Source organism: Perognathus longimembris, chromosome 23 (assembly GCF_023159225.1).
Source record: "Perognathus longimembris pacificus isolate PPM17 chromosome 23, ASM2315922v1, whole genome shotgun sequence".
Taxonomy (NCBI): domain Eukaryota; kingdom Metazoa; phylum Chordata; class Mammalia; order Rodentia; family Heteromyidae; genus Perognathus; species Perognathus longimembris.
In genome coordinates, this window is record NC_063183.1 from 17,066,751 (window position 1) to 17,355,108 (window position 288,358).

Sequence of the window (288,358 nt, forward strand, 5' to 3'; positions counted from 1 at the left end):
TTACAATCTAATTTATTTAAAATAGTTCATCAATTTACATGTTCATCAGTTCAAGAAAATGAAGTTTATTTTTTCCAAATATCTTAGGACTTGAAATTTTATCTGAAGCAAAAAGGGCTCACACCAAACTATTGTTACTGAACTTGTCTCTGCTATTTAGGCATGAAATTTCTCCTATAAGCATCATTCCAATAACCAGAATCATTTTCTACACTCTGAAAACTTAAATCTTAAGCCACTGCAATTTTCTTTCAAAAGAAAATTTATGCTCAATTTTAAAAGAAGAAATGATGAGTCAGGTGCCAGTGGCTTGTACTTATAATCCTAGCTCTTTGAGAGGCTGAGATTATGGGGAATGGAAGTTCCAAGCAAGCCTAGACAGAAAAAAGACCACTTCTCAATAAAAACATGGACATGATAACACAGCTACCAGGTAATATAACAGGTGAAAAGCATCATACAGGCACTGAAGCAGAAAGTGAGACCCTGATATCAGGAAAACACCAGGAGAAAATAAAGGCTGGGGGGCTGGGGATATGGCCTAGTGGCAAGAGTGCTTGCCTCGTATACATGAGGCCCTGGGTTCAATTCCCCAGCACCACATATACAGAAAACGGCCAGAAGTGGCACTGTGGCTCAAGTGGCAGAGTGCTAGCCTTGAGCAAAAGGAAGCCAGGGACAGTGCTCAGGCCCTGAGTCCAAGGCCCAGGACTGGCCAAAAAAAAAAAAACAAAAAAAACACAATGTTTGGCCTAGTGGCAAGAGAAAATAAAGGCTGGAGGCAAGACCCAGTGGTAAGAGCCGGACTACCGAGCAGAAGGATGGGAGTTCAAACTCCAGTACTAGATGGGGGAAAAACAAGATACTATGTGCTGCTTTAAAGATTTATACTCAAATGAAAAAGCTCCCAAAAACTTCTAATAACAACTGAAAGGATTCAACAAGAAAGGAATATAAACTAGATGTTGGTGGCTCACATCTTTAATCCTAGCTACTGAGAAGGTAGAGATCTGAGGATGGCAGTTCAAAGCCAGCCCAGGCAGGAAAGGATGTGAGACGCTTATCTCCAATTACCCACCAGGAAACTGGAAGTGAAGCTGTGGCTTAAAGCAGTAGAGTACTACTAGCTAAAGAACTTGGGTCCTGAGGTCAAACCCTACAACCAACAGACAGAAAAAGAAAAGAAAAAAAAAAGGAATATAAATAAGTCCTGACTTGAAGACACAAGTAAATATTTATCTTATAACCATAGTTTCTGAACCAAATTCAGATGCATAGTTTGACAAATGTGAATAATGAAGTCCTAGTGTCAAGGAAAAGTGTAAGTCAGCATTTGTCTAGATAGACTTAAAATGTATCTTTCAAGTCACAGTGAGATTTTACTGTCCAACATTACAAGTCATTTATGGGCATGGTTGATTTTTATCACCAGATGTGTGGTTGTACTCATTAATCTGTTAATGAAACTGTGTAAGTCTGGCCTCATAGCATAGTTGGAGCCCACACATGCCAACATACAGGACTTTTTATGGCTATGGAATTTAGTCTCATCTCAAATGTTCTCACATCTGGGAAAAGACAAATTATTCAATAACTGGCATGGAGTCAACATCTGCTTGAAAAACAAAGTTGGATCCCCACCTGTCTTCATTCATCAAAATAAACTGAAAATGATACAAGAAAAAAAAATCCTTCTGATATTTCCAATGAAATACATGCATTTCCTAGTAAAAATGTTAGGAAAAAAACTATGATACCCACAAATATATTTATTGAACACATAACCATTGTGTGTATCTACATATGAAAGAAGGAAAAGGAATGCACATGAATTGGGGTGGGGTTTTTTTTGTTTGTTTATCCCATATCCAAGAAGGTAGAGGAGAGAGAGAGAGAGAGAGAGTGTGTGTGTGTGTGTGTGTGTGTGTGTGTGTGTGTGTGTGTGTGTGTGTGTGTGTGTGTGTGTGTGTTGATCATAGGGCTTGATCTCAAGAGCCTGAGCACTGTCCCTGCTTAAGGCTAGTGCGCTAGCATTTCTGGCTTTTTGGTGGTTACCTAGCAATAAGAATCTCTCTGACTTTCCTGTCCAGGCCAGCTTCAAATCATAACCCTCAGATCTCAGTCTCTTGAGTAGTTAGGATCACATGTGTGAGCCACAGCACCTACCCAAAAGATCTTTTTTAAATATGACAAACCAACAATTCATAAAGGAAAATATAGTGAGCTTGCCTACATAAGAACTTTTAAGCTTTATGGGGAAAAAAGATAATAGAAACACCAAAACAAGCTGAGGAGAATAAAACTGAATAATATTTATACCATGTAAGACAAAGAGTCAATTTTCTATTTTTGGAAACTCTTAAATCAATTAGAAAAAGACAAATAACTCAACAGAATAATGGGCAAAGGCAACAAAAAATAGTTCATAGACATTAAAGAAACATAAAATAGAAACAATTTGTTTTCACCTATCAAACTGACAGTAACTAAAATGTTTGCTAATGCAAAGAGAGTTGGTTTGGGTATTGAGAACTGGATGTGGCTAGGGGAGTATAAACTGGTTCTACCTTTGGAGCATAAACACAGTGACAGCACTGAATGTAAAGCATTAGCACTTGTCTAAATAGCTCCAATCCCTAGGAATCTGCTTTACAAGATAAAACAATTGTAACTTAGGCAATTTTTTCTAGTACAAAAATGTTGGTTCACCAGTGTATTAAAAAATTAAGAACAGCCATAAAATGAAGTATAACATGAAGTATGCAAGAGAATGAAGTTGATGTATGCACACTGTTACGGGAGAAAAAAAGTCTAATATATGCTAGTAAGCGGAGAATCTGTGAAGATGGAAAGCTGTTCAGTAACACGACAGGAGGCGTAGGGAAGGCAAGAGTGCAAGCGAGTAGTCTATATGATTAAAGTACTGTAGATGACTGTGAAATACCAGGGTGAAACTACTTTGAATAATAACTAAAATGCTTTTTTTTTTTTTTAATGACAGGAATGCAGGGTGCTGGAGGCTCACGCCTGAAAAGGAGGCTGAAATCTGAAGATCATGGTTCAAAGCTAGTCTTGGCAGGAAACTCCGTCAGACTCTTATCTCCAGTTTACCACCAGAAAACTGGAAGTGGCTCAAAGTGGTAGAGCACTACCCTTGAGCTAAAGAGCTCAGGGACAGCATCCAGGCTGAGAATTCAAGCCCCACGACCGACTTAAAAAAAAAAAAATGTAAAACTAGTGGGGAAGGGAGGGCAAATGGAGAGGGTAAAGAAGGCTGAATGTGTTCAAAATTCTTTCCATACCTGTTCGGCCTGTTGATTAGTTTAAGAAGCGGGGAGGATAAAGGACAGTAACAGAGGAGCCAAATTTGATCAAGACACATTACTGGTGTATATGAACATGTCAAAATGAAACCCCCTTTTACAACCAATTAATACTATGTAAAGAAAAACAGTAGGGGCAAGGAAAGTATTTGCAGCATAATGTACTTTATATATGAAGAAAACATAACATGCTGAGGAAATTGCTGACAAGGAAACCAGTGTTGACAAAAAAGGGGCTTTTACTTTTTGTTTTACTTCTATGCTCCTTAATCGTTTAAGCATCATACAACCAAATACTAGCCATTAAAAAAAAAAGTTGTTTCACTTGTGCTCTCCTTGTGAGAAAAAAGAGACCTACAAGAGGAAGGAAAAAAGTCAGGTCCATCAGTCCCAGAGATGAGTGGGACACCTGAGCCTAGTCCTCTCACTCAACTCTAATTCTCATGGAAATCAGAAAGACATCACCACTTCAGACCCTCTGCCTACTCCCCATGTAGGTAATTTGAATTTAGGACTTGAGTTGTCCATCACCAATTATATCCCATGTCCAAATATGCCCAGCCCAGCCTAGGATTTCAGGTCTATAATGGAAAGTATATGTTAGCCACACACAATAAAACTAAGCGCTGAAATTATTTTGTGTCTTTTAATGCATACACATACACACACTACACACTACACACACATATGTATGTACATATAGATATGTACATATGGATATATGAACATATACCATATACACATATACCCATCTATGTGGACATCTATATGTATGGACTGTGTGTGTGTATGGTCATTTCATTTGTGTTCTCCTTGTGAGAAAGAAGAGACCTACAAGAGGAAGAAAAAGTCAGTTCACCAGTCTGAGATGAGTGGGACACCCCAGTCTCCTCACAGATAGACAGACAGACAGACAGACACACACATATATTTGTGTATACATATACATATATGTATGTATATATGTGTATACATACACACATAGTCCAAACGTACAACTATAGAATTGCTGCCCTTTTCAAGAGAAAATTAAAAAAAAATCCTAGAAATGTAGACCTTTTATTCCATATATACATTTCAGAGATTTTCAATGCATCAGGTTATAATGAGTGCAAATTTACCAAGCACAGGTACTCTACAAGCCCAAAGTCATTCCAAAGCCACACCCAGAAGACCAATCCAAGAGACTTTTGCCTCCAAATAACTAGCCAAAAGCAAGAAGTGGGGGTATGGCTCTAGTGGTAGAGCATCAGTACCAGCACGGGCACACACGGGTGCACACATGGGCGGGCACACACACACACACACACACACACACAAGCAAAGAAGAATGGCCAAGCAGTGCTCCAAAAAGGACACATCTGGGGCTGGGAATGTGGCCCTGGGTTCAAATCCTCAGTACCACATATATAGAAAAGGCCAGAAGTGGCGCTGTGGCTCAAGTGGCGGAGCGCTAGCCTTGAGCAAAAAGAAACCAGGGACAGTGCTCAGGCCCTGAGTCCAAGCTCCAGGACTGGCGCAAAAAAAAAAAAAAAAGATACTTACAAAAAGGACACATCTGTCATACTATACTATCTTGTGTTCTCGTCAGTACCCACTTTCTTTAAATAAGAACAAAAAGTATACTATCACATAGAAGGAAAAAAAAAACACTAGTATTTCTACATGAAAATACTGGCTTTCATCTTCAAAAAAATGACAGGAAGCCAGGCACCAGTGGCTCACCCCTATAATCCTAGCTACTGAGGAGGCTGAGCTCTAAGGACTGGGCTCAAAGCCAGCCTGGGCAGGAAAGCCCCCTAAGACTCTTATCTCCAGTAAACTACTCAAAAAGCCACAAGTGGCGCTGTGGCTCCAGTGATAGAGTGGTAGCCTTGAGCACAAAGAGGATCAGGGACAGCACCCAGGCTCTGAGTTCAAGCCCCAGGACCGCAAAAAACAAACAAACAAACAAAACCGACAGGAACCAGAATGCTATATTACTGACTCAACTCACCCCCAGGATCTTGCCTGCCTGGCTCGTGTCAAAGCCAGTTTCTAGTACACATCCTGTCTAGAAGCCAGTGCAGTGGGGGAAGAAAGGACTTAACAAACCTGAGGTACTCCTATCTTCACCTAGCTAGCCTAGCAAACCCACTAAAACAGAATTATTCCATTAATGCTCACATAATAGCACTACTCTGTTACTATGCTTTAAAGCAGCAAAGGATTAAAATCTCTTAATCAATAATCATTGGCCTACAGGTAGTGTACACAGTTCATTTTGTCCTACAATATTATTACAGTGAGAAGCAAGAGCAGATAAAGGTCATGTTGGTAATTAAAGCTATATTGTAGAAATATGTACACCCAAGATATGATTAAATAAGAAAATATTACTCAGTTCAGTATCGTCATTAAACTTGCATTAATTTATAAATATTTAAATATACCATATGATGTTCATAAATAATCTGTTCTTGTCAGTTTATAAAGTAATATAACCCATAAACCATATGAAATATTACTGCAGTGAGAAATAGTCAAGAAAGTATACAAGCCAGACTTACATTCAAATGCTGTAGTTGTTGCTTCAGGCAGAACCTGGCCTATCACATCCTAAACAAAGAAAGAATAAAGAAACACAGTAAGTCATCTTCCTTATCGCTAACATACAGAAAATACTACAGGAAATATAAGAACCTGGGAAAGGTGTTTGAAATGTTGGCATATGCCATGTAAATATTAGCTCATAATCACACATCCCAACAATGTAAACCCAAACTTTTTTTTTTTTTTTTGCCAGTCCTGGGGCTTGAACTCAGGGCCTATGCACTGTCCCTGAGCTGCTTCTGCTCAAAGCTAGCACTAGCCACAGCGCCACTTCCAGCTTTTTCTGTTTATTTGGTACTGAGGAATGGAAGGAACTCAGGGTATCATGCATGCCAGAGGTAAAGTACTCCACCACTAAGCCACATTCCCAGCCCTGTGTTGGCTTTGAACTACAATCCTCAGATCTCAGTCTCCCGAGTAGCTAGGAATATAGGCATGAGCTACTGGAGCCCAGTTTCAACCTTTAACCTAAGCAATGGTAAATATAATGAAAATTAAATGAAACAATATAATCTACCAAAAAAAATCAAAGAGGTATACATAAGCTGATAGCAATGTGTAAGTGAATCTATGAAGTTGAAAACACTCAAGCAACAGTCTCCAGAGGCAGCTTCGGGGAGGAGGAATAGAGTGCCTAAGTTCTGGAAAGTGACTCTCTCCATCCGGTCCAGTCCCACCCGAAAGACCTGCAAACCTCATTTCTCTCAGGAGCTTGGCCACAAGGTCCACCCTGGCTGCTTCACTAGAGTTGGCACCACACAGCCAGCTGGCAAAGCTGCTTACTGCTCCCTGTGCTTCTCAGCAGGGAGCCTATAGACCTTTAGAGCAGGACCCTAAGCAGAGTGGGAGCAGCAACTGCCTTGGAAAGGCAATTCTTCAGAGGCTCTGCTGCAGTGGCAATCTGCATAATAGTCTTGGCTCTACAGTGCTTTTCCCCCTTTCCTAAAATAAATCTGTAGCTATAAAATTGATTAAGGAACACTATCTTAGGGAGTCCTGGCTGATTAGAGTAAAAAAGAGATATGTTCTCTGAGTCTAGTCTTAGCAAATGAAACATCAACTTTGTGAAGTATCTGTCTAAGATTTTAGGGTTAGAAAATTCTTCCTACTCAAAGGGAGAAAATATTTCTTGACAGGGAGCTGTACAACAAGTGTCAAATAAAGTGACAGGCATCCAGTCTAAAGCATAAGAGCACAGACTATAGCCAGACTGTTAGGACTGTAGGTGCTGTCTCTGCCTCTCCCAAAACAAAGGAGCCTCTCTGCCTCAGGCTCCTTATAAAGAAAACAAGATCACAGCTTTACCTTCCTTGTAGGACCAGTGAGTTAACATTTGTAAAGGGCTTAAGAGAGTGTCTAGTAGTACATGGCAAATGCCATATTAATGTCTGTTAAGTAAAAGAAATCACTCGTCACTGGAACATCACAAAGCTTTATTATAAAACCTTTAAATTCAGCACCCAACAATCAGTAGAGGACGATCTTTCCACAGTTATTTACTAGAGAATGAAGGAAAAAGAGGGAGGGCACTAATTCTTCCTCTGAAGTCCAAGTTATCACTGGGTACTTTCAGGGAGCTCAAATTACTCTGACAACCAATTCTGAGATGTGAATGGAGCTCTATAAAATTAGCAAACTAACAAGTTTTGTCCTATTTTTTTTTTTTTAATGCTGGTCCTGGGGCTTGAACTTAGAGCCGGGCCGCTGTCCCTTAACTTTCGTGCTCACCACTTGAGCCAAAGCTCCACTTCTGGCTATTTCTTTTTTTTTGGGGGGGGGGGGGGGCGTTGGGGAGGAGCTGAATTTGGGAAGGGGAGTTAATTGGAGATAGAAGTCTCACAGACTTTCCAGCCCTGGCTTTGAACTGTGATCCTTAGATCTCAGCCTCCTGAGTAGCTAGGATTACAAGTGTGATCCAGAAGAACATGCCTATGGATCCAGACTCTTTAAATTATGCCTCTCTTCCCTCATATCTATACCCTGAAGATGGCTAAAGATGGGCTGATGCTGTCTTTCCATGGCTGCCCATGCCATATAATAAATCTCTTTTCTCTGGCATGGACAAGTGGCTAGACCATTTTGTGTACATTTTCCAGGTATATTTCAATGATTTATTTTAAACGTATTTCCAACTAACCTTCTACCCTCAACAACACATTCCACAGGGCCTAAAAGTTTCAAAAGAAAACTTTAAATTAACATACCTTGATGGTGATCATTTCTTGATCACTTTCTTCTCCTTCCTTTCAATAAATCAGACAAACAGCTAATAGGCCAAAAATCAAACAGCAGCTAAGCCAGGTACCAGTGGTTCACACATGTAATCCTAGCTACTAAGGAGGATGAGACCTGGAAGGTGAAAGTTTGAAGCCAATCTTGGCAGAGAAGTCCATGAAACTCCATCTCTAACTAACAAAAAACAAAGCCAGGCTGGCGGCGTGGCTCAAGTGGTGGAGTACCAGCTATGAGCAAACAAGTGCAAGACCTCAAGTTCAAGCCTCAGTACCAGAAGGGGCAGTGGGGGGAGTAACTAAACATTTACAATAGCTTGCTTCTTTTTTAATATTTTTTAATTGTAAAGGTGATGTACAGAGGGGTTACCGTTACATATGTAAGGAAATGAGTACATTTCTTGTCGAACATTGTTATCCCTCCCTCATTTTTTCTTGTTATCCCTCCCCCTCTAACTTGCTTCTGAAATAGCTATAAGATAATAAAACTTTGCTCTTGACTTCAAGAAGGTCACATTCTGGTTGCCAAGATAAAGACTGACAATAAGAAACATTTCTGGTAATGATAAAAATGCCAAACTAAATCCATTAGCAGCAAATAGTTTTTTCTAACTCGGAAGGAATGAAAAGCATAGGCTCAGTGTAGACAGAAATTTCAAATGAGGGAAATTGAAGCTGAAGCTTCAAGACAAGATACCAAGAGCAGAGAAAAGAGGGCTGGACATTTTCTCCCACCACACTCTAAACCAACATAATCCTGGACAGGTCCTCTAGGGCCAGCGGCTCTCTCTGGGGAAAAGAAATGCAGAAAGCTGAAAGACATACACAACCGATACCCCAAAGGTCCCTGCCATTAGGGACCAGGAAACTCTCCTTTCTCCTTAGTACTGAAGCCAGTTCCTGATGATTCAGGTAAGGCCCACAGAGGCCAAATGAATTCTCCAGAGTCTCCTAGCTGTTTGGTAAAGGGTGACTAGGATCAGGCAGTTCACACCTACAATCTTAACTACTGGGGGGGAAGAGGGGCTGAGACCTACAGAATCAAGGTTCAAAGCCGGTCAAGGCAAGAAACTTATAAATAAGATTCTTTATCTCCAATTAACCATCAAATTTGGAAGTGGAACTCTGGCTCAAGTGTTAGAGCACCAACTTTGAGCAAAAAAAAAAAAAAAAAAAAAGTTAAGGGACAGTACACAGGCCCTGAGTTCAAGCCCCAGAATCAGCACAAAAAATTAAAAAGTGACTGGGTCAAAGATATTCAGTTACTCTAGACTCAGCAACTAACCCCTCACTTCTAGCTTGTGTTGGGTCTGCCAAAACTAGCTAGTTTTTCCCATAATCCAAGCTCTGGCCTCCTTTTCTGAAAATAAGGTGGGAGAGGCACCCTTAGAAGAAAGACCTTCCAAGTATCGCAAAACTTTAAAGCCAGAGACACTAACATTGCTTTGGGAGTTTTTGTTTTTATATGCCTGGTCTTGATGAAGAGATGGCCTGAAATTTCACTGGAAGAACCTGCCCTGAAGACGCACTCAGTACTAGCAGAAAAACACACACACATACACATACACACAACTGGTTGTTCCGAATGTCAAGTAAGAGAAAACTCATATTTATCTTCAATACCTCACAACATCTTCACAAGGCTTGAGGCAGATATCAGGGATGCCACTTTACAAATAAAGAAACAGAGCTGGGTGCCAGTGGCTCATGCCTGTAATCCTAGCTACTCAGGAGGCTGAGATCTGAGGATCACAGTTCAAAGCTGGCCCAGGCAAGAAAGTCCAAGAGACTCTTACCTCTAATTAACCACCAGAAAACAGGAAGTGGCGTTGTAGCTCAAGTGGTACAGCACTAGCCTTGAGGTGAAGAGCTCAGGGACAGCACCCAAGCCCAGAGTTAAAACCCTATGACTGACAAAAAAAGAAAAAAGAAAAAGAAACTGAGGCTCTGAGAACTAGAGTGACTTGCCTAGTTCACAGAATGGCTGGTAATTAAGCCCACTCAAAACCTAGCATTTGGGGCTGGGAATATGGCCTAGTGGCAAGAGTGCTTGCCTCCTATACATGAACACGGTTCGATTCTCCAGCACCACATATATGGAAAACGGCCAGAAGGGGGGCTGTGACTCAGGTGGCAGAGTGCTAGCCTTGAGCGGGAAGAAGCCAGGGACAGTGCTCAGGCCCTGAGTCCAAGGCCCAGGACTAGCCAAAAAAAAAAAAAAAAAAACCCTAGCATTTTGTTCCAAGAACTACAACACTATACATCCTCTTTTATTTTCCCTCCTTATACAAATGTGCCAAGGTCCCATGAACAGCAGAAAAGGGTAAACAGACTTTCCAACCCCACCAGAAGTTCACCTTCTAGAGAAACCAAGGCAAGGAATCACAACCAAAAGCGTACTTTTGCTGGCACATGCCCTCAAAGCTGCAGGAGAAAGAGAGGTGGCCACTTACTAACAGCAACTCAGAATTTGCTTTCTTCTGGTGGGAAGTTTTGAGTTACAGAAAAGGGCAGAGTGGCAACCATCAGAGCACTCAGAAGTACGAACAGGTGCTCTATGGACCTAGGACACAGGACGGTCATGGGAGCGTGGTGAGGAGGAAGAGGGTGCCAAGCAGACCACTCCAGTCACGATGCACCTCAAGGACCATGAGGGGCTTTCTGAGCAGAGGGGACAATGTAGGAAGAACTCTGAATGCTTTGATGTATAGGACTACAGGCTGCTGGCTCTCGAGAACCGCCACATTCCTGGCCAACTGAAAGCCTACATGAGCAGTAACATCTAGAATTTCAAAATGAAGTTAACAGAAATCAAACTTTTAAGTAACCCAAGACAATTTTAAAAAAATCACATTACAAGCTGAACACTGGTGGCTCATGCCTATAAACCTACATATTCGGCAGGCTGAGAGGTGAAGATCATGGGTCAAAGCCAGCCAGGCAGAAAAGTTTGTGAGACACTTAGCTCCTACTACCCAGCCAAAAGCCAGAAGTAGAGGCATGGCTAGTGGTAGAGTACCAGCGCTGAGTGAAAAACCCAAGGAAGAGCAAAAAGCCCTGCATTCACGTACCAGTAGCACACACACATGCACATACACGTGCACACACACAGAGAAAGAAAAGAATCCTATCACTTAGGCTCCTTTTTATCTTGCAGGAAAGGTCCACTGTACATATCTGTCTCTTGCAACAAAAAACATCTCATCTAGCTACATCTATTTCAACCTTTAGATACGTTATTCAGTACATAAAATGGGCCTCTACAGTAAATGAAGACTATAAAGATGTGAGGGGGTTGCAACATGAAGGAAAAAGTATAGTAAGTAAAGAAGTTTTGAGTAAGGAAGTCTGAAGCAGGCACCAGTGGCTCATGCCTATAATTCCAGCTACTCAAGAGGCTGAGATGTGAGGATTACAGTTGTTGGAAACAAGCTTGGGAAGACAAATTCAGGAGACTCTTATCTCTAACCAGCAAAAAGCCATATGTAGAGGGGGCTGGAAATGTGGCTTAGTAGTAGAATGTATGCATGAAGCCCTGGGTTCAATTCCTCGGCGCCACATAAATGGCAAAAGTTGGAAGTGGCACTGTGGCTCAGGAGGTAGAGTGTTAGCCTTGAGCAAAAAGAAGCCAGGGACAGTGCTCAGGCCCTGAGTTCAAGCCTTAGGACTGGCAAAAAAAAAAAAAGCCAGTAGAACTGTGACTTAAGTGACCGAATGCCAGTCTTGAGCAAAAAAAAAAAACAAAAAAAAAAAACAAAACAAAACAAAAAAAAACTATGGGAGAACACCAAAGCCCTGACTTCAAAGCACAAAATAATAATAATAATTAATAATAATTCCGTTTGGATGTTGGAAAGGTCAATTCACCTCACTCCTCCTCAGTACCTACCTGCAAAAAAGAATACAGAAGCTAAAAACAAGCCACTGGCAGGACTCTAACATTCCGTACTAGAAATACATCCTGAGTATTCTGAAGGATCAGTCCTGAGACTCACAGGTGCGGCACGTTCCCTCTAGACTAAATTCTCAGCAACTGGGTTGCTTTTGTACAAGAGGTGATGTGTGGTGGTTTAAAGGCAGCATTTGGGGTTTGGGTTTGTTGTGTTTTTGGTTTTTTTCTCTTCCTCCCTCATGGTTGGTAAGATTATATCTAAAGTCAGCGACATCTTAAGTTTGCTCACACATGGCGAGCTGAAGTTGTCCTGGGTCTCTTTCCCAGCAGGTCTCCAAGTTCAGAGGAAGTGGAACGGCACATCTGGAGACCGGCCAGGGGCATTCACTCCCCGGATGCTTGTCTACACTCAGCTCTGGAGTATATATATCTTATATATCTGTGTGCAGGCTGTGAGCTTCTTGAGGACGGGGGGGGGGGGGGGAGCAGTCTGCTTTATCACCCCTGGGCCACGCACAACTGCCAAGTTTCAGGTTTCAGTAGCTGAATTCACCCAAGCTGTGATTAAAGCAAACTAACAAAACACAACCCCCCCCCTCGCAAATAGGATCTGAGACCGGCCGCTAGCTCAGCATCCACCCCCCCTTCCCCCGCGCCCCCCCCCCGCCCGGTGATCGGAGCGACCCCTCCTCAGGTGCCCCGCACTCGCCCCGCAGCGGACGCCGTGACACCCACCCCCCCCTACCCGCCCCACTCACCAGCACGTCCCTGAAGAGCAGCTGCGGCCCGGCGTGCACCGTCCAGTCCACCGCGCCGCTGTTGGGAATCTTGATGCGAATCACCAGCACCTGGTTCTCCATGGCACCGAGGGGACCACGGGCCGGCCACACACAGCATCCCCGGTGAGAGGGGCTCACATCCTGCGGCTGGGGGGCACCCGCGGGCCCCTGCGGCGGAGGGGACTGGGGGGGTGGGGAGCGAGGAGGGGAGGGAGGCCGCGGCGGGAGCAGGTGGGGACGGCGGGGCGGGCTGGCGGGGCCCCGCCCGGCTCGGAACGGAGGGGATTCCCACGGCAGGGGGCCGGGAGGAACCCGCGGAGGTCGGGAGGCTCCGGAGTGGCGAGGGGAACCCGGGCGGCCCGCGGCGGGCCTGAGGGGCGGCGCGGCGGCAGGTGGGCGGCCCTCCTCAGGGGCTCAGCGGACGACGGGGGAGGGTCGCCGACCGGAAGGGGTCCCGGGCCGCCATCGCGGGAAGGACGACGGGGCGACGGCAGCACGGTTCGGGGGAGGGGGGGGGGACGGGAGGGACGGAGTCCTCCGCCCCACCTGGAGCCTGAGGGCGCGGGGCGGACAGGCTCAGCGCTGCCCACCCGGGCCGCGAGCCCCCGAGCTGGTAGCGGCGGCGGCGGCGTGTGGAGGAGGAGGGCAGCGAAGAACGGCGGCACACCGTTACTCCGGAACCAAAACGCGCAGCGCCGGAACCCCGGGAACCGACGAGCCCGGGGACCCGCCTCCCGGGGCGCCATGTTGGAAGAGGGCAGCGAAGGCGTGTCGCCACGCCCCTAAGAGGGCGGGCCCCGGGTGGAGCGCGGCTCGGGCGGGGCGGACCACGCCGGCCTGCTAGGCCGGGGGCGGGGGAAGCTGGGAAGCCCTTAAGACCCTGACCTCCCTCGAAGCCGCAAGTGGAGGCCGTGGCTCAAGCGGTAGAGCGGTAGCCTTGAGCAAATAGAGCTCAGGGACAGCCACCAGGCCCCGGGTTCAAGCCCCAGGACTGGCAAGAGGGAAAAAAAAAGTGGTAACTTTGTGCAGCCCTTTTGATCTGTCGGTGCCCATCTAGGAAGCCCGTCGCCGAAGGCGTCCAGGTTCCCCCGAACGGATAGCTGTTTAAGAAGGGAGAAAAATGGCACTGAAAAGTAAATGTGTGGTGATTTTCAGTATAATACCCAGATCTTTTTTTCTGAATAATTTTCTCTGCCCGGGTTTTATATTTAATTTGAAGAGCCATTGTAGGAAATAAGTGATTACCTTTTAGCTATTGCAACTTAATAGCTTAGGTAGAACTTCATTCAGTCAGATCCACCAGGTATTCTGCCCCCTTTCAACCTGCGCTTCAGTTCTGAAGTGAATCTCTGAAAAAAAAAAATAAACCATTCGCCCCAAGTCCCCATGTAGTTATAGTTGAAAACTCATTTCCTATTATTTGAGAAAATAGACCACAAAACGAGAGGTTTTGCTATGGACCTATGATTTGTTAAAATGCCTTTCTATTTATAGTGCCACGGGAGAAACCGACTCCATTTGCCAATTTTGCATACACCTTCTGAGCTTTTCTTAGTATTACTTCTTCCCTTATATTAGCATAGCCAATATAATCACATTTCAGCTTTTCACAGCCTTTGCATAGTAAGGAATATTAGCCTTGCTGGATTTGAGCAAGGATTTTCCAAAAAAGTTCTGCATTCTCATTGCAAGAAACATCATAGTCACAAATAACATAAGACCATTCCATACTGATCATAAATCAAATTCCACTTTTTGATCTCCTAGCCAACCAGAATAAGTTCCATTGTCTAAATTTAAGGTACTTTAGTACTCAGTATAGATGTTGTATGTAGTCTTAAAGCTTCTGCATGTAAAAGTTTTTTGGGTTTTTTTTTTTTTTTTTTTTTTACTTTTTCAATAATAGATGCAAGTCAGGCCGTGTGGCTCAGGTATTTCGGTGACCAAATGCAAATGGACTAAAGTAAAAAGCCTGTGCTTACTTGTGTTTTTCCTATTTGAAGGATGCTATGGTTTAGACCTGACTTGTTCCTCAAAGACCATGTGTGCTAAAGGCTTGATTGCCAATCCAAGTCTATGGGATGCTGTTGGAAGGTTATAGAAACATTTGCGGGGGTCGGGGGCTTGTAGGAGGAAGTTAGGGTCCTTGGGGAGCATAACCTTGAAAGGCTTTTGGGACTCTGTCTTTGCCTCAAGGACACCATGACACAGTCAACTTTGCTCTGTTATCCATTACCTTCCATGGTGTTCTGCCTCGCCACAGGCCCAAACATAACCGGGCCAATGGGACCACTGACTGAAACTTCTGAAACCATGAGCCTCTCTTCCTAAGTTATTTTGTTCTCAGCTACTTTTGTCACAACAATGGGAAAGCCAATTAAAACAAGGAGCTTATTTCTCAATACCAGAAAATTCCTCTCCTCATGAAATTATATTCTGATGGGGAAAACAAATGACTAAAATGTATGTTAGTGGTGAATGCTAGAAGAAAAATGAAGCCCGAGGGGGAAATGAAAATGGTACAGCCCCCTGGTGGGGAATCACTGAGGGATATGAAATGCCAGGAACTGGCTTGTGTTCACAGGAAGCCTTCACTGAAAAAAAATGACATTGCTTTTTCCTCTCTCTCCCCTTTTCTTTACAATATTGCCATTTGAACTCGGGGCTTCAAACTTGGTAGACAGGCACTCTACTGCTTGAGCCATTGCTCTCTTTATTTTTTATTTTCTTTTTGCCCAAGCCAACCTGGACCATGGTCAACATGTTTATGTTTCCCAGGCATTTGAGATAACAAGTACACTCCACACCTAAGTTTTCATTGGTTGAGATGGCATCTAGCAAACCTTTTGCCTAAGCTAGCCTCTAACCTCCAACCTCCTGGTCTCAGCCTCCTGAGGATCGAGGCCTAAAGCCTCAGGCCACTCACTGTGCCCAGTATTGTGTTTTCTTGTGATTTTTATTTATAATTGTGATAAAAAAATGTCTAAACCACCAAATTAACCATTTTAACTGTACAGTTCAATAGTGTAAGTACCTCGAATTGTTATACAACCAATCTCTCCTGAAGTTTTTCATCTTACAAAACTGAAATTGGTACTAGTAGCTCAACCTGTCGTACTAGCTACTCAGGAGGCTGAGATCTGAGAACTTGTGGTTTGAAGCCAGCCTACAAGGCCAAACCTGAATAACTTTTATCTCCAATGAACCAGCAAAACTGGAAGTGGAGTTGTGGCTCAAGTGGGAGAGTGATGGACGTGAGTGAAGCAGCCAATGACAGCATGAGGCCCTGAGTTCAAGCTCCAGTCATAGCAAATGATAATACTGAGAACCACAACTTCCCATTTTGCATCCCTCCAGCCCCTGGCTGCAACCATTCAACTTGCTATTCCTAGAGTTTATCTACTCTAGGAACTCCTATGAGCGGAATCATACTATATTTGGCTTTTTGTGTCTGGCTGATTTCACTTAGAAGAATGTTCTCAAGGTTCATCCATCTTGTAGCATGTTCAGAAGCACCTTCATTTTCAAGACTAAAAGAAAGTCTACTGAATGTATATACCACATTGTGCTTATCTGTTCTTTTGAATTGCTTCCACCTTTTGGCTATACTGAATAATGCTGCTATGAACATAGGTATAAAAAAAATACACATTCCAAGCCAGGTGCCGGTTACTCACGCCTGTAATCCTAGCTACTTGGGAGGCTGAGATCTGAGGATCGCGATTCGAAGCCAGATCAGGCAGGAAAGTCTGTGAGATTCTTATATCCAATAAACTACTCAGAAAAAAAGCAAAATGGTGCTGTGGTTCAAGTGCTAAAGTTCTGGCCTTGAGTAAAAGAAGCTCAGAGACAGTGCTCAGGCCCTGAGATCAAAGAAAGCGGGGGGGGGGGGGGGGAGAAAGGGGGGAGGGAGGGAAAGAAGGAAGGAAGGAGTGTATTTCAGGTTTTGGGAGTGCAGCTCAGTACAGGGTCTGCTCAGCATGTGTGAGACCCTGGATTCAGTCCCCAGTACCAATAAAAACAAAGAATATCCCACATTCTGATCTTGATCTGTGTAATGAAATGACTGAGGTGGGCAAACCGTATGAGAATGGGCTATGTTTAGCTCACAGTTTTGGAGGGTCTAGGATATGGCACTGGTGTCAGCTTGGCTCTGGTGAGGACCGCGTGGCTGGTGGCACTACAGTGAAGAGATTATACATGGAAAGAAAGAAATCACAGTTCAAAACAGAAGGGAGAGAGACTGGACCCCCAGAATTCTTCTCAGAAACACATTCATTCCTATGACTTCTGTGCCTCCTCTAGTAGATGTCCTCTTAACAGTTCCTTCACCTGTCAGCACTGCAGCCTCGGCACCGCGCCTTCAGCCCTGAGCATTTGGAGGGAATACCCTTCAGCCGTACCCAAAGCCTCGCAGGTGCAACCGGAAGTGGAGTGGCCACATTGCAGATTGTGTTTGCTCTTTTGGAGTACCACTGTAACATTCTCCATAGGCGCCAAAACACCTCACATTCACACCCAAGTGCACAAGAAATCCAAGTTCTCCACATGTTTTATAGTAGGCATCCCAAAGGATGCCACAACTCATTGGGGTTTTGATTTGTGTTTATCTAATGATTACTGAAGCTGAACACCTTCTCATGTGCTTCTTGGCCATTTATATAACATCTTGGGAGAAACATCCAAGTCTAGTGGTGTGTGTGTGTGTGTGTGTGTGTGTGTGTGTGTGTGTTTAACTAGAGGTAAAAGTCTCACGGACTATTCCTGCCCTGGCTGGCTTTGAATAGCAGTCCTCAGATCGCAGCCTCCCAAGTAGGTAGGATGTCAGACGTGAGCTCTGGTGAGAGCCAGGCTTAAACCTTTTGAACCGTGGAACCTCATTCCCAAGTATTCTTCCTCATTCACACCAGAGTTTGAAGAGACTCTGGGAAGGGAAGAGAAAAAAAAAGGAATAACTGTAGCACAGTAGAGCCTAGCAGACACCATCCTAATTGAACAGTCAGATTTGGCATACCCAGCATAACTCCTATGGACATCTGGATTTGCACTTCCTGATGTGACGTGATGTCTATGGTCCTCGTCCTCTAAAAACCACGCTCCCAATCAAAGCATCAGAAAAACCCCAGACAAACCCCAAGGGAGGAACATCCTACAAACTTCCTGAAGAAAATAAGTCCTCAAGCCAGGCGCCAATAGCTCACACCTATAATCTTAGCTACTGAGGCTGAGATCTGAGGATCATGGTTCAAAGCCAGCCCAGGCAGGAAAGTCCATGACACACTTACCTCCAGTTAACTACCAAGAAAGCCAGAAGTGGCACTGTGGCTCAAGTAGTAAGAGTAGTTGAGGACAGCACCCAAGCCTGAGTCATACTTCAGGACCAGCAAAAATAAATAAACAAATGAAAAGAATTTCTCAAAATTGTCAAGACAAAAAAAAAAAAAAAAAAAAACAACAATAAGGAGCCAGGTACCAGTAGCTCATACCTGTAATACTAGCTACCCAGGAGGCTGAGATCTGAGGATTATGGTTCATAGCCAGCCTGGGCAGAAAAGCCTGTGAGACTCTTATCTCCAATGAACCACCAGAAAACCGGAAGTGGTATTGTAGATCAAGTGATAGAGTGCTAGCCTTGAGCTGTAGAGCTCAGGGACAGCGCCCAGGCCTTGAGTTCAAGCCCCACAACCAACAAAATAATAATAATAATAATAGTAGTAGTAGTAGTATAATAGTAGTAGTAGTAAGGAAGGTCTGAGAAACCATCAGAGACTAGAGGAGACTAAAGATACATGAGGATTAAGTGAAATGTGAGATTCTGGGTAGAAACATGGGAAAGGAAAAGGCATTAAAGGAAAAATGGTGAAATCTGAATAACATCTGGGCTTCAGTCGGTAAGGGCACTGACTTGAATTTGTATACCGGAATGCCTAGGCTATCCTTTCAACCTAAACTGTCTTTGCAATATTAACTTTAAAAATTTAAACTACAATAGCAATATCCACAAAACAGTAAACATACGCTATTTGTTTATTATTTGTGCTGATACTGGGGCTTGAACTCAGGTCACATAAGTGCTGCCCCTTAGCTTTTTCACTCAAAGATGGTGCTCTACCACTTGAGCCACAGCTCCACTTCTGGCCTTTTTTTCTGGTTAATTGGAGATAATAGTCTTGTGGGATTTTCTGCCTGAAGTAGCTTCAAACTCTGATCTTTAGATCTCAGCCTCCTGAGGAGCTAGGACTGTAGAAATAAAAACCACTGGTGTCCAGCTCACATTTTCTTTGCTAGGGGACTGCTTTTTTGCTTCCATTGCTTACTGTTTGTTTATTGGCAGTTCTGGGGCTTGAACTCAAGGCCTCATCACTTGCTGGGCAGTTGTTCCACCACTGAGCCATACCTTCAGCCCTGATTATTTGTGAGATCGAGTCTGCCCTACTTGAGTGCTTGCCCAAACCGTGATCACCTACTTTAAGCTTCCCATGTTTGCTAGGATGAGAGGCTTGCACCACTCTAACTTCCTGTGGTGGAGATGGAGTCTCAGGGACTTTTCTGCCCAGGCTGGCCAGAGCTGCAATCTTTCCTTTGTCAGCCTCCCACGGATCTTAGGTATGTGCCCTTGTACCCGGCTATGAGTCGCAAGAGGTACTTAAATGTTTTTTCTGCCCAAGTTGTCATTGAACCACAATGCTTTCATTCTCAGTCTTCCAAGTAGCTAGGATTATAGGCATGGTCCACTGGCGCCTCACTTTATCTATTTATTTGTAAAAAGAAGACAAAGATGAAGAGACTTGGATAGATAGGAACAAATTCCCCCCAAAGTACAGCAGGTAAGTCTGCTATCTTCTTTTTTGACAGTATAGTAGAAGTAATCCAAGCATTTATGAGGGGGCAGAAGTGATTTATCCATTACACACCTCTCTTGCCTTTTAGTTCACTTAAAAATGCCACTGGAGGTGGGTGCTAGTGGCCTATAATCCTACTCAGTACACTGAGACATGAGGATTACCAGCCCTGGCAGAAAAGTCCATGAGACTCCAATTAACCACCAGAAATACAGAACTCAAGGTGTGGCTTGAGTGGTAAAACACTAATACTGGCACTAAATAAATAGATAGGCAGGTAGACAGGCAGGCAGACAGACAGACAGACAGATAGATAGATGTCACTAGATTTAATGTCTACATAATATAGTATCTTTAGGTACTTTTCTTGCCTGGGCTGGCTTTGAACCACAATCCTCAGATCTCGGGAGTAGCCAGGATCACAAATATGAGCCACTCGTGTCCAGCTAAATGTATCTATATTATTTTACTCTATGTAGCAGTAGGATCGTAGCCACATAGTCACAAAGCACGGCTCACATGTGAGTGGTTCCAAATAACTTGCGGAGTACTCCTGAATTCACCTGCCACCTGACAGAATGAACCTGTGCGCCCCCAGGACAAGTGTGAAGTAATGGCCAGCAGAGGAGATTCCGTAGTCACTCTGTGGAGATCAAAAGAACATCTACCTTGTATGAGTGTTGACATGATTTCTTGCATTACACAACCGAAATATGAGCATAAGAATCGTGCCTGTCCAGGTGTGGCAGCTCACACCAGTAACCATAGATACTTGCGAGGCTGAGATTGGGAAGATTGTGGTTCCTATCCAGTCCGGGCAAGAAGTAATGAGGGAGTCTCTCTTCGTGGAAAAAACTGGGCATGGTAGCATGTCTTTTTATATATCATAGGAGGAGTGCTGTCCGGGTATGCTGCTTGCCATAAATGGAAATCCTGCCTCAAAAATCGCCAGTGCAAACCATGGCTGGAGACATGGCTCAATGGTAGAGTGCCTGTGTATCAAGTGTGAGGCCCTGAGTGTTAGGTAAACTGCGCACAGTATACATGAAGACACTGTGTGTGTGTCTGTGTGTGTCTGTGTGTGTGTGTGTGAGAGAGAGAGAGAGAGAGATCTGAGGTTTGAATGGAAGGGCTGGGTGTTGTCCCTTAGCTTTTTTGCTCAAGGCTGGCACACTTCACTTAAGGCTTTTTTTTTCTGGTTAATTATATATATGAGTCTCATGGATTTTCCTGCCCAGACTGGCTTTGAACCACAATCCTCAGATCTGGGTAACTAGGATTACAGGTGTGAGCCACTAGTGCCCAGCCAAAGAAAGACATTTAAAGCTTAGGAAAGTCAATTCAATCAGCACTGATGGAGCAAGGGTTAAAACTATGTTATTTCTCCTCAAAATGGGGTTTTTGTTATATAACGTAATGGGTAATACAACATAGATCATGAAAATGATCAAATTTCAGAGTAAATGGGGATTTAGAATAAAGCCATATAATCTGTGCCGCTAGTCAGGAATGTTACTCATCTTCCCAGGATTGTCATGCAGCCTTCTCTGAACTCCACTGCCTCATGAGATACAATCTTACTATTTTTTGAAGTTCAGTTAAAAATTATTCTTGTCATGTTAGGCACTAGTGGCTCACACCTGTAATCCTAACTTCTCGAGAAGCTGAGCTTTGAGGATGGCAGTGCGAAGCCAGCCCAGGCAGGAAAGTCCGTGTGACTCTTATCTCCAATTAAGCAACAAAAAAGCCAGAAATAGAGCAGTGGCTCAAGTGGTAGAGTGCTAGCTAGCCTTGAGCAAAAATAGCTCAGAGACAGCACCCAGACCTTGAGTTCAAACTCCAGGCCTGGCATGCGTGCACACCCCCACAAAAAAATTATGTGTGTGTATATACATACATACATACATATATGTATGTATATTCTTTACTTCTAGTTATTTATCAGCACATGTTTCTAGGTTGTTGTTTTTTTAAAAACAGCAAACCTGAGAGTATAGCTCCATGATCATAAACAAGGCCCTGGATTCAATTTCAAGCACTGCAAATACTAGTAATAGTGATAGTAATGGTAATAGTAATAATAATGTAAAATTAAAAAATCGAATCCATCCTAGTGCCTTCTGCTTAGCGGTTCATTTACTTTTTTTGTGGCACTGGACTGTGAACTCGAGGCTTCCGGCTTGCTGTGTATTCTACCACTGAGTCACAGGCACACAGCCCTAGATCTTCTTTGTGTTAGTTATTTTTCAGATCATGTCTTTTGTTTTCGCCCCTGGACCAATCTTGGAAAGCAAATACTCCAATGCCTCCCAGTAGCTGGAATTATAGGTGTGAGCCACTGCACCGTAGTATGACTTTAAAATAGCAACAGGCCAGTGCTGGTAATCCTATTTAAGAGCCTAAGATCTGAGGATCCCAGTTCAAATCCAGCCCAATTAGGAAAGTCTGTTAGACTCTTTCTTATCTCTTAACCACCAGAAAACCAGAGGTGGCGCTATAGCCCAAAGTGGTAGAGAGCTAGTGTTGAGCAAAAAGAGCTCAAGGAACAGTGCCAAGGCCCTGAGTTCAAGGCCCATGACCAACAACAAGAAAGGGGGATGGGGGCAGAGAGGGCCAAGGTGTGGCTGAAAGTAGCCAAGTGCAAAGCTTTAAGGTGAAACACCAGTACTGCCCAAAGAAGAAAATATCCGATCTTCTTTTCAGAATACATAGTTCATTACATATCTGAGATATGTCTAAAAGTACTGCTAGTATTGTAAAAAGTCAATATGATATCCAATTAAAGTGTCCTTTTATTAAAGCTGTTAAAGGCAGACAATCTTTCCTTTTAATTTTGCATCCTATTGCGCGTTCCTTGTATGACAGGCTCTGTGTCCGGCAGAAGGCAGTCGTGCAGGCTTCTCGCCCAGCTGTGCAGGGAGCAGTCTTTTTCAGTCTAACCTGAATGGACTGTGTACGGAGACTCCGACTGTTAGATTTTGCTGGGAGTTGAAATTATTAAAGCTTGTCTGAATATTATCCTTGTTAAAATATTTGTTGGATATATGAATAATTGCTGGTTGTGAAGTGTAATCTAAAGTTAAGTGACACCAGTTACATGAATGGTGCTAGGAATTGAACTTAGAACTTCACACAGTAGGCAAGGGCTTTAACACAGTCAGGTTTTTATTAAAACTTTCTTTCCTCCTCTCTGTCTTCTCTCTCCTCCCCTCCTCTCTCTCTCTCTCATATGCTTGGCTTGTTCTAGGCCTGGGCACGTTCCCTTAGGTTTTTCATTAGAGGCTGGGGCTATGCCACTTGGGGCACAGCTCTACTTCTGGCTTTTTTGCAGGTTAATTGGAGATAAGAGTTTCACAGACTTTCCTGCCTGGGTTGGCATTAAACTGCAACGTCCAGACTTCAGCCTCCTGAGTGAGGTTACAGCTGTGAGCCACCACCATCCAACTTTTTTAAACTTTCAAAGCCTTGGTTCTCCCACTTTTTAAATTTGTAAGCTTGAAAGTGTAAAAAGGTAAAATTTTATTCATCGCAGAGTAAGAACCATAATGCATTATAGAGATATCAAGATGATCTATATTTGTAAATGATTTATATCCGATTCTTAAACATTTTAAAAGATTTGCTGTTATTAAATGCAGTTTTATGTTAATATCTGTTTGCTTAAAGTGTTCATTTTTACTTTGTATATTTATATTCATTTAGGGTTTTGATAGACAACTTGTTCAAATTTTAAATTATGTACTAATAGGAAAATAAAGTAAAATATACCACTTTGCAGTTAACAAATTCAACATTCTGTTTATAGATTGTTATAAAAAAAACTACTGATATATTCTAAAGGTTATGTCAAATAACTATTAAAAATATCGTAACTACTCATGTGTTAATGATGTTACCTTAACCTGCCGGCTTCAAGGGCTGCATAATTGTTTCTACCAACCCATAAATTTTTGAGTAACAACAAAATTATTGTGATTTTTCTTACTAAATAATTCATACATTACAAAGCATGTACGTAACAAGGCCCATGAATCACAGGAGCATATAATGATCATATATCTAATGACATATCTCTTTTCATAAGATGAATTCAAATAGATTTATGTATTTAGGTTAACTAAAAAATACTGAAAACTTGCCACAGAAAACTTCCAACCTTTTTTATGAAATATGATTTCTGTGATTCACTTTTAAGAACAGAAAGCTTTTGCTTGATCAAAATCCTTATGTCTCAGCTCTACTTTCCATGAAGTTTTACAGCTTTTAAATTGATACTATAAATATCACTGAAGATAAATTAATAATATAATAGAATAGTACAGTGTTCATAAACTGTATTTAAAATGATATAAGTGCAACTAAAATAGCCATAAGCAATACTATATAAAACCCCATCGTATTGAGTAACTGATATTAACCAGCAACTAGGATCTAGGAAAGGATATTTTCATTTACTAACACTTTACATGTTTTACTTAATTTCATTTTAAGTAATCTCAAACCACATACAGCCTTTTCTTAATGCCACTAAAAGTGATCCCAAAGGAGTTTTCATCTATTTAATTAAAACTAGGTTTCATAGCTAAAAATTTTAAAATTCGAAGGCTGCAATATATGAAATAATGTTAAATTAACATGCTTAAACTATTTTGTGTGGGTATATTTGCATGTGTTGGCCTGGGTCTTGAAATCAGAGCCTGAGCACTGTCCTGTAAGGTTTTGTACGCAAAGCTGGCACTCTACCACTTGAGCCACAGCTCCACTTCTGGCTTTTTGTTGGTTAATTAGAGATAAGAGTCTTAAGGACTTTCCTGCCAGGGCTGGCTTTGAACTGTGACCCTCAGATTTCAGTCTCCTAAGTAGCTAAGAATACAGACAGGCACGAGGCACTGGCGCTGGGTTTTGCTTTAACTATTTTTGATTTGTATGATTTTTCTAAACTCAGTGTGTATGTAAGTATGTATGCTTGCATGCATGCATTTAAATTTTTGTTTTCAGAATCAAACTGGGGACCTTATGTATATATTAGGCAAGTGCTCTAATGTATGACTGAATGACACTTTAATCCCTCAATTTGATTGTTTCTTATAGAAACCACAGTTATATTTTACCATAGTTAATCCCTTTACTGTTTTTGAAAATTATTTCAATTGAGTTAAAATGCCCATAATACTCACCCCTTTAACCAGGTTTCAGTGACATTGACATCATGTAACCATCAAATCCCATTCATCTCCAGAACTTTTTTTATCTTGCAAAAATAACTCTGCGCCTTTCAGACACTAATTATGCCATTTCTCTTTCCTAAGACTTAACAGCTATATAGTGATGTGTCACAAGTTCTTCCATTAAAAGTTTTTCTTGGCACTGGTGGCTCACACCTGTAATCCTAGCTACTCAGGGAGGCTGAGATCTAGGGGTGAAAGTTCAATGCCATCCTGGACAAGGGTCTGTGAGACTCTTGTCTCCAATTAACCACCAAGTATGGCTCAAGTGGGAGAGCACCATCCTTGATTTTTTTTTTTTTTTTTGGCCAGTCCTGGGCCTTGGACTCAGGGCCTGAGCACTGTCCCTGGCTTCTTTTTGCTCAAGGCTAGCACTCTGCCACTTGAGCCCCAGCGCCGCTTCTGGCCATTTTCTGTATATGTGGTGCTGGGGAATCGAACCTAGGGCCTCGTGTATCCGAGGCAGGCACTCTTGCCACTAGGCTATATCCCCAGCCCCATCCTTGATTTTTTTTTTTAAAAAAAAGCCATGCGAGAGTATGAGGCCCTAAATTCAAAACCCACTACCAGCACAGAAAAAAAAAAAAAAGAAAAATGTGTTTAAATGTTGGCACAGTTCTTCTGTCAAGAGTGTGTGGTTTGAGGTTCGAACATAGTCACAGATTTTTGCAACCATCAACAGTCAATTTTAAGACAGATTCATCACCCCTAAAAAATCCTATACCCATTAGCAGTCATTTCCCATTTCCTTCCAACCTCCCCAGCTCTAAGCTACCTCTGATCTACTTTTTTTTTGTCTCTATTTTGCCTATTTAGGAAATACCTCCTGTGTCATTAGTACTTTATCCCTTGTTTTGGCTGAATAATATTCCATTGGGTAACCAAGACTTGAACTCAGGAGACTCCTCTCAATAGGCCTGCTTCCTTCCCTGGTGCTCAGCCTCCTGAGTAGCTAGGATTACAGGTGCGAAACACTGGAACGTGACTGTTTCTACTTTATTTTTTGCAATTGTGACTACTGATATAAACATCAGTGCCCTAGTTTCGGTATGGACATATTTTCACTTCCCAAGGGCATTTGCCTATAAGCAAAGTTGCTGCCTCATGTGATAATTCCTTAATATTTTGTTGAGCTCTTAAGATTTCCCAAAGTAGCTACATCCCCGCTGACAGTATATAACGTCTTCAATTTTTCCACATTTCTGTCTTTTTTATTATAATCATTGGCATGTCCTAGTGGATGGTGAAGTGGAATCTCATTGTTTGATTTATATTTCCATAGTGGTTAATATTGAACATCTTTTCATGTGTTTTATGATCTACATGTGCATCTTCTTGAAGAAAAAAATGTCTTTCTATTCCTTTTTCAGTAAAATTGTTTTTAGAATTCTTTGGATGTGGTAGAAATAAGTCCCTTATCAGCTGTGTGAAGATTTCCAAACATGTTGTCCCATTCTCTAGGTTGTCTTTTCATTTCCTTGGTCATGTCCTTTCAAGCACAGAATAAAAAAAATATCAGGGCTGGGGATATGGCCTAGTGGCAAGAGTGCTTGCCTCGTATACATGAGGCCCTGGGTTCGATTCCTCAGCACCACATATACAGAAAATGGCCAGAAGTAGTGCTGTGGCTCAAGTGGCAGAGTGCTAGCCTTGAGCAAAAAAGAAGCCAGGGACAGTGCTCAGGCCCTGAGTTCACAGCCTAGGACTGGCCAAAAAAAAAAAAAAAAAAATCAATTTTTAACATATCTATGTCATTTCACTTTATTTCCAAAAATATGAGAACTTTATAGGATCTGTGTGAAACAAGATCATTACTAAACAGCTAATGAAACATTTGTAAATAGATGTACTAAAGACAAGCTAGATTGATTTTTATCCCAGTTGTCTTAGCACTTGCAATTAGCAGAACAGACCTCTGAGTGGAAGCTAGGCTTCATATGTCTTCGTGGCAAGTATTTTATCCACATTTTTTATCAGAAGAAAAAAATTCAGCATCTAACCTCTCTGTCTTAATTTTAGAAAAATAACCTATGGAACATGGTGAGGAGTATTACTTCTTGTTGGGAAAGCTTCTGAGAGACATTTGCCAAGCCTATAAAGTTATATGAAAGTGAAGAAATAGAGTAACGGAGATCTGTGTCCTATCGATTTGGTAGCTTAAGTAATTTTTCATTACTAACGTAAGATTTAAGAAGTATAAGTAGTTAAAGATTCTGACTTGGCACTAGTCATTAGCATGTAATTGAACTAGTAAAAAGATCAGTTAAAGCTCTGTTGATTACCACCTTATCTTTGAAAGGCAATTAAAGACCTCAATCATGGCCACAAGATTTGATTGTGCAGCTTCTATTGGACATTGATCTTTCAGCAAAGTGCAGTTACATTTTCCATTAATTTACAGTAACACATTTTAACTCTGATACCCTAGACCGTTGACCTAGGTGAGATGTAATGCGAAGTACTCGTTTAGGTTAAGATGTTCTCAAACGTCATTACTGTGTCAGTGGGAAGTGCCGAGAAAAAGGTGATACTTGATCTACTGGACTTGGGATAAGGTTTCTATGATCTGCGTTACCTTTTAGGTAAAGTGAAATCAAGATCCTGGCCCTTTGTCTCATCTTGCTCATTTAGCATTCATTCTTTAATAGATGTAAATGATAGTTCATGGGGAATTATAGATGGTCTGTGCTTATAGTCTTGAATGAACATATGTATTCATGACATAAAATTAAATGTAAAGTATGTACGGCTTTTAATAATTAAAAGGTTTCAATTTTACTGAAACCAACAATTAGCAAAACATTAAATTCATAACAAATATGTGTGATAAGAAAAATACACAAGTGGCTTAGGGGCAGAGTGCTTGCCTAGCATGCGTGAAGTCCTGGGTTCAATTCCTCAGCACCACATTAACAGAAAAAGTGGCAAGTGGCGCTGTGGCTCAAATAGTAAGAGTGCTAATAGTAAGAGAGCACAAAGAGGCTCAGGAACAGAGCCCAGGCACTGAATTCAAGCCCCAGGACTGGGGGGGGAGAAAAAAAAAAGAAAAAAATATACAAACTATTTGTTCAATTTGGTATAGGACATAAAACTGAGGAACTGGGGATTATAGCAACCTCTTTCATAGTCTAATTGTTACTGTCTTTATAGTGGCTCACAACTGACAGGAGCTAAGAACTTTGTCCAGAAGTATTTCAGTACAAAGTAATTGTACAGAATAACAAGAGAAGGTATGCAAGACTTTGTACTAAACAGCACATCTTTAAAAAAAAAAAAAATCGGGCTGGGGATATAGCCTAGTGGCAAGAGTGCCTGCCTCGGATACACGAGGCCCTAGGTTCGATTCCCCAGCACCACATATACAGAAAACGGCCAGAAGCGGCGCTGTGGCTCAAGTGGCAGAGTGCTAGCTTTGAGCGGGAAGAAGCCAGGGACAGTGCTCAGGCCGAGTCCAAGGCCCAGGACTGGCCAAAAAAAAAAAAAAAAAAAAAAATCAGTTGTGGGGCTTGAACTCAGGGCCTGGCACTGTCCTTGAGCTTTTGTGCTCAAGGGTAGAGCTCTACCTACCACTTTGAGCCACAGCTCCACTTCCCATTTTCGGCTGGTTATTTGGAGATAAGAATCTCATGGACTTTCCTGACAGGGCTGGCTTCAAACTACAATCCTTACATCTCAGCCTCCTGAGTAGCAAGGATTACAGGCCTGAGCCACCAGCATCCAGCTTCACCTTACTTTTGACAACTGTTTATTGTGTCTTTTGTAAATATAAACAAGAGGAATAGAAAAATGTGGGTTACAAAAATAAAGCCTTTATTGAAATAAGAGCAACCTGTGCTTAAGGCCTTTTGTTCTTCTCAGATTGGGGGGGGGGGGGGGAAACAAGACACAAAGGAGTAATTAGCCCTAGGTCAAAAAGACAGCACAGGCACAAAAAATACTCAGTCTCTTAGTTTCTTGCATTTGTACTATTTCAGGCTGAAATGCTGCTAATATGAAATCTAAAGCAATGTTTATACCAAAGGGTTCACTACAAGACTTAGTAAACCCAATGAATGATGTTCTTATTTTTGAATGGTGCCCTTAGCCATCGTCAAGTTCATCCTTCACCATGATCAACTCCGGAAGAGCAAGAGGTCTATTGATTTTCATGTAATACAAGAAAATATTACATTTGCTTAATTGTTACATGGTAAGGACATAAGACAAGAAATCAAGGCTCTATTTAATGCTGCAAGCAGCAAAGAATTACAGAGATCAATAGGGTAGTTTGTCAAAGATGTTCTCCAAGGAGACACTCCTATCACCATATGGACAAGAAGTCACACTAACTGTAGCTATTGAAAAACAGGTAAGCAGCGTCAGCAGTACAAATTATCAGAAATCAAACAGACTGATGTGAAAAGAGGTACAACTCTACTGAAAAGCTGTATTTATAGTCTGGTAATTAAAAGCTATTTTATCAGTCTTGTGTTGGGACCAAACCTTTACAGCAAGTATTGACAAGATCGGCAGCAATGAATGAGCAGTATTTGACTTAAAACTTATGAGCTATAGTTATTTAACTTTGCCCGTTATGGAGGAAATCAGTTTAGCCTTCCTTGCAAAATGCTAATAGTCAGTTTTATTATTAATGAAGCTTAATGGAACACTATCTCCTTTGTGTAAGCCATTCATTTAACTGGTGTCAAGTATATTCTTCTGGACTAAATATATTGGCATAAGTACTTCTTTGATTAAAGTGTTATTTAGAATTGCTCTTAGACAAGTGAGCACTATACACACAAGAACAGTTCACTCTCACTTGGAGCGACTCCCTTTGAGGGGCCAGGTTGAAGGCCTTCATGATCTTAATGGTTTCCCTGCAGTTGCTTCTGCTCTCACTCCACTGCCTTGCCAGAAAGATGCATACAAACGTGGACTAGATTGTTTTATGAGCAACTTCCTACAAAAATGGTTAATATTGCAGAGAAACAGCAACACCTTAACATAAAATGATATATAATGTATGTTTGTAATTATGGGAGAGATCATAAATCTTAAACACCCATCGGTTCAGAAATTAAATAGTTCTACTTAGTTCTCCCTAAATGACTCCCAATTCCTGAAATTTACCATTTGTCTGGGTATTTTGTGACTATCCCCAAGGATAAATTTTTTTAATGACTTTTCTTTCAAAAAATGCAATTAACTTAATAAAATCCTAATGTAAAAGCGCTATAAGGTCTTTACGATTTTAGCCTACGCTCCCCTACTACTATGTCTGTGGAGAGTTAACTGCTTTTATAAGCAGTTACCAAATATTTTTTTCTAGGTCTTTGTAGATCCCAATTTTCTCAAAGCTTTATTGGCATGCTATTTTAACTTTTAATAAGTCTTAATTTTATTCACCTTGCGGCACTTACACTAACCACAGTTAGTATTACACTAAAAACACTATGCTATTCAATTCTTTAAGCAATGAAAAGTTTCAGCATTTTATCCAAACCCTTCCTCCAGATAAATGGCACAGGAACTTTCAAAGCAATTTCATGCAAAATCCTGATGGCCGAATGCTTTAGATTTCACATTGCAATATCATTTCTATCAATTTTGGATTTGCCAACAATATAATATTATCTGTACTATTTACCTTCCTATCTTGTATTTCTGTCTAATGTCATCATACACAGATGTCCCTTTTTGTGAGGCATCTACATTTTCTCTTCCAAGCCAATTTAAATTGTTAATATGCATAGCTGTAGGATCTGTATACACCATAATCATTTTTTATCTGTTGACGAACCCAGTTCTAGGGAAGCCAGTGTGCAGCTTCTCATGTTTGTAGTCCCGTTGGTTGAAAACAGAGTATGCAATACATAACAACTTGTGAAAACCTTCTCCTCTTGAGGCCAATGATTCATCTTAAACAATCAGCCACCACAGAAAGAAAAAGGTGTTTGCAAAAGTTTTATTTTACAAGATCAAAAAATAAATATTGCAAATAGACACATAAGAAAATCCACTGATAGGTATGTTCTCCAATGCATACTTTTAATACATGGCACCTTCGTCTTCTTTATTTAGAAAATAAATTGTTATTGGTCCATAACTGGTGTGCACTGTCTCTGTGACTCTGGCAAATAACCAGGAGCCAAGTCCATATAATAGAGTTGGAATACCTAGAAAACAAATGAATCTATTACTTGTGAACATCCATACTTACTTCTCATGCACCCGTTTGTAGTAATCACAAAACCAATTACAGCTATAGAAATATAAATATATGACTTGACTTTGATTATTTAAGAGCTCAATTTCATCTTAGAGATTTTAAAACTATAAATACTGATATAAATTTTAATTCAAAGCGCTTCTCTAATTCATTATCTTCAAGTAATTATGAAGTAATTCTATATTCATTTCACAAATAAGCAATTGGAGAATATTCATTAATTTAGCTGTAAATGTTCCTGATTATTTGCCTTGAGCTAAAATTACTAGGTCAACGTTACTGTCCTTTAAGTTACATAGCAACACTGATGGCTAACGTAATTTTTGTACAACTTAGGAACTGGGTCAAATAGCTGACTTCAAAACCTAAGGCAAAAACCTAACTCTAAGGAAGATTTTAGTGTAACAGGCCAGAAAAAGGAACGCTCTCATTAGCATTTGTACAATTGATAGGAAAACAACCTTATGTCAACCTCTTTGGAAAACATATAGTAAGCTGACATGGGATTTTTCTTTGGAATATTGCTATTGATAAGATCTTGCGGCTTTACTTGAGGTCAGCTGCAACTTTTCATACAAGTCTAAACACATTCAATCCAGAGAGAAAGACTAACAATTCATAGAGATGTGATTCTGTGACAGACCCAAACTAACTTTTGCAATGCCTGTCTTTTTTTAGAAGGCATTCCTTTTAAATCAATGCCTATTAACATACTTAAAACGTATAAAAACACAGACACATGAATCAATAATAAGTACTGTATGCGCTGTGCAAGTATTAATTATATTGCTCCCATATGGGAAATGGGCAAAAAGAGAAATTGCAAAAGGATAGTGCATACTTGGAAAATCACTTTCTAATTAGTAGGGAAATCAACAAATGTTTAGGATTGATCAGAGGCTGATTTTTTCTTATTTTTCTACAAGAACATATTGGCCTGTGTTGTGCTGTTTTTCACTGTATGTCTTAGACTTGACTGTACTTTGTGTTTATTCCCCCTGAAACTGAATTACAGCCACTGTGATGTTAGAGGTTCATCAGATAAGGTACTACTAGCTGGCAATAAGAAGGGAAAATTATGCCCCATTCAGGCTAGTACTTTTCTGTTTGGGGAATTATACTAGGTCATCGTTATTATCACAGAATTTCTTACAACCCCTATGAAATGTTCTACACTATATTGCCCTCTATTTCCGATAAGACTCCCAAATTCCCCAAACATTCTCCAATGCCCCAAAGGAATCTCTCTCTCTCTCTCTCTCTCTCTCTCTCTCTCTCTCTCTCTCTCTCTCTCTCTCTCTCTCTCTCACACACACACACACACACCTTTTAAAAAATGAGAAGAAGAAAGCTATTTAATAAACCATTCATCCAAAAAGCAAATGGCATGGAAGTGTCCTCAGTAGGAAGTGGAAAAAATAATAGGCAGAAGTTAGTAGCAAGAATAGGAAGCATTTGAAAAAAATCCAAAATATGGGATTTCAACTTCAAAGGGTGGAACTCAAGGAGGCAAAGAAGAAAACAAGGTCCTAAAAGCAATTACTAATTTCACAAATGTCCTGAGAATAAAATGTATGTCTTTTAAGCCAGTGCTAATGGTATAAGTTAAAGAAATGCTGGTGACACTAAGAATTTTTATAGTATTTGTCAGTTTACAATTTAAATGATGCTTTCAAAAAAAATCAGGCTTTTGAAAACTAAAAATAAATGGTCTATGTAGGCTATTTTTTTCAGCTAAAAGTAAGAACTGATTTAAGATTAACAATAGCTACTTTATTTTAAGAAACAAGGAACCATAGCTATTTTATTTGACAAGGGAGGCCGTAATAAGAGAGTCAGAATTCTACATTTCAGATTGTTTTGTCATCTGTTTATAAAATGGCATAAGATGAATTCACTGAATGGGAAGCTCTGCAACTTCCATAATGTACACATAAACAAATTTCCTTTGTGTTTAGCACAGACGCTTCAAAGTAAGAATCGATGAGAAGTTAATTTTTTCCAGGCTATCTTAAGACATCAAAATGAACTTGAAAATCAGTTCTTTGTATAATAATTCATTTTGAGTCAGCTGAACAGTAGGTAAACCACTGTCAAATTAAGCACTTAAAAAAATTAGAACTTCATAGCAAGTCTCTGATTACCCATTCATTCCAATGGTAAGTTGCTTTTCTTAAATCACAATCTATTTCCCAGCAGGATACTCAGACTGATAAAGCATCAGTGAAACGTCAGCTACAGAAGCTAAGGAAAAGGAGAAAGGGAACAAGTGGGTAAACAGAAATCTTGATTATTTACCAAACAGAAAAATGAATTTCTCTGATAATTACTAATTTGGAAGGAAAGAGGAATAAAAAATCCTTAGTATTTGTGTTAATAGATTAAGTACTTGATGATCCACAGGAGCAAATTATACATCACAAACTAGGAAGATACCTAATTCACATTCTCTTCCTTCAGACAAAAAAAAGAAAAGAAAAGAAGTGTTATAAAATTTTTAAAAGTCAGGAAAAATCTTCCCATTATTAGTGGAAGCCAACTTGCATTACAACATATGTTAGCAAAAAGTTTTCCTGTTTGCTTTACTTAAAATTCTTATTTCCACTTAGCCAGGATTGTTAGAATTTCAAAAGACCATGCCGACTATTAATTCTTCCATATAAAAAATTCCACAACTATTGTTTCTTGTCTCAAAAGGCTTTACTTTTCTATGTGAGATATGTTATGAGTATAATACTTTTTTTTAAGTCTTGCTATCTACATCTAAAAGATAAACCTTTAGACATTAAGGCAATCTTAAACCTTAATCTTAAAATGTGCCTTTTTGTAAAAGGCATGGAGCTCTGCAACACAAAATTTACCTCTGTATAGAAAGGTGAGGCACTGGCAAGCAGGCATTCATATAGTCTAATTTAAACCTGAACCTTTAAATTGAGACTTTATGTAAAAGGCACTGAGCTCTGCCATTATACTCTTCATAACCTCTTACAATTGGTAAAGTGGTATCTTCTGATTTTGAAAATGCTAAAAATAAACTTATTTTCCTTGAGTCTCAGTACTCTAGCCTTTCCAAATATTTCTGAGTTGAATTTCTAAATCATCTCACCATTCAACTTGATACTAACCTCAAAATTGATGGGGCATACTAAAAAGCCAAAAAAACAGAATAATCCCAGTGGAGCAAGGCTCAAAAATGCCATGTGTGACGTGTGAGTTATTATAAACAGAAATACACGAGTCATATTTAAATTTAATGAGCTACCAGATTATGTAATTCTAGTCAGCAGCACTGGTTTAAAAAAAAATAAAACAACTTGGGATAGCCTCCATGTCTGGATTTTGAATTATTGAAATCTTAATTTTCCTATCAGCTATTAATAAGTCCAAAATGTCTTGGGATTTTATATTCTCCTCTGACCTAAAAAAACAAAAAACAAAAAACAAAAATGTCATGTCCAAATACTGCCTCTTCTATCACTAAACCAGAAGAAAATAAACACCCTGGAAGAGTTAATACTCAAAGTATCTGCAGGAAGACATACAAACAGCAAAGAAGCCAGGGGCCTTTTAAGTGCCTTTTAGGCTGAGTATTCTGAAAAAACTGCAAAACCAAACACCAAAAACTTCCTTGGGGTTTCATCTGAAGAAGACAAAGAGACCCATAAAAGGGGTGACAGCGATGACGATGCATTGTACTTAGAAACAGATTTGTACAACTAAACTATGTATGTATGCATGCATGTATGTATGTTTGCATGCATGCATGCATGTATGTTGTAAGTCGCCTCAATTGTCATTTAAAGGCCCACGCAGGCAGGCACCCGTGGCTCACACCTTGCAATTTCAGCTCCTCAGGGGGCTGAGGTCTGAGGATCCTGCTCGGAGGTCAGCCGGGCGGGAAAGTCCACGAGTGTCTCTAATCTCCAATTAACCAGCGAAAAGCCGGCTGGCGGAGTGCGGCTCAAGCAGTAGAGGCCGGCTTTGAGCGGAAAGGCTCGGTCGGGGGCAGCGCCCCGAGGCCTCGAGTTCAAGTCCAGTCCCGGCACGCACACGCCCACGCACGCACGCACACGCCTACACCGTGACATTTCTGGGGTGAATCCCGCCACGCAAGCAGCAGCTGCTTCCCAACTCCAGCGCCGCCATGGGGGGAGGGGGTCGGGGGGGGAAGGACGTTTCCGCCCACCCGCCGTGGCCCCCGTGGGACCCCTGCCCGCTGGGGACCAGTCACGCGGTGCAGCCCAGACCCCCAAGGGGAGTGGGGGGGGGGGAAATGTGGCGTCTTCGGGTGGGCGGGGCATCGGGGTCAAAGGTCAGGCGGGACCGCCCCGGGGGCGGGGCCGGGCCTCCGGGCGTGGGGCCCGGAGTCTCTCCGGGGTCTCACCGAGGTTGACGACCTTGAGCGCCGTGAAGAAGCGGTCCTGCAGGGCCAAGTCCTGCCAGGGGGCCTTGGAGCAGTGGTACTTGATGAAGGGGAAGCAGCCGGTACGCAGGACGTGGTAGTTGGCGCCCTGCACCGGCCAGTTGAAGTGCGAGAGGCCGAACTGGTCGTTGCGGACGGCGCTGTAGGGTACGCAGAAAGAGGTCCAGTATGGCAGGCGCCGCTGCAGCAGGTGCCGCGTCAGCACCTCCGAGGCGCGGGGCTTCGGGCGGGGGGCGGCGCCCGAGGCCCAGGGCCCGCGCAGCAGCAGCAGCCGCAGCGCGGCCTCGTGGACCCTCCGCAGGGCCTCCATGGCCGGCCGTGCCGAGCGGCGGCCGCGTGCCCGAGGGGGCGGGGCCGCGCTGCACGCTCGCGTCGCCCGGGGGCGGGGCCTCAGGGCGCGCGCACGTTGGCACCGCCCCGGGGCGCCTGGTACGCGCGGCCGAGGAGCCTGAGGCCCCCTGGCTCATGCGCAGTACCGCTCGTCGCCCCCCCCCAGGCGCAGCGCGCTGGGAAGCCTTAGGGACACTTGCACAGAACGGATGCTTGTGCCCTGTGACCTCACAGAAAAAAATGAGGAGGGCTTCTCCTCATCCGAGGCCATTCGGTTCTTTCTTTTCCTTTTTAATTGCAAAGTGGGAAGTTATTTTTATGTTCTTGTTAAGTAGGAGCCAGTATGGATGGTTGACAACCCCTTTGAGTATTCCACAGATTGCAATAAATACTCGCTGTACACGTACCTGCGAAAGCATTTGATAGCGAGAGCGTACGACACAAAGAACGAGAGAATCCCCTAGGAAAATAGGCAAGGCTTGGAATGCACGCGTCATCAAGGAGGACCGGCTGTTCAACAAAGATGTGAAAAGTGCCCAGCTGCAACCATCATGTGAGAAATGGAAGTCGGAACCACGGTGCAGTGTCACGCATGGACCACAGTGTGGGTGTGAGGGTGGGTGGCACAACTGGAAGCCCTATACACTGCTGAAAAACATTTTTTGGGGGGGGGAAAATCTTTCCGAAATACTAGAGTTTAAAACCCAGAGTTAGGAAGTGGAGCTGTGGCTCAAGTGATAGAGTGCTGGCCTTGAGATGAAGGGCTCAGGGACGGCGCCCAGGCCCAGAGTTCAAGCCCTAGGACCTGCAAAACAAACAAAAATACCGCTAGACCTGCTTGGTACAGACAGGCACTCCGTCACTTGAATCACGCCCTCAGACCTTTTTACTTGGGTTATTTTTGAGACAGTCTCATTTTTTGATGCCAGTAGGCCTAGACTGCAATCTTCCAATTTACAATTCCTACCATAGCTGAGATGACAGTTGTATGCTACCACACCCGATTACTGGTTGATAGGGGTGTGTATCAAGGCTAGCCTTGAAGAACAATCCTCCAAGTCACTTCCTAAGTAGCTAGGATTAAAGGTGAGAGGTGTCAGCAACCAGCTGGGAACAATTTTTTGACAGTATATATTTTGACTAAATTGTATTGGGGAGGGGAGAAAGGAAGGAGGGCAGTATGCATTACTGCTGAATATCTATGCATGCTTTAAGACCCAGCCATACCACTCCTAGGTCTGTACCTCTATTGGTTTGCTCATTGATTGAGTAGCTTAAAAAATTTCCCACAACTGGAGGCTAAGGAGTCCTAAATTGAAGATACTGGCCAGTTTGTTTCTACTTGTTGGTTTTTTGGGGGGTGGGGGGGAGGAGCTGTGGTTTAAACGCAGACCCTTAGCTTAGCTTGTTCTGTTGGCACTCACTCCAACACTTGAGCTGCACCTCCAACCTGGCTTTTTGCTTGTTATTTTCAGATAGAGTCTAACTTCTTCCCGTGCTGGATTTGAACTGCAATCCTCTGAAGCTCAGCTTCCTGAGTAATGAAGATTACAGGGATGAGTCACCTGCACCCAGCAGCCAATAGATTTTTTTTTTTTTTTTTTTTTGCAGATCTTGGGGCTTGAACTCAGGGCCTGGGCACTGTCCCTGGCTTCTTTTGCTCAAGGGTGGTGCTCTACCACTTGAGCCACAGTGCAACTTCGGTCTTTTTCTGAGTAGTTTATTGGAGATAAGAATCTCACAGTTTCCTGCCCTGGCTGGCTTTGAACCGCGATCCTCAGATCTCAGCCTCCTGAGTAACTAGGATTACATTCATGTTCCACCAGCACCTGGCCCAATCCGGTTCTTGATCAGTGTTTGTTTCTACCTTTCTGATGGCTGCCTTGTCTTTGTATCCACTCATAATTCCATAAGATTTGGGCTCTATTTGTATGACCTTTTTTATCCTATTCTACCACCTCATAGGCCCTATTTCTAAGTACAGTCACAGTAAAGCTTCAGCATATGAATTTCTGCGTAGAGGGAAACACATTTAGTTCACATTACCTAATATAAATTATGCATATATATTTTCCAGAACTCATTTGAATATTTATAATAGTCAATTTAGAAATTGTAGGCCTATCAATAGTGGCATAAATTATGCATAATAGCATGGATTTTTTTTGGAATATTCACACACTGGAATACTCTACAGCAATGTGCTGATGTGTAAATCACATATAGTACATACCTCAGAAACATAAGTGAAGGAATCCAGGCATGAGAAGAAAAATGGCAAAAACCTCATCTTTGCTTTAAGAAGGCGGGATAGTGATTATTACCCTTAGCAGAGTAGGAGGAGGTGGTGAATAAAAGACTTTTGGGTTAAAGAGGCGGGACCATGGAAATGATGCTAATTCCTATCCTAGAACGCTTTGATCTAATTACAGGTAAAAGAAACCACAGACACAAGTTTCCTCTGTGCTCAGAAACAGCTTCCTGGTTCATGCCCTCGAAGTCAAGCTTAGCACTAGAAGTGGCTTGAGATACCCCCAAAGCTGGCTGGATGTTCATTAATTCTCCTTTCACTCTCAGCAGTGCACACGCTGTTTGCTGCTCATGTACCTGTATTCTGTCATGTCTTCAGGATCAGCGTCCATTTGTGTGTGTGTGCACGAGTGTGTGTATGTGTGTGTATACATACACGTGTGCACCAGTACTGGGGCTTGAGCTCAAGGCCTGGGCAGTGACCCTTAACTTTGACTGTTCAAGGCTAGTGCTCTACCACTTGAACCACAGCTCCACTTCCAGCTTTTTAAGTGGTGAATTGGAGATAAGAATCTCAGACTTTCCTGCCCTGGCTGGCTTTGATCCTCGGATCTCAGTCTCCTGAGTTGCTTAGGATTGTAATCCTTTGGCACCTGGTTAATTTAAATCTTTGAATAGCTGGCAAAGTGAAACTTCAGAATAGGCAAGAAATGTGTATCCAAGGTTATATATGAGAATGAAAGGATAAAAATCTTGGCCTGGCTTCTAGTGAGCTCTTTATTAAGAAACAGTTCTGTTCCCATCTTTTGTGGGTGCTGGCCTTCTGGAACCCGGTGGCAAGCAGAGCTATTTAAGACCTTTAAAATCAGATAACCTTGCTATCCATTTTGTGGTCACGTTCACCAAATTGCAAATCTTCCTCATATGTAGTCAGTACTTAGAGCAGCATTTGAAAGCAGGGCCAAGTAAATTCACCTTGCCCATGCGTTATGGTTAGAGAGTGCTAGCTTCTTAAAGTGAGCCTTATTTTATCTACAGATGTAGTTATGAAAAGCCTGTAACATTTTTTTTGTAACATGAATCATATTTCCAAACCAAATCCCACAGACATGTTGGCTTCCTTGCTGATCTAGCTCTGACAGAGGCTCTGAGCCCTTTAGCTTTAAGTGTCTCTGGCCCTCCCTAGTCTCACTGTCAAGTAGTTAATGATCTATAAACAAATACTGAGATGCCCTAAGGGGCTTCTCCATTTAAAGGGGCCTTGAATCATTTTATAATGAAAATACCCATAGTCCACCCACTGATTTATGATTTGTCACTTAAGGATTTGAAGTGAGATTCTACTGGTATTTTTTTCAAATGGCACATTTTTTTCAAAGTATTATACAATAACACTGAGGTGGTTGTTTTTGTTTGTTTGGTTTTTTTTTTCTTCTATTTTTTTCTCTTTAGCAGAAAAAACTTCCAAACATATTAGTCTGGGAAGTGGAGCTGTGGCTCAGACTCACCGAGCACTAGCCTTGAGCAGCAGAGCTCAGGTGAAGTAGGGAGGCTGAGTCTAAGTAACTTCTTACAGCCACCTTGGTGCCCCTTGCTGGGTGGAGGGAATTCTCCACTCAGTGCTGGCTGACAAGCGTAGGGGTGAGAGCCGCCCTTCATTGAAGCCAGATGCCCAGCTCAAGGTGAGCTAGGAGAACTCTGCTTCAGAGAAATGCAGGTGTAGTAGTAGCCTTAGGAAAGCTTTGCGTAGAGAATGCTCTGATTCTGTCTTGATTATCCTCTTAAATGGCTTGAATTACCAGCCTCTGAGTAGCTAGCCTCTAAGTATACCCTGTATGGACGGTTGAGGCCTATCTTCTCTGGATGGAAAAGTTCTGCTGGTACCTGAGCATGTCCATTTAAGGTCTGGCATCTTGTCTCCAAGCTGGAGGAAGGTGAAGCCCCCTTCTCAGGTGATGGGTGTACCTGGTAGGTTACTAAACCTGTCTGTTAGTCCAGCGCCTGAGACTGGGAGTTTCCTGTGATCTGCCCCCCCCACCCCTGACCTGACCCTACTTAGGCTTGGACCAGCTGAGAGGCCACACCAGGTGTCCATGTTCACATCCTTTGTCCTGTCTCTCGGCTGTTTTCCGGTCACCACAGTGTCCCACTTCAGCTCTCCATTGGAGCTGAATTGGTTTATTGGTATTGTTTTTGTTCTTTCTTCTTTTCCTCTCTGGCCTGTTTCCTAACAGTGTTAAGTATATTTGCAGGTTATAGGCCTTTGTAATGACTGGCTGCCTTGCTGAGAGAAAAAAAATAAAGAAAAAAAAATTAAGTCTGCTTGGCAGTTTCCAAGGTATGAAATACCAGCTTATTTTTATGTGCATAGTTGTACGTTTAGGTTCATAAACTAAAAGGGACTGGCAAGGGTTATAATATCAGAAAAATGATAACCACCAGTTAGAGTGACACACACACACACAGCAGGAAATACCAGACCCAGAAATAAACGTAGCCACTTCAGGCTAGCATTCTTTTTTTTTTTTTTTTTTTCCAGTCCTGGGGCTTGGACTCAGGGCCTGAGCACTGTCCCTGGCTTCTTTTTGCTCAAGGCTAGCACTCTAACACTTGAGCCACAGAGCCACTTCTGGCCGTTTTCTGTATATGTGGTGCTGGGGAATTGAACCCAGGGCCTCATATATACAAGGCAAGCACTCTTGCCACTAGGCCATATCCCCAGCCCCATAGGCTAGCATTACATGCTATTTATTCACAAAGGACACTGGAAATGCCCTTCTAGACTCAAAATAGTGTCTCTCTAGTCCAGAAAGCTGACTGGCCTAAAGGAAATTGGGGATCTGACTCTCAAACCAAAAGAATGATTTTTCAAAAGTAGATTACTAGCTGGGCACTGGTGGCTCACGTCTCTAATCATACCTACTGAAGTGACTAAGATCTGAGGACTGCAGTTCAAAGTCAGCCTGGGCAAGAAAATCTGTGAGATTCATCTCCAATTAACCACCAGAAAACTGTAAGCAGAGCTGTGGCCCAAAGCAGTAGAGTGCTAGCCTTGAGCAAAAAAGAGCTCAGAAACAGCATCTAGGTCCTGAGTTCAAGCCCTGTAACAGACAAAAAAGCCAGATAACTGGCAAGTATGTCTATATCTATTGAAAAGTACTTTAAAAGTATCTTTAAAATATGTGTCAGGTGCTGTGAACATTGGAAACTTGAAAAAAAAAAATCCCGAAACCCAGACCTTAAAGTTATTTGAGTAGCCTTCGTAAAGAGGATGTGGTGATTCTTTGGTGGGGGGGGGGGGGGTGTGTGCGCACACCATATGCTTATATGCAGGTACTGTACTTGAACTCAAGACCTTACACTCTCACTTGGCTTTTTCTGTTCAGAGCTGGAACTCTTAACATTTCTTTAGCCACAGCTCCACTTCTAGCTTTTATTTTATTTATATTTATATATACATATATGTAATTGTATTTTTTTGTGCTGGGGCTTGAATCTGTGAGACAGCAGATGCTATCCCTTATCTTTTTGGCTCAGGGCTGGTACTCTACCACTTGAGCCACATCTCCACTTGCACATTTTGGGGGTCGTTAATCAGAGAGAAGAGTCCCGCAGACTTTGCTGTCCAGGCTAGCTTTGATCTCAGCCTCCTGAGTAGCTAGGATGACAAGTGTGAGCTAGCTCTTTGGAATTGTTTTTCCAACTTTTTTTTTTTTTTTGGGTAAGCCTAGAATTTTGTTCCAACTGAAAAGTTTAGCCTTTTCAAGTTGGGTTTTAATGGCGAAAGCATCTGGCCGTAATCTGGCTGGGTGTGAGAAATATTGCCGCTGTGGATGATATGCGAGCATTTCAGTGAACCACAACTTGTAGTTCAGCTCTTTCTGTTTATTCTTTATTGCTGTTTCTAATAAAGCAAGATGTTAAAGCTAACTCCATGCTCTATTAATTATATGAAGGTGAACTTGAGTCATATTTGTTACTGAAGATGATTAATAATTACCAGTTCTGCACACGTTTCTGGTGCATTTCAGTAAATAAACAGGGTACATTGTTGGGTAGTAATTGATTAATTAGCACATTCATCCTACACAGCTCAATGGTCTAAGGATGCTGAGTTTGAGATATTGCTCATAATTATTACAAGAAACAAATCTGTTCCATTTCTCAGTTTATTCTCTGCACACCAAGGTTGTTGTTTTTTTTTTCTTCCTAAATCGAATGTTTAATGATTCAAAACCTTATAGGTTTTAGTCAGATAAATCAATTTCTTGAAAAATTGCTAGTCATAATCTCAAATCTTGTTTTTGTGTGAACTCGGGTGAAAACTTCCACAAGGCTAATTTTACCATTCGATCTTGCTGTAAACTGGATCAAATACTGTAAATAGAGGGCATTTCCCCGCCACGCAGGGGACGCTCGCCGAGCACCCACGCTCCACAGGGGCACCCCGATCTCATTTGCTTCCCAGCCACATCAAATAGTGTGGGATGGCAAGTGTCATCGGGCCAGCACCTCACAGCACCGAGCCAGCAGAGTCTGTAATCTTCAGAGAAGTGTAACAGCATGCACTAGTCGCCATTTTAACTCAGTGGTGGTAATGTAGGAATTTTCTTCTAATTTACTGAGCCAGCATGTAGTGGAGATGTGGTACAGTTGAGAGAACTTTGCGCAGGAAGTCAGGAGTCTTAGGCTCTTGTCTATATCCTTTTGTTTTCTATGTGTGTGTATGTGTGTGTATATGTATATGTGTATGCGTGTATCTGTTATCAGTGCTAGAGATGCAACCCTAGGCATCACATCTGCTATGCAAGGGCACTGTCCCTGGACTATATCACCATCATCATCATCATCACCATCACCATCACCATCGTCTCCTCCTCGCCCTCCTCCTCCTCTCCTTCACTCTTCTCCCTCTGCCCCCTCCTCTTCTCTCCTCTTCTCTGTGTCTCCCTCCCCCTGTCTCTCTTTCTCCCTTTCTGGAATCCAGGCTGGACTCCAACTCTCCATCTTCCTGCCTCAGTTTCTCAAATTCGGTAATTTGTGCTCCGACATTCGGCTTTCCTTAATCTGACTTTCTGCTTTGCCTCCTTAATTTTAAGGATCAAATACATATAAAAATACTTTGAGGGGCTGGGAATGTGGCTTAGTGGTAGAGTGCCTGACTAGCATGCATGAAGCCCTGGGTTCAATTCCTCAGCACCATGAAAATAGAAAAAGCTGGGAGTGATGCTGTGGCTCAAGTTGGCAGAGTGCTAGCCTTGAGAAAAAGAAGCTCAGGGACAGTGCTCAGACCTCAAGCCCCAGGACTGGCAAAAAAAAAAAAACAAAAACAACCCAAACTCTGAAACTATAAAGTATATGAATAGAAGGCTTTACTAATATTATTGATAGCTTTCCTACCTAGTTGACATTAACATGACACATATTTGTTGGATGTTCAGAATGCCATGTACTTTAATTATGGAGGATTCTTTTAATATCCTTTATGCTGTCAGAATTTTTATGTGGTTTTATAATTTATTACTAAATGTACAACAGTCTATAAAGCAATATGTCTTATTTGATCCTATTTTAATATATATACAGGGCTGGGAATGTGGCTCAGTGGTAGAGTACTTACCTAGCACACATGAAGCCCTGAGTTCGATTGCTCAGTACCACATAATCAGAAAAAGTGGTGTTGTGGCTTAAGTAATGCTAGCCTTGAGTACAGAGATGCTAAGGGACAGAGCCCAGGCCCTGAGTTAAAGCCCCAGGATTGGCCAAAAAAGGGGAGGAGGGGCACTGGGAATGTGGCTTAGTGGTGTAGAGTGCTTGCCTAGCATGCATGAAGCCCTGGGTTTGAGTCCTCAGTGCCACATATACAGAAAAAGCCGGAAGTGGCACTATGGTTCACAACTGTAATCCTAGCTACTCAGGAGGCTGAGATCTGAGAATTGCTGTATGAAGCCAGACCAGGCAAGAAAGTCCCCGAGAGACTTATCTCCAATTAACTCCCAGAAAACTGGAAGTGGCGCTGTGACTCAAGTGGTAGAGAGCTAACCTTGAGCACAAAGAGGCTCAGGGACAGCACTCAGGCCCTGAGTTCAAGCTCTACAACTGACCAGAAAAGAATTCTGTTGGGTGGGTGAGAGACAATGAAAACCAATTTGGAGGAGTGTTAAACCCCAAAACCTGACAGACATGTGAAGTACCATGTACTACATTTGGCTTCAGTAAAAAGAATTTTTCTCCTTTTTTCCCCAAAAGCTATTTTCATCAGAATGAACTACTTTTTTTTTTTTTGTGGGACTGAGATTGAATCTAGGGTTTTATACATGCTTAGGCAAGCACTCTACCACTTGGGACATGCCCAGCCCCTACCTTTTAAAAAGCTATTAAAAATCACACTGGTAGTTCACATCGGTAATCCTAGCTACTCAGGAGGCTGAGATCTGAGGCTGCTGGTTTAAAGCCAGCCAGGGCAGGAAAATCCATGAGACTTTTATCTCCAATTATCCAGCCAAAAGCCAGAAGTAGAGCTGTGTCTCAAGTGATACAGCTCCCGCCTTGGACAGAAAAGCTAAGTGACAGTGCTCAGGCCCTGAGCTCAAGCTGCAGTACTGGCACACACACACACACACACACACACACACACACACACACACACACACACAGAACACCACAGTTCTTTTTAGTGGTAGTGAGAGAATATTAAGAGGCTATACAAAGTTGCAACATATTTTCAATATTTCTAACTTATTTTATCTATTGTTTTATCCATTATTCTTCCAATGAATAGAAGAGTATTGCTATATAGCAGAACCACCTCCTTCTGTGACATGTGACATTTTGTCTTGTGATACTGGATAATGGTACATAGACTCAGAACATAGCAGCTGGATGGACACTTAAGTATCAATTCCACTTTCTTTCTTTTTTTTTTTTTCTGTGTATGTGGTGCTGAGGAATCGAACCCAGGGCTTTATGCATGCTCAACAAGCTCTCTACCACAAGGCCACATTCCCAGCCCCTCCACTTTCTTGTATGTGTGAGAAAACTCACAAAAGAGAGAAGAGATTGTCTATTAACAAAAAAAAGTGGGAACTAGCATCCATGAAGACATCTAACTCTAAAACAGATGTCACATATATTCCATACTATTTTGAAAATCTCTAATTGTCACAGGATCATAACTGTCCTTCCATATATTTTCAGGTGAGTTGGGCCATGAACCCATTTGTGCCGTCACTGGCATCAGATCTGTAGTCTGGCATGAATCCTACAATATATCCAGAGTAAGGAAGGTAAGCTTAGAATGAAAACAGTTCCCAAGGTGCTGGGCCAGGCCTTCTAGGGTGCACAGAGAGAGAAGCAAAGGAAGGGGCCGTTTCTCCTGGGCAGACCTAACAGTAATTGACTAAGTCTACCCTTATTGTCTGAACTTCTGAGTGACCTTATTTCTCTTTGACAACATTCCAAGTGTACAGTTTGATATATGTCATTGAATGTATAAAACCATTTGCATGTCAACTTAGAGACACCATCACCTCTAGAAGTTTCTGCCCCTTTGTTGTTCACCTGCTCTCCTCTCCCTGCTCCCAACCCCAGAGTTCATTTCAGTATTTATTATTTTATATGGTTGGAGGCACAGAGGCCTTGTACCTTTCTGTTCCCCCCCAAGAATAATTTATTATGTCCTGGTGTATTTTAGATCTAGCTTCTGCATATTAGAGAAAACATGTGGCACCTGACTTCTTAGAGGTTTTCAACCAAGAGAAAAGAAAGCAAATGTATGTAGAAGGACTTGTATATTAATGTCTATAGAAACGTCTAGCCAAAACGTAGAAGCAACACAAATGCCCTTCAGCAGATAAGTGGATAAAAAACAGTGGGATATCCATATAACGGAATACTACTACTCAACGACAAGAATTAATTCTTAATAAACTCAGGTAGAGGAACCCCAAAATAATTATGCAGAATGAAAAATCCAGACCAAAAGGAGTTTATCTATTTACATGCTAGTAAATACAGATTACAGCGAGGAGTTGTCTGGGGGAAAGCAGGTGAGAGCAGGCCAAGGAGAGCAGGCTCTTGGTTTGAAGCTTGCCCAGGCAGGAAGTCTATGAAACTCTTATCTCCAATTAACCACCAAAACTGCCAGAAGTGAAGCTGTGGTTCAAGTGTTACATCCCCAACCTTGAACAAAAAGTTAAGGGACAGTGTCTAGGCTATGAGTTCAAGCCCAGTAACAGCACACACACACACACACACACACACACACACACACACACACACACAGAAAAACCAAGAACAACAACAACAACTATATATATATATATAGGAATGAAATGTCTGGGTTGTTTGGTAGCTGTATAGAAAAACATGATTTTTCTAATGACTGTGTAGAGGTCTTTTATAGACAGTACCCTATTGTTAGACATTAAAATTTCCCTCACTTTTCAGTACAGGTAGCAAAGATTTGTTTGTTTGGCTTAGGAATGTGGTTATAAATAGTCAACTTAAAAAACAAAACCCTCCCAGAAATTAGTGGAAAGGGAATTGAAAGTGTACCTAGCTAATTTTGAGTTTTTCAGTGTTTACAAAATATTTTGTGTCCTTGGACCAGAAACCAAGTGACATGAATCTTTAAGTAAATCAAAGTTCTAATTTTAACTTGGAGGTTGTTTTGGTTTTTTTGTTTTTTTTTTGTCATCAAGGGAAAGTCTGCTGTCTTGTCAAGTTTTGAAACCATAATTTGATCATAACATTCCTTGTGAGACAACAGCAATGAACTTGGGTGTGGCCTTTTATCTCCTGGAGCCATCATTAGCCATCTGGTATGCTTTATAACAGTGTGTTAAATAAAAGAATCTTAAAATGTGGCATTGTATACCTCTCTCTCTTCCTCCTCTTCTTTCTTCTGAATGTTTAGATCTCTCTTTTTCTTTCTCTCACACATAGAGTGACAATTGTAAAAATAAAACAAAAATGCTTACAGGATGATACAGAAACACTTGAGGGAAGAGCCATTATCAAAATAATAAAAAACAAACAAGTAAACAGAAAACACCAAAAAAAAAAAAAAACCAACACCAACCCAACAACAACAAACCAAATCCCAAACCTATTTGATGCATAAATGCCCAATGTCTATGTGCTATGTTTAAGGTCTTCCTATACAAAAAAAAATTTTTTTTTTTACTAACAGATTTTTAAACAGCAGGGACATGCTTATTATTTACTGTTTTGGTATCTTTCCCTCATTTACATAAGTACCCCAGAAACCAGCAGTTTAAAACTAATAAAACCCAAGGCCCTCCATCAAGTGCGATACAGTTTCACAACCATGAGTTAGATCGTGGAAGTAAAAAATAAAAAATAAACCCTAAATATATAAATACATGGTTATGAAGGTTTTTATCTGGAAAGCGTATAATCACATTTCAAAGTTAGAACTTCCATTTGAAGAAGCAATGTAATAATAATATTTAAACATTTATGTAGAATACTTTATCTTTGAAACACTTTTCCATTGACCAATTAATCTCTGCTCCTTCCGTAAGGAGCAGGTATTACTATCTGCCATGTTTTCTACATAGAAAATTAAAGAAGATCTGGTCAGATTAGAGAGGGGAAGGGCTGCAGAGACAAGTTTCTGGCACCTGACCCTTCTGTGACTCCTGGACATAATTCCTAGTGGAATGTGTTGGGTTTCCAGTATGTGTTGATGAAATCATTAATCAACGATATAAATAGTAGCTTGATTTGCCTCAAGCATTTGGGTAATTCGGGGTTTTTTTTTTTTTTTTTTTTTTTTTTTGGTCAGTTGTGGGGCTTGAACTCTGGGCCAGGGCACTGTCCCTGAGCCCAAGGCTAGCACTCTACCACTTGGGCCACAGCGCCACTTCCAATTTTTGGTGGTTAATTGGAGATTACAGTCTCTTGACCTTTCCTGCCCGGGCTGGCTTTGAAGCGCAATCTTCAGGTCTCAACCCCCTGAATAGCTAGGATTACAGGCGTGCACTACGGGTGCCCGGCCATTTGGATAATTTTTGTGGCATGTCTTACAGAAGGAATGGTGTCTGAATTCACTTGTTTGTTCCTATAACAAACTATATGAAACAGGTGCCCGTGGCTCACATCTATAATCCTAGCTACTCAGGAAGCTGAGATTTGAGGATCACAGTTCAAAGCCAGCCCAGGCAGAAAATTTTATAAGACCTTTATCTCCAATGAGTCACCAAAAAAGCTGGAAGTGGGGGCTGGGAACATGGCCTAGTGGCAAGAGTGCTCACCTCATATACATGAAGCCCTGGGTTGGATTCCCCAGCATCACATATATAGAAAATGGCCAGAAGTGGCGCTGTGGCTCAAGTGGCAGAGTGCTAGCCTTGAGCAAAAAGAAGCCAGGGACAGTGCTCAGACCCTGAGTTCAAGCCCCAGGACTGGCAAAAAAAATAATAATAAATAAAGCTGGAAGTAGAGCTGTGGCTCAAGTAATAGAGCACTAGCTTTGAGTGGAAAAGCTCAGGGACAGCTCTCAGACCCCGAGTTCAAGCCCCAGTACCAGCACCCAAAAAGAAAAGGAAAGGAAAAAACCCCAAACCCTGGAAGGGTAGAGGTAGGACTCCACATGATGCGAACATGCCAGGAAGGAGTCTGGGAATTATTTCTGCTATGTCATCCTAACAATTGCAAACATTCTATTTTTAAGGATTAAAACTTGTGTTTTATCCTAAGTCATATATTAGTAACCATCTGATAGTTGTAACAATTAATAATCATTTGTATTCATCTGACACCTTTCTTCTAAAGAGCTCAAAGCACTTTACATTTGCTATCTCATTAATTCCCAACCCCGTCCCTGTGGGGAAGGTAATAAGTACTTTAACACTTAAATGTTTATCTTTCAAAATTTCTCAACCATACATTAATTATATTTTCAAAAATGTAAATGTTCATTAGTTTTATTTTACTGTTCCTCTGGCTTTAATGTGCATAGCACACATTTGTTCAACTCTTTAAATGGACTAATCATAGTAAATCTTATCTGGAAAACTATAAATTAAGTTTGCCAAGCTAATGTGGGGATGGAGGTTGAGGGGGAAGGAGCAGCTGTCTTTGCTTTGCTCACTGGAAGATGTTCAGCTGGTACTGAGCCTTAAACTCAGGGCCTGGGTGCTGTCCCTGAACTTCAGTGCTGAAGATGGGTATTCTAACATGTGAGTCACACCTCCCATTCTGGCTTTTTGCTAGTTAATTGGAGGTAAGAGTCTCACAGACTTTCCTGCTTGGGCTGGCTTTGAACTACATACAATCCTCAGATCTGAGCCTCCTGAGTAGCCCCAATACCAGCACAAACAAACAAGAAAAAGGGATTCTGCATTAAAGGACATGCTTCCCCAATAATAATAAGTGGTTACTATAATTTGCTTCTCCAACTATGGCAAACATTTAACATTAAACAATGGGTCATCTCTCATTCAAAGATAACTCTACTTACTGTTCAATGTATTCTCTTCAAAACTTCCTGAAAAAAATTCACATCTTTTTCCAAGAATTCTTATACCACAAACACTATGGTTTCCTTTCCCAAATAGTAAAAACACATTAAGTTATACTTGGGATGTTTTCGACATTGAGCACATAGAAATAATTATATTTTCGGGCTGGGAATGTGGCTTAGCGGTAGAGTGCTTGCCTAGCACGTATGAAGCCCTGGGCTCGATTCCTCAGTACCACATACACAGAAAAAGCCGGAATTGGCACTGTGGCTTAAGTGGCAGAGTGCTAGCCTAGAGCAAATGAAGCTCAGGAACAGTGCCCAGGCCCTGAGTTCAAACCCCAGGACTGGCAAAAAAAAAAAAAAAGAAAGAATTATATTTTCAAACTTAGTTTATCAATAGTACAGCACCTCTGTAACATGAATGTACTAAAAAGATAATAGACTATGCTTCTTTTCAAATATTCTGTAATTAAAACATTGTGCTAATTTAATCTGGTCCTCTGGTTTCTTCCACTTAATTACTTGAAGTGATTGTTTTATTATACCTTTTTTTTTTTGCATTTCATTTGAGGCTGCAGGTGTTTCAGCAGAGGTTCTGCCTGATCATTCCCTGAAAACTGATAAGTGAAAAGTGAGGGAGTCTTGACAGAAAGCCAGAACTTGAAACTCGCCTTTAGTGGTGGATGGCAATGACATATACAAAGGAGGCAAATGGCATTGTTTGAGAAGGCAACCATGTGGATGAAAGAAATGGTTGGGTCTGAGAGCGGAAGCTCACGCCTGTAATCCTAGCTACTCAGGAGGCTGAGAACTGAGGATTGTAATTTGAAGCTGGCCCAGGGAGGAGAGTTGACGCGACTATCTTCAGTTAACTACCAAAAAGCCACAAGCAGAGCTGTGGATCAACTGGAAGAGTACCAGCCTTTAGTGGAAAAAGCTAGGAGACAGAGCCCAGGCCCCAAGTTCAAGCCCCAACAGTGGCACACACACAGTATTGGCACATGCACAAAAAGTAGTTCAGGAGAATGGGTTCAGGCCTTCTAATCCAAATGCCACATTAAAACAAAACAGAAAACAAACAAACAGGGGCTGGGGATATGGCCTAGTGGCAAGAGTGCTTGCTTCATACACATGAGGCCCTGGGTTCGATTCCCCAGCACCACATATACAGAAAACGGCCAGAAGCGGCGCTGTGGTTCAAGTGGCAGAGTGCTAGCCTTGAGCAAAAGGAAGCCAGGGACAGTGCTCAGGCCCTGAGTTCACATCACAGCCTAGGACTGGCCAAAAAAAAAAAAAAAAAAAAACCACAAACAAAACAAAAAAAACTTCTTCCCTATAGTTGAATGACAATGTCTCACGCCTATAATCCCAGCTACTCAGGAGGCTGAGATCAGGCAAATCCAAGAGACTTCTCTTTTTTGGATCAGTTCTGGGGCTTGAACTCAGGGCCTAGGCAATGCCCCCGAGCCATTTTGCCCAAAGCTAGTACTCTACCACTTTGAGCCACAGCTCCACTTCCTGAGACTTTAAACAAAATGTAATGTTTATTATCTGTGGGATTCTTCTCCAATTAACCACCAGAAAAGTCAGATATGGAGCTGTTGCTCAAATTGTAGAACACTAGCCTTGAGCAAAAAAATATCAGGGACAGCACCCAGGCCCTGAGATTAAAAAAAAACAAAACCCAAACCCTAAAAAACTAAGAAATCCCCAACCCCTCTCTCCAGTCCCCGCAGAAAAATAACCTTCCCTAAGCCAAGCTCCAGCTTATAATTCTAGCTGCTAAGGAGTCTGAAATCTGAGAATCATGGTTCGAAGCCAACCTGAGCCAGAAAGACTCTGAGACTCTTACCGACAAGTAACCAGCCAAAAGCCAGAAATGACGCTGTGGTTCAAGTGGTAAAATGCTAACCTAGAGCAGTAAAGCTCAAGGACAGCACCCAAGACTTGAGTTCAAGCCCCAGGACAGGCACAAACAAACAAAACAACAATAAAACCCCTCTTCCTGGATCGATTTAACACTGTGGTACTGTTAAGCAAAGGGTTTTCACCACAGGAACGGTGCACTGCTGTGCTGAACAGAACAGAGACAGTTTTCTGTTAAAGTCCAGAGCAGATGAGAGCCAGAAGGAGACAGAGGGTTGCATTTACTCTCAGGACATGAGTGTGCCAGTGGACTAATGAGTCTCTTGGACCTTATGTTGTTCTGGCTTCAATAGAAACGCATCTCTAATGGGGGGGGGGGAAGTACTTCCTGTCTGTCAAGTATCTGGACAGTAGGTCCCCTCAGATGGATTAGAGAGATTGGGCAAGAAAAAGAGGTCACCCCACCCCTCACCCAGGCAGGAAACCTGGCTAATTAATGTATTCCCAGCTATGGCAGAGCAAAGGCTGATATAGGCAGAAATGTTCATGTCATTGCAGAAACTTTTAGCCTGTGGCCGGAAGACAGTTAAAAGATGATTGGAATTCCATAGGTTAAAAAAGAAATATTCTTCATTTTCCCAACACACGCAAGTATTTTCAAAATTACAAAGGTCATTCTTTAAAATGGAACACTTTGGGTGTTGCACCTTGCATATTTCACCCTGCAGCAAAGCTGGTTCATGTGGAATTTCTTGGGGGCATTTATGAAGCAAATATTGATGTGTCACCACTGAATTACTTAATAATTTGCCTCTTAAGCCAGGTGCCAGTGGCTTACCCCGTAAGCCTGGCTACTCAGGCGGCTGAGATCTGACGATCTCGTTTGAAGCCAGCCTGAGCAGGAAAATCCCTGAGAATTGTCTCTCCAATTGACCATCAAAAAGCTAGAAGTGGAGCTATGACTCAAGTGGTAGAGCACCAACTTGGGGCAAAAAAGCCAAAGGACAGTGCCCAGGCCCTGAGTTCAAACCCCTAGTACAGGTGCGTGCACACGCGCGCGCACACACACACACAAAATTGCCTCTTAAAAGACGCTGTTGAATTCAGCTTGTAAAAATCCTACACGGGCTTAAATGGAGAACTAGAGAACACAAATATTCATTGAAGCTAGAGGCCTTGGTTGAACTGTATCCTAAGAGCAGATACTGCCACCTATTTCGACGCTTTGGCTTTTCCTACTTGAATGGCAACAATCCGGGGCTTGGGATATGGCCTAGTGGCAAGAGTGCTTGCCTCGTATACATGAGGCCCCGGGTTCAATTCCCCAACACCACATATACGGAAAAGGCTAGAAGTGGCGCTGTGGCTCAAGTGGCAGAGTGCTAGCCTTGAGCAAAAGGAAGCCAGGGACAGTGCTCAGGCCCTGAGTCCAAGCCACAGGACTGGCAAAAAAAAAAGAATGGCAACAATCACAGACAATAGGAGGGCTGGCTACAATGAAAGTACCGGGAATGATAAAGAATCACTTTTCAAAATCCATGCAGTAAGCCGGGCACCAGTGGCTCACACCTGTCACCTTCGCCACTCAGGAGGCTGAGACCTGAGGATTGTGGTTTGAAGCCAGCCCAGGCAGGAAAGTTCATGAGACTCATCGCCAAGTAACTGCCCAAATGCCAGACGTGGCAAATGCTCAAGTGGTAAAGTGCTCGCTTTGAGCAAAAAGAACTAAGTGAGGGGGCCCAGGCCCTGAGTTCAAGCACACACAAAAATATTCATACAGTTTTCTTTAGGGGGAAAAAAAAAAGACATTTGTGTTTTGCCAAAGAGCAATGGCCCTGCTTTAAATATTTTAAATGCAGGCGTTAATTATCCTTTGGAAGAGAAGAAGATTTTTACCAAACAAATGAAGGCTCCACAATCCTGTACTCTTTTTTTTTTTTTTTGGCCAGTCCTGGGGCTTGGACTCAGGGTCTGAGCACTGTCCCTGGCTTCTTTTGGCTCAAGGCTAACACTCTGCCACTTGAGCCACAGCGCCCCTTCTGGCCATTTTCTGTACATGTGGTGCTGGGGAACGGAACCCAGGGCCTCACGTATACGAGGCAAGCACTCTTGCCACTAGGCCATATCCCCAGCCCCAATCCTGTACTCTTATAGAGGACTATGTGCAGAAGTGATATCAAGGCTGGTGACATTCTTCTCTTATCAGATTATCTTTTCCTTAATTTGAGAAGGGGAAGAGATGACTCAGCACTCTCAAGTAAAAACAGCAATAGGTTTTGATTTAATGAATAACATATGCTCTCTTAATAAATGTTAAAACGAACATGTAATGTCACCCATCTAGATTCACCTCAGCAAACACGGCAAACTAGTTTCCTTCACTTTTATTCCTAAAAGCAAAAGAAATCCTGCCCTTTCTTGCTCTAGACCCGGGATCTAACATTGTAAGCTACTTCAGAAGTACTCGAGCACGGAATGCTTTTTTATCATCTTTGGACTGTAGTTCTTCAAATCTTATTTTGTTTTCTTCTGTCACTCCTAGGATGCTTTCAACATCATTAATGGTGGTCTGTAAATAACAAAAACAATACTCATTATTTGAAGACCTCTTACCACCTCCATTCCCCAAGCATTCGTGACTCCTTGTTAGAGTTTATTACGGTATTTATAAGTTCTACTCACAGTAAGTTTCACGTCTGAGTTGCCATCTATAAATTATTGGCTACCAGTCTTGCTGAAGTGAGTAAAAATATTAAGGGAAATCATGGGAAAGTATGTCTATGAAACCTAATAAGCAAAGCATTAGGGCTGGAAATGTGGCTTGGTGGTAGAGTGCTTGCCTAGCATGCATGAAGCCCTGGGATTGATTCCTCAGTACCACATAAACAGAAAAAGCTGGAAGTGGCACTGTGGCTCAAGTGATAGAGTGCTAGTCTTGAGCATAGAGAGGCTCAGAGACAGAGCCCAGGCCCTGAGTTCAAGCCTCAGGACAGAGTGGTGGTAGTGGTGGTGGAAAGCATTAGGCTTCTACTTTGTGCATCTTTAATATTTTATTTCATTTTTCTATTAATTCAATTTTGTTGTACTTTACAAAAGTGTTTTGATCCATGATAGATTAGAAACAAAATAAAAGAAGTAAGTTCTTCACCATAGATAATTTGAGACATCTTAAAATGAGGGCCAATCCACTGAAGGGGGTGTTTATTTCCGTTAGTTTCTGAGAAGAAAAATGACATTTTCCCATCTAATGTTATTTTCCATTCAGGAATAATTCACATAATACCCTTGTAAGAGTGTATATAGAAGCTGGGAATATGGCCTAGTGGCAAGAGTGCTTGCCTCCTATACATGAAGCCCTGGGTTCAATTCCCTAGCACCACATATATATAGAAAAGGCCAGGATTGGCGCTGTGGCTCAAGTGGCATGGTGCTAACTTTGAGCAAAAAGAAGCCAGGGACAGTGCTCAGGCCCTGAGTCCAAGCCCCAGGACTGGCAAAAAAAAAAGAGTACATATAATATGATGATTTTTAGAAACATTCATAGGCAGGGGCTCCCACTTGTAATTTCAGCTGAGGTTGAGATCTGAGGATCACAGTTCAAAAGCTAATGGAAAGTATGGGAGAGCCATCTCATATTAACTAGTAAAAATCCAGAAATGGACATGTGGCTAAAGTGCTAGAGCACCAGTGTTGAGTAAAAATACTAGGGACAATACCCTGGCCCTGAGTTCAAGCCTACTACTGGAGGAAAGAAAGAAAGGAGAAAGGGAAGGAGAGAGGAAGGGAGGGAGAGAGGGAAGGAAAAAGATTCCCAGGCAACTATCATCATTATGTAATTCCAAAACATTTTTGTTACTCCAAATCACATTTACCCATTAGCAGTCATTCTCCATTTCTCCACCCCTACAACCATTAATTTACCTCTGTCTCTGTGGATTTGTCTGCTTGCACATTTCATACAAATGGTGTTATACAGTGTTCTTTGGTGATTGGTTTTTTTTTAACAAAATGTTTCCAATGTCCATTCATGCTGTAGCACACAGTACTACTACATTCTCTTTTTTATAGTGGAACAATATTCCATTGCAAGAATATTATCCATATAATATCATGGAATTCACCTATTTCTCAGTTGGTAAACATTTTTCTTATTTATACTTTTTGGCTTTTTTGCTTCAGTGAACGTAAATGTGTTTGTGTAAATGTATGTCTTAAGTTCTTTTGTGTGTGAATTGCTGGATCATATGGTAATTTTATAATAATTAACTCTGAGGAACTGACAAACTTCAGAAAGCTATTACATTCCTACCAGCAGAGCATGAGGGTTCCAGCTTCTATTTCCTCTGCGCCCTTGTCAACATTTATTATTGTCTTCCTTTTCCTTAATAGTCATTTTAGTGGGGCAGGGAGTAAAATGGTGTCTTGTGGTTTGGATTTGCATTTCCCTAATACATTTTTTTTTTTTTTTGGCCAGTCCTGGGCCTTGGACTCAGGGCCTGAGCACTGTCCCTGGCTTCTTCTTGCTCAAGGCTAGCACTCTGCCACTTGAGCCACAGCGCCGCTTCTGGCCGTTTTCTGTATATGTGGTGCTGGGGAATCGAACCTAGGGCCTCGTGTATCCGAGGCAGGCACTCTTGCCACTAGGCTATATCCCCAGCCCCCTAATAAATTTTTGAGGCTAATCATTTGTTCACATACTTATTGGCCAAGTATATATCTTCTTTGAAGAAATGTCTGTTCAAATCCTTTGCTTATATTTTAACTGAGTTATCTGTCTATCTTTGAGTTGTAAGAGTTGATATATTGTGGGTACTAGAGCATTATCAGTTATATAATTTGCAAATAATTGATCCCATTCTATGGATGATTTTTTACTTTCTTTGTAGTTTTTTTTTTTAATGGAATCCAACTTATTTTCACTATGGCTGTTTGTGTGTGAGGCATAATAGCTAAGAAACCATTGCTAATCCAAGGTCAGGAAGAACTAACACCTGTGTTTTTTTTCAGTATTATAAAACATTTACAGTTTTAGAGCTTACATTTAGTTCACTGGCCTATTTTGACTTAATTTTTTTTTTTTTTTTTTGGCCAGTCCTGGGCCTTGGACTCAGGGCCTGAGCACTGTCCCTGGCTTCTTCCTGCTCAAGGCTAGCACTCTGCCACTTGAGCCACAGCGCCGCTTCTGGCCGTTTTCTGTATATGTGGTGCTGGGGAATCGAACCTAGGGCCTCGTGTATCCGAGGCAGGCACTCTTGCCACTACGCTATATCCCCAGCCCCTTGACTTAATTTTTAAATATAGTGTCAGGTAGAAATCTGAATTCCTAATTTGTGTGGATATTCATTTCTTCTACCATTTGCTTTTTTAAATTAAAGAGGTTATTCTTTCCTCACAGAATAATTTTAGCATCCTTATTGAACAGTAGTTGGTCGCAATGCGTAGGTTTAGTTCTAGTCTCCATTCTACACAGCTGTCTATATGCCTATTCTTATGACAGTACCACACTGTTTCAAGTGCTGTAGCTTTGCAGCAAGTTTTGAAATGGAGAAATATGAACTCTCCAACATTGTTATCCCTCCCCCAATATTATTTGGACTATTTTGAATTCTTTGCTTTTCCACACAAACTTTAGGACCATCCTGCCAACTCTACCAAAAGAAATCCAATTTTGATATTGATAGGAAGTTAATTGAATATATGGATCAATTTGAGGGGTACGCAGTCTCCCCATTCATTTATATCTTCTCTAACCTCTTAACACTGTCTTAAAGTTTTTAGTGCATCAGTATTGTATTGCTCCTCAATTTACTTGTCTTCAAACCATTCTGATGCTATTTTTTTTTTTTTTTGGCCAGTCCTGGGCCTTGGACTCAGGGCCTGAGCACTGTCCCTGGCTTCTTCCCGCTCAAGGCTAGCACTCTGCCACTTGAGCCACAGCGCCGCTTCTGGCCGTTTTCTGTATATGTGGTGCTGGGGAATTGAACCTAGGGCCTCGTGTATCCGAGGCAGGCACTCTTGCCACTAGGCTATATCCCCAGCCCTGTAATTTTTTTATATATGCCAGTACCAGGGCATGAACTTAGGACCCCTCTTGCCTTTTTCACTCAGCTCTTTTACTTACAGCCAGTGCTTTACTACTCAACCACACCTCGAGTCTACATTATTTGTTGGTTAATTGGAGATGGAGACTCTCAAACTTGCCTTTCCAGGCTGTCCTCAAATCTCAACCCTCTAGCCTCTTGAGTGGCTAGGATCATAAAGCATGAGCTACTGGCTCCCACTTTGATAGTAATTGAATTTATTTGCACTTTACTTTTAGATTTTCTTTTTTACTCCTAATCTAAATACAATTGATTTTTGTTTAGTGATGATATGTCTTGCACCTTTGCTTAACTTGTGAATGGATTGTAACCGATTATTGGTGGGTTCATTAGGATTGTCTACATACAGCCATCCCCAACCAGCCTTCTCAGAAGTCAGCCGGGTGGCGCCTGGTAGTGTTGACCAGCATCCCTGGACACTGACTGCAGCTCCTGGAAAATGACCCATAGTACTCCGGCTTAGTTGAATTCATGTCCATAAGTCAAACCGACCAATAGGTCCTGGGGTGGACTCTGACTCAGGGGGAGAGGGGATAAAAGGAGAGCCCCTTCCTCCCCCAGCAGCCAACAGACTCATTTCCAGGCCCTGCTACTTAACTCTTCTGAGGGGCCTTTGTCTTTTACTTTGCAATACATTTTTTCTCTTCTGTTCAAGTTTTCTACGGATCCTGGCTTTCACTTGCTTATCTATATGGTATCAAGGCGGAAGCTTACTTGAGAAATCACACTTGTGGTTTCTCAACGTTTCTACACGCTCATGCCTGTAACCCCAGCTTCTCAGGAGGCTGAGATCTAAGGATTGTGGTTCCAAGCCAGCTCGGGCAGGAATGTCTGTGATTCTCTTATGTCCAATTAACTACTAGAAAACCGGAAGTTGTGCTATGGCTCAAAGTGGTAAAGCGCTAGCCCTGAGTACAAAAGCAAAAACGAAAAAAGGACTCCACAAAGCAAGACAAAAAGAAGAGATCCCATGGGCAAGACAGGAAGCCAGAGAGTGGAGGGAGCCAGTCTTTCTTTTTTATAACATCCCTCTTGTAAGAAGTACGCAGAGCCCCATGAGAACTACCTCACCTCTTCCAAAGGTGTTGCTCCAATGACTTTCCTCTAGGCTCTGCCTTCTCAAAGACTCCACCTCCTCTCACCACGGGGGAACTGTGTCCAAGCCATTGCAAATCCCTTAGTAGCTGTACATTTTGTCTTACTGGTATCGTTTTTATTGGGCTCCCTCATTTACACTGAAGGAAGAACAATGATCATTCCCCCAGCAAGTTAGATCACTTCGAGGGGTAAACCATTGTTCTCATGGTATCGTTAAAGCAAGCACTAGCTTGAGTCCAATCATGATTTTTTTTTTTTTAAATCTAGCTTTTGTTGGGTTTTCTGTTTCAGATGCAAAACTATATCGGATTTCCAGTTGAGTCCTTTCAGTTACTTGCCTTAATCAAGCATGATAAAGGTGATGCTGGGAGCCAGATCTATACCTGATCAATTTCAAGCCATCAGCTCTGCTCAGCCAGTGTCTCAAAAAGTCCCATACATGTCTGGGTGCTGGTAGCTCACACCTGTAACCCCAGTGACTCAGATGCTGAGATCTGAGGACTGTGGTTATGAGTCAGCCCAGACAGGAAAATCCATGAGATGCCTACCTCCAATTAGGCAGCAAAAAGCCAGAGCCGTGGTTCAAGTGGTAGAGCACCCACCTTGAGCATGAAAGCTCAGGGACAGTGCCTCGGGCCCTGAGTTCAAGCCTCAGAAGAGCCTCTCTCTCTCTCTCTCTCACACACACACACACACACATACACATCCCACATGGACCCCATCTCTGTATTCTAGAATTATACACAAGAGGATTGCACTGACCAATTTTTTCCCCCCATGATTTGAGGGCTTGAACTCAGAGCCTCAAACTTGCTCACTTGGTTCTTTGCCACTTCAGCTATGCCTCCAGCTCAGATTTTTTGTTAGTTATTTGGGGAATGGTGTTTCTTAGCTCTTGAGTAGCTAGAGTTAAAGGCATGAATCACTGGCACTTGGCAGGAACAAAATCTTGAGAGGCCATATGGAGGCTTCAAAAATGTGAAGCTCCTCTCTGTAATCGGGAGGCTGACAGTGGGAGGATCACAGTTTGAGGCCAGCCCTATCCAAAAAAAAAGAGAAAAGTTTCAAAGCTGGGTGCTGGTGGCTCATGCCTGGAATCCTAGCTACTCCAGGAGGCAGTGATCTCAGCATCATGGTTCAAAGCCAGCTTGGGCAGGATTATAAGACCCTTATCTCCAGTTAACCAACAGAAAATCAGGGGTGGTGCTGTGGCACAAAGTGGTAAGAGTACTAGCCTTGAGCAGAAAGAACTCAAGGTCAGTACCCAGGCTCTGAGTTCAGCCGTATGAAGGACAAGAAACAAAAGCTTAAGATTCACCATCTCAACCAACACAAAGCTGGGCCTGGTGGCCTGGTGGCCCATATCTGTTATCTCAGCTATGAAGAAGGCAAAAAAAAAAAAAAAGAAAAAAGAAAAAAGGAGGAAGAGCCTGGTCCAGATTCTCTTAGCTAAAAATGTGACTCTATTAAAAAAATAATAATAACAAAACTAAGAAATGGGAAGTGTGGTCCAAGTGGCAGAGCGCCTGTCTACACTTTGGAGACATGGGATGGAGTGGACGACCCAGGCACAGGCTGGCATTTTCCTCTGCCTTAGCACACTTCGCCCTTCTCGAGCCTCCGATCTGCTGTGGTTCTAGAAACTGAGGCTCCCCAGGAGTCTAACCAGCCTTTCTATGATCTGAAATAGAGATAGGTTACATTCACAAATTTTGGTTGTGACAGTCTCTGTGTTGGTTCCGCGATGACACTGCAGCTTCGCTTCCAACATCAGAAAGCTCTGCTCTCACAGGCTTGGGGTTTGAGCACGGCAGCAAGTTAAAACAAGTTTCCTATATTTCAAAGGAAAAGTTTCAAACTATTAAATTTAACTAACGGGTTTCGTGGGGACCTTACAAAACTGACCCTGCACATTGTAAAATGTGTGCTCTTAGAATTTAAAAAAAAAAAAAAAAGAAAGAAAAGAAAAAGGAAAGGAAAGATGGTTTAGCACTTGTTTACAATACAGCATGAGGTATCTTCAGCCCTTGTATAGAAATTAACCAGAATCGTTAGTTAATTAACACCTCACCTTAAAATTGGTCTCGCCTTGCATATTAGGTGCTGATATCTCTTGATGGATGATGAAGAGATTGCGGGCAAAGGTCGTGAGGACCCCCTGGAGATCCACGCCGATTGTTCTGTTAATGATATCCAAACAAATGAGTTTACCAATGAGTCCCTTTACAGGCTTAAAAACAATTCGCCCTCTCATTTGTGCGTCTGCTGATGGAATTTAATGAGTATTTTCAATCTCACAAGGTGGCAATCTTCAGGGAGATATGAAAGATGAGGCTCCATTTTAACTTGTCAACAAAAAGGATTTGCGTAATAAATATTTTTTATTAATCAACAGCAGAAGAAAGCAATAGGTTCAGTCATTTCTTTGCAGAACAGCCCACTTCTGAGCCAGGATAGTGATATTCCCTGATTTTTTTTTAAACTGTTTTAAGTTCCTCGAAAAGAATTATTGCCAAGTGTCATTCATTTCCTCCTCCACATCTGTAGCTCTGGACTCTGGAAGACTTTGGGATTATTTTCTGTTTCATGTGGACAAGAAATACCTGTCACTTATGACATTGCCCTGCTCAGGTTCAGTGACAGCGAACCCCATTCCTGAACAGCCGTCTGTACACAGCTGAACTCCTACTTTCCAGAAGAGCTTGAGGCAAACCACCTTGTAGCACGATAAGGTGAACACTCCCAAACAACTAGATTGTCTCTCTCTCTCTCTCTCTCTCTCTCTCTCTCTCTCTCTCTCTCTGGTGCCGGTCCTGGGGCTTGAACTCAAAAGCTGTCCCTGTGCTTTTGTGCTTGAGCCACAGCTCCACTAACAGCTAGTGCTTTTTATTTGTTTTTTTTTTGGGGGGGGGAGGGGTGTGGTTAATCAAAGGTAAGAGTCTCCTGGAGTTTCCTGCCTAGGCTGGCTTTGAACTGCGATCCTCAGGTCTCAGCCTCATGAGTTGATAGGATGACAGGTAAGAACCACTAGCATCCAGCTATTTCATGTTTCAACTTGGAAACTCCAGAGTATTTTTGTAGCTATGATTTTAAACTTTCTTTGTCAAAGGAAAAGAAAAGATTTTAAGTAAATGGATTCATTTGTAATATTTGTTTTGTAATACTTGCTGTGCCGGAGGGAATGAATATAAAGATCTGCCCCTTAAGGCAGCCAAAATAAAACAGGATGAAAAACAAAAGCAAATAAACAAACAGCCTTCCTCCAAACTTGGGACTTTTTCTTTCATAGCTGTTAGGATCAATTTGGAATAACACAAAGGGTGAATTCTTAGGTCAGGGTGGCTTTGCTTTGAAGCTTCCTACTCCTTAAGATAAGCAACAAACAGCTCCTAGTCCTGCCGCTGACTTTCAGGAATCTACTGAAGCTTTCTGGGTCTTTCTTTTTTTTTTTTTTTCTTCTCTGAAATAAAGGAATCTAACTACATTAATGCTTCTGAACTTTTTGAGATGAACATTCCCCAAATCCAAGCATGGCATACCACTTTGAGCTGCTAAACAGCAGTGTCTCTGCTTTTAAGAAAATAAATAATAAGACAACTTCAGAGCTAGTAATATTGAACAGAAATTTGTGTTTCATTATCACAAGGTCAGTGTGTAGTAGATCTAGGGTCTTTGGTTTGAGAGTCTAGGATTATTTCATTTCAATTATGTGACATGAATATGCATGACTATCTATCTATCTATCTATATTTTTTGTCAGTCCTGGGGCTTGAACTCAGGGCTTGAGCACTGTCTCTGGCTTCTTTGCTCAAGGCTAGCACACTACTTCTTGAGCCACAATGCCACTTCTAGCTTTTTCTATATATGTGGTGCTGAGAATCGAACCCAGGGCTTCATGTATACCAGGCACTCTACCACTAGGCCATATTCCCAACCCCGGGACTCTACATTTTGCTGGATTGTTTTCATATAAACACCATGAGGAGACTGCATTCAGGCTGGAGCCGGGTTTGACACTGCTGTCCGGAGGAACAGCTTTCCAAGTCATTAGAGCACTGTTCTAGCCATGCCAGAATGACAACAGGCTTTCCACGACTGGGACAGCTAACGTGTCTGTCAGTCGAGTTTGTTGTACTTTGTATGTATATGCTGTTGAACAGAATGGATTAAGTGTAGACTCTGACCTGACAATTTTGGATAATTACAATTATAAACCCAGACCAACACATCTAAAGCTACTGTACAAAATTTCTGAAGATGTAGGTAACCAAGACAGGCTTTCCATAGATCTGCATTGTGGTTCAGATGCATGAGAAACACAAGACTGTCACTGTTTGTAGAGTCTACTTAGCTTATTATTATTTCACAGATACATATCATACTTACAACATGCCCATCTTGCTTCTCTTCACGTGTTCATATAGAACAAACACAGTTCCTTTTCTGTCCTGCAAGAGTTGAGAGGGGAGAAAGGAAATAGCACATTACCTCGGAAGCAAAGGAAAGGAAATATAACTTGGCTGAGACTGATTTGAATGGAGATCTAGTGCTCCCTTCAAACACAGTGGGACGCAGGTTTGTCCCTGCTGTCTCTGGAGCGCTGAGGAAACATGTTTTGTTTTTCTGTGGCTGCGTGCCAGTACTTGGGCTTGAACTCAGGGCTTGAGCACTGACTCTGAGCTTTTATGCTCAAGGCTGGCACTCTTCCACTTGAGCCATACCTCCACTTCTGGCTTTTGGTGGTCAACTGGAGATAAGAAAGAGACTTATGGACTTCCCTGCCCTGGCTGGCTTTGAGCTATGATCTCAGCTTCCTGAGTAGCTAGGATGGCAGGCGTGAGCCGCCGGCTCCCGGAACAGGACAGTGTTTCTGAGTACGCTCCGCAGAGCGCCTGCACCGGAACCATCTGGTTGTTAATGGGCACCATTTATACTCATAACTCTTTGCAGGGACTCCACCTTTTAACTCACTCTGAGGTGAGTCCTCAGCATGTCAGAATTTGAAAACATGCTGTCAAGAGCAATTAGTAAAAAAAAAAAAATCATGTAGAAAGTAATTTTTACTTGGATGGAAAATGTCTACAGCCCCATCAATGGACTCTTAAGATTCATATTGAACAACTCTGTAATGTCTATACATATTGGGAGACATTCTGCCAAGTTTGATGGAGGTTAAGTTCTATTCCCTCCCTTGATTCCCTGTGGAAAATCTGCTGACTTCCTTCCTTCCTTCCTTCCTTCCTTCCTTCCTTCCTTCCTTCCTTCCTTCCTTCCTTTCTTCCTTCCTTCCTTCCTTCCTTCCTTTTTTTGTGCCAGTCCTGGGGCTTGAACTCAGGGCTTGGGCACTGTCCCTGAGCTATTTGTGCTCAAGACTAACACCCTGAACACGAGAGCTACAGCTCTACTTCTGGCTTTTTGGTGGCTAATTGAAGATAAGAGTCTCACGAACTTCATTGCCTAGGATGGTTTTGAATTCAGATCTCAGCCTCCTGGGTAGGTAGGATTATAGTTGTGAGCAACCAGTATCTGGCCTTTTCAATATTCCTGATGTATAGAAATGTCTGATTTGGGGCTGGGAATGTGGCTTAGTAGTAGAGTGCTTGCTTAGCATTCATAAAGCCCTGGGTTCAATTCCTTAGTACCACATAAACAGAAAAAGCCAGAAGTAGTGCTGTGGCTCAAGTGGTAGAGTGCTAGCCTTGAGCAAAAGAAGCTCAGGGGCAGTACTCAGTCCCTGAGTTCAAGCCCCAGGACTGCCCCCCCCCAAAAAAGTCTGATTTTTATATTCTTTTTTGAACTGGTGATGTTTATTTTTATGTATGTAGGAGATATAGCTTTACCTTGTTTTAAAAATTGTATTTTAATATCTCCAAATAAACAAGAAGTTGCCCTAGAGTTGTCCAATACAGAAATGACTGACCTGTAAAGTCGTGAGCTTCCTGTTACTGGGAGTCCAAAATGGCTAGCTATATATAAGTCGGAGGTTTTGGTGAAAGAGATCACATGGCACAATCTATGACAGTAGTGTTTAACTCCTTTCTTTATTAGGGCAGTCATTGGGCCAGAACCTAGGCCCTTAGAACTGCCTATGTATGTTAGAACTGTCTGGGGGCTTAAAAAACAGAGTGCCAGTGGGCCATGCCTGCAATCCTAGCTACTCAGGAGGCTGAAATCTGAGGATTGTGGTTCAAAGCCGGCTTGGACAGAAAGGTCTGTGAGACTCTTAGCTTCAATTAACCACCAAAAAGCCAGAAGTGCAGGTGTGGCTCAAGTGGTAGAGTGTAAGTCTTGAGAAAAAAGCTCAAGGACAGGGCCCAGACCTTGAGTTCAGGCCCCAGGATTGGCACAAAAGAAGAAAATAGATTGGTTGGGCCCCACCTCCAGTGATACTAGTTTATGTGGTCTAGACTGGATCCTGAGCCTAGGGTCACGTTGGCGCTGGAGATAGAGGAAAAGAAAAACCAGCCATCAGATCCTGTTTTTATGACACTCTGGTATTTCATTAATCATAGATTTTTAAGTATTAAATTATCTTGATTGTTGAGTTCTTTTGTGAGTGCCTTCCTTGGCTTCTTTTTTTTTTTTGGCCAGTCCTGGGCCTTGGACTCAGGGCCTGAGCACTGTCCCTGGCTTCTTCCCGCTCAAGGCTAGCACTCTGCCACTTGAGCCACAGCGCCGCTTCTGGCCGTTTTCTGTATATGTGGTGCTGGGGAATCGAACCTAGGGCCTCGTGTATCTGAGGCAGGCACTCTTGCCACTAGGCTATACCCCCAGCCCATGTGAGTGCCTTCTTAAGCTTTGTGTTTGGCATGGGCGCTGCCCTGCCGCTCCCTGACGTGTGGCCTTATGAGGGCATCTGTTCTCATTCAGGATATCTGGATGAGCAGCCAGGGATGAGAACTACTGCCAAATAGGCCTTTAAGTCTCTCTCTCTCTCTCTCTCATTACTTGTTTACACCACTGTGATTTGGGATTTGAATTCGGGCCCTGTTATAAGGTGCTCTACCACTCAAGCCATGTCTCATCCTTTTTTTTACTTTATTAGTTAAAAAAAAATTGGGTATCTTGTTTTTGTCTAGAGTTGCATTTGATTCTCCGATCTCCAGTCCCCTGTGTAGCAGTGACTACAGCTGTGTAATCAATAATCTGCATTTGCAGACTCAGATGGGGATGTGATCTCAAATCCTGACTCTCCCAATCTCTCCCTCCTGAGTGGCTAAGCGTATAGGTTTGAACCATCACGCCTATCTTGTCTTTGCAATGGGATGTGGTAGCCCCTAGCCACATGAGGCTAAGGACAGCTTGAAACAGTGGCAGTCCAAATTGATTTTGTTTTTGTTTTTGTTTTGGCCAGTCCTAGGCCGTGAACTCAGGGCCTGAGCACTGTCCCTGGCTTCTTTTTTGCTCAAGGCTAGCACTCTGCCACTTGAGCCACAGTGCCACTTCTGGCCATTTTCTGTATATGTGGTGCTGAGGAATCGAACCCAGGGCCTCATGTATACGAGGCAAGCACTCTTGCCACTAGGCCATATTCCCAGCCCCTGGCAGTCCAAATTGAAATGTAGCTTTCAAAGGCTTGAAATTTACAAACTACAGCCAATTGTAATTATTTCAAATTAATATAATGCTTGCACTAATTATGTTAAAATGAAAATTTCATTATGGTAAAATGAAAATTGGTCATTTAAGGAGGTAACAAACAGTACAAAAAATGTATCCAATGCCTAACGAATGAAACTGTAACCTCTCTGTATATCACTTTGACAATAAATAAGAAGAAAAAAAAAGAAAATTGGTCATTTAAACTACCTTTACCTATTCTCTGAGAAAGTTTTAAATTAATGTGGCTTACATTCGGACTTGAGCAGTGCCATCCTAGGGTCCTATTATTAGTATAGCAAATCACTTCTAATTAGTGATTCTCATTTGAGAATTTTATTTCTCCTCTTGTTCAGGTAACTCTGTGCTTTGAAAGAGCATCCGTGATTATCTGGAATCAAATCCCCACCTGAAAGTTCATAGCTATGTTGCTCTAAGGACCTGTGCACATTATTGTACTCTTCTCCCTTTTGGGAACAACATTCTTGACTGAAAGGTTGTTTTTCTGTTTGTTTTTGTCTTCTACCCTTTATAGATTCTGTTGAAAAGTCTGCTGTCAGTCTTATTGCATGTTTCTGAATAGTGTGTCTTTTTTTCTTCTTTCCTATTTAATGTTTTTCCCTTTTTTTTTTTTTTATGTGTATGCCAGTCCTGGGGCTTAAACTCAGGACCTGGGTACTGTCCCTGAGCTTTTTTGCTCAAGGTAAGGGTTCAACCACTGGAGCCACACTTCCATTTCCGGCTTTTTTTGTATGCTTCACTGGAGATAAGAATCTCATGGCCTCTCTTGCCCTGGCTGGCTTTGAACACCATCCTCAGATCTACTTCCTAAGTAGCTAGGATTACATATGCAAACCACTGGTAATCGGCTTGTGGTCATTTTTAAAACCAGGTTCTTGGCTGCTTTTTCACAGTATAATCTGCATTAGAGCGCATGCTCTATTTCCCTTGGGTTTGCATGCGTCTCTGATCATTGTTGTTAATCTCAGGGATCTGGCCAAAGGGTACTCAGTCTCTGAATTTTTATGGGTTTCTAATGCAGGAAAAAGGATGTAGCTTTGAAAGGTTCTGCCTAGCAAGAAGATATCTCAACCCTGCTCATATATTACTGGCCATGCCTAACTCTAGGGGGAGGGCTAAGGACGTGTAATTCTGTCAGGCATCTAGAAGGAGAGCCAGAATCTTTGTGAACATCCCCAAGGCTTCCCACCATGGCAACATCCTGATCGGAAGGGAAGATGGCTGGTGGTGGTGGAGCCGTTCGGGAGCCCGGCTCTGCCCCACACTGTCGCACGCAGTAAGCATGATGCCTTTCTCCATATGGCTTTCATTACAACTTCATTTCATTAGGAAACCAGTGGGGAGAATTCTGTAGCATTATGGAAATACCAGGAATGAGATCCACCAAGTTGCTCACAAACTCAGCAACAGTTCCTTTCCAATATTCATTAAGGAAAGGCATAGCCATAGGGTGGCCTGTTCCTCCCCTCCCCCTTTCCCCTGCAGCTTTGGACAAGAGACTTTGCGAGTCTATGATAATAATGGGGAGAAAAACAGTAAGTAAGACTGATGGAGAGGGCTTTCTTTGGTAGCCTGAACGGTGATGTATCATTAACGTTACTTTTATGGGCTGGAAAAAAATCACTCATTTTAAATTTAACCTTAAGTGATCACAGGCAGCAGAGCATATACTGGAATTTAGGTAAATATTTTTTTTAGGTTTAATATAATCAATCCAAAAGGCAATGAAATTTTAGGGAAAAGAATGGCTGCGAGTTGAAAGAGACAGAAAGAGAGAGAGAGATGAAAGAGAGAGAGAGAGAGAGAGAGAGAGAGAGAGAGAGAGAGAGAGAGAATACTAGCACTGCGGCTTAGAGCCCCGGCACTATCCCTTAGCTTCTTTCACTTAAGACTGGTGCTCTACCACTTGAGAGACAGCCCTACTGCCAACTTTTTGGTGCTTAATTGGAGGTAAGAGTCTCACAGATTTTCTTGTCTGGTCTGGCTTTGAAATGAAATCTTCAGAGCTCAGGCTCCTGGGTAGTTAGGATGACAGGCATGAGCCACCAGCTCCCAGTGGGAAACCAATTGTCAAACCTTCATCTCTTCCTCCTCCATAAGGTAGAGACAATTCTCAGAGTGCTTTTCCAACGCAAGGGACATGTAAGCAGAATACTCAACTTTAAATGAATCTCAGAATTCCTGTACTGGGTCAGTGATCATAATTAATGAGAAACAGGGCTGGGATGTATCTCAGTGGCAAAGCACTTGCCTAGCAAGTGCAACGCCCTGGGTTCGATCCCCAGTACCAAAAAAAACACCACAAAAATACAGTTAAAAAAAACCCCAACCATAATTAATGAGAAATAGTCCATAAGAGGCAGAGGTATATGGGGATGCCTTGATGTAAGAGAAAGAAACATGTCTAACCTCAGGGCCCCTTAGGGGCTCAAATGTCAGTTCCATAATATTGCTAGCTGCTTGGCCTTGGGACACCTTCATATTGATATGCTAGAAACAACACTTCCTACCATACAGCGCAAGGAACAAATGAGGCAGTGCGGGCTGGGAATATGGCCTAGTGGTAGAGTGCTTGCCTCGTGTACATGAAGCACTGGTTCAATTCCCCAGCACCACACATATGGAAAACGGCCAGAAGGGGCGCTGTGGCTCAGGTGGCAGAGTGCTAGCCTTGAGCGGGAAGAAGCCAGGGACAGTGCTCAGGCCCTGAGTCCAAGGCCCAGGACTGGCCAAAAAAAAAAAAAAAAGAATCAGGACAGTTTCAACCAGACATGGACTCCAATTTCTAAAAATATTAGAATAAATCTCAGGAGAAATAAGGCAACACTATTGCTGGAGAATTGCCATGTGGTCAGATCAAAGGACTTCCCCATCTCAGATTTATAGAATAACCTCTCTCCTCCTCCTCCTCCTCCTCCTCCTTCCCCTCCTCCTCCTTTTCCTCTTTCTCCTTCCTCTCTGTCTCTCTGTTTCTATCTGTTTATCTTTCCTCCCCTCCTCCACCTCCTCTCTTCCTCCCTCCCTCCTTCCTTCCCTCCCTCCCTCCTTCTGATTACCCCCATCTTCTTTTAGAAAATGAATTCTTCCAGTCTCTGGGTTGAATCCCCTCTCATTTCTTTCATTATCCTTTTCTTCTTCTTGTTCCATTATTTTGCTGCCCCCAATCCATGTTTCTCTTGCTCCCTCATCTCCTCTTTTCGCCTTTCTAAGTTGTCTGGCACAGTGCCTGGGGGGAGTCTGCGAAGCGCCGCCCATTCTGCACTTGGTGCCCCTCCGGCTGTCCTTCCTGTGGCTCTTGGCAGTGAGCACCCTGGTTCTCAGTGGCCCCCCTTCCTCCACGCCATCCACCCGCTCCCCCCTGGGCCAGGGTGATCTCATTTCCCAGCTGAAGTCTGCTCTTAGAAATGGCGCTGGTTAGCTCAGGAGACCAAGACAGAGCTTCAATCAAGTTCAAAGCCTTTAGCTCAAGAATAAATCTTCAAAAATGATTTCAGGCAATAGAAAGGAAGACAGTGTATTTTCTCTGGACACGAGCCTTTCACTGTCAAGTAGGCCTATTTATAGCTTATTCTACTCTGATATTTTAGTAGAAAATAAATAGATTCAAACAAAGCTGCAGTTAGATTTAGCCACCTTGTGGTACAGTGGAAGTGTTTCAGTCTAATTGGTTTGGGACTAAAAGGCTATTTAGTTCCAAAGGGATTGGGTGTAGCAGATTCAACCACTAAGTTCAGGTGAATTGGTTCAATCTGGCCTTTTCTTTCTTTTCTGTATTTGATCAGAGTTAATGTAATTTCCAAAGAAGCTACAAACCCCTATATATATGTACATATGTGTACACACACACACTTGCACACATATATATTTGTAACCAGCATAAATCAGTCTAACCAACCCAACAGTTAGGCAGGGCTCTGCAGCGTGCTGGGGCTGGCGGGTCTCACCGGGCCATTCTATCACAGTCTATCCCAGCTTAGGGTTTACATTCTTTTCAAGGGCCTCTAAACACATCTAACTCCCGAAATTATGCTGGTTTTCAAGAATGAAAACCGAAACAAATAGATACCGAGTGGAATCCCTACAAATCAAAACATTCAATCAACTGGCAACTGTGCAATTATTATGTCATTATATGTACATTATATTTAATGTGGGAGGTGAATTTATTTTAATAGGTTTGGTGTGGGATGGGGTCTTCCACGAGGACGTGCTCATGGAGTCACTGAGAATGTTAGGTCAGCCTTGCCGAGCAGAGGTGTGAAAATCCGGGTCAAAGTGGGGAAAGTCAATGAGTTGTTTCTCCAGAGTCTCAGGCTTAAAATGGGGTCTGTGGGTTAGGGAGGAGATGCATTTTTCTCTCCTTAAGCAGTCACATTAGGTTAGAGAAACTGCACAGGGGCCAAAGTGGGGATATTTTGGAGAACCCACAGTAGCTGGGGGTGACAGGCCTACACCACCATGCCCACCCAGCCCAAGGAAATCCATTGGCAAGCCGCTTCAGAATCAAGAAAAGTTTCCCCAAATGCCTCCTCAGTCTACTGACCAGCAGGACTTCTGCTTTGACAAGGTGGGTGTGGAAGTTTGGAGCAGGGATGGTGGAGGAGAGCTGAGTCCCCCAGCGCTGAGTCTTGCATCCTAGGGTAGCATTGCCTCTCAGCCCTCCCCCACCCAAGCTCTGCCTTCCTCTATGTGCGCGCGCGTGCGCACGTGTGCGCACGCACACACACACGCACGCACGCACGCACACACACACGACCAGGCTTCAGGAAGCTCTGCTTGAAGGGACGCAAACCATTAGCCTCCAACATCACCCACCGGGTGGTAGTTAGTTCAGCCCTTCCTACCTCAAGGTCATAGCCAATGCCATGGGCCTTACACATCTGCAAGAAAACGTAGTAGAAAATGAGCGAGAGATTGCTGTGCTTCAGCTGCGTGGTCATCACTGCATAGCGACTGGTTTCCAGCGACTGGAAAAGACCAAACTGAAAGTTAGACAACTTAAGGAAAAACATTTAAATCAGGTGCATGTGGGGGGGGGGTGGTAAGTTCATACTTCACTACTGTATTTTAGTAAGTTCATACTTCAGTTAGATTTCATTGCATGAATATTTTCCAGGTCCCCCTTTGTGTTCTAGAATCTTGTCTCAGTGCCTTAGTTTCCTCTGACAGTTTCTCAGACTCCCCTATTTTTGATGATCTTGACATTTTTGGGGGGAGGTGGTGGTGTCTATCCTGGGGCTTGAACTAAGCATTGTCTCTAAGCTTTTTTTGCTCAAGGATAGTGCTCTATAACATGAGCCACAGCTCTACTTCCAGTTTTGTATTAGTTAATTAGAGATACGAGTCTCATAAACTTTCCTGCCTGGGCTTGCTTCAAACCAAGATCCTTTGATCTCAACTTCCCTGGTAGCTAGGATCACAGGTATGAGCTACAGGTGCCCAGACATCTTGGCAAGTTTGAGGAGTACTGGTCAGGAATGTTGTGAAACATCCTTTGCTTTGAGGGGATTGATGGTCTCACATTTGGGAGAGGACCCCAGAGCTAAACTGCCATTTCCATCATGTCAGTGTCAAGGGTCTGTGCTGTTTTAGAACCTTGGCTGTTGGGTGTCTGCTAAAGGCTCCTGTGTTGGCTTGGTCCTCGCAACAGTGAGGCAGAACCTGTGGGAGCCTCCTCATGGGGGAGCAAAGGAAATGTGTGAAGGAAGTTACTAGGTCACTGGCTGCATGCCCTGGAAGGAAAGGGTGGAGCCTAGATCTCTGCCTCCTGGCTAATGACAGTTTTGCTCTGCAATCTGTTCCCTGTTATGGACACCCATCACCTCCACAAAAGGCTCAAAGTATTTGGGTCATTTGGTTGCCAGACAGAATCTCTGAAACAGTGAGTGGAACAAGTGTTTTCATAAGTTAATTACCACAAGCATTTTGTTTTAGGAACAGCTGACACCAAGGATTGCAACATGACTTTGTGTTGATGATATTAATGATATGTTTTCCCCTTTCTCTACTATACTTTTTTGGAAGTAAGACACTAAACACAGCCCACATTCTAGAGGTGGATCGTTTTAGAACTCTGACACAAACTGCTTTCTTTGCTTTTCTCTGTTAGTGAGAAACAAACAAAAACCATAAAACTGTACATATTAACAGAATACTGTGTAATGTTTAAACGTGTGTTACAGAATGCTAAAAGTATTAATTGCCTCAAACGTTTATCACCTACCTAAGGGAAAGACTTTCTTTACTTCTGGCTTTTTTGAAGCATAAAATAAGTGCCTGTCACCCTGTGTCACCCTGTGTGAACAGTGCCACAGCTTCTTGCTCCTCTCTCATCATAACTTAGTACCGCTGACCAACCTCTCCCTCCCACCTTCCCCTTAGGGATCTGTGTTTGAACGGAAGAAAATCTCTGACCTTTCTGTTTCACAGCCCTAACTTGTTCCCACCCTATCCTGAGTTGCTCCCCTGACTGTCTTCCCATTGACTAGGAATTTTCTGGGGTGAACCCCTGCTTGGTTTCTGACTCTCTCAGAGACCGAGTACAGTGCTAACACAGCACAGATCTTCAGAATCTATTAAACAAGGGAAGTGAAGAAATAAAACTAATTAGGTAGAGAGCCCTTCCTTAAAAAAAAAAAAGTTGTGTGTGTGTGTGTGTGTGTGTGTGTGTGTGTGTGTCAGTACTGGGATTTGAACTCAGGTGCTGGACACTGTCTCTTAGCTTTTCCTGCTCAAGCACTTGAGCCACAGCTCCACTGTCAGCTTTTTGGTGGTTAATTGAAGAGAAGAGTCTCACAGACTTTCCTCCCTAGGCTGGCTTTTAACCTGGACCCTCAGCTCTCAGCCTCCCGAGTCGCTACATGGTGCCTGGCTGAACCCGTCCTTCCCGCTTAAGAGACTCTTCAAAACCACGGGAGTCGAGGGACTGCCCATGGATATGTGCTTTGGGGTAGAAGCAGGTGATTCACAAAGAGTTCAGGGTCGTCACCCCAGCCCCTGCGAATGACAAGGCAGGGCAGTCCCTCCAAGCATCGAGTCCCAAAGGACAGTGTGGCCTTGGTGAACCCCATGGGGATTTTTGGTAAGGTGACTAGATGCAGTTAAGAGAAGCTGTGATGTCAGGCTGGAGAGTCTAGAGGGTTGTCAGTGCCAGCTCTGCCCAACCCACCACATGATGCTCCTGTCTTCACAAAGGCCCAGAAGCCTGAGCCTTTGCACTTGGAGTGAACTGTAAACACTCTGGAATTCCATGTAACAACTGGGCATGTAATTGCATAGTAATTGCCATGAATTCACAAGATAATTCCAAGGTTATTTTTGTTCTCTAAACTTGTCTTCTGCTGCCATGGGAGATAAGCAAAGCATAGAAGATGAAGTCCCAGTCAGCAAGGGAGACCAGGCAGGTACCTGGTCCCAGGGCCTCCCTTCAGGGCTTGTGGATCGAGGCCACAAAGCCTAGCAGAAGAGCTCACTGTCCTGCAGTACGTGATTCTAAGACATTACTAAAGACAGGATGCCTTGAGGTCTCTTCCATTCTGTCCATCCCAGATGACATACGCTTGTAATGCATAAGGAATCTGAAAGAGGAATCAGGGTATTTGGTAGGACTATCAGTTACTTCTTTTCTGTTACAATCGCCATTCCAGCCTAGACTTTGCCTGCCTGCGGATGCAAGGACTTCTGTAGTGATTATACAGAATCAGGAAGACTGCAGTTCAACATCTGCCTAGGCCACTGCCCATCTGCGTGATCTTAACTATCGTTTGGCTTCTCCGACATTTGATGACTGAGCACCTAGTATCATGCTTGGAACTTGATAAGTGGAAGCTGCTATTTTTTTGTTGCTGTTTCCTTGGAAAGGATTTAGAAATTTCAACAAACGTGCTGTTCTAACTTTCAATGGTGACACACTCTCCCCTGACCCAACCCTCATCTTCTAAGATTGTCAGCGTTTTCCCCCCAGATTGTTTTTCCCAGATCTAAGTTGGTCAAGACTGTTCTCCTCCGTGGAAGTTTTCGGAGTCCTCCTCCTTTCATTCAAGATGGCCTCCAGAGTGTTGTTTGTTGGAAGGTCCCTTCACACGTGCTCATGCACTGTTCCAACCCCTCTGGTCTCCCCAATCATGTTCTCCTTCTCTGGTTCTCTGCTCATGTTTCACTCTGAAGAGGCCACAGGTTCTCTTTAGATTAGGTCTTCCTTCCTTACCACTCAGGGGCAGCTCTACTCTGTGAGGCTGAAACAAGTGTTAGCTGTCCCAGCCTATCCGTAGTTATCTTCCGCCTGAGGCTCTAGCAGTAGGTAGAGAGCCTGTCATTCAGAGGAAGGCCTGTGATTTTTCTTTCTCTGTGTGTGTGTGTGTGTGTGTGTGTGTGTGTGTGTGTGTGTGTGTGTGTATGTGTGTGCCCATCCTGGAGCTTAAACTCAAGGCCTGGGCATTGCCCTTGACCTTTTTCTTTTCTCAAGGCTAGTACTCTACCACTTGAGCCACAGCTCCATTTCTGGCTTTTTGGTGGTTAATTGGAGATAAGAGTCTCATGAACTTTTCCCACCTGGGCTGGTTTTAAACCGCAATCCTCAGATCTCAGCCTCCTGAGTAGCTAGGGTGACAGGTGTGAGCCTCTGGCACTTGGCTAAAACGTGCTGCTTAAAATGCATATCTCTTCTATTATCTCCTTTGCAACTCCTCCAGGTCAGGGATTTTGTTAAATATCTTTGTTATCCCTGAGGCTTGGTGAGATTCTTGGTGTATATAATAAGCACTTGATAAGTATATTACAGTACGGTAATAAAGATGAACATCCAAAATACACCTGCTCTTTTAGAGAGACATAACCAACTCCACAGTGTTTACAAGAAAACTTTCCATTTATCTATGGTTTTCTTTTATCCAGCCTGATAACATAAGAGGTAGAAGGATCGAGGCTAGGATGCCATGAGTATTAGCTCAGCATCTGGAACATAGTAAGCACTCAGTAACTGTTAGCCATGATCACTTACTAAACTGAAAATGTTCTCATTCTTATCTCCAATTAAACAGCAAAAAATCCCCCAAAAAACCTGGAAATGAAGATGGGGCTGAGTTCAAACCCTAGTATAGGCACAAATAAATAAATAATAATGAATAAGTGTTCCCCAATGGCTTATGTTCCCAAAACATATAGTAAAGTAAAACAGAATCAAACTGTAAAAAAAAAAATGTTCTCAAATAAGTTCAGTTTTTAAAAACAAGTGATCAGTGAACCAAATATGCCTTTTGTCAAAAAGGAATCCCTGTGTTTTGCTATTTGTTAACCTTATAGCTTTGGGCAGCCAACAGTTTTCCTTAGTTTTGGTTTCCCCTTCTGTAAAATGGGTATAAAAATCCTTGTCTCTGTCTTAGGATAAAATAAACTCATGTAAACTTAAAGCATGAGTCATTGAGTAAATGAAAAATACCATTACTAAAAGACTGTATTATACAATCTACTTTTTTCTGGTATTGTGTGGGTCAGTTAACTTTTCCAAAGATCAGAAAAAGAATCATAGCCTGTAATCTTAGCTATTTGGGAGGCTGAGAATAAGAGGATCAAGGTTTGAAGCAAGAGTGGGCAGAAAAGTTCTTGAGCTCCCTTCTTATCTAAGAGCTGGCACGGTGGCACAGTTTGATATCTCAGCTATAATCAAAAGCCTGAAAATAGGTAGATCATAGATATCCGTGGGGTGCCTGAGCAGGAGGTAGGACCCTATCTCAAAGATATCCAGTGCAATGGAGTTCTAGAAGCATGTCTCAATGGAAAGCACCTGCCTGGCAAGTGTAAGGATATGAGCTCAAGGCCCTGTACTGCCAAGAAAAAAAAAAAAATCCACAATTTGGAAGTATGGATTGAAATTATGGAGTCCTTCCTTCCATCCAACAATTCTACTCTCTGGAATATGTTTTTCAGATAAACCTAAATTGAGCATACAGTGATGCACATACAAAGTTATTCGCTATAGCAGTATATGAAAAACGGAAAGAAGCCAAAATTATACCATAGAGAAAAAGATGAATAAATGGCACACGCATACAAGGGAATATATTGTGGTTAAAAAGAAACAACAGTGTTCTTTGTGAACCAGTATTGAAAACTCTCCAAAGAAAAAAGAAAGATTGAAAGCTCTGTATGTGTATTCTGGGCTGCATTTTGAATATAGAAGGGGGAGAGGTACCTTGTCTATGTTTGTTTACTTGTCAGGCAAAGACTCGTAGACAATGGAGATGGTGGCAAGCTTTGTTAGGTGTGGTGTGAACTGGGCCCAGGAAAGGATCTGTGTTTCATCTTTGCATTTCAATAAATGCCTATTTTGTATGATCAGATGCACATTGCACCTTGTACTCTTCCCCTAAGCGTAGCCTCTTTTGGTCTCACTATGTGTGAATGCCTAGTGTCTTGTATAATTTATCATGTCCTGGTGTATTTTAGATGTAGCTCAAAAGACCTTGTCTTTGGGTGAACAAATGCAGTGGTACTCACTAGGTGTTTTGTTGAAAAGGAACTGTATAACTTGTGGGTGTGGACAAGAAGGAAAAACTGGGAGAGAGCTAGGGAAGGAGTTAACATTGGCCAACAAGAAATGTAGTCTTTACCTGATTTATATAACGGTAAACCCCTCTGTACATCACTTTTATAGTAACAATAAAAAAGGATTTGTCTTTTGAATCATGTAAATATATTTTTCTCTCAAAAAGCTAAATAAGAATCCCACTGAACTTGATTTTGAAGAGCTAAAGTATACTTCATGGATATTACTGGGCATGTAAACACTTTAAGCAAAACAAGTTTCCTGATCTAAGTTTGCTATAAATAAAAAGCAAATATAGGAAATTCTTTTATCTAGGAAACTGCTCCATGTCCACTCATGCTTTCTTTTTAATTAATTAATTATTTATCTATTTAGTACCACAGTGGGGCTTGAACTCAGGGCCTAGGTGCTGTCCTTTAAGCTTTCTGACTCAAGGTTGATGCTCTACCACTTGAACCACACCTCTACTTCAAGGGTTGGAGTGTGTGTGTGTGTGTGTGTGTGTGTGTGTGTGTGTGTGTGTGTGTGTGTGTGTGGTAATTGGAGAAAATAGTCTCGTGGACTTTGCTGCCCAGACTGGCTTTAAATGTCAACCCTCAGATCTCAGCCTCCTGAGGAGGTAGGATTATAGGCATGAGCCACTAGTGCCCAGTTTCAAGTTGATTCTTCCTGAACTGTTATGAACTGCTAGAGGTCAGGGGTCAGGTGATGAGCCAATGAAAACTTAGGGTAGGAACTGTTATCACAATATTATTCCTTCTTAAAATTTCCGCAAAAATCAACAGCAACAGAGGATGGTGTGTGTGTGTGTGTGTGTGTGTGTGTGTGTGTGTGTGTTGCAGTAGTAGTAGTTGTAGTAGGGCTTGAACTCAAGGCCTGAGTGCTGTCCTTTAGCTTTTTTACCGAAGGCTGGTACTCTACCCCTTAAGCCACACACCCCCTTCCAGGTTTTGCTGGTTAATCGGAGGTACAAGTCTGATGGACTTTCCTGCATGGGTTGGCTTCTAACCTCAACCCTCAGATCTTGGCCTCCTGCATATCTAGGCTTCTAGGCATGAGCCTCTTTGAGAGAAGCTGCACTGTGGGAGACAGGCCTTTACTGTGTCCTTCACTTGATTGTTCTAACCCCTGGCTTCCCCAGTACAGGAAGTTGCCTGGTCAGGCCTGAGGCAGGAGGCCCTGTTCCTCCAGCCCCATAAAAACCACAAGATCTCGGGGACCATGGCATCCTCCTGTATTTTACAAATAAGGAAACTGAGGCATCAGAATCCAGTGCTCTTCATTCCAAATGCCCCCCTGGCTACATCTGGCATGTGTAGAAGTTTCAGGAGTGAGCTTTCCCCACTAAAACAGGAAGAAATAAAACACAAAGCATTGGTGGAAGTCTAGTCTTATTAAACTACCTTTCTAAATCACAATCTAACAAGAATGCTTCAAGCTAAATAAAGGAAGCCGGAAATACTCCTTTTCACTGGAGAATATAATTTTGCTTCAGCCACAATTTAAATTGATTTAGTTCTGAGCACCAGCACTTGAAGTGTGGAGCATATTCTATTTTCGCCATGATACTTGTTTTGACAGTGATGCATTTCAGTTGACATAGTTGAAATCCTTATGTAATAAATCTCTGCCTGAAAATTAATCATGTTTATAATATTCTGAGAATTAATAACACCCATTGCTCAAATCATTAACTTAAAAAAGGAGCTTCCAAAATCTGTTCTCGGCAGTAAGGGACAACAAATAAATGAATGTTTGATAAAATAATCCAAGTAGCAGTTTAACAAGCGTAAACTGGAATGTGGCTGCAATAACACAGAACTATTGTTTAAGGGTTGGCAGAGGTTGATGAGGTTCTTATTTCAGTTACGAAGCAGGCATCCACATGCATAATGAACTGCTCTCTGAATTATTAATGTGTTGCTTATTTAGCCTCATCTGTCTAGAAGATAATGTATCCTAACTCTAATGAGTGATCGGTTTTGTACATAATTACAGTAGCAGCAGTAGTGGGGGGGAAATGTGGGCCTTCAAAAGAAGGAGTTCTAAAAATAAAGTCATCGCATAAACTCTGTTGTTGCATTCTATCAAAATCAAACCCGACGCATTTGAGAATTCATAATAAATTACAGGAGACAGAATCATTATTAACATCATAATTTAACACAAAAGGTTTTACTTAATCATTCATTACAGATCATGGGTTGTTAAAATGCGGATTAAATGACTGGGGTTGTGTTAAGGTGTTAGCAAAGATGTTCCCTTTTGGCCACTCACCGGCCATGGACTGGAGGGTCCAGGGAGTGGGGAAGAGTGAAAATTGATAGAAAAAGGTGATGCTTTATGTCTGTTATGACAGAACACTATTGAGGTATGTATTTTTGTGCTGATACTAGTGCTTGAACTCAGGCCCTGGTCTGCTATCCCTTAGCTGTCTGCTCTACTGCTGGAATTCTACCACTTGAGCCACAGATCCACTTCTGGCTTTTTAGTGATTGACTGGAGATAAGAGTCTTGAGGCTTTTTCCGTCTGGGCTGGCTTCAAACTGGGATCCTCAGATCTCAGCCTCCTGAGCAGCTAGGCCTCTGGGTGTGAGCCACCAGCTCCAGGCTGTTTAAACATTCTTGACCACAGGAGACATCTTGCACATGGCTTGTAGCTAGGAATGAAACCTAAAAGCAAGATGAGGTGAATAGGAGTGTGCTTCTAATTCCCAGTCTGTTTCTCCTGCCCAGTCCAACTGCGCTACTCAATAAGCGGACATGGAGGGGATTCCACGAGCCAAGTCCTAGGTGGTAGCTCACGGGACGACTGGATTGAGGAGCGGGTGAAGGAAGCGGCTGTATGAACAGGCAAGGCATTGGGCACCCTCTGTCAGAAGACTATGGAGATCTTGTTAAACAGGTCCTTCAGATCCTGGAAGGGACCAGCAGAGGCTGGAGAAAATGCTCTGGAAAAGTGTGTGCAGAACACCAGAGTGGGTCCTCTTTTAGCTCCAATATGTTTGTATTTCAAGTAGGGCTTGTTTGCCTATAATCCTTTCTACTCAGGAGGCTGAGATCTGATCAGAGTTCAAAGCCAGCCTGAGCAAGACAAAAAGTCTGTGAGACTCTCATCTCTAATAAACCAGCAAAAAGCCCAAAGTGAAGGAGGTAGCTCAAGTGTTAAAATGCCAGACTTGAGTGAAAAAGCCAAGCAAGGGAGTATTAGTCCCTGAGTTCAAGCCCCAGTTCCAGCACACACACACACACACACACACACACACACACACACACACACACACACACACACCATACCATACCACACCATACCCCACAAAGGGAACATAGCCTACTACTGTAGAAAGTGGAAGAAGGCCTTTGTCACCTATCAGAACAATTGTGGTAGAGAAGGCAATTCACTTGATCCAAGGGCCATCTGGTCCTCTTGACCTTCGTTCTTTCTCCCCATGACCAACTTGTTTGACCAAGCAGTCACCTTCCCAGAGACCTCTCCTTTCTAATCCAGGGGCTCTGGTGGGTGAAGTTATCCTCGGGTCTCTGGCCCCAGCCACCCTAGGGATGGGACCAGTGGCTGAAAGGTTATGGCTGCAGAATGCGTCAGATCCCTGGAGGCCTCCCTGATCAAGATGGAAAGTTGGTTTTTTTTCCCTGAAGGTTATAGGAGCCAAGCATTGAAATCCCAAGTAGAGGAACAGCATACTTAGGTTTACTTTTTGCCTTGGCCACAGTGTTTGTGTAGGCTGAAGGGGAGGCAGGAGGCAGGGGACCTTATCCAGGAGCTATGAGGATACCTGTGTGAGGGTGATGGAAGCTGAAAGTAAGACAGATTTTCATGGAGGGAGGGGAAAGCTCAGCTAGAATCAGTGTGGCCAGTTGCTCACTGGGAACAGGGTAAGGTATATTTCATCAGACACTGGCCTGATCGAGCAAGACAAGCACAGGGGCTGGAAAGGTGGCAAGGCAGATCATTTGAATAGCTCCCTGTGACAATTTTAAGCAGGGAGATTCTGTATAATGTTGGATCTAGAAGTCTGAAACTCAAAGGACTTTGGGCTAGAAAAATATGGCGAGGGCCAGGAATGTGGCTTAGTGGTAGAGTGCTTGCCCTAGCATGCATGAAGCCGTGGGTTCGATTCCTCAGCACCACATACACAGAAAAGGCCAGAAGTGGTGCTGTGACTCAAGTGGTAGAGTGCTAGCCTTGAGCAAAAGAAGCTCAGAGACAGTGCCGAGGCCCTGAATTCAAGCCCCACAACTGGCAAACAGAGAGAGAGAGAGAGAGAGAGAGAGAGAGAGAGAGAGAGAGAGAAAAAATATGGTGACTGTCTAATACAGGGAGTCAGTGAAGTCATGAGTACACATGTTCTTACCCAAGGGAATGGGCAGAAAGACCTGGCCAGAGGAAAAGGGGAAACCCAAACAGAAACCTGGCATCCTGCTTCCTCCTCCTGGAGAGGCTCTCTCCTCTCTCCTTCTGCCACGATCTTCCCATGTCTGGAACTAGTTTCAGAGCAGTTCCGTGACTTGCCTTGTGTTTGTGAGAAGCAGCCTCAGATATGCTTTTTCTTTGCCTTGTAAATTAACTACAAGCCGATGGACACTGCCCCCTTCCCCACGTTGCCTCTGTGCCCTTTGACCCGAGTTCTCCCCGTGCAGCCACTTGGTAATCACCTTGGGCTTCTGGAAGAATGGGATTCACCCGTCAGTGACAGAAGACCGACTGCACCTCAGACATACAACATCATCATCTTTTTATCACAAAGAAAAGAGCCCCAAACTCGGGTAATTGGCTCCTAGTCTGTTCCAGTGGTGAAAGGATAAGTTCTCCAGAACTCCTCCAGGAACAAGAGGCGGAGCTCGTGGTCAGCCAGGCCATACTGGTGACTTGAGCCTGTTTGACTCCACATACCTTTCTCACCCCAGCCCTGCCCTCCATTCTCCCTGTTTAACCCCAAGCCAGGGTCTGTATCCCTGAAGATTGGCTGAGGATGTGCTCAGGTGCTGTCTTCCCATGCTGCCATGTGATCAATCTCCTTTCTGCCCTTCACTATGTTCTGTGTGTGTGTGTGTGTGTGTGTGTGTGTGTGTGAGTGATTTGAGGGTTAGTGGTCAGACCTAATGTGGGACTAAAAACCTGGTTTCATTCTTTTCTTTCTCTATTCAAGAGCCTGGCAAACAGACTGAGCATTGCAAAACACTCAGGGAAACGCAGAGGGGTCAGGAAGTAGCTGCTGCTTACCAGTGCCGACAGAGGGTGGTTGGACCTCAAGTTCTTTCCTGTGTCTTTTGGAACAAAGCGGGGCACTTCCAAGGTGCCCAAGTCACAATCCAGGGTGCCATTTGTCAGGTACAGAGTGAGCTGTGTCAGAGCCAACTGGTCACTGTATGTGAGGTTGAGGTCTGTTGCCCATAACTGATTAAAAAAAAAAAAGAAAAGAAGAAGTGAGGGCGTGATCAGGAAACAGACAAGGAAAAGAACGCCCCCCACCACCCACACGAAAATACAGCAGGCCAGGCCAAACCAACGTCCATGGGACTTTATACGAGGCAAGCACTTTGCCACTAGGCCATATTCCCAGCCGGGACTTTATAGAATGGTATCTTTGCTTCTGGTTTTGCTTGCTCAGCAGAGGGAGCAGCCTGATTTTAATCAGAAGATTTAAAGTTAAGGAAATGAGCACACAAACCAATGCCTACCTAGAAGACCCTTCCTGAAGGGTCCTGTAGGACCCTTCCAGACTGCTGTACCCCATTCTGCCTTCCAGGGAAGGGTCATCACCCCTGTTTCCTAATAGCAGTTAGGGTTTTCATCCAAGAGGAGTAAATGAAGGAAAAAAGGGGGGACTGTTAGATAGAAAGGCATGGGGGGGGGGGAGTGGTGGCCCTAACAGGTAGCAGATAGCATGTGTCTCATCATGGATTTCTTCTTGCTCAACTGCTTCTTCTTCTTATACTGTGAGCTTCCACACAAATGCTTCTTTTTCCCATAATGCCCTGGGTGCCCACTCAACCAATGTAAAGAGCTGGGGTGGTGTATGCGTGAGCCCTCAATCAATCAGTGCAAAGGGCAGGGTCTATGAGAGGAGCCCCATACAATAAGAACCAGGCTCAGGAGGACTCCATTGGACTCCTTTCTGGGGCTCCTCTTCCAGATGGAAAAGTCTTAGTACTTTCTTTCTCAGTTTTCCTTTCACTTTCAAATAAACTTTAAAAAAATAATAAATGAATAATAGTCTAAGAAAATTTAACAGAGATGTTGGCTCTTGAAAGGTTCATGATGACATTGATTTTTCTGCTGGTGATTTGCAGAGGTATCAGTGTACAGGCCTCTACTGAGAAAATGAGACTGGACAGGAGCTTTGGAGAGTGAGGAACAAAAGTGAGCAAGGAAGGAAGAGTGACTGAAAACAAGAACAGGGCAGCTTGTCTTGACTTTGAAAACAGCAATGCTAGTCTCTCTGGGAATCTCAATATGATACTTAAGGGAAACACGAGGGTGGCTTGTAAGTCTTAGCTTGACCACGGATGTACTTGGAGGAGTACAGGACTTCACTTTGCCACCCACCTATCACAAGTTAATTAGAAAAACACTTTGATGCAATAAAAACTAAAGTGCTTTTAAAAAAAATAGATGTTGCTAAGCACCAGGGGTGCATGCCTGCAATCCTAGCTATATAGGAGGGTGATATATGAGGTTTACAGTTCAAAGCCAGTCTGGGAAGGAAAGTCCATGAGACGCTTAACTCCAAGTAACCACCAAAAAGCCAAAAGTGGAGCTGTAGCTCAAGTGGTAGAGTGCTAGCCTTGCAGTAAAAGCTCAGGAACAGGGCCCAGGCCCTGAATCCAAGTCCCAGGATCAGTAAACACACAGAAAATAAAAATATATGCATCATATAAATATTAATATAATTATATAAATATTAATATAACTAAATATATAAATTATACATTACTGTCCACTACTGGATAACTGAGTGATGTCCACTAATTTCTCAGACAAGTATTTACTGAACAGCCACTATGTGTTAAATTGGCAACAGCGAAGGTAGGTCATAGGCTATCTCTTCTTTCTCTTATGCTGGATTGACTTTCATTGCCCTTGTCACTTTCCAGCCCCACTCTGAGTCCAGAAGCACCTCTAGAATCCTCCTAGGTTCAATGCTCAAGGCGTGTCACTGCTGGTCCTTGAGAGGCCAAGGTAAATAGGACATCAAGAAGCGAAGCCAGGTATACACAAATTCAGTTAATCATAATGTAGTATGTAATCTAACAGTGAGATGGAGGGAAATTAATTAATTACAATGTAATATGTAATCTAATAGCAGGATGGAAGGCAATATGGCTGAAGCAGAAAAGACAGGCTAGATTTGCTGGGTGAAATCAGGGCTACATCTCCAAGGCGACATTGCTGAGCTTTAAGCAAGCAGCAAGAACACAAAGGGCTCCCAAGACCCTCCAGTGTGCCAGGGGCTCCCCAAACACATCACAGCCTCAAAACCCACACAGGAAGAAACAGATTCAGGGTGAGCAAAGGGCCCTGGGATTTGAATGCAAAGCCCCATGGTTGTGGTTCCGAGTGGGTCTTCCTCCCAGCTCCCGCAGCAGAGGCTGACATGGATCCCATAGTAACGCTCTGGTCGAATGAAAAGCTAAAGCTGCAGAAGATCAGATCATGTTCTTGTTTAATATAATCCATGCCATGGAAATGTCTTGTGGAGAAAACATGAAGTATTGTATTTCTGGAGTGTGCTGTAATTAGCAGTAATGCCTTTTCACTGTAGGAAGTTGGAAACGAACACATTTTCATGAAGACTTGATTGAATTTTTTTTTTCCCCTCTAAGAAGGCTACAAGTGCCCCACTCACCAACTCGGTATGTTAAAATACATAACGCATCTGCCCTAGAGTGGACTCCTCGTCGAGCAGGGAGGGGCGTGAGTAAGCATTGAATGTAAATGGTGTCATTAGAAGGATATTAGGGGGGTCAAGCTGTCCAGGCCCCTTTGCTAAACTGAAGCTAATTTCAGGAGTCATATTCACACAGTAATGCCCTTTTATAATAGCAAATAAATCACATTTGCAACAATTGTTAAAAACTAACTGCCAAATAGCTGTTGCAGTTGTAAATATCCTATTTGTCAACTTAACTATTTCCTGCTGTATGGCATGAAATGTAAATCAGATTTCCTTCAAACAGGAGAGAGTGAACTTGTGCTAGGCTGTGTGTGTGTATGTGTGTGTATGTGTGTGTGTGTGTGTGTTCCTGCTCACGAGGAAACGTTCCACAAATGCTGTGAATATTGATGCTAAAATATTAATGATTGGGAGATAAGGCTTTTTTCATAGGAAAGCAGCATAGGGTAGGAGAGAGAGCTAGGGAGCCAGAGAGCTTATACCTGACCCTCACAAGGAATTAAACCCCACCAGGTCACTCGTGAACAAGCCTCGGTGGAGCTCTCAGTCTTCCTATCCTGAAATGTCAAAGGAGCAGATAATAACATCCACTATAGGAGTTTCCAAGAAACTAAAAAATAAAACAAAGGCAGCCAGGCACTGATGGCTCATGCGTGTGACCCTAGCTACTCAGGAAGCTGAGCTCTGAGGATCATGGTTTGAAGCCAGCCTGGGCAGGAAAGTCTGTGAGACTATTATCTCTAAACACACACACACACACACACACACACACACACACACACACACACACAGAAGTGGAGCGCTGTGGCTCAAGTAGTAGAACATTAGTCTTGAGCAAAAAAAGATCAGAGACAATGCCCAGTCCCTGAGTTCAAGACCTAGAACAAAGAAGGAGGAGAAGAGTCTTAGAGATTATAAGGTTTAATACAAATGTTATTCTAAGTAACATAAGTTCATAATTATATTACGAACCATTCCCTTTAAGAGTAGTAGATTCTTAGGAGGTCCACTTTCTGTCCTTTACGAAGTGATTACTTTGCCTCCATTTCCTAACTTATTTGTCCAGGTGTAAATGTTTGCTCCAACTTGGCAATAACTCAGGCTTGAGTAAGCGACTGGATTTGGGCGAGGCTGGTATGACAAGAGCTCCGTTTTACCAAAGAGCACACTGAGATGAAGAAAGCTGTCCCACGGGGCGGGGAGCTGTGGCTCCAAGTGGCAGAGTGCTAGTCTTGAGCAAAGAAGCTAAGGGACAGTGCCTGGGTCCCCGGCTCAAGCCCCACAAAAAGAAGAGAGAGTAGCTAGACTTGCCAACACTGTGACTCAGCCTTGGCTTCTATACCAGCATCACAAAAATAAACCATGAACAAGAAGAAAATTATATATATATACACACACAAAAAGCTGCCCATGGTTTCCCTGAGATCACACAGCAGGGATCAGAGCTGCTCCGGGTTTTCTAGAGGCTTCCCTTCTCCCGTCTTCCCTAACACCTTGGTTTTTTTAAAGGAAACAGAACACATTTCCTTAAAGCCTTTTCCTCAACAGCAGGCTTGCCTGATTTGCTCCGATAATTGTTCTGTTCTCCATCTGGTTTTTTCCATTGAAGACATCGCCCGAGGCGTGCTTGTTTTGTGAGCAGGGGTTCTGATCTCCCCCTCTAGATGGTCGGCCCTTTGGTGGGGGAGCCGCGCGGGTCTTTGTCTTGCCTGGGCCCCCGGAGCGCTGGGCCGGGCTCGCGGCGGGGCGCATCCGCTCTTCCAGCGCTGCCCTCCGCGCTCCGCGCTCTGCGCTCCGGCAGCCTTTCCGGGAGGAGCGCGCGGGCTCGCGGCGGCCTCCGAAGGCCCGGCACAGATTCAGATGAAGCGGAGATCCAGCCTCTGTGCCAGCTCTGGGCGCGCGCACACTTCTGATCTAATCCGAGTTTTGATTGCGGACCTCACTGTTACTTTTAGAATGGAATCTCTTTCTACAGTGGACACCCATATCTTGATTTGGAGGAGATGGGTTTAGATGGATGGGCCGGCTTGGAGATTTTAAAGTGGTGCCTTGGACACGACTTGCTTATCATGAGTGATAACGACCAGCTTGTGGACTCACTGACTCGTTGGGAGGGTGAGGGAAAACACTGCTGAGGGTTGGAGCTGGACAGATCTTTAGCAATCACCTAACACCATCTGTTTACCGGATACATGAAGAACTCTGGTGTGGAAAGTGAAGTGGGTCACTCTGGGTCACTCTGGCTCACTCTGGCTCACGGAACCAGGTATCAGAAGTACGTGACAGGAACGTAAGGGGTCTCCACTCAGTCAGAAATCACTTGTTGATTATTGACGATACTCAAAATACATTTTGTTAAAAATAGCTAAAATAGATTTGCATCAAGGCCTCCAGAGCACAAACTATAAAGGCAGAGATACTCAAGCAAGCACTACTCAAAATATTGAAAATAGCAGCTGAGTGGCTTACGCCTGTAATTCTAGTTACTCAGGAGGTTGAGAGCTGAGGTTGTGCTTCACAGCCAGCCCCAGAATGAAAGTCTGTGAGACTCTTGTCTCCAATGAACCACCAGAAATGTTGGAAGTAGAGCTGTGAGTCAAACTCAGGGACAGAGGCCAAACCCTGAGGTCTGGCACAGAGAAGGAAAGGAAGTAAGGAAGGAAGGAAGGAAGGGAGGGAGGGAGGGAGGGAGGGAGGGAGGGAGGGGGAGGGAGGGAGAGAAAGAAAAAGTAGAAAAGGAAGAAAATGGCAGTGGACTCCAAATCTGGCCATTTGATTTGTCCTAGAGGCAAAAGCTACCATTTAGACTCATCATCCCCACACTAAGCTGCAGAAGGCAGGCTGCTAGATTTCGGCCATCAGCGGAGCCAGGCTCCCTCAGCCTGGTTTGGCTGAATACAGAGCAAAGGACTTGTCTCCTACGTGCAACTACGGAGGCTGGGATTCACAGGAGGTCAACGGATGGGCCTTGGGCCAATGCTTATTGTTATTTAAGGGGTGACTCTGCCAAGAGGGGACAAGACCATGAGGAGAAAGGGTAGAGACAGGGTGTCCAGTTAAGAAGCTATTTCCTCAATTCAGATGAAAGGCACTAGTGGCTGGACCAATATGTAACTGTGGAGAGTGATGTAATGGTTATAGTACAGATACATTAATAAAAACATCTTTAGCCAAGCACCAGCGGCTCACACCTGTAATCCTAGCTGCCCAGGAAGCTAAGATCTGAGGATCAAGGTTCCAAGCCAGTCTGCACAGGAAAGTCTGTGATGTTCCTGTCTCCTATTAACCACCAAAGAACTGGAAGGAATGTGGCGCAGTGGTAAAGTGTTGGCCTTGAGCAAAAAAAACTCAGGGACAGCACCCAGGCACTGATTTCAAGCCCTAGGACCAGCACACACACACACACACACACACACACACACACACACACACACACACCTACCCCCTCACATGTCTACAGAGTTGTACAAAGGGGCTTCAATTCAACAATGTATCTTGGCCAATGTCACCCCTTCCATCATTCTTCCTAATCTCTTCCAAACCTACCCCATCCCTTCAAGTTACTGAAACCCATTTTTGATTGATTTTTTTTTTTGCCAGTCCTGGGGTTTGAACTCAGGGCCTGGGCACTGTCCCTGAGCTTCTTTTGCTCAAGGCTAGTGCTCTCACTTGAGGCAAAGCACCACTTCCAGCCTTTTCTGTTTATGTGGTGCTGAGGAATCAAACCCAGGGCTTCATGCTTGCTAGGCAAACACTCTACCACTGAGCCACATTCCCAGCCCCCGAAACCCCTTTTTATATATGTATATTGAATATTATGGCTGTATTTGCCCACCTTTCCTCCCTCCATTTGTCTTCCCCCTCCCCTTGACCTCAGCTCCCTCCTGACAACACATTTCAGCTTCCTGGTATTCATTGTTAACCTATGAGCTAGTTGTTTGTGGGAATGATGCCTCTGTAAACCTCCCCCTGTGGACACAGATACATTTCAAAGCGGCTCCTGAAGGATTCTTGATGATGGGCTGGATGTGGGGTGAGAGATAAAGAGACGAATTAAAGATGTCTTCCTGCAGAAAATGGAAGGATAAAGGATAAAGGACAAAGGAGAAAGCATTCCCTGGGAGGAGTAGCTAGGGGAACAGTCTAGAGGGTAACAATCAAAGTGGAAGTTTTGTTGGACAGCGTCTGAGAGGATGAATTCAGGTTTCAGGCACCTTTTCTCCTTTCTCACCCCATTATCGGGAGCATGCTCAGAATGGGGGGTTCAAATCAGCGCATCTCTGATAGGGAGGGAGACTGTCCTCTGTTTTTCTTTGCCAACCTGGACTTTCAGGCTCTCCTGCGTTCAGAAACAGGTGAGTCACTCCGCTTCTTGTTAGGCCAACGTGAACTATGGTTGAGAAGGACCGGGGAGCGAGGTAGGGAGACAGAAGTGACAGCCATTGAGGGGATAAGGGACAGAGAGGGCAATGGCTTAAGGGACAGGAGCAGCCTCAAGGCCGGGCTGAGAGTGTTGGCTGCTCTGGCAACTTCCTTCCCCTCTTATCTGTTGACATCCAGCATCTGCCCCTGAGAGCTGATAGGAGCCAACAGTGAGACAGGAGATAGGATGCAACAACACTGCGGCACAAATCTGAGCCCTAGTCCTCTGTTCCTTCTTGACTACTGGGAGCAAAGACCAGGCAGGCAGGGGACCTCAACTATTGGCCCTTGACTTTCTATAGTCTTGCCTGTTTCTTAGAAGATGAGGAGAAAAAGCAGGTTCCAGAATCCCAGCAATCATTCAGAGAATGTACTCTTCTCCTAAGACAGATAATAAATGGCATCTTTAGTCCCTCCACTTGGATTATTAAAATGCCTGGCTGTCCTTGGTGGTAAAAACCTGATTCTTAATTTGAAAGGAGAGAAGTAGACGGCACTGCAAAGATTTGCAGTTAGTAAAATATTGATATGATTATGATAGTAAGAGTTGTTTGAAATACATTGAAAAAAATCAGTCATCAGGCAGAGGGGAACACAGGCTCTTGGCCTGTTGCCACCTAGTGGCGCTCGCTGGGATAGCACAGTCTCTGTTGCTGTGGGGGAACAGTGACCTGATCATCAATTGAGATTCCTGGGGTTTATCTCAGAGACCTCCTCTTTGTTCCTATTACTATGTGTGTCCTTTAGGGCATAAAAACTGTTAACTCCAGTGGATCACACTTGTAGTCTCAGCTACTTAGGCGGCAGAGATCTGAGGCTCACGATTCAAAGCCACCTTGAGCAATGAAGTCCATGACTCTTACCTCTAAGTAACCCAGCAAGAAGCCAGAAGTGGAGCTGTGGCTCAAGTGCCACCCTTGACTGAGAAAGCTAGGGGAGAGTACCCAGGCTCTCAAGCTCCAGTATCAGTACCAGTACCCCCCTCACACCCCCCCCCAAACAACAACAAAACAAACTGATGCCAGAATATGTAGACAACAACAAAAAAGCATCAGCAAACCTACGGTCTTGAAGCTGGTCTAGTCCCAACCTCTTTCAATCCTCGGCACCCTAAAGGGAACAAACCTAATTAGGAGCAGAGCTCAAGCCAGATTTCAGAGTTCTTCAAGTCTATTTACATTTGGGGGAAATTGTAGAGGCCAAGGTAGGAACCTCTGTTGTCTCTTCCTGCATCTTGCACAGTGTCTAGCATAACACACTTGATAGAAGTAATGGCAGTAAAACTTTGTTGGGTGATTTAATTAAATAATACAAGGGAAAGGTCTTTGACTACACAGACAAGAGATACAATTTCACTTCCACAAAGATGGCAGAAGTAACAAGTGTTGGCCAAGATATAGAGAAGGATATAATATGGTGTAACCATTAGTTAAACTTGCTGGGCACTGGTGGCTCACACCTGTAATCTTAGTTACTCAGGAGGCTGAGATCTGAGGATGATGGTTCAATGCTAGCCCAGGCAGGAAAGTCTGTGAGACTCTTATTTCCAATTAACCACCAGAAAACCAGAAGTAGAGCTGTGGCTCAAAGTGGGAGAGTACTAGCCTCGTCCCTAGAAGGAGGTGATCTGATCAGTCCTGACCAATTCACCTGGTGATGGAAGACCGGGGCCTGGGACCACACATTCATTGTACGGAGCCATTTAGAGCTCATGACCTTGCCTTCATTGCCTAGGGACTCTGGTGTTTGACTCAACTCCCTAACATCTGGTTTTCTTTTTCTTCCTTTTTTTTTTTTTTGTGTGTGTGTGTGTGTGTGTATGTGGGTACTAGGGCTTGAATGCAGGGCCTGGGCACTGTCCTTAGCTTTTTCCCTCAAGGCTGGCATTCTACCACTTAGGCCACAGCTCCACATCTGTTTCTTTGCCTGTTAGTTGCAGATGTGAGTCTCATGGGCTGGCTTTGAGCCATGGTGCTCAGATCATAGTCCTCTGAGTAGCTAAGATTACAGGCATGAGCCACTGGCTCCTAGCTGTGCCATCATTTTAGAAGGAAGCCATATTTAGAAAGCTTCCTAGTTGAACAGCCTGCAGGAGAGATACTTGGAAAAAGGAAGAAAAAGGGAAACATTTTACTAAGAGTCTGGGAAGTGCCAGGCCCTGTTCTGAGTATTTTCTCATGTTGTCCTCAAAACAGCCTTGTGAGGTGTTACTATAAATGTATAATACCTAATATATATTAGACATCATATACGTTATATAATATGCTATATATGTATTTGCATCATCATACATTTATAGATATTAATATATTTTAATATTATTTATATGCCATATTACATATGTATTACATAATATATGTAATATATAATTTATATAATATATAATAAATAATATGATCTATTTGTGTGTGTGTGTGTGTGTGTGTATGTGTGTGTGATGGTCCTGGAGCTTGAACTCAGGGCTTGGGAGCTTCTTTTGCTCAAGGCGAGTGCTCTACTGCTTGAACTACTGTTCCACCTCTGGCTTTTTTGAGTAGTTAATCAGAGATAAGAATCTCATGGAGGTTTCTGCATGGGCTGGCTTTGAACTTTGATCCTCAGCTCTCAGTCTCCTGAGTAGCTAGGATTACAGGTGTGAGCCACTGGTACCCAGCTTTGTGCTCAAGGCTAGCACTGTACTACTACTTGAGCCACAGCTCCACTCCCAGCTTTTTGGTGGTTAGAGATAAGAACCTCATGGACTTTCTTACTCAGTCTGATTTTAAACCATGATTCTCAGATTTTAGCCTCCTAAGTAGTGAAGATTACAGGCCTGAGCTACTAGGGCCTAGCTGTAGTATACATTTTATATATTCCTTTTCTTTTTTTCAGGAGTGAAGAGAGAATAAAAATAAAAACGGAGGCTCGTAGAATTCAAGGAGTTGCCCCAGCTCCCAGCTCAGTGGCAGAGCGCCAGGCTTTCTCTCAGTGGGAGAAGTCCTAGGCGGCTGGTCATCAAGATCATCTCTGTCTCCACCCTTACAAGATAGTTCTGAAGCTCAGCAGGCCTTTGGGTTAGTCACTTAACATCTCACCTTTTCCGTTCTTTGTCAGTAAAGTACTTTGAGAGCCTGTACTGTCAAAGCTGTAGAAAGGCAAGGAATTAGTGTCGCCCAGTAGGCAGAAAGCCAAGGCTTTTTACCTGTGATCAATAAAAGTTCTGTGGCTCTTTCCAGAAAAGTGGGTGGGTGGAGGAGCATTTTAGGGCCCGGAGGAACATTCCAGTAGAGTAAGTGAAGACTGGAAATGGCCCTGGAGTTCCCCCTGGGTTAAGTGTGGTCAGTCCCAGCCTGCCTGCCTCCGCAGCACTGGGCTGCTCTGTGAGGCCCCGGCTGGCAACTGAGGGCCCCTTTCATTCCATCTGTCCCTTCATGTAATGTCTAGTAAGTAAAAGAAGCAGCACTACTAATGCGAATGGGTTTTCTCCCCATCCTTCCTCTGCCTCTTGTAAAATTCATTGCCCTGCTTCTTAATATATAGCTTCCTCTTAGGAAAATCAGCTAGCAGGTTCATGTGTGTGTGTATAGTGGATGTGTTGTGTGATGTGTGTGTGTGTGTGTGTGTGTGTGTGTGTGTGTTGGTACTGGGGCTTGAAGTTAGAGCATCAGCACTGTCTCTTAGCTTTTCCACTCAAGGCTGACACTATCACTTGAATCACAGCTCCACTTCTAGCTTTTGGCTGGTTATTGGGAGAAAAGAGTTTCATAGATTTTTCTGCCCGGGTTAGCTTCGAACCTTTAGCCTCAGATCTCAGCCTCTGGACCAGCTAGGATTACAAGCATGGGCCCCTAGTGGCTGGTGACTAGCAAGTTCTTGGTTATTGGCAGAGAAATGTAAAACCTTTGTTTTTGTTCTGCTTGTATGTGCTAAGCATCTTATATAATCTTTGAAGCAATTAATGTAAAAAGAATTGTGAAATTACTTTCTTCAGATTTCCTTTATCAAGAAAAAGTTAAAAATATAAAATATATACATTGATACTTTCACCAAAGCTCTGGAATAGCATATCCTTTGGTGCACTAAATGTCTTTAATAGGAATAGCCTTAGATTGTTATTTCTTTGGAAAGAGTCTTTGTCTTGACCTCTTTAAAAAATGAGCTCTCATAGATACGAGAGTGGCTCGCACCTGTAATCCTAGCTACACAGAAGGCTGAGATCTGAGGACTGAGGTTTGAAGTTTTTTGGGGGCAAAAAATTCCATGAAACTCTTATCTCCAGTTAACCACTGAAAAGACAGAAGTGGAGCTGTGGCTCTAGAAGTAGAGCAACAACCTTGAGTGAAGAAAGCTAAAGGACAGCACCCAGGCCCTGAATTCAAACCCAAGTATTAGTACACACAAAAGGAAGGACCTGGGCTGGGGATATGGCCTAGTGGCGAAAGAGCTTGCCTTGTATACAAAAGGAAGGACCTCTGTTACTCCCTGCAGGCCAGCAAAGAGCTATGGGGATGCAGTCAACCAACTTGGTGGTATATTCGTGTTAGAAGAATTCTGTGCTCTTCCATATTTTGCCTGCCTATCTTCTCCACATGGAAGGAGTACATTTTGTGGCTTTATTTCAACTCGTATTTTCCATGGCTTGGTTATATTATTAATATATGTAGACATTTGTGGAGAAATTTTTAAAAGGTAAAAAAAGTTAAGTCAGGTGCTAGTGGCTCATACCTGTAATCTTAGCTACTCGGGAAGCCGAGGCCTGAGGATCACGGTCAAAGCCAGCCTAGGGAGGAATGTCTAAGAGAGTCTTATCTCCAATTAACCACCAACAGGCTGGAAGTAGAGCTGGAACTCAAGTGGTAGAGTGCTAGCCTAGAGCAAAATGCTCAGAGACAGTGCCCAGGCCCTGAGTTCAAGCCTCCACTCAAGCCTTGGGTGGATCAGGAATGTCACATGACCAGGAACAAGCAGCTCTCTCATGGAGAGAGGTCTTTCCATTTATCCATTCATAAGGATCTGGAAAGCAAAATACATGTTTAAAGGAATATGCATATTGTTAAAACAGTTCTATTTATGCAAAAGATTCATGTAACTTTATGAAGATTTTCAGGGATTTTAAAGAATTTTAAGTGCTGGGTTAGACTGTAGTAGTAACAGATGTTCAATGACATGTTTAAGTTTTTGCTTTACTGAAAAAGCAATGGATTACCTGATTTTTTTCCTTTTACAGTGTCATCCCAATGTTAGCCCAAATTCATTGTTTCTGAAAAATATAAATAATTTAAAATAACAAAAAGAGTTCCTAAATAATAAATCTTGTTCTAGTGAAGGAGGAAGATTTTGTTAGAGGGTCCCATTCAGAATTCTAGTCCTGTGTGCCATTTCTTGTTCTTTTTCTATGAAGACAGATGGTGTCAGTAATTGCCTATATATTTAATTAAGTTAAAAAGCTAGCTACATAGTAATGTTTGGGTAAAAAGTTAGGGAAATTCTGTGCTTTGAGCAAGAAAGCAGAAATTTGTAGCATAAGATACCACCCCTAAAAATGCACACTTTGGTATCTATATGTGTTGGAATATGAGATTTCATTCCACCAGTCTAACTACTTAGAAAAGGGTATTTTACCCTGAAAGATAAGCCCATAATAGAATGTGGATGACATCTCTACTTTTTTTTTTGCTTGTACTGGAGCTTGAACTCAGGGCCTAGGTACTGTCCTTTAGCTATTCATTCAAGGTGTTCAGGATGGGAATGTGGCTTAGTGGTAGGGTACTTGCTTAGCATGCATGAAGCCTTGGGTTCAATTCCTCAGTACCACATACACAGAAAAATCCAGTAGTGGTTCTGTGGCTCAAGTGGTAGAGCGTTAGCCTTGAACAAAAGGAGCTCAGAGACATGAGCTCCAACTCCACTTCCAACTTGTTGGTAATTAATTGAAGATAAGAGTCTCACAGGGCTGGGGATATGGTCTAGTGGCAAGAGTGCTTGCCTCATAAACATGAAGCCCTGGGTTCAATTCCCCAGCACCACATATACAGAAAATGGCCAGAAGTGGCGCTGTTGCTAAAGTGGCAGAGTGCCTTGAGCAAAAAGAAGCCAAGGACAGTGCTCAGGCCCTGAGTCCAAGGCCCAGGACTGGCCAAAAAAAAAAAAAAAAAAAGTCTCACACACTTGCCTGCTCTGGCTGACTTTGAACTGAGATCCTCAGATCTCAGCAGGCATGAGCCACTGGCACTTGGCTTCTGTTACATTTTTCATCTGCTAGAGAATGATTCTACCATTGTCCACATTCACCTCCAACTGTGACCTATTATTTTAGTGGTTACTCTAAACTCCTCTGACACTTATGTGTTTGCCTAGGATTTCTCACCTAGTAAGCTAATCATTGTGAAATTATTATGGGAGGAAAATCAGCAGCTACTTGTAGAAAGTGGGTTGGAAAAGCGACTTAACTGTTCTTGTGGTGTCTGTTTTCAGTGTTTCCATCCCATGAATCTACCTTCTGGCTTAATAGCAATATGGCGCTCCCAGCTGTGGCTTGTATATGGGCTACACATTTAAACGCTTAAAGCTTATAAATGGCTACCACAACATTGATTTTATCCCACTTCTCTTACTCATTAACATTTAATGATTATCTTATGTGCTGAGTGCAAAGATGGAATATATATTCAGACATGTATATACACACACACATATATATATATATATATGGATGTGTATATAAATGTATTTTTTTCCTTTTTAAAGGAGCTGCACTTGGGGCTGGGAATATGGCCTAGTGGCAAGAGTGCTCGCCTCGTATACATGAAGCCCTGGGTTCAATTCCTCAGCACCACATATATAGGAGAGGCCAGAAGTGGCACTGTAGTTCAAGTGGTAGAGTGCTAGCCTTGAGTAAAAAGAAGCCAGGGGCAGCGCTCAGGCCCTGAGTTCAAGCCCCAGGACTGGCAAAAATAAATAAATAAATAAAGGAGATACACTTTCTGGCTTGAAGTTATTCAATTCAATTCAACAAGCATATTGAGGAAATACAAGAGAACATACATTTTCTCTGGTATTCATGGTGATGGAGGGGAAGATGATTATGAAGAAAACTGCCATTGATCCAGTACCACCCAGTGTTACTAGGAGAGAAAGATCACAGCTTGGCATAGAGGTGGGATTGGCCATGTCATTGTTGGGTGAGCTTGGACACATTACTGTAGCTCAGTTTCCTCCCTTGTCAAACAGAAGTTATGGTTAGAATAATTATTCTGGTCATCAGTACTATACCTCAGCTCTAAGAGACTTGAGGATAAAGTGGCATTGAAGGGTGACTAATTCAAGCACATTTCCAAGTAAAATTGGATTCTGAAACATTTTTTTGAAGGAAAGAAAGTTGTCTAATAATGGACAGAAGAGGAAAGGCGAGTGGTAGGGATGAAGCAGCGCGTGGGAGATGAGATGCCCTTGTTAGATATGTTCTGAAGGATGCGATCACTGAGAAAGCAGTCAGTGCTGTGTGGTGGGAAAGGTGTGCAGAGCCTGTAAGAACTGGGGAAGAGGCCGAGCTGGTGCCTCACGCCTGTAACCTAGCTGCACAGGAGGCTGAGATCTGAGAATCACTGTGTGAGGCCAGCCTGGGCAGGAAAGTCTGTTGAGACTCATATTTCCAATTAACCACCAAAATCCTGGAAGTGGAGGTGTGGCTCAAGCAAGATGGAGCCAGCTTTGAGCAGAAAAGGTAAGCAGTCCTGAGGTCAAGCCCCAGTGCTGGCACAAGAGAGAGAAAGAGAGAGAGAGAGAGAGAGAGAGAGAGAGAGAGAGAGAGAGAGAGAGAGAGAGAGAGAGAAGGAAGAGAGGGAGGAAGGGAAGAAGGGGTGAAAAGGAAAAAACAATCTTGCAGAGTTGAAACGTTCAATAGCAAACAAACAACCCAAACTGAAACAATGGACAAAGGATTTGAACAGATATTTTTCCAGCGAGGACAAACAAATGGCCAACAGGCAGGACAGGATGAATAAATTCTAAAGGCCTAACCTACAGGCCTTATGGTGACTGTTTATTATATATTGTATACTTAAGGTGAGGTAAGAAACTAGCTCTCACATACAAATAAGGAAACAATATGATGATGAATAGATTAATTAGCTTGATTGTGGTAATCAATATGCATATCAAAATATCACACTGTGTGTGTACTTTAAATACATGCAAGTGTGTGTGTGTGTGTGTGTGTGTGTGTGTGTGTGCGCGCGCACGTGCTGGTACTGGGGCTTAATCTCAGGGCCAGGGTACTCTGCTCTAGCTTTTTCACTGAAGACTGGCATTCTATTACTTGAGCCACATCTCCCCTTCTAGCTTTTTTGATGGCTAACTTCCACTTCTGGCTTTTTGGTGGTTTATCGGAGATAAGAGTCTTACAGATTTTCCTGCCTGGGCTGGCTTTGAACAGCCTCCTGAGTAGCTAGGAATACAGGTGTGAGCCACCCAGCATGGAAGGACAATTGTGCAAGGGAAATTTTATTCTACAGAAAGTGTTGACCACATTTGCAGCTGAAAGTGGGAAGGAGACTTCCCACTTCTTTTTTTTCTTTTTTTTCTTTTTTTTTCTTTTTCTTTTCTTTCTTTTTCTTTCTTTTCTTTTCTTTCTTTCTTTTTCTTTTTCTTTCTTTTTTTTTCTTTTTTTTGCCAGTCCTGGGGCTTGGACTCAGGGCCTGAGCACTGTCCCTGGCTTCTTTTTGCTCAAGGCTGGCACTCTGCCACTTGAGCCACAGCGCCACTTCTGGCCGTTTTCTGTATATGTGGTGCTGGGGAGTCGAACCCAGGGCCTCATGTATAGGAGGCAAGCACTCTTGCCACTAGGCCATATCCCCAGCCCCTCAGTTTTGTTTCTGTGGCTCTTGAGTTGTGAACATCCGGGCATAGAGAATCATCTGGTTTTTCTGAGCATTAGTAGGGAGCCCTATCCTTTTTGCCTACCTACGCCCTCCTGAGTTGTGTATTAGTGTGGCACCTCCTGAGAAGTGCACGAATGCTCAGACTTCCTCTATCCTGGCAATGTCTCTGGTGATGAAAGCTAATAGATCACCAAGAAAGACGTGTTCTTAGTTTCCTTTGAAAGGAAGTCCGGATTTCCAGGCTGAGAGATGCGTCTGAGGTCTTGAGAGGCACAGCTGGGAGAGAAGGGCTTATCCACACTCTCACTGCCGTGCTTCCCAAGAGCTAGGTTGGGGCCGGGGTTCAAACTCCCTGAATGCCAAGGTTTACAATGTGGGAGTGCTAATGAAACGTTTAAGTAGAGCTACATAAGGTAAAATGGCACACTGCCTATAGTACTAGTCATAGAGCAAACCTGGCTACTAGTTTACCTGCACTCTCAGTGTTAAGAAAGAGAACCGCAATTTTCACTGTAAAATCTGTCATCGTGTGGTCCTTCTTCTGCACGGTACCACCATCACCATTATTATTATGATTACTTCATATTGCGGGTTTCTCTCCTTGACACAAAGATGCAGACCTTGTAAAAGGACAGGTCTTTTCTTTTGTTCTTCAGAATCCTTTGGGATCTATTTTCATTTCACTAAGCATTAAGTTGTGATTATTGCATTTAAGAACACTGAATAATAGGCACTTCTGTTTATACCAAAGGCCTATTAAAATTTAATTTAGATAGACACTGTTAACCTTCTTATATATAAATAAAATACCTTCCCTAAAGAGAAAAAGTAAATCTCATAGAGCTCCCTTGGGGATTCCCTATATATCATGAAAATAGAAACAGGGAAGTCTTGCAAATGAGAGGTGTAGAGGGGGACTCAGAGAGAAGTATTCATTCATTCATTCATTTAATAAATATTTATTGAGCATCTATTACAAGACAGACAGGGTGTTAAGTGCTGAGTATACAGAGATGGGCAAGAAGGAATTACGAGTATCTCTGCAGTCCTTGGGTTTTTCATTCTCTGAAATAAATGATTCATCGTTTGATGTGTATATATCACTTTGAGATGATGATAATGCTCAGTGACTTTTAAAAGTCATGCTAATTCAATTCAGATTCCACTCACAGTTTGAGAGCCTGCTGAGGGCCTCAGTGACAGTTTTACATGTGGTTATGCCATTTGATTTAATAATAAGAGCAACACCTTTTTATCTATTTGCTCAGCCTCTCAGAACATGCTGTGAAGCCGGGGGCAGGGAGCCTCTATTTGTGAACTATGAGCCCAAGGCCCAGAGAGGTCAAGGGAGTTGTTTAAAGTCTCATACTGACTTTTGGAAAGTGTTGTATGTTGATTGCCCCCACCCACCATTATGAATAAAACATTTTCGGGTTCTATCATAGGCTGACAGCTCTCTAAACACAATTGTGTGTATGTGTGTGTGTGTGTGTGTGTGTGTGTGTGTGTGCCAGTAATGGGACTTAAACTCAAGAGACTGGGTGTGGTCCATTAGCTTTTTCACTTAAGGTTGGTGTTCTGCCACTTGAGTCACCCTTCCACTTCTGGCTTTTTGGTGGTTTATCGGAGATAAGAGTCTCACAAACTTTCCTGCCTGGGATGGCTTTGAACTGCGATCCTCACATCTCAGCCTCCTGAGTTGCAAGGATTATAGGCATGAGCCACTAGTGCCCAGCACTAAAGACAAAGTATAAATCTGAGAATTTTAACAGAAAGCATCTTTGACCATCTATTAGAGAGTTTTATATGAAGAATAGAAGTTAGAGCATGTTCTATGAATTTTACATGAAGCAGTTAGACACCATGTTTGTAAATCAGATGGTCATCTTCACCCTCATGGGTGTGTGAGCTTACCATAGTCCACAACCTCTTTTCTACTTAGAACGTATTCTTTGAATCCTAATTCTCTTTCAGTTCAACTCATATCTACTCTTTAAAACAAAACAAAACTTTCACCAGCCAAGTAGCTGGTGGTTCACGCCTGTCATCCTAGCTAGTCAGGAGGCTGAGATTTGAGGATTGGGGTTCAAAGCCAATCTGGACAGGAAAGCCTGTAAGATTCTTATCTCCAATTAACTACTGAAAAAGTTGGACATGAAGTTGTTGGCTCAAATGGTAAAGCATTAGCTGTGAACAAAAGTAAGCCTGAGGACAGCGGCACCCAGGTCCTGAGATCAAGCCCCAGGATTGGCACCAAAAACAACAACAACAACAACAACAACAAATCACCCCTTCCTTATTCCTCCTAACAAAAGGCTTCTCATCTTCTTGTCTGGATTTGTGTAACAAATAATTTTGCAATTAAACTGTGCTAGTTCTGGGGCTTGAACTGAGGTCCTGGGCATTGTCCCTGGGCTTTTGTGCTCAAGGATAAGGCTCTACCTACCACTTGAGCCATAGCTTCACTTCTGGGTTTCTGGTGGTTAATTGGAGATGCGAGTCTCACAAACTCTCTTGCCCAAGGTGGCTTTGAACTGCACTCCTCAGATCTCAGCCCCCTGTGTATTACAGGTATGATACAGGCTTTCAGCTGTGAGTCACCCCCCTCGCCGCCCTTTCTGGTGTCTCTTTAGCTGTTCTGTGTAGTTGCCACGGAGACATGTATTCACAATTCATTTTCAAGCCTTTCTCCAGCTAGATTGTGATGGGCAGGCACTTCCCACGGAAGGGGAATTTGTTGTTTCCTTTAGCATTTCCCCAAAGTAAGCTAAGTATGCACCACAAAAAGTCCATCAATTAACAAGTAATAATTAGGTGGCTGGCCTAAGGGAACCATCCTTGTGTTAAATATCATAGAGAAGTAAAAAAAAGCAGTGTCTGGGGTATTTTCTAGAGGATCTACAAATTCACGGAGGCTGTAGGAGGCTGTGGGCAGCAGTCCCATGAAAGCCGCAGTGCACCTGCCTCAGAGGGAAGTGGATGGTGGGAAAGAGTTGATGAGTACACAGCTGTTCTCTCCACCCCTGGGGGCAGGAAGTGTTTGTTCAAGGAACATGTCAGCCCCTCCTTACCGGAATGCATAAGTACCCACTTACGTTGTGGAGTACCAGACTAGAGCTGGGTTGGGGTGGGGGTGGGGTCCCCGGAAAGTAATCGCAAGAGGCTGTGAGATCAAGTCCTACTACTGGCACACATGCGTGCACGCACACGCACACACACACACACCCCATTAGTTTAACATCTTCACAGTATTCAATTCTATTGATATATCATACTTTGCTTAAAGAAATCTTAATTACTGGAATGTTAGGCTATTTGACATAATTCTGGTGTCTTAAAAAATTTTTTTTTTGTCATGAGGCTTGAACTCAGGGCCTGGGAGCTGTCTCTGAACTTTTTTTTTTTTTTTTCTTTTTGCCAGTCCTGGGGCTTGGACTCAGGGCCTGAGCACTGTCCCTGGCTTCTTTTTGCTCAAGGCTAGCACTCTGCCAACTTGAGCCACAGCACCACTCTGGCCTTTTGTATATATGTGGTGCTGAGGAATCAAACCTAGGGCCTCATGTATACAAGGCAAGCACTCTACCACTAGGCCACATTCCCAGCCCAGTCTTTTGATACATTTTAAAAAGTGATATTTTCTTTGTGTTAGTGAATTTTGAATTTGCTAACACATACAATAGTGCTATGGAAGTGCAGTTGAAAAGAAATAATTGTTTTTTAACTGTAGAAGTCAAGAAAGCTAACTTGTTTATTCTGCAACTGAGAAGACAGGAGTGATGATGTCGTGTAATTAGTAATAAAAATAACTTGATTGAACTAATTGACACTTCAACGTGAGGAAAGCCTGGCAAAGGAACTGAGGACACCAATGGCAGGGCTTCACAGCCAGGCACAGTGGTAGTACGCGTTAGGTAAAGGAGATGGTTGGGAAATGGGTTACACTAAACCAACTTAACTAGGGCCAAAGAGACTCAGATGTTTGACTAGATGTAGTGGCATAGACTCATAACACTTGTGAGGCAGAGAATGGAAGGATCACAGTACTAAAAGGCAAAAAGTAAGTGAGGCCTGATCTCAGTGAACAAACTAGGTGTGAATCCTTGTGACTATAATCCCAGCAACATGGGAGGTACAAATAGGAGGATCTCAGTCTGAGGCTGACTGGAAAAACAACAACAACAAACCCAAGGCTCTTAAAAAACTAACTAAAGCAGGGCTGGGAATGTGGCCTAGGGGTAGAGTGCTTGCCTTGCATGCAAGAAGCTCTGGATTCAATTCCTCAGGCCTACATGAACAGAAAAAGCTGGAAGTGGTGCTGTGACTCAAATGGTAGAGTACTAGCCTTGAGAAAAAGAAACTCAGGGGCAGTGTCCTGGTCCTGAGTTCAAGCTCCAAGACTGGCAAAACAAACAAACAAACTAACTAACTAACTAAAGCAAAGAAAAAGGCATGGGGGCATGGCTCAAGTGGTAGAGCAACTACCTAGCAAGTTCAAGGACCTGAGTCCTTATTTGTTAAGATTGAAGAAGTTGCTAGATGCTTGTGGATCATGCCTGTAATCCTAGGTGAGGATCATGGTTCAAAGCCAGCTGGGGCAGGAAAGTCTGTGAGTCTTATCTCCATTAACCACCAGGAAACTGAAAGCAGAGCTGTGGCTCAAAGTGGAAGGGTGCTAGACTTGAGGGAAAAGAGCTCAGGGCCAACGCCCAGGTCCTGAGTTCAAACCCCATGACCAATCAGCCAAAAAGAAAAAAGTTATTTTTTAAGCATGGAAAAGGTGAAGTGTTGAAGGGTTAAAATAGGCAGGAACTCATGGTTTCATATACACTTCAAGATACAGAAATAGCTATCAACACATGCGTGCTGTGTATGTATATTGGTCTGAGTATGTATGTACACATGCATCCCATTAACGACAACACTAAGGGCCCCATTGTATCCTCCATTAAAGGACCCAAGGTTTCTGGGTTGATCCCATCTCTAGAGTAAGACAAATATAAAATGAATCTGGAACATTCTTTGCCAGCGAGTAAGACAGTGATCACCAGGACATGTCAAAAGAACACAAAGCTACTCTAAAAGATCTCCTGCTGCCTAAATCTGGGACAATTTTAGCATCAGAATAGTGAAAAAAAATCAACATACAACTGGTTAAGAAGAATAGGAACTCTAAATTCACATTGGCATGAATATATAAACAAACATGTAGCAAAGGTAGAGAAGCAAACTGCCAACTTGTGACTGTCGATAAAGAATAGGAAGAGAAAATGGCCACAGTTGTTGGGGTAGTCTAGTCAACAGAACTCAGCCAAGCCAGGTGCTGGGGACTCACACCTGTAATCCTAGCTACTTAGGAGACTGAGAATGGAACATCAGAGTTCAAAGCCAGCTTAGGCAGAAAAGTCCATGAGATTCTTATCTCCAATTATAGGCAGAAATCCTGGACGTAGGGCTGTGGCTTAAGAGGTAGAGCACTAGCACTTGGGCAAAAAACCCAAACCCAAACCCAAAACAGGTGTGAATGAGACAGCACAAGGCCCCGAGGCGAGAGGGAGGGAGGAAGGTGGGGGGGGGGGAGACTTGGTTTGACTAGGTTTTTGATGAATTTGATGAGGAGAAAATATTGGGCTACTCTTAGAACATCCCCTCACAAAGTATTACTATTCTGTTGTGAAGGAAACCCAGTGATTTGTGTGTGTGTGTGTGTGGAGGGAAGCAGAAATTCACTAAGAGGCATAGGGAAACACATATTCCGTTTAAGGACAATCTGGGAGAAGGTATTCCCAACATGTAGATGAAAAAAATGAGTTCTTTATATACAAAGAGCTTCTACAAATCAACTTTTGTAGTGCAGCTCAATTTTAAAGAGGCAAAAGAAGCCAGGCACCTGTGGCTCGTGCCTGTCATCTTAGCTGCTCAGGAGGCTGAGATCTGAGGACTGTGGCTCAAAGCCAGCCTGGGAAGGAAAATCTAAGAAACTCTTATCTATAATTCACCACCAAGAAGCTATCAGTGGAGCTGTAGCTCAAGAGGTAGAACATCTACCTCAAGGAGAAAAGCTAGGGCGTAGCATCTAGGCTCTGAATCCAAGCCCTAATACTGGAAACAACAACAAAAACAACTCTCAAACAAGGGACTTTATCAGGGAAGTCAGAAAAAGCTTCCCAAAGCAACTGCAACTGTGGCCTGAGCTGAATGAAATATGATAGATGGGAAGAAGGACTATATTAAAGAAAAAAAAAAAAGAGATAAGCCAAGCATGGAAGTACATGCCTTATACTATCAGCCCTGAGGCAGGAGAATGATAAGCTTGGGTCTAGCCTGGGCTATATAGTAAGATGGAAAAGGAGACAAAAATAAAGAAGGAAGAGGAATGGTGGAGGGGAAAGGGAGAGAGCGAAGGAAGAGGAAAAAGAGGAAAAGGAGAGGGATGCAGAAAAGATAAAGCATCTCACACAAAGAAGCAGCAGGCGTGAGCAGCAGGCCCATTAGTAAGGTGAGCAAGAGAAAATGGGTGGATGGACGAGCAAGAACAAGGAGGAGAACTGAGACAGGTTAGACTGCTCAGGTGCACAGCACCAGCCCAGTGAAGACTTGATCTTTTCCCCAGAAGCCCTGACTGGTGGTCAGCCATGAGAAGAACCAGCACTATGTTTTAAGGCGGCACTCCTGTACGCAGGTCTTCATACCCAAAACTCAAATACAACAAGTCAGCTGTCCCCCGAGTTCCAGCTGCCCATGCATTTCACCCTCCATTCTCCTGAGAAATGCTTTGGGCAGGGTGGCCTCTCCCTGTCTGTCCTGCCTCTGTGTCCCTGCTACCCAACTCTGTCTCCAGGGGGCGCTTGCTTCTGTTCTTCCTCCAGCCCCAGTCGATGTCTGGATGCCCTTCAGTCTGTCCTCCCTCTCTCAATGTGTGGGCCTGAGAACAGAATGTTAAACCAATGGAGGGCCGGGGAAGACAAATGGAAAATGGTTATTGAACAAGCTGAAAACTGCCAAAACCATAAACTCGCGCTATGAAGCCGTCATCTGGCTGAAACGGAGAACCGTAAAACTGAGACTAACGAATCTAAAACATCTGAAGTATATTTGGAAGGCTGGATGACTAGAGGATATGGAGAGAGGGAAACTAGAGGACCGTTGCAAGCTTTCCTGTTGGACACCCAACGAGAAAAAGAGAAGCAACGGAATACTTTAAACCACCAGTCCCATAAAGTGATAGGGAATTTAAATGTTACATTGTTAGAGGAAGGGGACAAAGCATAGCAAAAAGGTTAAATTATTTAATGTATTTCTTCTTTTTTTTTCTGTTTAATTGGAGATAAAAGCCTCAGGGACTTTCCTGCCTGGGTTGGATTTAAACTGTGATCCTCCTATTTCAGCCTCCTGAGTAGCTAGGATTACAGGTGTGAGCCACCAGTGTCTGGCTATAAAATATTTTCTAAAATCAAAGGTTAAAATTATTTAAACACTAGAGCTATGCCATGTACATGGAAGGAGTGGCACAAATGTATGTTTGGATAAGTGAAAGCATACTGTAGGCTAATAATATATAGGCAGTTACAATCACTGAAATGCTTAGGAACACACAGAATGAAACAACATATTATTTCCGGGTATATCCATGTGCACTGAAAGTGTAAAGATATGGGAAGCAATCAAATCCTCAAACAGAAGAGGAAAGCTTCTGCCTGTCCCAGAGCCATGTGTCCAGCAAGGAGTTCACAGGACTAGAGGAGGTGCTGACACTGCTTTATGTCTAATGCAGGATGAGGCCCCTTGCCATTTCTTATATGATTGCTCATATAGTTCTGGCTTTTTGCTGGCTAGTTGGAGATAAGAGTCTCACGTATATTTCTGTCCAGGCTGGCTTCCAACCATGATCCTCAGATCTCAGCCTCCTGAGTAGCTGGGATTATAGATACAAACTACTGACACCTGGCGTAGCCTCCAATATACGAAAAGAAAAAAAAATTGTCAACCTAAGTTGCTTAGTAAACTACAACTGAGAAGAGGAACCACAATGAAGAACCCAACATCTTTCTAGTAATTGATTTTCTATTTAAGAACATCAGGCTTTAGATAGATGGAATTTCTGGGTGTTATAAAATAGTTTCACTGTCTAAAAATGGAGCTGTGGTCCAAGTGGTAGAGTACCAGCCTTGAACAAAAAAAAAGCCAAGTGAGAGCACAGGACCCTGAATTCAAGTTCCAGTTTCAGCGCGCATGCACACACACACACACACACACACACACACACACACACACACACACACACACTGTTTCTCCATAATACACACATAATACGCACCGGTTCAACTTACCTGCTGTTCCAAGGTTCTCGGATCAATAAATGTCACCAGGTCGATGGAAAGGTACCCAATCACTTTTCTCTTTTTGCAGGCCTGTCCAATTTGGAGGCACAAACCCTTGAGAACTTTGGGGTCCACGGAGGTCTGAGGTATGGTGGTACCAGAGGAAATAAAGGGGCCTTCAGCATGAAACTGGTCCCCCGTGGACAGCACGGTGACTTCTCCACTGGGCTCTATGAGCATGTCCACAGTGAGGTTGGTGATGCTGTCTGTGGGCGGGAACGCTTCGATCGTGCCTCCTGGTGGGAGAAACATGGAGAAATCAAGCAAATCGCACTAACTTAGGGCAGGGAGAAGGAGGCTAGGCCCTGGTGGATGGACTTGAGCTCCGTTCCTACACCTGCCGTTAACTTGGGAGACATTGGGCAAGCAGCTTCAAGCTCTGCACTTCTTTTTCTTCTTCTGTGAAAGGAACATCATAAAACCTTCGTCATCAGATTATATCTGTAGCATTTAACCCAATGCCTGGCATATAGGAAGGCTCAATGAGTGGTAGTTTGGATTCTTATTGTAATTATAGACTGTAAATACTATGTTTATATATACTCCTGGCAGAGATGATTAGCTATGGTTTCTGGTCAAGGCTCTCACAAGGAATTAGCTGTCAACAGTCAATTGTTTATGTCTTGGTGAACTGGGGTTCCTTCTGTCATCCTTCACTGCTTTTTTAAGGTTTGACAGGCTTGGGCTTTCAACAGACATAATGAACTTTGATCATTATGTCAGCCACAGACTGCTATATAAAACCAGTTATTTGTATGTTTGTATGTATGCATGCATGAATGCATATATGTATGCATTTACTTATTTATTTATTTTGTCAGTTGTGGGGCTTGGACTCTGCCTGGGCGCTGTCACTGAGTTTTTCAGCTCAAGGCTAGCATTCCACCATTTGAGCCATAGCACCACTTCCGGTTTTCTGGTGGTTAATTGGAGAAAAGAGTCAGACTTTCCTGCCCAGGCTGGCTTTGAACGTCTATCCTCAGATCTCAGCTTCCTGAGTAGCTAGGATTACAGGTGTGAGCCACTGCCGTGTGGCCATATTTATTATTTTGTGTATGCTAGTACTGGGGCTTAAACTCATGCCCTACAGCTCTTATCTATCTTTCTCACTCAAGGCTGATGCTCTACCACTTGAACAACACCTCCACTACTGTTGGTTTTTTGGTTTTTTAAATTGGAGATACAAGTCTCAGGGACTTCCCTGCCTGGGTTGGATTTAAACCATGATCCTCATATCTAAGCCTCCTGAGTAACTAGGATTACAGATGTGAGCCACTGGTATCTGGCTATGAAGTATTTTCTAAAACAGGACCAGAAAACCAGGAGACAATGCAGTTTTGCTGATAGAGAGAGGTACAATTTATTGTATTTTCTCCTTTGCTCTGAATACCAAAAATCATATCCTCAACCACCACAACAATATTTTTATTAATTTACTTTATTGTTATTATACAGGTGATGTACAGAGGGGTTACATTTGCATGCATCAGGTAATGAGTACATTTCCTTTCATACAGAGGCATCTGTTCCCTCAGTCTCTCCCATTTCTTCCCTCCCATCTCCTTCCACGAGTTGTACAGTTCACTTTCATCAATGTCCAGTGGGCACCATTGCTGCACTTTTTCAACCTTTCCTACAGCTATGCATGTGAATATATTGTATATGAGGCAAAGAATACAGAACCATCAGCAAAAGAAAAAAACAAATTAGGAAAAGTCTTTTGTTTCCATATCTTTGTAGTTCCTTTCAGCATGTATATCATTTTATGTACAAAGAGGCACTTGGGTGTTGCACCTTTGTGATTCTCTCCTAGGACTATCCTCTTTTGGCCTCATTGTATGTACATTTCTAGAATTCCCTATAATTTGTTACATCCCAGTGTGTTTTAGACTTAACTTCTGTATATCAGAGAGGACATGCACCTTTTGTCTTTCTGATCTTGACTCACCTCACTTAACATGATTTGTTCTGGTTTTGCTCATTTCCCAGCAAATTCCGCTGTGTATAGGTACCACACTTTTTGGATCCACATATCTATTGTAGGGCATCTGGGTTGTTTCCATAGCTTGGCTATGAATAGTGCGGCAATGAACATGGATGTGCAGGTGTCCTTGTCCTATCCTGGTTCTTGATGCTCAGGGTAGGTGCCCAGGAATGGTATGGCTGGGTTGTAGGGAAGGTCTACATTTAGTTTTTTGAGGAACCTCCAGACTGCTTTCCAGAGTGTTTGTACCAATCTACATTCCCACCTACAGTGCAGTAGGGTTCCTTTTTCCCCACATCCCCACAACATTTGTTCTTGTCAGAATTAAAAATGTTGGGGCTGGGGATATAGCCTAGTGGCAAGAGTGCCTGCCTCGGATACACGAGGCCCTAGGTTCGATTCCCCAGCACCACATATACAGAAAACGGCCAGAAGCGGCGCTGTGGCTCAAGTGGCAGAATGCTAGCCTTGAGCGGGAAGAAGCCAGGGACAGTGCTCAGGCCCTGAGTCCAAGGCCCAGGACTGGCCCCCCCCCCCCCAAAAAAAAAAAAGAATTAAAAATGTTGGCCAATCTAACTGTGGTAAGATAGTATCTCAGTGTTGTTTTGATTTGCATTTCCTTTATGGCTAGGGATGATGAACATTTCCTCATGTTTCTTTGCCATTTTTCCCTCTTCTCCTGAGAAGTCTTGTCTTTTTCTTTTTTCTTTTTGCCAGTCTTGGGCCTTGGACTCAGGGCCTGAGCACTGTCCCTGGCTTCTTTATGCTCAAGGCTAGCACTCTACCACTTGAGCCACGGCGCCACTTCTGGCCTTTTCTGTATATGTGGTACTGAGGAATCAAACCCAGGGCTTCATGTATACAAGGCAAGTATTCTTGCCACTAGGCCATATTCCCAGCCCCTGAGAAGTCTCTTCTTATCTCCCTTGCTGTTTAGTAATTGGGGTATTAAGTTTGGGAGGGGTTAGTTTCTTAAGCTCTTTGTATACATTAGATTTTAGGCCTTTGTCTGATGTATTGCTGGTAAAGATTTTTTTTCCCAATTGTTTGGCTATTTTTCTAGTTTGTTTCCTAACTGTGTCCTTATCTGTGCAGAACCTTTTCATTTTAATGTAGTCTTACTTGTCGAGTCTCTGTCCTATCCCTTGTGCCCTTGGACTCTGTTCAGGAAGTTCCTGCCGTTGCCTCTACGTTCTGATGTCTCTCCTACTCTCTCAGTAGTTTCAGCGTTTCAGGTCTGGCATTAGGGTTTTTGATTCACTTTGAATTGTGTTAGTGCCCAGTGATGAGCAGAAATCCATTTTTAGTGTTCTGCATATGGCTGCCCAGTTTCCCCAACACCAATTGTTGAAGGGGCTATGTTTTGTCCACTGTATGTCTTTGGTTCCTTGGTAAAATATCAGATGACTGTGTGTGGCTTTATTTCTGGATCTTCCAATCTGTTCCATTTTTGTGGAACTTAGGGCCTGGGTACTGTCCTTGAGCTTCTTTTGCTCAAGGCTAGCACTCTACCACTTGAGCCACAGCGCCACTTCCAGTTTTTTCTGTGTATGTGGTACTGAGGAATGGAACCCAGGGCTTCATGAATGCAAGGCAAGCACTCAGCCACTAAGCTACATTCCCAGACCTTCTAGCAATTTTTGTGTGATGTTTCCTTGATTTTGACTGTTTTCTTCAGATTGTCTACCTGGAATGCTGGTTTACTGTTCATGAACTCCTTTAATTTTTGTTTTTCAGGGAAGCTTTTAGTCTGGCCAACAAATGATAGTTTCGCTGGGCACACCAGTTTGGATTGGCAGTTGTTGGCTTCAGGACTTGGATTATACCATTCGAGGTTCTCTTTGCACTGAGTTGTTTTTCTTGGATCCTAATAGAGGTTCTATATACTTCCATCAGGTGGGTGAGATTTTCTCTCTTAATATTGGGGAAATTCTCTGTTATTTTACTCAATAGGGTTTTGATGCCTTTAGTATTGAATTCTTCCCCTTGGTCTATCCCAACTATGGGTAAATTTCATTCCTTAGCTCAGTCTGCCAATTCTTGGATTTCTCTTTGGTAGGTTCTGAGTGTTTTTGCCATACCTTTGACTTTTTGTTCTAGCTCCTCTGTTTTACCCTTGACTCCTGATATTCAATTTTCCATTTCATTTATTCTGTTACCTATGGATTCCACTGTGGTTTGCACTGTGGAAATGGAACCTTTTATGCTTCCTAGATCAGTTCTCATAGTGTTAGTTTCATCTTTTAATGAGGTGTGTAGTGTTTCTATTTTTTTTTCTCCATAACTTTGGGGGAGCCATGGATCTTCTTTGTACTCTTGAAATTGTTTTGGCACCTTCCCTTTTATTTCATTGGCCAATTCTGGCATCATTTCTTTAGTGGTTCTTTGGTCCTCCATCTCTTCTTCACTCTCATTGGAGGTATTTTCCTGGATTTTTTTTTGTTGGCTTTTGGATTTGGTTTGTTGTCTTCATTGTTCGTGAATCTTGTATTCTTTAGAACAACAATATTTTGTTGGTGAATTTTGTGGGCTAATCCAGGGGTATCCACAAAAATTACACCACCATTCTGTTTTTAAGTCTAACTTATAAGTCTTACTGTATGTGCCTCCCCCACCCCTTATTTTTGGCAAGCATTAGATGACTTAATTTAAAAGTAAAAACACCTGGAAGCTGGTGACTCATATCTATAATTGTAACTTCTAAGGAGGCTGAGGTCTGAGAATCCCTTGAAACCAATTTAGGGCAGACAAATTCATGAGAATCTTACCTCCAATTATCCAGGAAAAAGTTCAAGTGGTAGAGTACTATCCCTGAATGAAAAGCTATGGGACAGTGCCCAGGTCCTGAGTTCATTTCCCAGAACTGTCACAAAAAATAAATAAAGTTAGAAAGAACCACATGCTTTCTGGACAAGGAGGCCTCTGGGACCTAACAGATAAACCAGCCCTGAATTTCAGTCACAGGATAGAGAGGTGACTCTGCCTGTGGGTATAAGCCACAGGCTTACAAATAGCATATACATATATATGGTTAAGTTCTGAGATCTCAGTAATCCTCAAAGGCAATTATCTTGTGTTTCAAGCAAAGGCATGTTCCTTAACTTTAGTCAGAGGTAGTAGCCCTAATGAATGCCAAGTTTCAGTGAGAAAACTGGTTTTGAGGAGCACATACTCAACCTCTAACCTATTTATTTGATTAAGTCAAAGATGTCCCTTTCTTCAGATGAGTCTTCCCAGGTGTGTGAGCTCACGGGAATACCAGTCCACAGGGAGTCAGCAAGGTAAATGCAACAAAACAATGGCAAAAAATCCACAAACCTTAGTGTGTCTTTATGATTCGGTTAACCTAGTGGGGGTAGTTGCCTCTATATTGTCATTATTTTTATTACTTTCTAGGTTACTTTAGATTATTTTTAAGGAATGTGTACTGCTTTCTTAGCATCCATGTTAGAACTATAACCTTTTCCTTGCTTCCTTTCAAAGCAACGAATTCCTCTCTAAACAACAGCAAAAACAATCGTAATAGTAGTTATCAACTAGTAGGGTACCAGATGTAAGCACAAAAGCTAAAGAAAAGGGTCCAGGCCTTGAGTTCAGGCCCCAGCACAGGCACACACACAACAAGCATTGCTCTTCATATTATCCTGTGACGATGTAGCACATAAGGCAGCCGTAAGCACACTCGAGAGGACAGAAATAGAATAAAAAAGGCAACAGTGGGAACTGGTGGGACATGGGGACTTTTGAGTTAGGAAATGGCTCAGCCAGAAAACATTTGCACAGGACCTGCTGTATGCATTGGGCTAAGAGCCAAGCAGAGCCATTGAAAGCACAAGACCGACAAAAGCCAGATTTTAAGACCTAGTAAAATCATAGCATCTAACTTTGCACTTCCATCCGCCATTTACCTGCTGTGTGATTTTGCCCAAGTCACTTCCTGTATCTCCAGGTTTCAATTTGTTAGCTATGAAATTGGGTTCATAAAGCCTACTCTGAGACCAGGCACTGGCGGGTTATGCCTGTAACCCTAGATACTCAGGCTGAGATCTGAAAGTGGAGGTGTGAAGCCCGCCCAAGCAGACAAATCTGAGAAACTCTATCTCCAATTAACCAGCAAAAAGCTGAAACTTGTGGCATGGCTCAAGTGGTAGAGTACCAGAAGTAAGTGAAAAAGCTGAGTGAGAGTGGGATGTACAGTATACACATACACCCACACAACAAAACAATCCAAAGCCTGCCCTGCCTCCTATCAATAAGCACAATATGGTTGAGAAACTAAGTAGAAAAACAATTTTCAAGAAGGTTTTGTGGGCTGACCTTGGAATATCTGGAAACTTCCTAATACCCTATTCTAGAGATATATGGATATCTTCATGGTTCCCCTCCACTCAAATTTAAAAGTAAAAATCCCTCATCCTTCAGGAAGACTGATATTAGGTCATTTGCAGGGAAATGGATGGACTTGAAAAAATTATGTTAATTGAGTAAGACCAGTCTCAGAACTGGGCACCAGTGGCTCACACAGATAATCCTAGCTACCCAGGAGGCTGACCTCTGAGGATTACAGTTTGAAGACAGTTGAGACTCTTATCTCCAATTAACCACCAAAAAAGCCTGAAGGGGAGCTGTGGCTCAAGTGGTACTGTGCTAGCTTTGAGCACACATACACACACACACACACACACAAAATATATATATATATATATATATATACATATATATATATATATAAATAAATTTTAAAAAATCTCAGGGATAGACCCTAAGTTTATGTACCAAGACTGACTGGCACAAAAATAAAAAAAAGTAAGACAGTCTCAGAGACACAAAGAACCTATGTTTTCTCTCATATGTGGAAATTAGTTTTTTTTTTTTTTTTTGCCAGTCCCAGGGCTTGGACTCAGGGCCTGAGCACTGTCCCTGGCTTCTTTTTGCTCAAGGCTAGCACTCTGCCACTTGAGCCACAGTGCCACTTCTGGCTTTTTCTGCTTATCTGGTACTGCGGAATCAAACCCAGGGCTTCATGCATGCTAGGCAAGCACTCTACCACTAAGCCACATTCCCAGTGATCTTAATTATAAACATATATGAAAGCATCCACAGGGTCATATGCATATATACACAAACAAATTAAGTAAAGTATGGTACCCACAGGAGAGGGTCCCAATGGTATAACTCCTTTGAACAACTCACCTATAGTTCAACAAAATGAAGTTGAACATCGGTTGTCAGGACGGGTAGGAGGTCAAGGGGAGGGGGCCGGCCAATGGAGAGAGGAAGAATGGGAGAATTCAGTCATTGAGTACATATATAAAAATTGAACCAACTAAACTGAGGGAATGAGTAGGGTTGGGAGACATGGCGGAGAGTGATGGAAAGGAAGACTTTGGTCAAGATGCATTGTACTCATCAAATGAAATATTGCATTGAAACCTCTTTGCACAACTACTTAAAGACAATTAAAAAATTAATTTTAAAAAGACCAGAGGTGGGGGAGAATCTCTTATTCTGAACATTATTTTTATGGAAGCACCTTACTGTCTCCAATTTGCTTTCCTCTCCGTGGGCAGTGAGGGAATTTGTAGACATGCAGACTTTTGGTGATGAAAAGACATTAGAGGTAAGGTAGCACCTCTCTCTCTCCCAAAATAAAACCCTTTTCAGCACTTTTGCTAGGTCACTGGCATGCAACCCTTTGCAAAAAGAATTCCCCAAAACAGCACCTGTTACATCCTGTCTAGTGCCCAGTAAGTGTGTCCATCAATTGAAACACCATCCTTCTTGCTCCTTTCCCATACACTTGACTCACCAAGACTCCTACAGCAAACACAGAGGTAGTACACATTTCTCCCACTCATTAACAGAGTGGTCTGGGGTGAATTAATCCTTTGTATCTTGAGTTCCTCCTCTCCCCTGTGATGGTAATAATGGGAGCCACTTCATGGGAATATTATGAGGATTAAATAAGTGAGTACATGTATACTTAGGATAACATCTGGCAGATAGGGAGCACTGTATCTGTGTAGTAGGATAACATCTGCTATTATTATGACTGAGCCATGGATGCTGCTGTCCTTTGACAGAGCATCATTTCACCACAATACATCGATGCTATAACATTAGTGTTAGGATCACTTGGCCACACCTTCTGTGGATTGTTAAATGGCACACACGGGTGAACATAGGTATTCTAAGCCCAGTTTCCTGAAGAGGGAAGGCCCCTGCCTAGATGGTTCCCCATGGGCCCCTCTGGACCAAGGGATGAAGACCATTTATTCCGTTCATTCCCTCATCAGTCATGGACCTTTCAGTGTCATTAAGAAATGAGAATGGAGAAGAGGAAGGAGGAGGAGGAAGAAGAGAAGGAGGAGGAGGAGGAAGAGGAGGAGGAGGAGGAAGAGGAGGAGGAAGTGGAGGAGGAGGAGGAGGAGGAAGAAGTGGAGGAGGAGGGGGAGGAGGAGGGGGAGGAGGGGGAGGAGGAGGAGGAGGAGGAGGAGGAGGGGGAGGAGGAGGAGGAGGAGGAAAGGAATGGGTGCTGGCTTTGTTCTTGGACTGTAGAGGTTTTATTTCTTTAAACCTCAGGGCTTTGCACTCTTGCTTGGCTTTTTTACTCAAGGCTGGTGCTCTACAACTTGAACTACAGTTCCACAACTGGCTTTTTAAAAATCTGATTGATTGGAGATACAAGATACACAGATTTGTCTGCTTTGGTTAGCTTTGAACTGGGATCCTCAGATCTCAGCCTCCTGAGTAGCTAGTATTGCAGGCATGGGCCACTGGTGCCTGGCTTATAGAGGATTCCTAATTTGGAAATGTTACCTTAGGAATTAGATATGAGGCCATTTCTGTTCTCCTAAAACATGGAAAGGGAAATTGAGGTTTCTTAATGGCCTTTTAATCTATCTGTCTGCTAGAAACTTTCATATCTCTATTTCATTGAGTCTTCCCAACAACCATATGTTCTAGGTGGGTTGTTTTTTTTTCTTTTTGTTTTGTCAGTGGAGAGGTTGAACTCAGAGCCTTGCATTTATATGCTTTAGGGTGAAAACACTGGGTCTTTGAGGGCTTGAGACGCTTGCTCCAGGTCATGGATGAGGTCCAGATGCAAAGCCCCCCTCTCAGGAGAAGTGTGCTACCAGAAAAGCCTGGAATCTGGAGATACACACGGCCTGCTGGTGTGCTCAGTTCCTGTTTACTTATGAGGCCGGGTGCAAGATAAATATTTAGGCAATGCTTGGAGAAGAAAGACAGTCCGCTCTAGGCACACTTTGCTAAAACCAACACAGGCAATGTAGGATATTTAAATAGGCCTGGGCTGACCCCAAATGAGAACCCCCAAGCTTGTGTAGATTGATCTTCAGTAGAAGCTTTACAGTCTTATTTACCTTGACTGAGAAATGTGTGGAGGAATTTCCTCCATGTCGGGAACCGTTTCCCATTGACTGGCTGTGCGTGCTGTGCTAAAACGCCCGCCAGCTCCTCGGAGATCTTCAGCAAAGCTGGCTCCTGCAGAAACAAATTAAATAGAACCACAAGCAATTTTACTACAGAAATGAAAACTGCTTGTGGAGTGATTAAAAACCAGGCCTCCAACAGGCAAAAAAAATGTGGTTACTGTTTACCCAGAGTCAGAAGGCCATTTTGAACATTTTCTCTATTTTTTCCCAACCATTTTCAGTGTTCATATTTCCAAGTCATTTTTGGCCTACTTAAAAAAGAAATTGCTGTTAACTGTACCTTTTGTCTCCAAAAGCCTCCATCTGTCTGGGTGTCTGGAAACTCAGGTTTCAGACCTACTGTAGCCAGACCAGTGGCATGTCCTTGGGAAATGTACCAAAAATGGCCTCGGTTTCCCATTATATAAAATGTAGTACTAACTAGCTTGTCCCTAAGATTCTTGGGACATTTTTTTTTTATCCTATGACCCTAACTGTTGACCCTAGGAGAAATAATGGGGTTGATAAAACCTTTCTTTGGTACTTTAGTCTGTATCTTATTTGTTGGTAGATATCTACATATCATTTGCATATATTTGTTGGTAGATATCTGTATATTTGTCATCGAAACCTAAACTATGGACTAAAGCTATCACGGTGGAATTTTAGGTGAAGTGAGGTATTGAAGTCAGACTCAGTCTACTCGAATTTCCCCTAGGTCCTAGTCTCTTCTAACCAGCTGTGAGTCTGGCTTCATATCATGAGTGAAGTAACCCATGGGGTAGGATTCCTGCCAGAACTGGAAGATGAGGAAATTCCCTCGTGAAAGACAAATCTGGTTGCTCATATAAAAAGTCCTGGTTTCCGAGGGGGGTGGGGGTAAAAGAATTGAGCTGGGCAACCGTGGCTCATGTCTGTAATTCTAGCTCTATTCTCAATGTCTGTAATTGGGAGCCTGAGATCTGAGGATCATGGCCCAAAGCCAGCGCAAGCAAGAAAGTCCATGAGACACTTTATTTCTAATTAATCAGCAAAAAAAAAAAAAAAAAAAAAAAAAAAGCCAGAAAGTAGCGCTGTGGTGCAAGTGATAGAACACTAGCCTTGAGCAGAAAAGGCTCAAGGACAGTGCCCAGGCCCTGAACTCAAGCCCCAGGACCAGCACCCAAAAAATGTTTTTGGACGTCTTACATTATAATGTTCTTCTGCAAGAGTTTTCAAATAGAAGCCACATTTCAGTTGTTACTTCGGCCAGATGTGGGACAGAGCACTGGATGGGCAGTATTCCCACCCAAAACAGAGACCCTAGCAAGGAGAGCTCAGACTTGCTTTGGGTGGCAGGGGAACTTCTGAATCCAAGAGTGAATTTGTAGGAATGAGCTCTGGCAGTGGGCTTGGCTGCAATTTTTGAAATCATCTACATACTCATTTATTTCTAATTTCCCTAACATTAAAAAGTGATTGTCCTCTACCTCTCCCTACCCCACACCTCCACCAACTTCGTGGAACATCTGGTTGATTCTCAGTACAATGCCCGCTGCCAATCTACAATAAAAAAATAAAAATAGACAGCTAAGCAGGTCCAAATAATCTCCATAATTTCTAAAATATCCAGCAAGTCCTGGTGGAAGGGAGGTTGTCATTAGTTAGCTTAGTGAATGCTTGATAAGCATCACAGCCCTGGAGGAGAGCACCCTGGCCCACCCTTGGGTCAGCAGAATTAGATATCTCCTCTGAGCGGTGTGAGGAGGCCGGCTAAGGAGGACTGGGGAAGACTCCCCTGCCTTGCGATGTGGAGGCAAGTAAGATCACTGTCAAAGTGACAGGCTTTCCTTCCCTTTGTGTCCTGTGCACTGCACTCCACTGCTCCCATCTTTATGGAAATGACCTGACCTCCCCAATGCCCTGCATCTAAATCACACACAGGCACATGCAAGGAGCAGCTCCAGCACTCCAGAACCTTCCTTGTTCCAACTCAGAGCTGTTCTTCAATTCATGTGTGTCAGTTAAAACCAGTCGACTCTGGAGGAGAACACTGGCCGACCCTGATTCATGAAATCCCTCTGGGTGGGGGGCCAGGAAGCCCATCCTTGTCTGGAAAACCAACCGAATGTCAGGGAAAAGAGGACTTGCAGCCCTAGCTCTGGTGAAAGACCTTTACTGCCTCTTTTCTGGAGGTGTGAAACCATCTATTCAGTTATGTGACCATTGTTATGTGGCCGTTTAAATAACTGCATAAAGTGTCTGTTTGGGGGAATTATTTCTGGGAAGGGAGGAGGTGAAGAAGAAGTAAAAGCCCTACTTCCTACATCCTGAGACTAGCTCTCTATCTTGAGGATCAAGCATCAACTCCTCAATACTACTACCGAAGGCCTCTGTGACCTGGGCTCTACTCCTACAGCAGTCCCACCTTCCTCCTCAGCTCCAGCCTCCTACCAACCACCTCCCTCCTTCCTCCCTTAGCTGACCCCTCAGCCCTTTCTGAGGTAGTTCCAGCCACATCTTCTGCAGGAAGCCTTCTGCGCTGACCCAGTGAGTATCTCTTTTGCCTCACTCTCCACTTGGCAAAGACAACTGGCTTTCAGGTCAGACTCCCCAGCACCCAGCACAGAGAGGCTAATCTTCAGGGACCAATCACGGCGGTGGTAAATTCTGGAACAAAGTCCTGAACAGCTGCAGTTACAGAATAAGAGAAAATATGAACCTCTCGACAGGCTCATTTGTTGCTGCCAAGGACCAAGTGCTCTTGGGTGGATCGTACGGGGTTTTCCTACCTCTAAAGGCATTGGTTAGATGGATGAGGCGACATTTCTGAAGTACCATCCCAGGTACAACGTGCTATGTAAGGTGGTGGCTGGTGTACGGCCTCTCCACAGGGTGCAACCTGATGCTTAGCATGTGCACTGTGCACAGAGCCACAGCCAGGGAGCAGATTCCTAGGGGAAAGTCTGCGGCAGGAATGTGTGTGTGTGTGTGTGGGGGGGGGGGTCCATCATGGCCCACTGGTGAGACGTACACAGCTGAAGGCGCCGGCAGAGCAACGTCAGTGTGCGATGCTGCAGTCCACAGAGACAGCTCGGGGCCCTGATTAGCTCTCTGAGGAGAAGACACGGAGAGGGGGGAAAAGCAGTGGGAGCCGATGGTCCTCACTGTTTAATTCGTTTCTTTATTTGAAAGCATCTCCGATGGGGAATACAAGGATTGTATCAACGAAAAGAGAATTGGCCTAACACCTCTACAAAATAAACAATAATAACTACCTGCCACTCATGCACTTGAGTTAGGACATGTGTATGTATGTAACATAATGTCTGTTATAAGTCAGAAATAAGGATGCATCTTCATATTTTACAGATGTGTGAGAAGAGTAGTTAGGAAGTTATTTTCAGTGAGTAATGTCACATTCATGGACAATTATGTCTGTTTCAGAGAGCCTGTCCTCTACTTGAGCAGATCACCTATGGTCAGTGATCTAGAGAACATGGAGTGTGGAAAGAGGGAAAAATTATATATTTGTATATATACATATGCAATATAAATACATATATTATAAATATATAAATACATATATTATTATATATTATATAAATATTATATTAACAATATGGTATCATAATATATTAATATATATTCAATGTAATATATTGATATATATATAAATCCCTTGTGAATGACAAATAAACGGTCAAAAACTACATTTTGCCCTTTTTGTGTGTGAATGTGTGCTAGTATTAGGGCTTGAACTCAGGGTCTGGGAGCTGTCTCTGAGCTTTTTCACTAAAGACTGGTACTCTACCACTTGAGCCACAAGTTCCCTTCTGACTTTTTGCTTGAACTATTCCTTGAACTATGATCCTCAGATCTCAGCCTCCTGAGTAGCTAGGATTATAGGCGTGAGCCACTGGTGCCTGGCTACACTGCAATCATTTATTGTGATGACCACTGTCTAAGGTAGATATTATCCTCTTAATTTCAGTCACTTGGCTAGTAGATAGAAAAATTTGGGTTCCAATCCAGTGGTAATCAGGAGCCTTGCCATCCACAGGCATCAAATACCCAATCTGGGTCAGATTAGAGCATTCATAGGTGATGCTGAATCTGAACTGTTATGAAATGAAAGGTAGGTTGGACATCTTTTGTTGGCTGCCCAGTGTCAATGGCTCTTCTTTCAGGGTAATAGTAACCCAAACTTCCTTTCAGGCATTTCCCTTCCCTCACTCTCTGCTATAGAAGACTGGCCTCGAAGGATTCCGCCCTCACTTTCCAAGATGGGCCCCTGACTCCTGAAGCCAGGAGCCATCAAGGTCAATGAAATGTCAGGAAGCACTTACTAGGGCCTCTCAGGGGCAGGAGGGAGGAAGCGGCGTGCTCTTCTCTTACTATTGCCTTTACCAAGGAAAAACTGTAGGAGTCATTGGGCAGCCATGCTACTACAAAGCTGTGGCTGGCCAGCCCTAAACTGAGGCCACCCTCACACATAGTACATGAAGATGGAAGGAAACTGGGCACATCATTGAGTCGCTGAATTAAACCTTGTTTGAAGCCAGAACAATCTTTAGATTTTCAGATACCTGAGACAATAACTTCTTCCTTCCTCCCTCCCTCCCTCCTTCCCTCCCTCCCTCTCTCTCTCCTTCCTCATCCTTCCTTCCTCCTTTCTTCCTTCCTTCTGTTTTCCTTCTTTCCTTTCTTCCTTCCTCTTTCCTCCTTTCTCTCTTTCCTTCCTTCCTTTCTCTTCTTTCTTTCTTCTCATTCTTCCTTATGCTTTCCTTCCTATCCATCTCTCTTTCCTTCCTTCCTTCCTTCCTTCCTTCCTTCCTTCCTTCCTTCCTTCCTTCCTTCCTTCCTTCCTTCCTTCCTTCCTTCCTTCCTTCTTTTGTGCTGGTACTTGGGCTTGAGCTCAGGGCTTGGGTGCTATTGCTTAGCTTTTTCACTCAAGGCTGACATTCTATCACATGAGCTATAACTCTACTTCTGGCTTTTTGGTGCTTAATTGGAGGTAATTTTCTCACCAACATTTTCAATCCAGGCTAGCTTTGAATTGCAATCCTTAGATCTCAGCCTCCTGAGCCACCAGTGCTCAGTTCTATTTATTTATTTAGCCAGTTCTGGGGCTTGGACTCAGGGCCTGAGCACTGTCCCTGGCTTCTTTTTGCTCAAGGCTAGCACTCTGCCAACTTGAGCTACAGCGCCACTTCTGGCCTTTTCTATATGTGTGGTGCTAAGGAATCGAACCCAGGGCTTCATGCATATGCAGCGAGCACTCTTGCCACTAGGCCATATTCCCAGCCCAGCTCTCTTTATTTTTAAAGCCATTCTGAGTTGGATTTCTGTTACATAAACTTTCAACATTTTAAACTGATATGAATGCAGGAGGGCGCAAACTGTGTCCCTACAGTCAATGATTGATGATTTAAGCCAGTAAATTCTCTGATCACCCAATGTGCTGGTACTCTTATCCTGTAGAGAAGTTTTCATTCACTTCTTCCCATTAAGATCATTAGATATAGTCACTCTTTAGAGTGTAAAAATACACTGAGAGAATGAAGGGAAGAAAAAAAAAAAGAAAATGTATCCTGCAAGTCATAAACTACTTCCCACACCTACTTAAAGTTTAAGGACTGCCTTAATACTCTATGTTTAATTGTTAATTGAGAATTAAAAAAAATAAAAAATGCCAAGTTTGCCTTCGATGAGATGGAAAATTATGCTGCTGTGGAAGGTACCGTAATGTAAAACAACCCATGTTCCAAGGCTCACAAATGGTTTTGGTATGTAAAATTGCTTTGTAAAATATTTGCTCCATCTGCTGAAAGCAGCAAAGACAATTTTCCCTTGATAGCTAATGGCCCATTTCGGGTGTGTGGCAAGTGATTCGCTGCGGTGGCGGCTCTCATTAAACAGAATGGTGAAAATGCGGTATATAATTCTATACTTGGGTAGCATTATCCACTGGCTGCTGCTTGAGGAGCCTGGCCCTCATTATCTAGGCTTCCACCTTGTACCGACACGCAGGCCTCGCAGCTGATTTGACTTGAGAAGCGTTTTGTCCAACTGAGGCACATATGTTGTGATTCTATTCCAAAGCGTAGCACAAATGCCTCTTCCCCCGACCAAAACACAAGAGAGGTTCATTTTCTCCAACTTCCTGGCACTTATGCGGCTGTTTCTCTTCCCCTCACGGCAGGGAGCTGAGCTTTCCTTTCCAGGCTCACCCTGTCATGCTGCATGCTGGGAGTTTGCACAGATAAAGATTAAGTGCTTCTAGAAATTCTGAGTCAAACTTTGCACATACACTAACGCAAGAAAAAAAATAATTTCCCCCAACACCAAAGTTGCCACCGTGGAAGGCTAACAAACACTGTCCCTGGCTTGTGGTGTAGCTATGATCTCTGCCTTTGAAAGCATTCTTTATGCTATTCCCAGAATGACTTCAACATCTGCTAAAGGAACAATTAGAAATAAATACAGTAATCCAGGGTGGTTTAAAAAGAGAAGAATATGATCACATTTGGGGAACAACATTAAAAGTAGTTACAGGAGCAAGTAGCTGGCGATGTACCAACATGTTTAACAGTGGAAGACAGTTTTCAAGGAAATTATGTTAAAATCTAAGAGTGGCAGCAAGATTTTAAAGATTATGTGGTATTTTGAAGTTGAAACTATGCAATTTTAAAATCAACCTAAGGATAAGTGATCATAATGATTATTACTGTAAGTGGTTTCTTTCTTCCTAGTTCTAAATATCACTGGTTAAGAAAACTGCATATGTTCACGTGGCCACTGGTGGCTTACACCCATAATCCTAGCTACTCAGGAGGCCGAGAGCAAAGCCAACCTGGACAGGGAAGTCCACGAGACATTTATCTCCAGTTAATCACCAACAAGCTGGAAGTGGAGCTGTGGCTCAGGTGGCAGAGCTCTAGCCTTGATCAAAAAAAGCTAAGGGACTGTGCACAGGCTCTCAGCTCAAGCCCTAGTACTGGCACCAAAAGACCAAAAAGAGAAAGAAGAGTAAAACAAAATTAAAGATGAGAGAACGTGTGCACATTGGGGTTGGTTTTGCGTTTGGGCAGCGGGAAGAGAAGAGTCAGTGGGATGAGATGAGAGTACTGGGAGATTTTATATTTTAGTTTTATATATAAGACAGGACAGGCAGCTACATTTCTTCATCAGAGTGACGAGCCGGACCTCCTTTGATATCTCCAAACCTCCTGACGCGTGCACACGAGGCAGATGCAGCCACTTTACATACTGGTGGCTTTCTTTCTACACGCCACGTCAGGATAATAAATCAGTGCATTCCAACGTGAGGATTTTGCTTTTGTTGTTGGATCGGGCACAGTGACAGAAAGTCCACGTCTTTTCAAGGGCATCCCTGGGTTCACCGAGGGGTACCGAGGACAGACGGCCACAAGCAAATGGCACAGTTGCCATCAGAGGAGAGAGAAAGAGGTGGGGTGGGGGAGAGAGAGAGAGAGAGAGAGAAGGAGAAACCTCATTTTTGAATTGGTTCCAAATCCTCATGCTTGCTCGGTGCTTTTCAGCAGAGCAGACATTTCCAAAAGAACTCCAACGGGGGACTTCCTGGATGCAACATCACTAATTCTCGTTCCTCTCATCTTTTGCTTTATTCTTTCCTTCTACGCTGTTATGGGGCTGGGGGTGGGGGAAACTGGTAGTTAAATTCAATTGATTCAGAATATTCTGGATCCATATGGTCGCCAACCCTAGAGCTGAAGCGGCGCTAGCGCCTCACTGCTGTTTCCTAGCATTTGCCTCTCCCCCAGTCCCCAGATGGCGGGAGTAACATTTAAACCTCCTTTTCTCTGCCTTCTACAATAGACCTTGGCACCATTTCAACTGTTTACTCCGGTAATTAACAGCACTGATACCACAACAATTACAACTCCTCCACTCTCACCACAATAATGCTATGAATTAGTGAGAGCTAATGGCTGGAAGGTAGAGAGTTTCCAGACTGTGAGAGCTGTGCATTTTTTAGAATAAAATAAAAGGTACAAAACAGCGCGCTTGCAGTAGACAATGATTACCTAGTAATTAGTTTACACAAAGCTTCCTATTTAATGGCAAACCGCTGTAATTAACGAGTGACAGAAAATCAAAGGGTACTTTGTAAGCATATGAAAAATTCGCACTGCAGGCCCATAGCTTTATGTACTGATTAGAAGCATATTAAATCAATAGGACACACAAGCCCACAGCTTGTAGAGCTGATTATTACAGGCCCTCGGAAGGGGTACCCTGGCTTCCATTTAACTTGGGGAGACAATTTCCTTTCTCCTGTCTTCTTCCGCAGGCACAGAGAAGCACCTCAGACTCAACCTTGGCAGTGCGGTGAAAATAACCACTGAGCTGGAAGAAAACGTTCTAAGTCATTCTCAGAGCTAAGGAAAAATATGTAAATGATTACAATTTTCCCAGGGATTGTGGCGGCATGCTGCTATACTAATTAGAAAACACACCAACTGGAACCAGAAAATGAAGAAACTAGACCAGATCTTTTGGTCAGAGTGATCTTTACTCTATCAAGTCTCGTAATTTAATACATAAAAAAAGTTCCAATACACAAACGGCTTCCTGCTTTCAAATGATAAAATAACATGTGGCTAATGAAGGTTTATTCTTATCTAGAAAAATCACAGACTCAATTGAATCATCATGCTGAATCTGCAGCAGCTACAATCTTATGTAATAATAATCGATGCTTGCTAAATATTCTGGAAGAGGACAAGATCCCCAAGGACCTTCGAAATACCAAAGAACAATCAAATTGTGTATACTTGGCTTGATGTTGCTGGTGTGTTTTTTTTTTGCCGTATAAATTTATGGTAATAATAATAAAAGCTCAAGCACTGCTTGAACTCTAGTGTGCCAAGAATCTAGTCTCCTAGAAAGCTCAGGAGTCAAATCCACATATGCCTTTGTCACTATGGTCACAGAATAGGGACGAGGATTTGTTTTTGCTTTTGGGTGCCACTGGGGTTTGAACTCAGTACCTAGCACTTGCTTAGCAGGTGCTCACACTTCTGAGCCATGCCTCCAGCTGCCCACTCAACGGTGGAGTGCCAAACCATCAGACTGGCCTATTCTAACACTCACTGCTTCAAAGGGCATTCACCATGTCAATCTGGAACAGAAGACTAAAAGAGGAATACTGAGACAAACAAAATGGTTGCTTAAGCAAAAAAAAAAAAATGTGTTTTTAATTGTTCACTATATATATATATATATATATATATTTTTTTTTTTTTTTTTTTTTTTTTTTTTTTGCCAGTCCTGGGCCTTGGACTCAGGATCTGAGCACTGTCCCTGGCTTCTTCCCGCTCAAGGCCAGCACTCTGCCACCTGAGCCACAGCGCCCCTTCTGGCTGTTTTCCATATATGTGGTGCTGGGGAATTGAACCGAGAGCTTCATGTGTAGGAGGCAAGCACTCTTGCCACTAGGCCATATTCCCAGCCCATCATTTTGTTTTTGTACTAGTACTGGGGATTGAACTCAGGGCCTCTCACTCTTGTTTAGCTTGTTTGCTCAAGTCAGGCTTAGCTTTTTCCATTCAAGGCTGGCGCTCTAGCAGTCAATCCATAGCTCCCTGTCCAGCTTTTTAATTGGTTAATTGGAAATAAAAGTATCTTAGGGGCTGGGGATATGGCCTAGTGGCAAGAGTGCTTGCCTGGTATACAGGAGGTCCTAGGTTCAATTCCCCAGCACCACATATACAGAAAACGGCCAGAAGTGGCGCTGTGGCTCAAGTGGCAGAATGCTAGACTTGAGCAAAAACAAGCCAGGGACAGTGCTCAGGCCCTGAGTCCAAAGCCCAGGACTGGCCAAAAAAAAAAAAAAAGTATCTTGGATTTGTCTGCCAGGGCTGGCTTTGGATTATGATTCTCAGATCTCAGCATCCTGAGTAACTAGGAGTACAGGTGTGAGCTACAGAGCTCCCAGCTAATTATTCCTTATTTTTAATGCTGCATCTGATCACAAAGGTAACCTACTCAAAGCTTTTAGAAGATTTATATATTTAAATTGAGAAAGGTACGGAAATCTATCAATCCACAGATCAAAGGGTGATAGGTAGAATTCTCTCTCAGGGCATGAGCATTAGCAAAGTTTGTAAGCAACGGCCTTTGCAGCTGGACTGCGTGTACTGATACATGTGTTTCCTCCAAGTCTGTGTAGAAAGTGGAAAAGCTGCTAGGACAGCAGCACATTGTAGGGGCCACAAAGGTGTGTGTGGGGGTACTCCTGTGGGATGTCCAAATAAGAGGGTCTTTTCTAAGTGGTTTGGCTGAATGTGACAAAAAGCATTGATTAGACATAGGCTTAAAGCTAGGCACCATCTACTAGCTATACGAACATGGAAAGACACTAAAACAAAGCTTTTCTCCCTCTTCTCACACAAACACACAAATTCCTGAGCATCTGTTTCTTTTTTCTTTTTTTTTTTTGCCAGTCCTGGGGCTTGGACTTAGGGCCTGAGCAGTGTCCTAGCTTCTTTTTGCTCAAGGCTAGCACTCTACCTCTTGAGCCACAGCGCCACTTCTGGCCGTTTTCTATATATGTGGTACTGGGGAATCAAACCCAGGGCTTCATGTATACGAGGCAAGTACTCTTGCCACTAGGCCATATCCCCAGCCCCTAAGCATCAGTTTCTTTAGGGGTAAATGGGTAATATCTTCCTTATCAAATTGCTGTGAAAGTAAATGAGCAGAAACCTGGGGCTTTCCTGAGATTTAGATTAATTTATTAAGTACAAGAAAATATTGAGACTGTTTTTAACAGTATTATGATTCTATAAAATCATGAAAATCCTATTAAAATGCTCAATGCAGTTCTATAAAATGTCTAAAAACCCATGTGTAGGCCACTATTCTGATTTTCTTTTTTTGGCCAGTCCTGGGCCTTGGACTCAGGGCCTGGGCACTGTCCCTGGCTTCCTTTTTGCTCAAAGCTAGCACTCTGCCACTTGAGCCACAGCGCCACTTCTGGCCATTTTCTGTATATGTGGTGCTGGGGAATCGAACCCAGGGCCTCATGTATACGAGGCAAGCTCTCTTGCCACTAGGCCATATCCCCAGGCCCTAGGCCACTATTCTGGTAGCTACAGAATACATAAAGATAATCTAAGGTGTCAAGATTTGACGCTAAAAAATAAATGTAAAAATGAATCATTATTTGTATTGATGTTTTAGGATTAGGAAAAATATATCATATATATGTATATATATATATATATATATATATATTTTTTTTTTTTTTTTGGCTAGTCCTGGGGCTTGGACTCAGGGCCTGAGCACTGTCCCTGGCTTCTTTTTGCTCAAGGCTAGCACTCTGCCACTTGAGCCACAGCGCCACTTCTGGCCGTTTTCTGTATACGTGGTGCTGGGGAATTGAACCCAGAGCCTCATGTATACGAGGCAAGCACTCTTGCCACTAGGCCATATCCCCAGCCCCTGTATCATATATTTTTAAACCTAAAAGAAAACCTAGATTTTCTTAACGCCAAGATGTTGTATTTATTATAAAAATACAAATAAGAAGAACATGTAAAAGAATACTGTTGCCAGTGTAGTAGTGCATGCCTGTAATCGCAGCCCTGGGAAGAGAGAAGTAAGAGGGTCACAGATCATGAGTGTGAGGCTAGCCTTGGATACATAGTGAAACCTTGTCTCAAATAAACCTTATCTCAAAGTAACTTGAAATTAAAAAAAAAGATATTCCCTGCAAGTTAGCAAATAATAGCAACCATAGGTACATTTTCATATTTAAAATGAAAAGAAAACTGTTTAGGATATCCATGCTGGTAAAGTTGTACTATAACTGGTATGCTTATTCTCTACAGTTGTTTTGGGAATTGGTACTCTCTGAGAAATAAAACAACATCTAACTTGAGTCATAAAACATCTAACTCATAGGTCTTTCTCCAAGGAAAATAACTCAACAGAAGCAAAAAAAAGGTATAAATAAAATCTTAAAACAGGCAAAACTTTTCTCGCTTTTTTTCTCCCAACATCAAAAACAAAACACAAAACAGCAATAGCAAAAAAAAAAATAAATAAATAAAAACGAACAAACCCAGCAACAAAAATCAGCCAGGCACAGTGGCTCATGTCTGTAATCTTAGCTGCTCAGGAGGCAGAGATCTAAAGGATCGTGGTTTTGGTACAGCCAAGGCAAAGTTTTCACAAGACCCCATCTCAACCAACAACATGGTGGGCATTCAAGTATACACGTGTTGTCCTAGCTATTATAAACAGAGAGAGTGGTTAAGATCTGATTTTAATGCGTATATTCATTACGCTTGGAGATCTAAGCTAGATAGGGCACATTTAAAAATTAATTCACAAAAATAAAGCCTGTGGAATCATCCTATGTGTTTGGTCATACTATTTGGTTACACATTTCCTTAATCTTGTTATATTAGCTTTAACTTTCCTAAAAGATGCACTGTCACAAGGTAATGGCTCTTCGGGGTCACTTAATAAACACCTGCTGATGCCACACAAGGTGTCCAGCAAGGTGGTCTGGCAGTAGTTCTTATTGCCTAGTCAGTCACCTGGCCCGGCTATGGAGATAGAGTTTTAAAGTGTAGAATGGGGAATGGATCGCTGTTGTCACACTTTTGTTTTCTGACTTAGTTCTCTGAGGAGACAAAGCAATAACTGGATTAGTCCGCCTTTTGGAGGCTTCCCTCCGCCAAAGGGTGATACTGAAATGAATATCAAATGTCTAACAAAGCAAACCGAGCAGTGTACAGACAAAGGTAAGACCGCTCTTCCGGAGGATAAATAGTCATGCTTAACAGTAGGGCTGAAGAGGTGGGTCTGTTTGCTTTCTCTCAGTCTCAGTGATAAAACAGTGACCGCAGGACCTCCACATCCCAGGGTCACTGAGGCCCAGAGAAACCTGAGCACAAAACGCCATTCTATGTCCTTACACAGAGGAGCTGCTCCACCAAGGGTGTCTCTCACAGCACGATGTCATCGGTAGTACCATGTTCTGTTAGGAGGAGGAGGAAGAGGAGGAGGAGGAGGAGGAGGAGGAGGAGGAGGAGGAGGAGGAGGAGGAGGAGGAGGAGGAGGAGGAGGAGGAGGAGGAGGAGGAGGAGGAGGAAGAGGAAGAGGAGGAAGAGAAGGAGGAGGAGGGCCATGAGAAGGACTGGTAGTACCTAAGTATACGGTATCTCTCCAGACTGTCTCAGATAAGCATGCCCAGGAAAGTCTCTCCCTCTGTTTACTAAATGAAAACAAATCCCCAGCCTTGAGCACTGAGCCCTAAGTGACCTGTGGGGCAGAGAGGGGCAGAATGGTACAAGAGGATGAAGAGAATAGGCTTGAGACCAAGTCTCCAAGAAAAAAACCAAAAGACTTCTGCTTCATTTTCCCTGTGCCCATTACTTGATACCCCGCTTTTCCCAACTTACCTACTTGTCTATATTGATTTTCTAAATAGCTATGGCCCTTTGGTGTCTGTTGACACCATGACTTTATTTCAACTGCAACCAACCAGCCAAGTAACTCTGCTTGGAAATTAAGACTTGAAAAGGAGAATCATTATCCTGGATACTTAAATCTACATGGACTCCTGCCTACTTCTAAAACCAATATCTTCATAAGATGTTTGAGCTTCAAAACAGCTCGAACCCCCATAAAAACCTCTGTTTTAATCTGTTGCCTGCAACATACCAATGAGAAAAATCATGGTATCGTGTCCTAAACTGCTATGCAAATGATGCTATTTGTAAGTATTAACATAATTTAGTGCTTACAGTCATATTCTCATTTCTAATAATTCTCCCAGAATGGAGTCTTTTTCTGGACTCTTAGCCTGCAGGATAGTCTTTCATCAAGAAGCTGAAATTTTTAATAACCTGCCAGCATATGTTTTGTATGTGCCAGGCTAGGCTTGATGACACATCATCTTCATTATCAAAAGAAGCAGGTCTACAAACTGTAATGGGACATTAAAACATGTCTGTGCTCATAAAGTAATGCTTTGATGTCTAAATGTACACAAGTACAATGGTCTTATGGAACAAAGGAGAATTCAAATCCTAATTTCTCAATAGCTACGCTCAATAGAGACTGGCGTGCACCTCCACTCCAAATGCCATTTCACTTTGAAGGCAAAAAGAATATCAAAGCTTTGCAGAACTGTTTTAATTTTAATTTTAATTATTTTGGCTTCTCACCACATCATGGCTAAGTAGGCCTCAGACTGCAAAAAGATTTCTTGAATAATCTTTGTCCTTGTTAACAGTTTTAAAAAATGATTTAGATACACTATCAATTATTCAAGAGTTTCACATTTAATAACATTAACAACAGTGCCAAATGAATTTAGTGACAATTTAAAATGGCATAGCTTGAAATAATTGAAATTAAATAATGTACAGTGAGGTTTCTAAATACAACTCAGTCATATGCTCAATATTTTTTGTTTTGTTTTCTGCCAGTACTGGGACTTGAACTCAGGGCCTGGGTGCTGTCTCTCAGCTTTCTTACTCTACCACTTGAGCCACAGCTCCACTTCCAGCTTTTTGGTGCTTAATTAGAGCTAAGACTCTCTTGAACTTTCCTGCCCAGGCTGGCTTTGAACCACAATCATAAGATTTCAACTTCCTGAGTAGCTAGAATCACAGCTGTGAGCCACCAGAACCCAGCTATAATTTTTTTTTAATTTAAAGTCAAACACTTCAAATTTATTATAGTCTAGTTTCAGGAGAATGCTTTGACAATTATCATTTGAAAGATGAAGGCCAACACACACTTTGTACACTAATGATTCAAGTTTTTAAACGAAAAAAAGTTCAGATAGTTTTATGATTTAATCTCAACAGCTTGCTTCCAAAAGTCAATTCTATACAATATGAAATAAAATCCAGTTCAAAGAGAAACCACTATGGATCTCAAAATTAAATACATTTTCTTGGCTTTGCTTTCTTTTTCTAAAAGAGTAACTCACTTTGGTATCCTTTAAATAATATGTAAAAAGCTGGCCATGACAGGTACTGTATTTAGTGAGCCACTTCGGAGAGGAAGGAAGCCCAGAATAGGTCACCAGGAGAATGATCCCATTATTCAGTCTCCTGACTGCTCTCTAGATTTAGCCTTCATTTTGCTTTCCCAAGAGCAACGCGGCTCCTTCTAGTGTGCCCCTCCCCCTCAAACACTTGGGCCTTGATTCATATACTTGTCCAGTGGGATGCACAAAGCAGATGAAAATCGCCCTGGACAACCCACTGCTATGTGGCTGGTAGGGAAGCAACACTTTGCCCCTTGATTTTTCTCTTAGCCAGTAACTTAACCCATACAAAGAGGAGAGAAAAGAAAAGTCAAGCATGAGTAGGTCTCCTGATGCCAAAATGGCATAATCTTTTAGTGGTAGATGTAATTTAAAATATTAAAAATAATCATTAAGCAAGTGCAGGACAGACTTAGTTGCATTATTCATCTCACTGATTTGCCTAGAAAATTTTATACATCTCTACTCATATCCCAAGACCTCTTACCTACTGCTTTGCTTTTGCTGAGAGATTTTCTGCTAGGATGTACTCTTATTATTTTTTTTTCCTCAGCATCTCACAGGGAACAGCAGATACATAAATTTCCTTGGATTGTCTTAAAAACATATGACTGCTGACAGAATGCTATTATACGTTAGCTTCCAGGTGATAGCCATCCACTAATAGAATTTCTGTCCCATAATAAAATACAGCTAGCTTAATAACAACGTTTGATAGAAACACATGATCAAGACTCACTTTGGGCAAATGATGAAATTTATAATGTTACTGAAGATGATAAAAAAGAACAATTTTCTAATTATCATAATCAATTCGTAGGTGTGAATGACTATTTTTAGGGACCAAAGAAGGTGCATTTAAATTGCACAGTGACTCAGATGAGGGATGTGTTTCAAGCCTGTAATTCCAACTACTTGGAAGGCAGAGATGGAGGATAGTGGTTTGAAGTCAGAGAGGGCAAAAAAAAAAAAAAAAAATCACAAGACTCCATCTCAACCAATGGCTAAGTGAAGTGACATACACCTCTGTTTTCTCAGTTCTGTGGAGGACACACAAATTGTAGTCTAGGCTAGCTTGGGCATAAAGCATGACCCGATCTCAAAAGTAACCACTACAAGCTGGGTGCTCACCAGCATTACTGAGTAGCTACTCAGGAGGCTAAGATCTGAGGATTATGATTTAAGGCTATCTCTGGAAGAAAAGTTTATGAGACTCTTGCCTCCAGTTAACCAGCAGTTACCTCCAATTAACCAGCAGAAAGCTGGAAGTGTGGCTCAAGTGATAGAGGGCCAGCCTTAAGCAAAAAACCCAGTCAAAGTGTGAGGCTGTGAGTTCAAGCCTGCCCCCTCCAAAAAAAACCAAGGCAAAAAGAGGTTGGTGGAGTGGTTCAAGTGGTGAAGTGCCTACAAAACAAGTGCACTACCTTGATTTCATACCTCAGTATGGCAAAACAGCAACCACCACCACCACCACCTCATGATTCCATTCATTTTCTACACAAGACTCAAGCCTAAGATAGGAATTATGGGTAAGCCACAGAGCTGAGTCTAAATGAAAGAACTTTATCTGGTAAGTGATCCTTGTAATTCATAGCCTGTGGTTAAAATTGCCAATGCATACTTACATGTGCCCACTTCTTACTCCAGCCTTCACTCCCGTATCTGTTACTCTCCTTTACTACCCACTTGTAGCATGGTAGATGGGAAGAAATGTCACAGAACGCTATCCCGTTTCCTCCGAATTCCAGGTCCATTTTAAAGAGCCAGCGTTGGATATGCAGATGATCAGTCACCAACTGGGTCAACTGTTCTATCATCTATGGGGCAAAGACACAGAGACATTTCACTGTAGAACTTTGCCTGCACCCTCTCCTTAAGACCGGTTAAAGAAGAGTATTGTGTGCATTATATATGTATATATATTACATATAATATGTATATAAAACATTAAGCAATGAGATCAAAGACATGTTTAAAAGTGTAATCTTGCTGGTTTCTGATGGATTAATGCTTATAATCCTAGCTAGTTCAGACCTGAGGATTCCCTTTGGACGCCAGCCAAGGCCGAAAAGTCCATGAGACTCTTATCTCCAATTAACCACCAAAAAACCAGAAGTGGAGGTGTGGCTCAAGTGGTAGAGTGCCAGCCTTGAGAAAAAAGACAAGTGAGAATTTGAGTCAGAGTTCAAGCCCCAGTACACACACACACACACACACACATACACACACACTTGCACGCACGTACACACACAGTGTTATACTGGGGCTTGAACTCAGGGCCTGAGCACAGACCTCAGTACCATGTAAAAGTAAATGTACTTTGTTTAAAGGCATGGTCTGTCCTTTTGAGTTATGGCTATCTACCAAATGTTCTTGGGGATGCTGCATGAAATTTGTGGGGAAAAAATAACAAATACTCACACTTGAGGCCCCCCAGAAACCTTACCCAAGTATAGGGCATTCTGAGAGGGTGAAAATGAAATGGTTTTGGCTCTCTAACCATCAAGTAATGTTTATGGATAATTTGGATGTTTAAACAAGGTATCCTGATTTACATATCTGTGGTAATGAACATAGCCTAGGAAGGCTTTTAAATATGTCTTCTAAAGTTGCATACCTTCTTTCTTTAATGGGTGGGGAAGACAGATTCTATATTTAATCATATTTTTAGTGTACTGTGGTCACAGTAGAAATGGTCTTCAGTCTATTAATGTTAGATGAAAAAATCTGCTATTGTAAGGCAAGGTGTTCTGGCAGTCTTTTAAAATCATACATTTGGGTATATTTAGAGGTTTCATAGACTAATAGAATTATCTCTTTCTTCCAAATCCTATTATTTGTTGCTTTTGAGATGCATATAAATGGGTATCTTTGATAGGTCTCCTACAGTAATGAAAACGATCAATAGGATTGTAAAGACTATGCCACTGGAAAGAATTATGTGCTATCTTTAAGTGAAAATTGAACAGTACTTTAAAATAGCACTGCCATTTTTGATTATTTAACTAAAGCTGTCGATATTTCATACGAAGCACAGGCCAGAAAGGAAACTGCATGGTTACTTTATGAATCAAACCAGAATATGCTCACTGTGCTTATGCTTTTTTTAAAAAAAATCATCAACCAAGTGGTTTTAGGCTATTTCCAAACATTTGTCTTTGTCTGTTTGAGTCTATCTGTTCAAAAGGTCATTTTTGTTGTGATTCTTTTATGCTGGCGAAGAGTAAAAGAAAAAAAAATGACTACTGTGAAAATCCAACTAATACTCTGGAATATTTACTAAATATTACTTGTTAAAAATAGTCAGTTTTCCTTTACCAGTTTATATTGCACAACAGTGAAAAATCAGTGCTATTGATCCATCACCATCTGCAGATCCAAAATACTGATACACCGAGATTGATTAGATAGGACACTCACTATGTGGAAAAATCTCTGTGGAGTACTTCAGTTCCCAATGGCCTCAGATACATGTTTGTTGTTTGTTTGCTTTTCAAAAAAAGCAGACTCAGTTACAATTTAGTTTGCTGTTATGATATTTATATATACCACATCCTTGAAATCTGATGCATCTATGAGGATTTTTTTTTTCTGGTCCTGACACTTGAAATCAGGGCCTGGCCATTGTCACAGCTTTATTGAGCAAGGCTAACACAGTATCACTTGAGACACAGCTCTACTTCCAGTGTTTTACTGGTTAATTGGAGATAAGAATGTCACGAACTTTCCTGCCCCAGCTGGCTTTGAACCAGGATCCTCAGATCTCAGCCTCCTGAATAGCTAAGATTATAAGCCACCAGTACCCAGCAATAAAGAAACTTTTAATCTTCCTTCTAAATATGTTCACTAGACAGAGGCTTACTACAATTCGGAGGCTAGCCACAATGAATATATAAAGTTCTAAAATATTTCAGAGGAAAATAATGCCTGAATTCTCATCAGCAAAGATGAAATCAAGGATCAATTTAAATACTGCACATACATTTTAAGTCTTGAAGATTGTTTAATAATAATATGTGTATGCATGAAACTGTACCATTTTAAGGGCTATTTTGCTTTGTATTACGTTTACTGGCCCACAAATTCTACTGGGAAGCAGAGTTGAGCAATCTTCCTTGTTATTTTCAAAGTCCAGCATAAATTAATAATAATGAAAAGAGATCCAGTAACTCAGAGGGAGCTTTCTAAGCCACTAAAGCTTCCTGGGCCTTTTCGCAGACCGTGCTTTTTCCACGAGCCTAGATATTAACAAAAACACTCTAACAAGACTCAAATACTTTAGGGCAATTCAATAAGCTCATAGCTTCTTCCCACTTGTCTCTGCAGAGTATCAGTTGTTGAAAGACTCGATTTAGGCATTCCATGACTTGTGGCATATAACATGATGAGCAAGCAACTGAAATTCTTAGAAGGGCTTCCCCTAAATACAGTCTCTGACAAACTATCTCTTTGTATATGGTTCTTCAGCTTCCCAAGAAGTGAGTAGGGGAGATAATTGGTGATTGGCTCAGAGTAACGGTCAAGAGATGTACTAAAACAGAGGTTAGGAAATGTTAACAGCCAGTTGTCTTGTAATTTTCTTTATTATGAAAACAGATGGCAGATAAATGAGAGAACACCTGCCAGAGTCAGCTCAAAGAGAAAACATTCCTAGCGGCTAATGAATTGCTCCAAATATTTGTGGCCTGTAACTACCTGCTAGAATTACAGAACCACAGCCCTGGTTCAAGGCAAAACCAGAAGCAGTTCCATTCCTGAGCCATTTCACCCCTCTCTCTTGGTTCTTTTCTATCCTCCTCCTCCTAGGGCCCTGTCTGGAGAGCCAAGTACATACATACATAATACACACACACACACACACAATATATGTACACACATATACATATATAATGTATATGGACATATTCCCCATATATTTCTATGTAAACATATATTTATATATTTTCCCTTATTTGTTTATTATGTATTTATTTTTCCCCTCAGAGCTGAGAATATCAGCAATTCTCTGCAATCTGACTCAGAAGGAAAGTTCATTTCCTGGACCTTTCCAAACCTCCTCCTCCTCCTTTTTTTTTTTTCAGGCAAAAACTGACTCGATGTTTTTCAAGGTCCTATGCTAAATGGCTGACTGGCTGATAAGGTATTCAATGTTGATGCAGATTAGCCCAAAGTGTGTGTGTGTGTGTGTGTGTGTGTGTGTGAGAGAGAGAGAGAGAGAGAGAGAGAGAGAGAGAGAGAGAGAGAGAGACAGAAACAGAGAGAGACAGAGAGAGACAGAGAGAGAGATACAGACACAGAGAGACAGAGAGACAGAGAGAGCACACGCTGATCCTGGGTTTGAACTCAGCCTGGGCATTGTCTCTGAGCTTTTCACTCAAGGCTAATATTCTGCCACTTGGGTCACAGCTCCACTTCTGGCTTTTTTGTTGGTTAATTGGAAATAATGGTCTCACAGACTTTCCTGCCCCAGCTGGCTTTGAACCATGTTCCTCAGATCGCAGTATCTTGAGTAGCTAGCATTATAGGTATGAGCCATCAGTACCTGGCCAAAATCATAAATTTTGTTTGTTTGTTTGTTTGTTTGTTTTGCCAGTCCTGATCCTTGGACTCAGGGCCTGAGCACTGTCCCTGGCTTCTTTTTGCTCAAGGCTAGCACTCTGCCACTTGAGCCACAGCGCCACTTCTGGCCATTTTCTGTATATGTGGTGCTGGGGAATCGAACCCAGGGCCTCGTGTATACGAGGCAAGCTTTCTTGCCACTAGGCCATATCCCCAGCCCCAAAATCATAATTTTTAACAATCTGAAATGCCTTAAAGGTAAATATTTTGGAAATTCCCCAAATTTCTGTAAGACCACTAGAAAGAAATATGAAAACTTGCAGGCTTCACGCAGACTCCTTAAATCAACTCAAGTATATGATCTTCATGGTTAATACAAGGTCGACAGAATGTGAAATTTGTGAATGGCACCTTGTCACCATACGTACCTGTTCATGTGAACATATGTCATATACTCCAGGAGGGATTGGTACATTGGCCTTGTCAAAGATCCGTTTACTGCCAGACTTGGAACTATAAAGTTGCACCACCTCAGGCTCCGAGCCCAGGATGGGTACATCTAACATATCAGCCACGGCTAAATCATCTCTGTGGAGAAACCCACCCACGATGTAGGCCTCTTTTCCTCGGATGAGATTTTTTATTCTTTTGATTGCCTTAGGACTATACATCAGGTGAGTGGACAGGCACATGTGATGTTTCTGTGGGAAGATCATATAATGCCTGTTAAGAGAGGTGTCTGTCCTTTTTTTATTCTCTTGTCCACACACCTAATTTATAATGTTGTACATAATAAATACATTATTAATAGCAGGCTGGGTTATGACCTATCCTGTTGTTTAGCAGTTTAAATTGATAAAAGCTGTTGGGGTGAGGTTCCATAATCGCTCACATCTTTAGTGTGTTGGAAATAGGCTCGCTGGGAATAGAACTAATTACTACACATCTGTATTTATTTGATCCACGTGGAATTATCCTTCTGTCAGAAGGAAAAGAGGCTGGCGGCCTTTGGATAATAGTGATTCATCTCAGCAACACTTCTGGCATGGTTTAACACTAACGTGTCTGGAAAGTCAATACCAAAAAAATGGAGAAAATAAAGCCCCCCAGAATTCTTCATTATCCGACTCCGAATCTGGCAACTCTTTGAATGCTTTGGTAAGAAAAAGACACTTGACTTGGGTACCCTCTTGCTGAAATTCTATTGCAAAGTCTAGTTCAGATAACATACCATTTAATTGTGGTTCTCAATGGTTCAAGCCAATAAGTCGGGAGAGAAGACATGAATAGAAGGTATTTGAAAAGTTATACATGACTCGGATTCATGTTCCAATTCAAACTCCTTTTAATTTTGAGTAGTCAGGCCTAGTTCAGCAATGGATGTAACTCTCTCTATTACATAAGTAATTCTATTCATGCCTAAATAGCAGAGGACAGAGCCAGGTGGAAACCAAACAACAAAACTAATATGGCCGTGCTTCTGCTCTCAAGGAATGGGTACACAAGTAAGGATAGGCAATACATAACTAATACGAGGTAGATAAGGGCCACCAGGAGCTACGCAGTGCCTTAGAGGCACAGCATAGAAAGCCATAGGTCATAGGCTGGTAGAGAGAATTGAAAGACCAAGTTATTTGTTTTCCTTATGCTTCACTTTCTTTATCTTTAAAATGAGTATAATAGGACCTACCTTTTAGGGATGTTGTGAGGATTAAATAAAACAACACATATAAATCATTTATAATAATATATGGGGTACAATGAATGTTAGGTAGTACTGGTGTCATGAAAGAAGCTGGGATGGAAATGGGGGTGGAAAGGGCATTCCCCCAGTATAGAACATTAGAACCAAGGCGGTTTACTCCCTTAACTAAAGAGGGTGGCATGGGGCTTTGAAATCAGACAGTTCTGGCTTTGAATCCAGCTCTATTACTTACAAACTGCATGGACTTGGACAAGTGACTTAGTCTCTGTGAGTCCATTTATTTGTTAAATGGGAATAAAAACCACTCATATTTTATTCTAAGGCTAAAATAAGATCATGAATACAAAACAACTACTATGATGTATGGTTGTGGTTCAATAGTTAATAAATAAATGGTAATGATCGTTTTTACAGGGAAAACTTTGTTTTAAAAATAAAGCCAAGTCTGGGAATGTGGCTTCGTGGTAGAGTGCTTACCTAGCATGCATGAAGCCCTGGGTTTGATTCCTCAGTACCACATAAATAGAAAAGGCCAGAAGTGGCACTGTGGCTGAAGTGGTGGAGTTCTAGCATTGAGCAAAAGAAGCTCAGGGATAGTACCCAGGCCCTGATTTCTAGCCCCAGGACTGGCAAAACAAACAAATAAATCCAAGCCAGGTTCCGGTGGCTTATACCTCTAATCCTAGTTACTCAGGAGGCTAGAATCTGAGGACCCCTGTTAGAAGCAAGCCCTAGTAGATAAAATCAGAGAGACTCTTATCTCTGTTTAACTAGCAAAAGCTAAACATAGGGATGTGGCTCATGTGGTAGAGTGCCAGCCTTGAGTAAAAAAGCTAAAGCAAGCGTACCAGGCCCTGAATTCCAGCTCCAATTCTAGTGTGTGTGTGCATACGCATGCACGCACATACACGATTAAAATGTGCAAATAATGCAAAGCATTGCAAATAATGTAAAGCAAAGGTACCAGAGCTTTGAGGGAATTCAAGGGTTTTATAGGCCAGAGGCTACTTCAATGTTTGTGCAAAGCTTTTAATCTGTTAGCATAAAAATGTGGAGAAATGCTGAGTGACTAGCTTGGAGGAATATTCAGTTTTCAGACTGTTGAATAGTATAAAAACTCTGTATAGGGAGAAGAGCGTTAGACTGGGAAGATCCCCTGAATGTCAAGTTTTGCCTGAATTTGTAATTTGCTAGTTGAATTAGCACACTGGACTTTTGTGAACTTCAGTTCCCTGTATTCAAATAAGGAGTTGGGCTAAAGGCCTTTGGTTGCTTTCAGCTCTTGAAATAATACTTGCCAAACAAGAGCTCTTCTGCACTAATTGGTTAATTTGTGTAGAGTTTCTCCTGAGGATGATGGTAATTCCTGAAAACGGATAGTCATGATGGTTGCACAAAAAGGTAAGTATGCTAAATGCCATTCTACTGTACATTTAAAAATGGTTAAGATAGGGGCTGGGAATGTGGCTTAGCGGTAGAGTGCTTGCCTAGCATGCATGAAGCCCTGGGTTCCATTCCTCAGCACTATATAAGCAGAAAAGGTGGGAAGTGGTGCTGTGGCTCAAGTGGTAGAGTTCTAGCCTTGAACAAAAAGAAAGCCACGGACAGTGCTCAGGCCCCAGGACTGGCTAAAAAAAAAAAAAAAAAAAAAAAAGGCTAAGGTAGTAAACTGTATGTTATGTTATATATTTTTTTACCCAATTATAAAGATTTAAAAAAAAAAACCAGCATCCCAAGACCTTACCTGAAAAATGACTAAGATAAAAAAGGGGGCTGGGGATATAGCCTAGTGGCAAGAGTGCCTGCCTCGGATACACGAGGCCCTAGGTTCGATTCCCCAGCACCACATATGCAGAAAACGGCCAGAAGCGGCGCTGTGGCTCAAGTGGCAGAGTGCTAGCCTTGAGCGGGAAGAAGCCAGGGACAGTGCTCAGGCCCTGAGTCCAAGCCCCAGGACTGGCCAAAAAAAAAAAAGATAAAAAAGGGCTGGGAGTATGGTTCACATGTTAGAGTTCTTGCCTGTTAAACAGGAGACCTTAAATTCAAACTCCAGTACTGCCCTCCCTTTTGGCAGCTGTATTTCTGAGCTGCATGTTACTGTTTATATCAGCAAATCCAACACTTAGGAGGTTGAGGTAAGAGGATCATGAGTTTGAGGCCAGCCTGGGATACATAGTCACACTGTATCTCGAAAATATATATATAAACAAGTAAAACATAGGGGGAAAAGGGTATTCTGAGAGTGAAATCAATGTTCCACCCAGGGATGGAGGAACTGTGGTCCATAGGCCCGGTTATATAAGGCCAAGGCCCCCCAAATCATTTGGTCCATGATGGGACAGATACATGTACTGCCATCAGCCATCTGTCTGTATTGATGCCTTGTTTGGCCCTCAAATGATGTGGTAAATATCTAAATGACCCTGGGAAATAGTAAGGTTCCTCACCTCTGCTACCTGATGGCTAGTGGTAGCATCTGCTGGGATTTGTTTCCCATCTGGTTTGTCATTGCCTTCCCTCCCCCCCGCCCCCCCCCCCCCCGCTTATTTCACTACTTTCCCTTTTCCCTAATTATTCCAATAATAATCAGTCATCCAGGTAAACTGACTTCGGTTACAATGTCCAAGGTAACCTGACAAGGTCAAAGCCCTAGCCATGTGGTCCCTCACTTGATCCACACAACATGGTATCCATTCACAAACCCATTAGTACAGCTGACATATCACTGTGGCCACTCCTCCTCCCACCCCCATCTCATGCAGGGAGTGAGAAGAGAAGAAGGTTGGGTGGGTTTATGAGCTATGAAGAAGGACAGCAGATCAAACAACAGAACCGACAAGAGTTCTGAGCACATTTCCAGCCAGGACAGATTCCTGTCTTTTTTAGGTTTGCTTATTTCTATTGGCAAGTTTTCTTTCCAACTCCATATTATAGTGTTCTCTAGGCATGCTTTCATGTTCAGGCAGGATGGTACCATGGTATTATATCTGATATATATTTAATAAAGACGCAAATATGACTGGATGATAGCTGAAGACACATTACCAACCACAGATGTGATATGTTCATTTAGAGAAAAATCACTTCCAGACACCGGAGATCACAGATGACAAAAATCTAAAATGTTCATGATTCCCTTGTGTTAGGATCACATTTATCACCATTGATTTATTTCCTTGGCCTGAGACAAAAGGGAATTGTATAGAGTGTCTTAAAAAAACTTTAAAATGCCCTAAAAGAGACATGATCACTTTTATGGAAGCACATTTACCCTTAAAAATCCAAGCATTGAATAGTAGTGTGGCGAGATATATACAAAAAGATTTTGGCACATTTCAAAAAACATCTCTTCAAAGTCATCCATTTGAATGAAAATCAGCACTGATACAATCTCTCAAACTCATTAAAAAGGAATAAGGAAACAGCTAGACATGAGCAGAAACTGATTTGAAAGTGAGAGTTTAATTTTTGTATTTTAAAAAGTTCATTGCCTATGAGTGATTAATTACTCAATTAATTTAAATTTAAACTTTGAGAATAAGTATTAAGTACTTACAACCTTGTCGACGTGTTCTTGCTCAGCAATAGATCTACTCTCTGACTGGAACTCTGCATTTGAGAGTGCCAACTGCAAGGGTAATTTTCCCAGATAATAGGAATATATATACAGTTGGAGAGGACTTTGGAGTTATCTAATCTATCACCTCATGTTATAGATGAAGAAAAGAAGGACCAGAGAGGTAACAGTACTTTCAGTATTCTAGGGTAGACAGATTTTTAGTTCACACTCTGGCCCTGCTAAGACCTTGGACTAGAAAGTGAAGCTAGGTTTGCCTACCCTTAAAAAGAGAGTGATCTAGCTGGGAATATGGAATGTGGTAGAGGGCTTGCTAGCATGCATGAAGCCCTGGGTTCAGTTCCTCAGCACCATATAAACAGAAAAAGCCAGAAGGGGCGCTGTGGCTTAAGTGGTAGAGTGCTAGCCTTGAGCGAAAAGAAGCCAGGGACAGTGCTTAGGCCCTGAGTTCAAGCCCCAGGACTGGCAAAAAAAAAAAAAAAAAAAAGTGATCATTTCTGTTTTATTTACACAGAGGATCAAATGAGAATATGTGTGCTAAGAATTTCTCACAGTAGTGGTGCTGTGGCTCAAGTGCTAGCCTTGTGCTGAAGAGCTCAGGTACAGCTAGCTCCCAGGCCCAGAGTTCAAGCCCCAGGATGGACAAAAAAAAAAAAAAATTCTCACAGTAATTGTATTCTGCACTCTTGCTCAGCTTTTCCTGCCCATGGCTGGAGCTCTACCACTTGAGACACACCTCTACTTCTGGGTTTTGTTTTGCTAGTTAATAAGTCTCTCAGATTTGTCTGCCCTGGCTGGTCTTGAACCACAATCCTCAAAACTCAGCCTCCTGAGTAGCTAGGATTACATGTAGGCATAGCTTTATATACTATGAAATTTTTTAAGTCTACTTCACTCAATTTCCTCTTTATATATCCCATTTCCTACTCCTTGCCTTTTCAACATCTGTGGACATTTCAGATGTACAATAAACTTCTTTTTGGCAGCTAGCAGGCACGGACTTCTTTCTGGTGAGCAAGACAAATGTAACTGAACATTAATAATAATTATTTCCCTTCCTTGCTTCCTAGTGTCCATAGTAACTCTGCCATCAGGGTTGGGCAATAATCAATTGTCATCAAAGTGATCCTTGTGTTGATAGAGTACACGGAAGCTTCCCAAGAACACGCAAATGACTATGATCTGTTTTCTGTCCTTTCTCTTGCTTCCCCTTCCTCTGCCCTTGCCTTCCTGTGGTCCACTGTCAAAGGTATCAATGAAGCTGGTGCTGGTGGCTTGTGCCTGTAATCCTAGCTACTCAGGAGACTGAGATCCAAGGATCATAGTTTGAATCTAGGCTGGGCAGAAAAGTCCATGCAACTCTTATCTATAAAATGCTAGTCAGAAAAAGTTGGAGGTGGTGGTGTGGTTCAAGTGGTAGGGCACTAGCAGAAAGTTGCTCAGGGACGTTGCTCGGGCCCTAAATTCAAGCTCCAGGACTGGAATTAAAAAAAAAAAAGCAACAACATAGGTACCAATTAAACAGCTGGGTCATCCATTTATGAGCTCTTCCTCTTAAGAGCAATGAATCTGGGTGACAAATTGCTGAGCACACCAAGAAGCAGAAATGCCTTTTTTTGTGTGTATGTTGGCCTGGGGCTTAAACTTGGGGCCTGGGTACTGTATCTGAGTTCTTTTTGCTCAAAGCTAGCACTCTACCACTTTGAGCCACAGGCAACTTCTGGTTTTCTGGAGGTTAATCTGAGATAAGACTCTCCTGGGCTTTCCTGGTGGGCTGGCTTTGAAGCAGGATCCTCAAATCTCAGCCTCCTGAGTAGCTAGGATTACAGGTGTGAGCCACCAGCTCCTGGCTAGAAATGCCTTTTTCTAGGACCCCCTAACGTCATGGTCCCAATATATTTCCCAAAGTTCTCTTGTTCAGGAATAGGTTTCTACTCAGGATACATTTCATTCATTAAAAATCAGTACAGTGGGGCTGGGGATATAGCCTAGTGGCAAGAGTGCCTGCCTCAGATACACGAGGCCCTAGGTTCGATTCCCCAGCACCACATATACAGAAAACGGCCAGAAGCGGCGCTGTGGCTCAAGTGGCAGAGTGCTAGCCTTGAGCGGGAAGAAGCCAGGGACGGTGCTCAAGCCCTGAGTCCAAGGCCCAGGACTGGCAAAAAAAAAAAAAAATCAGTACAGTGAAAAATCTGGCTGGGCGTCAGTGGCTCACGCCTGTAATTTTAGCTACTTAGGAGGTTAAGATCTGAGGCTCATGTTTCAAGGCCAACCTAGACAGAAAAGTCCATGTGACTCTTCTCTCCAATTAACCAGCAAAAAGCTAGAAGTGGAGGTACTAGAGTCTGGTCTTGAGTGGAAAAAGCTAAGCAGGAGTGCAAGGCCCTGAGTTCAAGCCCCAGTACTGGCACAAAAAGAAAGAAAGAGAGAAAAGGAAAGAAGGAAAGGAAAAGGAATGAAAGAAGGGTAAAGAAGATGAAAAGAAAAGAATGGAAAAGAGGGAAAGAAAAACAGAAAAGAAGAAGAGAAGGGATGAGCTGAACTTTGTTTGTTAGGGCCCATGGGGCAAGGTAGGGGTTATAATCAGAAAAATCTGTGTGGAAGTCAGAGAACAGGGCTCTGGCTTGGATTCTGTCCTTAAGGAGCTTTGTGATGGCAACAAAGCCATGCCTTCTCTGCTCTGGAGTCCTCCACACAAAATCAAGATAAAAGGATGACAGATGTTATAAATTCACCTACTTGATAGTATCACTCAATAGATGAAATTAGGCTCCAGTCACAGAGAAACCGGGCAGAAGTAGCTCAACTAAGTCTGAAAGTTAAACCTGGGATATTTATTTCCTTATAGTTCAACTGGTAGTCTAATCAGTAAGGCTGTTAAACTTGCAATAATATTTCACTGATGTGTAGCCGAGCGTTACAAGTTATAAAATTTCCAATTTAATTTTACTGCATCCCTGAAGCCGTAGTAATTAGAAGACAAACTCACTGTGAAGAAGTCTACAGCTTCGGGGGTGATAATTTTGAGCCTGTTCTTCAGGTCATTTCTGTAGTTCACATTCCCGGTTTTGACAGCTGCATGTAGACTCAGGATTTTTTGGTAATAGAGCCTTAACTCATCGTTCATATGAAGGGAGGAGATGTAGATGATATTCACATTGTCATCTAAAAAAAAATCAGCAAGCACAATGTTTAGTACTGACTGAAAGGCAAATGACCCTGTGAACTATGGCCTCTAATTGATATCATGCAGTTTAAAATAAAAAGCATATGATATGCCATACTGAAGTTCATTTAGACTGGCTTTCCACGTATCTTAGCAATCTAACCGGTTTATTTACTTATTCACTCCATTTTAGTCATTTACTTTTTAATTTTAATTAATTTATTTCTTTTTATTTAGTGCCCATACTGGAGCTTTAACTTGGGACCTCAGGCTTTCACTTGGCTTTTTTCTCCTTAAGGCTGTTGCTCTACCACTTGAATCATAGCTCCGGTTCTGGCTTTTGGGTGGCTAACTGGAGGTAAGTATCTCAAAAACGTTCCTGCCTGGGCTGGGCTTTGAGGCTTGATCCTCAGATTTCAGTTTCCTGATTAGCTAGGGTGGTAACTGAGCTATGGTGCTTGGCTAAAGAATTTCTTTTCATTTTTTATTTGTGTATTAATTTATGTAAATTTTGGTGTGTGGGTACTAGGGCTTGAATTCTGAGCTTTATTGCTCTTGCTTACCTTTTTTACTCAAGACTGGTGGTTCACAATGTTAACATTTCTCCAAGAAAAGGAAATACCACCAAGTATACACAGTCATGCCTTGAGAAGGTGAGTTGTGGACAGAGGAATGGTGCACAAATGCCTTCATAACACTTAATGTACATATGTGTAAAGGGAAGTGGAAAACCTGATGAGACGGGCAGGAGAGGGGTCAGTGGGAAGGGGATGGAATGATGGAAGGAATGACTGACTGAAATGCATTCTACACAGAAATGGACCTGTTAAATCTGAACTCCTCCTACAACTATTGGAAGAAAATAATGATACTAAAAATGAAGATGATGAAGGAGGTGTGAGGAGCCATGAAAGTGTACTTCCAAAAAACACGCAACTACCATTAGTATCAGCAAAAATCTCTTATAGATTCAGGAGCAGAAGAAAAAAGAATTCTTTAGGAAGAAATCTCTAGGTTATAAACCATAAGAAACCATATGGATAATTGTATTTTTCTTGCCCATTTCTGGCAAATGACATATATTACTGCGGTATGCAGTATTAGTGTGGTTTCATTATGAAGCTACAAGTATTAACCATTAATTGACAAGACATTATGGAAAGGAGCTATAAGACAATGAAAGCTGCTTTGATTGCTGGTCAGTAGTCTAAATCAGTTACTCTCTAGCTTAACTATCTAGGGATTGAAGAGATTAGCTATTAGAGTCTGTATCTTAAGTCCTGATTTGATAGCCAGCAGCAAGTGACAAGTTTTATCAGTGTCATTGGATTATCTTTATTCCTCCTGAATAACCAGATAATCTACAGTTTTTACTAGAAATTAATGAAACTGAAATGATAATTATTCTTCCACAAAATTGATATTTTTATTTCAGAAGGAAGCACTTCTATCTACAAGCAAGTGTCTTCTATTACTTGCTGGGGTTTAAACTCAGGGCTTCACTCTTGCTAGACAGGTGCACTGCTGGAACTGTGGCTTCAGCCCCTTTATGTTCTTGTTATTTTTGAGATAGGGTCTCACATTTTTGCCCCGGCTAGTCTGGATAGCGTTCCTCCTATGTACACTTCCCAATATAACTATAGTGACAGGTGCGTGCCGCTCAAGGCTAGCACTCTGCCACCTGAGCCACAGCACCCCTTCTGGCCGTTTTCCATATATGTGGTGCTGGGGAATCGAACCAAGAGCTTCATGTGTAGGAGGCAAGTGCTCTTGCCACTAGGCCATATTCCCAGCCCTGGCCTGGAATCTTGATCTTCCTGATAATCACCTCCCATCAACTCCTGCCCAAGTTACTACTTTTTCAAATCTTTACCTCTTTTAAAGTTGCATTGCTATATCACAGAGACAGTATACCAAGTAAAGGCATAATCTCTCAGAAATGTTCATGTTAGCAAAATTTTTCTTAGCAAATGGTACAGACTGAATTACTGGATTATTTAATATAGATGCCTAAAACTTCCAAGTCTTTCCAGTAAGGAGAATCTTGTAAAAATATAACATGTACATATATAATATATACATATTATATGTATACATGTATATATGTATGTGTATATATGTATATATTCTTTGGTGGTGATTTTTCCTATATATATAGAAGGATATATTTAAAAAGCTGAAGAAAAAATTTAATTCACCTGGGTGCTGGTGACTCATCTATATAATCCTAGCTACTCAAGAGACTGAGATTTTGAGGATTGAGGTTCAAAGCCAGCTCAGGCAGAAAAGTCCATGACACTCTTACTTTCAATTAACAAGCCAAAAGCTAGAAGTGGAGCTGTGGCTTAGATGGTAGACCACTAGCCTTGAGCCCAAAAGCTCAGGACAGTGCACAGGCCCTCAGTTCAAGCCCCAATACCAGCACAAACAAACAAACAAAAATCAAATAAATTAGAGCAAAGTCTGCCCTCTGCTGCCCTTCAGTGATCTCCACCTAGTCAGCTTTTAGTTAAAATAGCTCTGTACTAACAAATCAATCTCAAGTCATTAATGTTTTTTGCATTCCTGAAAAACAATATTAGTGCCTAGATAACAGATTAAAGCAATTATAGTATTATTATTTTAGGACACTGTAAATTTCTAGTGCTGATGTATTTTTGTTACCAAATGGCATTTATAAAATAATAATGATGCTGAAATATATATGAATCATGTAAAGTATGTCATTCCAGGGAGCCAACTAAGTTGGCCATTGATAACTTAAAATTCTTTCTTGTTTTGCTTAAATAAAGGCCGAAACAATTATACTTTAACAAAACAAGTTAAATTCTTGTTCAATAACAATAAATTAATTTTTATGTAGTCCTGAGTTTTTGATGTGTTGCTCACAAACAGATTATTAGCCTTTGCAATCTATATTTTAAAGGCTAACTTGAATTCTGACCTTGACATTTTCCTGGACCCAGACCTGACTGTGAACTGACCCAACTAGTTTCAGAACTTGACTTTCCATAAGAAGGTCTACCCATCCAAGCCTGTATTACTAAGAATTTCCTCCACTGGGCACTTCATGATATTCTAATAACTAGATTTTCTGTATTTATTGAAAAGCTTCTTTTAAAAATCTGTCTTCACTTCCCTCTTATTCTTATAATAAAAATGCAATGCTTCATTTCTGATATGATCTACTCATGCCCAGATAGCCTAACAGACTATATTGACACAGATATAAAATTGTGACCTCACTCATTGCAAGACTTCAATAAATCAAGATTTGGGTCTGTAGGAAAGAAATTGCTATCCAGACCTGTAGCATACGGCATTTAGAAAAGTGCCCAAGTCATCAGTTAATGCCAATTTTTATTCATGTAATTTTTAACAAGTTATTTTGAAAAAGAGCTGATATGAAGATGAAAAGTTGCTTTGATTGCTGGTTAACAGGCAAAATCAATTACCCTTTTGGTGTGTGTGTGCTAGTACAGGGGCTTTGCACTCAGTGCCTGGGCACTGCCCCTTAGCTTTTCTGGCTCAAGGCTGCGGCTCCACCAATTGAGCCACAACTCCATTTCTGAATTTTTGCTGGTTAATTGGTTAATTGGAGTCCCAGAGATTGGGTTGGCTTCACACTGTGATCCTTAGATCTTAACTATCTATGTAGCTAGGATAACAGGCATGAGCCACCAGTGCCTGGCCCAAATCAGTTCCTCTATAACTTAACTCTTCTAAGAATTAAAGAGACTAGCCATCCAAATACCTACTTGACTTTACTGTAATTCTATTACCTCAAACAAAAGATTCAATCACTCCTAAATTCTTATTGGTGGATTCTTCTTTAAGAAAAATTCAAAATCCTTGTCAAAGGGGAAGAAAAGAACTAGTAAAAAAGAAATATTTGATCAATACCCACTGGTAAAAATTGTAAAGAGCCATTTTTGTAAAAAGAACTGTACCTTTGATGTCACACAGCCTCCCCAGCTGCATGTTCTGAAGTATGGCAAAATCAGCAATGCAGTCTCGCACCGTCTCATGATACCCTGCCAGGCAAAGTCCAGAGAGAGCAAGTCAACAGAGCACGATGGCACAGGAGAATATCGAAATGTCACAGCCCACATGTTCTCCACAGCATCTTGTAGAGACAATACAAATCCCAAGAATGAGGTGCTTCTTGGGGGATTAAGTACGATTCTGCAAGATGTGCCCAGTGTAGATTCAGTAGCAACACAGCTCCTAAGAATCTGTGTCACACACACACACACACACACACACACACACACACACACACACACAGAAGATTTCTGACCCGGAGCTTGAGTGTTTATAATGGCAGGTAAGAACATTATGCTCTGGCTGGAATAAATGTTTGCATTTCAATTTGTGCATCCTATGTACCACTTTGAAAATAGATTCCAAAAAGCTAAGAAAAAGCATGAGGCCTTGAGTTCAAGCCCCAGTACTGGCATTTAAAAAAAAAGGAGTATACATAGTTTCAGTGCACCAGGAGAAAAAAAAGTCCTAATATCTAATATACAACATAAGTAGGGTTAAATATTATGTATTATTAGTAGAGATTGTAACAATAAATATACCTGGTTAAAAAAAGAATGTGTCTTAATATTTGGTTTATAAGAATACACATATTTCACATAAATCCATTCTTATTTTCAGGAATTTCTACTTAAGGAATTTTCATATCAAAGAAATAGACTCCTATTCTCAAATGTGTGTGTGTGTGTGTGTGTGTGTGTGTGTGTGTGTGTGTGTATGCACAGGCCAATACTGGAACTTTAATTCAGAACCAGAGTACTGTTCCTTAGGGGTTTTTTTGCTTATGGCTGTCACTCTATCACTTGAGCCACAGCTTCATTTACAGCTTTTTGGTGATTAACTGGAGACAAGAATTTTGTGAACTTTCCTGCCCAGGTTGGCTTTGAACTTCTATCCTTAGATCTCAGCCTCCTGAGTAGTCAGGATTACAGGCATAACCCACTAGTGCCCAGGTTATTTTGGCTTTTTAACTTACATGACATTTTCTAAAAGTATACCAGAATTGTTCTATACTAACATACAGATCTCACACAAATTTATTACCAACTGTTATAAAGCGGTATTTAAGGAATTCTCATATCAAAAAATTAGGCTTCTGCTCTCAGTCAAGACAACTTTTAACCTCCAAAAAGCAATAAAAGTTAAAATAAATTACTTCATCTATACTCAGAAAGTCCTGTGGTTTGCCCTCATTTCTACTGGAAACAGAACAGAAAGAAAACACATGCGGACTACTAATGTCAAAAAAAATCCAGGAATGAGGGCTGGGGATATAGCCTAGTGGCAAGAGTGCCTGTCTCGGATACATGAGGCCCTAGGTTCGATTCCCCAGCACCACATATACAGAAAACGGCCAGAAGCGGCGCTGTGGCTCAAGTGGCAGAGTGCTAGCCTTGAGCGGGAAGAAGCCAGGGACAGTGCTCAGGCCCTGAGTCCAAGGCCCACGACTGGCCAAAAAAAAAAAAAAAAAATCCAGGAATGAACTAACATCAGAAACATTTTCTGTTGATGCTTCAAATCTAAAAAAAAAAAAAAAAGGTGGGGGGGACCCAAGCATAAACTTTAAAAGCAATGCGTGCATATCCACAAGCAGGTAGAACTGCTTATATGCAATTCAGCAATTGAAGTGCAACTTTCTTTCTTTTTCTTTTTTTGTTTTTGGTAATAAAATTGCTTTTCACATTTTGAAGAGATGCTTCAATGCCTCCTTGTGGTTACTGAGCCCAAGTTCAACTGCTGGAGATAATGTGATTTTATGGATTACATCGTCAAAATGCGACACAGATTTCCTTTTTTTTTTTTTTTTTTTTTTTTTTTAGCACAAAGGAAAACTATAGCAATTCAAGCAATAGGGCTTCAGACCAAATGTACTCTGATTGGCTCTTTGCTTTGATGTCAGTGTTTAAACACTAGATGATGTCTGGAAATTAGATGACTTTACAATTCATCTAAGTCTCTCTTTGTTTTAAGTATATGACTCAAGAATTAAGGAGACAGATGGATTAAAGGGATATTTAAATTATTAGAAATTATAGAGAAAAATTATTAATTTCTCAATACTTGAGAGAGCTATTCCATATAAAAAGCTAACAGTCAGGTACAATTTCAATGCTGTCTTTATATATGATTGCAATATTATCACTTTTAAGATAAGTCTATGTTCAGATAAGTGCTTTCAAAGATGCATTGTGAGAATGCAAAGAATTTTTCTTTTTGCCAGTCCTGGGGCGTGGACTCAGGGCCTGAGCACTGTCCCTGGCTTCTTTATGCTCAAGGCTAGCACTCTACCACTTGAGCCACAGCACCACTTCTGGCTTTTTCTATATATGTGGTGCTGAGGAATTGAACCCAGGGCTTCATGTATATGAGGCAAGCACTCTACCACTAGGCCATATTCCCAGCCCAATAATGTATTTTTTTAAGGGCCTAAAGTACAACTAAAGGCCTGAGAGCATGCATTAAAAAAATAAAGCTAGTATAAGATGTCTCATTAATATGATGTCCAATTTGAAATACAAAAGATGTTCGATCACTTTGTAGCTGTATATGCAGACTGTGAGTAAAGTAAGTCCATGCTTTATTCAAGTGCCTGAGGCTAGTTTCTCAACAAATTATACAATACCTGTTACTGCTGATCGTAGATGTATATTAACTGTATCTGCAGAATTATGACATAGTTGGTTACTCAGCCCAACCAGTACACTCATCTTATAGAATTGCATGGGAAAAAGCTTAGAACATTGTTATAGTGGAAAATATTTTGAAAATATGAATGTAAAGTATTTTGATCTTATGAGGTAGGTGAATTTCCAAAGCATGCAGTGACAATTCTGTGATGAGAAATGTAATTTACAAAAACATGGCTACTTCAAGAGTCAATCCAGGAAGTGTTGAAAGACCTATCCTGCTAAACATGCAAAGGTCAGGTCAGATCAGATTCTCGTCCAGAATCACATAAATCTATACATTACCATCTAGCTCAGACACTGCATATTTAGTGCTTATGACCAATTTAATTAAGTAAAAGGCAAGACAAGACCCTCTAAGCAGAAGGAATTCTTTTGACTTTTAATTTTCCAGTTTGCTGTGGTAGGAAAAATATTAGCCCTCCAAAGATGCCCATGTTCGAATCTCCAGAAACAGTAAATATGTTAGGCTACCTTACAAAGGGGAAATAGACTTGTCAGTGAAACTAAAGTTATTGATCATTTGACTTGAAAATAAGGACACTGTCCTGAATGACCTGGCCAAGCCTGTTATAATTATAAAAGTCCTTGGAGCTGGGGATATGGCCTAGTGGCAAGAGTGCCTGCCTCGTATACATGAGGCCCTGGGTTCGATTCCCCAGCACCACATATACAGAAAACGGCCAGAAGTGGCGCTGTGGCTCAAGTGGCAGAGTGCTAGCCTTGAGCAAAAAGAAGCCAGGGACAGTGCTCAGGCCCTGAGTCCAAGCCCCAGGACTGGCCAAAAATAAAATAAAATAAATTTATAAAAGTCCTTAAAAGTAGAAGAGTTGCTAAGTGCTGGTGGCTCAAGCCTGTCAGCCTAGCTACTGAGGAGGCTGTGATCTGAGCATCTCAGTTCAAAGCCAGCACGGGCAGGAAAGTCTGTGAGACTTATCTCCAATTAACCACCCATAAGCTAGAAGTAGAATTGGTAGAGTGCCAACCTTCAGTTATAGCAGACATGGCTCACAGGCCCTCACCACCATCCTGATTGCCCAACCACCCTTTTCTGACACAGAAAAAAGGAAAAAGTCCAAGTCTCCTTCACCAGACATTCCAAACAACAATCCATTTTATTTAAATCAAACTGCAGTGGCTATGCTGGAGAAGCTCAGATGGGGTCTCTCTTGCAACCTCTTAGTATCCTCTCTTGCTGTCTAGAAGCTTTTGCTTTAGCACTTGCATAAGTAACAAAAGGCCCTCATGTAACCATAATGTCTAGATGACAGGGCTCCAGACCACTGCAAGATGCCCATGTGTGATCATCTGTGAAGCATGTCAGATGCCCCCTTGTAGTTTTGACTCTCAAATGTCAGATTTTTAACTCATTGGACAATTTCTGGATCACTCCTGCTCAGCTTGCATCCAATATGCTTGGTTGCCTCCTTCTTTCTTTTGTCTTTCTGTCTTCCTTTCTTTCTTCCTCTCTTTCCTTCCTTCCTTTTTTCCTTCATCCCTCCCTCTTTCCTTTCTTCCTTCCCTCCCTCCCTCCCTCTCTTCCTTCTTTTATTTTGTACCACTCCTGGGGTTTGAACTTAGGGCCAGGGTGCTGTTCTTGAGCTCTTTTGACCAAGGCTAGTGCTCTACCACATGAGTCACAGCTCCACTTCACAATCTTTACTGCTCAGTCTGGTTTTAAACTGTGATCCTCAGATCTCAGCCTCCTGAGTAGCTAGGATTACAAGTGTGAGCCAACAGCACTAGGCTTCCAATATGCTTTCTTGAGTGGAAGGAAAGGGATATAGTCACTGGCACTGTCATTGTTACCCTGTGTGTGCCACTGGAAGGACATGGCTCACTGAATATCACCAATCAAGTGTTTTGAAATGGGAAAAAGTCTGAGAACTTCGCCTTCAAACCATCAAACCAGCCAGGGTGAGCAGATAAAAAGCAACTGCTAGATCACCAGGAGTCTTTTGTTAACTCCTTCTCTGCCTTCAGTGCCACTGTACAGAATAGGACTTAAAAAGAAACTAGGAGTCAAGCACAGGTCAGCAGGCCAAGTGTTCAGGAACATGTGATCTGCTACAATACTGGAACCTATCTCAAAGGCATGCCGGCATGCCAAGGAGGCCTGGCCACTGAGCAAGCCTCTTCAGAGTCTTGAGAAAAGCCAGCACCACAGAGCTAGTCTGCTGGAAGCCAAGAGGAAACTGGCGTCACTGGACAGGTGTTCATGTGGGAGTAGAGTGGGAAAGTTACTGAAGGTAGAGGTGAGGAAATGCAGGCAACCACGGATGAACACCCTAGATAAAGTGGCAGGATAACCAGAGAGACAGCTGCCATATCCCCTTCTTTGGGGTGATGGGGAGACAGGAGTATGTTAAAACTACTTGAGGAAAGATAGAGAACTCTATCAGGCAGGAAATGGGTTGCAGGTGGTGAGGAGAGCCATAAGAAAGAGGCTGGGTTCATCTTTAAAGAAGAAAGTGGGCCCCTTTCTGCCAGTACTGGTTGGTTAGTTTTTTCTGTGCAGGGTTAGATGTGCAAAAACATCTGAAAAATCCCATTTTCTATTCTTTGGAAATTTAGAACCTATCAGAAGTTCTTCAGATCAGAGAACCCAGTTTTCTTTTCTTTTTTTACGTGTGTGTGTGTGTGTGTGTGTGTGTGTGTGTGTGTGTGTGTATGTGTGAGCGCTGGTACTAGGGCTTGAACTCAGAGCCTGGAGTTCTTGCTTAGCTTTTGGTGCCCAATGCAGATTCTCCATCACTTAAGCCACAGCTTCACTTCTGGCTTTTTGGTGGCTAATTGGAAATAAGAGGCTCAGCGACTTTCCTGTTCAGGCTGGCTCGGATCCTAAATCCTCAATCTCAGCCTCCTGAGAAGCTAGAATTAAAACTGTGGCCCACTGGCTTTAAGGAATTTTATTATAAAGATACAAAAAAACATAGCAGGTATAGTTGCTGAGTTTTATAAACATTCTCCAGCCAATTTGGCAAAATGGAGTCACCTTCCCAGGGATAAGGACTTCCTGTTATTCCAGCTTTTTGTCAGTGGCCGGCACCGCATTGCATGCAGCTAGCACTAGTGATCATCAGATGTGAGCCGGGGACCTTGGCAAGTACTGAGACCATTTCAGGGGCTCTGCAAGGTCAAAACTATTTCCAAAATGAAACTAAAGTGTTATCTGCCCTTTTGAATCTATTCTCTCTCAAGTTGGAAAACACAAAACATTTATTTGTTTTGTTTTTTGCCAGTTCTGGGGCTTGGACTCAGGGCTTGAGCACTGTCCCCTGGCTTCTTTTTTGCTCAAGGCTAGCACTCTACCACTTGAGCCACAGTGCCACTTCTGGTTTTTTCTATATATGTGGTGCTGAGGAATCGAACCCAGGGCTTCATGTATATGAGATGAGCACTTTACCACCAGGCCATAGCCCCAGCCCCAAAACATTTATTAATGTAGGTGCAGTTTCACATTTTACCTAACAGTATTTCCAGTGCTGAAGTTAGTATAAAGCCAAAGAAGACTGTACACAATTACATATACATAGGTATTACACATACATATATAATACATATTATATATAGATATATTGGCTGAAATGCAGACAAAAATGTAAAGCCAACGTGTATTGCTTTTAGTCATTAAGTCAACTGACAATGAAATAAAACATTACATGGAAAAAAAGAAAAAAAATCCCACTTCCATTTATTCCTATTTATTTTGAAAGAGGGAGAAGGGAGGGGGAAGTTCATGACTGAGACTTTAAATGACTGGCAGTAGCCTTCAATACCCATGCACAGTCTTAGAATCTAGCACTTGGCACATCTCATTTAATATCAATATATTTTTACGGTGTCACTGAGCTTAAGCTGAACATCCAATAATGTGCTCTAATAAAGCAGTTCAAGGGTTAAATGAAAAGTGGGAAATATTCTGGCCAAAGGAACTGGAAGCAGATTTAGTTCACAGGTTTTATTTAGATTCTCTGGTTATTTTCTAGAGTAATTAGGATCCTTTGTTAGCATTCTTTCTTATTTGATTGATATATTTTACTTAAAATAGACCCTCGTATTCTATTCCTGCTATGAACCATGGTAGACTGTTTTGTTATAATTGTAGTTCATCAATAAAAATGATAAAAATATGCAATATCCAATTAAGAAGACCTATATATTGTGCAAATGATTTTTTAAATCATTTTATAAAATTACAAGGCCAGTTTCTTTGGACAATTAGTCAACTGTATTCCACCTCTCTGTGGTTAAAAATAGCTATGAGGACTACCTGAAATACAGAACCATCAACCAAATTCACAACTCCCTTTTAAAGAGGTTGCTCTGCAATATGTGATTGTTTTAATGTTCATATTTCCAAACTATAGATTTAAATATTCATAGTAAAGGTTTTGTAGTGTTGGGACACTGGTGGCTCATGCAAGTAATCCTAGCTCCGCAGGAGGTTGACGTTTGAGGATCATGGTTCAAAGCCAGTCCGAGCAGAAAAGTCTGTGAGATTCTTCTCTCCAATTAACCACCAAAAAGCCAGAAGTGGAGCTGTGGCTCAAAGGACAGAGCAACAGCCTTGAGTGAAAAGGCTAAGAAACAGTGTCCAGGCCTTGAGTTATAGCCTTGGTACCGGCACACATACAAAAATATTTTGTAGTAAAAACTGTTCCTGGGAAGGGGGGAAAGGGGGAGAAAAATGAGGGAGGAGATAACAAATTTGATAAGAAATGTACTCATTGCCTTACGTTTGAAACTGCAACCCCTCTGTACATCACTTTGACAATAAATAAATCAATTAGAAAAAACCTGTTCCTTATAGGCCATTCTTTCTGGACCCATGGTGGAAGAAAATGTAGTTGTTCCTGCGTGTGCAAATTAAGCTGTATGGTAAAAAGCAAATGCCTACATATGTAATTTGTTATTCAGTTATTGGTACTTACCTTACATTCTAAGGTTCAAGTAAGAGTGCAGCCCCCGCTGGCTGGTGGCGCACGGTAACTCTGTCTGGATGATTCTACAGGAACATCTTTTTATGGAAAGGAAAAGAAGGCAAGGCTGCAACTTGCCTGTGGTCCCTCCTGGAACCTGTCAGTCCTATCATCTGACTGTCTCAACTCTGCAAACTCAATTATTACATTGAAAAGATTGGTTGTTACTGCTTTTTTATTTTTTTGCAGTGTATTTAGAGAAATTCATTACTGCTGTTTCACCTACTTCTTTTTTTTTTTTTTTTTTGGCCAGTCCTGGGCCTTGGACTCAGGGCCTGAGCACTGTCCCTGGCTTCTTCCCGCTCAAGGCTAGCACTCTGCCACCTGAGCCACAGCGCCACTTCTGGCCGTTTTCCATATATGTGGTGCTGGGGAATCGAACCGAGAGCTTCATGTGTAGGAGGCAAGCACTCTTGCCACTAGGCCATATTCCCAGCCCTCACCTACTTCTATTTTTATATATTGTGTGTTAAGGCCTTGGTCCAGGAGACAAAGATGCCATGTTGGGTGGTCCCATCTTTGCATATTCCTAGAAATGATAAACTAGGAAAATGTAGCCCTATATGGCTCAAAATAAAAGGTGTAACTTAAGCGTTTAAAAAATTCTGCCTGGGAATAGGTATGAGATGATTTGCTTAACATTATTTAAACTGATTTTGATGTCCACAAGTCATCCTATAAAAAACTAAAGCACAGATGGTAGAAATCAGTTCCACATTATCAAAGCCTAAGCTTTATTCTCTGGTGAAAATACACAGTTAGTTTTCTTAAAATATATTTTTTTATTTTTATTGTAAAGGTGGTGTATGGAGGGTTACCATTTCATAATCTGGAAATGGATACAGTTCTTTTTGGATAATCTCACCCCTTCACTCTCTCCCAGTTTTTCCCTCCTGTCTCCACCCATAAGTTGTATAGTTTATTTCCAGCATAGTGTCTAGTGAATACCACTGCTGCATTTGTTCATCTTTTGTCTCTCCATTTCTGTGCCTCCATAACCCACAAAAGACAGATAAACAAACAAACAAGGAAAAAAACCCTCTTGTTCCCATTTCCTGGAATTCATTTCGATAAATAGTATTTTATATGATCAGAGGCACAAAGACATTGATTGCCCCTTACAATTAGACTTTTAAAAATGCCTCATTGAAAAAAAAAAAAAGAACTGTCCTTTACTCTTAAGATATATAAGTAGTAGTTGTCCTTTCAAATATTATGTTGTTTACAAACAAAAATTATTGCAATAAATACCTTCATATTTATTATACCCTTTTTTTTTTTTTTTTTTGCCAGTCCTGGGCCTTGGACTCAGGGCCTGAGCACTGTCCCTGGCTTCTTCCCGCTCAAGGCTAGCACTCTGCCACTTGAGCCACAGCGCCGCTTCTGGCCGTTTTCTGTATATGGGGTGCTGGGGAATCGAACCTAGGGCCTCGTGTATCCGAGGCAGGCACTCTTGCCACTAGGCTATATCCCCAGCCCCTTATTATACCCTTATTTAAACTGAGTACGCATAATCTACAAGAGGTATAGTTTTAATATGGCATGTAGAATAATGCTAATTCTAATTTCTTTGATCAGATTTTTCACCCACCTAATATCTATTCAACAAGCCCTTTTTAAAATTTCAAGACTCTTTTTAATTAAAGGTATTTCTATTTTACATGAGCAGGTTTTAGATTTTCACTTCTTTGGGAACTCTTTCATCTCCGGCTTCCCTGCGCCTGCAAGGCTGGTGGCCTGAAGCTATTTGGAAGGGTCTTAAGTGGAGAGGAGGAGGGAAGAAGTCTCCAGTTACCTCTATCACTTTAGTGTTTAACAGCACTGTAAGTCAGGAACCCTATTCATGGTTCTACTCTTGAGCAAAATAGAGGAACCAAACCAAAACCCAACACCTATCAGGTCAGATCCACAATTAGTTGCAGAAGCAGAGGCTCTCTTGCACCTTATTTTAAGGACCCAAGTCAGTTAATTGGGTCTGCAATTAGCCTCTCTCGTTGCAATCAATTACAAGCACAATTTCTGTGTGTGAACCAATTCTGTGTGCCCAAGTGGTCTTATCAAAACAATAGTGCAAATTCAAACAGAATTCAGATGGTCTTAGCTCACTCACATCCTAAGAAGAAACAAATTTCTTTCGAAAGCCATGAGACAGAACCAACCCTAAAGGCTCTGTGCCACACAGGTTTTTTTTAACTTTTCTACCAGTACTTAGCTCTTCTAAGCACATACTCCAGAACCAATGAAAGTTTGTTTTTACTTGGGCACAAATAATATTTCACTAATTAATTAAAAGAATCCTAATTATATTTATGTAATTAATATAATTATATAATATAATAATTGATATATCATATAATAACTTTAATGTTTTTCTTCTCCCAGAACTATTTAGTTGTATTTGTTTCTATATTTTGCATTAGAACACAAACAGGAATAGTCACATATGAGCACAAAAAATTACTATCCAGAAATCTATTACACTATTATTTGATGCACTGCTATATATATTTTAGTGTGTGTGCCAGGCCTGGGGCTTAAACTCAAGGGTCTGGCCACTGTCCCTTTGCATTTTTTTTGCTCAAGATTGGCATTTGAGCCACACCCCTACTTCTGGCTTTTTGCTAGTTAATTGGAGCCTCATGAACTTGCAAGCTGGCTTCAAATTGGGATCCTCAGATCTCAGCCTCCTGAGCAGCTAAGATTACAGGCATGAGCCTTTAGTGCCTAGATTTGCAATACTATATTTAAAAGGCTTTAGTAAAGAGATTCTGTGGGTTTTGTTGTTTCTCAAAAACTCTACAGGGTAATAAGCATAGAAAATTTAGCCTCATCCAGGAAATTTAACATACCAGGTTAGAGGCAAAGCAAAGCAAGCAAACAAACCAAACATTTTGACAGCAATTCATGTTTTCAAAGTACTTCCAATGTGAATTTTGGAATTTCCCTCTGTCATTTTGGCATACCTATTTTACCACTGTGTTTCAGACAACAGCTTTTAAGTTCCCCCAATTCATAAATGTAATTAAATAATTACATTAGTGCTAATTAACATGAAACTGCAGATTATTTAAGCGCAAAAAACACTATTCAACTTCTTAATTATTCTTGTTCACACAGCATTTCCTTTTGCTCAGGCGCCCTAGGTGCAAATAAAGCATCCCATCTGCTCGTAATTAGAACTAAATAATTTCAGAGAATGTAGCTTATCATTTTGACTGCACATTTGATTAAAAACAGTGTACAAGCAATATCCTGGCTTATTGGCGTAACAGCAACAACACACACAAGCCCGTGTTCTTCTATCATTAAAGAAGATCGAAAACATTATCTGTTATTTCAGGGGAGAAAAAAAAGACAACTTTTTAGTTCATTTCATACAGATGAAAGCGAATTACAGCAAATCACCTCTCCACTGAATAGCGGTCCTCCCCCCCCCCTAATGACTTTATTTGCTTAATCCCCAAATTAAACGCCGTTTCAAGCGAGGGCCCTGTGTTATTACTCTCATCATGTCGAGAACATTTTCCTGCCGAGACCAATTTGAATAAAACAAGGGGCCTTCCTTGAACTCAATCAAGGAGCCATAATGTGGTGGGTAATAGAGGTTGCTGATAGATTTGCAGGCAAAAGTGTTATACCTAATGATGGGATATGGATAATCGTCCTCCTGGAGGTCCTGATGCGATTCCAGTTGGCTTCCAGATGCTAAAAATCAAGAAGAGCATTGATCAGTGACAGGAAGCTGTAGTGGATTCATCTACTCAAACTTCAGCTGTTTTTTTTTTCACTGTACACTTAAGCCAGGCATAAATTATATTAATTGATTTAATTACATACTTAAAACATCTTCCCCAATTAATTTAATTAGGTGGCTACATGATGCTACTGGCAGGGGAAGATTAGAGGCAGCTCACTTAATTAACAGAATATGAATGAAAAAAGAGAGAGAGAGAGAGAAAGCAAACATAAATGAAATTGTGAGCACTAATTAAAAGGCTGTCTACAAACTTAAATACTTTCTGACAAAGTGGTGACAGCAATGTAGACAAGAGAAGGGTGTGTTTTGTTTTGTTTTTTTTTTTTTTCTTAGCAAATGAAAAGTGCCAGAAGGTATATATAGAGAAAGAGAGGGAAAGAAAGGTAATGCAGTTAACACAGTGGGTTTCATGCCCATCCCTGCACAACTATATAGTCAAAACCAAGGGACTTGGGGGTTTAGGAAACTGCAGTCGGTTTGTTTGTTTGTTGTTGTTTTCAGGCACGACGACCTGATTTCTGGTTTGGGCGATGATATGATGTAGAAACCGACGTGGGGCTGCATGCACCCCGGGCTAAGGGGAGGGGAGAGGCACAGATCCCAGACGCTGGAGCAGGGAAATGTTTGGAGAAGGCGAGCCTGCCGGGCGGGCGCGCACCTTGGCGCGGATGCGGAAGTTCTCCAGGTGTCTCTGTCGGGATTCCCTCAGGATCCTCTTGAGCCTCGTCTTGTGGCAGTGCAGGAGCCAGGCGATGGCGATCACCCCGGAGGCCCACTTCTGCCGGCGGAAGTGCAGGAAGCTCTTCCTGGCCTGGTAGCATTTCCAGGTGGCTTGGATCTTCTTGGCGGCCTCCACCTTTCCGTTCTGGCCCTTGTACCTCTGCCCGGGGAGGTTGACCAGCATCTGGATGTGGAGGGGGTTCTCGAACGTGGAGAGGATGTCGTATCTGGTCAGTTTGTTCTTCAGCTCGAACTCGGGAAGGAGGCTGACCAGGTTCTTCCCCTTGATCTTGACTTCGGGTATGGCGTAGTCCCGCAGGAACTTCACGATGTGCTCCAGGACGGAGAAGATGCTCCCCCAGGCCAGGCGGAAATGCTCCTTGAAGGCCACGAAGTCCGGGGCTGTCTGCGATATGATGCCTTCGTAGATGTTAAAGTCGTACTCCCCGATGGGTTTCAGGTTCCTCAGAGAGGCGGCTTTCTGGACCTGGGGAGAGAAAAAGGTGGCTGGGGGGGTGTGGGTGAACCTGGTTGTGAGCTTGTTGGGGTGCAAGCGACGCCGGTCACCATCGCTCCACACTGGCGCTGGTTTGGCAGATGCGCATCCCAGTGCCTAAAGCCATCAACACTCCACACCACACCCACATCCTAGAGGTCACTCGGGGCTATCGAGAGGGTATGGATTCTTTTAAAAACAAACAAACAAGCAAACAAACAAAAATAAATAAATAAATAAATAAAAGTGTTCTAAAATTGCTCAAGGAAAAGCACCGTTGAAGTTGATGCTGTTAGCTGACCCCAGGCTCTCTTGATTTTTGCCTTTTATGCAATGGCCTGAGAGATGTTCTATTGCTGATTCCCAATGGGTAGCCTACCTACCAGCCCTACATAGCTGAGCCATGCTTTCTTGGCAGTCCTCGGGATAATTCAAAGCTGCTCTGACAGCTACAGGGCTCATCGCTTTTTACCATTTTGGACTACTTCTGCCACCTTCTTTTAGCACCCGGTTGATTTTTTTAAAATTTTTTTTACGGGCAGCATTATGTTGTGTATCATGGCCCTTGACATTTTCTACTTTGCTCTTGACAAGTATTCTTTATTCTGAAGTATGGTGTCCTCTTAGGGAACATAGTTAGGGCTAGGCATGGATAGATTGAAATCAGAAATTGCATAACCAATAAAACCTGTTCCTGTCTATACTGAATGTAATTTTAAGTCATGGAAATACACTACTTTTATTTACCGATGGCAAGAGGGTTCCTCTAAGAATGAGATGGTGAGATTTTTTTCTATATAAATTAAAAAATAAAATTAGAAGAGATTTGGAGGACAGTAGCAATATATGTCATCATCATAAAAAAAGGAAATTCTGCCGTCACTGCAAAATAAGTATATATTAATCATCTAAAACTATTGCACTAAAAAAGAAAAAAATAAGGATATTCTGCCCTGTGGCCTAAAACACTCTAAAGGCCTGAGGGGATAGGGGAAGAAGGAAGGCCTAAATGTTTGAGGTTCTGAATTCTGCTCAGTAAGTCAGGTATTAACTTACTACAATGATTGTTTCTTTTTGCCTTGGGATTTAAGGAATCAATTATCATCAAAATATGCATTTATATGTTAGATACATAAGCCGCTTTCCACCAAACTGTAAGATTCTATTGCTCTCTGATTTTAAAGACTTTTCACAAAATTCAAAAGGGGGAATGCCAGGGAAAAAAATCCCAGTTAATTTATCAATGACTATTGTGCCACAGCACTGTGTGAAGAATTGCTATGTTACATTGTGCTTTGTCTTTACTAAATAAATGTTAGTGGAGAGTAATTAACAAATACTAGGCAGAGAGCTATCTGAGAGAAAAGCAAGCCAAGAAATATACAGACAATAAAAGCCCAATAAGTAAACACAAGCAATCAAATGAACAACAAAAACCACCATCAAATTCTTTTTCTTTTTCCAGATTCTGGGCAGTAGAATAATGACACAGTCAACTCAGATGAAAGTGCTAAAAGGCAAGTATTAAGACCAAAAAAATTCCTTGAGCTTTAGAAGATATCTTTAAATAGCAGTGAGCTTTTGTACACTTTTAACTTAAGAGCTGTTACAAGGGATGAGAATGATAGGACATGCCTCCTCACTAAGACTTCAGACCTCTCTGATCAAAGCAGGACACCAAAAGAATGCAAACTGTCTGGTAGATGGAAGCAAATTCCTTCCCCTTGGATGGGCAGGAAAGACAGAAGTAGAGCCCCTGTGGGCAGGCATTGATGCTGGTAGGAAGGGCTGTGACTCCAAGCAGCAGACCAGTGGCCTGCCCCAACAGAAGTGGGCCATTACTTCATTTATGCCTTCTTCCAGGATAGGACTTGATGGAGAGAAGGTTAGAGGTCAGGAAAGAAAAGCAGTATGTCTTCAGTGAGAAATAGATATGCAGGATATTCCCAGCTGGCCATGGCCAGGGCTGGTGGATCCTTTCAGTCACATGATTGATATAGTCCTTGAGACTTCCATGACAAGCAAAGCGGGGGTGGGGGGATGGGGGGTGTGGGGGGGGGGAAGTCACCAGAGATGCTTGTCTCCATGGAGACAGGAAAAGCATTTTTGCAATTCTTTGTCCAGGAGTTAAGAAAATCCTATTTCCTGTATGGGAAGCAGGGAGTATGTTTCTCTCTTCTTAACATTTCTTCTTATTTTAACTCTTTTATGCTAAAATAAATCATTTTCTTAAAAAAAAAAAAACAAAGTAAAATCAGGGCACAGAAGGCTCACACCTGTAATCCTAGCTACTCAAGGAGCTCAGATCTGAGGATTGAGGTTCAAAGCCAGGCTGGGCAGGAAAGTCTATGACTCTTATCTCCAGTTAACCACCAAAAAAGCTACAAGTTGGAGCTGTGGCTCAAGTAGTAGAGTGCAAGCAAGCCTTGAGCACAAAAACTAAGAGACAGTGTTCCAGGCCCTGAGGTTACTCCTGAGAACGAATACCCACACATGAAAGAAAGAGAGAGAGAGAGAGAGAGAGAGAGAGAGAGAGAGAGAGAGAGAGAGAGAGAGAGAGAGACTTCCTTGGCCTTACTGAGAATCCTGTAGAAGCAAGACAATCTATAACAATGGAACAACTGGATGAAGGAGCGACTTCAGAAGCCAGAGGACTCAAGTCTCTCTTGGCCTAAGCCTTTCCTGGGGCTGGCTCTAAGGTATTTATGTATATCAGCAAATGTGTTTTAGACCTCTTGATGAAATGGCCTTGAGTCGGCTGGGGTTGCAGAATTTCACAGGGGCTGTTTTAGAACAAAGGGAATGTACCTTCCTACCTCCTTGGATGACACTTCCAGAGAAGACCTGATCTCAAAGGAAACCCACACTTGGACATCAAATAGACCACTCAGGCACTGGGAAGCTATGGGTTTGGAGTCAGCTAAAGCATAACTGGAGTACATCTGTCACAGAGAATGCCACACGTGGGAGCACTTTAGACTTAGAGCAAGAACAGACATGCCTCTCAAGAGAAAGACTTCCCAAATTAAAGCAGTGCATCAGCATTGTGAGATCCATTGAGCAGGTAAAGACAAAGCTGCTTCACAGACTGCTAGGAATAAGCCCTGATTAAAGGTCACGCTGTGCTTCAGGTTCTGGCTCCTTGTGTTAGTCTTCTATTATTTATCCTCACAAACTTGGCTACTATCCTGTGTTGGCTCTCTATTCTTCCCTTCTTCTCTCCCTCCCTCTCACCCTCCTTTCTTTTGTCCCTCCTGTCTTCTTTCCCTTCCTTTTTTCTTTTCTTCTTTCCCTTCCTTCCTTCCTGTCTCCCTTTCCTCCCTCGCTTCTTTTCTGCCATTGTCTTTCCCTCCTCCCTAATTTCCTTCCTTTCTTCCTTGGCCTACCTAGGACTTTGTTATTTTTATTTCCCCCATTACTCGTTATTCCTTCCTTCATTCTTTCCTTCCTTTCTTCCTTGGCCCACCTAGGAATTTAATTTCTTTTTTATTCCTTTCTTCCTTCTTTCCTCTCTCCCTCCCTTATTTCCTTCCTTCCTCCCTCCCTCCCTCCTTTGTTTCCTTCCTTTCTTCCCTCCCTCCCTCCCTTCCTATTCCCTCTGTCTGTCCCTCTCTCCTTCTTCCCTCCTTCTACTCTTCCTTTTCTCCCTCCCTCCTTTTTGTTACAGGTGTTACTCCTAGTGTGATATTATTGACTCAATAGCCAATTTTTCCTTCAGATAGAGCTGTATGCCCTGAGACATTTATTTCTCAGCTGGTACTTTTTGGAACCAGGACCATGCCTTTTGCTAAATTCTTCATTTGCAAGATGTAATCACGAATTAGGTTACTTTGAGAGTTTCTTGAGAAGTTATTGAGGGAAAAATCTAAGTCTAAAGCAGAAAGAGGAAAACAACATGATGATTACATGTGTTAACAAGACCTGATGTGAAGCAAAAACCAAAAATAAATACAAACATGGACAGGCCCAGGATTTATATCCAACAATAAAGGAATAACTGCCACAAAGAAAACTTTCAGAAAGCCAGGCGCTGATGACATACCTCTGTAATCCTAGCTACGCGGGCAGTTGAGGATCCGAGGACCACCATTCAAAGCCAGCGTGGGCAGGAAAACCCAATTAACTACCAAAAAGTCAGAAGTAGAGCTGTGGCTCAAATGGCACTAGCCTTGAGTAAAAAAACTAAGGGATGGCGCCCATGCTTTGAGTTCAAGCACACACACACACACACACACACACACACACACACACACACACACACTGCTTTCAGGAAAAAAGGAATATATTCCCAAGCTGAGTTTTTCCTTTTGCCACATAGGACCTCACTGGCTTCACATTTGGCCTTCTTGCTTTAGCTTTCTGAGTTCTGGGATTACAGGTGTATACCACCACACAGGGTAAAGCAGAATTTCTTTATGAAACTGCATTTATATTGACAGAATTAAACTGTATTCCTAAACTGGATACAGTTTAAGAACACGATTTCCTGTGGTACAGTGTCAACTATTAAGATAATCCATCACAGACTTTACCTTTAGAAAATAAACATCACTCTTCTGCCTACAAGGACAGACTAAATGTTCAAATATTCAAATATCAAAACATATCCAGTTTTGATTATCCTAAATAACTGCACTGTATAAAAGGAATATAAGAAATGGGATAAATTCACTCAAAGTACAATGTATGCATCTATGGAGTCACCAAAATAAAAGTCCCATGAATTATTAATGTAGGATAACAAAGAATAGGTTGTTATCAGAGACCAGAAAATTCTTTCAGTTTATTATGATTCTAAACAAGAACCTACATTAAGAGAATGAACAGAGTGCCCCTAAAAGTTGGCGTCAGAACAGGATGCCATTTATCTGACCCTGTTTGTTTTTATATAAATTTTGATAAATACCCATGATGTGTTAATCTTTGTATAAAACAAATATCAGGATTCAACTGGTTACAATTATCCAAAAGGTATACATGGTCTTTAGAGATAGTAGCTGGCCTCACCAGGATTCAGAGTCAACATAAACATAGTTCTCAATTTTCAAACATGTGGGATCTGAAGATTGTGGTTTGAAATCAGCCCAGGTAGGATAGTCTATGAGATTCGTATCTCCAATAATCCAGCAAAAGGAATTCAAAGACAGTGTTCAAGCCCTGAGTTCAAGCCCCAAAACCTGCACAAACAAGCAAACAAAACACAGGACCTTGCCTTTTGCTCAAGAGACAATTACAGACTCAGGGAAACAAACCTTGAGAGTGAAGTTTTAAACTGGGTTCAAATCCATTCTCTGTCACTACTTGCTACATACTCTTGAGCAAGTTGTTGCCCTTTCTAAATTTAAATTTTCTCATCTGTGACAAGTCAGTGAAGAACTTCTGTGATGATTATAATACTTAAAAAAAGAAAAACCTTCACAGACCTTCATTTCCAGTCAGTGTGCTTACTACTACATAAGACAAAGAAATAAGCATCAAAGAAGGAAAGTCACTTACCCAAGCTCCTACAGACAGTTTGTATATCTTCCTAACTTTGGGACAGTATTTTTTTTTTTTACTGTGTGAAAACAAATATATTTTTCCTAAATATCCTAAATCCATAGAGAGAGAGAGGAAAAGAAAAGCATTTCTGGATGAGATGGGTCATTGCTACCTACACAAGATGGCTCTACTTTTCATAAAGCAACCTTTCTTACATGCTCTTTCTCGTACTGACTCCTTTCCAGAATTCTCCACCAAGGCTACGGCCCTTTGTGAACTATGTTCTCCATGTTCAGACTTTCTTTTCTCCTCTTGCCTCAAAGTCTATCTGGACTTGATCTGCTCGGCTGGAAAGCAGTTGGTTAAACTGACCTCTCTGAATGTGTCAACTGGCGTCATGCAGTTATGGAGTGGTAGATGTGAAGCCCGAAGCCCTCTCTCCATGGCTGTAGAAGGTCACTGCCCTTGTGGCTTCCATTTCCAGTGGGAGACTGTTCGTGGCACTTCTAATTTCCACCACCATGCCTATCTGACTTTACATGTTCACCCACTGGAATTATTGGCTTTTTAATAAACTCTTGGTGTCGGTAAAACCATCAGATTAAGGGCAGTTATCTTCAATGGCATCACTTCCTGCCTCATGAGAAAGACTAGCAGGAAGGGGGATTTCTTTTTTTTTCCCCCCCTTTCCATTTTTTTTATATAGACAATTATTTGTGACAACTTCCACCAAACCTAGATGGCAGATTGATCTTATGGCCTAATATGTAATATAGAGGAGAAAACCCTCAAAGCGTGATATTCCAATATTCAAGGATCTAAGTCCTAAGATTAAGATCACTGTCCTAATTAGATTAAGATCAAGTCCTAAGGTTATAAGATCTAGGAACTGCCTAAGACTTAAGTGTCAATTAAAAGTGAGAGTAAACCAGGTGTAATCCTCACATGTGTAATCCTAGCTACTTGGGAGGCTAGGAGATCAGGAGGATCTGGTGGGGGTGGAGGGGTGGGGAACTTGTGAGACCCATCCCAATAGAAAAATACAAACATGGTGGTGTATACTTAGTGTCCCAATTTTGGGGGGGTAAGTGTAAATAGGAAGATCAAAGTCCAGGCTGGTTTGGACCAAAAGTGAGACCCAATCTCAAAAATACCAGGGCAAAAAGGGCAAGGGCTCGAGTGGGTATTACACCTGCCTAGGAAGTTTGAAACCCTGAATTCAAACCATGGTACTGGGGGAAAAGAAGACCTGGATTCCTTAGTCTATATAACGAGACTAAAAGGTACAAATAGAGAACTCAGTGAGCAGGAATAAAGGAAGAGAACTAAGTATAAAAAGGTGCTTGGATCAGCAGCAATTTTCTAGGAATAATTTCTACAATTGCTTTGAAAGGTACCATTATTCAAATGAGTCTTCCTGAACTCTAAAACACATCTTGAAGAGAAAATCCCTACCTGTAGATGTGGTCTCACAGAACAGAAACACAAACAGATCTGACTGACTCTGATGGAAGATGAAACAGAACCGAACCAGGAAAACATTTTAAAGAGATGCACTCTATTTTCAGTCAAATATGAACTTTCCTTTTCTAGAGGCAATGTTACTTTCCTGCGGCATTGATTTCATCTTTTGTGCTACCCTTTGAATATTCTCTGAGAGGAGGTGACACAGTTTAGGACCACTTGGGATAATGGCGATGGATGGATTGAACCTGTGGGGATGTGTACAGGAAGCCTGACAGGCTGAGAATCAAGCCCTATCTCCAATCCCTGAGCCAAGACACCACATGTTTTCTCTGTAGGTAAAGGAGAAAAAGCTAGTCTTGAAAAGGACCTCGAAGACTACCAAAGTAAAGCCTGAAATTCCAATTTTCCTGAGGAATAGTGGTTTAGAATAAGTATGTTGATAAAAGATGATGATGATAGATTACTTAAAGAATGGTTGCAGAATTCATTTAATGTTCCATCTTGATACACAAGGATTCATTTTTTAAAAATGTTTATTCTTTGCAGGGCTTATCACGCTCTGACATAGCATTAGATGCCTCTTTATCATCTGCCTCCCTCATTAGGCTCTAAGTCCTAAGAGGACCTGGACTTGGCTTGCTTTTCTCTGTTTTCCCCACTGCCTAGCAAAGTATAAAGTCAAGAAGGATTTGATGAATGAATGAATGAATGTGTTAAAATTTAAGTTCAAGCTGAGTGCCAGTGGCTCATGTCTGTAATCCTAGCTACTCAGGAGAATGAGATATGAGGATTGTGGTTTGAAGCCAACCCAGGCAGGAAAGTCAGTGTGAGCTTTTTATTTCCAATTAACCAGCAAAAAATCTGAAAGTGGGGGTGTATCTCAAGTATTACAGCGTTTTATTTGAGTGGATAAAGCTAGAGGACAGTGCCCAGGCCCTGAGTTCATGCTCCAGTACCAGAACACACCCACAAAAAAAAATTAAGATCAGTGGGCTGGGGATATGGCCTAGTGGCAAGAGTGCTCACCTTGTATACATGAAACCCTGGGTTTGATTCCTCCGCACCACATATATAGAAAATGGCTAGAAGTGGGGCTGTGGCTCAAGTGGCAGAGTGCTAGCCTTGAGCATAAAGAAGCCAGGGACAGTGCTCAGGCCCTGAGTCCAAGGCCCAGGACTGGCAAAAAAAAAAAAAAAAATTAGGATCATAGACACTTGGACTAGCTTTATAGCACAAGATTCTTCTATAATCATGTGAGTTCACTGACATTTATAATTTAAGGTTGAATGATATGATAATGGCTAAGAAAATGATGGCATATTTTAATATGAATATTAAAGTATAATAATAGAATATTATATGGCCATTGAAATCTTTTACAGTGCTAATTCATACCTGTAAAGGGTTAAATTGGTAGGTAAAAAGAGTAAAAACCACAGTTGAACATATAATAAGATACAAATAAAAGAGCATAGCAAAGCTTAGCTAATACGGCTGTGACATTTTGAAAAATTTCTTGTATACTTTGGCACTTTTTTTCTCCTTTGAGAAGTTTCCAAATTCTTCATGAACAGGTTATAATTTGTTAAATGAAAGAGATAAAAGGTTTTTAAGAGATGAAGATTATTTCATGGCTTGCTGATAATTTAACCTTTTTCCTGAAGTACAGGAATAAAATCATTAATCACAGGCAATAAAAATGAGCAACTAGGCAGCACTGTGAGGATTGTAAAAATAATCCTTCTCTAGTCAATTGCTTCTTGCAAGAAAATACTTGTTTTTCAAATAAAACCATATAATTAAGTTCACTTTGGAAAAAAAAGGTAGGTAGATAGGGTAGTAAATCTTAGTGAAATAGAGAAAATGGTTTTTAAAAGATTCTACACTTTACTTGGGAATTATTTTTTCTTCCTTAAATGGGGTTTCTATTTGTTTATTATTTACTTCATTGTTTTTATAAAGGTGTTGTACAGAAGGATTACAATTACATGAGTCAGGTAACGAGTACATTTCCTTTTGTACCGTGTCTTCTGTTTCCTCACTTTTTTTTTTTTTTTGGTTGGTCGTAGGGCTTAAACTTTGGACCTAGGTGCTGTCCTGAGTTCTTCAGCTCAAGGCTAGCACTCTACCACTTGAGCCACAGCGCCACTTCCAGTTTCCTGGTGGTTAATTGGAGATAAGAGTCTCATGGACTTTCCTGCCTGGGCTGGCTTTGAAGCCGAAGCCTCAGATCTCAGCCTCCTGAGTGGCTAAAATTGCAGGTGTGAGCCACTGGCACCCGGCTGTTTCCTCACTTTTAAATGGAGTTTCATGAAAGAGAGAATGAGTCTAAAAGAAGAAAAACTACCTTTGAATTTGTTCCTTCTGGCACTGGGGCTTGAACCCAGGGCCTGGCTCACCATGGACGAGCATTCTATCATTTAAGCCATGCTGCCAGCTCATCTGTTTTCGTTTTGGTTTTGAGATGAGTCTCCTCATTACCTTAGCTGGGAATGGCCTCCAACTGGAAATCCTCTTGCCTCTGCCTCCCGAGTGGGTGGAATTATAAGCGGTGTAACCACCTTGCCTGGCTCTGGCTTTGGACTTGCTTTGGAATCTCACATTACAGTTGCAGGTTACATTCTTGTCATCAAAGTAATGTCTGCCCTCTTTCTAACCTTTTAGATAGGACAGAAAAACAAAAAAACAAGCTGCTTGTTTGTGCCATAACACAAAGTTGCCAGGGAGCATGGTGCCCTACAAGAGGTAGGCCATTCCTACCAGATGAGATATGTGAAAGCCCAAACTGCTACTAGGTGTCCTCTGGGAACCTTTAACTATTTAGTGTAAATCCTGGAACATTTTGTTCAAACATAACAGTCTCCCAGCTATGTGGGAGACTGAGACTGGCAAAAAGCGAACAGGATCTTCATCTCAACAAATAATCCTCATGTGCTGGTAAGCAGCTACTAGCCTTGGGACAGAGAAGGCGGCATAGGGAAAGGGGGTTGCAACCTAAGTCCTGTCTGTGGCAAACAGGGAGAGCTTAGGTAGAAAATGGCTGGAGGTGTGGTACAAATGCTTGCCAAGTGAACACATGACCCTGCATTCAAACCTCAGACCCCAAAACAAACATGCAGAACCAAACAAGAATAACCAAACAAACCCAAAGGAGTAAGAAAACTGAGAAACTGAGATTACAAGTTTGAGATTAAAATACCCAGGTGTCTTTGATGCTCCTTTTCTCCCTTGTCCTCATTTCTCCCTTCTTTAACTCCGTTATACTAAAATGAATCCTGATAACTACCCCCCAAAATAGTACTATCCCCAAATCTCTTCTTCCTGTACAAAAGGGAATTCTACAATAGAGATATGGCTTGGAAAGTAGGATTTTTCTCCCAATCATTTCTTAAATTTGGATTTTAATTTGGAAACATTTTAAACATTCAGAGAATAATATTAAAAACTCCCATATATGTTTTAATTCTTGCTTTGTATGAGGCACATTCATATTAAGATATATGATGATAAATATAAAAATGAGTTATATAAATGTACAATATAAAACTGACACACACGCTCATATATCACTGAAGTTTCCTCTTTTGTTTTAGTCCCATTCTTCTCTTCCTCATCCCAGCAGCAAATATATCTACAAATTTAGTCTGTGTAAGTATATTTGTTTGCTTGTTCTATACATGAAAATAATTATCCAAATTAATTAGAGTTAAGAGGATCTTAACAGAGATGTTAGATGCCTGCTTTGAGATAACAAAAAGAAGCTGGATGCCTGTGGCTTATGCCTGTGATCCTAGTTACCCAGGAGGCTGAGATCATGGTTCAAAGTAAAGACCACAAGACCTTTATCTCCACTTAACCATGAAAAATCCAGAAGTGGAGCTGTGGCTTAAGTGGCTAGCCTTGATCACAAAAGCTCAGGGCCAGCACCTAGTTTGAGCACCTGAGGTTTGAGTTCAAACCCCAGGACTGCAACAACAACAACAACAACAAATTAAACAAAGAGTCCTCAAACTTCTTGAAATAACAAGTTACAAACTCTAATATAGTTTCACTTTCTTTAAATATTTGGATCAACCTGACAGACTCAAACTTCTTCAATTTCTTGAGTTTTGGCTCTTTGTTTAAATAATCCAGTAGATGAAAAACGTTGGTAACTGTTAGAGCTGATACAAGCAGACAAATCAGAGGATGTGATACAAATACTGAAAAAATTGATCCTTTCCACAGATGATATTGGCTAGAGAACATGTCAAATTATATCAGGTAAGGCAGAGATGTGATATATTTTTAGAAAGATTGTCATAAAAAAACAATTGAGATTTGAAGGTTTTTCTATTGCTATGGGGGGTCATATAGTCTCGTTTTGTATGTTATGTATGTTCCAGTTGCTGAATGACTTAATCTCTCTGTGTCCCAGTAACATGAAAATAATAATGGTACCTGTAGTGTAGAGAGGTTGGAAAAATGAAGTAACCCATTTAGGATGCCAAGAATAGGGCCCAGCACAGAGAAAGCACTCTGTGTTAGTTGCTGGAGACAGTAATAGTAGCAGTAGTCATATTTGAAGACCTGGCCATGGGGAAAAGATTATAACTTGGCATGAGCCAAGGGCACTGAGTTTGGAGGCTCACTCTGTCAGCCCTTTTCCAGAGGGGCAATGACTGCACAGAGGCTCTGTGGTTGCCAGGAGGGCCGAAGCTTAGTGCCATGTGCATAGCTAACCTTGTAAATATGCTTCACAATTTCCTCTTCCTCAAAATAAGCAGTCACTGGGAGGAGACTGAAGATCTGATTGCACTGATTTTTATCTAGGAGCAATTAGTTGGGGTTCAGTAGGACTGTTTACAATCACTGTAAACATAGCCCTATCTAGTAACAAACCTACAGGTGTAAAAGTAAAAGGGGACCCAAAAGGGGGGGCTCTTTCCTTAAAAAGAGGTGGCTCAGCTGCCTCTAAAATTATTTGTTGTTTTCTTCTTCCCCCCCAACCCGTGTGTGCATGTGTGTATGTGTGTATGTGTGTGTATGTGTGTGTGTGTATGTGTGTGTTGGTACTCAGGGTCTCTGGCTCTCTTTTTTATTAAAGCTGACATTCTACCACTGGAGCCAAAAATCCACTTCCAGCTTTTTGGTGGTTTAATTGGAAAGAAGAGCCTCAGAGATTTGTCTGTTCAGACTGGCTTTACACCATGATCCTCGGGTCTCGGCTTCCTGAGTAGTTACGATGACAGGTGTGGGCACTGGCAGCCAGCTTCCCTCTAAAATTTTAACTGATAAGAAAAGCACTATGAAGGGAAAGCCTACAAAATACTCTTTAAAGTGAGCCTCTGAGTCATGACCAGAGTGCTTTACATTTCCAGAGCACTCTCCCACAGAAAAACCCGGTGAGTCCTTTCAGCAGTGTTAGGAGAAAGATGACAGTGTCACTCCAGCAGTCAGAGAGGAAAAAGGGAGGTTCTGAGAGTTTAAGTGACTAGTTCCACCTCCTCTCAGAAAGAGAACCCACCATGCTCCCATTTCTCAGGTACATTCCTTGTTTGTTTGTGCTTGCATTTTGTGGGGATGATTACATTTTTGTAGCTTTCTTGTGTCCTTACCAGTTGTAGTTGGCATAACTTTAAGCTTTAAATCTCATGTCCTAGGCCACTGCATTATACTTGCGTGGTGTGTGTGCACACACATACACACGGAAGTGCATGCTAGGGAACAATTGAATTTATTTTTAACATCTTATTTGATAAATATACTTTGAAAGGATGAAATTCTTTGGTGGTGGCTATAACGTCAATCAAAATAAATAATCAAATCACTGCTGTGAGTTGACCACATTTTGAGGTTCGTGAGCCATTTGTTTGAACTGTACATCCACTGCAATAGGAAGGTTTTCCACCTTAAGTGAACCATGGTGGGAGTTCTGCCAACCCCCCACCCCCCCCCCCCCGCGCCCCCCAAAGCATGATCTAATTTCTTTTAGAAAGGAAGCCAAGAGAACTTTTGTTGCTGTCCCAGCTGTCAGGCAGCCTCCCTTCACCCACCCCCCACCCCCTTCCACTCAGTAGTTTTGCCCTGCAGGCAAAGCAAGCAAGATCCGGTGACAAATCCCGAATATTCAACTAGTCACACAAATTACAAACCTTATCAGAATATCCTGTTGAGCTTTTGCTTCTCCCCTATAATGAAGAATAAGACATGGTTTAAATCAAAATGACTCTCATGGGCCATTTTACAAAACAAATAGAAGGCTTACAGTGCCCACCCCCCACCCCCCTCCCCTGCCTTGTTTTCCCTGCTGGGCCAGCCTGTTCCCTCTTTCCCTACCATCAGGAGCTAATAATTAGGAAGACCTTTCCCACCCTAGACATGAGCTTGACTTGCCAAGCCCCATTTGCTTTGAGGAGAGAGTTTGACAAAGTAAATATTGACAAAAACAAGTATAGTCAGATGTCAAGGCACAATCCTCCACATAAAACTACGCTGGGTGGTGATGGGCTCTTGGTGTCTCGGTGGTCTATGCTCTCCTAGCATAAATCTCTATAGGTTCCATGCTCAGTCCATTTTCCACCAAGTATATGAATAATTACAGCTACACTGAAGAGCCAATTCAGAAATATTGTACCAATCTGGGACCACAGTCTTTAAATATTACTGCTTCTAGCAGTAGGGGATTAAAACGAGAGCTAATTAGCATTCAAAAATATGTTATTATTAAAAAATATTTTTGAGGCCAACTGCATACTGACTACAACTTAGTCACGATATCTGTATTACTTGTAGGTATGTCTTTTATGAAACTGTGGAACCTGAGTGCTCACCAGGGTGAGAATCAAAACAGGTGCCTCTGCCTGTTCCCATTCTGCACATTAGCCCGTGGCCGCCTCACAGCCTGTTAAACAGCTGAATCTAAAACAATAATGGTGCTGGCCAAGCACTGCCGGAAGGCCTGTCTGTCTTGGGATTTAGCCATTTACACTGATTTTTTTTTAACTCTCATTTTTCATGAAACACAAATATTTGCCGTGGCAATGGGGGTGTCACATGACATGCTACTACATAAACAGCCTGGAAATCTCTTTCAGGAGAAACAGCCCACCACTGCCAAAAATACAAAGAGCCTCTTGAGGAAGATCTGTGTGTTAGAAGGTGAAGGCCCAGGAAGAACAGGTAGCCACTGACTGGAGACATAGCCAGATCTAATGTCTTCCATGCCACTCTCCAGTTACTTTTTTTCTCTCTCTCTCTCTCTTATTCTTTCTTTCTCTCTTCTTTCTTTCTTTCTTTCTTTCTTTCTTTCTTTCTTTCTTTCTTTCTTTCTTTCTTTCTTTCTTTCTTTTTCTTTCTTTCTTTCCTTCTTTCTTTCTCTCTCTCTCTCTTTCTTTCTTTTTTAATGAGAGCAGCTGAAAACAAAGCAAGACCACATTGGGTAAGCAGAGAAATGACACTGCCAGATGTCTCCTTTCTGTGGTGAAAGTTTCAATTATCACGAATCTGTTGTGGCCTGTGGGCATGAGAAAGCCTACTACATAAGCCTCACCACCTTTAAGCTAGGGATGACATCACAAGAATGAATTATATGGTACTGTGGGGGGTGCAAGTGTTAAAGAATACAGAACACCTTCCTCTTCTTTATTGAGGCCTTCTGGGAAAAACTGGAGGTTTGCCTTGTTAGCCTGCGCTTAAAGACACTTTCAGAGACACACCCAGTACAACACAAGTTTGGATGTAAGCAATAGCTTAGACTCCTGGAACAGTGATCAGCTAGTAACATCAGCTGATGCAATCACTTAGTGAGTCTCACAATGATGTGACAGGACTGACAGTGTCACAGTGGCATTGAAATGGTATAATCACCATTCTTCTTAACATCAGGGGCTATGTAACTCAGTGGCAGAGAGCTTTCTTAGCACATAGAAGGCCCTGGGTTTGATCCTCAGTATCTCAGAAGCATAATAGAAAACAAACATAACTTAACAATATAATGTATAACATAAAACATAACAACATAAACATAACACTATATAACCTATCATAACACAACAACATAGCACAATGGAATATAACTCCCAGCAGCAGCTCCAGCTGTTCTATACTATACAGATATTATACACACACACCCAAAAAATAATCTCACAGATAATATTGTAAATCAGAACATTTTCCTTTCTGAAATTAGACCGATTAATACCTGTAGCTTTTCTTTCTTCATAGAAGCATCTTCTGGTGAAACCATATCTTGTTTCTGGAACGTACTGAAGGGGGCTGTGGATGGAGGTAGGGCAGTGTTACCTCTTCCAGAAAGAAGAATGAGGCCTACGGTGCATGCTCTTAGGGTTGTACCCCGGAAGTCAAATGGCACTGTCTCCAACTGTCAGTCAGTCTTTTCCTGCATCCATTCAATGAACCGTCAGTGACCAATGAGTTAAGGAAAGCTGGCAGCAGGGGAGTACCACAATCTCGCCAGATGCCAGGTTAGTTCATCTTTTGCAAACTGCCTATGTGAAAAGGCAGATCCAAAAGAGCAGTTAGAAGGTAATAGTTGGCCTACAAAATGCTTTACTATAAGGCTTTTTGTGTGTGTGCTGGTAATGGGGCTTAGACTCAGGGCCTGGGCACTGTCCCTTAGCTTTTTTTGCTCAAGGCTGGTACTCTATCACTTGAGCCACAGTTTTACTTCCAGCTTTTTGGTGGTTAATTGGAGACAAATCCACAAGTCTCATTGACTTCCCTGCCCTAGCTGGCTTCAAACTGCAATCTTCAGGTCTCAGCCTCCTGAGTAGCTAGGATTACAGGCATGAGCCACCGATGCTTAGCTTATAAGGCTTCTTTAAATAGAAATATTCCCAAGTTCATATACAAGATAATTAATAGAGTTGCATTTGATAGACTATTCTATTGTGTAGCTATTTGCAATACATGACTAAAAACTTTAAGTGACTTGGGGAAGTAACACAGGTGCATGGCACCATAAAGATTATTTTTGAAATTAATTAAATCTACAAGCAAACACTTTTTGAGAACATATTGAGTGCATGGAGCGGGGGACCTTCATGCTAGCTAAGGGTTTTTCAATCACATCTCCCCAGCTGCCTGCAGAAAACTCAACTCCTCTTTACAAACAGCCAGAGCTTGGCATACTCAGGGGAGAAAAATCCTTAGATTACTCTTTTCAAGAAAGGGAACACAAAAATTAGCTAAATGATTAATTGAATAAAACAAGGGTTTTTTTCATCTTAATTCCTTCAGCTCAATTCCTTTTTTTCTGTTGGTTCTATAACAACAATCTTTGAAAGAACTGACAAATAGCATTCCAGTAAGGATTTGTCAGTATGTAATCTAGAGTCCTGGTTTGAAGCCTCAATTATCTGGCTGCCTCAAGAAGGCTGAAAGGCACATTTTTTCAGCCATTTAAAAATTTTTTATTTTCTTTCTTTCTTTTTCTTTTTTCTTTTTGCACTCTACCACTTGAGCCATAGCGCCACTTCTGGCTTTTTCTATATATGTGGTGCTGAGGAATTGAACCCAGGGCTTCATGTATATGAGATAAGCATTTTACCACTAGGCCATATTCCCAGCCCCTTTCTTTCTTTTTTATTGTGACAGTCCTAGGGCTTAAACTCAGGGGTACTGTCCCTCAGAATTTATGCTCAAGGTTAGTGTTCTACCCTTTGCCACAAACCATATCTCCATTTCTGGCATTTTTGGTGGTTTTTGGAGATGAGAGTCTCACATATTTTCCTGCCCCAGCTGGCATCGAACCACAATTCTCATATCTAAGCCTCCTGAGTAGCTAGGATTACAGGCATGAGCCCTTGGCACACAAATCAGCCATCTTTTAATTCATTGAGAGAGAGAGAGAGAGAGAGAGAGAGAGAGAGAGAGAGAGAGAGGCATGCTAGTACTGGGGATTGAACTCAGGGCTTCACATTCTTCCTTGTGCTCAAGGCTAGCACTCTACCACTTGAGCCACACCTCTGCTTCTGGCTCTTTGCTGATTAATTGGAGACATGCACCTTATGGACTTTTCTGCTCAGTTTGGCTTTGAGTCCCAGTCTTCATATCTCAGTTTCCTGAGTAGCTAGAATTACACTTGTGAGCCACCAGCAGCTGGCTTCAGTCATCTTTTAAAAAGTAGCAAGGATTGCAGAACCGAGAAACAGCACCAGGCAAACGATTTGCTTTTTTTGTTGCCTCGGGTCCAGTTTGAGCCTCCCTTTCTTTCCTTTCTGTGACCTCCTTGAGATTTGTACCCCTCCCTGACCCTGGCCAGTGAGCCTTAGCTTATGTATAAGAAGCTTACCTGTTTTCTGCAGTGTTCTCCTGCCTGGGGTCCCATTGGACTTTGCTCTTTCCCTTCTGCACCCCAAACCAGGGACCCCCCCAGTGCACAATAAGTAGGTTTTTCCTAAGGTCTAGTCTGATCTCTTCCCTCTCTCCCTTGTTCATGAGCTGTCTTTCTTTCTCCTGTGCTTCTTAGTCCTTGGGGCCTTTGTTCCTGTCCTGGTTTCTGCCTAGAATATTTTCTCCCAGAGTTTTAAATGATTGGCTTTTTTCATATCAGCTTAAGGTTTGTACCTTTCTGAAAGACATCCCCTGACTTTGCCCCTCATGGGCACACAGTCCCCTCACTCTCACTCTCACTCTCTAACGCATTCATTTAGGTCTCTAACTTAAATTCTCATTTATTTACCTACTTATGGCCTGTGTCTTCCACTAGAATAGAATCACCAGAAGCACAGAAATGTTATCTAACTCACCCTCTGTTGGATCTCTAGTACCTAAATGCTAAGACTTTGATACATATTTATTAAACAGATAAGTTAATTTAGCCCCAAGTGCCTCATTCTGTAACTGGGAAAGCTGAGGCCCTGCAGCTAGTGAGGTCCTGCAGCAAGTGTGATTCCTGGATAGGCATCTTCTCGCAACACCCAGCTTCACCCAGCCTCTCCTCCAAGCTGCCTTCAATTCCCTGACCCATCTGCACTTCCATGGCACTGCCCTTCTCCATCCAACTGAGTGATTCTATTGCACTCTGAATTATTTACATATCTTCATTATATCTGTCTTGTTTTTCAAACCAAACTGAAAGCCTCTTGCAAATATCAACCTGCACACACACATGCGCGCACACACACACACACACAAATGGGCTTTCCACACATTACTTTCAAAGATGGCCGAGGTTACTTTAGTCGCTGAAGTAGAACTCAACATTTACAACTTTTTTCTCATCCTCTTATTGAGAATGAAAGTTGGCTATGAGAAGGCTATGAGGAGGAGTTTCTGTGAAATCCCAGCAAAAGCTAAGCATGCGGGTGAAGAGTGTCTTGTCTTACCTGTAGTTGTGACCTTGTGTGCTTCCTCAAAATTATGCAGAGGAATTGGTTTGTGTTTCATGGGTGGATTTTGCCAGGTGATCCTGGCTGTTGGAGGAATCAGTCCCCGTTGTAACAAACTTAAAATTCCTAAGAAAAAGAAGAGTTCAGAGAATATGACTTTAGTTCCAAGCAATTCCAAGTCTGGGCTCTGAAGATTTCACAGGTTCAGCTTGCTCCCCTCATTGTCTTATTTGTAAGTCTACATGCTAGTGCTTTAATTCTTTTCTCACACACACACACACACACACACACACACACACACAAAAGAGCACCAATGTGCATTCATTTAGTCTTTAAATTGTAACCCAAGGAAAAATATCATTTCTAATAGCAGTAATATGAAACAAGGTTACACTAAGGTAATTTCATTTTTAAGGTAGATACATAGTTTTAAGTCAAGCAGAAACTTCCTTGTACTTAGAACATTTTTGATTACTGCTAATAATGTTACTTTTTTTAATTCAAAGAAATTGGGCACACAGCCTTAAGAACTAAAGAGATCCTTGATTCTGAAATAAATAAAATCTGTGTGCTTGAAATCCTGTCCTTTGTTATAATCAGTCATACTTTATATTAAAAACAACAACAAAAAACCTCCAAAACAAAACAGGCACCAATGACTCACACCTATAATCCTAGCTAGTCAGGAGTTTGAACTCTAAGGATCATGCTTTGAAGCCAGCTGGTCAGGAAATTTTGTGAGATTCTTATCTACAATTAGCCACCAAAAAGCTAGAAATGGGGTTGTGGCTCAAGCAGTAGTGCACTAGCCCTGGGCACATAAACTCAGGGACCACACCCAGGCCCTGAATTCAAGCCCCTGCCCCCCCCCCCCAGATTACTGGATAATTTTTCAGTGGACTGCTGGATTCTCCAGAGAGTCTCTGAATCTTGACTTACATCAGACTCTTTTGCAACTCAGTAGGTATTAAGATGAACTCATAAAAACTGATCGTTTGAATAAGTCTTCTCTGTAAACATGAACATAAAATCCTTCTGGTAAAAGGATACCCCCTCACTCCCACCTTATGGAAAAGGCAGTTTTGCAACCATTTACAAATTTATTTTAATATTACTAAAAATGTTCTTTAGATTCTCCTTTGAACCAGTTAGTAGCTTACAGATTTCTTCTCTGCATTGATTAGTAAACAAGCTCTTTGACATGTGTTTGTATGACAGTTACCATTTCTCATTTTAAAATGTTTTTTTTTTTTAAACACCATTCTTTTAGTATATCCTTATTTCACTCTTACTTTCCTATTGAATAGGTTAGAGTGTGGACATTCGGCTGTCATTCACTCAAGTGATAATTTGTATGGGTGTCTTCTGTGTCAGGAACTATTCTGAGGGCTGGGCGTGCAGTGGGGAGCTGGGAAGGTTGCGTATTCTCCAGTGGGGAGGACAGTAAATAGACTCACTCACAACGACATCGCTATAAAGTGAAACAATCTGTGAAGGAAAAGGATGGAAGCTGTAGAAAGTAGCTTTTACAAGGCAGAGGTCGCTGTTGGAGGCCTGATGTGAGAAGGAGGCTGGGGCCTAGAGACCAGCATGTGTGGGATGGAGATGGAGGTGATGGTTGGGTCAGGCCCATCTTGCTTACTGGCTCAGACTTTATTCAGACCTCTCACCTGAGGTTGCCCAGGACCTGGATTGAAATCTTGATGTGTGTCCCATGAAATCTGTATCTTTATCCACTGGGTGATAAGGAAGCTTTCTTTTTTTTTATTTAATCAGGTAATTCAAAAACAGAGTCGGGAATTTTATTGTGGCCTTTCCACACACAGTTTTGCTTGTGCATGTTGTTCATCTTTTGTCTCATGCTGGACTTGCAAAGACCCAGGGGAAGTCTTAGATGACAGTTAAGGACGTCAAGGATGCTTGAAGAGTCCATTTAGTATGCCTGCATTTCCATGGCGTGTGCTTTCCAGATGCTCCTGTTACACTGAACCGTGCCAGATACGAGGCAAGTACTCCAGAAATATATGTTGCTTAACTGATTAATTAATCATTATGATGACCCATATGCTTTCTAGTAGATAATTTAAATACAATTAAATATTAGACACTTGATAGATATTAATATAAAACACAATATAAGTATATTATAAATGAATATCAAGTATAAAATCATTACTTTTGTAAAATGATTAAATAATTAAAAAAAATGCAAAATACTATTAGATGTGATTTTTGAGGGGATCAAGTTGCCCTAATTCTAGATTTATCTTTGTTGCATAGTTTTGGAGGGTTCTTGTTTTGGGGTGGGGGGGTTGGTGGTGGTTGTTCTGGTCTCAGGGCTTGAGCTCAGGGCCTGGGCACTGTCCCTGAGCTCTTTGTGATCAAGGCTAGTGTTCTACCGCTTGAACTACACTACCACCTCTAGCTTTTTTAGTGGTTAACTGGAGATAAGAGTCTCACTGACTTTCCTGCCTGGGCTAGCTTCAAACCGTGATTCTTAGATTTCAGCTTCCAATATAACTAGGAGAACAGGTGTGAGACACTGGCCCCCAGTGGTAATATATATATATATATATATATATATATATATATATATATATATATATATATATATAGTAAGGATTGATTGATGGATTCATTCATCTGTTCATTCACTATTTCATTCATCCTAATTTGATCCAGAATAAAGATACAAGATAAAATTGAAGCACAGAATAGAAACTCCACTAGTGTTATTTTGTATTCCCAGGAAGTAAATATTACATAAGCTAATTAGAAAGCAGGTGTCATAAAGATTTCTGAGCAATGACTCATAACTAGGAAAGAAATAATTACAGTTGTGGGAAGCTCAACAGATTTAGAGACTTATACTGCTCCAAGGTTCTCTACTATAACAGAGGGAGGTCAGCAGAAGATACAATAGAAAATAAAAGACTTTGAATCCCAGATGCCAGAGAACTCTTGGAAACTAACTGTGGGTACTAAATACTCCATATGACAGAGAGTTAGGTAGGAATAGCTGAAGACCATTTCACTCAGTTATCTTGAAGATAGGGAAGGAGATCCAAATAGACATTCTTTAGCACTTTTACCTATTAAATTAAATAGTAAGAAAAAGTAAAAATGGTGACATTGTGACATTTAATCCTGCATCATTTCTTCACTTATGTCTTCATTTGCTTATTCATTCACTCAACATTTCAAATCTACAAAATGCTAGATAAAATTCTAGGAATTGAGGAAGAGATAATATTTTTTTGTTTAAAAACAGAAATTTAGGCAAGTACCAATAGCTAATGCCAGTAATCCTAGCTACTCAGGAGGCTGTGATCTGAGGATCATGTTTGTGAGACTCTTATGTCCAATTAACCACCAAAAGGCCAGAAGTAGAGCTGTGACTCAAGTAGTAGAGTGAGAAGATAAGAGAGAACATCCTGGACCTGAATTCAAGCCTCAGTACTGACACACCAAACAAAAGAAAACAAAACAACATAAAAAAACAACAACTGAGAAATCCACTGGTTATCTAAAACTAGAATCTAAGACATCCTAGACCATGTCTAGTTACATGAATTCTAGCTTCCAATTTCTGCATAATTGTGTTCTGAAAATAAAAATTTTAAATGCTGCGAGAATAACATCAGAATAGAAACTGCTCAGATGCTTGAGATCTTCTAATGATATCACCCAAACACAACAACACCTTTACTACACCACAGCACTGCCATCTGAAGATGTATATAAAGTGTGAAGGATGATGGGTTTTGAAGACAGAAGAGACCCCAGTGACCATGGATTCTAACATTCTGGTTTACATAAGGGGGAACCAGGCCAGAGGGGGTGACTTGTCTGAGGTCATGAAGGAAAGTTAATGGCTGAGCCAGAGTCCAAAGCCTTGGTTCCAGCTCAACGCTACAGTACAACATGGCTACTGAGTCACTAACCTTTACTGGCATCCCGCTGTAACACGGGCACAGGGGTAAAATGGGGATCGGTGCGATGAGCAGATGGCAGAACCGTGAGGTTGGGTATGGTGGACCCTTTGACTAATTTCTGAATATTCACCTAGATGATAAGAAAATTGTTTTCAGTAGATATTTTTGTCTTCACAATGAACACAGTTTTCTTCTTGCACACAATAAATAAGATTATGAATAGTTTCATTAAGTTTTAATAAAGTAGCAATATTGACTCCAATTTTATTGCTTGTGAGTTCCCTGTGCTATTGTCTACTGTCAAGATCTCGCGTCGTTTAAAATAGTTAATTAAATCCAATTAACATGTGGTGATTTCAACTATACAAAGTCAGTATGGTAGTTAATAAAAGGACTATTAAGATTTTGTTCAGTTTTAATGACTGCAATATAAAAGTGATAAATCTTGACATAGGAGGTTTGGAGTATAGCAAAGTTGAATATGGGTAGATTTCTCAGGAAATAAATATTAGAATTTTGAAGTCAAGTGAGGATTTAAAGATAACCACATCTGTCAGTATTAATGGGTTAAATATGAACCTTGAGTAAACTTGAGGAACTCAGAAATGGCTGGAGACACAATGTCTAAATCAGTCAGTCACAGTAGATAATTACTTTTTGTAAGTCATAAAATGCTTTTATAATAGTTATGAAATATGAATCATTCCTGTTAAATGGTTCCTAGATTGTAAAGACTATATGAACTACATATAAATCACATTTAATTGTAAGCTCAAGTACACTATTTTTACCTTTATTATAAAGAGGTTATGAATTACCTGAGCCTCTCAGCAGGGAAAAACACAAGTATCTGATATTTATAGACCGATTTAAATTTTTGAGTCATTTTCCAAACATTAATTAATTTGTATAACTTCCAAGGGAACTAGGCAATAGTTTGCTGTGTAATAAATGACTCAAGACAGAAAGGTTAGTGGGTAGCTTCGGATGATCACAAAGTATACAAGATAAACACAGGTTGTTCAAATTTAAAATAAATCCAATTGTACCACACCTTATTTCTCATTATGTCCTGGGGACTTTAAGAAAACAGAAAGGGAAATTTTCCTTAAATCTGGGTTGGAAATTTCCCTTGCAAGTTAAATATTCATTAACTGGGAAGTTCCTCTGTGAACCTGCTGCTGGGGCCACTGCCAAGTTGTGGTTCTGAGGAGCAGCAATAACCAGCATCCATGTCTCTGAGCTGAGGATGTTAAATAAACAAATACATAAACACAATTTTCATGTTTGTTTTGTTTTTGAACCCAGGTCCATGTACATACATAAGTAAGCATTTTTCCCCTGAACTACATGCCTGGTTAGAAATAGTATTCTAATAGGAAAGCATAGACAGTTCAATGCAATCTGCTTCCTTCTAGATGAGTTTGAAGAAAGGAAGCTCTGCTAGCTTTGCCTCCCTGACTGCCAGGGACTTATGCAGGTGGTATTATTATGGGATTCTGGTTTTGCTGACACAACTGATTGCTTTTTCGCATACTGAGCTCTCCTCCTCTCTTTCCCCCCCTCTCCCCCTCCCCCGACATGACTAGGGTCTAGGATTTCCTCCTGTAACTGGGGAGGCTGAGATACTCACCCAACACAGGGTGCTCCAGATGGCATGCACATGCCCATCAGTGTTAGGTATCACAAAGGGCAGGCTGGTGGCTCACGCCTATAATCTACCTATCCAGGAGGCTGAGATCTGTGGATCTCAATTTGAAGCCAGTCTGGGCAGAAAAGTCCATGGGACTCATCTCCAATTAACCAGCAAAAAGCTGGAAGAGGAGGTGTAGCTCAAGTGGGAGAATGCCAGCCTTGATGGGGAAAGGCAAGCAAGACAGGGAGTCCCCAAGTTCAAGCCCCAATACCAGGAAAATAAAAATTAAAAAAAAAAGAAGAGCAGGGAATTACATTTTATATATACATGAAAAGAGCTTAATGAAATTCACTCACTAAGATCTCCTATAAAGGGCAGAGAGATAAAATGATCATGTAGTCTGACCAAAGTATATTCTATACATGTATGTGAATATTGCAATGAAATCCCCTTGTACAATTAATTTATGTGAATAAAAAGGGGGAAAAAAGGCATTTCAGAAGCTTGCAATGAATAAAAATGGGCAAGGCCTGGCGTTGGTGGCTCATAACTATAATCCTAGCTACTCGGGAGGCTGAGATTTGAGGATTGTGGTTCAAAGCTTCTTTGGGGAGGAAAACACATGAAATTCTTCAATTAACTTCCCAAAAGGTGGAAAGCGGAGGCTGTGGTTTAAGCTGTGCTAGCCTTGAGCAGAAAAGCTCAGGGACTGCACATAGGTCCTGAGTTCAAGCCCCAGGACCAGTGTGTGCGCGCGCACACACACCCACACACACCCACCCCCCCCACACACACACAAATGCACAAGGTTCCCACTTTTTGACTGATGCCAAGGTCAGTGAGACAAAGGCAAACAAACAGCAGGGAGAGAACTGACTCCACTTAAAAGTGTCAAACACTGGAAAGATAGGACCTAGCGGTTTGGCAGTCTGGGGACAGAGACCGTAATTAGACTGGATTTTTCAGAAGGCCTTTGATAAAGAACACCTGACAACTGGCTCTTGAAAGGTAAAGTAGCAGGATATGGCAAAAAAAAAAAAAAAAAAAACCAAAACAACAAAAAACACCTGATGTCCAATGACACAAAAGAGAGAGGTAAAGGGCAGGTTATGTTTGGATTCAAACACTAATTCTTTACATTGTGTGGTATCTAAACAGATAAACACCAGACCCAGGTGCTCTGCTGATGAGGCTGTGAAGGGGGTGGGGGGCTGGGAGGGGAAGCGGACTCAAAACTCAAAAGATGTCTCCCAGTGCCACTGAAAGTGACACACCCATCCCACTGTCCCTGTTCCCTGGTGAGGATTAAAGCCTGCTTGGGAAGGAACGTGAGAACCTTCAGCATTTACTCAACACTTGCTATGAACACTAACTTTAATACAATGATCATTAAATTTCATGAGCAAAGGGAAAGCTCAGGGCATTGAGTGTGCGGAAGAGGGAGTCATTAACTCTGCCCACTGGTGCTACAGGAGGCTTTACAGTCCTGACTGTATATTTAGAATCACTCAGGGAGTCTTTTAAAAATACTGCTGCCTGGGCTCCAACCCAGGACGATTAAATAAGAAGAGCTTGACTGGGGCCTGGGACTCAGTATTAAAAGACAAACAAACAAACTCCCCAGGTGATTGTGACATATGGGCAAGGTTGAGAAGCGCTTCAGTAACTGAAAGGGTGAATTGAGTTATACAGGGTGGAGAACAGGATGCAATTTTAGGTAGAAAGGATGGTAGGACTGGAGCAAAAGAGCAGCCTAGTTCATGAAGAGTTCCTCTACAGCAAAGAGCTCTGTGTGGCTGGACAAGTGTGAATCCAGAGAAAGGGAAAAGAAGAGAGGGGAGAGGTAGGTTGGGAACAATGCAAGTCATTGCCTGATAAGTTCTAAGATCATCTGCTTTGGGATTCTCCTTTATGCTATACTTCATGTAAGAATCATGCTTTGTAGTTTGTATAATATATGAAATATATCATACAATAATATAATACGGAGAGGTATCATGGTTATAAAAGTGAATCATTCAAAATAAAATGACAAACTCTTTTTTTCTAGTTCTTTTCTATTTTTCCTTTCCTTTTCTTTCTTTTCTCTTCCCTTTTTTTGCCTTTTCTTTTCTTTGTAAAATCAGGGTCTTGCTATGTAGTCTAGCCTGGCCTTGAATCTGAGATCCTCTTGTCTTAGCCTCCTAAGTACTGGGATTATAGCTGTGCGTCACCATACCTGACCTAATGATGTTCTTTACGTCTGATCTTTCATTACTATTTCCAAAACTATAATTCAGAACTTTATTACTGGTTTATGGTAAACCATTTATAATAGCTTCACATTTTTGAAAATTTAATAAATATAGAAAAGCTTAAAGGAAAAAATGGCAATCATAATCCTATCAGCCAAAATTAATCATTGTAAATATCTTAGCATATTTGCTTCCAGTGTTTTCAAATACTACACTACAAGCTAGGCACTGGTGGTTCACACCTGTAATCCTAGCTATGTGGGAGGCTGAGAGCTGAGGATCGTGGTTTAAAACCAGTCTGGGCAGGAAAGTCCAATTAATCAGCAAGAAGCCAGAAATACAGCTGTGGCTCAAGTGTTAAGAGCACTAGCCTTGAGCCAGAAAAGCTAAAGGACAGAACCCAAGCCCTGAGTTCAAGCCCTACAACCAAAACATACGTGTGTGTGTGCATGTGTGCGACATACACACACATACACAAGTCCATTTCATTTTATTTTATTTTTTTTTGCCAGTCCTGGGGCTTGAACTCAGGGCTGAGCACTGTCCCTGGCTTCTTTTTGCTAAAGGCTAGCACTCTGCCACTTGAGCCACAGTGCCACTTCTGGCTTTTTCTATATATGGGGTTCTGAGGAATCGAACCCAGGGCTTCATGTATACGAGGCAAGCACTCTTGCCACTAGGTCATTTCTAGCCCCTCATTTTATTATTTTTGTATAGATATATATACTCATTATAAAGACTCCAAGCAATGCCAAATATCATTAGGCAATCCATCAACCTTGATATCTTTAGAATGATTGACTCACCAGTATATGTATGTGTGTATGTGTGTGTGTGTATATATATATAGATATATACATATATATATATAAACTAGGATTTAAATCGCATTATCAGATTTAGTTTGCCATGAATGTAATAGTAGGAAAAGGGCTGAATTTGAACTCAACAAATTATTAAACCTTAAATAAATACCCCTTTATCACAGGATTCCTCTGAACTTAAAAAGATTTCTTTACAAGTACTGGCAATTTTTTTTCTTAAAGGAATAGAACAGCAGATATGTCAGGCACATAGGCTCCATGCAGGTCTATCATCTTCACTAGAGATCAGCACAGGTTATCTATCCATCTATCCACCTACCTACCTACTTACCAATCTGTGCTCTGCAGTCTAAAATATCTGTGTCCAAATTCATATGTTGACACCTACTCCTTGGTGATAAGATCACTGGGAGATTTTAGGTCTTCAAAGTGGAGCCCTCAAGAATGAAACTGGTGCCAGGCACCAGTGACTCACGCCTATAGGCCTAGCTACTCAGGAAACTGAGATCTAAGGATAGTGGTTTGATGCCAACTGGGCAGGAAAGTCCAAGAGACAAAAAAACAACAACAGGGGATTAGTGTGTTACACAAGTTGTCTCTGAGAGTGGCCTTGTCCTTTCCACCATGTGAAGGTGACATCTAAGAACCAGAAAGCAGGTTCTCATTAGACACCAAATCTAACAGCCTTGATTCCAAGCTTCCCAGTTACTAGACCTATAAGAAAAAAAAAAAAACCTCCTTTGAACAATTAGTTGACAGTTTAACAAAGTGAGCATCAGGAAGCTGAAACATGTTTTGTCTAAGGGAGGTGTAGTTTAAGGGGAGGAGGAAGCAGACAAATGGAGAAAGGAGGGATGGGCGAATGTAGTCATTATATTCAATGTACACCTGTGAAAATGCAACCAGGTAATGTGAACCAGGTAACATGGGCTTGGCAAAGGTGGTGGAGAACAACAGAAGGGTGCCACGGATCAAGATGTATTGTACTCATAAAGTGACATGAATTGAAATTCGTTCATACAACTATTTGAAGATCATAAAAATGAAAAAAAAATGCTTATATGAGCCACCCAGTTTATCAAATTTTGGATTAATATACGATGTTCCAATGAAACTTTACTTACAAAAACAGGTGGCTAGTCCTCAGGCAGTAGTTTGTGGACCCTTGTTATACAGTTTATGTAAAGTAATTATAAAAAACATTTCATTTCTTTAACCATTTGGTTGTTTTGTTGTTTGTTTGGTTTTTTTTTTTTTTTTGCTTTTGTTCAATCTTGGGCTTGAATTGAGGGCATGGGCACTGTCCTTGAGCTTTTCAGCTTAAAGCGAGTGTTCTACCACTTGAGTTACAGCACCACTTCTAGCTTTATTTATTGATTGTCTACTTATTTGGTAGGTAATTGGAGATCAGTATCCTGCATTTTCCACCCTAGGCTGACTCTGAACCACAATCCTCAGATCTCAGCCTCCTGACTAGCTGGGTTTACAGATGTGAGCCCCTGGCACCTGGATAACCTTTTTTTTTTTTTTTTTTTTTTAATTGTGGATGGTATATTCTAGCTTCAAAGGATGAGGACATTAAAGTTTTCTTGCTGTTCTCATCTCTTCTCCCTATCCTCCCAGTTCTGAATTATTTTTGTTGCATTATCAAGCTTTACAATGTTCACGTTATTTTGATTCAAAAATTGCCACAGTGGTTTAGTTCTGTGTATAAATAGATGCAATGCTTACTAATGCTCTTTTTGCCATGGCTTCTCTATGCTAAAGTTCTTTATCATGAATGACTTCTTTGGGTGTGCTGGTACTGAGGCTTGAATTCAGGGCTTCTATGCTCTCACCTGGCTTTTTTGCTGATACCCTACCACTTAAGCCACAGCTTACCTTCTGGCTTCTTGCTGATTAGTTTAAGAATCTCATGAACATTTCTGCCAGGGCTATTGGAACCAATTCTCGGATCTCAGCCTCCTGCGAAGCTAGAATTACAGGTGTGAGCCACCGGCATGGAGCTGTGGATGACTTTGGTTATCAAGTAGATCTTTCCAACAAATGTTCACAGGTACTTGAGTTGTATGAACCTTTATACTCTGTACTTGAATCACACCTAGAGACTCCCTTAAGATTTGAATTGTATCTGGAATCATCTCTTCTGTTCTCAAAACAACATCATTGTTTTTTTATGGTGAATATTATGAGATTGGATGCCTAGTTTAATTGTCTTATCAAGGAATACATCTTCTCTTTTTTTATTGGGTTCTTTGTTTTCAGGACACTGAATATCCTCTTTCTCTTTCATCGTGTGGTACTTAACTGTTTTCTAAAGCATGGATCTTTTTGGAATAGAACATTCCAGCTTTAGCTGAGCTGTCCAGTGACAGTCTACATTTCCCAGCATGTCCCAGTAGACCTGTGGCCAAATTTAAGCCCATCAGGTGTGAGGGCAACCTGTGGGTCATCGCCTTGGAAGGGATGACCCCCTGGATGATCATTTTCCTTCCTATGGGCTGCAATGTGTAAAGGAGCCAGCTGCCACCATCAGAACGAGAACTTCCTATAACCACGGACATGAGGAAAGGATGAGGCCTCAGAACTGAAAGAGCCACATTGCAAGAGGCAACTTAAAAAAAAAAATCCCCAACTTGTGTCCTCTACTGCAGTCAACTTTGCAATCACCATGGATTCCAAGAAAGACCAGTTTCATAGATACCCATCTTGCTTCTGTGGAAGGCAAAGTGCCCTCCTTCATACAAGCAATCTTCTTATTACCTTAAAGCAAACACTCAAGATAATACCTGGTTCCTGTTGTTTTCCAGTAATAAAATAATAACCTCTCCAGAGTTCCTCCTGAGACAAAGACTGAGCCAATGGTCAACAAGGCCATACTTTCTACTTTATACAGTATTAATTCTGCATGCTTTTCTCATTCCTTGCCCCTGTTCTCCCTGTATAACCTAAAGCCAATGTCTGTACCCCTGAAGATGGCTGTAGATGCACTGAAGTGCTATGTTCCCATGGCTGCCATCTCACCAATCTTTCTCTGTCCTACACCCTGTCTCACTATTTGGCATATGGGGGTCTGATATAACTTGGGACTCCTGGTGTTTGGGGTCTAAAAACCCCAGTTTCAATATTTTGGACCACATCAAGCAAAGTTGGCCTGCCTGGGACTGTTTTGTGAGGAAGAAACAAATACTCATTACACTTGGGGGGCTTTGTTGCAGCAGTATAGTTTGCAGCAAATCAATATGTGGATCTATTGGTTTCAGTGTATTCCCTTGTCCAGTTCCTTTACATTCCCTGCGCTTATGATCCTCTCCAAGTTGATATCTCAGTATTCAGAACAGACAGTGTGCTGCTCCTTCTATTTATAGTTTATTTATTAATTCCATAAAGCATTTTGGTATTCAAATCATTTGTTTTCGGATGTCTGCAGTCTCTCTTTTTATCTCACTCTGCTAGTCCATCATCTTGTATTTGAGCTCTTGTTTCCCTTAATTTATGTCCTTATCAAGCTGTGCTATTATGTGTAGAAATTGTGAAAAGAAAATCTTCTGTTCCTCTGAGTGATGACTCTTTTAGATTCTGTCTTTTGCAGCCCACAACTCTCCCTGCCTTCCCTCCACTCCCGTTGTTTTGTTAGCTATGGAGACATATGGACACAGGGAAAATAAGGGGCTGTGATTGGTCAGTTATAGTGATGTCACTCCTGGTGCCCATGTGCTTTCTCACCTAGCCACGTGTGAATATTCTTTTGTCCAGGTTTTCTTCACTCCTCTGTTGCCTGTGGTTTTGTCTAGAAAGCTTCAGTTAGGTGTGTAATCTTTTAGGCTCTACTCCCTCTCTGAGGGAGGGTGTGTGTGTGTGTGTGTGTTTGTGTGTGTGTGTGTGTGTGTGTGTGTGTGTGTCCTAGGGCTTGAACTCAGGGCTTGGCACTGCCCCTGAGGTTTTGTGCTCCAGGCTAGCATTTTACCACTTGAGCCACAGCTCTACTTGTGAATTGTGACTGGTTAAATGCAGATAAGAGATTGCCTGGACTGGCTTTGAATCTCAGCTTCTTGAGTAGCTAGGCTTACAGGTATGAGCCACCACTGCCACCCAGCATAAATCATGCATTTTTATTTACTCAAATGGTGCCCCTCTAGGCAATGTCAACATAAATATATCTTTGAATTTATTAGGCAAGGGTTTGAGCCACATCTCCAGCCCTTTGGTTTGTATTTATTTTTTTTAAATAGGGTGATATGCCAATTTGTCCAGGCCAGTCCTGCTTCTACCTCCTGAGTAGTTTGAAGCACAAGTGTCTTGGCTTATTTTCTGAGATAAAGTCTCACTGATTTTTAACTAAGATGGCCTCAAATCATGATCCTCCTGCCTCTTTCTGCTATTTGGCTAAAATTCTAGTTGTCACCAACTATACTTGAACATAGACACTTTTTGGAAGTGTAATGTTCCGTGTGTGTGTGTGTGTGTGTGTGTGTGTGTGTGTGTGAATACTAGTGCTTGAACTTAGGGGCTAGGTGCTGCCATTAGCTTTTTCCACTCAAGGTTGGTGCTCTACCATTGAGCCACAGTACCACTTCCAGCTTTTAGGTGGTTAATTGGACATAAAAGTCTCACAGACTTTCCTGCCTAGGCTAACTTTGAACTTCAGACCTCAGATTTTAACCTCTTAAATAGCCAGGATTATAAGAATGAGCCACTGGTATCTAACATCATTTCTTTTTTAAGAGGTACAAATCCTAAGGTCACCACTTGATGACTTTTTACCAAGTGAACACTGCAGGTAGCCAGAATGTTCCAGAAGAAGTAGAGCATTACAAGTACCCCAGGAGCCCCACTCTAGCAATCCACAGCCCAAAGGCAGCCACATTCAGAATTCTACTGCCTGCCTATGGACTGCTTTACACTTCACATGAATGTATTATGACAGTAGGAATTCTTTTGGACCTGTCTTTTGCTTTCAAACTTCACCATGTGGTTGTATATAACAACAAAAGTTCACATTCACATCATGAACTTTTGAATACTGTTTTTAAGTTTTTAATAATATTTATAAGTGTAACCAGTGAGACATAAGCCTCGAGACTCCTGCTTTTTTGCCACTGCTTGTAATGTTCTTTCTAGACCACTCCATCTCTCTCAGATCTCCTACTAACCCCCTGTCTGTCACTCTTTTTTTTTTTTTTTTTTTTTTTGGCCAGTCCTGGGCCTTGGACTCAGGGCCTGAGCACTGTCCCTGGCTTCTTCCCGCTCAAGGCTCGCACTCCGCCACCTGAGCCACAGCGCCGCTTCTGGCCGTTTTCTGTTTATGTGGTGCTGGGGAATCGAACCTAGGGCCTCGTGTATCCGAGGCAGGCACTCTTGCCACTAGGCTATATCCCCAGCCCCTGTCTGTCACTCTTGAAAAATTAACGGTGTCCTCCCTTAGGAAATCACTTCTGATCTCGTCTTCCTCAGAGTCAGTTGTGGGGCTTGAACTCTGGGCCTGGGCACTGTCCCTGAGTTCTTCAGCTCAAGGCTAGCACTCTACCATTTGAGCCACAGCGCCACTTTTGGTTTTCTGTTGGTTTATTGGAGCTAAGAGTCTCACAGACTTTCCTGCCCGGGCTGGCTTTGAACCACAATCCTCAGATCTCAGCCTCCCGAGTAGCTAGGATTACAGGCATGAGCTACCGGTGCCTGGCCCATATAACTTTTTAAATAAATTTCTCTTGTTATATTTTAACATATAATGTAAAGATTCACATATTACCACAAAGCCATTACATAATTCAGAGCTCATCTAATTCTATCTTCTTATATGACTACAGCAACTAAAATTTAAAAATAACTGAAGAGTTACTGCAAAAAAAAATAGTATAGGCATATCAATAAGAAATATTTTCCTTTTTGATAAAGGTAATACAATAGTAAGATTAAGTAATAGCCTATTACCCTTTTGGTTGCAGTAGGGCAATTTATTTCACAAAGATAATAAACTCTGGAAAAAATATTTAATAAACCATTATTTGAAGGTGCCAAGAGAAGTTGAAAGCATGAAGTTGAAAGCTAGAAGAAGACCAGTCTTGGATAAAGAAAACTGCAAAGAGTTGAGATTTATGTGTAAAAACAATACAGGTTTACTAAAAGGTAAGTGTAAAGCCTTCACTATATTGCTACATGAAATTAAAAGGCAAGCTTGGGAAACTGTACAACAGCTGGGTGTGGGTATTTCAAGCCTCTTAATCCTCACTACTCAGGAGGCTGAGATCCGAGGATCATGGCTTGAAGGCAGCCTGGGCAGGAAAATCCACGAGACTCTTATCTCCCATTACCCACAAAAAAAAAAAGAAAAAAAGCAGGGAGAGGAGCCATGGCTAAAGTAGTAGTGTACTAGCCAGGAGCACAAAAGCTTAGAGATAGCATCCAGGCCCTGAGCTCAAGACCGGGACCTACACCAAAAAAGAAAAGAAAAAAAAAGAGAAGAGAACAGAAAAGAAAAACATACCACAGAAATGCTCTAGAGGCCAGGAGCTGATGGCTCACACCTGAAATCCTAGCTACCCAGGAGGCTGAGATCTGAGGCTCATAGTTCAAAACCAGGCCAGGTAAGAAAGTCCATGAGACTCTTCATTCCAAGTAACCACCAAAAAGCCAGGAGTGGAGCTGTGGTCCAAGTGGTAGAGTTCTAACCTTGAGCAAAATAGCTCAAGGACAGCGCCCATGCTCTGAGTTCAAGCCCAGAACTAGCACCACAGGGATGGGGGTTGAGGGGTGGGGGAATCTAAACAATAGAAATGTACTAGGTTATTTAGCTCAGAGAGTTTAGTACTGCTGACAGTGTTTCTGCAGCTCATATATGATGGTAGTCTCCTAAGAGTATAATGCAGTTGAAAATACCTTAAGTTATATTTGTCAGGACATTGCTAGTCACATAAACATAGAGCACCTACAATTACATATGCTAAGTGATACTTGATAATGAAATATTATGATGGGTCTGTATATTCACTATACCATACTTTTTAGGGTGTTCTGCTTTTGGCCTTTTTTTAAGCTTATTATGAAACACTATGCTGTGTTATACTTCCAGCAGTCTCATATACCTTGTGTTTATCATGCTGTGGATTGTATACTTTCCCCTTGTAATTGATTTAATCCCATACTGTTGTTTTGTTCTGTGTGTGTGTGTGTGTGTGTGTGTGTGTGTGTGTTGTATGTGTGCTGTATGTGTTATATATCCTAGGTATGCACTAGGCTGGAGTGCCCAGGTTTATCTTTTTCTTTGTTGTTGGTATGGAGTTTGATCTCAGGGCCTAGTGTTGGCCAGGTGGGTGCTCCACCACTTGAGCCACACCTTCTGCACGGCTAGGACTTGATGTACTCTGTTACAAGCGCACTCAGAACATAGCCATCACTAAGTAGCATGTGCTGGTTTTGGACACTTTGAACTGCCTACTGTGAGTGTGGAAATGGAAGGAGGTGAAAAGTTTCTAAGTGTGAATGAGGACAACTCTGAGATGGGAGATTCAGTGACCTGGAGAAAACAGTGTTGCCTTTGTCAGTTTCTAATAATAGTCAAGTCTCACTGTTGCCAAAGTCCAGAGGACTGGAAAGGTTTCAATGAAAGGGAGAGAGGAGAAGGAAGGAAGGGAGGGAAGGCAGAGGAAGGAGAGAGAGGGAGGAGGGGGGAAGAGAAAACGAACAAGAAAAGACATAGATGAGGTCACAGCATTCAGGTTTGGAAGCAGTGTTTGGAAGGTAAAGGGGTGGTTACCAGCAGTGACAATGTGACTATAAGCAGAGACTCTGAGAATGTGCCAGAGATGACCATGGAGAAGATCCCAGAAGAAATGGGATTTTGAACTCACTGCAGTCTGGGTGTGAGCATTGCCGGCACATAGGACATCTTATAAAAAAAAATTATAGTTTATTATGATATCCCTAAGCCCTCAAAAAAGAAACACAACAGGAACTTCCAGTAAAAATGTGACTATGAAGGGAAATGATGTCATAAAGTCTGGAAAATTTTCCATTCGAATAGTTAAAATAAATCTAGCACTGCAACAACATTTATCAAAATGTGCTTGCTCCTCTGAAGGTACTTTTGAGTTATTCTGCAGAAAAGGGCTCTAAGGGAGTTTGGGGAACATTCCTAAACACACACACACACACACACACACACACACACACACACACGTGTGTGTCATTAGGGCCTGAGCACTGTCCCTGAGCTTTTTTGCTAAGGCTGGTACTCTACTACCTGAACAACAGCTCCACTTCTGGCTTTTTATTTTTTTGCAGTCAGTTGGAAATAAGAATCTCATGGACTTTACTGCCTAGGCAGGCTTTGAACCATGATCCTCACATCTCAGTCTTCCTGAGCTACTGGTGCCTGGCTTTATGCCCCCCTATGTAAAGAGCCATAATTCACAGCAGCTTTGTGACTCCAGGCAGCCTAGAAGTAAAATATCAGTCTCATTCTTTTTTTTTTGGCCAGTCCTGGGCCTTGGACTCAGGGCCTGAGCACTGTCCCTGGCTTTTTCCCCGCTCAAGGCTAGCACTCTGCCACTTGAGCCACAGCGCCGCTTCTGGCCGTTTTCTGTATATGTGGTGCTGGGGAATCGAACCTAGGGCCTCGTGTATCCGAGGCAGGCACTCTTGACACTAGGCTATATCCCCAGCCCACCAGTCTCATTCTTTAACCTTATGTTTCTATGGACCCATGAAACAATCTTTTCATGGGACACTGACATTCCAAGGAACCAGCATTCACTGGAATGCAGCTTACACAATACAAACTCAAGGATTCTTTTCAAGAACTAATACATAAGTAAAAGTACATTGTTACAGTTTGTATTCTGTAAAGTTATAAGTGATCATTTGATTTTACATAAAACTTCTTTAAAGGAACCTCATACACACTGATGGAGCCAGAAGCAGGTGGCTCACGCCTGTACAGGCTGAGGAGGCCGATAGGATCGCAGTTCAAAGCCAGCCCAGGTAGACGAATCTGAGAGAGTCTTACCTGTGATTAATCAGCAAAAAGCTGGAAGTGGAGGTGTGGTTCAAGGGCTAGAGTACCAGTTTTGAGTGAAAAAGCCAAGCAAGATAGAGACTCTTGAATTCAAGCCTAGTACACACACACACACACACACACACACACACACACACACACACACACACACACACACACATTTTCTGATGTTTTTAGGCTATCAAAAACCTAAGGATTTTTTTGTTCTTTTTTTTTTCTTGCATGTTTCCTAGTATTTATTTGTGACACTGCAACACAAATCTTAATCTAGCAAAGTTAATCACTTGACAAAGATAAGGCCATCTGTCCATCTGTCCATCTGTCTCATATAAGAAGAAAACGTGTACAGTTGAGACAACACAAGGAAGTGACTTTAAATGGTAGACCTTGCACTTAAGATCTAAGAAAGATCTTGGGACCGGCTCATCATCTGTTACTATGGTTGCATTTATTCCCTTGCTGTAGAACAGTGTTCTGGGCCTCTGGTATTGTTGTTTAAATACTGGCTGGGGTCTTAAGTGAATGAAGTTTAGTCCTAGTTTACCTCATACCAGCAGTGGAGTTAGCACACAGCTGCAGACCTGCTGGGCTCCTGTTATTTAATTTGGCAGCCCTTCCTGAGCAGTATGGAGACTCTGACTTCAATGGCTCCGCTGGGCTCTGCCATAATTCCTATACTGTATCAGTAAAGGCTATGGAGGAGACGCCTAAGCGAATCTGCCAGGGGGCTGGCTGTGCTTACAGACCAGGTATGTTTTGCTGAAGTCAACAAATGAATTAACCTCAAATACAAATTAGGCCTGTTAAAAAAAAAAGCCCACAACATTAGTTCACTTAACAGTGAGATGGGCTTTTAAGAAATACACTTCAACCATCTTAGTATCCTGTGCATGTGTGTATGATTTTTTCCATTTTGCATAATTTCTCTCAGAATAATTTTCCTACATCCTGGATCCAATTGTCAATAGAAAAATATAATCTCAGCTGGGTGCCAGTGGCTCATGCCTGTAATCCTACCTACTTAGGAGGCTGAGGTCTGAGAATCAAAGCCAGGGGAGGCAGGAAAGTCTAAGAGACTCTTATCTCGAATTAATCACCGGAAGCTGGAAATAGAGCTGTGACTCAAGTGGTAGAGTGCCAGTCATGAGCATAAAAGCTAAGAGACAATACCAGGCCCTGGGTTCAAGCCCCTTACTGTCACATGAATAAATAAATGTTGCAAATTTTTAAATAAAATAAAAGTGAGTAGGACAAGAGTTATACAGCAAGTACGCAGCATGTACTCTGCTAAAATAACAAGTGTAAAATAAAAAAAAAACACTAATACCTTTTGTGCACTTTATCACTGCAATGAGACTAGCAAGCAGTTTCTCCTGGCTGACTTTACTGCTTTACAGGTTGAATGGTGGTGTCCTACATAGGGAAGGAAAGACATGAAAGAAAGTACAATGACAGAACTAAGAGACAGAACTAAGGATATCAGAACTGTAAGAGGTCTTTGAGGTAATTTGATTCCATACCATAGTTACAAAGAAGTAAATGAAGCCCCAAGAAATATCACTAAGTTGCCCCAAAATCACATAGAAATAAGTGATAGATCCAGGATCAAAGCCCAATACAAACATCAACTTTTCTTAACCACATACACATGAGGATTGTTAATATTGCGTGAGGCTATAGTATTTTAAAAAAACACAATCTTTCTCTATGGTTTCCAAAGTTTTTCTCTCCTTTAAAAGTTTTAAAAACTTTAATTCATCTGGAATTTTCTTTGGTATAGGATGTAATGTTGGGATTTAACTTAGTGCCTTTTTTTCCCAAATAATTTGCCAAGTGACTTGGCACCATTCATCCTTTTCCCATTGATTTATAGTGTCATCTTTATTGCACTCTAAATTGTTTTTTACACAAAGGTCAATATCTAGGTTCAATTTTCTATTCCATTGATCTGTCTGTGAATTTTTCTATCCATTGAGGGCTATTATAATTGCTGTAATCTTATCGTATGCTTTAGTGAGTGGTAGGGAAAGTTCACTTTCATTCATCTTCCTTAGGGGGGGAAAATGAGGCCTTTTACACATTTATTCTAGATGATAAACATTGGCAAGTTGAAAAGAATTAATATTCTACTCAAACCAAATAATACCCATAAGAATTTCCATTGGAATTACACTAGATGCAAAGGTTAATGTTGAAAGAACTGGCACAGTTATTATAAGCATTTTTTCCATTTCAGGAATAGGATATAACTTTCCATTTATTTAAATGTTCATAAACATCACTCATCAAAGTTTTGTGGTTTTGTTCATGCAGATCCTGTACATTGCATGTGATGATGATTTGAGGGGGGGAGAGGAGGAAGAGGAAGAGGCAGAGAAGGAAGGGGGAGGAGAGGGAAGGAGAAAGGAAGTGAAGGGCAAGGGCAAGGGAAGGAGGAGGGTAGGAGCTAGGAGGGAGGGGAAGAGGAGGTTAGGGGAAAGAGGTGGAGAGGGGAGAGAAAGGGGAAGAGGGAGGAAAGGGAGGAAACGGGAAGAAAAATGGGGAAGGGAGGGAGAGGGGAAGAAAAATGAGGGAGGGAGAGAAGAAGGGAGGGAAGGAAATATAGGAAGGAGGGAAGGAAGGAAGGATATACACATGGGAAACGAATCTACTAAAATGTTTATAATATTTCAAGAAGGAGGGATCAAAGTCACACACATTTTAATCTGTTCACCTCATATTTGTCTAATTGTCTTCAAGAGAATGTGAGAAGATACCATAATCAGAAAACTGAAGGCAGAGTGGACAAAGCCTCATGCTGCTATGTTGACTATGTTGACTATGTTGGCCCTCAATACTCACTCCTAAAAAATGAGTTCTAGGATTGCTGCTAAGGGAAGTTGGAAGTTGGGGCTGGAGATGGAGAGATGGGAGAAGTATTACCCAAAATCATGCCCAATAAGACTAGTCCCTCCCTAACCCTCACTTCTCTATATAAATCTTCCTCTTCAAACATTCAGTTTGATTACATTCAGTGAAAGCAATCACTTATTAAGCACTTCTTATGCACAAGCACTTTGCAAAGCATGATAAGGGACTATGAACATGAGAAGTGATGGCTCAGAGGTCTAGCAAAGGAAAAAGATACAAAATCCTTTTTGAAGGCATTACTGCAAATGCAATAAAGCATGCGATGATGATCTAGGCAAGGGAAAACCAATTCTACCTGAAGAGATTTGAGAAGACATTATTTTTATAAGAAGAGTACTCTTTTAGTAGTCAAATGAAGTACATGGTATTTTATTACTTAAATTAACCTTATGTGGCTTAACTCAATTATATGTATCTTGAAGAAGATGTTATTCAAAGTTATTAATCATGGCACCAAACCCAATAGCAAATTTATATTGGTCCTGGGCATGCTGGGCACTATATTTGAAAGTATATATGATCCTTCTCTTCAGAAGGGTTTACAATCTAGGTAGGGAAGTTTCCATCTTAAAAGTACTAGCTCCTCTTATTCTAGACCTTCAGTGACTACAGCTCTTTTATGTTTGTCCCAGACTAGAGAAATCTCTGCATCTAATTCCTCTGCCACTTAAAGAAGAAATTCTTGACTTGATGCCTGATCTATCCCTCCAATTTAAGTCAAAATCGCCATCCTCTGCCAAGTACCTGTGACTTCCTCCTGTAATCATAGCTTTTTGGGAATCAGAAACAAGAGGCAGAGGTCAGTACAGACAAATGGTTCATAAGATCCCTCCTTTATACATAGTTGGCAGGGTAGTTGTGCACCTGTCATCCTAAACAATTGATAGGCTGAGATTTAGGAGTAAGTCCCTGAGACAAGGAAAGAAGTTGGGCATGATGGTACATGCCTGACATTTCATGCTATGACCCAGAAGCATAAAATAGATAACCTGTATACTGAGTGCTGGTGGCTCACACCTATAATCCTAGCTACTTAGGAGGCTGAGATCTGAGGATCACAGTCCAAAGCCAGCATGGGTGGGAAAGTCCCTGAGACTCTTATTAGCCACCATAAAACCTACAGCGAAGCTGTGGCTCAAAGTGGTAGAGTGCTAGACTTGAGCAAAAGAGCTCAGGAACACCACCCAGGCCCTGAGTTTCAAGCTTTACAACTAACTGACTAAAAAAGTAAACAAACAAAAGGCAAATGGCGGTCCAGGAGTGCATCTGGAGTAAGAAGTGAGACACTGTCTCAAAATAACCAACATACAAAAGGGCTAGAGGAACTAGGCTTAGCGGTAGCACCTCTGCTTAGCCAGGACAAGGCCCTGAGACTCAAACACCAGTACCCCACAAAATGGTAACAAAACTGAATTAAATAAAGAACACAAATAAATCACTTGGAAAGCAATATGGAATAAGTGAGAAGGCCACTTTGTTTTTGTTTTTTGCCAGTCCTGGGGCTTGAACTCAGGGCCTGAGCACTGTCCCTGGCTTCTTTTCGCTTAAAGCTAGCACTCTACCACTTGAGCCATAGCACCACTTCTGGCTTTTTCTGTTTATGTGGTTCTGAGGAATCGAACCCAGGGCTTCATGTATGGTAGGCGAGCACTCTACCACTAAGCCACATTCCCAGCCCTGGGAAGGCCACTTTGGAAGGGAGTGTGGTTGAGTTTGAACTATGATCCTTCTATGTGACTGTGGGCAAGTTTCATCTAACTGATTATGTCTCAGTTTCCCCAACTATGAAATGAAAGTAGTAGAGATCTTAACTCAAAAGATCACCCCTATATAAAGGGCATTAAACCCCATGCCCAACCCAGAAGAAGCCTTTAGGAATGCTGGCTATTGCTTAATACTTAGACAGTGTTCCCTGAGCTTCAGTTTACAACACAGCCTGGAGGAAAAGCACAGCCAGGTGTCTTGGTATTTAAGTTTAGAAAGTGGAGGATGTTGAAGGAATTACCTTCTGTCCTATTCCAGTCTAGGTTCTACACATGAAAATGTGGGTAAATGGAATAATAAACCCAAAGCAGTAGAAAGAAATAGAAAGCTGAAGCTATTTCTTCAGGGCTTCAATTTCACAAGTAAGAAAGTTATCGTTTTGAAAATCACTTGCTGAAAAGTTGGTCCTCTGTCTCCCCCAAAGTATGGCCACACTTAAGTAAACCAGCATTAGGTATGAGGGAGAGGTGGGAGCTAGAAGGTTTCCCACAGTCTCGCAGGTCACCATTTTTATTTTAAAAACCTCTCTTGAGAACCTTCTATAAGGATTGGTCTCAACTTTCGAGCTCAAAAAATAGTTTTCTTAACAACAATCTTAAAGTGGTCAGTGCCCAGGTGAGCTTGGGCGAGGTCCAATCTGACCACTACACACAAATGGGGGGCCTGTACTCAGCCAGACCTGGGGAGGGAGTTTTCTACAAGTGATTGCTGTGACCTGGAACTTGGAAATAAGGAAAGAGAAAAGAAGCAGAATTTCATATCAAAGCAATCCCAAAATAATACTTCTCTATGGAGTGCTTTCCTCTTGCCTCTCTTTCTCCCTCCTTCTCCCTTTTCCCTCCCCCCGCCCCCCTCTCTCCCCTCTCTCTCTCTCCCTCTTTCTCCCCACTTTTCTCTGTGCTGGTACTGAGTCTCAAACTCAGTGATTGCCTCCTCTCTCCAAAGCACTGGATATAAATCATTGACCTAACAGATATGGATAGCCTGAAGTCCTCTTTCTTGGAACTATACAAGGTTTCTAAATTTATCTTAGCTAATGTTTAAAAGTCAGGGGATTTTCAGAAAAAGAAAATAAAAGGTAAACATGATCTTGTAGTTGGAAAGACCTAGGGCTGAGGTAGCTGCCTCCTGAAGGAACTCCACAGTCCAGCACCTCAGCCACTGAATGCAGCCTTTATACCCAGTCATGTCTGTCATTTACTCTCTACCTGGCCCCGGTGCACCCAGGAGAAAAAGAACACTCTCGCTGGTTACTAGTGGCTCACACCTATAATACTAGCTACTCAGGAAGCTGAGATCTGAAAATCCTGGTTCAAAAGACTCCCCTGGGCAGTCAAATCCAAGAGACTCTTATCTCCAGTTAGCCAACAAAAGCTAGAATTGGAGGTGTGGTTCAAGTTGTAGAGTGCCAGCCTTGAACAAAAATCTAAGCAAAAAGCTGAGTTCAGAGAGAGAGAGAGAGAGAGAGAGAGAAAGACAGATTGAGGGGGGGAGGGAGGGAGGAAGAGAGGAAGGAAGAAGGAAGGAAGGGAGGGGGGAGGGAGAGAGGGAAGGAGGGAGGGAAGGAGGGAGGAAAGGAAGAAGGAAGGAAGGAAGGAAGGAAGGAAGGAAGGAAGGAAGGAAGGAAGGAAACTCTAGACATTTTCTAAAGTTTTTTTTATCTCTTACAAGCAGGAAATGTCAGAAAATTTAAAAAAACAATCACATGAACACCACTTTTTGTTCCCACTGACCCCGAAGAGGTGATAATTTGAAGAACATTATATGGCAGAAGCACTAGCTCTAGGTATTGATGAGTATAAGCAGATTGAGACTGTCAGTGGGTTGGTGAGAAGTTGGACAAGGAGGGGTTCACACTGTGACCAGTGCTGAGGTCAGAACTTAGTACTGGGGAGAGGGCAAGGACGACGACGGAATTTGGTTGTGAATGAACCACCTCTAGTCTCTATCTGGCTTTCTTGTCATGGCTCCCATCTCGACAAGTCCTGCTTTGGTTAATGTTACAGGATGAGGTGAAAGGTGGGGGTTGCCAACAGGGGTCCCCATGTGGGCATGCAGCATTAGGGCAGAAAGAAAGAAGGAAATCCAAACCATTGAACTAGACTGGTTGTGTGTAGGAAAGAGACAGAGCTGTATGGAAATGGTCAGGGAGAGGCGCTGCCTGAGGAACTCTAATTAGGCAGTTTCCTGCACATCTAGCAAGTTCTGGAGCTAATGCGGTTCAGGAAAGTACTATTGCTTTATAGCCAGAGGGAGAGGAAATAAAGTGTAATAATCAATGAGGACATCAAAGGATGGAGAATTGTTTGGGAGAATTCTAAAGATGCCCTTCAGTTAGAGCAGCCAGAGCAGTGATCTAATTTCATACATCTGCCTGAAGCCTTTCCTATTATGATCCGGACTGCGATCACACAATTAGATTTCAGTGGCTCATTCAAAGCCATCCATCAACTAGCCCAACTCCATCTTTTGATTCTTCCCAAAATGATTAGGTAAAGGTCTGAGCCACCTTTCCGGCACAGCTCTTAGGGTCACAACCATCAGTTCCCTTAAGCCCTACCTTTGGGGGGGGCTGACATTCGTCAGCTTCCCTGCTCATCCGCTGCCTGCCTCGAGACATGGACACATCTGCAAGGCACCAAACAAGCATTGAGCTGAAAGTCACACACAACCAGGGCTGTGCCTCTGAAGATGACTTTCAATGAGCCAATTTACCTCCTCACAACAGAGACAAGGAATCTTTACAAGACATAGGTAGGCTAACTTGGTTTAGCATTGGCAGAGAACAAGACTGAAACCCAGGTCTTTGAACTCTTGGTCTTTGGCTGTTTCTACTAAAGTTGCTGATGGCTCATGTCTATAATCCTAACTACGCGGGAGGCTAAGATCTGATGATAACAATTCAAAGCCAACCTGGGCAGCAAAGTTTATGAGAGTCTTATCTCCAGTTAAACCACCAAAATAGCCAGAAGTGGAGCTGTGGCTCAAGTGGCAATGTGCCAACCTTACTGAGCAAAAAGGCTGAGGAGGGACAGAGCCCTGGCTCTGAGTTCAAGCAACAGTGCTAGCACAAGACTGAGAGAGAGAGAGAGAGAGAGAGAGAGAGAGAGAGAGAGAGAGAGAGAGAGAGAGAGATTATAGAATGCAGTCGGTCACATTGCCTCAAGTTGATAGCCTGAGGAATCACCTCCAAATAAGTATCTTCTGGGTATCTTTTACACATTTGGATTCAGAGGCTATGTAGTAAAGAAAATGTGGTACTTACTTCTATTCTGCTAAAGAGGTGTTATGTTTTGCTTTTTTTTTTTAAAGGTTAGAAATGTACACTTGAACTCAAGTACAGTTTAAAGAACAATAGGCTAGCAAACTGGAGAACAGCCATTGTATTTACTTGCCTCAAGTACCTCTTAGGAGGTAATTAACCTGGGCCATGATAGAAACAATTCTATTAGGCCCATTTCTCTTGTGGATAATGATATTGTGCAACCTGCCATAGTGTTCTTCTTGCTTCATTTTAAATGGAAGACTTACTGTAATCTTGCGAGCACTATTGTTTTCCTCCTTTTGAAAATCAGTAGTACATAGTTAAAAGCATGAAATCTTCTATTTTGTTCTATAAAAGAACAATTCTTATGAAAATTTAGGATTAGTAGTAGGCCACATATATCTACTTCTTGATAAGTTTTCTGTGCCATCATCTAAGAAAAGCTAGTGCTTCGTAATGCAAAACACAGCCATTTTTAGGGTTTTTCTTTGTTCTGATATATCACAGGGAGTTCTAATTTGAAGACAACTATGTAATGCTGGATGTACTTCTTCCTCTTTTTTTTTTTTTTTTTTTTGCTGATCCTGTTGAACTCTGGGCTTTGGCACTGTCCCTGAGCTTCTTTAGCTCAAGGTAAGTGCTCTTCCACTTTAACCACTTCCAGCTTTTTTTGAGTAGTTTATATGAGATAAGATTCTCATGGAGTTTCCTGCCTGGGCTAGAGTCAAATCATGACCCTCAGATCTCAGCCGTGAGTAGCTAGGTGTGAGCCACCAGTACCTGGGTGCGTCTATTTATATATATATATATATATATATATATATATATATATATATATATATATATATATATATATATAATTTGACAGAAATGATTATAAATTCTAGTCAGGCGGGCTGGGAATATGGCTTATTGGTATAGTGCTCACCTTGCATGCATGAAGCCCTGAGCACCACATAAACAGAAAAGGCTTGAGCTTTGGCTCAAGTGGTAGAGTGCTAGCCTTGAGCAAAAAGGAAACCAGGGACAGTGCTCAGGCCGAGTCCAAGCCCCAGGACTGGCAAAACAAAACAAAAACAACAACAACAACAACAAAAATTCTAGTCAGGCACCAGAGGCTCATGCTTGTAATTCTAGCTACTCAGGAGGCTGAGACCTGAATCATGGTTCAAAGTCAGCCTGGGCAGGAAAGTGTGTGGATCTCTTATCTTCAATCAACCAGCAAAAAGTCCAAAGAAGAGGTATGGCTTGTGTGGCTGACTATCAGCCTTGAGTGGAAAAAGCTAAGAGACCAGCATCCTGGCCCTGAGTTCAAGCACAAACATAAGAACAGAGAAACAACAGTACAATACATGATGATTGCCAACAGTAATATTTTCAGAGCATTTCTTTGCCCCAAGATCTTTGCCACATGCTTTGAATCAGCTCATTTAAGTCTCAATACCATCCCATGAGACACTCTCTTCCTAAATGAAGGCTGATGCTAAGAGGCCCTTCATTTAGTTAGGTTTTTAACCAGGCAGAATGATGCAGCATCACAATACCAAGTGCAGAAGAGTGCTTCAAATTCAACAGGGTTGCTTTAGGACAGCACGTGGGATTATAGCTCAAGAACCATAATGCTTGAAAGAAGTTAGAGATTTCAGGGGGAGGGCAGAGGTCATTGCTGGGGCTTGAACTCAGGACCAGCTTTTTTGCTCAAGACTGGTTGGTACTCTTATCACTTGTACCACAGCCCCCCTTCTGGCTCTTTACTGGCTAATTGGAGATAAGATTCTCATGAGCTTTTCTGGCTTTGAACCATGGTCTTCAGATCTCAGCCTCCTGAGTTGCAAGGATTACATGTATGAGCCACTTGGTGCTGGTGACAACTAGATGGTAAATATTACTTAATGAAGAGATGCTTTCAATTTCTTCTCACTCTGGGAGAAGGCTTTTTTTCTTTTTTTTTTTTTTTTTTTGGCCAGTCCTGGGCCTTGGACTCAGGGCCTGAGCACCATCCCTGGCTAGCACTCTGCCACCTGAGCCACAGCGCCCCTTCTGGCAGTTTTCCATATATGTGGTGCTGGGGAATCGAACCAAGAGCTTCATGTGTAGGAGGCAAGCACTCTTGCCACTAGGCCATATTCCCAGCCCCAGGGGAGAAGGCTTTTGAAAGAGCCATACACTGGCCAATGTTAAGTCCCTTTCTTCAGCCACAACGTACAAGGGCAATATACCACCACAAGGGCAATACACTCCTACCCCCTAGCTACCATGTTGGAATACATTTTAGAGCTCATGAATCTGGAAGGTTCTGAAGAGCCATTGTGCCTTCAAAAACTCCCTGTACAAAACCAGAGGAGAAGGCTGGCTGGGATGGGTAGACGCAGGGACACTGTGCCATCTCAGACCTTGGGTAATGACTATGTGTCATAAATAGGATATGGCATTTCAGAATGTCTTTAAAGCTATTTCCTTTTGTTCAACTAATTTAATTTACCAAATGCTCCTGGGAAAAGGGGGAGGGAACCAAGATGCTGACTCCACATTTCCTGAAAAAAAAAATCAACATTTTCTTTTGAAAGAGCTCTCAAGGAAATTACATCTGATCGTTGTCTGCTGCCTCTCTCCAACTCTACCTCTGTCAAAACCCTGCCCCGGCAGGTGTGAGGAAGAATAGACACAGAACTTGGGTGAATACCCACATCTGTTTTTGGAAAAAGGGAACAGAAGCAGCACAGAAGGAAGTAACAGAGATAATTGCTGGCTTGAACTACAATACATTTTACTTGTGGGCAGAGGGCCAGCTTACAGCAGGCGGAATATGCAGGCCTATCTTATTGGAATTCAAGGGTGGGCCTCGGTTCCTGTCCGGAGACAGCTGTAAACCAGCAGCCCATAGCATCCCAATCAGGCCCTGAGTTTTGTCAAGGAATGCTGATATGTACAGAAGCAGCTTTGTCTGTCTCCCCTGCACCCCTGCCTAGTGAGATGACAGTCAATCTCCGATTCCAGATGACAAGGACTGGATAAAAACTTAAAACAAATGGCGACCTTTCAAAAGATTAATTTGTTTACCAACACAGTGTTCCCTCTTTGTCATCTGAGATGGAGGGGGGGTGACCTTCACTTTTTCCACAGCTAGGCTGAGAGGATGCTGACTAGAGTCATCTGTTAAGTTAACTCCATCTCAGCAATTATTCCCTTTTTTATTTTTAGTGACAAGAGGCTTTATTAATTCACTCTGCTTCTTGTTATGGTTTATAAATGCAACAAGCTCATTCTGAATTACTGCAGTGTAACATCAATTTGTTTAAATCTAATTCTGCTCCCATTGCCAAATTATGTTGTGACTGTAATTGTGGCCATATGCATGGGCTTAAAACACAATCATGTTTTGAAATCGTCTCTCCCCTCCCCCGCCCTTCCCCTTACTTCTGGTGCTTCTTCTAATCATTTGACATTAACACAATTGCCTCCTTTCCCATTACTCCAGCATCTGAGAAATAATAGTGCTTTCCGTGAGAAGGATTACGATGTTACACCCCAAGTGAAAGAGTAAAGAAGAAAAGCATGATTTGTGAAGTATGCTTGCTACCCAGCTAAGTTAGTGAAAAACAGTGCCATAACGTATGACTCATAAAACCTAGAAATCATCATAGTATTAAATTCAACCTCATGAATAAATAAAAGATTCTAAGTTTACATTGCATTATATATTTATTTATTTATTTGGAAACTGGGACCAAAGAACTGGTATAATTCTACAGTAACTCAGATCTTGCCACAAAGAAAAATGTTTTTATGATTCTTTTCTAGGTCATAACAGAAGCAGAGTTATTTGTGCAGCGATTCAAGCAATGTTTTGTTTGGCTATTTTGTTATGCATTATAATCATGTTTTTTTTAATTCATGTGAACAATTTCCGTGTTTCAAGCCTTTTAAGAAACACTTTTTTATTAAAGAAAATAATAATAATGAATCAAAGTCAAATTTTCTGTAGATCTCTTAGCATTTTTGCATTGGGTAATCTTAAGGTAAACTCAATTGCTGATTGTTAACTGTACCTGAATTTCTGCTTTTCTCTTCCTGCCAACAGGAACCATCTCGAAGGCATGTTAGAAGGTTGTTTGGCTTTTTTAACTTGACAGATTTAAGATATTTAGAAAATCATTAGTGAATTTTACTTTCATGGCTTCTTATGAATTGATTTTATAGAGCAGAGTCACATAAGATGACACTCTTTGAGAAATTGTTAATAGCACTGTGTGAACGCGAGGTGACTGGGTAGTATGTGTGTTGTCAATGCACAAACTCTCCCCTCAGCTCCTGGTCGGAGAGATGAACCTGATCATCCGATAGAGAAAATACCACCAGAATTGGAGAGCTCACCCTGTGTCTTGGATATGTATCCGAATTTGCTCGACTAAACATGCCTATGATTATTTACAGGGTTTTTTGACAAGTTTCCTAAGAAGTAAGGAAATGCATGGCTTTCAGCAGCCAGATAATACTAATCCCCTTTGTGCATTTAGAGACCATTTAGAAGACGATTTGCCTTGATGCTGTTTTTCTAATTAACTATATATCACTCTGCTAGACACATTGCTTCAGTTCACATAAGTGCTTTTAAAAATATTTTTGTAAGTGGTAAAAGTCACAGTTGTATTTACCTCCAAATGCTCTACAAGATTGTTTAAAGTCAAATACCCCAACACTTCCCTCACAGGACTTGTTTGAAACGATACTTTGGTTTTATAAACCCAAAATGAAAACACTTTCTCAGTGTTGTCATGTATATGGGTTAAAAAACAATAACAAGATCAACTCTTGTGACTGGCAGGCCAGTAGTCTGAGCAAAATATGTCTCATATTTTATGCTCAGGTAGGGACTGCTCCTTGGGACCCCTCTCCAGATGGAGTTTTACTACTTTCTTTCATGACTTTCCTTTCATTTTTAACTAAAGTTACTGTTAGCCTTACTAAAAAATAAACAAATGAATGAATAAACATAAAAATAAAGCATGCAAGCATTGATTTTTAGTGAGTCAATTTTTTTTCCAAAAGGATCTTTATTATAATAAATGGATATGTTTATATATGTCCGACAAGGCTAAGTGCCTACTTCTTTGTTCAAAATACCATAGGTACAATATCCACAATACTCATTCTATTTGGAAATTATATATATATATATATTTGGATATAATTTTGAGTTCCTTATTTAATCCTGAATCATACCATCATCATAGGCAAAACATGATTTTTCACTACCTCTTGAGGTAGGGCTTTAAAAACTTCAATACACATCAAGAAAAGTTTTTAGGAAATACTGCAGTTGCCCGGGGTTGCAAAGCCCTGGCACTGTACCAGCTAAGTCAATATTAATTCTAAGTCAAGGAGAAAACCAACCACAACAAAAGAAAAATCTGCTTCTGTCTATATAGCCAGAGAAATATTTTTATTTCAAAGGCTTTGGGGCTCGTGGGAAGCAGATAAAAACTCATTCACATTATTCACACTGACATTTTAAATAAAGTTTCAGCAGGAATAAAAAGATCTGACTTTTCTGGCTATTTCTTAAGCTATGAAAGTATTTCTATGATAAAATGCTGTTATGCGAAACCTGCTAGAAAAACATAAAGCACACATAAAGAGACTGAAAATAAATTTCTAGGTTACAAGAATGGAATAAAGGAGGTGAAGATGTCTATGGAGGAAATTGGGAAGATTAATCTCAGACTATTAGGGGACTTAGAAATAGCTTTTCAATTTAATCCTAAAGCTCATCTCACTTTTACTCTTAATTTCATCAGAGTAGACACTTAAGAGCTTTTGAGAGACATCAAAGATGAAAAATGTATTTTAAAATGTATAGACTACACCTTGATTATCATTTTTAATGATGAAACCATTTCCCATTTTAAATGAAGCACTACTCTTAGATCTGTGAAGAAAAACCCACAACACACAAAGAGTCCTTGCTTTGGGACACTGTAACAGCAAGTCCGTGTCAAAAGCCCTTACAGATTCTGATCCTGGTCACACAAATCCACATTTGATTTTTTTCCCCCCTCTCATTATTTTGCTGACATAAGAGACTGGTCTCTGCTTGCTTCCAGTTGAGAATAACATTCTTAAAGGTTTGCTTTTTACTTAGTACCCACAATTTGAAGTGGTGGATACAGCAGGCTGCTGTTTCTTTGGGTTTTTCTAGTCTCCTATAACCAAGACATAGAATATTTAAAATGTCTCTACTCATTCTCTTTTTCCTTGTTAAAAGTTATTTTTCTTGTCTAAAGTTATTTCCTTCATAAAAATTGTAGCTCTAGATTATTTATATAATCTATATCATATTATTTATTATTTATATATTCTATTTTTGTATCTTCTCTATCTCAAGATCTACAATATTTAAAATGTTTCCACTCATTCATTTCTTGTTATTGTAAAATGATTTCCCTCTCTGTAAAAATTATAGCTCTAGATTATATATGCTTATCAACCAAAAATAGAGAAATCTGGATGAGCATATTTTCTTCACCATTACTAATTATAGATAGAATGAAAGAAACTCCATTTCATTAAAAAAGGAAAAAAAAAAGCCCAAGGACAAAAGGGTCACAGTCTTACAATCCACATTCTCTCTACTACTAAGGAAATGACTTTTAATTCTGGAAAAAAAAATTAAGACCTCATTTAAACAACTCATTACTTACATACGCCTTTCTCTTGTTAATACGTGGCAAACTGACTCCATAGTTTGCATTCACGGCAGCTCGGTGGTGGATGTTTTCAGGATCCTTCATGATTTTCACATTCAAGCCTATCTTTCTCTGAAACAAAGAAATGATGAAACTTTCATGCCAGAGGAACAGAAGTGCTTCCTAATCCTTTGTGTCCTCAGAAGAACATAAAGTTCTTTGAAAATAATGGTTTGAATTCTCACTAGAAAAAATAAGATTTGGATCATTTAGGGTACTCATTGGTCCTTTAAGAAAGGGAACTTTCTGTCAGTTTTCCCCTACGCACCCTATTACCTCTATAAATATATGCTCAAGCGTTATTTATTTTCTCAAAAATAATCCTAGATGCCAACCAAGGTGGGCAAAGGAGTAGAATACCTGATCTCCACTTATTTTTAGCCTTCCAGGTCAAAGACCTTGTCTGTGAAATCTATACTCCAAACACACAGGTAGAGGGCTCCCTTGGTCTGTTAATGTGGCCACTTTTCCTCAGGGAAATTTTTAACAGGTAAATCTCAGTCTGGACCTGATATATTTACCATAACAAATTTATTTACTCCTTCATAGAGAATTTTGCCAACTGAAAAAGTAATTTGGGCTTTCCTTAGAAACAAAAGTAAAAACACCTCCCTCAAATAACTTGTTCCTCATTTTACTTTTTTTTTGTTTTTAATGATCTTTAAAGTACCAAGGAGTTTCAATTCAACATATCAATGTATGAGTACAAAACATCTTTCTTTTGGGGATACTGGTATATAATTTTATTGCCTATTTAAATAAACACTAAGAAATATGGATGCAGCAAAACAAGACTGCTTTCTAGTTTAGTTATGTTCATAAAATTCACTTATGTGAGTTCAGTGCTTAGCAAAAAGAAACAAATATACTGGTATAACTACTTGGTGTGTTTGAACACGGGTCCAGCACACCATATCCTGGGGCTTGGACTCAGGGCCTGAGCACTGTCCCTGGCTTCTTTTTGCTCAAGGCTAGCACTCTGCCACTTGAGTCACAGCGCCACTTCTGGCCATTTTCTATATACATGGTGCTGGGGAATTGAACCCAGGGCCTCATGTATACGGGGCAAGCACTCTTGCCACTAGGCCATATCCCCAGCCCCCCCACACCATATCTTGAACTGAGGGCACAGGCCTCGTTCTTCAAGGTTGGCAGTCTAGGAGCCACAGATCTACTTCCAACTTTTTGTGGCTAATTGTAGATAAACGTCTCATGGACTTTACTGCCCTGGCTGGCTTTGAATCACAAATCCTCAGCTTGCTGAACAGCTAGGATTACAGACATGAGCCACGGGCTCCTGGCTGTACAGCCTTTCATAACGTATCCCTCTTCCTCCTGTTTTTAAGTAGTGTTTTAATGACTGAATCTCCAACTAACTGCTGTCAACTGTCTTCTTCAATTAATGCAGAGAAGAGGTGGCAAACAAGAAAGTCTGGTCAGTTTCTCCTTGAGGAACCTGCGAGGAGTTGAAAGGTAATGTAGCTGCTGCTTCCAAACTGTTTCCTCCTGTGGCTAAGGCGCACGCACAGCACTATGCCAGCCTTTCTGCAGAGAAGCCGAGGGCCTATTTTTTATTGAAATTAATACCTGGATATATTTTTTTCCTTCTTAATTAAACTTGCAGCATAATTTCTATTCTACCAAGGATTGGGAAATTACTAATGTGTATTATATTGACTGGATGTGGTTTCTTTAATTAGGGCTTTTTTTCATGCATATTCTGGATCCTGTTGATGGTAATAGCTTCATCTGTCATGGCTAAGCTTTGTTAGAACTTTGTAATTCAGAGATCACTGGCTCGGCGATCTGGTACAGGGAGGAAATGATCAAAAGCAAAATCACTGTTAGAAGTGGCATTCAAATTGGGTTGCTTTTTTTTTTGCCAATTTTTACATTTCTGTGGCACTGGCACATTTATTCTGCAAATAGATAAGCATGTCAATAGAAATCCAACAGAAACAATAGGTAGCAATATTGATTCTTTATGGTTGGCTTCTAAGACAATGAGAAAAGTCTTTAAAAATTATTAACATTCTAATAGATACATGTGCATATTAAATTAATAATATATAGTGGGCATAGTTTAATTTCTCCTTGAGAACACATTGAACAGTGACAGAGTACTTGCATAACATGTGAGAAGCCCTAGGTTTGATACTGACATAGAAAACTACCTGAAGGCATTTACATTTAGACAGTATTAGCACATCAAATATCTTCACTAATGGTCACCACCAAATAGATTCAGAACATAAATTTGTCCTATGAGCTAGAGAGCCATTAGCAGAGATATTAAAAAAGTACCTATAAGAATAGGCTGCGTTATCAGATCTGGCAATAAGTATATTTTTGTGTATGTGTGCCAGTTCTAGGACTTGAACTCAGGACCTGGGTACTGTCCTTTAGGGGTTTTGGGTTTTGTTTTTTTTGGCTCAAGGTTGGTGCTCTACCACTTGAGCCACAGCTCTGATTCTGGTTTTTGGTAGATAATTAGCTATAAGAATTTTATAGACTTTTGAGCCCTGATGGCTTCGAACCAAAATCCTCAGATCTCCTCCTCCTAAGTATGGCATGAGCCATATAGGCAAGGCAATAAAGATACTTTTAAAAAAAAAAAAAGAAAAACAATTATAGGTTTAAAAACCAAAAAGGAAATTAATTATTCCATTAAGCAGAAATGCATCCCATAGAAGATGAGATGATCATATTTTACCAGCAGTAAGACAAGTATCAGAAATAATTCCAGAAAATTTTTTTACATTGGTTAAGAAAAGATAGATGTTAATTTCATTTATCTGGAGTACTGAACAATCTAAACTTTGTTTTCTCTCCTCTTGATAGTAATTACAAGCAGATATATCAAATGTGACTCTCATTTAGACTTTGGTTTGTAAGAACAAAAGTTATTATCAGAGCCAATTACCGTTTTACCTACATGGCTGCACAGAAGCAGGAAGCTCAATTTTCATCTCATCAGTGATTTTGTGGTATTTATTTTATTACTATGCCCACAAAGCTATATAAGAGAGAAACAGCTTATGCTATTAAAGCTAGGGTTGGAATATAAGAGGCTGAGGTTTCTTTAGGAAAAACTTCTGAATTAAAAACACTAGGCAGTATGTAATACCAGCTCCCCAGACACGGACAGACCATAAAACCACACACATCTGAGCAGTAGCTCGCATACAGAGTAATCAAAATTGAAATGCTTCACAAACAAAGTTACTAAGTTACAGGATTATCGGAATAACATTATTCTCAACAGTATTTGCTACAAGGAATGTCTTTCAAAGTGGATATTGCTTAATATCATATTCCCACTGCCATTAAATTTCAAACCCAGTTACAAGGCAGATAGGAAAACAATTCAGTTGCCATTGTTGTCTGTAATGTAAGAACAATAGACATCAAGTTGTAGTTTGGTGTCATTTCTAATTTGTGAACAGACTTCATAGGACTGCCTGTGAGGTTCTAATGTCTAATGTATGTCGAGTGTCTTATAAATTATAAACTATTATTCAAGGAACACCTTGAAAGGGGCCAAAAAAATAAAAGAAAAACTGCAATGGGTTAAAATACTATAAATATAAAAACTACAATTTCTTGGGGCTGGGATTATGGCCTAGTGGTAGAGTGCTTACCTTGTACACATGAAACCCTGGGTTCAATTCCTTGGCACCATATATATAGAAAAAAAAAGCCAGAAGTGGTACTGTGGCTCAAGTGGCAGAGTGCTAGCCTTGAGCAAAAAGAAGCCAGGGACAGTGCTCACGCCCTGAGTTTAAAAGCCCCAGGACTGGAAAACAAAACAAAACAAACAAACAAACTACAACTTCTTAAAACTTCTCCTTCCCTCAAAAACCTAATGATAAAATTGACAGATTAATCTGAAAATTGACATGCAGAAGAAGGAATCATGCATTTATCCTACTTTTCCTTTAAAAATTCATACTCATGCCAAAAACTATACTAAGGAAAAGTCCTTCATAAGCTGAAAGAGGATACAATTTTAAAGTCACTGCTTTATAATCCTTAATATGTACAGATATACATACATACATAATATATATTTGTGATAACCATTACTGCTTTCGGGATAAGAATAATGGGAGCCAGGCACCCATGGTTCATGTCTGTAATCCTAACTGCTGAGATCAGAAAATCCTAGTTCACAGCCAGACCAGGCTGGATAATCTGTGAGACTCATCTCTAATTAACCACCAAAAAAGCCAGAAGTGGAGTTGTGGTTCAAATGCTAGAGTACCAGCCTTGAGTGAAAAAACTAAGGGGCAGCATCTAGGCCCTGAGTTCAAGCCCCACTACAGGCACAGGGGAGGGGAGAGAATGAGAGAATGAGAGAGAGAGAGAGAGAGAGAAAGAGAGAGAGAGAGAGAGAGAGAGCACCAACATGTGAGAAGTAAGAGACTGATTAATGATAGGAGCTAACTGCAGCAGTACTGGCCTTCATATGTATTTTTCCCTTAAAATACTGCAAAGTAATATACTAGGAGTTGCCTCCCTTTTAATCTTTACTAGTTATGTGACTATGTAAGTTTATACAAATTTGCAAATACCTGGTTTACAGGGGAAAAGTTTTTCTGAATTACAGCTCAAAAAAATCCTGCTGAATTTATAAGTATTGCTTAACATTTTATAAAGATGAAAAGAAACCAAAATAACTTCATTCTTTTTCATCTACTTTCTGCAAGAAAACCTTTAACTGATAACACCTCTAGTCCTTTCTTCCTCTTCCTTGTCCATTTCTCATTTATTGTCATATTGTCATGTTCAGAGAGTGCTTGATTATTGATCTGAATAGAAAAAGGTTTTCAGATCATCATTAGTATACTCATAACTCCTACTCAAAAATGGGATAGAGTTGTAAAGAAAATTTAAAATATAATATTGTCAAAAGTGGGAAAGGGAGAGAAAGAAGGAGGGGGAGAGGGAGTTGACTCTCAGAGGAGGGAGAAGCATTCCTCCCATTACAACAGGAAGGAAGACACAGACAGTAAATGCAGACATGCGAGGACTGGAATGGAAAGGAGCTTCACTGAATGCTGAACAAATGTCGTTTAAATGAGACCGATTCTTGCCCTTTCCTGTGTATGAAATCCAGAAGCAGGTTTGTTAAGGGCTGGTCTAGAGATAGAAGGCATCTGATTTTTCCCCCCTTGATTTTCAGTGAGAATAAAGGGAATCTGCTGGGTGCTGGTGGCTCACACCTGCAATCCTAACTGCTCAGGAGGCTGAAATCTGATCACTGAGATTCAAAGCCAGCCCAGGCAGAAAAGTTCCTAAGATTCTTATCTCCCTTTGACTAGCCAAGAGCCAAAGTGGAGGTGTGGCTCAAGTGATAGGGTGCCAGGCCTCAGCAAAACAAGGTAAGTGACAGCATGAGACTCTAAGTTCAGGTCCTAGTACCAGTTCCTCTCCTTCCCTCCCCCAATAAACTATAATCCTAATCACCATGTTAGCCTATCCCGAGTCCACTCCAAGGCTACAAACTGTCTAGGTTCAGGTTAGAGCAATAAGTTAAATACAGTCTGCTTTAGAAATAGAACTATCAAGTTCAGGCTGGGTGCTGGTGATCACACCTATAATCCTAGCTACTCAGGGGGCTGAGATCTGAGATCACAGTTGGAAGCCAGCAGGGCAGGAAAGTCTTTGAGGCTCTTATCTCCAATTAACCACCAGAAAACTGTGACTCAAAGTGGTAGAGCACTAGCCTTGAGCGAAAGAGCTCAGGGACAGTGTCCAGGCCCTGAGTTCAAGCCCTACAGCTGACAAAAAGAAAATCAAGTTCAAAGGAAAAAGCTCAACAGATCCAAGTTTAGATAAAAGACCAGTGAAAGTCCTTTGGGGGACAAATGGGAAAAATCTAAATATAACCAGGCACTTATTGGAGAATTGCTGATTTTATTAGGTGTGATAATGGTAATGTGAGGAGAAAAAGAGCTCATTTTTAAAGATGCATGTTTAAAAATATTAAGAGGCAAAGTGCCACTGGGTCTGCATCGTAAACACATCAATAAAAACAAATAAAGCACAGATGATAAAGGTCACATGGTGCCACCATGCCTGGCTGGAAGGATGTTTGAATGTTTTCATAATAAAAAGGTGTGAGTTTTGTTTTTGTCTTCTTAAAGCCATGGGAAAGCCAGGTACCAGTGGCTCAGATCTATAATCCTAGCTACTCAAAAGGCTGAGATCTGAAAATTGTGGTTCAAAGCCAGACTTGGAAGCAAAATCTGTGAGTTAATCACAAAAAAGTGGAAGAGGAGTTGTGGTTCAAGTGGTAGAGCACTAGCCTTGGACAAAGACTCCAAGGGATAGCACCCAGGCTCTAAGTTCAAGACCTAGGACGAGTGGATGCTTATGCACGCGAGCCCACACAAACACACACACGGAGCTATGGGATATGTTGGATTAAAATTCCTTTGTATACCTACTTAAAGATAATAAATATATACATATAAAAAATTTTAAAGCTGGGCTGGGAATATGGCCTAGTGGCAAGAGTGCTTGCCTTGTATACATGAAGCCCTGGGTTCAATTCCCCAGCACCACATATATAGAAAATGGCCAGAAGTGGCACCATGGCTCAAGTGGCAGAGTGCTAGCCTTGAGCAAAAAGAAGCCAGGGACAGTGCTCAAGGCCCTGAGTCCAAGGCCCAGGACTGGAAAAAAATATTAAAGCTATGGGAGCCAGACATAGTGGCTCTTCCTATAACCCCAGCTACTAATGAGGCAGAGATAGAGGGAATCGCTATTTGAGTCTAGTCCAGACAAAAATTTAATGAGACCCTATCTTAGTCAATAAGCCAGGAATAGTGGTACATTTTTGTAATTTCAGCTATGTGGAGGACAGGGTATAAGAAAGAAGATTGTGAGCTGAAGTTAGGTCTATGCAAAGAGAGACAGACAGAGAGAGGGACAGAAACCCTATCTGCAAGCAGGAACTAGGAGCATGACTCAATGTCTCAAGTGTTAAAGCCTAGTAAACAGGAGGCCCTGAGTTCAAATTCCAGTACCACCAAAATGCCAGCGGGGAGGAGAAAAAAATTAACCAAAAAAGCCAAGCTGGAGGTATGGCTCAATTGATAGAGAACCAACTTGAAAAAGCAAGCCAACCAATCAAACAAGCACAAGGCCCCGAGTTCAAACCCAAGTACTGTCAAAAGCAAAAAATCTTTGAAGAAATTCTTACCTACTCTTTTTTCAGCTTTTACCTTTCATCAGATTGTTCCACATGCTAAAAGTCTTCACATTTTAGTTCTGATCAGATTTTGAAAACAACTTTCCCAACTGCATCTAAATGTATGAAGTTGAAGATTCTTCCATCTTAGCCTAAATATTTCACCTTGTTGCATCTACTACAGCAGTGTTGATATTTGTTGCAGTTCTTCTATTCAAAGAAAATGAGTTTTCAAGTTGTAATATTTCTGAAACCTTCCTGCCTTATTCTACATGTCAGAAAACAAGTTGCTTGCTTCTGTCATAAAAGTGAACTGTGATATTATGTAGATCAGAATTCAACCACACATGAGGATCTGTGTGTAGGCTGGATGTGGTGGTACATGCCTGTGGTTCCAGCTACTTGGGAGGCAGAGGCAGGAAGATCTTTAGTTAGAGGCACAAAGGGAGCAAGACACTGTCTCAAAAACAAGGTAAAAAGAAAAGGTGCAGACAGTAACTTCAGTGGTAGAGTGCTTGCCTTAGCATGATCAGGCCTTGGTCAATTCCCTGAATGATCTGCAAATAGGTAGGTAGGTGGATGGATGGATAGACAGATAGATTTCATCACAAGTGAGTTTAGTGCTCTAGTTGTACAAAGTAGCTTAAATTTTAAGCTAAACTAGGACCTCTGATTTCTTTAGTGCCTTTTAAGAGATTATACTTTAGGCAGGCACTGCCGGCTCACAGCTGTAATCTTAGCTACTCAGAAGTCTGAGCTGTGAGGATCATCACTCAAAGTTAGCTAGGGCAGGAAAGCCCATGAGACTCTAATCTCCAATTAACCATCAAAACCCCAAAGTGGAGCTGCAGTTCAAATGGCAGAAAGATATCCACAAGCAAAAGCTAAAGGACAGTGCCCAGGTCCTGAGTTCAAGTTCCAGTATTGGCAAACACGGGTGCATGCGCATGTGCACATAGAGACACACACACCAGCTTACCTTTGGTATAGCCATAAGACAAAATGCTACTGTAGAGACAGAAACTCTCACAAACCAGCAACACACAATGTATAAAATAGACTCTGGGGTTTTCCAAGCCACAGAGAGCTGGCACCAGTAACTCATGCGGCCAGTCAGTTACTGAGCAACCCTCTCACAGAAGCCTTTGATTTTAAGAAGTGTTTAACACCAGGGAAATTCAACAGTTAAGGAAAATATGAAATTATAAGCCCAACCAATTAAGGCAATGAAAAGAAACTCCATTATTTATTTCCTTCTGTCAGAGAATTCTTTTACAAATCAAGAGACAAAAAAATTCAACCTCTCCGTATCAGGGTTGCAGTAGGGTTTGCTGGCTGATGCCAGGCGTGAGGTCAAACAACCAAAAGTGAATTGGAGAAATCATTAAAGTCTGAAATTAAAACTTCGGATAAAATATCTTGCATACATTACATTTAAAATTATTTTGCCAACACAGTGGCTTGAACTCAGGGCCTCATCCTCTTGCTCAGCTCTCTTGATCATGTCTGGTGCTTTACTACCTGAACCATGCCTCCAGCCTGCTTTTGCTGATCATCTTGGAGATGGACTTCAAATTTTGTTCTCCTGGAGCTCAGCCCACTGAGTGGCTAGTCTACAGGCCACTGGCACTTGGCTCATTTAATGCACTTTTAATGTAAAGCCCTTCAGTAACTGATTTTGACTTTAATTTGTGAAGATTCCAAGGCAGCAGTCTAGACACTTCAACTTGGTTCTCTCTCTCTCTCTCTCTCTCTCTCTCACACACACACACACACACACAGGCTTGCTCTTTGAGGGTTCTTATATTCTCTGCCTTGAACCCCTAAATGTCACCCCAGGAAATGTAAAGTCATTCTCAGACACTTTCTTGAGCTCCACACTGTCTGCAGGTATACCTATACCTAGCTACCACTTGCCATTTCTTGGAGGCTCTACAGGTGCCTCAGACCCAACACTGAACTGCTACATCTCCTTCCCCTGTATCCCCATCTCACAGAACAATGTCACAAGCACTCAGGCCCCAGGTTGAATCACCGAGTTATCACAGACCTTGCTCTCTTAAGTCTCCAAATTAATCACTACGACCTCTTGACCTTTAGTCACAAGAGGACTACCTCTCTCTCTCTCTCTCTCTGATGACCCATGAAATCATCTGTTTGTCTGTCTCCCTCAATATGTTCTGAGGATATGTTTTCTAATGCTTAGGACAGTGCCTGAGGCCAGTAGGTAATTGATTTGCTGAATAATTGAATAACTTGTAGATGAATGAATGTTTTGGTAGCCTACGGGAAGTTGGTTTCTCTGTTGTTCTAAAGGAAATAATTATTAATAGTATCCGCATTGCTTCTTAAAAGTAGCCTGAATTGAAGATAATAATAATAACATCTCCTTAGATTGTTCTCAAGGTTAAACAAGCTGGTATTTCCAAAGCAATGACAATATCTGGTACCCAAAAGAAATGAGTTACTGAGCTGAGGGTGGAGCTCTCATGACTGGGATTAGAGCCAAACCAACAAGTGTGCCTTCATGGGATACCAGATCTTGTCAGCACCTTAATCTTGGCACTGTAGCCTCTCAAGCTCTGAGAAATAGGTTTCTGTCGTCTGGGCTGGGAAGCCTGTGCTCTTCTGTTAGAGTGGTTAAGCTAAGACAAGGAAGGGACAGGAAGCAATTGACAGAATACCCAATGAATGCAAAGTCAGAAAGTATGTGAGCTCTGTTTCTCTGTTCAAAAAGTTACATGCTTTATATTTTTATTCATTTTGCTTTTGAAAGAAAGTTCTCTCTCTTTCTCTCTTTTGGTAGAAACTGTGCTGCAAATAGATCTGAAACAATAATAATATGAAATTGTAGAAACAAATTTATATATTCATCATGTTTTCCAATTTTGAACACTAAGCCAACATCCTACTTGGATTCTTTAAATTTCTTATGTTTCATCAAGATATAATTCACGTGTTATAAATTTCATCTTTTCGTAATATATTGAAAACCAAGAGGTAGTTAGTATATCCATAGACATGCATAGTAGTTATTTCTATGTGATTCTGGAACATGTTCATCATCCCCAAAAGAAACTTCACACCAACTGGATGCCACTCCCTGGTCCCCCGTCCTCCTGGCACCTGGCAATCCTCAACTTGCTTCTGTCTCCATGGACTCCTACCTTTGATTTTGGAGGGACAAGTGGAAGTTGACCGCGCCGAGTTTGCCGGGCATGGGGTTGCCAGAGTTTATCCTCCGATTCCAGAGGGAAAGTAAATGATTTCTGGTCGACAACATTTGGAACCAAACTAAATAAAATAAGAGAAACTAAAATCAAAGTTGTTTTCTAAAAAGCTTCTCAAATTGTGATTTTTGAAACAATGCTTCCCAGTGAAAATTACATTCTACAGGAAGTATTCTGTGAGTGGTTAAAATAAATGAGAACAATCTTTAGCATTTTTACCCACAGTAAAACTGTACCTGTGGGATCAAGTATAAGAGCTTCCAAACCTGATAAAGACTATAACAATATAAATGAAAAGTTCTATCTCTGGCTTAGTATAAATAACTAATAATTGGTAGACTTACTGTACTAAAAAAAATTCTGTGCTTTGTTTAATAAAACCAAACTACAGGATAACCAATATTAAATATATTCAAGGCAAGTGTGGTGGCTTACACTCGTAATCCTAGCTGGTCAAGAGACTGAGATTTGAGCTCAAAGCCAGCAAGGAAATCTGTGAGATGTATTTCCAATTAGCCACTAAAAAGCCAGAAGTGGCACTATGGCTCAAGTGACACACACACACACACACACACACACACACACACACATATACTCACACATACAATGGACCCTAAGGATATAATATTTACATATTTTACATTTTTGCTATAATACATACACACCTACCTTTGTACATATATGCCTATGTATATTTTAGATGGTAAACCCTAAGAATACAATGTTTTTATTATTTACATTTTTTGCTACTGTAATTATGGCAAAGGATTAAAGATCAAAGATTATGAAAAGTTTTCCCTACCATGTGCTGGACATTTGCATGGGAGAGAAATGTAAAAACAAAGTGGATTTATAAAAATAAGTATACATGAATCATGTTATATCCTAAAAGTTTTAACTTAAAAACAGATTCATTTTATTTAATATAACCGACATAATTAAGATAAATCAAATGCAGCCACCACTATAACTCAACACCTTGATTCTACCATCGTGCCCACTTTTGCCATAACTGGGGATTAAACTCAGGGCCTCACACTCTCACTTGGCTTTTTAGCAGCAATATGGCACTCTACCAACAGATCCCCAGCTTCACTTTTCACTTTTTGATGGTTAATTGGAGAGAAAAGTCTCTTGGTTTTGTCTTCTTGGGCTAACTTCAGACCAGGAGCCTGGGCTGGCTTTGAAGTGGCATCCTTAGACCTCAGTCTCCTGAGTAGCTAAGATTACTGGTGGCATGAGCCACCAGTTCCCAGCTTGTAAAGTCATTATTAAAAAGAAATGTGTGGAATTCTGGTTTTATTCCAAAATGTAATTGAAGTGAGGAGGCTGAGTCTAAGTAACTTCTTACAGCGTCCTGGTACCTCTTGCTAAGTGGAGGGAGCTCTTCAACCAATGCTGAAAAGCCTAGAGGTGACAGAGGCCACCTGAATTCACTGAATTGCAGTTACCTAGCTCAAGGTGAGCTAGGAGAATTGTGCTGCAAAGAAATGCAGATGTCATAGGAAAGAAAGCTTTGCATGGAAAATGTTCTGGTTCTGCCTTGATTACCTCCCTGAGTGGCTTAAATCACCTTCCCCTGAGTAGTCTCTAAGATTTCCCCTATATTGAAAGGCTTAGGCATATCTCCTATATGGAAGGTTGAGGTGTATCTTTCCTAGATGGAAAGGTTCTGCTGGTACCTAAGCATGTACCTGAGTATGTCTATATAAGATCTGCTTTTGTAGGGCTTGAGTGCCTCCACCCCAAGCATGTGGTTTTTGTCCTTAAAAGCGTTGTATAAGCTCTGTTCTGGATTATTGGTCTTTGAGACAATAGTTCACCATGCAGACAATGGCCCTCCAATAAAGACTCCCAACTGGACTTCTCAAAATATAGTTTCTCTGTTTTCTCATGACTGGATTCACACCTGAAATTTTACCTTACAAAATAATGAGGTTACATGTTGTCACTCCTATTTTTATAATAATAATTTAAAAAAACACAAAAACAAACTTTAAAAAACTCTCTGATTCCCACCAGAGAATCAAGGTCACAAGGCAGAAGGCTTCCCTGAAAACTGAATAAGGGTAGGATGCAAAGAATTACAGGAGGGGTAACTCAGATCAAGCTGTACTGTACCTACAAATGTTAAAAACAAAACATCTTTGTACAACCAACTGATGTCTACAAAAAGAATCACAGCTCAATGAGGCAGAAGCTACTGTTGGGTCCAGTCTTGACAAGAGATATTAATGTCTAAATGATAAAAGCAAGGTACAGACCAGCTTGTGAGTTAAAACCTGCTCAGGGGCAAGTCTTAGGCCAGGAGCCCTGCTATATTCTCTATGAAGATCAGAGAAAAAAAGTATCTCTCTTGCTTGCAGAAGAAGGAATAAGAAGTAACCATTTGTTAAATACTCCATAGAGTCCTTTTCTTTGTTCAGTTTCTTGTAATGAAGTTCAGCTGTCAATGAAAAGTATTTTATCAAAGTCCAATATGATCTGGAGAACAGAAATTTATTAACCTCAGTCCCTTTTCTCACTTAAGGTAGAATGAAGGATGGGAGAGATGCTGTGAAAAACTTATAGAGGTGCCAGCACAGGGACAAAGATTCACAAAGATGGAGATGTAACCACAGGAAGGTAGATCCCTTACGCTGTACACCACCACATCCACACAGCCCCAGTGTAATAGAGGATGACATCAGAAAGAACTTTAGGGTCAGGCTCTATTTAATAAAGAATTTCTAGGGGAGCCCAAAGACCACAGAGAAGGCAAAATCTAAGACACTGAGGAAAACTGAAGATTTGGACTTTTATGATTATAGTAAACAATATACACTACCTAATTTTTAGTCAGAAACATAAAGCTGCACAGTATTGATCAAGTTAGCTCAGTTCAAGATTTCATGTTTTTAAAAAAAAGATGACACATAGTAAAAGGCAAGAAGAAACAGTCTCAAGTGACAAAATATCAAAACCAGATTTTTTTTTCAAAGTTACCAGATAAGGAAATTAAAATGGCTATGATTACTATGCTGAGGGCCCTAACTGGAAAAAAATAGACAATATACAAGAATCGATTGCTAATGAAAGCATATATTCTTACGAAAGGACATGCTAGAAATGGGAAGCCTTGTAAGAAAAGCAGAGTGCTTATCAATTTACTAGGCAAGGCCAGTAGAAGAATCCATGAGCTTGAAGAAATGTCAAGGCCAAAACTCCCCACATTGAAATGCAAAAAAAAAAAAAAAAAAGGAAAAGAACAAACAAAACAGAGCAGAATATTTTAGACCCCTGGGAAACTGCAAAAGGAATAATATACATATACCAGGAAAAAGAGGACAAGCACAAAGGAGCAGCAAAGTATTTGAGGAGTAAAGGCTGAGATTTTTGCAAATTAATGAGATACATAGAACCACAGAAAGCTCAAAAAACACCAATTAGGATACACACACACACACACACACACACAAAAAAAAAATTGTGCCTGGGAATATCATATTCAACCTATGGAAAACCAAAGAAAGAGAAATTCTTTCAAGAAACCAATTAAAAAAAATATAGTGCCATACATAAACATTAAATGGGACTCCTTTCTGAAAACCATGCAAGCAAGAATATCTTAAAATCTTTGAGATGTGGCAAGAACACACTTGTAAGTTTACATCCAGAAAAAAACTATCCTTAAAAAGTAAAAGGGAGGGGGCTGGGAATATGGCCTAGTGGCAAGAGTGCTTGCCTCGTATACATGAGGCCCTGAGTTCAATTCCTCAGCACCACATATACAGAAAATGGCCAGAAGTGGCGCTGTGGCTCAAGTGGCAGAGTGCTAGCCTTGAGCGGTAAGAAGCCAGGGATGGTGCTCAGGCCCTGAGTCCAAGGCCCAGGACTGGCCAAAAAAAAAAAAAAAAAAAAAAAAGTAAAGGGGAGGGCTGGGAATATGGCCTAGTGGCAAGAGTGCTTGCCTCGTATACATGAAGCCCTGGGTTCGATTCCCCAGCACCACATATATAGAAAACGGCCAGAAGTGGCGCTGTGGCTCAAGTGACAGAGTGCTGGCCTTGAGCAAAAAAAAAAAAAAAAAAAAAAAGAAGAAGCCAGGGACAGTGCTCAGGCCCTGAGTCCAAGCTCCAGGACTGGACAAAAAAAAAAAAAAAGTAAAGGGGAAATGAAAAAATCCTCAAACAGAAGCAAAGGGAAGGTGTTATCAGAAACCTGTCTGAAGAAAATACTAAAAGTTCTTTGCCAAGAAGGAAAATGAACTTGGGCACAGGTAGCTCATGCCTACAATCAGGAAGCAAAATTTGGGGACTGAGGTTTGAGGCCAGCTGATGCCCTATCTCCAATTAAACAGCAGAAAGCCAGAGGTTGGAAGTGTGGCTCAAGTGGCTCAAGTGGTAGAGTTGAGCCTTAAGTGAAAAAGCCAAACAAAAGCCCTGAGTTCAAGCAGTAGTACCAACACGCACAAATTTATAATTTACCAATAGTATAAAAGTATACCTATGAGGGAGAGGGTGACACTATTCAAAAAGAAATACACTACAGGCCTGAAGAAGATGGCAAAACAATAGAGAATTGCCCTAGCTCGCTCTAACAAAACAGCCTTAAGGTCCTAACACACAGTTCTTCCCAAGAGATGGACAAGAACAAATAGAAAAATCACAGCTCATGACTGCCTGGGCCTTCAGTACTGACCAGTGGACTGTAGCATCCAAACCCAGGAAACTCCCACAGCACCAGACACAAAGAACCTAAGCAAATACTAGAGGATTGGGGTAATTCCTTGCATCCTGTTTGACTACAATGGAATCAAACTAGTTTTCAACAACAAAACATAGTTCAGAAATCACTCAAACACATGGAGGCTTAATGACACACTACTGAATAACACCTGGGTCACAGAAGAAACTAGGAAGTTCTTACAATTCAATGAAAATGAAAACACATAACAAGGGAACCTCTGGGATATAGCGAAAGCGGTATCTGAGGGGAAAGTCCATAGCCCTTAGCAAACACATAAGAAAACAGAAACAGCCCAAGTAAATAACCTCATGATACAATTAAAACTACTAGAAAAACAAGAAAAAAAATCAAATCTAAAACTACTTGATGGAGAAAGAGAGCAAAGATTAGGGCATAAATCAACAATATAGAATTTTTAAAAAACTATGCATAAAATCAATGAAACAAAAAGCTTTTTAAAAAATTAATAAGGGACTGGGAATATGGCCTTGTGGGAAGAGTGCTTGCCTCATATACATGAAGCCCTGGGTTCGATTCCCAAGCACCCACATATATAGAAAGTGGCCAGAAGTGGTGCTGTGGCTCAAGAGGCAGAGTGCTAGCCTTGAGCAAAAAGAAGCCAGGGACAGTGCTCAGGCCCTGAGTCCAAGGCCCAGGACTGGCCAAAAAATAAATAAATAAATAAATAAAATAAAATAAAATAAAAAATTAATAAGATTGACTGACCACTGGTGAGATTAATGAAAAAAAAGAAGAAGAAATTCAAATCAATAAGATCAGAGATGCCACCAAAAACATTACAACAAACATTCCAGAAATCCAGATGATTATAAAGGACTACTTTCAAACTCTATACTTACAAAAGAAGGAAAACTTAGCAGAAATGGATGAATTTTTAGAAATGTACAAACTGTTGCAACTGAACCACGAAGATATAAACCAGCTGAACAAGCCAATAACATACATCAAGATAGAGGAAGTAATCAGAAGTCTTCCAACAAGGGAAAGCCTAGGCCTGGATGGGTTTACTGCTGGAATTCTATAAGATTTGTAAAGATGAACTGTTATCAATACTCCTTAAGCTATTCTGTAAAATAGAAACACGGGGAGCAATTCCAAACTCATTCTATGAAGCCAATATCACACTCATCCCCAAACGAGGTAAGGATCCAACAAAAAAGAGAACTACAGACCAGTTTCTCTGATGAACACAGCTGCAAAACTCCTCAATAAAATATTAGCCAAAAGAATCCAGAAACAATTTTTTTTTTTTTTTTGCCAGTCCTGGGCTGTGAACTCAGGGCCTAAGCACTGTCCCTGGCTTCTTTTTGCTCAAGGCTAGCACTCTGCCACTTGAGCCACAGAGCCACTTCTGGCCATTTTCTGTATATGTGGTGCTGAGGAATCGAACCCAGGGCCTCATGTATACGAGGCAAGCACTCTTGCCACTAGGCCATATTCCCAGCCCCCCAGAAACAAATTTTAAAAATCACACATTATGACCAACTAGGCTTCATCCCATAGATTAAAGGCTGGTTTAACATACACAAGTCAATAAATGTAATTTACAAGTCAACAGAGCCAAGGACAAGAACCACATGATCATTTCACAAATTCTGGAAAAGCTTTTGACAAAATACAACGCCCAATCATGTCAAAAGCTTTGGAGAATCTAGGAATAGAAGGAACGTTCCTTAAAACAATAAAAGCCATATACAGCAGACCAACAGCCAATATAATACTAAATGGGGAAAAGCTAAAATAATTTCTCCTAAAATCAGGAACAAGGCAAGGATGCCCACTCTCTCCACTCCTCTTCAGTACAGTTCTGGGATTTGTTGCCAGAGGAATAAGGCAAGAAAAGGACATAAAAGGGATTCAGAGGGAAAGAAGAATTAAACTATCCTCATTTGCGGATGACACAGTCTTATACCTAAAGACACAAAAAACTGCCACCCCCAAACTCCTAGAGGTGATCAACCAGATTGGCAAAGTAGCAGGATACAAAATTAACCCACAAAATCAGTAATCTTCCTGTATGCCAACAATGTACAATCAGAAAGAAAAATCATGAAAATAAACCCATTTGCAATAGCCTCAAAAAAAACCACCCACAAAACCTAGGAATTAACATAGCCAAAGATGTAAAAGATCTTTATAGCAAAAACTATAAAAGTCTAAAGAAACCAAGGAGGACATCAGGAAATGGAAAGACCTTCCATGTTCATAGATAGGTAGAATCAATATTGTGAAAATGGGCATACTTCCAAAAAATGAGATACAAATTCAATGCAATCTCCATCAAAATCCCGATGATGTTCTTTACTGAAATAGGGAAAACAATCCAAAAATGTATATGGAACAACAAAAGGTCTAGAATAGCCATTTACCTTATTGATAATAATTAGTATATGTCTAGGATAGTCCTAGCAGATGATCACAATAGCTCAATAGCTACGTACATATGATCACAGAAGATGATGCTAAGAGAAATGACCTCCAAACTATGGAAGCAAGTGACTTATCATTGAGGTTATTATTTTCAATGTACTATGTGAAATTATTTCTTTTTTCCTCTGTTCATCTTTCCTATGATTTAGCCCCTGATGTCAGTGAATTTGATTCTGGTACCCTGGGTATTTTATAGATGTCTGTCTGAATTAGGGAAGGGTAGGGAAGGGGAACATTAAAATGGTGAGACAAAGCGTAAAAGTCAAAGCAATGCAACAGCAATACTTACAAGACAAGATGCTGTGAACTAACTGTAAAATGGGGAGGGAAGGGGAGAAGGGAAAAGTGGGAGAAAAGTGAGGGGGGTATCAAGTTGGACAAAAGCACTCACTGCCTAATATATGTAACCCCTCTGTACTTCACCTTGACAATAAAATAAATAATTTTTTTATTTTCTGAAAGAAAAAACCCATAATTTAAAAAGAGGAAGAAATATACTCATGACCTGATTTATGCAACTGTAACTCCTTTTGTACATCACCTTTACAACAAAAAAGTTAATTAATAAAATAAAATAAAAAGTAATAGTATACCTATCTCCCACTCATCAGCATAGCTGTGTTTTGCTTATTTGTAAAGAAAAAATATATTTTTCAATTTGAGTTTTTCTTATTTACTAGTAAGATTAAACTTTTTGTCTTTCAGTTGTATTTTATTAGTCATTAGTGATGTCACACACTTATTTTCTGGTTATTTGCACTTCTGTCTTTGTGAGTAGTCTAATGCCCTTTTACCTATAACAAGTTCTTTTCATTTATTTGATGTTGGTAAGAGTTCCTTATATTTAAGAACATAGTATTAGCCATTCTTGGCTTTTTTTAACCTCTTTTATGATTCTGGCTAAAAATTATTTTTTCCATTTCCAAACCCACAAAAAATCTAAAGAGAGAGAGAGAGAAAGAAAACATCCTTGAACATCCATGTGTCCATCATGTGACAGCAGGTGTTAATATCTTCTTATGCCTGCCTTTTCAATGCACACACGTGTGTGTGTGCATATGTGTGTGTATGTGTGTAAAGAATACAGCTACATTCACTCTTACCAGGCTCTGTGTACTGTCCTGGAACAACTCAGAATAGACTGGCTCCAGGTGCTTCAATAAATTGGTGACAATGACCCTTCTTACCTATATTCAACAGAATTAACAGAAATCTCTTCCTTTTCTTCTACCAGCTCTCATTATTATTTGCTTTGTTCTGGTTTCTTCCACACACACACACCCCACACCCTTCAAATAGCAACTCTAGAGCAGATAGTAAAGATTTTTCTGATGGTACTGGTACAGATGGAAGTCCCCCTCCCAGGGTCAACAAGCAGAGCATGGTGATTAAGAACAGTGTGAGCAGATATCACAAGCAATAAAACCTGAGAGAGCTGGCAAAGGGAAGAGGAAGAGCCATGTGGTGCCACAGAAGAAGAATCATTGCCAAAGCGGGACTAATCTATTTGGAAAACAATACAGAAACACTTTGAGTTGCTTGGAGAAAATATGCTACTTTGGATAATATCCTTATCACTGTGTTCAGAATGACAGCTGGGAAAAATCTTGCAATTGTTGGCAACAAGGATCATGTTGCACACCTACTGGTTTCTGTTTCTACTAGACAAAAAACTACCAGATTTTCTCTGATGACTACTTGCTAAAAAGGAAAGGCTGTGTTTGGTGAAAAGTGAGCTTCCAAGTTTCCAAGCAGCTGTGGAGTAAGATAGGACTACATGAGTAAGACAGGACTACATTGCAGATGTGGACCTGAGTCTGGACCTCGTCACCAATCACCTATGTGACTTCATACACCCGAGACACTTCAGTTCCACACAGGAAAAAATATGGATCTGGAGTGTTGAAAGGGGGAATATCTGGAGAATCTATATTCCTTTCAGCTTACCATAGAAATGGTTATCAAAATAAATCACACAATTGACTTAAAGCAAATTCAAAAGGACTGGGAACAGATTTTTTTTTTAAATCTTACCAAAAAGGTGGGGGGGAGTATCAGTCTCATATGTTTAAAGGAATTCCTTTGTAAACTGTCAAGTCTGACAAAAACACTGAGGACAATGATCACTGCACATCTGTTCTAAACTCTTTATAGGTTGACCAAAGATAGTTGTCACTTGGAATGGACTTTTCTGATTTTCCTGGTGTCTACAGAGGGAAGCCTTGAAGGTCAGTGGTTGATTCTCAGGAGCAAAAGATATCAACAGTCCATGTGTGCGTTTGGGGGCTTTTTCACTCAAGGCTGGTGCTCTACCCCTTGATCCACACTTTCACTTCTGGCTTTTTGCAGTTATTTGGATAGAATCTCACAGACTTTTCTGCCAAGCTGGCTGAGATCCTCAGATCTCAGCCTCCTAAGTAGCTAGGATTACAGGTGTGAGCCACTGGGCACCTAGCTACCATTATTTGTTGAAGGACCTGCTACCCCAGGATGTTGGAGCAGACATTAGCAGCTCCTGCCCACCTGCCTGCAAGGCCCAGTTCTGGTTTAGTCCCAGTGCAAGAAGTTTATTCTCAGCATTCCTAGCAACAGAGGAGCAGGATTGCAATCCAGGCTCTTGATCACCCAGATCCTCTGTGGGCAACAGAATATTGCTAACAGACAGCCATGTTCATCCTATGGATTCTGCACCAGAAGCCAGTAAGAGAACTGCAAACCCAAGTGCCCAAACCATTACCCTAGACCCTTGATCTCTCAATTAGGGTTCTCACATCCCAGGTGGTAATACAATGACACTGGTTGTATGAGGAAAGTGGAAGAACTTCTATTTATATGAAATACAAATCAGTAATCGGTAGGTAGGTAAAGGATATAGCCCTTACTCAGGAGGCTGAGATATGACATCATGATTTGAGGTCAGCCTAGTTAGAAAAATCTTTGAGACTCTTGTCTCTAAATAACAAGCAAAAAGCTGAGAGTGGAGGTATGGGCCAAGTGCTAGAGTACCAGCATTGAACAAACAAGCTAAAGAACAGCATGCTGTCCCTGAGCTCAAGAATGAGAGGAAAGGAGGGAGAGAAGGAGGTTGGGAAGGAAGGAAGGAAGAAAGGAAGAAAGGAAGGAAAGAGGGAGAGACAAACAGAGAGAAAAGAATTAGCACAAGTATTTAATATTCATGTGAGTGACAGCTTGCTTACAAGTAGATATCACAGCTGATCCTGCACTTGCCCTGAGAATGTCATGACTAGGTTTGGGTCTAAAAATCTCATGGGGCCTACTGGGAGATGATACACAGATCAGATTGCACAGGCTGTAATTCCTTGAAGACCCAGACTGGCTTTTCTCCAGCTTTTTTACCTTGATCAATATTATTATATTTTGAATTACATGTCACTTCGGTATCACATCTCCATTGCTAGGAGTGAGAGATGTCCTTGCCACCTTCTCCAGGCTTATGACAAGCTTCTCATCTTCCTGAGAGGAAGGCCAATGATTATATACTGTATTCAATAAGAAAGATTAAGTGAAAAGATCACTTTGTGGTGTCCACTCCACTCCCCAGTCAGTGTCTTCCTTTAGCCTTCTGGACCAAGGGAACTCCTTGGCAGATGAGAAGCACGCTTTGGTCTCTGTGGATACAATTGTTACCTGGTTAGCTCTTTTCAGCTCCAATCATTTGCAAACCTGTAGGCCAGACTCCCTTTTATCTGTCAAGATGAGAGGACAGGCAGGGCACTAGTGGTGCATGCCTGAAAATCCTAGCTACTCAGGGACTAAGATCTGAGGATCACAGTTTGAAGCCAGCCCAGGAGGGAAAGTCCTTGTAACACTTATCTCCAAGCAACCAGCAAAAAGCCCAAACTGGAGGTATGACTTGAGCACTAGCATTGAGAAAAAAAAAGCTAAGAGCCTGAGGCCCTGAGTTCAAGCCTCAGTACCAGCACACACACAGGAAGAGAAAGAGAAAGCCCAAGACAAGGAGATGGGAGCCCAAGACAAGGAGATGGGAGTTTATGTATTGGATTATTTCATTACAGCTGGTGACAGACATCTCTTTACCTGTGTAATTTCCTCTCTGATTTGGCACTTACATGCTTGGTCCTGTGACAAACACTTTTTCTACTATGGCTGATTTGGCAATTATCTGTATTTTCCCACAGTTTTCCTTCTTACATTCATTTGATTTTAAATTATGAGTCAATATACTGAGGTGACAAAGTAATTTCTAATATTTTCTTATCTGAGAAAGTCTTTTATAATTTTCCCTATAGATTCTTTGTTTTCAAATGATACGTATATCGATCAGTCTACCAGTCATTATTTTAACCTATTTGCAAGTTGTAGTCCCAAATTAAAAAAAGTTAAAGATAGAAATGACCAAATAACAAACCATTTAAGCAGTATGAACTAGCACATCTCATTAAATTTTAAAAATTCAAACCAAGAGCTTATTTTTGAAATTTTATTTAGATTGATCATGATTTAAGAATTTAAAATGAGGATGGCTCGATATATGTAAATCAGCAAATATATTACATCATCACATAAACAGAACAAAAAACAAAAAAATCACATGACCATCTCAATCACTGCAGAAAAGGCCTTAGACAAAACACAAGATCCTTTTATGATTAAAAACTCCGAAGAAGCCAGGAGTAAATGGGATGCATGTGAACTGAATAAAGGCTAACATTATATTAAATGAGGACAAATGGAACTTATTTCCCCTAGTCAGGAATGAGACAAGGACGCCCACTCTCCTCATCGTTATTCAATATGGCACTAGAATTCCTAGCCAGAGCAATAAAGCAAGATAAAGAAACAAAAGGGATTCATAAAGGGAAAGAAGAAATCAAATTATCCTGATTTGCTGAAGCTATAATCCTGTCTTTTACAGACCCTAAAGACCCAACCAAAAAAACCTCTAGGATTGATAAATACCTTGGAAAGGTGTCAGGATACAAAAATCAATACCCCCAAACCAGTAGCTTTCATTTATATATATACTAAAAATGAACAGTATGAGAAAGGAACCAGGAAAAGAATTCTATTTGTGATAGCCCCTAAACAATAAAGTACCTAGGTATTAACTTAAGCAAGGAGTGAAAGACCTCTACAATGAAACTGTATAATACCTTGAGAAAAGAAATTGAAGAAGACATCAGAGGATGGAAGACCTCATGTGATCATGGATTGACTGAATTAATATCATGAAAATGGCCAGATTGCCATAGCAACCTACAGTTTCAATGTAATAGCCTCAAAAAACTGAAAATAGGCCCTTCCTGTGACTCCACCATTATTGTACCATATATCCATAGGAAAGGAATATACCAGAAAGACATCTGCATAACTATGTTTATTGTAGCACTATTCACAATAGCCAAGTGATGCAATCAACCAAAGCACCTATAAAGAGGATGCTATATGTGTGTATGTGTTAATGCAGGTGTGTATGAACATTACATGGCCATAAAGAAAAATTAAATCGTCATTTGTAGGAAATGGGTGCAACTGGAAGACATCATACCGAGACAAGTCAAACTCAAAAAATGAAATATTTTGTTGGACTGTGAGCCTTTTAAAAGCTAATTCTCCCAGGAATATACCATATTTCTGTTAATACATTTGTGTATACTAACATACAACCCTGAAGTGTTCATATATTGTCAATTGTTTTAGCTTCCATATATGACAGAAAACATGTATTCTTTGTCTTTTTTGGCCTGACTTACTTAATATGATTTTTTCTAGGCCTTTCCATTTATTTGCAAATGATGTAATATCATTCTTTCTAATTGATGGGTAAAATTCCACTATATATATATATATACATATATAAATATATATATAAATATATGTATATATATATATATATGTCACACTTTCTCAATCCATTTGTCCATTGAATGGCACCTAGGCTGATTCCATATCTACATCCCAGCACCCAGTAGTAGGGAGCAGAGCTTTGGGTGTTCCAGCTTTCCAAACTCCCTGGGTATTGTTCCTGAAACCTGGCTTTACTGTCTGACGAATTCCTCTCTGCTGCAGAAGGCACAAGTAAAAAGCACAGGATTTAAAAACTTACTAGAACCAGGCACCAGTGGTTCATGCCTGTAATCCTATCTATTCAGAAGGCTGAGATCTAAAGCTCACAGTTCAAATCCAGCCAGGACTAGAAAGTCCATGAGTCTCTTACCTACAACTAAGCCCCCCCAAAAGCCAGATGTAGAGCTTTGGTTCAAGTGATAGAGTGCTAGCCTTGAGCAAAAAACCTCAGGGACAGGTCCCAGGTCCCCAGAACCTGAGTTCAAGCTCCAGGGCTGGCATCAAAAATGAAAATGAAACAAAAACAAAACAAAATAAAACACTACAAAAAAGCCAGGCTCCAGTGGCTCAGGCCTGTAATCCTAGATATTCAGGAAGTTGACATTTTAGGATCTAAGCTCAAAGCCATCCTAGGCAGGAAAGTCCATGAGATTGTTATCTTCAATTAACCACCAAAAAAGCCAGAAGTAGAGGTGTGGATCAAGTGGTAGAGTTTCAGCCTTGAGCAAAAAAGCTGAGACAGTGTCCAGAACCTGAGTTCAAGCCCCAGTACCAAAAAAACAAAATCAACCTTACTGAAAAAGTATAAAATGCATATACTCATGCAGGTGGCCTATATAGAAGGAGATACAGGGTAAGACAAGGCCACTTCTTTTCTAACTCAATACTAATTTAATAAATCACCTCTTAGGATATACATTTCAAGCAAGCTTTAGTATTTTTTCTTACTGTGGATACCCATCATCCTTAGAATATAGTATACATGACAGGCTAAAACCTAAACAGAGTTCCATGCGCTCTGAATAGTGTACACACACATCTGCATTAAAAGGTTTCTTTAGGAGCCGAGTTACAAATACCTTTCACTAAAACTAACAAAAACAAAAAACAAAAAACAAAAAAACAAGAAACACCAAAATCTAGGACCCTGAAATGACTGTGATGGCAATCATTACAATTCAATGGAAGTAATCCCCAGTGAACCTCATTTAAGTCTAAATTCTGCCATTAATGGTTTCATGTAAAACTTGTACTGAAATTGGTAGAATGAATGTGAACAAAGCCAAGAAAAATGTTGCCTATTTATAGTTATCATTTGAGAGAAAAGTGTTTATTTTTGTATTTCTTTAGGAGTCTAGCAATTTGTGTGTGTGTGTGTGTGCCTATAGCTTGAACTCAGGACTTCATTCTTTGCTTACCTTTGAAGTCTAAATTGTCTATTTTACTTACCCTTTGGAAACCATAGGAGTATACATGTTTGCATCCAAAGGAGTCAGTGACATATGATGGTTAACAACGTCTAAATACTTGTCAATATGCATCTGTTAATGAAAGTCAAAGTTTAGGCCACTATGGTGGACTTAAGATACTCAGTTAATTTGTTTCATTAGATTAACACTCTGAATCATGTAATTAAGAAAAAAAAACCCACATGCCTAAGGCCAAATTACTTCAACTATCCCAAAAAGCATAATAAACAACCAAGACTCAAAGTTTGAATAACCTGTAGCGTTCTTCACAAATAAAACTGCAAATAATGGTCAGTCTATGGCATAACCAGGTCAATCTCCCAGGCATGACAGACATGCAATCATGTACTTGCAGTCATTTGACCTTTATTTTATTTCATTTATCATAGTTTGTGCTGGTCCTGAAGTTTGAACTCAGAATCTGGGCACTGTTCCTTCCCTTTTTCACTCAAGGTTGGCACTCTACTACTTGATCCACAGGTCTACTTCCAGATTTTTGCTAGTTTATTAGAGATAGACTTTTCTGCTTGAGCTGACTTTGAATTGGGATACGAGAGCATCTCTGTCTCCTGAGTAGCTAGGATTAGAGGTGTGCATCACCAGGTGCATCCTGTATCATTTGACCTTGAGATAAAGTGGCCAACTCAGATGTTCCTGATAGTTCTAGTCTTCTCACACTCAGGTAACACAGGACAATGACATGCTAGTCTGATGAGACTGAAAATACTCCTCATTTCTTGCAGTCTCAGGAGATGAGCCATGAGGCTGACTACATAGCAGAGTGCAAATCTGAAGCCCAAGCGGACACACTGATAATCTAAGAATCAAAGTATAGAAGATGGAAATGAACCTTATTTGAAGACGAACCCCATTAGCTAATACCTACTGCTTTCATAAATGAATATTATCATTGCTTGATGAAGTCTCTAACTGCTTTATCACCAGATTGAAATATTTCTTTACTTTTACCTGCTTTATTCTAGTACTACCAAAAAAAGAAAAAGAAAAAGAAAAAAGAAACACAAATAGCTCAAAATACTTAAACTATTAGGAAAAGTCAACTCTTTTATTTTTTAGAATTGCTATAACTCACAATAGATCTGCATCACATTGGTATGAAGCTTTTGTGGGGTGGGGGGTCAGGCATATTGTTGGATTCATAGTGATTATATTTTAAACTCTTAAAGTTATTTTTAATGAAACCACATGTTAGAAGTACTACTGCAGAATATTGCATTTCTTCTCTTTAATTTTTTGGTGGAATAAAATGTGTAATTCAGGGCTGGGGATATAGCCTAGCGGCAAGAGTGCCTGCCTCGGATACACGAGGCCCTAGGTTCGATTCCCCAGCACCACATATACAGAAAACGGCCAGAAGCGGCGCTGTGGCTCAAGTGGCAGAGTGCTAGCCTTGAGCGGGAAGAAGCCAGGGACAGTGCTCAGGCCCTGAGTCCAAGGCCCAGGACTGGCAAAAAAAAAAAAAAAAAAAAAAAGTGTAATTCAGTCAGTTTATATCAGTCATTACCATAAAAAAAGACTAAAGGAGTTTCAACTCAATTCACCTCTACTACAAAATGACTTAAGTCCTATGAGAACCACAAGTTGCTTCTTCTAAAGGTTTCATTGTTGATTTCTGATATTTTATTTATTATCCCAAAATTCTACTTACTTTTATCCCTTTTTCAGTCCTTCGGATGGCTGTTTCAAGATTTTGAATGTCTAGAGCTTGTGTTTTCCCATCAGTTGGGTATCTGGATAATTTTTCCTTTAATTGATGGAGGTCTTCATGGATCTATTCAAACATATAAAATGTTGTCAGAACACACCTAGAGTACATCTTACAGATCTGTAATACGCTTGAGTTTGGGGGGGTCATAAAGATGATTCTATGATATTTGCTGAAAAGGATAGGATCACATCGGGGATTCTAGGACAGTCTGTTTTGAATATTCCTTAATTGTTTTTCAGATTTTGAAGAATAAAAGTTTTCATACAATTTCCCTTTCTATTAGAAATAGAGGATAAAACTACAACTGAAATGGCATCTGCAATCTCAACCAGTAAAGCAATTGAGCCAGAGATGATAAATTTGTACCAGACTTTAAGTTCTACAGATTGGTTAAAGTAACAAAATGGAAAACTTCCAGTAGGAAGGGTTGAGTAGAGCTAGTTTTTCAAGAACTATAAGTAGCTCACACCAATAAACCTACTACTCAGGAGACTTCGATCCAAGGATCCCAGTTTGAGGCCAGCCTAGGAAGGCAAATCTGTGATACTCATTTCCAGTTAAACCACCACCACAACAACAAATGTCAGAAATTAAGCTGTGGCTGAAGTGGTGGGACACTCGCCTTTAGCAAAAAAGCTAAGAAGCACCTCTTAGAACCTGAATTCAAGGCCTAGTACTAGAACACACATATACGCACGCGCGCGCACACACACACACACACACACACACACACAGAGTACTACTTATAGTTAAGGTGCTACCAGGATATGCTGGTTTTCTGTCCCTGATGGCCTCATTCACTGAGCTAAAGAAGAAGCTCTGAAGCTTTGGTTTTATTTCACGTAATGAGCAATGAAAACAATCCATGAAGGAATAACAACATAGTATTACTTTAACAGTTTCCTTCAATGAGTATTTTCCTTGGGAATGCTAAACTTCACTTCAGTCTCAGGTACTCTCAGAATCCAATGGGCAATATGAAACTACCAGGCACAAGATTTTCATGTTAGCAACCAAACTTCAGATAAATACAGATGGCACCAATTATTGTATGGGCTGCTGCCACAAGAAAAACATTTTGTTATGCAAATCTATGAACCCAACACCTGTTTCAGCAACAGTCACACCAATAACAATCTGCAGGCTGGGTTGCTGAAGGCATTTTGAAATGGGTACCTTTTCTCTGTTAGTATAACTGGACTCACATATTGATCCAGCCCATGTTATTGATTACTGAGGGATATTCCTACAGAGCCAAGCACTGTATTCAAAAGATCAGAATTTGCATCTTTTCACTGATGGGCAACACAGTCTGGCAGACACATCTGGTCATTTGTACTCAGCACAAATTGTCATGTAAAGCCTTCAGGGCTCACAGATTGGTGTCTGAAGATACCTACTATTTCCTTGTAAAACCAAGGATGAAGATACGCTTCTTTCAATTGATTTGTCCAAATTATTGCTACAAATTGATTTACTATCTATTGTTTGAAAACATTTGAGCAGTACAAAGAGACAGTTGAAGGGCAAAGGCTTTCTAGGCTCCTAATCTTTGCTGGGGAGGTGGGAAGTTCTTTCTCTAAATGAATTTTCTTTCTAGTATTTGCAGCTCCATATCTTTCTGCGATTATGTCTGTTACTGCCCAAGGGAGTAAAACTGGAATAAATTACTCATCAAGGTGTCAAAAGTTTGTGTTTTTGTCTGTCTTGTGCAAATAACAATAGAGTTTCAAGATCATATATAATAGGCATTACTGTCACATAGTAAGAACTCAATAAAATCTGCTGAAATGGAAGTGGAGTTGTGGATCAAATAGAGTGCCAGTCTTGAGCAAGGAGGCTAAAGGACAGCACCTTAACCCTGAGTTCAAATCCCAGTACACACACAAATAAAACAAAATAAAATCTGATGAAAACATAATTCTTAGCTCCAACACTAGTTAAATGATTTCCATATTTGTTGCTACATTTTTCTGAATTATAATTTCTAGAGTGTGTGCGTGTGTGTGTGTGTGTGTGTGTGTGTGTGTGTGTGTGTGTGTGTGTTTGAACTCTGGGCCTCGTGCTATTACTTAGCTTTTTCAGTCAAGGCTAACACTTTACCACTTGAGCCACACCTCTATTTACAGCTTTTTACTGGTTAATTGAGGATAAGAATCTAGAAGATTTGTCTACCAGTGCTGGTTTTAAACTATGATCCTCAGATCTCAGCCTCCTGAGTAACTACGATTATAAGCATGAGTCATCAGTGCCTGGTTCTAGTTTCTTTGTTGAGAGAGAGACAGAGACAGAGACACACAGAGAGAGAGACACAGAGAGAGAGAAAATAATTATCCTACTCCTTAAAATTCAGGATATATATGAATGAATCATCTGGGCACTGGTGGCTCACACCTCTAATCCTAGCTATTCAGGAGGCTGAGATCTGAGGATCGTGGCTCAAAGCAAGCCTAGGCAGGAAAGTCGGACAGACTCTTATCCTCAATTTTCCACTAGAAAACTGGAAGTGGTGCTGTGGCTGAAAAGTGGTAGAGCACTAGCCTTGAGTGAAAAAGCTTAGGGACAGCACTCAGGACCTGAGTTCAAGCCCGGTGACTGACAAAAAAAGAAAGAAAGAAAGAAAGAAAGAAGGAATCAATGCAGACTTTGTTTCTAGACATATATAAGCCAGAATCTTTTTCTTAAGAAACTAAATGTGAAAAAGTTACCTAGCCTCTTAAACACTTAGTGTTCTGTCTGTAAAATGGAGATAAGTAACAGCTACAGAAGAGTGGCAAGAATAAAATGGCATGTTAAATGGCATGTAAATTGCTTGTACAGTACTAGCCATATAGCATGGTATTGGACAAATGTTTAATCTTTCTCTCCTGATTGAAAAACCTAATCAAACTCCTTGCACATAACTGATACTCACTAAAGATTCATTGAATGAAATTGCTCCCTTAATCTTTCTCAAGCGCCTTTTACTTTTCCTGCCAGATATTTTCTCCTCCCCTCTTAATAACCACCCATCTGTTTGTATAATTGCATCACCGACAAGCACTATACAAAATGCTACACCAGACTTGGTAGGAAATGAGATCAACTTCTTAATCTCTCTTCTTCTCAAACAGGACCAATCTACCATATTGAACTGTGACCTGTCACCCATTATCTCTGTGATCATCAAACACATTGCTTTCTACTTAGACAAAGATGGTTATTTTGACAGTCAAGGGACAGACCTACCTAATAAGAAGCCCTTGAAAGGTTTAATACAGCCAAGATTTGCTCTAGAATTTACGAGTCATGAAATCGAACTCCATATAGTAAGACTCAGTGTAAAATTCTATTTTATTCATCTCTTTTGAAGGAAAGAGTTTGGCTAAGTCATTCTCATCATTTCAAGTTATCTTGAACTGCATTTATTGTTGTATTGTATACTCCTCTCAGGTTACACAAATGTAAATTCACTTCCCTATTTCTAGTCCAAATAATTGCTGGACTTTTAAAATATAATTAAAAAGCAATTTTGATTGCAAGACCCTGTGACTTTTGTTATATAAGCATATATTTAAGCAACCATTTGTTAAAGCAATCATGTTACATTATTTTTAGTGAGGCATCAAAGTTTACTAATAAAAAAGATCATTTTACAAACATGTTATAATCTATTTAAGAATCAATATATACTAAACGTATCACCTTGGGTAAGTTACTTTACCTCTTTGTACATTCTCCTGTATATGTACACCTAATACTAACATTAACATGTAGAATTGTTAGGATTTTCTGGGACTTTTCCCCCCCCATTTTTTTTGTGCTGGTACAACTTGAACTCAGAGCTTCCTTCTCTTACTTGGCTTTTTCAATCAGGGCTAGTGGTCTACCATTTGAGCCATGCCTCCATTTCTGGTTTTGTTTTGTTTTGCTGATTAATTGTAGATAAGAGTCTCAGGGACTTTCCTGCCTAGGCTGGCATCTAATTGTGATCCTCCAATCTCAGCCTCCTGAGTAGCCAGGGTAATAGGAGTGAGCCACCAGGGCCCAGGTAGGATGTAATGACTTTCCAGAGCTCTCAGAACAGTGACTAGCACTCAAATGTTAGCTACTATTATTATTATAATGATTGTCATTAGATAATGAACCTTCACTATTCTGATTAGTTGAGGAAAGTTCCATCCAGCTAAAAAGACTTAAAAGTAGAAGAAGTTAAGTGGTTAGTAGCATGATGCCTGGAGAGCTCTCTCTGTGGAGAAGAAAGCCATATTTTCTAGACCCAAAATAAAAATGTGGACTTTGGCACATGATCTGACAGTGGGTTATGATCCTCACCATCAGAACTATCTAGAAAATCCAAACATTTAAGGCATGTGTTTTTATAAGACTCACAAAGGGTTTTTATGGTTAGGGCAATGATTACTTGTATTGAAATATTTTTACCAAGTATCAAGTGTCTGGCATCCTAGCTTCTCAGGAGACTGAGATCTGAGGATCAAGGTTCCAAGCCAGGCCAGGCAAGAGAAGCTCTGAGACTCTTATCTCCAATTAACCACCAAAGGCCAGAAGTGGCACTGTGGCTCATGTGGCAGAGCACCAACCTTGAGCAAGAAAAGCAATAATTTCAAGATCCAGCACACACACACACACACACACACACACACACACACACACACACACACACACAGCAATTTCTCTAAATTGTTTTAGACACACTCTCAAAATGCCACTTTTCCTATTAATTTCTATCATTTTTTTTTTTAAAGTGTTTCACTAGGCACTGGTGGCTGACACCTGTAGTCCTAGCTACTTAGGAGGCTGAGATCTGAGAATTGCAGTTCAAAGTCAACCAGGGCAAGAAAGTTCATGAGATTTTTTTTTTTTTTTTTTTTTGGCAAGTCCTGGGGCTTGGACTCAGGGCCTGAGCACTGTCCCTGGCTTCTTTTTGCTCAACGCTAGCACTCTGCCACTTGAGCCACAGCGCCACTTCTGGCCATTTTCTGTATATGTGGTGCTGGGGAATTGAAGCCAAGGCCTCATGTATAGGAGGCAAGCACTCTTGCCACTAGGCCATATCCCTAGCCCAGTTCGTGAGATTTTTATCTCCAGTTAACCACCAGAAAACTGGAAGTGGGGCTGTAGTGCAAAGTGGTAAAGCACCAGCCTTAAGCAAAAAAGCTCAGGCACAATGCACAGGCTGAGTTCAAGCCCACGACTAACAAGAGTTTCTACATAGTGCTATTAGTCCAGACTTACTCATTGTCGAACATAGCATGAATTATAGGAGACTAAATGAGTACATTGCTATCCAGTCATGCAGGATCTTTATGGCTCAATCCTATGCTAAATAATGGTAAAGACAATCAACCTCAATCACAACCCTCCCCATACCAACAACCTGGAACTGGAACTAACAGGTTGTAACTATATTTTTCTCCCTCAGATTAGGATTTTACTTACTTATTTATTCATTCATTCATTTATTTTTGCCAGTCCTGAGGCTTGGACTCAGGGCCTGAGCACTGTTCCTGGATTCTTTTTGCTCAAGACTAACTCTCTACCAACTGAACCACAGCACCACTTCAGGCTTTTTCTATATATGTGGTGCTGAGGAACTGAACTCAGGGTGCTTCATGCATGTAAGTCAAGTACTCTACCACTAAGCCATATTCCCAGCCCAGATTAGGAATTTAAAAAAATTAATGAGTTTTTAGTTTACATTTCCATATTTAAAATGTTAATTTGCAATTCAAATGAGCTTTAATACATTTTTCCTCAGTGTATGTTCCCAAATAAAGCATTAAAAAATTTGAGGTGCTAAGAAAAAAGAATTGACACATTTCAATTTTCCCTCAAATTTATCACCTCCTTGCTTCTTTTCCAGTCTCCCAAGTCATTGGCCGAAAGTTTCTAAATATATATTTTTTATTTTGTGTGTGTGTGTAGGGAGATTATATCCTGGGATATTATTTCCAGGCCTAGGCACTATTCCTGAGTTTTTGTGCTTAAGGTTAGTGCTTTACCACTTGAGTCACAGCTCCAGTTCCTACTTTTGATGGTTAATTGGACCTAAGAGTGTGCCCAAGCTGGCTCTGAACCTCGATATTTCAGATCTCAACCTCCTGAATACTAGGAGAATACAGGCCTGAGCCAATGGTACCTGTCTTCTAAGTGTGTGTGTCTGCACGCATATATATACCCATCCTTGTGCTTGAACTCAGGTCCTTGAAGCTCATTGGAGATAAGAGTCTCACAGGACTTTCCTGCCCGGGCTGGCTTTGAACCTCGAACCTGAGGTCTCAGCCTCTTGAGGAGTTAGGATGACAGATTTCCGGATGTATTTAAGGTGGTGCTGTGAGGTCTGATTTTTTTTTTCCTGAGGTAAGGCAGAGGGCAGAGAGAGGTCGACCAGCAGAAGGGCGGTTTGGGGAGCAGGGCATGGGCCTGGAGAGGCTGAAGCCGGGGAGGCTCCTCAGGTTGGACCAGGCGCCGAAAGCTGGCGGGTGCAATGCCCCAAATGAGCGCCCAGGCTGTGTCCCAGCGCTGAGGGGCCTCGCTCGAAGGGCCAACGGGAGGCCCGTTTCCCACCTGAAGTAAGATGTTTCCTATGGGGTCGTAGTTTTCAGTGCCTTGCGCCATGGTGAGGGCGGGAAAGGGCCGCCTCGCAAGCGAGGTGTGGCCTCCCGGTGTCCACACCTCCTGGATGGGCGGGCGCTCTTCGCCTTGGCAACGCCGCGCGCTTCTCGGCCTGCCCCACCCCGGAAGCGGAAGAGGGTGGACCGTGGAGCGGGCGGCGTGCAGCGCAGGCACCTCCCGCAGGTCTGCTTTCCTCCTCCCCCCCACCCCCCCCCGCACGCCCGCGCAAGTGGTACAGCCCAAGGCGGAAGCGGTGCCCGGACGGAAGCGGCCCCGCAGCGCAGCGATGGCCGCGGGCGTCCCCTGTGCGCTGGTCACCAGCTGCTCCTCTGCCTTCACCGGGGACCGTCTGGTCCAACGTGAGTAGCGAGGCGCTCGGAGCCGACCTCCATATCCCCGGTCCCCCCTCAGGCAGTGAGGGTGGCTGCCCTGCAACCGCGGCCTCTCCCGGGCCTTGTCCCCCGCCGAGCGCCGGGGTGGAGGTGCTCGGGCTCCTTAGGCTGCTGGCCCTGGCCCCGTTCTGCGAGCCTTTCGGGGGTAAAGGGGGATTAACCCCTGACAGCCCAGCCCCGACTGGAGCCCTGGAGGATGAACCCGAAGGTGTCCTAAGAATTGTGCCAACTGGAGGGACCGAAAATGGGGGTTTGGAGGCGCAGTGTCTGTGACTTGCGAGTTGTGTCTCTCCCCTCGGAGTAAACACTGCCTCTCCTTCCGTGATTGACCCTGGATCCACAGGGTGACATTCAGACCAACGTGTTTCTTTTTCTCTTTCTTTCTGTTTTTGGTGCTGTCTTGCCCATGCTAAGTAAGCCCAGTGCTCTGCTGCTGTGATACACTCCTAACCCCCGAACGAAGTCAAGGACACGTGTAAGAGTGCAGAGACTGGTTCCTAGGCTAGTGCTGTCTCTAAAAGACATTGCAAACTTGAATTATGTACAGCGAATTGCTTCTATTTTGTTTGTTAATGCATACATGCTAGTAGTGGAGCTTGAATTCAGGGTTTATGTTCTTGCTTAGTTGTTTTTTTCTTTTCTTTCTTTCTTCCCCCTTTTTTTTTTTTTCCTCAAGGCCAGTGCTTGAGTCACATTTAGGGCTTTTTGCTGGTTAATTGGCCATAAGTGTGTCACAGACTTTTCTGCCCTGGCTGGCATTGAACCATGATCCTCAGATCTCAGCCTCCCCGAGTAGCTAGGATTACAGGCATGAGCCACCACTCAAGGTTTCTAATTATAAATGTATGGCTTTGAACGAGAGCCATGGATCTTAGCTGTGTGGTTGTGGAAAAGTCACTTAACTTGTTCCCATGGGTCTTCTTCCTATCTGTAAAATGAGAGTAACTTTTACATGATTATGCTTAAACCAGAGGTTGGCACATATTAAGCACCTAATGAATAGTAAGCATTATTATTAAAGCAGATTATCTCTACCTCTCAGTTTCCTGATCCTTAATGAGGCCTGTGAACAGACAGGCATTGTCAGCTTGAACGTACTTTGTAAAGTGTAAGGCACCAGACAATTCTTTCTTTTTCCTTTCTTTTTTGGTGCCAGTCCTGGGGCTTGAATTCTGGGCCTTCTTTCCTGTCCCTGAGCTGCTTTTGCTCAAGGTTAGCTCTCTACCAATTGAGTCACAGCTCCACTTTGGCCTTTTTCTAAAAGTAGTTTATTAGAGATGAGAATCTCACAGTCTTTCCTGCCCAACCTGGCTTCAAACCACAATCCTCAGATCTCAGTCTCCTGAGTAGCTATTATTACAGGCATGAGCCACCAGCACCTAGCTATACTTTTTTTTTACATACTTGTCAGATATTCTGATTTATTACTTATGATAACTTAGAAAGGTTAAAAATTTAATTAGAGCACCTACCTTCTTAACTAGGCAGTAGTGGGGCTTGAACTCAGAGCCTGGGCTCTGTTCCTTAGCTTTTTTGCTCAAGGCTGGTGCTCTACCACTTGAACTACAGCTCCACTTCTGTTTTTTTGGTGCTTATTTGGAGATAAGCATTTGTAGACTTTCCTGCTGGATTGGCTTCAAACTGATCCTCATACCTCAACCTCACTGGGCTGAGATTTCAAGCTCTCCCATCCTTTATCACTGTCAAACAAGTACGTAAAATTTAGCGTGTGGACAAAAGAAAATGTTAGTTGTAATCTTAGTACCCAAAGAAATACTACTAATATTTCTGTGTGTTTCTTTCCAGTACTTGTTTCTGCTACCAGTCCTGGGGGCTGGGCACTCAGGGTCTGGACACTGTCCCTAAGCTTCCCCTCCCCCCCAAGGTTAGTGCTCTCCCACTTAAGCCACAGCTCTGCTCCCAGCTTTTGGGGGGTTAAATGTAGATAAGAGTCTTGATTGTTGGAACCACAGATGTGTGTGCTACCATGCAGCTGCTATACCAGGCTCTGACATGAGCTTTAGAGATAAGAATTGGCAAAGTGGTCACGGCCTTGGAATTGCTGATTATCTGTAGTTGGCAAATAGTAACGCTTTTTATAACATGTTAAATTTTCTGAAGATAAAGTTAATCCTGTAAAATAATCCATTTTATTTCTGTGTCTGTTACAAATTAGATGACCTTTTCTTTGTGATTGTATTAATGTTTTGAAGTGGAAAATAAGGCCAGTTGGTGAGCAGCTTATTTAAGGAAACATGGTTTATACTAACTTAGCATTCACTGTTTACCATAGTTAAAGATTGAGTTAACTAAACAATTGTGTTTAATTTGGGGATAAAAGATGGAGACTACCACAATGAATACCTCTTGTCAGGTGTTCAATGTTACCAGACCTTGGATGAGGTTTTTTTATTTTATTTTTTGCCAGTCTTGGGCCTTGGACTCAGGGCTAGCACTCCGCCACTTGAGTCACAGTGCCACTTCTGGCCGTTTTCTATGTATGTGGTGCTGGGGAATCGAACCCTGGGCTTCATGTATACAAGGCAAGCACTCATGCCACTAGGCCATATTCCCAGCCCTTGGATGAGTTTTGGATTGAATCTAATCTACCTTTGGGGAAAGTTTGCTTCACAAAGAGGAAATAGTAGGGTTCTCCAGTTCCTCTTCAGCATCTGATCTAGTTTCCTGCTTTTAACCAAGTATTCATAATCACATAATCAAGTTTGTGAGAAATATCCTTTAAAATGAGTACTAGTAGAGATCTGTGATTGAATATATACATGGACTTAGGAAGAAACGTTCTTATCACTCAAAATTTGATGTCATACCTCAGATAGAAGAGGCATTACTTCCTTAAAAGTATAGACTTTTAAAAGGAAATGGAGGTTCAAAATACTTGAAGAGCTTGTGCTAGCATTTGAGAGCAAGTGTCTGTATTCCAGAGCTCTCTCCAACACACAAATGCACACATTTTGGGAGGAACGGGCAATACTGGGATTTTGAATTTCTGGTCTTGTGCTTGTTACTCAGGCATATGCCCTCATCCCTTTTTACTTATCTTTTACTGACCATATATTGAATTTTTGCCTGGGCTGGCCTAGACTTTAATTGTGTGATAGACATGTGTGACCATACCCATACATTTTATTCGTTGAAATGGAGTCTTGCTAACTTTATGCTTGGGCTAGCCTTAAATCACAGTCCTTTCACTCTCCTTCTCTAGATTAGCTGGGATTACAGTCTTGAGCCACTGTGCCTGGCTCCATCTTGCATGAGTTTTCATGAACATTTTACATTAATTCTAGAGAAGTGTATTCTGAGAGTTGTTAAACTTGTTAAACATAAAACTAGCCTTTGTTCCAATTATTGCAGTTAAAATGATGACTAAGATACTGTTCCTGCCCTCAAAAGTGTCGTAAAAAATTTAAAAAAATGTAGGTATCTTAACATTATTGCTTTAGTCCCTGCAGACTTTTCTTTTCTTTCCTTTTGTGCCAGTCCTGGAGCTTGAATTCAGGGCCTGGGTGGTGTCTTTGAACTTCTTTGTCTACAGCTAGACTGTACTGCTTGAGCCAGAGCTCTACTTCTGTTTTGGACTTAATTGGAGACTTCCCTGCTTAAACTGGCTCATTCCTCCAATCCTAGCCTCTAGAGTGACTAGGATTACAGGTGTAAGCTACCAGCACCCAGTACTTAGATTCTTTGCAAGACTGAGAGGTTGCTTCTAGGTATGTCAGACTCTTATACTTACAGAAGGTTCCAAAGTAACTTACTAAAGAGAACATACTTATTTCAGAGTCTTAGTCAACATAGTTGAGCATCATAATAGGAATAAGAGCTTGACTCTTCTAATTTGCATTTTTCTGAAAACTAGCGGTCTTTTGAGTGGAGCCTCTTGGTCTATTCTAGGAATAATAGATTTTGTTTAACCATTGTTGTGGTAGGATAAGTCTGCCTTTGAATCAATTATCTATTTCCAAGTTTTTATTTTCTTTGATGGATGGAAGAAAGACTAGACTATTAGGGCTGGGAATATGGCCTAGTGGTAAGAATGCTTGCCTCATATACATGAAGCCCTGGGTTCAATTCCCCAGCACCACATATACAGAAAATGGCCAGAAGTGGCACTGTGACTCAAGTGGCAGAGTGATAGCCTTGAGCAAAAAGAAGCCAGGGACAGTGCTCCAGGCCCCAGGACTGGCAAAAAAAAAAAAAAAGACCAGACTATTGGGAGCTGTCCTAGGGCCCAGATTTGCCATCACTAAGTGATTTAATAGATGATTAGATTGAAGCCTGGATTTCAGCTGATTATAGGAGTGAGGAACTTCAGTTTGTTTTTAACTATGATGCTTCTCAGGAGGCTGAGATCTGAAGATCACTGAAACCATCCCTGGCAGCAAAGTCTGTGAGACTGTTATCTCCTATGAACTACCAAAAAGGAGCTAGAAGTAGAGGTCTGGCTCAAGTAGACTGCTAGCCTTGAGCACAAAGCTCAGGGACAGTGTCCAGACCCTGTGTTTAACCCCAGGACTACCGCCCACCCCCCCCCCCAAAAAAAAGTGATGTCAGATTTACTGTGGTTTTAAGTTTTCTCTCCTTAAGCTGGTGAGGTTAAGTCACCTGCTTCAGGAGGATGGAGAACTTAAATATAAATTCATTATCTCCCCAGACCCAATGGGACTTAAAAATATGTCCATGTTATGCTCAGCTGAAAAAAGTTGGAGAGCCAATATTCATTTCTTCTGAGCATGAGAAATGTGATTAATTTCTTGGCAATTCAGTGACTACCTAAGGGTAGGGAAAATCGCAGCAGAATTTTCTGCTAAAGCTTGCAAAATAAGTTTACATTTAGTCTTTTGTGGCTGTTGGAGCCTTTGATGATGAAATGTGGTAAGTTAAATAACCGTGAAAATTTCTCTGTGTCCTATTTGTTTCCCTCCATGTAAAGTAGAGAATTTTACTTTTTCTGTGAAGTCTTAGATTAATTTTTGAAATATTGATGATAGAATCACAATTATACAGTGTCCTTGCAGTAAAGTGCAGGGAGGGGTATAGTAGGAGGAATAGCAGTGGAACTATACCCCTTCACATGGCTCCACACCACTTACAATACGAAGACTAAAGTATTATTTTGGAAGATTCAGAACATGCCCACACTCAGACTTTTGTTTCTAAGCCGTGTTGCTACTTGCTTTTGTGCCGCAAAAGGTAAAAGAAAATGTAGAAAATATTTAGTAGTCACTTGGTTTAAACAACTTGTTGCCCTGAAAATTCTTCATCGACCATTGACAATAAATAATGACATCTGATATGCAATAATTTTTTAGAAGGTTTAAGTATGAGGATTTTTCTAAATTTGGCAAGAATGATAATCTGGACGTGACATTATGTTGGAGCCCTGTGTACAGATACTAAATACATCTCTAGTAATTACTTCCTCAGAAGGCAAGATTGACGTAGGTTAGCGCACAAGGACACTTGTGAAACTCTGAGGGAGCCTTTATGATGTCTTAGGTTCAGCAACAAGTGACCTATTTGAGGTTTTAATTTTCCATGTAAACCTGAAGCTGATGCCACACGGACGTGGAAAGTACCACAGAGCGTGCACCCACATCAGGCCTCTCGAAGCAGGAAAATGTGTGGTCACTTGGTAATGAGCAGCATGGTGATGGTGCTAGGACAGAGCTGACGTTCTGAGCTCTGCTGAGGTTTTTGTGGGGAAAGAAATTGGTGGCTTAAGCACGGAGTCCTGTCCTCTCCTTAGCTGTTTGACTTTAAGCAAGCTAATGTCATTCCACAAATCTGTACATGTGCCATCCATTGTTCTAAATGCTGAAGCTACTGCCCCAGTCATCCCTGTCATCAGTAAAATGAAGACAGTGTCATCTGGCTTCCACCCGTTTTAACAGTGTGTTTCACTGATTTTTGATAGATAGATTTAATTTGTGCTGCCCTTATTACTGTGTGATGTTTACAACATTCCTGTCATTCCAGAAGGAAACCTGGGGGCTAGGAATATGAGCTAGTGGCAAGAGAGCTTGCCTCGTATCCATGAAGCCCTGGGTTCCATTCCCCAGCACTACATATATAGAAAACGGCCAGTCATAGTGCTGTGGCTCAAGTGGTAGAGTGCTAGCCTTGAGCAAAAAGAAGCCAGGGACAGTGCTCAGGCCCTGAGTCCAAGGCCCAGGACTGGCCAAAAAAAAAAAAAAAAAAAGATTTACTCAGAAGGAAACCTGGGCTCCATATTCCTTCAGCTCAGACCCATGAATCTTACTCTCTTAATGGTATTTTCTGTCTGTTTTGCCTTTTCTGAACAGTTTATATAAATGAATTGTATAATACATACTCTTCTGTGTCTTGCTTGTTCCGACTGTTCTTCCCTTCAGCTGTTGATGGGCATTTGGGTTGTGTCTACTTACTATGAATAATGCTGTTATGAACATCCTTTTTTTTTTTTTTTTTGCCAGTCCTGGGGCTTGAACTCAGGGCCTGAGCACTGTCCCTGGCTTCTTTTTTGCTCAAGGCTAGCACTCTGCCACTTGAGCCACAGCGCCACTTCTGGCCATTTTCTGTATATGTGGTGCTGGGGAATCGAACCCAGGGCCTCAGGTATATGAGGCAGGCACTCTTGCCACTAGGCCATATCCCCAGCCCATGAACATTCTTGTACAATTTCATTTTTCTTTTTTATAGATGCCTAGGGTAGACCTCTTGGATCATATGCTTAACATTTAATATAACTGCCAAAGTATTTTCCAGAGTGACTGCACCATTTTATGTTCCCATCAGCAGTGTGTTCAGGAGTCATTCCAGTAACACTTGCTACTGTTTATATTTAATTGTATTCAGTTAAAGTCATTTTACCAAGTGTTTATCTTTTTTTTTTTTTTGTCATTACTGAAGCTTGAACTCAGGGCCTCATGCTCTCACTTGGCTTTTTTTAAAAAAAACCTAAGCTGGCACTCTACCACTTAGCCATAGCTCCACTTCTGGCCTTTGGTAGTTCATTGTAGAGAAGAGTCTTAAGGACTTTCCTGCCTGGACTGACTTTGAACCAACATTATCTGATCTCAGCCTCCTGAGTAGCTAGGATTACAGACATGAGCCATTGGGGCCCAGCTTCTTTGTGGTTTTGATTTGCATTGCCCTGTTAACTAATAATACAGAGAATCATTTCATATGTAGTAGGCCATTCGTAGCTTTTTCTTTGGAATGCCTGTACAAATCATTTTTCCCAGTTAATTTTTTTCATCTTATAAGTTTATTATAAATGTATGTTTTTCCCCTCAGAAATCTGTGGCTTTTTGGTATTTTAAATGACATCTTTTAAAATATGAAAGTTATACATTCTGATGAAGTCCGCTTTATCAGTTTTTCTTTTCCCATGAATCTTTGACTTGGTGTTGCCTAGTGATGATTTCATCCCCCTCCCTTTTTTCAGGGAGTGTACTGGTGCTAGAACTCAAGGCCTTGAGATTGCTAGGCAGGTACTCTACCACTTGAGTCACACCTTCAGTGATTTCATCCTTCTAGAAGTCCTTTTGGTTGCTGAGACTTTTGACTTTGTAGCTTTGTGACATTTTCCAATAGACCAAACTTATTTTCAGTATTTAAGGTTGTGGGGTAATGTTTTTTTTTCCTGAACTTACTTTGTTTTGGGAAAGTCATCTTGGACATATTTTCTTCAGAGTAAATTAGCACCTCCTGCAAATGTTTCTTATCATTCTAGGTAGACATAGAAACTTCTCAAAAGGTTGTATTAGATGATAAGATTTGTTTATGAAAAATTTCCACTTGAATATGAAAATTATTTTCATGTCATATTTGCCCTTTAGGTTTTATGTAGTCTGTCTTCTAGAACAGTAACATGCATAGCTTGTTTTTAAGCATCTAAGATGGCCAAGAAATTTTTATGGTTAGTAGTCAATATAAGTGGAGGACATTTTCACCTGTGGTGAGAGGTTATGGTACCAATTATGACTAGTTTTAGTTCTGTAAGAAAGAATAAAACCACATTTTTGCTCCAGAATTTTGTTTTGTTTTGTTTTGTTTTTCCAGTCCTGGGGCTTGAACTCAGGGCCTAATCACTGTCCTTGGCTTCCTTTTGCTCAAGGCTAGCACTCTACCACTTGAGCCACAGTGCCACTTCTGGCTTTTTGTGTTTATGTGGTACTGAGGAAGTGAACCCAGGGCTTCATGCATACTAGGCAAGCACTCTTCCGCTAAGCCACATTCCCAGCCCTGTGCTCCAGGATTTTATTTTTATATCATACTGATAGCTAAGTCAATTCCCCAGGGTTCCTTCCCCTAGCTCAGGATTTCTGAGCTTGGGCTCTGTTCACCTTTTGGACCAGCTAATTCATTGTACTGCGAATTGCAAGAGTTCGGTAGTGTTCCTGTCTTCTACCTACAAGATGCCAGTAGCATCTCTTGTGATGACTCTCTTTTAAAAAAACTGTCCAGCTAGGTACTGGTCTCATCTATAATCCTAGCTACTCAGGAGACTGAGTTCTGAGGATCCCTGTTCAAAGCCAGCCCAAGCAGGAAAGTCTTGAGACTCTTATTTCCAACTAACTAGCAAAACACCAGAAGCAGAGGCATGACTAAACTGTAGAGCACTACCCTTGAGTGGAAAAAGCCAAGTAAGAGCACAAGGCCCTGGAGTTCAAGCCCCAGTACTGGCACGCGCGTGCGCACACACACACACACACACACACAGTCTCTGGATGTTGACATGTGTCTTTATGGGGTTAAATTCCTGTTCCTATAGAGAACCATTGTTTTAAATGTATATGTAAACTACACTTTCCAATTTATAAGAATAATTCAAAGAAGTCCTCTTCCCCGAAAACTGGGTAGAAATTGCCTATGAGTTGTACCACAGGGATTGATAGAGGGGCTTTGCAATGCAGCCCTTGGCCCCTGCTTGACCCACACAGAACACTTCTCGGAATTCTCTCTCCCCTTCCTGTTGGCTGCTTTGTGTTGTTGCTCACATGTTTGCACTCATTGGGTTGTGAGCTCTTTAAAGACCTGTGCACACACACACATCCAGTTATTTTAAGATGAGGTTGTGGTGACCTATTCCAGATGGCAACTGGGAGAAAGTTAAATTTGAGGAAAAGGAGGAGGACTGGCTTGGATTTCCTCTGCTTCGACGTTTAAAACTTTTCCACTGTGATATAAAAGGCTCAAGAGTGTGTGGACTTGTGAATCTAGAGTGGCTCAGGGAGAAGGGGCGTGCCAGGAAGAGGCAGTGCAGGACACGCACTGCAGAGTGTGCCTGCTGCTTTCACTCTGCTTTGGTGATTGACTGTCACAGCCTGAAACAGGTGCTGTTGGGATAGACTTCTGCAGGAGGCTGTGTGTCTGTGTGTGAGACTACTGAGGGAATCCTAGGTAGGATTTTTTAGACATTGTCTGTGTAAAGCCCCAGCACAGTTTTAACCTTTAAATGTGGTTGCAGGCTATGCAAGGCCCTTTACATTGTATACAGGGATCTGCTCATAGGATGTGACACTCCCATGAGATTATGAGAGTGAAATTGTGGCTGGTTGCAGCATCTCAGACCCATTGCAATGTGTGTGTGTGTGCGCGTGCGCGCTGCTGCTCGTGCTTAAATTCAGGGCCTGGGCGTTGTTACTTAGCTTTTTTTTGCTCCAGACTCTATCGGAAAGCCAAATCTATACTTTTGGCTTTGGGATGGTTCATTGGAGATAAAAGACTCAAAGACTTGCCCTTCGAGGCTGGCTTCACACTGCTGTAACCTTCAAATCTCAGCCCCCTGACTAGCTGGGATTACAGGCATGAGCCACTGGCACCAAGCTTGTGGCAGTTTTTAAAGGCCTTTACTTTGTGGGTTAATGAAAATTCCTTCAACTTTTCCCCATTTTGCTCAGTTCTTTTTTTCCCCCTTAATGCCTACTTTCTCTTTCATCTGATGTCAGCCCCTGTCACTGCCTGTAATTTTCCTAATTGCTTTGTCTTGTTTCTCAGTACATGTCCTCGCAATGGGAAAAATTTTGAGAAGGAATACTTTAGGAGGTGGTAAGGGCTGGAAGAGTGGCCTGAGCAGCCTAAAGGAGGAGGCTCCTCCTCGTTATATTTCTTCCTCACTCTTACGCAGTCAGAGCCATGGCACTTGGCTTACATATTTTCATTTAGTCAAAGCCATTTCAGCAGTTTGTTTGTTTTTTTTTTGTCTTATTTCAAGAGTAAATCAGAGTGCTCCATCTGGCCAGGGTCTCGCAGAGGGCAGCATTCCAGTGCAGATACGTGTGACCCCACGTCACACATCTTTCTCGTTCTGGAAGGGAAAGAGAAGGAAATTTTAGGTGTCTAGGAGTGGTGGGGGAGACCTGCAGATCAGGATGCCTAACTGGTGGTTAAGGAAGTTTCCGTTTGAAAAAGAAGTAAACTTAACTTTGTATTTCCAGAAGAGAGCTGGTTTCTAAAAGGACTGCCTTGGTCTGAGGTGGTAGCTGCGGGCATAGCAAGTGGACAGGACCTCACCAAAGCTGTCATGATGAGTCAAGTGCATTAATTCTATTGGAATGAAAAGGGCTCTTAACTCTGCTACTCCTAAAGGAAACAGATAGGAACAGTCCAAAACACAGTGTCATTGCTTCGTTTGTCATCAGTTTTGGCTGAACTGGCTAGGTGATGGGGGCAAAAGAAGAGTTGTGTATGTGTGTGAGTGTGTATAAAAAGGACTGTACAGGGGCTGGGGATATGGCCTAGTGGTAAAGTACTTGCCTCGTATACATGAAGCCCTGGGTTTGATTCCTCAGTACCACATATATAGAAAATGGCCAGAAGTGGCACTGTGGCTCAAGTGTTAGAATGCTAGCCTTGAGCAAAAAGAAGCCAGGGACAGTGCTCAGGCCCTGAGTCCACGCCCTAGCACTGGCAACATAAACAGAACAAATAAAAAAAAAATTTAAAGAAAGAAAAAACTTAAAAAAAAAAGGACTGTACAGTTAGGACGAATTACCTCGAATTTCAGTCTGCTTCCTAATATATACTAAAAAGAGCAAGGCCTTTTATTGGCCTGAATCACAGAAAGTTAACTTGGCATTCATCCTGCGGGTAGGTGCCTTAGGATAAGCTGGAAGAAGGAGATACTGGGTTACTAAACAGAACACCTGTCTTCTTCCCATATAGCTTCCTTCCAAACCTCTTGACTCTTTCTTAGATGACCTGTGTGTGATTATTGGGGAGAGAAAATCATTGAAGAAGTGACCTTCTCCACTGAGATACTGCAGAATTGATGGCTACCTAAAAACAGTTTCTCCAGTAGAGAAAGTAGGAACATTTAGTTTGCTAACTGGATGTGACTTCTTACACACACACACACACACACACACACACACACACTAATGCACTATGGCTGCACCATGTTTCCTAGCAATGTGAGAAAGCCGACATCCACTAGAAGGCAAGTGAAATTACTCAGGACTTGATTTGTGCATAGCAGAGTTGGTTATATACAGTTCTCTACAGTGAAAGACAAAGAAGGGGGATTGCTACAGGGTTTTGTTGTTGTTGCTTTTCTTCCCAGTCTTGGGGCTTGAACTAAGGGCCTGGGCACTGTCCTTGAGCTGATTCTCTTGAAGGCCAGCACTCTACCACTTGAGCCATAGCGCCACTTGCGGCTTTTTCTGTTTATGCAGTAGTGAGGAATTGAACCCAGGGCTTCATGCTTGCTAGGCAAGCACTCTACCTCTAAGCTACATTCCCAGCCTACTACAGATTTTTCTCTTTTGTTTGTTTTGGTTTTTTCTCTGTTAGGCAAGCAGCAAGCAGATTGTTTTTTTCTGGCCCTCAGTGTTGTTCTTCTGTGAAGTAGTGAATAATATTTAGCTGATCTCAGAACTCTTAGCCATGTACACAAGCACTTGGTGCTTTTGTTTCAGTTTAGAAAGGAATAAACTTAAGTACTTAAAACTAAATAAGAAAAATGAAGGAGGAAAGCTCTATTTAGTGTACATATACATTTACATTTTTACAATTAAACTCTACATTAATATGATATTGATGGTGAGAACTAGAAGAGACAGTGTTACTCTTCTCCCTAGTTCTGATAAGGCACAGATGTGATAGTAAAGTCCATATGCAGCTTCATTTAAAGTATCTGATTATACATTAAAAAAAAAAGAAGTCTGGTAAGTAAATTGAGCTATTTTGTTTTAGGCCCCACAGAGAATAAAGCAAAACAAACCCACCTAGCTATTAAGGCATCAAAACGTGAGATTCATTTTTCCAATTTACTGGGCTCTCATCCCTTCGGGATTAGAGAAAGTAGAAAGAAATCGCTTTTTTCTGTTCCTATTTACTTTTATTTACTTACTTCTAAAAGCTTTATTGAGGCCTGTTTCACATATCATACAATTTGCCCATCTGAGGTATACCATCCAACAATTTTTTGTGTGTTCAAGAATCTGTACAAACTGTCCAGTAAATTTTAGAAAATTTTCATCACCCTAAAAAGATCTCCATAATTATTATTTAATCATTTTCTACCTCCACCCCCCCCCTTCCACTCCTATCCTTGTCCCTGCCCTTTCCACACAGATCATCACGTAACTACTTTGTCTCTGATTATGCTTATTCTGACCATCACTTATCTACTTTGTCTCTCTATATGCTTATTCTGGACTTTGGCTTTTTAACAACCCTCCTATCTTAACAGTAATCATATATTGGTTGATAAATAATATAATTATATATTACTATATAATCTGTCTGTCCTCAACACTCCGGATATCTGTGTGAGATCATGTAGAACTTGTCTTTACCTGTCTTATTTCGTTTACATACTGTTCTCCAGATTCATCCACTTTGTTGTGAATGACAACAAAGGATTTCACTCTTTTATGATTGTGTAGTATCCCACTGTGTAAATATATTCTAACATATATAATGTGTTAGGAAAGAGCTTAATTTTATGTGTTATTACCTTAATTTGTAAACATCAAGACAGTATAAAAGTGAAAATTCTAGAGTTCTCATGTTCTAAATAGATCCAAATAATCTATATTGCATTTAATGTGTATACTATTTGAATTGCTCTTATTTTTTCACATAGTTGAAGGCACCGATTTGAAAAAAGATAACTCAAATTTGGTTCTAGTTTTTTATCTTTACATCTGGGTTTTTAGCTGTGGCAATGGTGGGAATATTAGTCATTTGTCTTTGTACTTTGCCCCTTAACAACAAGTGAATTCATTATGCTTTGTGTTTCCTTCCTTTAAAAATAATAACCAGATTGCTGTTTTTAAAAATACACATGAATGAAGGCTGATTCCTATGTTAGTTCCTCCTTCCCCTTATTAAAACAATCGATGTATGCTTTTTGCCTTTTCTCCTTTGTTGTAGTTTATGTTCTTTTGTATGTGCTCTTATCAACACATTATGGTGTGTGTGTTGGCTCTGATATTCACCTCTTAGAAAAATAACCACATGTTAGCATGCTGCCTGGTCTAACCTTGTAATTTAGCTTTGAATATGGCATCGACTTTGATCTAGGAATTTATTTTCAATGAGACATTTTACATGAAAACAGAATCTTTTGATTTTCTTTCTTTCTTTCTTTTTTTTTTTTGTCTAGTCCTGGGCCTAGGACTCAGGGCCTGAGCACTGTCCTTGGCTTCTTTTTGCTCAAGGCTAGCACTCTGCCACTTGAGCCACAGTGCCATTTCTGCTGGGGAATCGAACCCAGGGCTTCATGTATACAAGGCAAGCACTCTTGCCACTAGGCCATATTCCAGCCCAAGAATCTTTTGATTTTCATGACTCGTTTTCCTCCTGTTTTATTCTACCTGAGAGACATTGTAACTGGTTTTTCTGCAGTCAATTAACAGTAAATAAAAAATGTATAACTTTAGGTAGAAATTAAACAGAATTGCACCTTCTTAAGAAATAGAGATTGGAGTTTGAAGTCGGCGTAAACCTGTTAACAGTTTTGGTTTTAATGTGAGTTTTGAAAAAAGGAATCATTTTATATCATGCTTTATATCATCAGTAGAAAAAAAAGTCAAAATTTGTTTAAATTTGTCTTGTTGATGGTGCTGGTGGCTCATACCTGAAATCCTAGCTACTATGTCCTGCCCTGAGCAACACCCAGACATTGCAAAAAAAAAAAAGTAAGGGAGAGCTTTGCATTTTTCAGAAAAGCAGCTCTTGCTAATAACCACATAGTATAACTTTAATAGCAAAAGAAGCCTTTGTGCATATGGGTACACACATATACAGTGTGTGTACTGTACATTCTTATAGCAGTCTTCGGGGCTAAATAATTCCCCCATGTCTACATTAAACAAACCTTGGTTCTGCTTTCTATTTGTATGCTGTTAGCTCAGGAATTTAAAATTGGACTTTGAGTTTTCAAAGTCCTGGTTCATTAGGAGTTTGGAGCAATTTTTACTTGTTCCTCTTAGGGCGCTCTAAAAAGAAGTTTCCCCACTGTGTTTCTCTATGTTCTAAGAACCCAGTCGATGGCATGCTATTTTACTTCTGTAGGTACATTTCCTTCTATACCCTCACTGTAGTGGCCTTCAGAAAGAGTTATAAGGGAAAAGGTTTAATTTGCCTGACTTTTATACATTTAAAATTTGTCAGGAGTGTCTTCATCAAATGGGAATTTGGGCTGGCTTTCAAAGATGATGAACAAGCCTGAATATAAATGGAATCAGTCCATTATTGATATCTGTACTTTTGTTTCATTAATTGAATTCGTGTCTACACATTTATCCCAAAGATTACCTACAGCTTTTCTATTTTATTAATGGTTTGGCCTTAATCCTGTCTTTTAGCATGCATTAAGTATAAGTTAAAAATTTAAAGACTCTTAAAAACTCCTTCCTACAAGTACTTAAGTAATAAAATAAATGCAGCTGTCATTTTTTTCTCTGTACTTGCTCTTTTCTGCGTAGATTTTTTTTATTCTACTACTATCTTAATTTATACACAATGACTTTCACATCCTTAAAGAAAATTAGCACTGTTCAAAAAGAAATATACTCATTATCTTATGTAACTGTAACCCCTCTATACATTGTCTTTACAATAAGATAATTTAAAAAAAAAAGAAAGAAAATTAGCTAGCGGCTGGGGGTAGTGGTAAAGTGAGATTTTGGTAGTGGTTTGTGAGATTCTGGATTTATTCATAAATAAAATAAATAAGAGCACCACTGACTTAAAATGTGTTTTTAATACCTTTGTAATCAGTTGGTCAGAGAAGAAAATATCTGAAGAACTCTTTAGAATCCTTAGCTAAGGGAGGGAGGCAGCCTAAGTACCCAGCTAATCTATAGCTTAGTGACAAAAATGGATCAATATATATTGTTTTTCACTTTTTTTTGGTAATATTGTGTTATTTACTTAGATATCCTTGGAACAGAAGATCTTATTGTGGAAGCAGCTTCCAGTGATGTTGTGAGATTTTACCCATGGACCATTGATAATAAATACTACTCTGCAGACATCAATCTATGTGTGGTGCCAAACAAATTCCTCCTCACTGCAGAGATTGCAGAATCTGTCCAGGCCTTTGTGATTTACTTTGACAGCACACAAGTAAGATTTTGCTTTCCAGGGAGCCTTGAGTAGGAAATTTTGGTTATCTTTACTTTGTTGTTGTTGTTTTTCTTTTGGCATTTTCTGTGAGTTCTAATGGGTCATGTTTTTAGTTTGTTTCCTTATATGTATCTTTATGCTCCCTCTAGAAATCGGGTCTGGACAGTGTCTCCTCGTGGCTCCCACTGACACAAACGTGTTTACCTGAGGTGATGATCTTGGTCTGTGACAGAGTGTGTGAAGACGGTAAGGCCCTCAGATGGAATGTATCTCTGTGTGTGCGCACGTGTGTGTGTGTGTGCATGTGCATGTGTGAGCACGTGCGCACACCAGCACTGCAACTTCAACTCAAGGCTTTGAGTACTGTCCCTTAGCTATTTTTGCTCAAGGCAGGTGCTCTACCACTCAAGCTGCAGCTTTACTTCTGACTTTTCGCTGATTAACTGGAGATAAGAGTTTTACAAGCATTCCTGTCTGGACTGACTTTGAACCTTGATCTTCATTCAGATCTTAGCCTCTTGAGTAGCTAGGATTACAGGCATGAGCCACTGACATTCAGCTTGGTAGATATCTTTGCCATTCCTTATAGAGAGAGTGCCTGTTTCCTCAATTTAACTGACTCATGTGACTGTTAAGTTAGGAAAATATTTTCAGCTACTATATTTCTCTTTAGAATCTTCCATTGCTTTCAGAAGGGGTATTTTTTTTTCTTTTTAAAAAATTGTTACTATTAAGTAGTTGTACATAAAGGGGTTATAGTTCTTCAAGTTAGGTTATGAATAAAATGCCACTTGCTTCGTTCTCCCCCTTTATTTTGACTGATTTTAGATGCTTGGAGAATAACATTGACACTAAGGGGAAACATTTAAGATCTTTCAGGAATATTGCAGGGGATGTGTATCACATTTTGCTTTTACTTATAAAAATTGCTTTTTTGCATATTATTTTAGGAGTAAACCGACAAAAAGCTCAAGAATGGTGCATCAAACATGGCTTTGAATTAGTTGAACTTAGTCCTGAGGAGTTGCCTGAAGAGGATGGTAAGTGTGTGTCTACAAGGAAGCCTGGCGTTTAGGTTGAGATGGGGTACTTTATATTAATCCAGAAAAGAGTCATAATGAACTTCAACAAACAGCTTTTCTCCAACTGTTTGAAAAGATTTGAACACAAATTCACTGTGCTTTTATAGTAATCTAATAATGCTCTACTTGTTTCATCACCCATTTTGGACTTCTGAAAATGTTGTATGTGGTTTTTTTTTGTTTATTTTTTTATTATTATTTTTTTTTGCCAGTCCTGGGGCTTGGACTCAGGGCCTGAGCACTGTCCCTAGCTTCTTTTTGCTCAAGGCTAGCACTCTACCACTTGAGCCACAGCGCCGCTTCTGGCCGTTTTCTGTATATGTGGTGCTGGGGAATTGAACCCAGGGCCTCATGTATACGATGCAAATACTCTTGCCACTAGGCCATATCCCCAGCCCTGTTGTGTGTTTTAATGGATGATAGTAACGGACCTAAAATTGTCGCCATTTCCCCAGTCCCTTGTTCTTTTCCTGCTGCCAAACAAGGAAGGTTGGCCTTATATTCATGAGTGGAATGTATATGCCTTCTTTTGAATTCAGAGTAAATTAGGGCTACAATTTTGGGAACCTCAGGGGTACCTCTTACCTACCAGTGTGTATTTGGGACACTTGAAACTAAAAAAACAACAACCAGCATTTCCCTCTGCCTTCCCTGCCTCCACTGCTGTCTCAACAATTCATCCCTGTTTTTCTCATTGTCTACCAAACCTTGTAATTCAGCACGCAGATAAAACACAAATGCAAACACTTGAATTCCCAAGTGGAAAGTCACAAAAAAATAGAGAACTAGTACTGTGTTATTTCAGAGGTGGGAGAAGGTTCGAGATGGTTGGCCCCTTGGCCTGTCATGTGGCAGCTCTCCATGGTGGCACAGAGAGGATGCCAGCTGTCCCAAAAGACATTCCAGGCCAGGACTGCCAAAGCGAACAGAGGTACCAAGGTCAAGCATACGCAGTCATTATGTGAAACCTACAGATTTTTAAAAAGATAATTCGAAATGTCTTTCTATTATCTAGTCAGAATTTTAAGTCTGAATTCTTAGTATTTTTTTCCAGAAATTTTATTATCTTTAGGAATAGAATCCTGCCAGAGAAAAAGGATGATAATGAAGTAAAAAGGCAGAGTTTTGTCATGTGTAGTGGTCCACTCCTAAAACCACAGCTGATTAGGAGGTGGAGATTGGCAGTACCACAGTTTGAGACTAAGCTGGCCAAGAAGTTCAGGAGATCCCAGTTCCACAAAAAAGTGGAGCATGGGGATACACATCTATAATCTTAGCGTTTGAGTGGTATAAATAGGGAGACCATGGCCTAAACTTCCCTGGGCAAAAACCACGGGACCCTGCCTGAAAAAGGAAACAAAAGGAAAATGGACTAGGGGTATACCTCAAGTAGTCGAGCACGTGCATAACAAGCAAGCGTAAAGTCCTAAAGGTACATCTTCATTCCCATAGAATTTTGTTTGGTGTTGGTGGTACTATTTGAGATGGATCTTGCTACCTATTTTTTTTTGGGGGGGGTGGGGGGGATAGCTCTAGGCTGGCCTCAAATCATGATTCTCTTGCTATCTGCCTCTCCCAAGTACCTGGGATTACAGGGGTAATCCACTGTGCCTGGCCTCCTGTGCTTTTCTAAGAGTGTTAAATTAGTAAGTATACTTTCCTCTTCTACATGTTTAGGTCTCTTAAAACTTTGACACTAGGATTTTCTCTTCATTCTGTGGTTCTCAAGAGTCAGGATTCCACTCTTATCATTTTGCAGCCTTTGTTCCTTTGTACTGCTATTCTTTGTGCCCTTTGAGCAGTATTTTTGCATTAATTCAGTATGATCTTTTTGAAACAGTGTGTCACTATGTGATCCTGGCTAGCCTGGACCGTTCTCTGTAGTCCAGGCTGGCCTCAAACTTTGTAGTTTCCTTCCTCAGCCTCCCAAATGTTAGGATTACATACAGGCTTGTGCTACTATACCTGGCGATTGTGTGTAATCTTAAAATCAATGTTTAGACATATCATCTTTAGGGAAAGTAAAAACCTTCCTAGAATTTTTAAATAATAAAGTGTTTTCAAGTAATTTTTCTTCATCACTTACTTGCATGCAATATTCAAATGTCATGTTATTGGTTCTAGTTTTCCATTGCAGACTGCATTTTCGGTGTCTGGATCTTACACCCAAAGTATGATTCTTTCAAGAATTATGTCATTTGTAAGGCTTAACATAAATGTACCTCTTATATCTTCATCCAAACACATGTTACAGTGTGAAGTAATGAATAAGCAAGATAGTTAAGCCACAGTGTTTGAAAATATGGCTTCAGAGATATATGAACACACATATATGAATCTGTCTTATCTATAAGCATATGTATAAATACATGTTTCTTTCTCTCTCTGCTTAGATGACTTTCCCGAGTCTACAGGAGTAAAGCGAATTGTGCAAGCCTTGAATGCCAATGTCTGGTCCAATGTAGTGATGAAAAATGGTAACTAACTTCAGTCTAAAAGTAATTCCCCTCCCCCATTTGTCAAAAGTTTTAAATTATTTGGATATGGGTGGAATCATTAAGATAATCTGAAGTCATGAGATTTGTTCTAATTCACAAGTGTTGATTTGAAGAAAAGAGCCAAAAGAACATTTCCAGGGATTTTCATAGTATATGTTTAATAGTTAATTCAATGAGAATTTAGAAGTTATATTGATATGCTTACTATTTGTCTTTGGTTTTAAGAATTATCTAAAATTGTAAGATTTAGCTTCTACCTTTAAGAAGCTCTTGGTCAGGTTGGAAATAAGGCTTAGCGGTAGAGTGCTCGCCTTGATGCACGAAGCCCTGGGTTCGATTCCTCTGCACCACATAAACAGAAAAAGCCGGAAGTGGTGCTGTGGCTCAAGAGGTAGAGTGCTAGCCTTGAGCAAAAAGAAGCCAGGGACAATGCTCAGGAGGGGGAGGGGGAGGGGGAGGAGAAGCTGCTCTTGGTCTATTTGTGGTGTTCATTTGGGTAGTTTTCAAAAGCCAGGTGGAGCTGGGCATTGGTAGTTCATGCCTATAATTTTAGCTACTTAGGAAGGTAAGATCTAAGGATTTAGGTTCTAAGCCAGCCTAGGCAGGAAAGGCCATAAGACTCTTAACTCTTAATTAGCCATCAATTAAAGCTGAAAGTGGATCTGTGGCTCAAGTGATAGAGCAATAACTAGCCTTGAACAAAAAAAGCTCAGAGACGGCGTGCAGTCCCTGAGTTCAAGCCCTAGGTTCAGCACGCACAAGCCAGGTGGTTATCACACACATACACACACCAAGTAGCCATACAGGCCACCTTGATGGGTACTTTCAGAACAACCCTTACTATACTAATGTCCCTTTATTGTCATTCTCATGAAAGGACAAAAAGGTGGTTGTGCCTCACGACCCTTTTTAGTCTTAGATTGCCAGTATTATCTTTCATTTTGTCACATCAAAAGTCCTGTTACAAAGTGTTTTGCTCTCAAGGGATGATCTAGGGGTCATGTGCAAAAGCAAGCTCTTTTCTTGAGCTGCAGACCTTCCGAACGCCACCCCCCCCCCCCAAAAAAAAAAGCAAGCTCTTGTAAATAGGTTGGCTTTAAAGGCAAGGAGGAGGAGACCATTAGTAGAAGCAGCCTGATCAGTCACGGGGCTTTAGTTTTTACTTCTCTCTCCACTATTGTACTGTGTACAATATTGGTAAGCAGTATTGTACAGATAAAATTTCCAAAGGGGGCTGGGGATATGGCCTAGTGGCAAGAGAGCTTGCCTTGTATACATGAGGCCCTGGGTTCAATTCCCCAGCACCACATATACAGAAAACGGCCAGAAGTGGTGCTGTGGCTCAAGTGGCAGAGTGCTAGCCTTGAGCAAAAGGAAACCAGGGACAGTGCTCAGGCCCTGAGTCCAAGGCCCAGGACTGGCCAAAAAAAAAAAAAAAAAAAATTTCCAAAGGCCTGAGGACTTACTTTCTGCATATCTGTTGCTGTTATTTTAGCCCTAGTAATACAAGAGGTGAAGATAGGGGAGATTTCGGAGTAGAAACAATTCCTTCCTTCATCTGGCAGTGTGTGTTCCCATTATAAATGGAAAGAGCTGACCATCTATGCATTTGTGCATAAAAGTAGTAGTGTTAGTCCAGCATGCACTAGGCCCTGAATTTAGTACCCACTACTAAAAGAAAATAAATAAGTAAAAAACAAGATATGAATACTGAAAAGATCTAACAGATTTGGGGCACATAGCCATACAAATTCTTTTAGCATTTTAGGTGTTTATAGTCGTAAGGTAAAAACTTCTCTGTGTATGTAGCTAATGGTTGCAGCCTCTGTTTGGTAGTCAGTTAGGTGAGAAGCATCCCTCATACCTGTAGCATGTGCTGGGAGTTGTGGGTACAGAAGAGCCATGAGCTGTCACTCATGTCTCCAAGGACAGGCCCAAGACAAGTGCCTGGTGTATTCTCCAAAGGGCTTTTTAAGTAGTGAGGACATCACTACTACTGGGTGAAAGGCCACTGCAGGCCAGAATCATCTGGAGCATTTTCCCAGAGTAGGAAGTGGATATTTCTAATATTGGCAAGAAGAGAAGATTGAACCTTAAATGCCTGCTTTTTTTTTAATTGAAAATATTTTTAAGTAATGAGTTAAAACCTGAGGATAGTAGCCAAGTTTTTCCTCATAGTGGATCAGTATGAGCAAGGGCGCATGTGTCCTCTGGGAGACATTTGGCAGTGCTGTCAGGTAGAGACAAGAATGCACAAACTCCCACCTCTCCCCATCCCTCAGCCCCTGCTGCCCAACCCCACTCCAAAGAGTTTCCCAGCCTCAAGTGTCAGTCAGGCTGAGATTGAGAAGCCATGGCCTACCTGGACTGTTAGGAGTTTTAAGTGGCCTGAGTAAAAATCAGCCTTAGAGTCTTGTAAATGTCCCTGTAGTATGCTTTCCAGAGTACCTTATTTCACCTAACATTTTCCATTTAATAAGGTGAATAGATAGGTTCATTTATTCCTTCCTAGTCTAGTATTTTACGTCAGTAATAAACCGTATATGCTTGAGCCAATTTCAGTAGCTGCCTAATAAAGGAATCAGTCCTTTATAATAGAGATGACATTTCTATTATCTCAATCTTGGGAATTAGTCTCTAAGGAGACTAATGGTACAGTGGGTGCAGGGTCTGAGCACTGTCACTGGCTTCTTTTGCTCAAGGCTAGCATGCTACCACTTGAGTCACCACGCTACTCCCAGGCTTTTCTGTGTATGTGGTGCTGAGGAATCGAACCCAGGGCTTCATGCATGCTAGGCAAGCACTCCACCACTAAGCCACATTCCCAGCCCTCTGGGCAGAATTTTTAAAAATATTGAATCCTTTAAAGCTTTAGTGTGTAAAATATCATCCAAGTCTTTTGAGCAACATTCATGTCTAAGCACTCTGCTTTGGCTAAACAAAAATGAATTATTTGCCCAGTTGTAATATTTAAGTGTTGCTCACTTCCCTAAAATATAAGCAGTAGAACATAGTAACTCCTTTATTAGTTTACTGAATCCTCCATTGTTTATCAGAAAACACCAAGCACAAGTTTTTCCAGTTTATTAGAATTAGCCTAATACGTAACTGTAAATTCATAATCCATTTGTGACCTTTTAAAGCACTGAATTTAAAGTTCTTATTTTTTAGCTCTGTTAAGTAACTGGAAAAAAAATAAGTGCAACCAATTCAGAGTTATTATTAAGAGAGGCTAAAGAATGCTTCTAACACATAAGGCACTTTACAGCATGTTTTAGCAGCTAACTCATTTTAGAGATCAGAAAGTACAGTAATGATTAATTGATTTGTCTAAGATCATGCAGTTAAGCAGAGCCATGAATGAAATCCATCAACCCAGTTCTCTTCCTTCTGCCTTTTCATAATACAGTTGCAATGGGGGCATTAAATATTTTTTTTTGGTAAAATATACCTAACACAAATTTTTTTTTAAAAATCTGAGTAGGTGGGTAACATGGGCATGCAATAGAAAATAAGGTACAGTTTGACAGTCTGTAGTGCCAAACCTAGCTCCCTCTCCTAACTCCTGACCATCACAGCCCCCTTCTTTCAGGTAGCCACTTTAAAGGAAGAGGCACCTTAGCTGGGTACAGAGGCTCACACCTAGAATCCCAGCTTCTTAGAAAGCAGAAGTTGGCAGAGAGGATCAGAGCTCAAAGCCAACCCCAGCAAGAAGTTAGTTAGACCCCAATCTCAGTCAGTAAACCAGGTGCAGTGACGGGTACCTGTAATCTCCACTACTTGGGAGGCCATGGGTAGGAGAACAATGTCTAAGGCTAGCTTTAGGCAAAAGATGCAAAATCCTTAGGCAAAAAAGAGCTGGAAGCAAGGCTCAAGTGATAGAGCATCTGCCTAGCAAACATGAAGCCCTGACTTCAAAGCCCATTTGTGCTTGAAAACAAAACAATAATTGGATGCCAGTGGCTCATGCCTGTAATCCTAGCTACTCAGGAGGCTGAGATCTGAAGATGACAGTATGAAGCTAGCCACGGCAGAATCTGTGAGACTTTGTTTTTGTGCCTGTCCTGGGACTTGACCTCAAGGCCTGGGCACTGTCCCTGAGCTTCTTTTGCTCAAGGCTCGCACTCTAGGAATGGAACCCAGGGCTTCATGCATGGCAGTCAAGCACTCTACCACTAAGCCACATTCCTAGCCCTGTGAGACTCTTCTCTCCAGTTAACCACCAGAAAAGCTGAAGTAGAGCTGTGGTTCATGTGATACAATACCAGCCTGAGTAAAAAAAAAAAAAAACCTAAGAGCACTCAGGTCCTGAGTTCAAGCCCCAGTACCACCAAAAAACAACAGAAGGAAGCATTTAAAATAGAATGTTTGGGGGCTGGGGATATAGCCTAGTGGCAAGAGTGCCTGCCTCGGATACACGAGGCACTAGGTTCGATTCCCCAGCACCACATATACAGAAAACGGCCAGAAGCGGCGCTGTGGCTCAAGTGGCAGGGTGCTAGCCTTGAGCGGGAAGAAGCCAGGGACAGTGCTCAGGCCCTGAGTCCAAGGCCCAGGACTGGCCAAAAAAAAAAAAAAAGTGTGCAGATAATGTTGAATTGCATTATTCTTGAGTTGCAGTCTGACCTGCCACACTTAGGGAATGCCCAAGAGAAAATAAGACAAGCTGAGGATTTGGAACACAATGAGATTTATGAAATGGAACTTGAAAATTACTAAACTCCAAGTTCTTTCCAGTAATAGAATTAAGGACTACCTTGCAGTAGTAGTTGATCACACTGTTGTTGCCTTTTGTACAAAGATCTCTCCTGTATCTTCCTATAAGTGAAATCCCTGTGTTAAGTCTTGCATACATGCAAGCAACTGCTTCTAAACCACATTGACCACAAGGAGGAACAGTGTCATGGTTGAGTAAACACCCTCGTACTCTGAAAGTGTCAGTGCAGGATACAGCCTAGGTCTGTGTCCCACCGAGCTTGGGGAGCTTTAGTGCCCTGTATTCAGCCAAAGCACAGCCAGGTGCAACCACACTGCGGCTGTCAAGGCTGCATGACATGGAAAGTAGTGGGCAGCAGCTTGCTGCCCGGCCCTGGCTTGATGGCTGCATCTTCCCTCCTTGACCCTTAAGGAGAGAGGTCAAGCTCCGGCTAAAGGCCAGGAGGTCCCAAGTGCGGGTTTCATCCCTCCTTGAAAGGCTATAGTTTGTGAGTGAATGACAAGAAGGCTCCCATGCAAGGAAAAAGGGCGTCGGAAGTTTTAGATGGCTTAGAGGAAGAGATGAAAATGGACTGAGGAAGGGGATGGGGAGGACCAGGGAGAGGAGAGGAAGTTGTGGGGTTTTTTTTAGAGTTCTTTGACAGGATTACTGTTAGACTCTTGGGATCTTGCTTCCAAGTTCTACTGTAAAGTGTGTTTCTCAAACCTCTGGTCCTGGGGAATGCTGAGGTTCTTAGGCCCCTGCCCTAAGATAGTGACTCTCAAGTAGAGTCCTTGAGTCCTGGGATGATTTAGGGAACCTCTCTGGACCAGGGCTCTGATGCTTTCATCAGTTCCAGACATTCTGCTCAGATTTGTCCTCGGCTATGATAGAATCATCCAGGATGAGAATCCTTTACTGTGGATGGCTCATTCATATCAAGATTAGAGCTTTATTTCAGATAGAATGCATGTTCTTTTTACCTGATAATGCCTCAAGTTGACTTTTTTAAATGTTCCTGTTTAAAACACATTAATTCATAGTGACTTAAAGCATCAGTGCTATTAATCTTTGCAAGTGGAAACGCAAAATGGCCTCTTCTTCTTTTTGGTGGTACTGGGGGTTGACCTCCAAGCCTTGAGGCTAAGCAGGTGATCTATCTCTTGAGCCACACTCCCAACCATTTTTGCCTTTGTTATTTCTTAGAAGCCAGTCCAGACTGCCATCTGCCTCTGTATACTTCCCATGTAGCTAGGATGACAGGCACACACTGCTGTGTCCAGCTATTGAGTAGGGAGTGTGGGATTTGTGCCTGGAATGGCTTTCACCCTCAATCTCTGCCTCCTAAGTAGCTAGGATTACAGATAGGAGCATCCAGTGCCTAGCTAGAGTGGCCTTTGTTTAATGGCCCCACAACAATGGTTATTTTTTATCTAGATTATAATATTCTTTGACTAAAATAAGTTATTCAGTGACTTGAACTTCAGGCCTCAGTGTCTCAACTTGGCTTTTTTTTTGTACTTTATCACTTATGTCTCCAGCCCAGCTTTTTGCCAACTAAGTGAAGATGAGAGTCTCACAGACTCTCTGCCCAGAAGGGCTTTAAACTGCAGTCCTCTGATCTCAGCCCCCTTAAGTAGCTAGGATTTTAGTCATAAGCCACAGTAATCATGCACGGTAATTTTAATAATTTAAAATGTAAATGACAGCTATGGGCATGACTCAGGTGGTTAGAGCTTGCGAAGTCAAGCTTGAGACCCTGGGTTCAACCCCTAGTACTTAGGGGGGGGAAACAAAAGCAAAATGTCAATAGAAGAAGATTCAGTGACTGTTTGTCTGTTTCTTTTCAGATAGGAACCAGGGCTTTAGCCTTCTCAACTCCTTGGCTGGAACAAACCATAGCATTGGGTCAGTGGACCCCTGTCACTCAGAGGTAAAGATTTTCTTGGATCTTTTCTCTTCTTAGGCTTTGATTTCTATTTAAGAAGTGGCAGAGAGTATTAAAAAAAATAGATGACAGAAGAATGTACAATAGCCCGGTAGCCCTGGTTGTGGTTGAGAGAAGGCTACTTTAGCCCTGAGAAAGCCGTCAGCCCTTTCAAGAGGTCTGCATTGAGCTCTTCTGTGTTTTTTGCTAGAGACCTTTTCGAAAGAATGGTAGAGTTTCCAGGAAGCATACACTTGCCTACAGATCTTAAGTAGGAAATAAAATTGGAGGTCCTTTTTCAGTATTTCTTGGATTTTCAAGCTTGTCCCAGACTGTTGATCCCTCCTGGGAACGTGCTGACAGCGCAGTTTCACCACGGGTGCTCAGGTCTCGGGTGGAGGTTCACCTGGCTCAGCATACTGGAGCCGAGAGCAGGGCCAGCGCCCCGAGCACTGCCTGCCGCGCTGTCCTCGCCAGGATCGTTATCATCAGCCACTTGTGTTGGAGGTGCATTTTCACCATGGATCTGAAAACCATGTTTTCATAGCCTGTAGCAAAATTGTAACATTTCCTTGCCTCCCCCCCCAGGGGAAAATACTTGTGAATTAGTGACCTTTTTTTGTCGGTTGTAGGGCTTGAACTCAGGGCCTGGGTGCTGTACCTAAGTTTTTTTTGTTTTTTGTTTTTTGTTTTTTTTGCTCTACCACTTGAGCCACAGTGTTACTTCCAGTTTTCTGGTGGTTAATTAGAGATAAGAGTCTCGTGGACTTTCTTGCCTCAGCTAGCTTTGAACCACAATCCTAAGATTTCAGCCTCCTGAGTAGCTAAGATCATTACAGGCTTGAGCTCCCAGTGCCTTTTATGGTGAAATGTGATCTTGCTCCTTTTCTTCCCTTGTCTTTAGCTATATACTGTGTCTAGCCAGCCAGTGTGAGCCTTTTTGTATGATCTCTGCAGTAGCCCACTGTTAACCTGTTGCTAATGCGTCTTTACCTTCCCAGCAGCCTCATTTGCCAGGAGCAGAGAGGACAGACTCAGGTCTGGGCCAGCGGGGTGGTGCGAGTAGCACAGCCGAAGCCCAGGTGGACAGCATTGTGGGTAAGCTCCTTCCACAGCCACAGAGATCACTGTGGCCATAGATAATGGGCAGGAGTTATTTGGAGAGGTGGGGCGGGTTGGAGAGTGCAGGCTTTAAACATGGAGTGTTGTGCCAAGTCGCAAGATGACCACCAAGAAGGCCACCGAGACTCAGACATTCCGAAATGCAAAAGCAAGGCAAGGCTTTATTCAAGCGAGCTGCAACTAGGGCCTCATCCTCCCCACCGACACAGCGGAGGTTAGGAGGAAGCCCCGAGCTGTGATTACACAGGGCTTATAAAGGCAAAAAACAAAGTTACAACAATCAGGTGTTCAAGCAAGCAAGATTAGGACACAGGTACAAATCTGATTGGCTCAGGGCTCGAGGCACTCTGGGGGCAGTCAGAGTTAAGCATTCCCAGCGGTTAGACTTCTTGACCGACTGGGCCCTAATGGGCTTGTCCTGGGTTTGCTCACAGGGCCTGCCTATCTCAGGTTCACGTGGTAAAGTGGGGCCTGACTTCAAAGTCTGGCACTTCATTTCCTCCTTTTCTCTTTGGTACCTTGGGAGCCAATCATGGCTCCATTCTGTCCATTTCAATGGCTTGCATGTCTAGGGGATGATATAGAGATAAGGCATGGGCCAATAGGGCCCAAAGTAGTAACCAAAAACAACTCTGGGGGCTGGGGATATGGCCTAGTGGCAAGAGTGCCTGCCTCGGATACATGAGGCCCTGGGTTCGATTCCCCAGCACGACATAGCCAGAAGCGGCGCTGTGGCTCAAGTGGCAGAGTACTAGCCTTGAGCAAAAAGAAGCCAGGGACAGTGCTCAGGCCCTGAGTCCAAGGCCCAGGACTGGCCAAAACAAAACAAAACTCTGGTCCCTTGGTTTTAAGGGGGGGCTGATGGGTGAAGATCATCCATCTTCTGTAGCTTCTTCAGGCTGACTGAGGGGCATTGACCTTACCTAGCCAGGAACCTATAGCCTTAGTCTACTTCACCAAGGGACTGCAGGATTACTGCAAACTGAAAATTAACTTTCAGCTATGCAGATTTACCATTAGCTGTATAGTGTTTAGTATCCAAATGTAAGCAACAAAATAATACATAAACTTCTCAGCTGTGCTCTAAGGGTTGGGTGGCTATACCCATATTCCTGAGCAAGCCCAAAACTACCTAAAATAAGGGGGTCACCTCACTTTGGAGTGAGCTGCCAAAGTAACAACACTAGCCAGGGTAGTAGAAGACAAAAAGAAAATTATAACAATGTTCAGTTTAACTTTTTCTTGAGGCGAAGGCGGCTGAGTCGGGTGCTTAGAGACCTCCCATGTTCCACCACGGTAGTCGTCGTCCAGAGCAAAGGGGTCAGCTAGCCTGGCGTGGGAGCAATGGACCCAAGTGGCAATGCCGTCTACCTTGAGGGCGGTGGGAGTAGTCAGTAGCACCACATATGGTCCCTTCCACCGTGGTTCTAGGGATTTGGGGTTATGCCTCCAGACGAACACCCAGTCCCCTGGTCTGAATAAATGGGGGGTAGGGACAGAAGCAGAATCATATAATGCTTTAAGTTGGGGCCACATATTCTTGTGCACGAGCTGCAAATAATCAAATTTACACAAAAATTCAGCATCATCCAAATCAGCAAGCAATTCAGTCTGAAGGCTAGGGATAATGGGCGGGGGGTAACCGTACATTATTTCAAAAGGAATAAAGCCAAGCTTTTAGGGAGAATTTCTTACTCTAAGCAGAGCAAAAGGAAGGAGTGACACCCAGTCTGCGCCAGTCTCTAAGGCCAGTTTAGTCAAGGTCTCTTTTAGAGTCCGATTCATTCTCTCTACCTGTCCTGAACTCGGGTCTGTAAGCACAATGCAATTTCCAATCCGTCCCCAGTGCAGCGGCTATTCCCTCACTTACTTTTGAGATGAAGGCCGGTCCGTTGTTCGACCCAATGGTGGATGGGAAGCCATACCTGGGTAGGATTTCTTCCAGGATCTTCTTAGCCACTACATTCGCAGTCTCATGCTTTGTTGGATAGGCTTCAACCCATCCTGAAAAGGTGTCTACAAAAACTAGCAAATATTTGTATCCAAATTTTCCAGGTTTAATTTCTGTGAAATCTACTTCCCAATACACACCTGGCCTATCCCCACGGAGGCAAGCTCCTTTAGTAACTTGTTGATTGAGGGCATTGGTGAGCTGACAGGCCTTGCAATTTTTAACAATATTTTCAGTAAGTTGATCTCCTTGTCTAATTTTTACTTTGGAGTGTCGGAGCAAGTCCTGCATCCTTCGGGTTCCCATGTGAGAGGCTCGGTGGATTCTCTTAAGGATCCCTTTACCCAGCCCTTGTGGCAAGATAAGTTTCCCTTCACAAGTTTTCCACCAGTCATTGTTTCCTTCTCTGTCCGGGGTTTTATGGGCCATGGGAATCCTCCCCATCCACTCCAAGTCTTCCTGGGAATACTGGGGCAGAGGAGGCAAAGCTCGTGGCCCTGGGTCTACTAAAGTCAATACTTCTGCTCTGGGCTGAAGGGCTGCTTCCTTAGCTGCCTGGTCGGCCAGATTATTCCCTCTAGTCACTGAATCAACTCCCTTTTGATGACCCGGACAGTGCATTAATGGCAATTTTTGCTGGTTCCCATAAGGCCCGGATGAGACTTAAAGTCTCCTGCTTGTTTCTAATGGTCTTTCCTTCGGCTCTCAGTAGCCCTCTCTCTTGGTAGATGGCTCCATGGATGTGTACGGTGGCAAAAGCATACCGGCTGTCTGTATAGATGTTTAGTCTCTTTCCTTTTCCCATCTGTAAAGCTTTTGTTAGTGCCACTAGTTCTGCTCTTGGTGCAGAAGTTCCCTGGGGGAGTGCCTCCGCCCATACTCAGTGTCTGTAGTAACCGCCGCACCCACATAGCTTTTTCCATCCCGAATGAAGCTGCTGCCATCGGTGAACCAGGTGTGCTCTGCATGTGATAGCGGCAAAGCCAGCAGGTCTGGCTGGAGGCTATGTGTTTGGGCCAGGATCTGCTCACAATCATGCAGGGGCGCTTCCAGATCCGGATCCCGCAGCAGAGTTGCTGGGTTTAATGCTGTAGGTACACAGAAGCTGATACGTGCCGGGCTAAGTAACAAGGTCTGGTAGTGGACCATGCGGGCATTGCTCATCCACCGGTCGGACGGTTGTTGTAGCACCCCCTCTAGAGCGTGTGGAGTGGCCACAGTCAGGTTCTGTCCCAGAATCAACTTATCTGCATCTTCTACCAAGAGGGCTACTGCAGCTATTATTCTTAAGCATGGAGGCCACCCAGCAGCAACAGGATCCAATTTCTTTGACAAGTAGGCGACTGGTCGTTTCCAGGGCCTAATTGGCTGGATGAGCACTCCTTTTGCTATTCCTTTCTTTTCAGCCACGAACAATGTGAATGGTTTATTCACGTCAGGTAGGCCTAAAGCAGGGGCTTCCAGAAGGCTTTTCTTGATTGTCTCAAAGGCTTTTTGCATCTGCTCAGTCCAGTGAAATTCTGGGAGGTTTTTGGTGGCTTCATATAGAGGCTTGGCCATCTCTGCGAACCCAGGTATCCACAGCCGGCAAAAGCCCGCTGTTCCCAGGAACTCTGACTTGTCTGGCTGACTTAGGCACAGGGATTTTCAGCACAGTCTCTTTACGTGCATCTGACAGCCAACGCTTGCCCTCTTTCAATATGAAGCCCAGACTTCAGGTTTACAAATTTGTGCCTTTTTAATGGAGGCCCTATAGCCCAAATTGCCAAGAGTCTTTAAGAGCCTAGTTGTTCCCTTTAGACAGCTATTTTTGTCTGGAGCGGCTATTAATAAATCATCTACATATTGCAATAGACTTATTCCAGTATTTTTGGAGCGGTACTCAGGTCTTCATGTAACGCCTCATCAAAGATGGTAGGCGAATTCTTGAATCCTTGAGGCAGCCTGGTCCAGGTCAATTGACCTCTTATCCTGATTTCAGGGTCGTGCCAAGTAAATGCAAAGTAGCTTTGGCTCTGTGGGGCTAAAGGCAGGCTAAAGAAAGCATCCTTTAGATCCAACACAGTATACCACGCATGGCTCGGTGACAGGGAGCTCAGCAGGGTATACGGCTTTGGGACTGTTGGATGAATGTCCATTACTCTCTTGTTAACTTCTCTCAAGTCTTGCACTGGTCTGTAATCATTAGAATTAGGCTTTTTTACAGGCAACAGTGGAGTATTCCAGGCTGACTGGATGGGCTTTAGAACTCCTAAATCTAGCAATTTTCTGATGTGAGGAGTGATCCCCTTCTTTGCTTCTAGTGACATAGGGTACTGGCAAACTCTTACTGGGTCGGCCCCGGCTTTGAGTTCCACAAAGATTGGAGGATGATGTTTTGCCAGTCCCATTCCCCGTTTCTGCCCATGCTTGGGGAAACGCCCGTAGCCACTCATTTTCCGGAGATTCAGGCTTGGGATGCTGGTATAGCCTATACTCTTCTTCTAACTTGCTAGTTATTAATAAGTACACTAACAGGCTTTTCTCTTGAGTTCGTCACAGAAGCCCCACTGCCTATGAACTGTATCTGAGCTTTCATTTTTGTTAAGAGGTCACGTCCAAGCAATGGATAGGGGCAGTCAGGGATGACTGTGGGTTACCTGGCCCGTTCCCAAATCCACTGTTCTTCGAGTAGTCCATTGATAGGGTTTAGTGCCCGTCGCACCTTGGACCCATGTTGTTTTAGTGGATATCGGCCCTCTCAGGGCTCGTAATACTTAATTTTCTGCTCCTGTATCTACCATGAACATGACTGGATTCCCCTCCACTTTCATCCTGGGCTCAGGGTGGGGGTCTGAGCCCCGACTCCCTCAGTCACTGTCCTCAGCTAACTTTAAGGCTGCCAACACTCTTTTCTGTTTTTCCGTTTTCTTGGCTAGGTCTAGGCAGTTTTGGATCCAATGCCCCTCCTTCTTGCAATAGGCACATTGATTCTTCCCCATTCTTGATTGGGGTTTGGGTTCCTGCTCCTTACTTAGAGAGGAGGACTGTCTAAAGTTTCCTGCCTGCACAGAGGTCAGGATTTCCCTGAGGTCCTTCTTGTATTGTGCCTGTTGTCTAGCCAGACTCCTTTCCTGTCTTTGTTCTCCTGTTTCTCTCTTATTATAAACCTTTTCCGCCACTGCTACTAGATCCCTAACAGATTTTTCACCAAGCCTGTCTAGAGCCTGCAATTTCTGCTTTATGTCCGGTGCGGCTTGATTTACGTAGGCAAGTATCATCTGAACAGATTCCTGGGTGTATTGTCTAAAGGCTTCCATGAGCCGCTCAAGGTATGCTGCCGGACTTTCACTTTCTCCCTGTCTGATATCATAAACTTTGGCTATATTGGTAGGTCGGCGAGCCGCCGCCTTGAGACCTGCCAGCAGAGCCTGGCGATAGACAAGGAGTCGCTCCCTACCTTCAGCCGTATTGTAGTCCCATGCTGGTCGGGTCTCGGGAAAATAGGTGTCAATCAAGGCAAGATTCATGATGGGTGCTCCGGTGGGGCCGGGGATAAGTCTCTGGGCCGCTTCTTGGATACGCTCTCTCTCCTCAGTGGTGAAAAGGACCTGTAAAAGCTGTCTACAATCATCCCAAGTGGGCTGGTGAGTGAAAAGTATGGTTTCAAGCAAGCGAGTTAAATCCTGGGGTTTTTTTCAGAAAAGGGGGCATTTTGGGCACACCAGTTGTAAAGATCACTAGTAGAAAATGGCCAGTATTGGTCTCTCTTTTCACCCTGTGTCTTTGGAATGAATATTGGGGTAGGGGAAGAAGTGGAGAAGGGAGTCAGTAAGAAAGGCCGAACCCATGCTGGAGTGTCCTTGTCAACTAGTTCCCTCCAGGGGTCTATATAAGGAATCTGGTCTAGATAGCCTGAACGAGGGGCTTAGATCAGGCTTTGTAAAGTACTGATCTTAACTATATTAAAGCTCCCCTCAGGTGGCCAATTAGCTCGCTCAAAGGTGGGCCATTCTGACTTACACAGGGTGATCCATTTTTCCTCAAGGGTCACACCTCTGTTCTCAGCTATTTCCTTGACTTCCCTCCAGTGAGCTAGGGTCAAATCTAGGGGGCTAGATGGAGATCCCCAAGATAGAACATTACCCATAGATCTGATCAGATGTTTAGTTCAGAAGGCTAAAAAAAACAAACAAAAAAACCAACAACACACAGGCCTGAGAATAAGAAAAGCTATGAGTTGGAGATCTCCTAGGTTGGCCCACAAGCCTCCTCCTGCTAAGCAGCAGGAGCAGACCTAAGTTGGCCCAACCTCCCACAAGGGTGCAGGAGGAGTGGACCCAAGTGGACTCAGAGAGTCTGGGGCGTCCCCCAGTCTCCCCAGCATTGCCGAGTAAGCGCGTCCGCTTCGACAACCCCTTAAAGAACCCCTTTAAGCAAAAGCAAAACAGACAGACAGACAAATTACAGGACAAGACAAACAAATGAGAGCGCTGTTTCTTTACCTTTGGAGTCTGGGGTCTCGGGGGTCTCTGGGGCGATCCTGGACGAAACCCCAAATGTTGCGCCAAGTCGCAAGACGACCACCAAGAAGGCCACCGAGACTCAGACGTTCCGAAATGCAAAAGCAAGGCAAGGCTTTATTCAAGCGAGCTGCAACTAGGGCCTCATCCTCCCCACCGACACAGCGGAGGTTAGGAGGAAGCCCCGAGCTGTGATTACACAGGGCTTATAAAGGCAAAAAACAAAGTTACAACAATCAGGTGTTCAAGCAAGCAAGATTAGGACACAGGTACAAATCTGATTGGCTCAGGGCTCGAGGCACTCTGGGGGCAGTCAGCGTTAAGCATTCCCAGAGGTTAGAGTTCTTGACCGACTGGGCCCTAATGGGCTTGTCCTGGGTTTGCTCACAGGGCCTGCTTATCTCAGGTTCGCGTGGTAAAGTGGGGTTCGCCTGGTAAAGTGGGGCCTGACTTCAAAGTCTGGCACTTCAGAAGGGAAGAAAATAGGATATCCTAAGTGAATGTGAGTCCTTGCCCATGGTGGTCGATAAGAGTCTCACAGGCTTTTCTGCCCCCACTTGCTTCCAACGGTGATCCTCAGATCTCAGCCTCCTAAGTAGCTAGAATTACAGGCTTGAGTCACCATACCAGGCCTATGAGACTCTTATCTCCACTAAGGTACCAAAAAAGCCAGAAGTAGAGATGTGGCTCAAGTGGTAGGATGTTAGTCTTGAGCAAAAGAAGCTTAGGAATGGCTCCCAGGCCATGAGTTCAAGCCCCAGGACTGGCCAAAAAAACAAAAAAAAAGTGGTGGGCCTAGGCTAGAGAAGGGGTTACAATCTGAATAAAATCTAACTTTGAGGAAGAAGTCACGCAGACACAGTAAAGGATATACAGTAAAGAAATAAGAATTTGAGTCCGCTCCACCTCTGAACTGCTTGCTGTAATGTAGGTGAGCTCACTTTTTAGATGGGGATTTGTTTTCATCTTTAACTCGTGGATGGTGGTGTCTGTCCTAGTTGGTTTATAGAGTAGTTTATTATTTGTTGGCATGTCAGTAGTGGAGACGAACAGACTTGTGAAGTGGAACGTGAGTCTTGAATCAGCACACCTGATTCAGCCTGGAGTGAGCGTGGCCCTTAGAGCTGTCCACTGAGCCGCTGTAACAGAGAGCACGTGACTTCCCTTCTGAGCCATCCTTTTCTTACTTATAAAGAGGAAATGACAAGCTGGGCCCTGGTGGCACGCCTCTGTAATCCCAGCCACTCAGGAGACCCAGATCTGCACATGGAGGCTTAAAGCCAGCCAGCCTAGGCAAGAAAGTCCTTAAGACTCTTAGCTCTTAATTAACCAGCAAAAGGCCAGAAGTGGAGCTGTGGCTCAAGTTGCTCCAGCCTTGAGCATGAATGTTCAGAGACAGCACCCAAGCAGAATTCAAGTCCCAGGACTGACATTAAAAAAGTGAAAGGACAGACATAGTGTTCCTTACATAACCCGAGTAAACTATGACTCATTTCTGGGAAACCTAGCACAGTGAGGTTTTAACAACTATAACGTCGACACATATCAAATGCTCCACCATCAGCCTGCATCAAAGCCAGCATTGATTGCCTTCGCCATCATATATATTACACATATATAAATAACTTGTGATGGATTCTTCTTTCAGATCCCATGTTAGATCTGGATATTCAGGAATTAGCCAGTCTTACCACTGGAGGAGGAGATTTGGAGAATTTTGAGAGACTATTTTCAAAGTTAAAGGAAATGAAAGGTAATGTATTCCATGTGTCAAACCTATTTGCATCCCGATGTCCATTTACTCTATCTAGTGGGCTTATATTCTGTTACTGCTAGATTGGATTCTGAGCTCTTGTCTCAGCTGCCTCAGAAAATGCCTCTTCTTGGGACTGTCTCATCCTCTGTCAGGGGGCAAAATCCCCTTTCTTCATTCTCCTTTTCCTTTCCCTTCTTCTTGAGCCCCCACCTCCCCACTTTCTTTCACTATCTCATTAGCACAGCATCTGTAAGACCCCACCATTTTATTCACCTCATTCCCATCTGGCAAACTTGGGAGGCTGAGCTTCCTAACAGCCGCAGTGGCTACATCATAAGCGTGTCTTTGAAACCCATCTCCCGTCTTCTAGTGTTGGAACACCTATACATCCCAGACTCTCCATTGCCATTAGACAAATTTCTCAAGATATATTTTCCCCCTAGACAAAGCCGCGACGCTTCCTCACGAGCAAAGAAAGTTGCATGCAGAAAAGGTGAGCTCAACAGTCGGGTATTTATTGAGTGTCTACAAAAGCCCCATTGCTTTTCATAATATAATTGTATAATAATGTAATTACCTATCACATGTGCGCACTTCTGAAGCCTCTCTGCATGAGCTCTTCATTGGACTAACTTACACCTAGTTGAACACAGAAGTAAAACAGTTACTAAAATCAAACTAAGATATCTCAAATGTATGTTGATTTATATTGGGACTTCATTGAAAAAGATGTCTGCCTTTCTGACTATTGGTCTAGACCCAGTCTTAGTTGTGTTTTATTGTTACCATCATAGCACATGTTCTTGACAGGAAACTTACGCTGTCAGTCCATTAGATGTCCAGTTTGTTTTTAGACATTGAGGCCCACAGTGCGTGTGTTCTCTTGCTTCTTTATAATGAAGCTGCATATCCTTATCCATCTCGTTTGTATGAAGCTCTGATCATGTCCCGATCGTGTCCCTAGCATAATGCTGATGTGGACATCCTGGGTCAAAGGTACTCGAGGGTTTCGGTACCTGTTGCTGGAGGGCCGCGTGGAGACTTTTAGACTTCCTTGAGCTCAAGGTGTGATGCATGAAACACACTGAAAATCAGGCAGCAGATGTTGCCTAAAACTTGTTGCGTGCTTCTCTCCACAGGTGGCCAAAGCGTTTTGGATGGCAATCGGGGGAGACAGAGATGAAATTGAAGGCCTTTCTTCTGACGAAGAGCACTAAGTTACCCCTGCTCGGTTTAACTAACAGATGCTCAGCATTCTTCACCTGAGACTCTGCCCGACTCAAGTCAGTCACAATGGGCCAAGATTCTGCTCTCGTGTTGGCCGCCTGCCTGGTTTTTAGGGTCCCCTTGGTTTTAGCTTTGAATGGGGAATTAAAGAAAAATCTTTTCTCTTTCAACGGGAGGGAGTGAGAAGTATCCGGGAAATAACGTGAATGTTTCTCAAATGCTGTTTTTGTTTTAGGAATGGGAGTAGAATGAATCCCGGAGGTCTGTGAGTTCATTCCAGCCATTCCTGCCAGCTTTTTATAGCATTCCCACATTCGCATTTAATTGCGAACAACTGTGGGCAGTTTTTCCTTGGTGGGAGATTTTGTCCCCGTTCAAGGAGGTTGCACCTCGAGCTGTGCCGCTTTTGGGGTTATAAAGGAGGCGCTCCTGAGTGTGCTGGGGAGGGAGGAGGCAGGCAGGCAAAAACTCAGTGGCCCACAAATTTGTCTCCAACCAAAACAATGCTCTGGGCATTGCTTTTGAAGTTTCTGAGCTCAGGCTACAAAGAATTGAAAAACCACCGTGTATTTTTAGACTGTAAAGTGAGGCAAAGGTTTCCTGCTGTGGTAGGGATAAAACAAACCCTCTCTTGAGTTGCTGGGGGTGGGGACGGGGAGGGGGCAGAGGGAGGGCACTGAGTGTGAGAGAGAAGACCCAGGGCGCCCTTGGGAGACAGTGAGCACACATTAAATGAGCTCATGGTGAGGCCCTCTCCTGCCCGAGCCTTCTCCAAGGAGAAGACTCCATTTGAGATGCCAGCGCAGTGGCGCCCCGAGCACTAGGCAAGTGTCCCCTGTGTCTGAGAGCCAAACAGAGATGGTTGCCAAAATAGTAGCACGGAGCGGCAGGAGAGGGTGTGGCGCGCTCGGCAGTGCAAGTCCTGCGCGCCTCATTTTACTCCCAGGGCCGCTGGCTGCTCCCTGCCCTTCAGCGCTGCCCCCAAGCGAGTCCCCCCTGCCTTCTTTCCCCCATGTCCTGTTTGAGTCAGCCCCAGAGAAGCTCATCTCGAAAAGGAAAGTTTTTAAAGACCAGTGGAAAGTGCCACAAATAAAATCCTGGTTCCATCTCTGTTGACACTTTTCTCTTTATTTGGTCAGTCCTGGGGCTTGGACTCAGGGCCTGAGCACTGTCCCTGGCTTCCTTTTGCTCAAGGCTAGCACTCCACCACTTGAGCCACAGCGCCACTAACAGCCTTTTCTGTTTATGTGGTGCTGAGGAATCGAACCCAGGGCTTCATGCATGTCACCAAGCCACATTCCCAGTCTTTGGCTGATGCCTGTAATGTAAGTTGTTACCTTCTCTGTGGCAGTTACTGTCTTGGCTCTACCCAGGCCTGGCTCCATAAATGGATGGTGCCGGCACACAGGCTGAGAATTGGTTCTGGCCTTGTGCGGGCTCTGAACGCACTCTCTTCATGGAGAGAATTCCAGGCTTAGACCACAAGCAGAAGTAAGCGCCACACCTGCTCTGGGCACCCCAGACAATCACTATGGCACCTGCGACCGGTGTGTGGGAGAGGGGCTTCCAGAGCCACTGTGGGGGCAGCCGCTCAGTAGCTAAGCATTCCTGGTAGCAAAGGAACCGCCTTTGCTCCTCCCGAAGGTCTGGTCAGGTTCTCCATCGTTCTGCTGATTGATAATCTTGGACATGACTGTGTTTCTTTAAAGTGATACATTTTGGCTGTGGGTTACCAGAAAGGTGGAACATGTTTTCTTTAAAACATGGAAGACGTAGTAGGTCACACGGTTGGGAGAAACAGCCTAGGAAAAAAAAAAGCTGTGAACTTGATTTGCCAAAGCTGGGTAATTAAAATGTGACTTATTTGTAAAGCCTGCTGATCTGTACTGTTCTGCTTCTGTTGTTCTCGAAGGTAGAGGGTGGGAGGTGGGAGAAACTTACCTCTGAAGGATTCAGCATACACAGTTAGCTAATTTGTGAAACTCAGTATTTCCAGTTGTTGGGGGGGGGATGTCGATGACGATTTGCATCTTTCAGACCTCCGCCACTATCTGGGGGGCACGCAAGGAAGGCATGAGAGTATCTAACCCACCCGTGTCTGCTAATGGCCCATGGTCAGAAGCGCGATGGTGAGCCAGCGCTCCAGTCACCATCCCCACCTCTGGAGAGCCCTGTGCACAGGCCTCACAGGTTTAGCCCGTCCAGCTTGGATTTTTTTTTTTTTCTGTGCCAGTACTGGGACTTGAAACTAAGGCCTGTGTTGCACTTTAGCTTGTCCACTCAAAGCTGACACTCTACCACTTGAGCCATCCCTCTGCTTGTGGTTTTTTGTTGGTAAATTGGAGATAGTCTCATGGCTTTGTCTGCCTGGGCTGGCTTTGAACACAGTCGTCAGATCCTAGTCTCCTGAGTAGCTAGGATTACAGGTGTGAGCCACTGGCACCTGGCTTTCAGCTTGGACTTGATAAGAAGGCAAGTTTTCTTTCATTTTTCTATGTGCCTAGCACAGTGCTGGGCACGCTGTAGTCCCTTTGTCTCGTCTGGAAGGTATGGCTTCTGTTTTGTGAATATAATAAAGTCTGAAGATCCACAAATATCGGAAGGTACAGAGACACGAATAAACTTCTTCCCCTAGAGAAAGTCATGGGTTATGTAATAATGTTATAGTGATGAAGACATACATGTTTTTATAATTGTAAAATACGCTGTCCTGCCAGAGAATGAGAAGATTGACAGAGCCAGTTTGCTTGCTCTCTATTTATAGACGTTGGCCACATCTGTTAGAGAGAAGCTGGAGATTCAGGGAAGCTAGACTTAGCTGGCTGAGTAATGCGGGCTGTGGTTCAAGGACCGTGGAACGTGTCAGGCCCCTCCTGCAGAGACTTCTAACACACGAAATGGGATCCAGGGCTAATTTCATGCTCCCATTGTGGAGGGGTATGGATAAAGAGTGTGTGTGTGTATGTGTGTGTATGTGTGTGTCTTGTCAAGTTTACTTTAGCATTAGGCCAGCCCCTTTAACAATGACTTAAAGCTGCAGCACCCCTTCCCTGCCTTGGCCCGTTTGGCCAGGGTGGAAAGCAGTCTTAGGAGAACCACTGTGTAAGGGTAAGATGAGAGCTCTGTGGACTATTCTGAGCTTGTGTGTTTGCTAATGCAAAACTAAATTTAGCAAGCCTGTATCTGGTGTGGTCAAGGTTCTGATTCATCAGATATCTAATGGATGTAGACAAGCTTCAGTGAAGGTTTTGGGGGTTTTTTTGTTTTGTTTGTTTGTTTTGCCAGTCCTGGAGCTTGAACTCAGGGCCTGAGCACTGTCCCTGGCTTCTTTTTGCTCAAGGCTAGCACTCTACCACTTGAGCCACAGCGCCACTATGGCTTTTTCTATATATGTGGTGCTGAGGAATCGAACCCAGGCCTTCACATATACAAGGCGAGCACTTTACTGAGAGATTGATTCTTCACATCCTTCACCTTACACTTGACAGTGGTACTCCAGCATTGAATTATTAAATGCAACCCATGTTCAACTAGAGGCAGGACAAGTGCTGTGAAACATCCAGCACCTTCGCGTGGTTAGGAAAGAACACCCGAACTACTAACCTTTCCCTAGTAATTTGCATATTACATCTAAGTCAGACGAGCAGAATTCAGGTTTGGGGTTTGGAGTCCCCTTGCAGAGGGCACGTAGAAGTTCTCTGGGTTTCATGTTTTGCCATTGCTTAGGCTTTTACTAACCCCGCAGGTCTTGGTCTTTGTGAACTTTCCTCAGAGCTAGTTCTTCTAGGGTCACAAGGATCTGGCTTGGTTCTAAGTTTAGTTCCTCTGGTTTGCAGGATCACCCCCTATAGTTTTTCTTTTCCACAATTGAAGCAGAAACAGCAGTATTTGGGGCCTGTTCTCGGAACATTACTGAGCCCCATTCCAACTCTTTTAGTGATTTACGGTTCTGCTTTTCTTTCGGGCAAGTATTGACTCAGAGCCTGGCCACAACAGTTATTACTACATCTTTGGCACACAGGCTTGGGGGGGAAAAGAAAACATTTTTCTACAACCCTTGTGTAGTATCTGGGTGTTTTTTTTTTGTTCTTTTTTGTGACAGTCCTTCTATTTGACCAGACTGGCCTTGAACTAGAAATCCACTTGCCTTAGCTTCCTGAGTGCTGGGATTACAAGCTTGAGCCACGATTATATGTTGCCTATTAATGCACCTAAATACTCTGCCATTAACAAAGAACTCAGCAGCATGGCAGCAAAACAGCTTCTAGCAAGAAGGGCCCCAGCTAGTGTCTGACGAAATGACTAATCATCGTTGCTGTTATCAACCAGGAGGCTTTAATGCTATGAAGACTCAGGCTCAGTGAGCCTGGGGAAGGTACTTGAGGGAAACAGTTTTGTTTGGAAGAGAGGTTTTTGTTGTTGTTGCTTGTTTTTGTTTTGGGTGGTTGTGGCCCTTGAACTGAGGGCCTGGGTGCTGCCTCTGAGCTGTCTTTACTCAAGGCTAGTGGTCTACCACTTCGAACCACAATGTCACTTCCAGTTTTCTGATGGTTAATTGGAGATAGGAGTTTCATGGACTTCCTTGCCTGGGCTAGCTTCAAACCTCGATCGTTGGATCTCAGCCTCCCGAATAGCTAGGGGGACAGGCGTGAGCCACCCAGCACGTGGGTAAGGTTCTTTTTTTTAATCTGAAGTTCAAGGACATGGCCTGTACCACTTGTGCTTCCCTTAAAATTTCCCAGGAAGTCATTAATAGTAAGATGGCTTAAAACAAGAATTCAGGGGTCAGCCAACACTGTGAAGCTTGGTACCAGACTCAGAGTGAGCATAGCAGACGGTATAGACTTGAGCATATAGTTTCTCCTTGCAGGGAGCTGAGAGTCCAACTGAGGTGGGAGTAGGTAACACGTCAGCCAAGGTCACAAAGGACCAGGCAGTATGTAAAGCAGGGTGAAGAGCCTAAATGACTGTGGGAAGGCAAGATTAGTGCTGAGGAGAGCACAAGTAGTGGTTCTCAAATGAGAACCATAGTGAGACATAGGTGGGGCCCGATCATTTGCACTTCTGGACCCCAGGTGATACTGGTGTTAGGACATACCCAGAACTAGAGGCTTGGGGGAAGTAATGCCTGGATGGAGCTAAAAGGATAGAGAAAAGTTGGGCAGAGAAGGAGAGGCAGATAAGTAAGTGGAAAGTCATGGTATGAACAGTTATGGGAATAAGAAAGCAACGGGTACATTAGGAGACACCAAGTTGTCCAGGAGAAGGTTGGGAAGGCTGGTAGGAAGAAGAACTTGAAATGCCATGTAGACTATGCACCTGCTCCACAAATACTGAATAGCCAAAAGGCACCGTCCCCCAGTACACACACAGTCACATTCTAGGAAAAGCGAGCAGCAGTCTTTTGAGGCAGTATAGATCAGGGAAAATGAGGCAAGGAAACAGGAGCCAGAAAATCACAGAGAACCACTATGTGGTCCAACAGCTTCACTAAAGGGCCAGACACTACTGTCTTTGCTTTAGTGTTTCACACTTCTCACTAATCAGCAACACGCGGTCCACTAGAGAGACTCAATGCAGAGAAGCAGCTCTACCTCTGGCCTTGCCTACTTGCCCAAATAATACATTCTGGGAAGTGAGTAAGAATATCTTTAAAACAGACACATCATGTAAAAAAAAAAAAAACCAAAAAAACATGGGGCAGTAAGTCTAATCATAAAAGGGGTTACAAAGTAAAGAGTCAGGGATGGATGCCTGTTTTGAAGAGAAACACCTGGAAGAACTAGTTTTTTAAAGAAACACTCAGATATTGGTGTCATAATGGCCTGTTTGATAAACAGACCCACTGATTATCTCTAGGCCCAAATGACAGAACTGTAACAAAAAAATAATGTCCAGAATAAAGTTAATTTTTCCTTAGATGGCTTTGGCCCAAACCCCAGCCCACTTTTTCTACAAAAAAATCTGAGGATTGATTGCATCTATTACCAGATGTGCCTGCTTGGGTGTATACCATCCACTTTGTCTTCTTTACTAAACTTTCTTGGTCTCAGTGTGTCCTAAATCAACCTTCCTTCCTTCCTTCCTTCCTTCCTTCCTTCCTTCCTTCCTTCCTTCCTTCCTTCCTTCCTTCCTTCCTTCCTTTCTTCCTTCCTTGCTTCCTTCCTTCCCTCCTTCCTTCCCTCCTTCCCTCCCTCCCTTCCTTGTGACAGTGACATG

General features: G+C 41.8%; 5 protein-coding genes across 8 annotated transcripts in view; 1 reads left to right on the forward strand and 4 right to left on the reverse strand.

Moving 5' to 3' along the window:
• Map2k5 (mitogen-activated protein kinase kinase 5) overlaps positions 1-12,930 on the reverse strand; it is a 251,656-nt gene extending 238,726 nt beyond the window's left edge. For both annotated transcript variants that reach the window (XM_048332406.1, XM_048332405.1), the window contains exons 1-2: positions 12,797-12,930; positions 5,873-5,921 (exon numbers count right to left, since the gene is read on the reverse strand). In XM_048332406.1, the coding sequence (XP_048188363.1) occupies positions 5,873-5,921; positions 12,797-12,898 (151 nt within the window). In that variant the 5' untranslated portion in view covers positions 12,899-12,930. The remainder of the gene's footprint in view (positions 1-5,872; positions 5,922-12,796) is intronic.
• A 17,886-nt stretch (positions 12,931-30,816) lies between these two features.
• Positions 30,817-35,853, reverse strand: C23H15orf61 (chromosome 23 C15orf61 homolog). Its single transcript, XM_048332725.1, has 2 exons — positions 35,480-35,853; positions 30,817-31,042 (listed from the first exon to the last, which is right to left on the reverse strand). The coding sequence occupies exons 1-2, from the start codon at positions 35,826-35,828 to the stop codon at positions 30,915-30,917; spliced, it is 477 nt and encodes a 158-aa protein (XP_048188682.1). The 5' UTR covers positions 35,829-35,853; the 3' UTR covers positions 30,817-30,914.
• Positions 35,854-53,679: 17,826 nt separating this feature from the next.
• Positions 53,680-188,834, reverse strand: Iqch (IQ motif containing H). The gene is made up of 20 exons (XM_048333123.1): positions 188,792-188,834; positions 187,016-187,068; positions 183,776-183,896; positions 179,829-179,957; positions 176,671-176,754; positions 173,221-173,306; positions 172,939-173,067; positions 164,367-164,492; positions 160,993-161,541; positions 160,216-160,282; positions 148,815-148,898; positions 144,688-144,863; positions 132,480-132,671; positions 115,761-115,881; positions 106,341-106,627; positions 82,060-82,233; positions 71,119-71,241; positions 63,041-63,102; positions 60,726-60,834; positions 53,680-54,024 (listed from the first exon to the last, which is right to left on the reverse strand). The coding sequence occupies exons 1-20, from the start codon at positions 188,832-188,834 to the stop codon at positions 53,905-53,907; spliced, it is 2,835 nt and encodes a 944-aa protein (XP_048189080.1). The 3' UTR covers positions 53,680-53,904.
• Positions 188,835-211,832: 22,998 nt separating this feature from the next.
• Positions 211,833-245,410, reverse strand: LOC125340428 (IQ domain-containing protein H-like). The gene is made up of 5 exons (XM_048332050.1): positions 245,360-245,410; positions 238,733-238,855; positions 237,044-237,135; positions 222,524-222,650; positions 211,833-212,230 (listed from the first exon to the last, which is right to left on the reverse strand). The coding sequence occupies exons 1-5, from the start codon at positions 245,408-245,410 to the stop codon at positions 212,090-212,092; spliced, it is 534 nt and encodes a 177-aa protein (XP_048188007.1). The 3' UTR covers positions 211,833-212,089.
• A 222-nt stretch (positions 245,411-245,632) lies between these two features.
• Aagab (alpha and gamma adaptin binding protein) lies at positions 245,633-283,247 on the forward strand. 3 transcript variants are annotated; one of them, XM_048332047.1, is made up of 10 exons: positions 245,633-245,766; positions 261,188-261,378; positions 261,528-261,624; positions 262,329-262,418; positions 264,854-264,937; positions 271,505-271,587; positions 272,583-272,679; positions 280,805-280,909; positions 281,356-281,405; positions 282,052-283,247. In XM_048332047.1, exons 1-10 carry the CDS (start codon positions 245,694-245,696, stop codon positions 282,127-282,129), a joined length of 948 nt encoding a protein of 315 aa, XP_048188004.1. In that variant the 5' UTR covers positions 245,633-245,693; the 3' UTR covers positions 282,130-283,247. The 3 variants fall into 3 exon arrangements, with proteins under 3 accessions (XP_048188004.1, XP_048188005.1, XP_048188006.1); XM_048332048.1 differs by having other exon boundaries at positions 272,586-272,679; XM_048332049.1 differs by lacking the exon at positions 281,356-281,405.
• Positions 283,248-288,358: the final 5,111 nt, after the last annotated feature.

What these genes read in the sequence shown, in the direction of transcription:
- C23H15orf61 (XM_048332725.1), bottom strand. Translation starts at nt 35,828, where the DNA reads ATGGAGGCCCTGCGGAGGGTCCACGAGGCCGCGCTGCGGCTGCTGCTG. An exon ending in GCTCAAGGTCGTCAACCTCG is followed by an intron (nt 31,043 to 35,479) that starts GTGAGACCCCGG and finishes TTTGTTTTCTAG; the next exon opens with GTATTCCAACTCTATTATAT.
- Iqch (XM_048333123.1), bottom strand. Translation starts at nt 188,834, where the DNA reads ATGAATTTGGACACAGATATTTTAGACTGCAGAGCACAGATTG. An exon ending in TATCCATATCCCATCATTAG is followed by an intron (nt 148,899 to 160,215) that starts GTATAACACTTT and finishes TTTGCCTGGCAG; the next exon opens with GGTATCATGAGACGGTGCGA. An exon ending in AAGCTGTAGACTTCTTCACA is followed by an intron (nt 132,672 to 144,687) that starts GTGAGTTTGTCT and finishes TTTGCCCCATAG; the next exon opens with ATGATAGAACAGTTGACCCA.
- LOC125340428 (XM_048332050.1), bottom strand. Translation starts at nt 245,410, where the DNA reads ATGGCGCAAGGCACTGAAAACTACGACCCCATAGGAAACATCTTACTT. An exon ending in TAGGAAACATCTTACTTCAG is followed by an intron (nt 238,856 to 245,359) that starts GTGGGAAACGGG and finishes ATGTTTGAATAG; the next exon opens with ATCCATGAAGACCTCCATCA. An exon ending in TTGTCCCTCCAAAATCAAAG is followed by an intron (nt 212,231 to 222,523) that starts GTAGGAGTCCAT and finishes TCTTTGTTTCAG; the next exon opens with AGAAAGATAGGCTTGAATGT.
- Aagab (XM_048332047.1), top strand. Translation starts at nt 245,694, where the DNA reads ATGGCCGCGGGCGTCCCCTGTGCGCTGGTCACCAGCTGCTCCTCTGCC. An exon ending in CAATGTAGTGATGAAAAATG is followed by an intron (nt 264,938 to 271,504) that starts GTAACTAACTTC and finishes GTTTCTTTTCAG; the next exon opens with ATAGGAACCAGGGCTTTAGC. An exon ending in TGGACCCCTGTCACTCAGAG is followed by an intron (nt 271,588 to 272,582) that starts GTAAAGATTTTC and finishes TTACCTTCCCAG; the next exon opens with CAGCCTCATTTGCCAGGAGC.